The sequence below is a fragment of the Carassius auratus genome, chromosome 5 (genome assembly GCF_003368295.1).
Source record: "Carassius auratus strain Wakin chromosome 5, ASM336829v1, whole genome shotgun sequence".
NCBI classification, from domain to species: Eukaryota; Metazoa; Chordata; class Actinopteri; order Cypriniformes; family Cyprinidae; genus Carassius; species Carassius auratus.
Genome location: NC_039247.1, coordinates 17,155,474 through 17,401,470, shown reverse-complemented (window position 1 = coordinate 17,401,470; position 245,997 = coordinate 17,155,474). Strand labels below are relative to the sequence as shown.

The following is a 245,997-nucleotide window of genomic DNA, read 5'->3' as shown; positions in this document are numbered from 1 at the left end:
GAGTTAGTGCTTAAGAATTCAATCCATGCACATATAGCTACGAGTCGATAGTTTTCAGATTTTCTGATCATGTTTAAAAATAGTAACAGTGCTATCACAAAGCTGATGTCATCTTAACTGAAATGATAAATATCAATCTACATTTACAATCATGTTCTTGCCATTTTTTTTCCCTTAAGCATATTGAAATACAACGCATTGGTTGTACAGGTATGAGAGAAGTCAAGAACAGATTAAACCACATATGTCTTTAAACAAAGTACAGGAGTGCTTGAGAGATGAAGGTTAAACCACAAAGCTCTAAAAACAACAGTATCAGTGCTGTCATTGTATTACTATACTGCTGTTTAGCAAAACAAGAGGGCTTATTACATATGTTTTCTTAAAATTTTCATACATTTCTTTCCCCCTGCAGAACCATTGTTCTGATTGGTTAAGCCAATATAGGCAATTTGCTAATAAAAAAAAATGTCTGACTGGCCCTCAGTTGTACCTGAGGGACTTATGCAAATCAGTTTGCACTCTATTGTTCTGAATGAAATAGTTTGTATGGATTTATTGGTAGGGTTAAAAAAGCTTTTAATACTAAGTGAGTGAGCTAAGTAGTTAGTTGTTACTGCTGAAGGTTGAATGTTTCAGGTATAGAAAGTAGTAGAAAGTTGGTTTAATTTTATTATGTCACATACATTGTTTCGTTGAAAAAAAGCTGATTGTATCTTGTTTGTTATGATGAAATCAGCATTGTAATCTAGATTCCTTCACATTTATACAAAGTCGAGATTAACCTGATTTACAGTATTAAAATTAAATTAAAATTCTTTGTTCCTTCTTAAATTATACAGTTAAAATGTACTGAAATGACACGTTTGTCTTGACGTGTATTTACAAATTGTAACAGCAGTCCTGACAAAATGTAATTTGGGTTGCAGTGTAACCTTATCGCCCATCAGCTTTCTCTGACACCTGGCTGATGCTATCAGGTGAGATAGGCAAGCTGTTGATTGTGACCTGTTGGAATGACAGATTGTATTCTTGTGGTTGTTTCTCTTATCAAGTCAATTCCAACCGCACGGTTAAACAAATGACTTTTTGTCACACAGGTGGAGATTTTATGTTCACTGCGCACAAAATGAAACAACCAAGGCATAATTGAGTCTTGTCCAAATGTTTTCAAAATGTACTGCAGATAATAAACAGATATTTGACTGTATTTGCAACCACCTTTTAATATAAGAGATAAATAACCACAAAATGAATGCAAAATCACAAAGAATTCAAGATGTCATCTGGAGTTTGTAATGTTTGTATGGAAATAACATTGTAACAATGTATTCGTATACTCGGCAAAGCAATTAAGCACATAACGTTGACTTTGAGCTGTTAATATTGTTCCATTTTCTCAATTCGCAATAGGCAGATATGTCAAATCAACTCTTGGTGGACTGCAAAGCACAAACTAAAGGTTGTATTTGAATAGCCTTTGGACAGGTAAACAAAGTATATGGTTTTGGCTATGTCTCTGCTTCCTTTCCCCAGTAATCCTTTATTTTCTTGCCATTTTCCAAAAAGGATGTGTGCAAGGATCCTGAATGTAAATTCATCCAAATAAAGCTTCCAAATAACCTGAATGGTTAGTGCCTCCACTTCAGATTCACTGGTCAGGAAAGACCAGACCAGCGTTCATTTGACATGGAAAATGACAATGGACAGTGGTTTCAAAATCAATTTGCCTTAAAACCATTACCTCCTCTGTCGGCCCACCAGGAAACTCGCCCACTGTCCAAATTAGGGCATGCGTAGTCGCCTAACCTGTACTCATCCTGTAGTCAGGTGATCAGTCTCTATACATATTTGAATTAGTCAAATATGTTAAATGACACTTAGCAGCTTAACGCCAAGTGATTAAATCTCAAATATGCCTTTCAACTACCAGCTCAAATGAGCACAACAGTATAAACACATATAGGCTTTTAGCTTTATGGAAATTGGCCTTATAATAACAATCCCATGCACATCACAATAGGCCCAAGTGTTTTGACAAATGTAATGTACTCACAAAAAGACAATTTTAGCTCTTGCGGGCGTCGTATGAACACATTGGTTATTACAGTCGTCACGGCAGTATCGGCATTCACCACGCTCTGTATTTGCACAGTGGCCACAGCTAAATATATATCATAGATTGGAGTGGCTTTCATGGGCTGCTTTGGCTAATTGCCTGTGTTTTCCAGGTGTGACCCAACCAAAGGCACGTTATATTTAGTTTTACATGTGACATCTGTTTCGGGGGCCTGTTTGTTTTGTACGTGGTGCTGTTGGTATTCTGAGCGTCCCAGGTGGATAACTTTCCTTATTAACCCTTTCGTATTTAAATAAAGCCACGCGGCAAAGGGGTCTGTCGTGAGCCATTACACTTTTGAATTTTGTGTTATTGACACCCAATATGCCTAAAACAAATATCAGTTTGTGGAGGATACTTAAAAGTTTGAATATACTCGTGTCATGTTTCAATGCACGACACTCACTGGAGCCCGGCTCTATTGTTTTTCAGTCGCGGACTAATGAATTGGAGTTATTTTTATCGCACACTATATGTCTGTTCTTGTGAAAATAAAGCATCCAGAGATACAAATGAACCTGTCAAGCACCTCTAAATCTGACTTCTTCGATCTAAGCAGTGTCCGTTTTGTCCATCCATGGCAATAAACGGTTTCTTAAAGATCCCTATTGGCCAGTTGGCTACATCCTTCTCTTTTTATCTTGCACGCTCTGACCAGTGTTTATTTGCTCCTCTGTCATCCCATTGAAAGTTTATCTCAGCCAGATTGATCCACAGGTGTGGGACACCTTCCATCGCTTGACCCTTTAATTTCACCGCCGCGATACTCGATTTGCAAACCTTGGGATTTTTAACAGGCTCTTGGGACCAGCATCTGATAAAGAGCAGCGCTGGAAATCTTTTTCCAAGATGGTGTGGGATTCCAGAGGGGTCAGGAGACAGGCTGGGGGAAGGAAGCGCTGTCAGTGAGGCCTCTTTGTAGTTGCCTTTGTTGCAGGTGTTCTGCCACTCACTATTATCCTCTGCTGTCTATTCATCATCTTTACCTGCGTGACATCTGCTAAACGAAGACACATTACTATCAAGGAAGAGACTCTGCAATAAAAATACAAAGAATCTACAAAATTAGGTCCATGATTTCTTGTATCGTTTCTCACTGTGGCCCACAAAAGTCTCTGTGTTTTTAAACCCTATAATGGATGTCAATGGTCACCAAAACTCTTCGGTAACCAACATTGTTCAAAATATTTTATATATTTAAAAGCAGGGTTACAAAAAGTAACTAACTGGTCACCAAAATAGTTGAAATAGTAATGACTTGTCGTATGATATGATATGATATGATATGATATGATATGATATGATATGATATGATACGATACGATATGATACAATATATACTTCATTGTCCCTTTAGGGAAATTTTTCTTGGGCTAAATGTATGCTGCATTTTCAAATCACACAATAAATACATAGCTAAATAACATATGTCTCACATAAACAATGCTATACTGGGAAGCAGAACATGTAGACGGGTATATCAGGCTTCATATTGCACAACTGAAAGACCACTATTATTGCGCAAGTAGTTGCTTCATAAACCAGAAAAAAACTGTTATAAATAACAATAACTAGCAATACATAAAAATAAATAGTATAAAACAATAAATAGTGATTGACAGTGATTTTAAATCTATATAGTCGCCATTTTAAAGTGATAATTTCTTGCAAACTGTGATGTCTGTTTTTCGAAAAAATAACCGTGAACTGTTTTTTTTTTTTTTTAAAGTTATTTATAAAGAATCATTAATAATTTTCGAACTCTGGTTTGAATGAAACTTGTGGACAAAAAAAAAAAACAATTCTAATATTTGACAAAAATTGGTTGTTGTTTAACATAGCGAGGTTCGGTTGATATGTTGAATCTCTATTGTAACGCAGTCTTTGGCTAACAGTAAAGCTATGACGTGGGTTACATTTTGAAACCACAATATTTTTTAAACACACATATATATTCTTGAAAAATTTATATTTATATAGCACAACTATAACCAGGATCACTACAGTGGTGATCTCAAATAAGAAGTACGTTTTTTTTATATAATTTGTCAACTAAAATGTCTTTTGGCTCCTCACTCATAAGTTTGTGACTTCCTAGTCAGTTTCTTTAGTCTTGAGTCCTGAAAGTAGTGTGCTGTCTTACTTCAGATCCCAATGAGCTTGGCAATTTAGGTTCACAATGTGTTTTTAACTTGTCACACTGAATACTTTTAACTCCTGAGGGATGATGTCAGCAAAATACCTGACTACCACCAACGACCAACAGGCATCTGGGAGTAGTTAGGGCTACTTTATTCTCGCACCCTTAGTGTCAAGTGTGTGTGTGTGTGTGTGTGTGTGTGTGTGTGAGAGAGAGAGAGAGAGAGAGAGAGAGAGGATTAAATTGTTAGCGCACACACTATAGAAATTAAACAAATCTGTGTAATATCTTGATATCTTGAACATCTGCACTGTCCATACACAAGCATAAGAACACAAGCAATTGCACATCCTGGCCGGCCCTCTAAGGACTTCTGCTGGATTAAGATATTGTTTTCAGAGAGTAAGACAGCACAGGACCGGTCAGTGTCTTTGGCTGTTCTGAACCGTGTAATGAATACAGGCCGTAGAGGAGGAGTTTTGTGCATTAGCTAGTCATATCAGTGGAGATCTCAGGTTTTCAAAACACTTTAGGATGACATGAAGCCTGTGGTATGTGAGAAACAGTTTTGGCCTGACTTTCTATAATAATTTGTCAGTCTCATATTCTCAGGGGCCAAACGCTGACGGCCATAAAGAAGCCTATTGAATCATCAAGATACCAAATGCATGGCAGTAAAAGACAATTAATAAAGGATTGCACTCTGGTAACAAGTAAACCAAAACCACTCTAAAGAAGGCAGATCTGCTGTGTCACTGACAACTTGAACTAGTCGGGCTTTTGCATGCCACATACAGTAAACAGTGACCTTTTCCCTCTTTCATGCTATGCCTGAGTACACAGGTGCTGCGCTCATTGGTATGCAACAGGCTTATCTGACAGGCATGCTTTGTCAGACGCATGTGATTTGATACAATGTCTCTGGGCTTAGTTCGTTTTAGCAGTAATGACAGATTAGTCCCACGTAATTGCCTCTCAATTGACTGTAGACATAACAGTGCTTGTCTTTTTCTGACAGAAGCTCAGATGCCATGTGAAGGCGCAGTGAATAAGTTAAGTGTTTACCCCTCTAAACTCACGGTTCAGGTATTCTGCTCAGCTTTGTTGAGCTGCCACTGGCAGAACGACAGCTTCCCCATCTGTAATTAATTTCTGATTCCTATGTACATAGACATCATTTTGCACGTCCTTGCCCTCTCACGTTAGCATTCAGAAGGCAAATCTTTGTTTTCATTTTTCAGCACTGGAAACACAATGAAGGTTTTTTTTTGCTGTGTAGGACAGGTGTGTATGTAACTTTTTCACCTTGTTTTATGCTCGTGATGACTTGTTGCAGGAAGAGAAGTCATCAGGTGAATGGCATTTGACATAAGGCCTTGGCAAACACTCACCTGAAACAACTAGTATATGTTAGGGCCTTTTTTTTAAATCCGATTCATTCAGGATAAAGTTCAGCATGAGCCTTGATGGCGCTTTCCATTCAGTTACAAACTAAATGTCATGCATATTAAACATTTTGTGTCCATTTCAATCATTAAGAGGTGTCAAATAAAACGAACATGTACTATGAATGTTTTGCTATGATTTCCATTGAGTTATGAGAATGTTATTTCCCAATGACAAAGTGACCTTTGATTAGTCTCTTCTTTAAAAAGAAAAATGCTTAGCTGTTATTCATTCGGTGGAGTCAGACCTTTTCTGTAATCGGTTCACAATGTTATTTCCCGCTGTCTGTCATTTTTTTGTCGATAAATCAAACACTTGAATGCTCCAAATCTATGAGATGAACAGGGGCAGCTGCCCTTCGATGGAAACTAGAGGTAAAATGTGACACCTGGTTTCAATGAAACAAGTGGTACGGTCTCCAACTTCTGCAAAATAATAAAAACGTTCTGGCACGAAAGGTAATCATATACTCTTCACCGTAAATGCATGGGAGATTCTGACAGGGTTTAGGCATGGTTAGCTGTGGATAGCTCTGTTAGAAAAAAAAACCTCAGGTTTACTAAGGGCCAACGCATTAGCAAGTAAAAAAAACAATTGCAGCTGACATACTATTATATATGTGACATACAATACAATTCATTTAATTTAAGAAATGGAGATGGGTTTTATTTGTAGACATATTTTAAAAATCATGGCTGAGCACATTTTCAAGTCGGATTGCTCAAGCATAATATTTGTAACAACTAGCACTGGATTGGAGATTTGTTTCTATGCAGGCTATTTATAGTGTTAAGTGCTGGTATTCAGTTCGTTGTGATTTTTAAAACAAAATATAAAAAGAGAATTATGTGCTAACTAGTGGCAACTTGTCCACCCTTCACAAGAGAGGAGTATTTCTATACGGTTGATACAACAACGCCCACTTCAAACAAATTTGGCATATGACTGATATGAGTGATTGTGTTTCTCAATGGAAGGTGTTGCAAAGTTAATACTCTCTCTACCACATTCTGCTGATTGACAGACTTGGATAGAGTTCACATTCTGTGCTTCATTTGTTGACCTAAATGCAAGCTGTGGGTGCACCTGTGCAGTTTATCATTAGTGTTTATCTACTGAATCTGAAATATGTTTGTCTGTGGTTGATTGCTTAAAGAATAATATAATGGGTTGGTTTGAATGTTTGTAGATTTGAAATTCTTTGAGGCTTTTTTTTTTTTTACTGTTTTATTGATACTTACTCCCGCATACACTGTAAAAATTATTTTTAAAATTGTAAATAACACATTATTATAATATAATATATAATATTATGTTACATAATAGTGTAAACGGTTAGCGATTGACTCATCTCTCTGATCTACATAACTGTATAAAGTGGTAAGCTGCTAGTATTACCTTAACTTTTTTTTCTCCCTAATTTAACATTTAGTTTTGTTGGTATAAATTATTTTATTTTGGTTTATTCAGAGATGTTAATATTTTCACTTTAAAAAACCCTGTTAATTTAGATCATATATTTTTGTAATGCATAGTGTGTTGCATTATGTTGCAATATTATACTTTACAGTAAGTGGTAAGTGCTTGTTTATCAATGGCATGAATAGATATATCAGAATATAAATCTTATAACTGTGACAATAAACAGAAATAGTTTTAGAAATGATTTAAAAATAAATTCTGGCGCAGTGGTTGAGCATTGCGTTAGCAGCGCAAAAAGGTTGTGGGTTCAATTCCCAGGGAACACACATACTGATAAAAAAATAAATGCATAGTCTGAATGCACTGTAAGTCGCTTAAGCCTCTGCTAAATGTAAATGTACTAATAAATAGCCAATATGCATGCTAATAAGCAATGAGTTAATAGTGAAATTTGGTCCAAAAAAAAAAAATTGTTACCAAAAATGATCAGTATTGTTATAAAATGTTGTATTATTATCAGATATCATCTGTATTAATATCAGTTTATTTCCGTGTAGTATTTTAATGGTCTGTTGTAATTGTAAACTGTACAACCTTTTTGTGCAATGGTTGACCTAATGTATAGGTTAGGTTCAAATCCATGAATTCACAAACCGAACACAGTGCACCCCCATCCTTCTCAAGCTGATTATCTTTTCCTCTCCTTTTACCAAGCAGCAACATCGCCTCACAGCAAGATCTCATGTGTCCAAACTCCAAACAGTCCTTATGAGCTTTTCTCTTGCCTTTCAATGGCCGTGGCGCTCTACAAGTCTCAACTTCACCTGGTAAGTGTGCACAAACACAGAGAAACTTCCCCTGATTTTCTGATAACAACAGATCTGCTCTCCACAGATGTCTGATACAAAGTTTAGGCTGTCAAGATCATTAATCATACTGGCCCCGTCACACACATTACTTTTATTTCTCATTCATCACAATTTATTACAGGCAACAAATGCAGGATTGTGCTGACTTGTTGTTTCCCAGTCACTGATCCAAATAACTCATCTATAATGTTTTGTTATAATTTATTTTAAGGTGTCCTCGTTACAGTGTAATTATGCAAAGAAGTATTGAGTAATATTGAATAACAACATGCACTTACTGTAGGCTTAGGGTTTGGTTTAGGGTTAGTTATTTTATTTGTAACTATGCAATAGTGCAGTATGCTATATATATATATATATATATATATATATATATATATATATATATATATATATATATATATATAGGCTACAGTACAGACCAAAAGTTTGGAAACATTACTATTTTTAATGTTTTGAAAGAAGTTTCTTCTGTTCATCAAGCCTGCATTTATTTGATCAAAAATGCAGAAAAAAACAGTATTATTGTGAAATATTATTACAACTTAAAATAATAGTTTTCTATTTGAATATACTTTAAAAAGATAATTTATTCCTGTGATGCAAAGGTGAATTTTCAGCATCATTACTCCAGCCTTCAGTGTCACATGTAACACCCAGTCGATCACATGATCATTTAGAAATCATTCTAATATTCTGATTTATTATGAGTGTTGGAAACAGTTCTGCTGTCTAATATATTTGATGAATAAAAGGTTAAAAAGAACTGCATTTATTCAAAATAAAATAAAAAATTCTAATAATATATATTATAATAATATATTTTCTTTACTATCACTTTTTTATCAATTTAACATACCCTGCTGAATAAAAGTACTGATTTAATTTTTTTTTTAAAAAGAAGAAAAAAGATTACTGACCCCAAATTGCTGACCAGTAGTGTATATTGTTATTACAAAATATTTATATTTTTAAAACATAGCTTCTTCTTTTTTCTTTTCTTTTTTTTTTACTTTTTATTCATCAAAGTATCCTAAAAAAGTATCACATGTTCTGAAAAAATATTAAGCAGCAGAACTGCTTGCAACTTTGATAATGAATCATTATATTAGAATGATTTCTAAAGGATCATGTGATAATGATCCTAAAAATTCAGCTTTGCATCACAGAAATAAATGATCATTTAAAGTATAATATATCACAATATTACATTTTTCTGTATTTTTGATCAAATAAATGCAGGCTTGATGAGCAGAAGAAACCTATACAGAAGAATATATATATATATATGTGTGTGTGTGCACATTTTTGAGTGGTCTTTTATTGTGGCCAGCCTAAGGCACACCTGTGCAATAATCATGCTGTCTAATCAGCATCTTGATATACCACACCTGTGAGGTGAATGGATTATCTCGGCAATGGAGAAGTGCTCACTAACACAGATTTAGACAGATTTGTCAACAATATTTGAGAAAAATTGGCCTTTTCTGTACATAGAAAAAGTCTTAGACCTTTGAGTTCAGCTCATGAAAAATCGGGGCAAAAACAAAAGTATTGCGTTTATAATTTCGTTCAGTGTAGAACTGCTAAGAATTGACAGTCTCAAGAGAAACATTGAGCATTAACACAGTGCTGAAAACGGATGAATGAACGAGTGATCTGGAATGTTTGGGGATCTAATACGAGTCAATGCAAGACCCCCAAGAAATCACAATCCACTCATGGAAATGAAGGAACCCAATCCAAGGGTGCCATTTTTTCTAAACAGTGATCAAGTTCTATCAAATATCAGCACGGTTCTTAAGTGCTTTTCTGATGAAAGGTCTCCCGTCTTGATCCTCCTCATATAAACTTGTGAAATAGGATCTTTCGAGTACTTGGGTAACAATTAAACTCTTGTAAGGTAACCATTAGACAACTCCAACACACGCTGAAGCCTATTTACCTAACTTTTTTTTTTTTGCCCCTCAAGCATCATTCACAAGGTTTCACTGACAGCTACATTCACTGGAATTTGTGGCAGTTGATCCAGTAACATAACAGTACTTCTTTTAACAAAGCAATGTCTAAACAAATGTCTTTAAATGGAGTGGTTAGGTAACCCAGGCAGGCGTCATTCGTTCCTAGGGCAGCAATTACTCCCCGTAGACTTTGCTAATCCTGAAATATGGACCTGTGACTAATGTTGGAATTTAGCAAGAAATCAGCTCTTGTTTCACAAGGCTTTATTGGAATAAAGCGTGATGCAGTTCTTGTGAAGAATGGGCCCAGGCAAAGTAACTGGGCTGGGCCTCTGCCTCCTTGTCTTTCACTATCACTTTAGTGCAAGTGCTGATTGGAAGTGTCACAGAAGCATGTTACAAGCCTTTTCAGCTCATTGCCAAAGAGATAAGTTGTCAAGCTTTTTTTATAGATATTTCTTAACTGATACAATGACAGTGCTGTAATTCTACAGAATGTGACCCTTTGAAAAGTGCAAACATAGGCAGACCTACAACATCACAGTAAAGGCTTTGAAGAAAACAGTCATTTTTCCTGAAATAACTGACATGACGTGTATCCTACTGTTTTGGTTGCCATTTAGCAGGAATTGTTCACCCAAAGTGCCTGGAAGCTTTGCCTTTCCTTCAAGGACACAAAGATTACTATTACATAGAACGGGATATTGTATTCGATTACTGTCACATTATTGACAACTGCCTTTGGAAGTGAACAAATGTATTTTTTAAATAACGCAGTTACTGTAGTAGAATTTTTGTATCATTTATTTGGTAACACTTTACAATAAGGTTCAGTTAGTTAATGTATAAAGTAACATGAAAATTGTATTTATTTTTATTTAATTATTTATCGGTAATTGGCTTGATTTGTAAACCAAATCCATGTTTTTCAGAAGAACTTAAGAATTTGAATTAGAATTGTATAGGTAAACGTAATTCTTTTATTTTATTTTTAAATTAACAGTTGCTCAGTTGCTAGTGGGAAAAAAACGTCTGGATTATGTTACAGTACATCAGGTTCATTTTATGCTTAATATTTACTGTTTATTTTTTGTTTCCTGCAACTACCAGTGGAGTAAAAATACATTTCTCAGAAAGGTGTTAAGACACCTTGACCTTGTATTTACACATTCCTTGAAAAAAGGCTTAATAGCTGAACAATGAACTGAACAGCTAAGCAGTGTTTGTTGGTAAATACTGATTTCTGATTAAATAAAATGTACCTCTTAAAAAGGTCTGTTACATAAACAAGGGCTGCCTGTATTTGTATAGACAAACTTTATAATCTTGTTTCAAAGATAAACTGTAACCGATGACAAAACAACACATAACATGTAAGATGATTCCAGTGCTGCAGTGCTCTCATTTGTAGGAGGTTTTCCACTAGTCATCAGTTATGTCAGAATTATAGAAATATGATACAGTATATCAAAAAATATAGTATACTAGAAATAATTCCTTGTAGCCATATTCAATTTATTTACATACTGGGTGTATAAACAGTTATATATTTAGTCTATTGGTTTTATTGAGAAAAAAATATATATTTGGAGAATAAAATAATTTGTCTAGTTAAAACAGACACACGCACACACACACACACACACACACACACACACAGAGACACTGCAACTTTAATTCATTATTTCTCTTGCATGCATGTCATTTCACTAAACTCATATAAGTATATTTCAACCAAAAATGAATGCCACAAAATATACCTCAGCACAGCTTGATATCATTTGGCCTTTTATAGACCATTTCAAGCCCCAATATGAACTCCAGGAAGAATTAATAATTCTCCAGAGTCTGTACTTCTGTTGAGGAAAGAGAATACGTTCTATCATTCCCAAAGTACTTTAGCATATGTAACCCATTTATGGCTGATGATCTCTTAACATTTTTCATACCATCAGTAAGACCAGCTTTTCTCATTGTGCAACATATATATATATATATATATATATATATATATATATATATATATATATATTATATTATATTATATATATATATATATATATATTAATGATATTGCACTGCAAGAAATCCCATACTCATTATAGACTCAATTATCTAATGGAATTGCCACAAAGCGTTGAAATTGTGGTTTAGCAAAAGTTTTTTTTTTTTTTTTTTTTTTTCAGTGTTTCGACTTGAAACCTCATTGTGTCTTATCTACCAGCTGACTGAGCACTACACCTGTATTTATCTCTATGTTGTGTTTTCTGGTTTGATCCTGAATTACATTTTGCACCCCTACCAGAACAGCCATCAGGGCAGTCGTGAAAGTAGACAGAATCGCAGGACACAAAGAACGCTATAACATCCGCAAACAAAATTACATCATGCCACCACAGGGCCTCCAGCATTGACCCACTGCATGCATGGATGTAGAGATCTCCATCACCCTTACTGAACAAAAATATATGTGAATATACAACAAAATAAGTCAATCTAAATATAGGGGGAGATCTGTTTGTGTTCAATGACAAGGCCAAGGTTCATGGACTTGACAGATGGAGTTGTTCTCCGAGCTCTTCTTTGTGTCTGATTGGCCTTTTTTTTCTGGAGAAAGTCCCTGCATTTTTTCAGTGATGGGGTATCTTTCTCAGCAATGGAGCATGGCAAAATACTTTCAGATGCAGGTGTTGTTTGCTGCATTTTGGCACATCAGAGAAGTTACCTGAGAAACTGTTGATCAGATCTGAGATTCTGACCATAAGGGATAAAAAATTCACGCCTCTTTTAACAAGATGGAGGCGTTTTGATCTTAAACTTTGCTTATTTTTGTGTCCGAATTTCAGTTCCCCATGATCCATGTGATCAATGAAAGTGGCCGTCTAACCTTACATTATCTCTGTGCTGTATCATTTCTCCCTATATAATCAAATCTTATCTGCACTATTATACAAAGTGGGTTAATGCCCATATTTAGACTTTCTATTGGTCAGTGGGGAAATTCAGCACAATCTTTCCCATCAGTTTGTAGCTAATAATATTCTGTAGTTGATGTGATCCCAAAAGATACAGACACAACTGCAACTGACTCACTTAAGATGTTATCTCAATACTTTGAATCATCACACCGTCATCACAATGAGCACCTGGAACGTTACGGGACACATACGCCTACACATTAACAGCTTAAACGAAGCGTGGTTTAGACCAGTCTAAACTGTTTCTCAAGCTGATAAAAACAAAACTGCTTTTGTGAAAAAATCTACAGTCCAGGTAGACACAATAAATGGCGCAGTGGGCCTTTGAAATTGTGTACGTGTGAGGTGCGGTGTGGGTAAGATGTCACACATTTTGAGAACACATGTTCCGTATGGTTGTGCGATTTGGCTTAGAGGACGTGCACGTGAGTCTCGACTGCCTGCTGTGTGACGGATGGTCTGGTATTTCTACATGTGAAAGATCTGCATTTTATTGATGGGTCTTCTCCCCCTTCCTCAGCAATGTGTCATGAGTATGCATACTTGCACCTTTCTACTAAGCCCACCCATATTGTAATACATACTAAGTAATTCAAAGTTTTAGATTTTTTTTTTCTTCTCAATCACTCTCTTAATAGATTATTACGGCAAATTCTGAGACATGAAAATCAGTGTTGTGTAAGCTGCTTTAAAACTGTAGTTTGATAAACTATATACAAGACACTCAATTTGAAGAAACTAACATTAATGATGATACCTAGAAAGGGATAGTTCACCTAAAAGTGAAAATTCTGTCATTATTTACTCACCCTCATGTCGTTCGAGTGTGACAATGTCTCTCCTTTCAGAGACTCACCAGGACTGATTCAGAATGGGAAGATTTTTTTCTTTAGAGCAGGTGCTCTGCATTTCCATTAACCAGATAAATAAAAGAAGTGTTATGTTACTGCAGGTCTGAGAAAGACATGCTGAAATAATAGCATTGACTTTTGGGTTGGTTGCCACCCTTTTATAGAAAGGTGTATGGATCTTGTAATCTTTATGACTCTTTTGGGCCAAATCTTTTTAAAACTGTGCAGAAATAAAGGCCTGTGGAGGTATCCAGGCTGTTTGGTTTCATAGGTGTTAAGGGTTGACGAAATGAGCAGGGTGTCTTCGACATATGAGAGATGATATTTTGGTGGAGTTCGCATTTGAGGTTGAAGGACCCAAGAGGTGGCTACAATCTACAGGTTCTCTCTAAAAGAGTCAAATAACCTGTGGCCTCGATCCAACATGTCTCCAGGCAGAAACGGCGACCTCCTCAAGTTACATGGACTGTGGAGAAAAAAAAAACAGCCATTTCTCCATTACTAACCATATTCAAAGTAGTGCTGGTGCGAGTTGGGACATAGACAACGCCACGGTAGGTGCCCTAAACCCTAATCTTCCTCATCTTTAGGTGGTCAACACTTCTGATGAGACCCATCTCAGACTCACCTACTTCACTAGCTTTGATAAGACAAAGTGAGAATCTAAGAGGTGCTGGTGGATGGTAGATTGAGAGTGAGGATCATCCTCAAGGGAGAGATCTGTCTTTTTGTAGAGTCATGTGAACTTCTTTTTAGTATCAGGTGCATTGTCTTGGGGACCCCAGCTGAAGTTCTCAGTGGAATGAGTTTGACATTCCCCACATTAAAAGCAATAAGACCAGGTGGCTCGCCATTATATGGCCATGCTGTGTAGACCTAAATTAGTTTGCATGTCTTTGGACTGGAATTTGAACACAAGTCATTAATATTTTTTACTTTTTAAAAAAAAAAAAAATTGTTTTTTTTTTTTACCTAAAACCATTGCTATTTCTAATCAGAACTGTCAACAAATGCAATTATCTGTCTGAATAAATTGGCATGTTTTCTGCTCCTATCCAGAATGTTTTATCCCAGAAACTGTATTTAAAAAAGAAAGGGTGCTGTAATATACTTCACTTGGTGTAGGAACTGATATAAGAGAGATGGTTTTGGCATTATGGGTTATTTACCTTTTAATAAATCATGCACAGTGTTATTAATTGCTCGACATTTCTGTTTCTTCACATGTGTTTTCACTCCCTAACTGATAATCTTCTAGCATGACAAACTTCATAGTTCAGTGTGCTCTCATCGGCCCATGTGTTTTGACTTGGTTACAGTAGTTAGATGCTTGTGTGGCATGAGACGGCTGCACTTGTAGAAGAGGCTTTCTCAGAAGTCCCAGAAACCAAAAAAAGCTGTAGCTGATGCTCAGGAAATAACATGATGAAGAATATACATACAGGTCATTCCCGAAATAAGACGTTGTTTGTACTGTGTAATGTGATTAGATGATTTTAAAGGAGGGGTGAAATCCTCGTTTTCACTCAATATCCTGTTAATCTTGAGTACCTATAGAGTAGTACTGCATCCTTCATAACTCCAAAAAGTCTTTAGTTTTATTATATTCATAAGAGAAAGATAGTCTGTACCGATTTTTCCCGGAAAAACACGAGCGTCTGGAGGCGTGACGTGTGGGCGGAGCTAAAGAATCACGAGCGCCAGTAGGCTTTTGCGCTGAGAGCGTTTGGAAGCTGTGACATTACCTTTAGGAAAAAAACATCCAAAACAAACCATGGCTAACAGTCAGATTCAGCCATTTATTTATGATCCAGAATCAGATCCAGAGGCTGAAACTGAACGAGAGCAGCAGCAGCAACGACTCGCTCCGAGCGGGGCTCGAACCCGGGTCTCCGGCATGGGAGGCGGACGCACTAACAAGGAGGCAGAGATAATTGAAGCAGTTTTACTCACCACCTGCGGTTCCAACACACGATCGTGACCCTTTTTCGTTGGGATTGCATCATCCTTAAGAAATAAACGATACGCATATCCGTCGTCAAACTGGGCCTTGTTTGTAAAACAAGCATCTTCGAAATGCAGGGAACAAACAAAAACACTTGCACAACTCCGTTGATGCTCTGTAAAAATAAACTCCATCCACTGGTCCCTTAATGCTGTTTTTTTTTTTTGTAATCTGTGCAGGGTTGTCTTGCCCTGGCAACCAAAAACACACTTCTTTTGTGACTTTTCGCGACGCTCTCGCTCTGATCAGTGAATCGCTCTGATCAGTGAATGTCTGTGCTCTGCTCTACGGGAGCGCATGCTCTTCCGGCAGACGTGCCCTCAGGACCCATATAAGGAAATTCCGCTCCATCTAACGTCACACAGAGCCATCCTCGAAAAAAAACTTTCCGAAACTTATGACAAACCTGAAGGAGTATTTTTGGAACAGAAATACTCCTTCAAACGTACAACTTAATTTTTGAAACTTTGTTTAGCATGGGAATCCAACTCTTTAACAGTGTAAAAAACTCAGTATGCATGAAATAGCATTTCACCCTCCCTTTAAGTAGTTTTGCAAGCAAATGATGCTAGAGCTTTTCTCAAAATGAACTGGGCTACTGGGCATGCGCACATCAATACAGCGTAATTTTTGTCACACTGTACAACAATAATTACTAATATTCATAATTGTAAGGGGTAGGTTTAGGGATGGGGTAGGTGTATACATTTATAAAACACAATCTAATAGGTATAAAATACAATTTCATTGTTAGTTTCCGGTTGGAGCTGTATCCCTCCAAGTCACAATTAACCGCTTTCAAGGTCACACGTGTCCAAGCATAGTGACAGCAGATGTAGTTCATCACAGAATGGTTCCACATGCTATGAATTATTATTTATATTTTTTTTGTTTTATTGTGATTGATTGCCTGAAGTCAGAGGTAAACTGACACCTTCTTAGGCAAACTGTGCATCATTTTTGTCACATGACCATATTCAGTAAAGTATAGAAAACAGCCTATCATGTACAGCCGTCTGTGATTGAGATACATGTGACAATAGTGTAAAGCAGTGAACTTTGACATTTTGAGAAGTTTAATGTTATAAATGCTGCTAGTCGAATTTGTATGCAATACCTTTCAAAAACTATCAAATCAGTATTTTTTTTTTATTCCAGCAAAGACACATTAAATTGATCAAATTGCTAGTAAAGACATTTATAATGTTACAAAAGTATATGTATTTTTCATATTAATTATGTTCTTTTGAACTTTCCATTCATCAAAGAATCCCGAAAAAAATATCAGTTTCATCAAAAATATTAAGCGGCAAAACCGTTTCAACATTAATAATAAGAAGAAATGTTTCTTGAGCGCCAAATCAGCATGTAAGGATGATTTCTAAAGGATCACATGACACTGAAGACTGGAGTATATCAAAATAGATCCAAAAAAAAGTATTTTAACTTGTAATGATGTTTCACAATATTTCCATTTATACTGTATTTCTGTTTAAATAAATGCAGACTTGGTGAGCATAAGAAACTAAAAATAAAATAAAAAACATGAAAAAAAAGTCTGTTCTTCGTCTAATGTGATTATATCTCTTCAAAGAGGTGAACAAAAAACATGTCTTTTGTGATCCATAGAAGAAATGAAGGTGAGTAAATGATGACTATTTTCATTTATCCCTTCAACACTAATGATCATTTGTGTATGTCAATTTAAGAAATAAAAGTGTGGACTTTTACATGTTCCAGAGTCATTATGAAGCTGAATAGAGGCCAAGGCTCTCTATGTCTCCAATCCTGCAGGGAAGGCCTGGCTGACTTTACAGCTGGCATACTATCAGACAGGTAGTTGAGAGGATTTAATGTGCAACAGTTCACTTTCTATGGCAGTGAACCTGTTGCAAACAGAGGAGAGAAAGAAATTCAAGCAGATCACAGTATGGTATGAGAAAGTCAGTGAAAAAACATGGGAGAATGGGTTTCACGGATCCATAAAAGCTTTGACTTTATCCATGTGGACATGGAAGGTACAACACGCATTTGTAATTTACTGATTTATTCTGGAAACGCTGATGACAAAAGCAGCAGCTTAGCTGTGTCAATTATGTCAAATCCTTCTTTCAAACTTGGGTTTTTTGACTGTTGTCAAAGGGGCCAAATGCTTGTCTGAAGTCTTGCTAATTTCTTTCTTTTTTGAAGATAACGTGCATTTCACGCTTGTTAGGAAAAGTAAAAGCCTGGTGTGAGACGGCATCCCTGAAAAGAAAAAAGAAAGCTGAATGAAAACAAAGCCAGTCCTGCAGGATGTGTGACAGCTCTCACCTCCGAACCCAGCAGTTGCTCGCTGGTTTCAAATCACGCTAGCGACCACATAATGACCTCACTTGAGTCACCTGCTGCTGTGACCAGGCTTGACCTGGCATCTCTTCTGGAAAAAAAGCTGTGGCCTTTTAGAAATGCCTCACAGAAACTATGTGGACTAACATCCCATCTCAGCCGCTCGTTTTTCAGTTTCGTTTTGGTACATTCTCAGGAATCTTGGCATCCCATTTGTGTTAAAGTAAAGTAGTTTGTAGTTTTGTAGTAAACTGATAAGGAATTCAAGATACAATGGAGCACATCTGAGATGAGGAATCGTATGGAAAGGAAACTATCTTGCTGGAAACATCCTGTGCTGTGAACAAAGGCCTTTGCCAGATGAGACCCCTGGGACCTTTGCACCCCTCTTAAACACTCAGAACATTTATGCTGCTTTAAATTTCCTTTTACATCTTTCCCTTGATATCTCAGCTCAGGGATATTGTTTTCCAGAGCCGCATGTCTTTATTTCGAATGCTCTGAATCACATATGTTCGCCTCTCCTGGTCAAAGTTTCAACATAGTTTGAGTTATAAGCTCAAATAGTCACATCCGACAGATCATCTTTGTAGTACGATCACTTTCCATTTGGATCAATTATTTTAGAACAGAATCGAATTGTTGTGTCATGTGATGTTTATTTGGCACTGACAGATGTACTTTAATGCATACTTGATCATCAACTGGTGTTGTTTCTTTTATATTATACACATAACACTGTTTAAAAAGACACGTTTTTACCTCTTCAATGAACATTCAGTGACCATTCGGAATTAGGAAGCTTGGGCTATTGTGCCAATTCCCATGAAATCTCTCGATATTTCTTTCACTTGTTCTCCATTCGTAATTAGTCGTGGTCAGGCTGATCAAAGGACTGGGGCGGACGGTTGCATGTGAACCAGCGTCTCTCGTGATGACATCCACAAACCAGAATGAAATATGAAATATCAAGTTTCCACGGATGCTTAAGGGAAAAAAAAGCGAAAGAATTGGGGGATTTTTCACACCGATAATGTGAAACATTTGGTGCATGTTGTTGGCCTCTGAAGAGGAAAATCCGGAGTCAAAAGCGGTCTGGCAGTAAAACAGAAGCAAGTCAAATGCTAAAACAACAGCAGTCATTGAGAATCACTGATTTAGATGTCATTATAGCATCTTCCTACACTAGATAGCTGCGCTCTCATGGAAGACTAGAATGATTTGTGCACTCAGGCACAGCATGGCGTGGCTTACCAAGAAAGAAACAAAACAGACCTGTTCTTACTTGCGTTTCACTTACATATCACAATATGTTGCCAGGAAAAGAACCACTTTTAGCAACTTCAATAAATATTTTGGTTAAGTGTCAGTTTTTCAAATTGGACAATATTTGGTCGAGATACAACTTTTTGAAAATCTGGAATCTGAGGGTGCAAAAAAATCAAAATGCTGAGAAAATCACCTTAGAAGTTGTCCTTAACAAATTCAATGCATATTACTAAGTTTTGATATATTTATGGTAGGAAAGTTACAAAATATCTTCATGGAAAATAATCTTTACTTAATATCCATATGATTTTTGGCATAAAAGAAAAATCTAAAATTTTGACCCACACAACGTTTTTTTGGCTATTGTTAAAAATAGATTTGTGGTCCAGGGTCAATAAGACTAAGAATAGAATGTACGATTGAGACTCTAAACTAAGGATCACACACTTCAAAAATTGGATTAAATGGCTTTCACTGTATAAATCGGCATGTAAAATACTGTAAAATACCAGTAGTTTACTTTCAGTCATCTTATGTTAAAGTACTTACTATATGCTGCATTGTAAGACACATTTGAGGCCTGAGCCGGACAGAGCTGAGGTTTGCACAGATTTGTTTATCTGAACCAAACAACTCCCTTCATCCTGCTGCTTCATTTGGAGGTAAATGTGGTATAGAATTACCCTATGGCCACTTATTCCATCTTTTGTGCAAAGGCTGATACAAACAGACCGGTAAGAGAGAGAGAAAAGCTGTGGAACAGAGAGTCATCCCTCACTTCAGGCTTCCCCGCCCATCAGATGTTCCCCTGCAGCTCCGAATGAAGTAGCAGACTTTGTAACAAACAACGTTGTCTGAGACAGGTGTAGGGGGCAATCAAAGTCTAAACGACCAAATGAATGGCCTCCTACCAAGCTATAAGCAAATAAACAGAGGGTGGCTTCAAGTGGCCGGATGTGTAATTTCTGCTTGATGGTGGGCAAAGTGTAACAGAAGCTAAATGACGCTTCATCTATTTAGCAGATGCACCCTGCTTTAAAGTGTGGAAGCCATTGCCAGTGCAAAAGGCCACCGGCAGGGATACAGTGTGTTTTTAATTGCCCTCTATGCTTTCTCCATGTGTGGAGGCCAGGTCTAAAACAAACAAGTAACTGTGATGGGTTTTTTTTGTGAGGCAGATTAAAGGGGTTTGTGCTGTGTGTTAAAAAATCTAAGAAGCACATAAATCTCCAAAGTGCCTTTGTCAGTTTTATGCCCAAATTAGGGATATGATGGATCGAGGTGAGGAATGTTTTCCGTTGAGATCATGTCACCTTCTACAGTACATCTGAGTATTAGGGTTTGGTTATGTTACTGTGTTCCTCACAACTAACAGGGATTGTTCAAAAGTTTGTTGTTGATAAGAACGTTTTTGAAAGGAGTCTCTTATGCTCATCAATGCTGCATTTATTTGGTCAAATATGCAGTAAAACAGAAATACTGTTAAATGTTATTGCAATGTTAAAAAGATGTTTTAATATGTTTCATATGTTTTTTGATGTGAGCTGAATTGTCAACAGCTCTTCTCTAGTCTCTAGTCTTCAGTAGCACATGATCACTCAGAATAAATTTCTATCTTATTTGCTGTTCAAAAAGCAATTTATTATTGTTAAAAACAGTTGCTTCTTAAAATTTTTGTGCAAACGTTCTATGTTGTTTATTCAGGATTCTTAACAGTTAGGATTAGAAAGTTCAAAAGAACAGCATTTATTTGAAATAGAAACCTTTTGTAACATCATAAATGTCTTTTATTTGATCAATGTATTGTGTCCTAGCTGAATAAAAGTATTACTTCCTTTTAAACTGTAGTATGTATGTATGTATTTTAGCACTGCTTTATTTCATTTTGACCATGTTAGCACATGCATGCATATGTGATTTTTTTTTTTTTTAAGATTTAAATAAAATATCAAAAATATATAAAATAATATAATAAAATCCTATTATTGGCTAGATATCTTCTAATACAGAACTAACAATTGATAAATGTCATAGTGTAGCGCATGATTTTCCTGTACATCATATGTGAAATCAAGTCTTTGTGAGAAACTGCTAAAAGGAAAGAACACTTGAATGATTTAAACTCTCTAGGCTCCTCAGTCCTGTTGAAATGCTGCATACCATTTTATCATAAAACATTTTTGATATTGCCAAATGGTGACATTTTATAAGGCTTGTGCCATGAGTTAATTATGTTCTCGGTTTTGTAGTTTTGTTCAGTTTGCTTTGATATTATTCACTTCCTTTAGGAACATGGTTATCCAATTACAAGCTAGAGAACTGGCGCTAACATAGAGGCTTTAACCCTAACACATAACCATGTGCACACATGACACACATGACATGCCATTAATATTCTGTTTTATAATTGAGGCTATTCAAATCTCAGTACTTTTAGATTTAGACCTCCTCAGCTCAATGCTTTTTAACAGTGACAAATGATTTGACACGTCTTTCCTACTTTTGTAACTCAGTGACTGCTTTCTGTGTCTGGTTTAGATCTTTAGATTTGTTTTATGGGCCGACTCATGGACCACCACCAAGGTCTAATTGCTTCTGCATAACCTTTCACTCCTTTGGTCATGATTAGTTTTCCTACTTCTTTATCATGTGGCTGACAAACAAGAGGGCCTGACATATTTATGACTGTGTGCAGTTCATCTGTGTCTGTGATGTGATGTTTGAAAACTCACTACAAATGTGTGCATAGTAATGGCACTTGATTTTTCAGCAGTGTTCTCCAACCAACCTGGGTAAACATTTTGTTTGATAATTTATTTTATATTCTGCTAGGGCAAATAGAGCCCATACATATACCCCCCAGTCCCCACCCCCCGTTTAATTTTTTTTACATAGTTGTTATAATGTGAAGATGATAAAATCACATTGCAAACAGTCATAACATTGCAAATTAGTTAGTCATTCCTTGCTCATAACTTCAGAAATGAGGCAGACTGTTTAAATGATGTTTCAGTGTCATGTAATTGTCTGAGTGTGTGTGCAAAGAAAATCTGTGTATGCATAATTCTTTCAACGCCTCCTTGTAAGAGCTAATATTTCATTTCATCTTTATTTTGTCTCTCCCCACAAACTCTCTTCTACTTTATCTTTTCATTCTCTTGCTTTCTTGTTTCCCCATCACCACATAGAATCCATGAAGCTGAGCCAGAACTGTTGTTTTATTCCACCTGTCAAGGATTATGTTTTAGGAGGACTGTCAGCGTCTCTTTGATGTAACTCTTGGATGGAGTGGAAGTCAACAGCAATGACTTCAACATGTCTCTAATCTGACGGTCGGCGTTTTGTGAACTGGAACTGCTTTGTAGCTTTCTATCATAGATCAGCTTTTCTGAATTAAGGACTTTGGCTGTAAAACAAAATTAAGTGTAGATACAAGCTTCCATTCTCAGTGATGGTTGATAATGAAACGAGTTAAATGTGTTCAGGAGAATTTAAGAATTGCTTGGTTTTTTGGCCCCCACTGAAAAATGTTCCGCTGCCTAAGAGTCCTAAATATGACTAACTTCACTAAGAGTGTATTACATGTTTATCTCTCAAAACAAATCAGACTTAATGGACAGGACTTGTCTTGTGCTTTGCTGTGTTATCTCAGAGAATGGTATGCATGAAGATGAAATCTCACTGACGCAGAGCTATCTGTTTATATGACAGCTGCAGGAGCGTTAAGAGGTCCACAATAGGATCCATGAGTTATCTGCCTGTCTTCTGCTCCACCCCGCTTTCTTGCTTTTTTTCCCCCCTCTTTTTCTCTTTCTCATTGTCTCACAAGCTGTTGTGCAGATTTCCCTCTGTTCAGAAGTCGTTGTGTTAGATCAAGCATCTCTGAACTATTTTAATATTTATACAATTAGATGCTTTGAGCAGGGGTCAGCTAGTGGGTCACCAGAAACACGTCACAGGTCTGTTCTGAGAGAAAAACAAAAGTGAAAAACAATATTATGTCTTACAAAAAAAATAAATAAATAAATAAAAATGCTTCACAGCTTATGTTTAAGAATTATTAATAATAATATAAAGATTTTTTTTCCTGCACAAAATCAAAAAAATTAAAAATTCTGTCATCATTGTCCCACACTCATGTTGTTCAAAACCTGAAGTCTGAATTTCTCTCTTCTGTTGAAGACAAAAGAAGATACTTTTAAGGATTTGTTGGTAATCAAACAGTAGGCATTGACTTCCACATAAGTCAAGAGGGGGACCAGAAATGGTTCAGTTACCAACACTCTTCAAAATATCTTAAAAAGAAACAAGAAATGTGTACAGATTCGAAACAGCACAAGCTTGCATGTTTATTTATTTATTTATTATTTACTTGTTACATTTTTGGGTCAGTAAATATATTTTTTGTCCACATGAAGTCATTTTCTAGAAATGCATACAGGTTTGGAACAGCATGAGGTTGCAAAAATGATTACATAATTGTTATTTTGGAGTAAACTTTACATTTAAGGTTACATCACATAATGTTAATGACTTTTTTTCTGATATTAGAAACATTATTATTTCATTTCATTTACTTGTTAGATTTTTGGGTCATTAAATCCCCAAAACAGGGGTAAGACACTGAGTTTTTGTGATAATATATTCATTATATTTCAGTGCAGTACACACACTTACTGTTTATCATATACACAAAGCAAACATTTTCCATCTCAGAACTCATTCAGTTCATGGAAATATGATCAACTTATTCTCTGTTAATAAAGTTCCACGCTCTTATCGGCACTTAAACACCATTTTGTTTTCTGCAAACAAGACTCTGTTTCCTAAAACATATTTGCACCCTCATCTGCCCTCAAAAACATGTTAACATTTTCACCCGGGTGCTTGTGGCCATAAAATAACCATTGTGAGAGACAGAGAGAGAGAAAGACACGGAGCTGGAACACTGACAGCAGCGTTCATAAGGTTTCAATATCCTTTCTCTATAGTGTCATGTAATCCAAAACTGTGGGAGACTATAAAAATATTAGCATGTGAAACATTAAAACTAATTCCACTTTTCCAGGTCACATTAACACAACCATATCTGGCTGCCTCCTCTTGACATTTGGTCTATTCCTTACAATACTTTTTTCTTTTCTTTTTTTTTTTTTGATAATTTTGAATTATGAGACAAATGTGGACAAGCATTATTTAACAAAATCCTTATTATGTTCTTAAAAACACTGCTTCTGTTTATACATAAGTTCTGTTAACCAGAAAATTGTATGAAATGAGCGCTAGAATATTTTAAACTATACTAAAATATAGTTACTTATACAAAAATCTAGATATTATATTAAGAGTCTGTCTTTGAATAATGGTAAGGCCTGTTCTCTCTCTCTCTCTCTCTCTCTCTCTCTCTCTCTCTCTCTCACAAATAAAAATCTAAATATTTGCTAACTGAATGCAAATAGCTTTGATTGTAGCTTTACATTGGGGGACAATTTCATGAAGTCCCTACACAGTCATGGGCTGTTATCAGTAGGCTTTGGCCATGAGCCGACTGAGTACGGACGAGTCTTTCACTTGTTCGTCATCAGTCAAAAGCTCATTTGTCCCAACAGCCAGCCGTGCAGAAGCAGACAGCGCCGGTCTCTCTGTGAAGGCTGATGTGAGATGGAACATCCTTCTCCTTTCTGAATCCACATTCATTGCTCGGCCTGCTGAAAGGAAGCTCATTTATCACCAGTGTCACTCCTTTTTATTCTTTATTTTCTTTGGCTCTGTTCGAGCACATACACCTGAGTCACTGGAAGCCTTCATTCATTCAAATGTCCAAAAATGCTATTTTAGAAAATGCTCCAATCCTAAAAGATTAACAATTTCCATAGTGGATTTACATGGTATGAGTAATGAATAATTGAGTAATGTACATGCACCTTCATTTTCTATTTAGCTTAAAGTGGTGTGCAGTTAGGACTAATAGTTTGAGTTTTATTACTTTTGATTTAATGAAATGTTTGTTATAATGAATCATATTACTATTAAAACAAATCGAAGTGAAAAGTTGACATGAACATTATTTTGTCATTATTTGGTGGGTCATTTCTGTTATGCAGCACCTTATGAGCTATTGTATGTAAATAATGTATATAGAACTTATATATAAAATTATAGCATGACTATTTAACAGCAAGAAAATTAGTAGGATGCCTAACAGGATGAAGATGAAGTTCAAAACTTTTTGTCATTTCTCAGGGATTATCTTAAATTAGGGTGTGAACTTGAAATTTAAGAATATACTTTAATTTTATATATATATATATATATATATATATATATATATATATATATATATATATATATATATATATATATATATATATATATATATATACATATTCTGTATAAGCATAGGGCCAGATTTACTAAACGGAGTAAATTAGCATGAGTCTGAAATCCCATAAAAGCATTCTGCTTTTTCTCTATTGACAAATGCGCAAATTAAAGAAAACCAATGGAGCTGGATCATTTATCACCAAGAGCAGAACAAACTAGCATCTATCACAGCCATATCAAGTGGGTTAAGACTTCTTTTTTGTATTTTGTATTTTTCATGCTAAATAATGGTGCAAACACCAGTAAACTGATACTGCAAACCTTATTAAAGCATATGCAATAAGCAAAATTATCATCACTAATATTTCACTGCATGTCTTTGGTAAATCCTAACAGTAGTTTTTTTTTGCTTGTTTGTTTGTTTGTTTGTTTTTACCACTAAAAGAGGGTTTGTTCTGGCACAAGCTGTTAGTGATGGTGTTACACCATCAGAGGTAGTAGACATATCTTGAAGAGCTACAGTAAATCTGCCCTGTATTCAGTGTCATATTAACACATGGTGATAAGATGTTAGTGTGTTTGAAGTTTTTTCGATGCCAAAACTGACATTACAGCTTTTGGATGATGGGGTGAGAGAATCATTGACACATCTGCAGGCCAGAGGAAATGCCGAAATTTTTCATGCTTCTTTGATTGTTACATTGAAGATATCATGCGCACTACCAGTGCTGTTGCTGCAAAGCATTAAGCTCAGTAACTGATCTCTTGTAAAATGCGTTTGGAAATACTATAGACATGGAACGCATGAGGAATCCACACAGTTATACTAGGAGATGACAAACAAAAGGATAAGGTGATATACTTTAAGTGATATATTGAGCACATTTGGGCTTGCACAAAAAGAGAGAGAGAAGAGAGAATAAAAGAAGGTTGGGGGTTGAAGACTGAGGCTTCACCTCTGATTTATTCTAATCCGTAAAGGTTAGTGTATCTAAGAACAGATCAGTTCAGTAGATCACATCACCCCACATCCCTTACACATTTGCTTCCCTCCCAAATCTTTTTACAAAAGGCTGAGAGGTGGGAAAAAAAGGCAGTGGACAGATGAAGGCCAGAACTGTCCAGCCTGGAAAGAGTCTTCCAGAAACAAAAGGAAAACCTCTAGCAGAGATTAATGCTCTCCTCTATATATTCCGATCTAGAATCCAGATCTGCGTCTCTTTTATGGCTTTCTTCATTCCTTTGGTATTGTACGCTCACGGAAATAGCTGCATCATCCTGTTCGGCAGGCCGTTGCAGTTACTGCAGGCAGTCCGTTTGGATCCGCTCTTGTTCAAGCAAAGAAGATCTGGCGAGTCCATCTTCACACAAAGCTCAAGGCCTGTGGTTCTTCAAATCTTTTGTGTTAACTTTTATGGAAAGTGTTTAAGCAGGGTCATGGACACCACCTTACACTTCTCTTGTCCTCGGGCAGGGTTTTACAGTGAGGTTGAGTGTTTTGTGTTCAAAGAACATAAGGGCAATGTTCACAGTGGCAGAATATAGTATCAGTCCTTTTTGTAGGGTTTAAACCTTTTTTTTATTTTACTTGTTTTGTTCTCTTTTGATTTGTTTTGTGACTGTACATTGCTTGTAAATCTCTCTTTATGCTTTATTTTCATCAAATCTTGGATTCAGCTTGTTTTCTTTTAATTAGCACTGGTTTTGGAATTTTTTTTTTTTTTTTTTTTTTTTTTTTTTTTTGGAATTGACGGATCATAGACCTCATTGATCTTAGATTATGCACCTCAGTTTTGCGTTGAGAAAACATTAAGGGGATAATTTTGGCAATGTTCACTCAAAAACTGAGGAGAAAAAATTGAAAGAAAGCATGCTGATAAAAAGATTGAATCCAAAATCAGGTAATAATATAGCCTAACAAGTGTAACAAATGGGGGTGGGGGGTCAAAATGACCAGAACACAACCTAACGGTTAAAACAAGGGTGACACTTGAACACTTTCTGTAACCAAACTCAATCCTTATGTACAATGTGAATTGTGTACAGAGCCTGTTTAGTCATCTCTAAACTTTGAAGAGCTCAAGTCAAAGAGTTATGCCTTCAAAACCACAATATATCACATTCCCAGGTAAAGCACTGACAGTGTGAGAGGAAGTGCACTTTTGCAGTGTCCTGCTGAGTCCTCTGCAGTTAAACCACCAGCCTCCCAACAGGGGAAAGCATACCAAAAGAACAAACAAATCCAGGGGAAACATGTTACAAATGCACTTGAGATCCCAAGTATAAAGATAAATAAAACGTTAGTCAACAGGAAAGTTTAGAAGTTCAAACATGTACGTTAAGACTGTTGTCCATTGCATCGATTACTTTATGCGTGTGTCTCTTGTGCTGTAGTTTGTGCACTCTTCCCAGTGCCCATATGAGACTCAGTAACTGATCCCATGATGGATGAGTGTTGCATGATATCTCACTTTCAGATGGACGCTAGAAAGAGGAAGATCATATTTATTCCTTTTGATAGGGCACCATTATGAGTAACTGTTTGACATATTTAAGGACGTGTCGGAACATTCCCTCTACATTCCTTTTTAGAACTTCAGAATTTCCATGCCACATTTACACTTTTTTGTTTTCCAGTACATTTCCTTAAAACAACATATTAATGGAGAATAAAAATTGCATAATATAAGAACTGCATAAATTGTTTTCCTATATCTTGAATTTAATTAGTATTTCGGTCACACTTTATTTCTCGCTATTATTAATCCATGAACTGCGACCTTTGCCTCAATAAACTCCTAATGTGCTGCTTATTAATAAGGTAGCTGTTAAATTTATGTATTAGGTAGGATTAGGATTGTAGAATATGGTCATGCAGAATAAGTGCTTTATAAGTACTAATAAAAAAATCCAGTATCTTAATAAAAGGCATGATAATGAGCAACTAGTTAATAGTGAGAATTGGTCCCTATACTAAAGTGTTACCCATTTTTTCTTACCCCAGAGGTAAATATTGTTTTTATTGTTATTGCTATTTGCCGATGAGGTACGTTTTGCAGTAAACTTACTTAAGGATGTCATGTTGATTTTTCTTTTTCAGTTTTCTTTTTATGAAAACCTTTCTGTAACTCTGAATAAACAACATAACCAGTTCATAAAGCAGAGCTGCAGCCACATACCTGTTTGCAAACAGACCTAAAACATATTCCCACCCCTGCTTCTTATTTTCTGGCTCTTCCTAGGAAAAGCACAATGCTTCCTCTCATATGAAGCTCTGTAATCTGCTGCTTTTGGAGCTGTTGCATGGTTAACATGAGGGTTTGAGATCTGAACTCTGAAAAGCAAAACAGTGCAGTCATGGGGAGCACAAGGGAAAAGCCAGAGTGAGAGTGGAGAAGAGGACTTGTGGAGACCTGTAGGTCCTCTGTACCAAAAAAAACTGAAAAACCAACAAAAAAAAAAGAGGACCAGTCTCCCATGGATTACCTTCTAGGGCCTATGTGGATTAAATGTTCTTAAGAAGCGGTAAGACTATCCAACAAAGTGTTTGGAAGGCCTTAACATGTCAGGCTTTGAGGGCCAAATAATATCCATGCAAGTCCTTTGGATGAATAAGAAATCGCCTTTATGGACCATAACAATGGACAAAAAGACTTTAGAACAAAATAACTGTTTATGCGATGTGAATATGTGAAAATCATCCCAACAATAGCTCATCATTCAAATCTTGCAGAAGACAAATGTAGCCGAGAGTCAGAAAGAAATATAGATAGACTGAACTGTCTGGTTGCAATTATGTCCTTCCCAAGATGATGCAATGGTAACAGTCCTGCTGCGACCTGAAGGGCATGTCCTCTAGAATGGAGGCTGGAGGTGTAGGGTGAGGTTGAGGAGCGGCATGTCATCTCTTCTAACACCTCCGGACTGTCATACTGCTCTAGAACTTGTCACCTGCTTGTGTTCACGTTCCCTGAGGACTGATGAGGCTTCTCGTAAATAACCCCTCTCCATTGGGAAGCAGCTGAGGCAGGAAGAGCGGCTGAGTTTTCATACTTATTGCAGATGCAAACATTTTTTATTATGATAAGGCAGAACTGGGTTTAATGACCTGATCACAAAGGGAAATGATCCTTGCACTGTCAGTCTGATGTATTTATTAGCTGTGTTTGTACACACAAGGTAATGGAGTTAAGCGGCTGCGGGATCAGCTCAGCCATCTGAACCACAGGTCTCGTCTACATGAATGAATAACTCTTTTAGCTGTTACAACAGAGCCTCTGGATGAGATTTGTAATGGTCAAGCTTGGAAATAGAAGGTTATGCATGTTGGGTCCTCGGGGCCAGCAGGTTGGGGTTTCTCGCACTTAAGTAACAGATGTGATGCACTGAAATTTGACAGAGATTTAGAGATTGGCGGCAATCCTACAGTCCCTGAAGCTGGACTTTTATTAGGTTCTCACTGCTGGGTTACAAGCAGCCACCTAATTGGTTAGTTTTAAAATGATCCAGTAAAGATGCTTGATTGATAAATTAATTTATTTACAAGAGATGTTTGTTGAGCATCAAATCAGCATATTGATGATTTCTGAAGGATCATCTAACACTAAAGACTGGAGTAATGGCTTTTCCATCACGGGAATAAATTACATTTTAAAACTTTTATTTATGATTCGTTTTTTAGAGCATGTTTTTTCCCCCGAAATATTCACTCTGACTTTTAACCTTTAGGTAAAATAAACACTGTTGAAGAGCCGAAATAGACTTTATTTGCTGATAAGTAAATCCAATAGCTTTGGCAAGCCTGTTTGAGTCTTGATGAAAGCAGGGAACAAGATTGATACAAGTCGTTGTCTTGCATCACCAATAGCTCAACTGGGTCAAGTTTGTTACAAGCCAGCACAGTCAAGCATGACACATCAGAACCATACGCTTTTTTTATTTCCTTTTTCAACATGTGGTGATTTTTGAAGTCGCACAAACTATTATATGCACTTTGCTTTTTCCATCAGTTCGTCAATTTCAAACCAAATCGATGTATTATCATTCTCTACGGTCCAATATACATTCTGAGTTCCCTCCAAAACAATAGCCCATATTTTCTGCAGCGATATAAAAATGGTTGAATTGGACCATTAAAAAGTTAGCTTGGACTATAAGAGCAGCCTTTGAAGGTACGAGCCTGGAAGTGTATACTAAAGTAATTGTAAATATATATGAATGGCACTAAGTGGAAGAGGTTAAAAGATTTTATTCTTTCCTTTGAAAAATTGATTCCAGTTTAAAAGTGCTCTCGCAAAGGTGTCAAATACAATTTCCCTTTCTCTTTTCCTACAAACTCTTTCAGGCAAAAGCTTTTAAAACTTCAAATGCACTGAGATCCTCTTACACATGTCATGGTATAGCCCTATATAGACATTCCCTGGTCACTCAGTGTCTGAGACACCAACGTGTTGAGTAGAAATGGAGATTTTCCACTGAGGAAGAAACAGTTAAAGACTGTGCACTAGTGGTCTGGCTTTTCCATCACCTCTGCAGATGCTACCATCACATCAAGCATGGCTGACAGGGTGTCTGCTGCATGGAGGCCATTTCTTCAATGTGACCTGCTCTGTTGTCATTCATTATGAACACAGCTGCCCTCCAGCTCTGCTGGGTCACTGCCAAGCTACTGCATTTAGTGTGAAGATAGCAGTGATGGACTTGATTCAAGAAATACTTTTGGCCTTTTATAAATGGCAGATAATTCTGGAAAAACGCTTGATCTCTGAACAATATAAAAAGAATCTACACGCAGCTAATGTTCATAAAAACATGTTCATTTTTTTAAGTATCATTGTCAGACTACCAAGGAGTAGTTTTCTTTTACAATAGTCTTGTGGTGATCCTTTGCTATATTTATTTTGTTTTGTTTTGTGGTATTGTAATGTAATAGTATTGTAAAAAAAATATATAATAATAATAATAATACTAATTGGTATTCCATTGTCATTTTAAACCCTAAGAATCTCGTCAAATGGAGATACAGAATGACCAAATTGCTTTTTGTCTATACACTGTTTAAACAAAGGCACAAAACCTGTCACTGGTTTTCAAAAGTTACACCTTTTCCCAACTTTATTTACCCCTAAAGGATGAATTTTTGTACCTTAAAAATTCATATTTGTACCACAGTGGCAGAGAAAAGAGCATGTTGGACATTTATAACAACAATATCTCTTATTGTGTTTCATGCAAAATCAAACAGGTTTAGTGTAATATGAGGGTGGATAATATTTTTTTTTTATCAAAACCATATTTTGATGAACTATCTTTTGAAGATAACGCTTCTTAGTTTTCCAGAAAGGGTTGGTGTTTATTTAAGAAGAACATTAGTGAACATAAGAAGCGCACAGAAACCTGTATGTTGTGAAATAATCTTTTCCACATGATGAGTGACAGAGTGAAGCTGGCACTTGGCCAATGCTGTCTTTGGTTCAGGGCCATGCTCTCATCAAACTGAGTGATCCACCCCATTTCCTTTAAGAATCAACAGCACTTAAAGCTGTGAATTAACATGCTGGATGTTTCTATTATAAGCAGCACTAGATATGACAGATTGTTTAGTGCCACTGGCAAAGACAGCTCATTTGAATCCAATTAGTTTGTTTAGATTTAAAACATGAACACACCCTTTATTTCCCTAATTACTGTCATGACTCAAGTGACAACAAATTGCAACAGAGCAAACACAAGTGATGGATTGTATATGGGTTGATACATACAAGTTCCTAATGTGCTGCTATTGTAAAGAACAGTAATTATAATGACAAACATATATGTGCTGTTTAGGCATATAACCTGTGGGTGTGGGATTAATAATGATGGTTTTGAACATTGCCTCATAGGGTCATATTTAATGCAGTGGATATAAATCTTTCACTCTGTTACTGTAATGTGTGCAGGAAGTCTTACATTTGGCTGCCGCTAGCAGCTGAGCTGCACATGTTAGACCCCCTGCCTTTCAAAAGGCCTCTTAATAGATTTCTGAGGAGAAAAATACTTTACAGTATACTTAAATAAGAAATAATTATTATATTATCATCTTTGAACTTATCACTCAAGGGCACATTTGTTCTCCTGTAATGGTAATGTCCTATCAAATGATCTTGCAGTTGTTCAGTAAGTACCACTGCACACAGTTCATTTTTACAGGGGTGATCTAATTTTTTCTCTATAAGGAAACATGAGGTTTTTTCTCATAGATTTCACCAAGTGATAGCCAAGCTCCAAGAGCAGTTTTCCTGGTGACCGTATTTTAAGACTCGTCAATTTTCAATAATGAGCACTAAGACATAAATCATTTGTCATTTGTATTCTGTAAATACAGAGCATGCACAGAGGTACGAAAATATTCTTAGTGTATTTAAAACTTTTAAACTCTTTTGTTGAAATAAGCTTAATTTTTTTTTTTTTTTTTTTTTTTTTTTACAAAAGTATATTTGTAAAATGTTCTAAATAAAAAAAGTTATACAAATGATATACACACACACACACATACACACACACACACACACACACATATATATATATATATATATATATATAAAGGATATATATAAAGAAGGAGTGGAGTGTGTTTTTACTGTTGTGCTCGAGAATCCAATCCTTACATTTTTGAGAAAAAATGCCAACTTGCTATTTTGGCAGTGGAATGCATAGATGTATTGTTTTAAATCATAAATGGTTTTTGGCAGTTTGATTAATTGAAAAATGTAATACAATAACACACACACACACACAGTTACAAACGTGCAATTAATAAAAGTCACCAAACTCTTGAAGTAACTATTTTATTGTATTACAATCATTTTTCGAAATGCATCATAGTACTGGCTGGCTTTGAGACGGCACAGTTTCAGAGGAGCCCAGGAAATGCCAGCTGGATGGAGGGGGAAACATGAGATGTTCACAGTTCTTCCTCATTGTCAGATATGGTATGGATCAGTTTAGTAACAGGCTTCTCTGTGCAGTCTTCCCCCGAGTCGTAAATCTAAATATCTGTGATGTGACAGCTCATCACACCTAACTTCTCTGCTACGTGAAGACCTTCAGTGAGAGCATTAGACACAGCACACAAATCAAGATATTTACCGTTGCTATTTATTCTTAAAAGAAACAGGTGGAGCCAAAGGAATTTCATTTGAGAATTTTGAGACGATACAGGGTGTCATAACAGTATTTGCTCTTTATAACTTACAGTTATCTTGTACTAGTCTTTAGTGCAGTTACAAGAGTAGTTATAGTAAGGAAATACATTGCAATGGGATTCTAATTGTATATCTCTTGGCTTTGATAGCCACACAATTTCTTAGTTTTTCCAAGCTGATATTTGGAGATATTATTTTTTATATATATATATATATATATATATATATATATATATATATATATATATATATATATATATATATATATATATATATATATATATATATATATATATATATATACACACCTACTGAATAATATACATAAAATTTTATATAATCACTGCCACTCAAAAGTTTATGTTTTATTTAATTTTATTTATTTATTTTTCAGAAATTAGTACTTTTCTTCAGCAAGGATGCATCCAGTTGATTTTTTTTTTTTTTTTTAATTCATCTACTTTTTTCATCATTGATAATAATAAGAAATGTTTTTTGAGCACCAAATCATAGGTATAAGCTTTTTGAAAACATTAAAAAGTCTCACGACCTCCAAATGTTTTGAATGGTAGTGTAGTTCAAACTGATTATTTCCGAACGCACAGAATATTGTTTAATAAGACACAGTTAATTTAATCGTTTACAAATGACTTTAACTCTCCAGACCAGTGCAAATATTCACTGTTTCACTTTCAAATATAATAGGAGCCCAAACCACATTAGCGATAATGAGTTATTCAAATTGATTCAAATCAGCTATTGTAGTGGTCAGCCCATGCTGATTGTGGCCAAAAACTGAAAAAGTGGTATAGTGGTCAGTCTGCGCCTGTTGTGTCTAATCAAATAGCCTGCAGATGTTTGGATCGTCATAAGATCCCCTGCTGGCTGGTATTTAGACATCATGTCCCTAATGTTCAGAGCGGCTCAAAGGTATGAACCAGTTTTATTGCACAACATTGTGCAGGAAACAATCTGTGTTTACATGGCAACACAGAGATTAGCGCACATACTGTTGGCTAAATAGACTATATAAGTGTCAGAGTAGCAACGACTCAGTCTTTACCCTCCAGCAAGGTTAAGCTTGTGCTGTGTGTCCAAACAAGTTTCTTTGTCAAGCTTTGTACAAGGAACCTACTTTAATGACTTTCAAAATGTGTTCATGACTTGGAGTAGTGCGTTGCGTTATGAGCAGCATTTCACAAAAGAAGTCATTCAGTGACTTTCTTGTTAAAAGTGCCTCTGTCAGTCCTCCACTGGATATCTGCCATCATGGCAACAGCAAGCTACCATCTTGCCAGACTAGCACGCTGGCGTTGATGTGTAAATGTGCTAACGTGGCCAGCAGCAATGGCTATCAGGTTTAACAGGATCCTATTGTTTGAAGTGAAAGTGAGAGTGACATTTCATAAGATTGCAGAAAAGAGAAACCCGCCATGCTAAACTAACTAAATAAATATTATTATTTATTATTTTATTATTTCCTATTTTAATTATCATTTATTACAATTTAAACATTATTATTATTTAATTGTTATTTTAGATCGTTTACTGTATGTCATAAATCAGCTTGACAAAAATGTGATTATGGTGTGGATGTGTTCAGAGGTCATACCATCTTAAAATAAGTTAAAATAAAATTATTTCATTATTAATTATATATTTTCTATTATTTTTGCACATAAACAATCCACTTGACAAAAATATAATTACAGTATAAGGTGAATGTTCAGAACTTGTATTACTTAGGTCATTGATTGCATTTTAAAATGTCATTTAATTTAAAGTTAAAATGTATAGTTAATAAAGTACTTATTATTAATTAATTAAATATTTTCTGTAGTTTTTTTTCCCACACAGATCAGCTTTACAAAAAAATTATCTTGATGAGTATTATGTGTTTATTTTAAGATGGTATTTATTTATATTATTTTTTTTTTATAAAAATTAGTTTTTATTCAAAACTCAGCCTCAATCATACAAGCACACACACACACACACACACACACACACACACACACATATATATATATATATATATATATATATATATATATATATATATATATATATATATATATATATATATATGCAAAACTAGCTTCTTCATTTTCATGTGTCACCCTCCTTTTTCACAACTCGTTGCCACTGAACAATAACCACCCCAGAAGAAACCCAAACATAATCCCCTGTGTACATTCCTCCCTCAGAGCCTCCTCATGTTCTCATCATGGGATCCTGTGTTTGCCTCTCACCCACTCTTAACCTGACGTGTAATCTCTTCCCCTTCACCTGATCTTTCAGCAAGACTTTATTTGGGCTGCTTGTGTGAGGGAAGCGAGAGCTCTCTCCCAGCAGGCAGTACCCCAAGAATACTCAGAGAGCCACAGCCAGGGCAAATGTCAAGTAGCCTCAAGGGTCAGACTCTTAACCCCCTAGCTGAGGGTTTGTGGGCAGAGTTGGGAGCCAGCAGCATGCTCTCTGGGAAAACAGAGCTGTGTTTTTTCATTGGACTCCAATAATGGGTGATAACTCCTTTAGCAAAGCTACCATATGGGAGCCCCCATGGGAGCTGAGCCCCTCTGTTAATGACTTCTTAATGATTCCTCACTGAATGCATTACATGTGTTTGAAAAAAAGAAATGACCTAGAAATATATTCCATTATAATTTAAAGGAATACCCAATGATGTAACTAAATGATCAGGACATTTTCTAAGATCTGTAATTTAAAACCCCTGTTTGGAAGGAATCCTACCGTTTTGGTCACAGTAAGATTTTAAAATGTTTTGGAAGGAAGTCTCTTATGCTCACCACGCCTGGATTTATTTAATAAAAAAATACAGTGAAACAGTATTACTGTGAAATATTATTACACAATTAAAATCACTGTTTTAGTTTTTTTATTTCATGTAATATATTATGCTTTATATAAATGTAATTTATTCCTATGATGGCAAAGCTGACATGACTCCAGTCTTCAGTGTTACATGATCCTTCAGAAATCATTGTAATATGATGATTTGCTGATCAAGCGTATTGTTATCTAAACTGTAAAAGTTGTGCTGTTTAATATTTTCTAGAAAGATTTGAAACATCAGGATCCTTTGTTGGGTAAAATGCATGATATTCTTTCTTTTTCTTTTCTTCTTTTTTTAATATAATTGTTGTTACCATGTAAAATTCATTAGTTACTTGATTTTCAATCTAACTGACCCACAGAAAGGTCAAAGTATTTTTGATTATGTTGTCCTCTCTGGTTCTGCTCTGATTTCTTGGAAGGACACTGTAAGTGAGCGTAAGCAAAGATCTTCGAAAATGACTTTTGCAGTAAAATCTGATATCTCTCCCCGAGGATTTCCATACTATTTCCATGTTCCTTTCAGAAAGCAAATTAAGACCATGCATTGCTTGACACAGAAGATAGTTTGCTGCTCTTGTAAATACAAAACGCTGAGGCTAAAATCACACAAAATGTCCCGCAACAATAACAGTCACATAAGTGATACAAAAAACATGCAATAGACATACGTGCCAAGGCCAGCCAGAGCAGATCAAGACCAAATGTTGTTACAGGCCGCGCTTCACAAGCATTTGGATTTACAAGCATTTGCATTGAACTTGAGGCGATTTGCTTATCTACTTGAAAGTCTTGGAAATGTTGCGAACGGAGTACAACGAAAAGCGAGAGCTTAAAAGCAGGAGCACAGCGAGGAGGTCGGTACTGTATTATTGTTTGGATCCATGTAAATAATACCTTTGAATAAATACCACAAGCGCAAACATGGCTTGGCTTCGATATGAACGTCTGAATGTGATATTCAGTTGTACTCTGTTAAAAAATTCACACGCTCCCCTTCTTGTCACTTTGGCTGATTACTTTATGAACCTGTCGTGAAAGAGGGGAGGTGCCATTTTCAGCATTGCTTGTTTAGGGGCGACACTCTTGATATACTCAGCTGTTGTGTATTTATTGGAGAATACAATGAGTGTTGTAAAACAAAGACTTTTGAACATGTGGTGAAACACTGACAGAGAGGGGAAAAGAAAAACATCCCACAGGTGTTAATGACATAAACCTGCCTGACAGGGTTCCACCATGGAAACCTAGAGGATGATGGTAGTATATGTGTGTGCGAGCAGATACAACTTCAACTGCCTGCATTGTCTTCATCAGCTGTCGGCTTAGAAAACATGGTAATTAAGAGCCGCAAATTTGAAAAAAAACTTCAGTGCTACACATTTCTTATTATGTTAAAAGTTGCCTCGCAGGTATTCCACAGAAGAGCTGCTGGTACTGAAATGAGGGTAACAAAACTGGGGTCCTACCCTTTTCATTCATGCTTTGCTGAAAGCCAATGGAAAATTTACAGCAGGCCATTTATTTCATCTGTCAAAATAACCTTGTAGCCTTGTGACTTCTCCATGTTAAAGGGTTAGTTCACCCAAAAATGAAGATTAGGCTGTGTTTTACTCACCCAAGAGGCATATATGACATCCTTCTTTCAGACAAATCAGTTGGAGTCATATTCAAATTGATCTTTGATCTTTCAAGTCCAAAAGAAGTGAAATGAAAAGCCCATCCATAAAAAAAAAAGTGTCTCACAAAGCTCCGGGGGGTGAACAAAGGCCTCCTGTAGTGGATAGATGCATTTTTTTAAGAAAAATATCCATATTCAAATATTCGTAATAATTACTTTAATGTAGCTTGCGCCAACAGTTGTACACTGAAGCAGCTCCAGGCGGATGACGTATGGGGTCAGTGTTGCACATGTGCTGGTGAGTCTCGTGAAAACCAACGTTTGTTTTACAGGAACAAATGAAGCTAAGTTTCCTTACTCTAGCAAAGGAAAACCAGTCTCCTCTTGGCTTAAATCGAAATCCTTGATGATTTACAAATCCTTGTTTTGTACTTCATTTTAGTGACTGTTGTCTCCCCTGCGCTTCCACGTTCGTCACTTCTAAGCGTTGAATACGCAACGCTGACCTCATAAGTCATCTGCCAAGCTCGATTAAAGTGATTTTTCACATTCTGAATATGGATATTTTTCTTACAAAAACACATTGATTCACTACAGAAGGCCTTTGTTCACCCCCCGGAGCTTTGCGAGGGGGGGTGGATGGATGGGCGCTTTTCATTTAGCTTCTTTTGGACTGATGCATGCAACTCCCAGTGAGTGGCATTAAACAGCTTGAAAGATCAAAGACGATTTTTAATATAACTCCGACTGGATTATAAGAAGTCATATGTGTATGAGAAGTCATATACACCTAGGATTCCACGTGGGTGAGTAAAACACAGCCTTTTGGGTGAACTAACCCTTTAAGGTTTGCATGCTCTTTGGCTTAATATGTGTTAAAAGTGCATGGTCTAGCAGCATGGCATTGGCAAGTGTGCTGTGTAACTGAGGTGACAAAGCCAACAGATTGAGAGATGGATTTGTTCTGCACCTGGGGAGGAACGAGTGCAAGAGGGGAAAAAGGTGTGAGTTGACTTGGCTTGCCCAATTTGATCTGTCCTTACTTACTCTGGACAGACAAATGTTTTGGGTGTAAACCGTGCAGCAATGCAAATAGACAAACGTGCATTTTCTTTGCTTTATTAACAGTGCACAAAACATTTTAATGGCATTTTTGCCTGGTTTTCCAACAAAAATATCCACACATTCTTGTAATAAAATACATTTACTTGAGAAGCAAAATAGAGTTTAGTTTGTATTTTCCCCTTTACTCCATTAACATATTTTAAGCTAAAATCTAACTACGCTTAGTGAGGTTTATGCTTAAAAGATTGCATGTGTAATTTTGCTTCTCAAGTAAAAACCATGTGAAATGCGTTATCACACTTAACTCCCAAACTCTGCCTTTTAGTATAGTTTACCTAAAGTACATCAAGATTTAGATGAGTTTGTTTCTCAGTCTGATCAGATTAGGAGAAATTTTGCATGACATCACTTGCTCACCAGTGAATCCTCTACAGTGAATGAGTGCCATTAGAATAAGCATTCAAACCACTTTCTAACAACTACATCACTATTTTTTTTTTTACTAATTGATGGACTAGAGTAATGTTGATTACTTGTGGATTATTTTAATGTTTTTATAAGCAGCTATGACTCTCATTCTGACGGCACCCATTCACTCTGTTCTAAAGTAGCAGCAAACTATTTCATTTTGGGTGAACTATTCCTTTAAGGAAATGTAAATGTGGAACAGCAGGGGTAAACAATAGCACATGCAGCCAGTGTTAACAGAAGCTGACCTGGCTTCCTCATGTGCTACAGTAGCAACAGTGTTTAAACAGACAGGTTAACTTGGACTGACATAAGGGCCTACTGAATAAACATGCTGGCAATGCTAGTGACGGCACTTTACTAATGTGCTAAATCTGACACTGGGAACAGGGCTCATGACTTTTGATGACATCAGCAGATCCCGTGTCCTACTGTTACAATCATCTATGTACCCTCACTGGCTTCACTGTATTTTATATAAACATCTTATCCTCTGATGCATTACTACTGACCCAGTTTCCACATTGCAAGGGTTTTTAAAGGAAAGTTACATTAAATAAGTGAAGAGATAGTGGGTAAAAGGAGCACAGAACAACCTCCCACATAGCAAATGTCTTCTGGCCCAGATCTGGGCCAAACAATCACTTTTCCCTCTGCACAAATGCCACAAAGAATGACGGCCCTGAAGTGGCCCAGAAACTGGACTAAGACAAGGGCCACAGATGGGCCAAAACCATCCAGTTAATCACCCTTAACTGGCCCTGAACTGGGCCAAAACAGATTCAGTTCTCATCCTTAAGTAAACCAGAATCCCCAAATCTGAGCCGCACATGAGCCTTATATAGCCCAGATGAAATACAAAATCTTAATGTTTCATATTTTTGAATTGTGTATTACTATAATCGTCATTATTCATTTTGTGACATGCTTTAAAGAAAAATGGGTCTGAAAATACTATCCCGATCCACTCTTTCAAGGCGTGCGTTTCTCATTCAAAACACGCATCACCGGAAACACGGCATGTCGCAATCTAAGACAAAACCGATGAGAGCCACTGAGCGTTTGATATCGATGCCGTAAAACTTGTTGTAAAACTTCTTAACGGCAAATTTTTTAATTGTTACTACAGAGGAAAGAGGTACATATCGCTGATGGATGGTTTGAATTTGGATATGTTCCTCACACCAAGCATCACATAGATACAGAGGATTAAATGATCTCTCTCTCTTTTAATGTAAGGATTCTAAGATTATTTGTACCAAGAGTAATATTATAAAATGTAATAAAATTATAATTAAGTACTGTTTTCATGCACTTGACTGATTTGCTTAATTCTTAAATCATAATGTTTTATTCTGTTTTGACTTGCCATTTCAAAGACTACATTTTGACAATACTACACTTCATTAAAATGTATATGATAATTTAACCATTATCATGCAATATTGTATATATCTTGTTTATCATGGGTCACATGATATGCTGCCAGATATGATTTGGGCCACATATCACTGGACTGATCTGGGCCACACTCCTCCCACCAACAATCAGCCTCATGTTGTTTGCCTGATCCCCAGCGTTACTTCATTGCCACACATGGCCCAGCTCTGGCTGAAAGGGTACATGCCATTGTCGACAGGAGGCCAGCAGTGCCAGCTTGAGGCCACATTTGGGCCAAGTCCGTCTGCTATGTGGGCTACTAGTGACACAGACGATGTGATCATTTCTTGAAACATATCATCTTAGAAAGATGTTTTGAGGGTTGAAGATCTACATTCTTCCTAAGAAAGCAGAACAGCTGTAGTCAATCTATAATTTCATGCTAGCTTCTCTGTCGTTTTAGAAGATATCATGCAAAAGTCTTTCTTGAAAATATTCGCTGTTCCATTTGAAGCCAGAACTTATTCCATCTGAACCAAAGAACTGAGCAATGATTGTTAAAACTATATAATGTCTCAGTCTTATATAGTTAAACAGTTATTATTTCAGTTTATTTCACAATCATTTGTAGGTCATGTATATGTAGTTTTACTTTATCTGTCAGACAAAAAAAAAAAAAACACACATAAGAGAATGAATTCAGACACAAGCATTAATGTAGCAAAAGATCATTTGTTAACTTAGTTTTCTCCATTTAGCTGTCTGATTTTAATCTCTGAACCTATCATCTATAGAATACAAATTCTGCACAGGCCATCATTTTCTGATGTCAGCTAAAGCTAAATGTTTTTATTTTATTTATTTTTTTATGAATTGTAAAAAGTATTTTACGACTTATGGACTTCTCGTGTTACAATCAACGACATCTGTGATACATGCAGACATAACTAATGTCTTGAGCGGGCGCTCAATATTTGCACATAAAATGGAATAAACACACACAGATACTCTATAAACATATTGGCCAATGTAAATTATCACTTCTATAACAATGTACACACAAAAAAACGGCATTCCTGTGCATAACTGAACTTTGAATTGGAATATAGTTTCACTATATACAAATATTTATATTGGCTAGAATGTAGTAACAACAATCAGTGTTGCTATTATTCTGTAAAAGCCACGATCGACTACTAAAAACCCTTTGATAAGTCATTAAGTGTAATCAAATTTTCAAAAAAGACTGGTCATAACTTTTTAAAGTCAGTTACATTAAAAAAGTAGATTTGTCTAATCTGAACCTATAATTTAAGACTGAACACGACTTGGCTAAATGCCAGTTGGTCACACTAGTTCTTAAGACTTAACACTAGCTTAACACAGTGGCTGTGTTTATGCAACTGGACCCTTCAGGATCTAAATAATCCAAAATTTAAAGCATGAAAATCACAAGCAGCATTTGTTTGTTAAAATTGATCCAAGTCATTATAATTGTCCTATATTATTTTAGTATTGATTTTTTTCCCTGTTCTATTATAATGTTCTACAATAAAATAATATTATTGATCATTACTGCACTGATGTAAGTCGTCTACATCATGGGTGGCCTGAGAGAGAGTTTAATATAAACACATTGCTTTGTGAAAATATCACAGTTACAAAATAATATATGAACATGGGACATCTTAAAATCTTGTATTTTATTTTATTTTATTGACACTTTGCAAAATTAACATTTAAATACTTTAACACACATTATGATGTATTTTAATGTACAACATGCATGTCTGAAATGGTATGTACATTTTTATATATACAGACGTGTCAAAAAAGCGGCGCAGATTGTTTTAGATGCTGCATAAGAATCTTTTTCTGTCTTTTCGCAGGTAAATTTCCAAATATATGTATGTGTGTGTGAATAAATATACAGTCAGTAAAAAATTAGCAAGTACTTTTAGTATTTTATTTTTTTTACAGGAAGCCTTACTGGGATGTCCGGTTTAAAGAAAGTGCAGGTCTTTTTAATATCGCCTCCACTGAGAAAGACAGAGACTCTCCTGCGGAGACCTTGGTGCTCCACGGCTTCGCTACAAGGTCCTTTCCTGCTCTTTCAGAGCTTTTAAGTCCCACTGTGTCTTTAGCTGTACCCTCCCTGAACTTTTTTGCCGCTTCCTCCAGCAGTTCCTTACAATATGGCCCATTCTTCTCTGGATTCTTGTCATTGAGTGTCTGCTGTATGAGAGAATGGAAGGAGTTGAGCTTCATAGAAAGTGTGTGCTTGGCAGTGTCTTTGCTCATGTTGTTGATCACATGCTCATGGCTTCCTGCATGTGGAGGAAATGCTTGTCCATACACCCTCTTAGGAGGCGAGAAGGCTGAACGGGCACTTCCGCTCTGACCAAGTCCTGTCTGAGCCTCTTTGGGCCCCGGCTGGAGATCACACGGCTCTGGAGCCACGCGAGAGCCCTCGAGCCTGGACACAGCAGGTTCCTGCTCGGGCGGGTGGCTTTCTGTTGAGGTCATCATCTTTGGATCCCAAACAGCTCCAGGTTTCAAGTTCTGGACTGCGGTGGCGTTCAAGAGACACTGCTGGTATAACAGGGCATCGCTAATACCGCTGCTGCCCCGCGGCCACATTACGAAGCGCTGTGAGAGCGGGTACTGGCGGTAGGTGGCCGCTACGCTCACATTGGAGGAGATGAGCTCCATGTTAGCTGTCGTCCCACCTGTGGCAGCATACTGCAGGGAGAGATCCAGACAGCCGGGCAGAAATCCACAGAGATCTTTGGGAGAAGGTTCGCCCGTGGAAGAGGCCGACGAGGATGAGAAGGCCGTCTTGTAGGAGTTATACTCAGCAGCATGGACCATATTACCAGGGAGGAAGAGCGAGGCAGAGCTGGACTGGCTGGACTCGAGAAGCTCCCGTTCTTTATATTCTCGTTCCAGCATGATGGTCTCCAGCTCCTTGTCGGCAAAGGCTCGTCTCTTCCTCATGCGGTCGCTTAGAGGAGGGGGCAGAGCAGGACTGGCTCCCAGAAATGGGTCGTTCTGAACTGGACGATATCCTGTCAGTGAAGAAGATGAATTTGGTTTTATTAACATATAACAACAGACAAGATTTATTCCACTTTTTGGGTTAAGAATTTCTTAATTAATTTCAAAGTTTTTTTGTTTTTTTTCATGGGCTGGTTAAAATTGAGCATCAATAATATCATGCACAATTTGTAATATATATATATATATATATATATATATATATATATATATATATATATATATATATATATATATATATATATATATATATATAATTATGCGTAAGTTAAGCGTGCTGTACTTGAGAGAAGCTTACTCCGGGAAAATATCCAGAGAGGGACCAAGTGAATTAATTTGAAATGGACAGAAGTCCAAGAAAGGCTGAGAGAAAAGGAAAAAAGAGGAGTAAAATTAGTTTTAAGAAAGAAGAAAAAAAAGGTGAAAGTTCAGACTGAACAACCATCAGCTTTATACAAATCAGGAAAGAGTCTTCAGTTTGTGCATTTAATATTTTTTTACCCACCTTCTAAAATACTTTTTGCCAGCATGGTTGATGGACGAATGTGCCGCTGATATATAGTTCTTCTTTCCACCGGTATGTGCTTCCCGGATATTCCCTTTTTGTCCTGAAATTTAATGATACATAGTTGTAAGACATCTTACTCTAAAAATTGGTAATCTTGTATCAGTTTGTGGGTTTTTTTTTTTGTTTGTTTTCTTGAGCAATGTCTTGATATGACTGACTACATTTTTTTCCACTTTCTCCAGCTTTTACCCTTGCATTTAGTTTCCTCAGTTTGCTACTAATAACAGTAAATGGTCCAAATGGCCTGTTCAGAACTGCATTATTCTGATTGCATTCACCTCTGTCGCTTGCTGTCTCCTCAGTGCGACTTGAGCAGCCATCACGCGCTGTCTCTCCACCACCAGCAGACAGTTCGCGCACTGGCAGTCTCTCCACCGGCAGAACCTCTTGTGCCCCTTCAGACAAGACACCACGCCGTGGTTCCTGCAGCGGGCGCATTTCGGAGTGCGGCTCAGTTTGCGCTGGTCTCCAGAGCCGAGGTTTAAGCGGCTGGTTTTGTCGTCGTCTTTGGTCCCCGAGTCGTCCTCCCCGGTGCCGGAGAACACCGCCTGATCATCGCTCTCCGTTTCCAGGCCCTCCACGTCGATCTCAAACTCCGTGCCAGAAAGATCCGTCATTTTCAGGACGCGGGTAAATAGATGCTGTCCGAAAAAAAAAGAGTTCTAATTATTTTATTAATATAATCAATATTTTCATAGATTAACATCTAAATTAATATGCTACTGTGATTTCTACTTGTGTTTTCAAAGAGTTCATTTAAATTTGCATCAGCTAATTCAGATAAGTTGAAAATGTTTAATGAATTCAGTACGGCAGGTTGTAATTTAGATTTGACTTTAAAAGAAGTACCAGTTTAACTTTTGTTTTGATATGTTACGGTGTATTTAGATTTAGAGACACATACCTTGCCAAGGAAGACCAATAAGGGATGAGTGGATATCCAACAGTCTCTAGAAGACTAGACCCCAGAGCTGAGAAGCGACAAAAAAGCAATGCTCAGGGGAAACTAGGCTACATTCACATTTACATCAGTGAGCGACATTCACTCTACCTGATCTGTCACTGAGATGTGATGAGAGCCTTTCTCAGCCTTTCAACTCTAAGATCCGCGCAGCAAACCTGTCACAGCCAATGGGGAGGCTCCGCTCACAACGAGCCAATCAGGAGACGGCTTGTGACAGCATCTCCCGATTGGCTTGATGTGAACGGAGCTTCCCCATTGGCTGGAATTGGAATCACTCTCTGAACAAAGTTGTTAATGGGGTGAAGTTACAAATAAAACAGTCCTAGGAAACCATCAATTAATCGCGGAGAACAATGGGGGTCCAGCTGTTTAATAGGTCTAGTTTCAAACCCTCATGTCGTGGCTCACACTCATTCTTATTTTTTACTAATAGGCCTACTAATAAGTAGCTACTAGCTATGTTATATTGAATAATTAGGCCATTCCAGCTTAGACACGCTATTTAATAAAAGGATATTTAATTAAAATAAATACTAAATAAATACAATCTTGAAACTTTGGCGGAAAACAGTTCACTTGTTCATATTCCGTGATTGTTAGCCTATCGGTTTAAAATTAGATATTAACTGCCCATGCACTGGCTGTTTGAACAACAGAATTATGATGTTTAATTCTATAGCAAAACCGTTTTTGCAAGTTACGTTGTAATATTTCGTTAATGTCCTTGCAGTGGCTAAAGTAACCACTAATTGACAATATTCAAATTACAGCTGGTGAATGCAAAAACTGGCGCTGGATTTTCATTTTTATTCAAATGCGCCTAACAGCGTTGCCATACAGGTGTTTTTGTTTTTGTTTGTTTGGTTTAAGATAGGCTATAAATATTATATATGCAATTACTATGAATAAGACATGACCATTAATGTATTCTTTTTTTTCTTTTTCTTTTTAGCTTGAAACACATCACATCTTAAAACACTGAATTCATTTTTTAAATAAAAGCACGCTACTCATCTAAAAAAAAAAAATGTTTTGTCTGTTTTAGGCACATTACGTTAGCTATATTTTTTACACACAAAGATTAAAGTTCCGATAGACCAATTTATAATTTAATCATTAGGAGCGGTTGTCTGACAAATTAGTTTGACTGTTCACTAGACACTAGATCTCTTGTTACACCAATTAATATCTTTCTGAGTTGCAGGTGACAGTGCGCAACCCTTGACGGATGCATTTTCACAGTTTTCAGCTCTAGATAGAGCGTGATATGATAGTTGACACAACAAGCAATAGGCTACTTAAAAAACATTGACTAAGCATGCGGGAAGGCTACACAAAACACAATTCTCTTTGTTCCGATCGACTTACCACGTGTGATGTTTCTCAAAACAAAGTAAAATCAACTGACACTGAAGAATGTCTGTCCCAGCTACAGCTCGTGATGGGTTTGCAGCAGTTTATGCGGGACGTGGGAGAGTAAAGCTTGTTTGGTTTAAATAAACAACAAATATGTGGCTGGAGTTTGCACACAATTTTAGGCTTTATAATCCAGAGCGGTATTTTGTCCACATTATTGTCCTGCGTAATTTGTAGGTCATGAAAAAAATGTCTGTCCCCTAATTTGTCGACATTTAAATATGAACTATAGCCGAATGATCTCGCATGTAACAATGTTTTTATTTTTATTACATATATTAAATAATTAAAATAATACTATGCCTACTATTAATACAAATAATAATAATAGCCTAATGGACTTTATTGAACGCGTTATGGTTATTTTCAGCATGAAGAAATAAACCTATATTCCGTTTGGTGGACAGATGTTTTGAGTTGTTGTTGTTTTTTTTTTTTGTTTTGTTTTTTTCATATTGAGTCAGCTGAATCATCGACACCACTTCTAATACAATGCACAGAACAGCTTCGTTTTCGTTCTTTTAAAAAATAAATGGCGCCTACCGTCAATACATTCATGATTCTTTTTGTAGCTATATATTATTTATAGGCCTATATTAAAAACGATAAACCAATATAAGCCTACTCATATAACCAAATGTGAAGATTAAAACTTAATTATAAAAAAAATCGTAAGCTAGATCCATGGAAATGATCACGTTGGATTTGGCAACACATTTTTATTTAGGATGTAAGTGGGTGTCTGTGTGTGGTTAAATGTCTGTCTGGTCTTGCTGTCTCATCTCTTTTTCTCTCACACACATGTGGTGAAGATGTTTGGCGTGCAGGTGCAGCTTATGCACTCGCCCTTTTTTCCTCTTAATTTATTAGCAAGGTTACGACCAGCAAACCCAAGTGCTACCCAGGGTGCAATTTCCCCATGTGGAATGCTTTGATCTTCTCCTTTTCCTTCTTCTAAACACACATGACAATGCCAAACGGAGAAAAATCGCAATGTCTTTATTTTTTTTTTTTAGCGATCTCAATACGTTAAGATTTATAGAATAGCCTACAACGCAAGTGGTTGTTTTATTAAGGTTCCCAGAAATGTCTTTCTCGGTTCCTTGCCATCCCGTTATTTTCTTCAAGTCTACATAGGCTACATTTGTTGGCTGATTAGCTTGTGTTGAAAAGCGAGGACTAGGCTATATATATGTTTGTAGCCTGCTTCGTTTAGGATTTAGTTTTTTTGATAGTTCTCTTTTTTTATTACATTCGAGGATATTTATTTGACAAGTGACAGGCCTTCTGGTTCGGTCGAGGGTGTGGCACACGTTACACACTGCAGTGTAACCTGATCGGAGGGTAGACTAGAGATTTGTGAGTTCACTGAATTATGTTAATTAGCATTTGAAGACTTTTGATGGATCGGCAACACGTGCAACCTGCTGAATGCTTTACCACTCATAATTTGTCTGTCGGGCTGATGTATACAAGAACACAGGGCCTTGTTGACTTAGAGGCACAAATTCAAATCTCAGCATTAAAAGCTGTCGCTCGGTTAAGTCAACAGATGTGTAAAATAGAACTGCAACACCTGCAAACTCGAGCGACCGCTGGTTTAGCATCACATTGTACGTTTATAAACACTATGAAACCTAAACGGGTGTCTTAAATAAGCAACAAGTCACAAGAAAACGCCATTTAGTTCGAATGAATGTTTTAGTTGTCATGTAAGACAGTAGGCCTATAGCTACATTAGAACCTGAGTAATGTTTTGCATTTGCATAATTAACATATAACCTAGGACTAGTTATGTCAGGCTACAGGCCTAGATAGGATATTATAAAACTTAAAGACGCCATATCACGAGGTGACAGAGGCATTATTGTTTTAGTGTGGCATTTCTGCACACAGCACACTTTTACTGGAGGCAACAGGGCATCAGAAATATATTTCCGTAATAAATAATAATAATAAATAACGAATTATATAATTTACGAAAAGATGATGGAATCATTTTGATATTTTTTAAACATGGATTAACATCATATTTACTGTAAATTATTTGATTTCATCCTGATATTTCCCATTAAAATAATTCATTTTAAACATATCGTTTAATGTTGGTGTGTGGCTTACGTTTCTAGGACTAATGCAAATTCCTCTTCCCTTCACTTCTGCCAGACACGAAATTGTCAATTGTTAAGAATGTCCACTAGATGGCGCAGTCAGCTAATTTTGAATCAATTGAATCATTTAAAATAGTTTGTTCCAAATATAAAAATATACCGTTGTGTTGCTTTTATAATCACACTTTTCACATTTACGTCATCAGACAATAAACAGCATATGTTATTTTATTATGAATGATAAACAATTAAGGAGTGGTTCATTTAGAATTGTCAGTGGTAGACTTAATATATATATATATATATATATATATATATATATATATATATATATATATATAAAGATATGGCCAGTCTTACAGCTGTACTTACTGCTTTAATGTTCTTTGCAGAAGGCAGAGTACTGAATTGTTGGGGGACTAAATGCAAGGTATCCTTTTAAGTTTTAGATTTACTATTCTAAGGAGTTGCTACTGAATTAAAAAAAAAATGTATATATATATATATATATATATATATATATATATATATATATATATATATATATATATATATATATATATATATATATTCTAGATTTTAAGATTTAAACAAAAAAGTTTTTAATTCTTTCTACTTTTTCATTTTTAAGAGTTTGTTTTGTTTTGCAGATCTAATACATGTCAAACACAGTAACAGTACACAGAAGGTTTATTTGCCATACTTTTACATGCCGGACTGCTGGAATATTTCTACATTAAACTGTTATCAATGGTACATTTCATGCAAGGTGGAAATAGAGATCACTCAAATATATTAAGTCTACCTTGATTTCCCCCCCAAAATGAAAGCTAATGTTATTCCACACATGATTAAGTTGGCACAACAACCTCAAATTTGGTAGAAATACAATACCTCAAGTAATGCACTGTTTATCTTTTCAATGCGCTCTTAGATGAGCAGTGTCTCTTTTGTATCATTTCAAGAAGCCATTTGAAACATATTTCAGTGCTTTTTTCCATCCATCTATTGAAACCGCTTAGGAGTTAGGAAGAAGTGTTCAAGATCCTGGAGTCTGAGGAGTCAGATCTTTCATCATACTCCTCATCTGCAGCGTACATGCTCTGTTTGGCAATGACAGGACAGCTTTCCTCCTGGATGCTGATTCGATGTTCCTCGGTGGGCCTGCTGGTGAGGAGCGGTGAGCTGCGGATCACTCCGGCTGAGGGGCCTGAGAACGGAGGGATGTACTGTGAGCGCAGCTGATACTGCTGCTGTAATGTCATGGTATTCCACAGAGTCACATCGTTGTGCATGAAGGGCCCAGCTTGGCCACGGCTCAATGAATTTCTCAGCATGAGGGGGTATCGAGGCGGCTGGGGGAAACCGTGCTGGAGCGGCATGCTAAGAGAGCCTGGTACAACTCCAGCAGAAGGCTCTGCGGAGAAGCGCAGGGAATCTGGAACACGGAAGGCCGAACCGACCGACCACTTTGAAGACGAGACTGGGTACGAGCTCAACTGGTGCTCAAAGAGGTGGCCGTTTGAGGGGAGAACCAGGGCATCGGAGCTCTCTGACAGGACCTTTTCTGGTTTCATCGTAGAACGGCTGGAGAGCAGGATCTCGATGGCTCCGACCAGGTCCCCACCGCAGCCTTTAAGGATGAGCTCCAGGACTGCTGGTTTGTGGGCTGGGAAGATCTTCTTCAGGACCTCCAGTGGAGGCCGGTTGGCCCTGAGGCTGAAAGGGAGAGATACAGAGCCTGAGAGGCCTTCGATGAGGATGTTGGGCTCAGGGGAGTATTTGGGGTTGTCAGCTTTGGGTTCTGGGTCGGTGCAAGATTTAGACAGGCCAATACGGGACTCCTCAACCTGGGAAGTTGAGTCTGAGGTGTCAGGGGTGCAACACAGGTTAGGTTTGGACTCCTCAGGGGAGCTGGCTGGTTCTGGTTCTCTGTCACTGGAACTGCCTCCATTCTCTCCACCAGACAGCTCCTCATTTAGGTCTGAAAACACACACACACACACCTCAGTATAGACCTCATGAATACTACTATACTGTATAATGAAAGACTGTAATACAGTGATGCTGCAGCAAAATAATTGTTTATAATTTTGATTATAATAATTTATTATAATTAGAATTGTCTAAATGATTATAAAACTCTCAATTTAAGTAAATGTTAACAAGCGTTTTAATCTTTTAGAGCCTGGCATTACTTAAAAATAGCTTCCAGCTAAAATTCCGACTCAAAGTATTGTCTGATTCTGCAGACTAGAAGTGCAACATCCAGGCTCGTGATCTGTCAGCACTCCTGTGATTTATAATGCGCGACTTTATTAGCTCGTCACATAAAAACGCTGACGCGGTGCATGGCACTGAAAAATACCTAGTCGATTCCACTTCACTACAGTTCTGCAAACTGATTACTTTAGAAACATTTTACCTTAATTTGCATTTCAGCTTGACCTTCCCCTGAAATGACCGACAGGAGCTACACTATTACCTGTGATGTCTTTACTATAATCTTTCAGTTTCAGACTATTCGAGTTTGATCACGGATGGTGGTAGTTTCGTTCAGCTTCATGTCGGATTGTCTTAAATATTTCTGTTAAAAGTTTTCGGACTAAATATTTTAGCAGAACCTTTAGGATTGGGTTGTAGATATTTTAATCTAACGAATCTAACGCAAAGGCTGAATAAATTTTTTGTTGCAATAAACGTGTTTGTATTGGTTAAAATTTCAATAACAAAGAATAAATGGTATTTTTAATTATAACTAAATTAATAATAACAGTTTTTATTAAGATAATTTTTGCCGGTTTAAGAAAACAGGCCATATGCTACTTCCAGCCATTTTGCATCATCACAACAAGATTGTTTCTAAAAGTACTGCAAAGATATTTCCAGGATATTATTATTATATAATTGTGAACGTAAGTTATATACTAAGAGTGTACTATGGTTTTAAACTTCAGTCTTGTTCTCGGTTAAAATAATTCTATTTAGTTTTATAATAGCCTACATTTTGTAACAACAATAAAAATAATAGGATAATTAGGCTATAATAAAAAAGAACGAATTATTATCACTTTGAAAGAATGTTTCTAAATGCAAGACGTTAAATGCGTTGTCTTCTGTGTTCCTAAAACGCTAAAAGTTTTAAAGAGTAAACGGTTTCAAAATAAGCGATTACCTTGCGGTGGTTTAGGGCTCACTGTGTCTGAGCTCCAGCCCAGGTCTATGTCGCTTGATCGTGGGGTCGCACTCTGCTCCCCGCTCCCCATCGTGATGCCCGGCAGCGCTCTCAGAGACTCGGGGATCAAACTCTCCAAACTCTCGTTCGCCTGCTGCCGCCTGAGCGCCACCTGAGCCGCCATGACCCGCTGTCGCTCGATTATCAGAATACATTTCTCGCAAGTGCAGTCCTTAAACCGGCAGTAACGCTTATGCCCTTTCAGCCAGGAGAGCACCCCGTGGTTCCTGCAGCGCGCACACTTGGGGGTCCTCTGGAGGGGCGCTCTCGGCTGGGACACCGGGCCCCCCATGTAGAGGTAGGGCGATCCGTAGCCATTCATTTCTCAAGTGGTTTCCAGGGGTGCCAGAGGCGCAAGTGCATCAGATAAGGTGTAGAGGAACAGTGCCTTTGCTGCTCGCTACACTCGCGATGAGAGGTGTTGACTCTTTAAGTCGAGGATCCACCTTTCGCCCCTCAATAAACAAGTGCATCAGGCGATCTGACACGCACTAACGAGTAACTTCTGTTCTCACATCACGGTCACGAGCAATTTACATTCCCCTGACACTGGATGGAGAGAGGAAGTCTCGCTTTTTTCCAACTTACAATTAGAATTTTGAGCAATATCTTGCCACTTGACATTTAAAAAAACATCTAATTAGCCCCATGTCTAATCTGTGAAAGCTTGAAGCCCTCCTAAGGAAGTCAACATAACAGCCTCAAGGGTTTTCAAACGTTTTTATTGTCCAAATATCTGTTTTAAAACGTTTTTAATTAACCACAAAAGTTATTAGTCAGATCATTTTTGTAAGTTTATAACCGAGCGCTTACTGTAGTACAGGATGGTACATCAACAACAGAAGCTACTGTTGTAATTTGTTATTTTATTCCACATTAACAAGCACACAAAACAAGTAGAATAGGGGAGAGTGGGGGCGGTTGCAACACTTTTTACATTTCCTTCAGTTTCTCATCACAAACAATGTATTTTTGTATAAATGTGTGGCGTCGTAAACCCAGCAATATCGAAAATGACTTACAAATTAATCTTAAAACGTCGACCCCAATGAAAGTAATTGATTAGGCCTAATTCGCAATATTTTAAATAAATAATTTAATTTAATTCAGGATATACTGTAGGTTTTAACAGTAGCTATTTAGACTGCAGAAAAAATATCTAGAGAATATAATAAAATAAACAAAGCAATCTCTAATATCGGACCCACAGCAATTTTTCAACCTCATATGAGGCTCTAGGAGTGCAGTCATTTCAAGAATTACCTGGGAATGTGGAGAAGAATTCACATAACTGCTGTGCGCTTTTCATGAAAATCCTGCAACCACTTTGGCATTTAGTTTAACCGCACGCTGTGAATTCGAATTAAACAGGCGACAATAATATGGTGGTTTGCATCTGAATGAGCTTTTGACTTATTCCCATGAAAAATGTTGAATAGTCCGCCATGCAGCAAGAGTTAATTGAGAGATATGATTTGGACGTGTCCCAAATTAATTCTGGAAGGATCAGAGGGGAAAAAAAATACTGGGCAACGTCATCTACATTAAACAAGTCTATTTGTTTTGTGGACACAGTAAACACTCATAGACTTTAAATGCACTTTGAGGCGCGATGTAGGGTGTAAATTGCAGCACACCTTTCTTAAAATGATGCCCATCGCTTTTAAAGTCCAGTGAAACTCAACACCGGGCACCCTCGAGTCCCGTTTCTGTTCCTAAATGGGTTTATTCAAGCACGTAATGGGATCCCGGCTGCACAACTTTGAGAACTGGGGGCCAGAGTAAACTTCACCACATGAACTCGGTTTCCAGGGCTATTAAGCTTTTAATTGGAAAATAGCAGATGAAATTTCAAGGTGACGGTAATGCCGCATGCAGTCTGTGTATGGCGAGGGGAATTCACAGCAAGGGGGGAGAGAGAGAGAGGACAACACAAATGCTAATACAATTATTACCGTGTCTCACCTACACTGCAGAAACTGAATACATTTAAAATAAATAAATTCTTTACACTTAATCTCCAAGTTTTTTTTTATTTAAAAGTATTTTTATGTAAAATACAAGTTTTGATGTTGAATATGATTGATGTAAATAGAGAATAGAGGTGAACATGCACTAACATTTAGAGGATTGGTTTAGATGCTGTTAAAGGAGTAAACGTTTATTTGTTAACTATTATTCTTTACTAATGCTTTATTTAAGTCTCGTGTGAGATATAAACATGAATAAAATGAAATAAGCATACAAATCAAACATACTAAAACAAACTAAAACGGTCTTTCTTTCTGACATTTTTACTGATTAAATCCATTAAATGGAAGATCGTTTTATTAAGTACTGCTGAGAGGACAAGATGAAGTGCACTGTGAAAATACTGTAAAAAATATCTGACAGACATGGGATAGAATAGAGAGAAGGTAAGTTTGATGTTTGGACTGAGAGAAACAATACTCCTGACAGAAATAAAGCTTCAAGAAGGGCTATAATGCCAATATTCAAAATAAAAGAAGTAAATAAATACATACACAGTGAAAGATGATGATTAGTATGGACATTTTCTGTGGGTTTAGTTACCACTATAGCAGAACTAGACTGAGGTTTATCTATAAGTGGAGCCCCACTTATTGTTTGTGTTAAATACTCAGCTGAAGGACAGAATAAAGCCAGTAAATGTCCCAGGTCTGAGATCCAAGAGTATAAACTGAGTATGTGGCATCAATTAAACCATTAAAACCAGTAACAATATTTGTATAGATTTTGATTTCTGCATTTAATTCAGCTATTCTTTTGTATTTAATTTGATTGCTCGTTTTGTCAGGTTTGATTGAGGTTTATAAAGGTAATTATATAGACTCAATGTTGAGTCTGTGAGCTGTCCATCGAGAGCCCAATCGGCTGCTCTTTCATCACGGCTCTCTGACAGGCAGCCAATAGTTTCAATGTTGTGAGTAATGACGGGACATCTGTCCAGTGAAATGTCTGGTTATTCTCTCTGAACACACAGAGCCTCCAAGGGCACCCAAATCACTGAGAGACTGACAGGACCCACACCTCCCCGCCACACCCTCTCCATCTCAACATGAACAAAAGCAGACAACATAGTCCCTAATGGGACTTAATTGTACAACTGCATGCAACTACAACTCTTAAGTTAGAAAAAACATTTAAGAGATTGACAGTAACAGACTGACAGCTTCATATCCAATCAATCAGACTTTTTTTATGGATTATTTGCACAGTTACTGTATTCATTTACACCTTTTGTGCCTGGGAAAAAGGGTTTCATATTAATGCCGTTACATTCACAGGTGCTTGATCACGTTGTTGACATAAGTTGGACATAAAATAAATGGGTCATATAACAGGAGCAGAATACAAAAAAATATAATTTGCTGAAACTCACCCTCAGGCCATCCAAGATTTGCTTCTCTATTGGAACAGATTTGGAGAAATTTAACATTACATCACTTGCTCAACAATGGATCCTATGGAGTGAATGGGTGCCATCGGAATGAAAGTTCAAACAGCTGAAACAGCTAAAAACATCACAATAATCCACTCAGAAATTCACAGACATAGTTGTTTAGATCTGGGTTGGACTGTTTTTGCTTGTATCTGAACATTTACTTCTGATTCATATGAAATGACTTTTTCACTGGAGAAGGTCATGTTATGGATAGAGGACATATTTTAGCCAGAAGCAATGTACCCAGGTACAGTATTTCTAGTCATCCAAATAGATGGTTTTATGTCAAGGATCATCATTTTTAATTAAAACATTGTTTTTTTCGTATTTCGGTTAACATTATATTGGAATACACAATAACCAACTGCATGATCTCTGTAAATTTGACTGTCAGGGTTTTATTAATGTTGCAATTTCTATTCTACTCTCACTGTCCAGGAATCTTCTTTAATATCTTTACAAACCCCTCGAAATAAAATGCACTTAATTCAAATAAACATATTAATACAGATTAAACTGGGCCTTGTTTCAGACCATACGGTCATCAAACACTTTTATGATGGGGTCTTGCTCTCTTAAATCCAAAAGCCCTGACTGAAGAAGATGCAGCTCCAGTATGCGCTGAGACTATGGGACGGGCTGGCTTTATCTTTCATGCAGCCGATGTGATTGATGGCACAATACCAAATCCACAGCCACTTTTCAGGCTGTCGCTGGAACACAAACCTGAAGCAGCAACAGAAGGACACGGCGGCACGGCAGAGCCCAGCGCTGACAGCCCATGATAAAGCGGCCTTCCTTAACTAAACTCATAAAGCACGGGACAATAAAACTCAATCTTCTGTAAAATCCAATTAAGTCATTATCTGACTGATTGTATCTTTAATTGAAAACAGAAGTGACAGTAAATTTCTGTGATATATCAGGATCAATCGATACTGCTGTACAATCTGCTCTCCAGAAGTGATTTATAATGCCCAAGCCATATAGGTAACTCCACATTCTTCTCACTAAAACCACTGGGGGATGAAATTAAGAGTAAGTGCGTTTAATAAAAAAACAAAACAAAAAACAAGATGGTCAGGTTATTGATTACAGCAGATGGGGCAGAATCGAATAAATGTTTTCAAGGTGCAGAGCAAAGAAAATACAAGTAATTTTCATTTCAGATTGCGCTCCTTGTGAAAGTCAGTCATCAATAATTATTTTATTTCCACTGAACATGAGAGCATATAAACACAGGATTGCAAATTAGCTTTTGTGTTATTTTACAATCGTAACAATAAAAAACTTCAGTAAGTTATACACAAAACCAGCATCTGGAAAACAAATGAATCAAACTGTGAACTGTTGGTCTAACAAAATTGCACAAAATCACTGTTTAACATTAGAATATACAGTACGCACATTCTTTACATTCATTTTTAGAAAAAGGCTATTCATTTAAGTCTCAGTTAGCTACTTATTACTACTAACTTCTATGTAAGTGCAAAAGAAATACAGATGCAAGCATATTAAATGGCCCTCAGACTGATTCATTTTAATTGGCCATCGACTATAATATAATAATAATAACAATAAAATGTAAAAAAATAGATCACACTGCCTTGTTTTTATCAGATCTAAAAAACGAAATATAGTTTAATTTTTAGTTAAATGTACTGTCATAACAAATGTCTGCAACAAACTGAGCTTACAAGGAAAGAAAGTTTTGTGTCCCTCTTCTCCTTTACCATTTATTCGTGACTTGACTGAGGACATTATCTGTGCCAACAACACCATTAAAATCAAGGGCACAGCTTCATATTATACAAAGAAAATGCGGAAGAGCACTGAACATTAGCTGGATCATGCATAGGAACAGGGTTGATGCAAATCATCAAAAGTTAAATGATGTCCTTTAGTGATGGCCATAAATAAATAAGCCGTTCACTGTGAGATTGAAGCATAATTTAATAGTATCTCTTCAAACCCAAATGTCCCACAGCCTACAACACAACAGTATAGAGATGCTGGAGAAGAGCTCATATACTTTGTGTCTTGAAGGTCATGGAAAGAAGTTAGCTTATTCATTAGGCCAATGACAGCAATACTGAGCTTCAACTGATATGTGGCAGTAAATCGTTGTGCTCTGCCATTTCTTTCACTATAGTATATGGAGTGAAGTGACTCATTTTAATCTTTAACAACTGCAGTATCAAAGTAAACAAACTGAAGCTATCAAACTGTATAAAACATGGCAATCTATGTAAACTGCATTTCTGATCATCATCGAGAAACTAAGAGCAAATAATACCCAAACCTTATAGAATCCCTAAAAAAGTTGAAAAACACCACAACAGTCAACCTGATCAGTGTTAACTACACAATGTTGAACAATAAGGTGAAAAATAAGTTGAAAATACAGAAACAATTCAATTAAATGTGAGATTGGTGCAGGTGAGGGTTTTTTATTTGGTTACCCCATCAACGATGGAGTTGATGGAGAAGGTTCCAGACTCTGAGCTGCTCTCACACTCCAGCCGGTTCTCAGTGTTGATCATCGAGCTGATGGACACAGAGTCTTGAGCTCCATCAGAGAAAGCTGAAATAAGATGTGACACATCACGCACAAACCCATTTTTGTTTATTATTGAAGTCTTTTTGTGCCAGAGCATATGACATCTGTGATACATGAAACCTATAGCATGCATGTAACATGAGCTTTTTGGTTCCTGACATTTAATGACAAAGTACAATGGTGCAAAAGAGTGTTTGAACACTTAAGAATGTTTGAATGTCTTCGGATTAGAATCAAAATATCAAGCCAAGCAGCACTTATCTGAATGATAAGGTTTAAATGACAATAAACAATAGGTCTGAACATACACCTGTGCTTACATAAACTACACCAGTGAATGGTATGGGCTCAATTGAGATTTTAAAATGTTAGCGAAAGTAGTCTCTTACACTCAGCAAAGCATATGGTTAAAAATAATTGTAAAAAATGGCTCAGAATTTAAGTGTCCACACATTTCTGTGGTCACTGCATTAAAAAGATCAAACAATGTGAAAGTTACTACTCTGTAGTTCTGCCAATAAATAAATAAAAACAATAATATAAAATCTGTTAACAAGCTGATTCTATGAACAGAATACAGTGTTAGAGTAGAAACAGGGATGTTCCAGCATTTCTTATGTTGAGATTATCAGCTTCTCCAGTCAAACCAAACAGCATCAATTAAAAGTTTGAGTGTCAGTGCTGTTAGTTCTCAACATAACAACAAAGTAAAGACAGTGCTGCCTTTTTTAATCACATACTGCAGTAAGTTCTGGCTACTTTAGCAAACTTAGTCAAGCTTAAGATACGCATACTGAGCCAGACAGACTGCTGAGTGAGCACACGGCTGTTGTCGAGTCTGTACTGTGCTGACTCTCTCCAGTGGTCTGTGAGCAGACCGATAACTAAAAAAAACAGCAACATATTACTGTTAACATAAATTAAGAAAAGATTTCAGAATCAGATGCTCTGGATGACATAAAATTCATTTAGATAGTTATTTGGTTACATTTTTAAGACAATCATCTAATTAGACAAATGACCCCATATAAATGTAAAGCCCTAGCAGCACATTCATTATATTTCCCTATAAACATGCATGAAGGTTTGTGCATTGAGCCAGGTCACCTCATCTCAATATGCATGTGATTCTAATACTGCAGTCTCTATTGAGTCTATTAAAGTAATGAGTGCCGGGAGGGGTGGCACACACAAATCCTGTTCATCTGCTTTCCTGACCTTCATAATCTGAGAAAAGGAACATAAAGGCTCTTAGTGTGCCTCTCATCCCTTCTTGCCCTCCCTCTTTTTGATCTGCCTCTCCTCCTCTGCGCTGCTCTGGCGTGGAGGTAATTAAGGGATGCTGGCGAAAAGGAGTAATTTTTCTCCTCATTAACTTCCTGATTGGTTTCAGGCTACAAAACTTTGCGCTCCGCCCGCAGTTTGTCACCAATTCCAAACTGGCCAATCGTTAATACTAATGTTTGTGTAGCTAAACTGCGCCGGCGCTCTCTGTACAAGAACAGTACATGGAGTGATGGTGAAAGAGGAGGGGCTGGAATTAGCCGTGGCTGTGTTAATTCTGAGGGAGTTCATCAGGGCGAAATCTATGGTGTAATTGAAGGGAAGTTCTTGCGGGTGAGTGGACAGGTCGTTTGTAGGGAAAGTAAATCAGCTGTGGGGCTGTTTGGCAAGCAGACATGTTCTGTGTCATGGCTTCATTGCCTTTGATTATCATTGTATTAGCAGTTAATATAGACTAATGTTAGATCGGCCTTACACGCTCTGTAATACAGACAATCAGGCCTTTGAACGTGCAGATAAAACCAAATAATAATGAAACAAGTAAATGGATTACTTTGACTTGTAAAATACAGCATATATTCACTACAGCATTATGACTTCTGAAGAAATCTCTCTCAAACCATCTCACCATCCTGCTGAAAAATAAATGAATAAAATAACCAGGCTAAGCTAGTTTGCTTATATTCCAGGCTGATTTTTAGAAGGATTGTATGCACTTTACAGCTTATCATGCTGGAAGACCAGCTGGCGGCTTAGTCCATAGTAAACTAGCTATTATGGACTATATAATATGGACACAATCTGTGTTTTTTTAAATATTTATTATAAAATCTCCTCTATGAGCAGTAGACACTTTTCACACACACTGCTTTGTGTACATAATACCACAAAAGACTCAATTATGTATTTACAGCCTCGTGCACTACAAATCATCCTGCACTGTTCCCCAGCCAGCTGCTTGACTTACAATGTTTCTCTTTGCACATGTACAGTACTATGTGAAGCATTCGTATAGTCTATATATTTTTCCCTTTTAGTATATGTATAAGTATATAAACATTTATATATAGTATTTTCATATCAAAATCTGTAGGTTAGTTTGTATGTAGGTACAGTGTTTATGTGTACCTTTTTTATAGTTTGTTTTTTGTTTATGCATAGGTTAACATTTATATATAGTATTAATGTCAAAATCTGACATTAGGTTAGTTTTGTATAAGTAAAGTATTATGTGAAGCATTTGTATAGTCTGTATTTTTTTAGCTTATGAATAGGTAAACGATTAAATATATATTGTGTATTTCTGGTCTAAATCTGTCAGTAGGTTAGTTGTGTATAGGTTTATACTGTTTTACTTCATTGTTGTACAGTATGTCTGTTTTTATGTAGCACCGTGGTCCTGTGAGGCATTTCATTCCACTGTGTGTCCACACTTGTAGCGGAATGACAATAAAGCTCAACTTGACTTGAAACTAAATCCAGCTTAAGCAGAAGTGTTTCAGCAGGGCATACACGCAAGATGTAAAACGTTTAAAAAAATCTTCACAAAGTTGCCAAACAAGACATTTCCTACACATTGGCAGTAACATGAAAAAAAAAAATATCACACATCTGTCAAGTCTGAAACAGCATTGAAACAAGAGAGGATTTACTTTTCTGAACGCTCAAAAAGAGCTTGTTCTCCCATCTGAACTTTTGCCCTATTCACCCTTGTTTGGCTGACTATCTTAGATTTCCAAACTATTAAACAGTCTTTGTGTAGTTTAACAAAAGGAAGCTTTTTTAAAGAAAAAAAGAGCACGAAAAGGGGAGGGGAAACAGTGAAAGAAGCTCAATCATTTCTGGCAGTTTGGAAAAAGTGAACAAAAGCCCAGATGTGAGAGAAGATGGTAATTCAGGGTTGATCTACTGTGGATAAGCTCTTTCCTCTGCAACTCATATACTGCCAGCGCTGGGCCATGAGGGTCCATAATGCCTGCACTTAGATAAACACGGAGTTGTGCAGAGATAGCGCACACAGGAGCTCTCTCTCTTACACACACACACACACAGGCATACATGCTTGAACGTGTTTACAGATGCACTCATACACAGATACGCTTACAGTGATTAAAAAAAAAAAAAAAAGTTCATTGTAACCGTCCAAAACTCAGATGTATCAGTCTAAAATCAGTCTTAAATGGAATTTTTTTAAAAAAATGTTGTAGGATGATGTTTGTGGTAGTTAGTTAGTTGAGATTTTAATGCCATGTCAGCAGCTGAGGCTTTTTTGTTGTTTTTAATTCTCTAGCAATTACATAAGAGTTATATTAATACATAAGATAAACAATGTGTTTACAATTATAAAACAACTTCTTGTAAGATCATATTAAACAAGTTCTTAAGAGAGCTTACTATATCAAATGTCCATCTTTAAATGCAGAGCTGTCCAACAATACGTTTAAGAGGAGCTGATATTAGAGACTTTTTAATTAAGCAGTATTATTAGTTATTGGATATTTAAATGAACATATTCATCCATACTTTTGCATTTTACACTTAACTGTTTGAAAATCCTAAAAACAGACAGTTAAATGTAAAATTTAGGCAATCTCAAAATGAATAGAATACTAATTTTCTCACTGTACATTATTAAATATTATAATTTATGATTGTATTGTTTCATTTTTGACAATTTGTAATATCAGGCATTTATTGGTTATTAGCCATAAAGTTATAGTTTTCTGGGAGAATTGTAATATCAGTGCATTTCTACCTATATATGAACCACATTGCCATCGACACAAACCAAAGCCGTAATCTTGCCCAGTGGACTTGGGTGTGCTTCATTCCAGCATTCTTACATTTGGAAAACCACTTTCACAATAACCAAAGGGGGACCAATCTCTGGCACCAAAAGCTATGAGAGAACCCTCACAAACAAACACTCACATCTGTACGACATGACCTGGCCCAAGAAGTGCTGAGGGGAGATGGAGTTCCCTCAAGGAATGACATGCACGTCTCTCTCAATCATTAGAGTCATGGCAGGACTTAATGGCGCAGAAAACACAGGCTTACAGCAAGGAGGTGGCACTTTAAACAGCTGCTGACTCCTCAAAGAGGGAACAGCCGTGCCTGCTGCAGAGAGACGGATGTTATTTTCTGAGTGGAGCTCTCACTCACAATCACATTGGCACTGGAGTTTGAAGCTCTCAAGGGAGGTGGATGCAGAAGTGTTTAACACAAAGCAGACAAACATGAGCTTGCACAAATAAAGTAATTTTCCAAAAAAACATTAAGCAGCACAACTGTTTTCAACATTGATAATATTTCTTCTTGAGCATCATATCAGCATATAAGAATGATTTCTGAAGGATCATGTGACACTGAAGACTGGAGTTCTGGCTGTGAAAATTCGGACCCTTCAGTCCCCATTATCGGTCTGTTAGAGATCTGCATGAGTGGCCTGTAACGTCTGGCAGGAGGCATCATGTCAGGGTCAGAGGCTAATTAAACACATAAGCACCTCCAGACCTGTATTGTTCCCCAATCTGTCCCCAGTCTCAAAGTGTCTCTGAGAGAATTGACAGGCCCTCCTCCCTGTTAAATCACTGGCACTGATACAGCGCTTTACTGTTCCTGCAAATGACCTGTCCGTCTCTCCTGGCCTGCGCTCCATTCTGTCGAAACATTATGGATATACTATAATGACTTGAGACATAGAATCGATGATTTGAGGGATTTTGTGTCATTATCTTTAAAGGAGAGAAAATAATCACAAGCAAAAGCGGTGCAGGCATCAGTTAGCATGGCTGTGAGGGAGACTAAAGCCCCCCTGGGTGAAACACTTAATAGATTCAGTTGAATTAATTCAGTTAGGCTCTGGGTTAAGGTTGAATATGACCAGAACATTCTGTTCAATAATGAATGTCCACTTTCCATTCATAATTCTTCATAACAAATAAAATGCTACCATAAATAACTAATTATTTGATATCTGTGTGGAAAAACAAACCAGTAACAATGAGGTAAAGACAAAATATGCCTGCTTTTTAACTATTCAGACAAAGATTCAATAACTAAAGATTACATTAAAATAAAGCTCCCAGCAGCAACTGTGTAAAAATCTTTTCTTTAAATTGTTTTTTAAAAAAGATTTTCTTTGATGATTAAAAATATCAAATAACTTTTAGAACTCCTAGGAAATACGCCAGTTTTAAGTTATTTCTAAAACAACACTACTATTATCAATGCTGAAAACAGTTCTGCTGCTTAATAGTTTTGTGGAAACCAAGATACAATTTTTCAGGACTCTTTGCTGAATACAAAGATCAAAAGAACAGCATTTATTTGAAATATAAATCTTTTGTATCATAAATTTCTACTGTCAGTTTGGATCAGGCTAATAATGCATCTGTTTTGAATAATTTCTTCTTCTTAAAAAAAAAAAAAAAAAAAAGGTCCACCCTAAACAGATCACTAGTGTTTATAACCTGATATTCTAGGCTTTCTTTCACACAGTCAGTTTCCAGAGGAGGACAGTGTGCTAAAGAGAGCAGAACCTTTAGCAGCAGTCATTACCCATTTTATCTCCTCAGTGCCTCAGGCAAGTGTTAATAGAAATGTTGTACAACACATTACAACAGTGCTTGAGCCTGGAGCAGCCAATTACACTGGTATTTAACTGATCCATAGAAGGAAAAGACAGAGCATTTAGCATCAGCACTAGAGAAGGGAAGACACTTACTGATTGTGTGGTTAAATAACACTCCAGCCAGAGATTTTGCCTGCAGGCCACTGATTCACCCTCTGATTTCCTTGACTGAGATATGTCAGGCCTTACCAATTTCATTTCAATTTATTTGTAATGCATTACGTGGCAAATTAACCGTCCTTTTAATCTGTACTACTAACATACCTACGGTCAAGATCACAAAAGTTATCAAAGTGCTTGCTTTGTTTTGCTTGTAGGCGGTGAAAAAGGGAAAACCTTTCTCTTATTGATCTGAGATCAGAAGGAATAACATAAGAACTGGCAATTCTGGAGAGTACAACAGTATAAGCTAACAATATACAACAGTTAACCATCATTCCAATAAATTTAGGGTACACATAAAATAAGCTATAGCTTCTTATGAACTCTTGCCCTTCCTGTAACCCTAGCCAGGTTGGTGAAACTGTGTAACAACCAAATAAAGGGACACATGTAACGGCACTTAACCTCAAGGGCAAGGCTGTGCTGGAGTTCTATGAATGTTCCACAGACTAATAATGCAAACAGGATGGATTAAATGTTTAAAAAAGCCCCACGGCTTCTCTGTCAGATGAGACGCTACACCTCTTCCTGCTCAAGCTCTACCTCTCAATTGTGCTTGAAGCCTGGAGAGAATCATTATTGCCCTTTGTTAATCTGCACTCACAGAGAATGAATGGGCTCTTTGATTGCTCCTGTGACATTTTCTATTTTCCTTGGAACTTTTTAACAGGGGTCTGCCACCTCTGAAAACATTATCACATTCTGACTGAGAAGAATTTCATCCATTAAATTTGTGGTTTGTAAATGGCATCAGACTAATCAATAAATGTCAAAAGCATATTAAATGTGATTTATCGATGTGACCTGAATGCGTAATTAGTTACCTGTAAATAAAGCCTGTCACCAAATTTGTATTCAAATAAAAGCATTAAAAAAAAACTGAACTTCTTACAAAAAAGCACTGTGGCAGAAATATGGTAGAGTAATGTTTCAGATGATCATACTATAGCACCATTTAAAATGTGCAACGTTCTTGAATGAATGCCATACTATATTTACAGGGTTCTAGAAGATATTTTAAAGATTAGCATGGCATTAGCTTTGTACAAGCCAAATAAAACACTGTATTACCCATAGTAACATCCCAAAAATTATGTAGTTAACTATGTTAAATATGCTTACTATAGTAATAACGCTACATTTCATATAAGTAACTTACCATAAAATAAACCCAAAACTTAAATCTACAGTAAGTTAATTAATATTGCTCGATATTTATTTGTGTAATTACACTTTTGGTGTATCTTATTTTTATTTTATTTTTTTTTGGGGGGGGGGGTGCTTTTCATTGCAAAACAATTTCTTTGCAATTTATTCTGAGAGCTACATATTCTGTTCAAATATTGTTGCTGACAAACAAAAAGCCCTCTTCTACTCTCTCCAAAACTGTAAACTTGGCCCAATCCGCAAACAAAAATAACTTTGATTCCTTCAATAGTAAACAACGACAAAAAGGAAAAACAAAGCACAAGAGAGAATGGTAAAACCCATAGACTGTCTCGTATAACACTGAAATTTCTACATAACTCACAGTTGGGCACATCATCTCACGGGCCGGACGGCTTCTGCGGGTGGGGGCGGATGCGGACGGAGGTAAGGCTTGCCCTGGCGGGTGATGGAGTGCAGTGTCACCTCTGGCCCATGCAATTTATGGAGGAGCGCTGCTTACGAGCTCCTAGCAGTAAAGATCACACAGGGGCGTATTTCACAGCGAGCTGAGCTTTATGAAGAACACTTCAACGCCCCGCCAGGACGCCGCTTGTGACGGATGGAGAAAGACGCATGACAAGCTTCATCATTGTTTGTAAATCTTAACTTGTTCCCGCTCACTAACCCCAGAGGCAATTTTCCAGAGACAGCTGTGGGGGTCTCTCGGAAAGGACAGCGTCGCACTCCTGAAGGTTATTTGGCCTCATATTTGGCCAACTGATTACCCCAGCTCTAGGGAAAATAATTATACTCCGCACAAGCACTGGAGGCACAGAAAGAGAACAGAGGACTCAAGAGACAAGTCATCTGAAAACTACTGTAATGCTGCTTCAAAAATAATGAAACTGAAATACTTGTAATATACTTTATTGAGTGGTCTCTTTTTAAATATCTCCTGACGGTATGATGGTTACTAGAACACAACAATGATGGGAACAAAACCCAGAGTGTGGCAGCTGATTAGGTCTGACTGCAGAAGTTGTGAATGAGACACTAGAAAATACTATGTCTAGATGTTTAGGGATCAGACTAAACAGCGAGTGCAGACTCCCGTGTAAAGGACCAAACTCAGGCAACACAAGCCGGGATGGTCCCTCAGTATCATCCAGTCTTCTTCACTAACTAAAGGATTGGATCAGGATGTTAAAAATGTTCAGGTTTATGATTTTTAAATGTTAAAAATAGAAAGCAGATAATGAAATAATCAAAGTCAAATTATTTAAATGTGTTAAAATTATTGGAGATATACTGTTTATATTTAATTGATCAGAATTTTTAAACATCTTCACACGTTAACTTTGACTGTGCTAAAACAACTGTAAAATCACATGCAGACCACTAAACCCCTGCATTAGGATTTTGTAAATAGTAGGTACAGGAAACAAAGAATAGACCACAAACTCCTTTCTGGGCTCTGAGGATGTGTGTTTAGGAGATGGGACCACACAGTTTGTAGTGTTCTGGTGTAATGGAACATAACACCCCCTGCAGTGATAGTGGGGGTGACAGGCACCCTCATGTTGAAACCACTGGATATCAGCATGTAAAAATCATTAACAGCCAAGGCAGGTGGCAAACTTGGAGGGATGCGGGAATGGTGGATCACAGTAATGCCATAATCATACTAAAATGTTTTACTCAGTACAGAGTGGTGCACAGTAAGACATATATTGTTTCTAAAGTCTGCAAATAATTTTGAATAGTGTCAGTTAAAACTTTATAGCTACACAAAGTGAAAAATTTAAAAATACAATTTATGATATCTATGTTCTAAGACTGGAATTTTTTAGCACATGGTCCTTGTCTCTTTAATCTGAAGTTACCAGAACAAATGACTCTCATAAAAACTTTACCTTTGAATTTATTTATTTTTATAAATTTTACAGCGCCCTTGACTCAGAGTATGAACCTCCCTCAGATGTACTTGCTCACACTGTTGATGATCTCTGGATAAAAGTTTATGGCCCTAAGAGCATGTGTGTGTGTGTGTGTGTGTGTGTGTGTGGGACTGACCTGCTGCTTTGGGTTCAGGGCAGGTGCTGGGGGGCACACATGCAGTCGTGCCGAGCCCCTGACTCAGGTAAGAGGAATAGTAGGAGTGTGTGCGGTACTGGGGGGACACGTTATGGCTGGACAGGCGACCATTTCCACTAGGCATCTGTTTCAGAGGGATGTGATTTTGGGGCAGGTGGAGAAAAACCAAAAGAAAATGAGTAAACACATAAAAATGTCTGATGGCATCAACAGTCAAGAATCAAAAGAAACAAGATCACATTTTAAAAGTTGCAGGTCCATACATCCACAGTGTATGATTTCTCATGAATGTTTTACACCATAATTTTCAACTTTGTAAAACATGTCAATATGCAAAGCTTGAATACAGCTTGTTCAATTTCCCTGATCTGTATACTTTTCAATAAAACAGTAAAAAGGACAAAACATATTTACCGTAGATTAAGTAATGACAATGACTGAGGGAGCATACTAGAATGATTTCTGATTGAACACGAGACACTTACAGCTAGACTAGAGTAATGGCTGCTGAAAATGCAGCTTTGCGATCAATAAATCACATTTGAAGATATTTTTAAATACAAAACAATTATTTTTATAATTCACAAGATAATTATTTTACTGTATTTTTATTTATTTATTATCAAATACCCTGTAAATGCAGCCTTGGTGAGCATAAGAGTCTTCTTTCATAAACTTACTGACTCCAGAATTTGAACAGTAATGTATTTTTCATGCTGGTCCGGCTAATATGCATGTACACTGTAAAGCAATAGACTAGGCAGTGGCTTTAGCGATAAGTCTCAAATGAAAGACTGAACATCCTTTATTACAGACACTATACAGTGTTGCAGTTTCTTCCTCTGCTTCACACATAAATGATCCACCTCTTCATCCTCATACTGTCCCTGTTTGAACCAGAAGACATACTTAATGATTAACATTAGCTCAACAGCAATGGTCCTAAACCGTGTTTTGACTTCTAACTGCACACTGCATGATACATTCATCTCATAGAACTGAAAACATTGATAAAACAGAGCCTATACATTCTGTGACAATATTAAGTTTGAAGGGGAGGAAAAAAATGGCCAGCATGTGTTAAGGTTGACCTCCTGCCCAGACTCCTGCTTTATTTCTCTTTCTTTTTCAAAATAAACCGAAACATACTGCTCTAGCGAGTTTTCTTCCCTCTTGTGAGAACTTTAAATTAAGCTGTCTACTTAATGCAAAAGAGGCTTTAGGGTGTTTTCAATTTCACTTTTATGGAATTTGATTTCTGTCAACCAGTAAAACGGTCCACCCCATCAACTCTTGACAGGTTTATAAACTGTTATTTAAACAATGTCAGCTTCTTGTATTGCCTATGACAAATATAATACAAATTGAACTTTTTTTTTTCAACAGTAGCCCAGCAATACGTACATGGAGTAAAACAAGGTGGGGGAAAAAGCATGTGTCACAACAAGCTAGAGACAAACACTGAATGTGTGCCAAAATGTCTGCAATGCTACTCAACTATTTCCTGCTTTCTCTATGCCACTCTTAACCTACCATAACACCTAAATCAAAATAAGTCTAAGTGGAATAAAATTCAAGCATCATTCAATGTCATTCCCTGTGATTCAGATTTCTATCTCAGGTATGAACATTTCAAAGCAAAAACTGCATAGTGCCTGCTTAGTACAGCATCAGCAGTTTGAAAGTGCATTATGATTTCCAATTCATGTAATACAAAAACTGCTGGCAGAAATGATGAACAGGCCTGCTAGCGTTGTGCTACCTCTGCCATGTTAGATCTAGAGCAGCCTCATTAATAAGGGCTGGCTGGAGTCCTTTACCTCCCTGAGTGGGCTCTTATCTGGCACCATCAGCTGTCTGGATCCTCTACACAACCCTCATATTTTCATTCTCCACCTGCAGTGCAGCGGAGCCCCACTTGCTGGAGGTGGGAGAGGGCGGGAGATGGACACACTGAGATAAAAGCCAGATGAGCTCCTCACCCTACAACTTCCTTATCCGATGAACCCTAATAAAGAGAAGAAGCAATGATGGAAAGTTTCACAACTGTGAAGTTTCTGGATTACAAGACTCACCTTCATGTCAAAAGGTCTAATAATCACAAGGGTGCGTAAGGGGCCCATCTGTGATTTCCTGTATTATGGTTTTCTTCTTTCTTCAAAATGGCTTGAATTACATTGTCTTTGCTTTGATGAACAAACCATTAAACCATTTTTTAAGACTAAGACAACAATTTACTACAAAACACCTAAAGAATCCCAGTGTATTTCCAACATTCATCTTCCAAATGGTCAAAATCAGGCAATGAGATCAGAATTAAAGTTACTCCCCCTCTACAGAGCTGTATCTTCATATGAGCAATATCATTAACCTTTGCAATTCAAACCCCGGGACACACTAAAGAGATGGAGGCAGTGACCCTGGAGCAATATGTCGCCATCAGGGTTCCAACTGCACAAATATGCTAAAATATGGCCCAGTCACTGACTTACACTGTGTATATAACATTCAGGAATGACTCCCTGAAGAAATATAGATTAAATTTACTTCACACTTGAGTAGATCAGTTTTGATACAATATGGCTACCTTGCCATATAAATCAGAGTCCATATACACCGGCTGATTTCTGTATGAAAATCATATTATGTCATGGCATGAAAACTCTCTCTAATGTCAGTGGGTGATGGCTGATTAATAAAGGCTTGTAAAATTGTTGTAATGCATTGATGGTATATCAAAGCTGAACGGGCCATGACTTTGAGGATGCCCTCAATTTCATGCTGTCCAGTTTGATATCTTCAAACAGTCATCTTCAAACTTGTGTAGCATGGTCTGATGCAGACAAGGTCCACACTGGAGAGCTGCGGCCAGGACAGATTCATGTGCCTGGTCTCAGAATTGCATGGTTTTCATTTGACTCTGAGGGAAACTGATAATTACTTTGCAGTACAGTACATCTGATTATAACTTTGGTGTAAATCTTTAACCATACAGTTAAAACATTTTAATGTCTCTGTCATTATAAACTGAAAATCTACTACCCCCTTATTCTTCTAACAGGTTAATATGTGACACTGACTACATAAATATTTTGTATAAAAAGCCAGATTTCCTTTTATTAGCAGTTTTACCATTACAAAATTTTACTGTATATTTATGCCCACAAAGGCTGGATTTGTTTTATCAAAACTACAATAAATAACTATAATAATGTGAAACATTATTGCAATTTCCGTTTTATATTTTATGTAATTTATTTTGCCTGAGAAATTGAAATTGCCTACACTGAATTGTCTTCAGTGTAACATAAATGTTCAGAAATCATTCTATTATTCTGATCTGGTGCTTTAAGAAACATTTCTTATTATGATCAATGTTGAAAATAGTTGTGTATAATATTTTTGTGGAATCCTTGTTGATAATAACCAGAAAGTTCAAAAGAACAGCAATCATTTTAAATAGAAATCTTCTATAATATTGTCTTTACTGTCACTCTTGATCAACTCAATGCACCCTTGCTAAATAAAATAATTATTTCTATTTATTCTTACTGACCCCAAGCTTTTGAATGGTAGCGTATTGCACTACATAAAAATGTAGTTATAATAGAACTACTACAACCGTAAGCTACTTTTAAAAAGAATATTTTAGAAGAATGAGAGTATCACTACCTGTGCAGAAAAGCATGGAAATATGTGATTTTGCAGATTAGGATTTTTAAATATCATTAAACTAATAATATATTTAACTGATAATAATTGAAATTATTGAAATTTCTAATTGAAAAGCAGTGATTATTTAGACTTTGATATGTCAGTCTTCTTGTGATAGTTATACAACAAGGATAAGGGTTAAAAAACCTCCAATGACAGAATTAGTTGCGGTTCTGGCTGGGGGGGAGCGAGGAAATGCAAACAGCATGTAAGAGGTGTAGCGTGCATGAAAGCCCCACACCCTCCTGCTGTGTTTGGCCAGTGGCTTGGAACAATGACACAGGTATTATCACTGTACACCGAGGACAGAAGCTCACTGCGGCTTGCCAACTTCAACAATCCAGACGGGTCCAATGACAGCTGCCCCTATCAACACGGCTGAAACACACTTAATCACCTTATTACCGTGGCCTGAGCTACACGGGACGCAGACTGGGTGAGTGTAGAGATGTGTGCACCATGCTGGTGTTCACACGCATGTTTGCAAGAGTGCTTGCTTATATGAGGAACTGTATGTCTGAAGGGTTGGTCTGAAGATACTATATAGTAGGGGGCTACGTTTGGGGTCAGCAGATTAATTCAAAATAAACTTGAATAATTTTTCGGAAGTATAAACATCAACAAAATAAAAAATAAAAACTGTCATGAACCGTACCTGCTACTTACCACCGCTAACGTGTGAGAAATAATTACAATATTTTACAATTCTAAAACATTATGAACCACACTTTTCACCTAATGTAAAGCCAGAACCATCAAATAAATGTAATATTTAGCAGGAAAGAATGTTATTATTAGTGCATAATTATGCTACTAAAACGAATGAACTGAAGTAATGCAGCATATGTGTGACAACTTTACTTGTAACAATTTAACATGCACAGTAAAGGTGCCAGAAATTAAGTTCAAAAGGGACTGGCTATCATAACACATACAAATATTAGGTTGATTATTATTATTGAACCTAGTATTTTTATGTATTGAATTGGTAGTGCACAGAAAAAAAACATATTTTGAAAAAAAAAGGAAATATCAATATATATATATATATTATATATATATATATATATAATTTTAAGCTATCCAGTCCCACTTGTAATAATAATAATGCTAATGATAATAATAATAATATCTATTATTAGCATATAGTGGTAGCACATATTAGCATCAATTACATTTACAACATTAATTTAAAACCTGAATAGAGGCGCTCAGTTGCACTTGACGTGAGGAGCGAGTAAGTCCATTCACCTGGTATTGCTGGTAGTTGTACAGGTTGCTATAGTAGGAGGAGTATGGTGTGGGCTGGTAGAGGTTGTAATAGGAGGCGTCCACCATCAGGTCAGACGTGCCCTCAGTGTGCCCTCTGCTGGTCGCCGCAGGACTTAGAGCCAGCATGGAGCGATTCCCTGAAACAGCAGATCACTGATCAAAATGTGGTGTGTGGACATCTCTTCTCTTGCAAGCGCATCATTCTGTAGTTGTATGCCATGAAATGAGAAGACATATTTAACACAATGTGCAAAACTGGAAACTGTATATCTTATATTATGCCAGCTACATAAATTGATAAACACACTTTTGCTAGAAATGTATAATATAAGCAAAGCATTACTCATTTAAAGAACAAATTGAAATGAACACAATACGTCAATATGGCCTCTGAATGTACATTTTTTTGGAACACTTCATATTTTAACATTTTGCTCCATTACTTTTTAATTCATAAATCAAAAGTTTACAGTGTGACTTTTACTGGACTCTGACCACGCTGCAAAAAAGTTCATCACGTCAGTATTTTTGTCGTGTTCTCTAGTGCAATTGTCTAAGGATTCTAAAATTAAGATAGGCTACATTTACTTGAGAAGCAAAATGACAAAAATAATACGTTTTGTTTTCTGAGAAATGTATCAAAACTAAATATTAAAACAATAACAATATCTGCCAGTGAGCTGAGAAAAATCAACTTAATTCAAAGGGAAAACCATTTTTCATATCCAATTGACAGATATCGGTTTGTGTTTTAAGCATAAAGTTAAACTTTCATTTTGTTCAGTTTCTCTGAAAACAAACCTCAATGTTTGCAAGGCATAAAAAACAAATGCTAAATTTACTGATGATTCAAAAATGCTTTAGCGCTTTAGTGATGGCAAAGATTCACAGTGAGACACAATGCCAGTTTATAAGAAGTTATTTTGTGTATCACAGATGGCTCAGCACGAGTGTAATGTCATATGTCACATTATCTCTGACGACAATTACCGAAAACCAACAGTAACTCCCGTTTCATCTGTCAGCAACCAAAGAGGCAGCTGAGTACAATTACAGAGCATAAGCAGCCTTGACCTGTCTGGAATCCAACTCCTTCCTTAGTGCTATCGGAGCAGTAGGAACAGGATGTCTCTCCTGCTCATCGAACACAACAGCCCTCCGTGGATATGGTCTGGCACGGCACAATCGCCATCTATGCTCAGTTTGCTGATAGCCTTCCTCCTCCTTATGAGAATGGAGATGCATTTCATCATGTCCATGGTCATGGTTCCTTTGTTTTTTTTCTCTGCCTCTCACACAGTCATGGATAGTTCAGGGGGTCAAGAAGAGGTGCTTATCTCCTCATTTTCCCATGGCCAAGCAACAAAGACCTGATTCACAGAAACCTCCCCAAAAAAATGAAGCTGAATGAAGAAAAATGAAGAGTGTGCAAACGGATGGACAAATAATGAGAACGAAAAAATACTGAAGTTCACTGTAGTGAAACATCTTCTGATGCTATGCAAGGACATATCATCATCACACACAGTAAAACTCAAGCTTATTTATTCCACAATAAGCTGAAGTATGCCTTTTTTACTTTATCAGGCTTTATAATATAATTTGATGAAATGCATTTAAAAAAGTAAGGTTATGTGAGATTAGGGAAGACTGGGTCTAGCGTTCACTTTTTTTTTGCTTAAGTTAGGTTTCAGGGTTTTTAAGTTATACCACATTTGGGTAACACTTCAAAATCTATTGAATATTTGCATTATTTTCAAAAGAAAAGAAAATACACCATCTATTTAACTCTGTATTATGTAAGCTGTGACCGTCTGTAAAGTCAGCAATATCGTTTTTTGTAATATTACATACTACATTCTAAAGTAGATAATAGCCATCTTAAAAAACCTATCTATAATTAAAATGTATTATAGGCTATTTAATGGCTTTTTGGCTTTTCAGTAAAGTACATAAATTGTATGGAAAAGGAAATATTAAAACAGGATATTGAATAAATGAACAATTAATTTAAGTTTAAAATAATATAATTATTAAAATAACAATTATTAAAATTACAACAAATACTATACAGTTGCTGTCAAAAGTTTACATACACCTCAAGGAATCTGCAAAAAGTTCATTTCAACAAAATAATTTATTTTTTTTGTACTGTCCTCAAAATGCTATTTCACAAAATAGATGTTTACAAAGCCCACAAGACAAAATAACTGCATTCATACAAATTACCCAGTTCTAGAGTTCATATGCTGCAATTTCCTTCTTGTTTTGTTAAAATAATGCACATTTTGCAGATTCTGCAAGGTGTATGTTAACTTTTCATCACAGCCTTACCATGTGACAACTTGCCCCAGCCCTACGACCAAGACAGACGCCCTTACAGTTAAAATCTGAAATGGTTTGGATTCTAGCACTTTATTTTACAGTCCTGTTCCTCGTGTACATACTATGTACTTATTATAGTAATTACAATAACTATGTAATAACTAGGTACTAACCATAAACCTACCCCTAAACCTAACCCTACCTCATGTAGTTACCTTGTATTACCAGAACTTTCTTAGATAAATACACTGTAAGTACACAATAAGTACATGTAAGTACACATACTGTAAAATAAAGTGCAACTGTTAACTCTTTCCAAAATGTATCATAGTGTGGTTTTACTGGCCTCACATTTTACCCAACAGCTATTACAAAAACTGTCTATAATGGTGTTGGACATTAAATTCACAAAATAATGCTTTATCTGTTAGTTTGAAACAAACACACTGTAATCATCCAGTTCTAGGAAAAATACAAATTTGTGTAACTAGATTTTAGAGTCAACAATTTTTGAAAATCCTGCTGAGATGAGATATATATATATAGGCCTACCTTGTGGCCCGCATTATTTTTGCTCCTTACCCGATGAATCCGGTTTGCTCACCTAGGTTGGTGGGAGAGGCGGTGGCACTGCTGGTGCTGGGTGATGGCGGCCCTGGGATGATAGTAAACACATTATCACCGACGGCCTCGTTTTTCACCAGAGTGTCTGAACCGGACAGGTTAACCGGACTGCAAATACCCAGCTCTTCCTCCTGGGCCTGCTGCCTCCGTAACGCCACCTAACACGACAAACAGTCACCTCCAGCCAGGACACAAGTATCACGAGGCATTTCAAATATCACTTAATTACAACTAATGAGATTAAAGTAAATACACTTTTTGTTTTTCTACTGTCCGTTTTACCTCTGAAAAAAAAATAATAATAATTATAGGTTATAAGTAAAAACATTTTTTAAAAAAATCTCGCTAAGGCGCCAAAATGCAGCTAAGTTAACGTTAGCTGAAAAAAACTGCACTGTTCAACAATGTAGCTACAAAACGTTACTATGATAGTAAACAATTTGTCATTAGTATTGTAGCAAACAGCCCAATTATTTGTAAACACGACTGGAAACAATTCAAAAACCATAACGGAGGCGAGGCATGATGTATGGAGTAAGGTTAGTTGGAACACAACTAAATAAGCACAAATAACGTTAGTGATATTTAGAGCACAAGAGAGCAGAAGATATGATGAACGTGGGAGGGGGGTTAAATATAAACTCTATAAAGAGACTCTGGGTGAACTCGCATCAGGCTGATGGTGTATACCTGGGCTGCCATGACCCTCTGTCGTTCAGCGATCAGTCTGCATTTCTGACACTGGCAGTCTCTCCAGCTACAGAAGCGTTTGTGGCCCTTCAGCGGCGACACGAAGCCGTGGTTCCTGCAGCGCGAGCACTTGGGCATGCGGGACGGCTTCCTGACCGACAGCGAGCCGTTACTCTGCTCCTCCTCACTCATGCCGACAGGTGATGATGATGATGATGATGATGATGATAGCCGGTTCCTCTGCTTTAGAATATGTCACGCCTGCGGATTATAAACCGTTTATAAAGGAGAGGGAGGACGAGGGTCTGAGGTTTGATACAATAGGCTCAAGTTTGGCGCGAGGAACCTGTGCATTCCAGCGCACGTGGGAGATTTTGTTCAGTTTCTTCCCACTGAGACTAAGTGACTGCCAAGTTGTCTCGTGAAATCATGGATCATAAGACACAAAACCAAATGCAAGCAAGGCTTAAAGGGGGTTTACATTTTGTAATAATATTACTTATTAAAAAACAAAACAACAACTCTATTTTACAGTCGTACCAAGCATTTTACAACATGTCGTGCTGTGTATGATTGTGTCTGTGACCAATACAGTTGATCCTGAAGATAGTGGAAGTGTGTTACAGATCTGATATGGGCTCCAGGCAGTCTGTATCAAAGTAACGCAAAGAAATCCATGATCCATAAATGTGATAACTTCCATCGACGACAACATTTAGAAAAAAGTGCAAGGGAGTTCTCAAAAGTTCAGAGAAAAAAAAAGAAGTAAAAAATTATGAGAATTATTTTACATAGGAAACATTTTATGTTGCTTTTCAGGCTTAGCCTATAGGCCATCTAAAAAGTAGGCTATTTTAATTTTGGAAAGAAAGTCATCGTAATAGAAACCGAATACTCTCCAGCTTTTTAAATTAATTTTATTTTACATCTCCATAATATTTGTAGTAATATTTTTACTTGAAAATGATCCTACCGCTTTAATTAAACGCTTTCAGAAACGCTCGTCAGAATTCATTTCTAATGGTCCGACGGTCAGTAAGAAATTAAATGTCATTGGAGAAAAACGATTTTTTATTTTTTTTCGCAGTAACGGTGTCGTCCAGACCAGCAGGGGTTAACGGGCCATGCTAACCAGTCAGGACATTGATCATATTTGTAATTCTTTGCAGTCCATATCTTAAAAAAAGCATAATTTTTTAAAGCATCATGTTTTCATGTCTGCAGATTTCCCCACGTGCAATGAGTCGATCTAATTTGTGAGCGCAATTTTAATTAGTTAAAATTAGATGTTTAATATTAAATTAAGATTTATACATGTATAACAAATATATGTATACATTTAATGTATAAAGTTTCATTTTCAACCGAATATTTAATATGTGGATAATAATCAGACGAGTTCAAGCCAGCATGTCTAATATATCAGAAATGTGCATTTGCTGTCAATTCCAGTAGAGGGAGACATTGTACTGTTGACCTGTAATAAAGTGGCCTGATGAAATAAGGGTTTCAGAAGAGAGACGGCCACAAGACAATGTCATTTTAGTACTTTATCATCAAGTTATTGGCTACTATCTTTATTATACTATGGCTACTATAGTTATCTGTCATTCTATATGTGACTTCATAAAAAGACACATATTAGACCTACGACATAAGTTTATTACATAAAGGCAAGTCAAAGATATTTCATCCACAAATTGCAAACATACATTATATACAAAGTACAATTATTTCTGACAAAAACTTTTAATTGATACATATATAACTTCATGTCACGAAGTAAACTTGGAATTTCCTAAACACGGCTATTCTTAAATAGATAAAATGGCAAGTATAAAAGTACAGACCAAATCCAAATCTAGGAATATGTGTTTAAAAAAACTTGTTGAAAGTCTGTGTTTCAGCCTCTGCTGGGGTTTTGATGGAGGACAAAATATTTAAACCCCAAAGGCTGGGCAGCATACACATGGTTCAAATATAAAGCTCATTGTCAGGCAACATTGGCCACATCTTGGAATTATAAATTACTGATTATAAAAAATAAAGAGAGACAAAAAAGTTGACTTAAGCTTTAAACCATTCAAAGGAGGAAGAATACAAAGATATATCCATATATTATAAAATTCAACATTTATATGAGAATAACAATATTTTTGAAGGCAACTCCATAGCCACTTTCCAGTTGATGTCTAGCTCTGATATTACGCTGGTGATTTCAGGCAGAAGAATACTGTTAAATACATTCAAGGTGAGTACACACTTGAGGTCTTTAATGGACTGACTCTTAGCTAGCAAGTCCATTTTTATTATAATCTAAAAGCCAAGGAGAAAGACATAACCAAGGAGAAGTTTGCAAAAGTGCTCAGTATAATTGCCTACTATCCACTAGTTGAGGTCTGAAGGAAATTTTCAGTCTTTTAGCTGTATATTTGGTTTCTAGCTGATGAAAATTGTAGGCATGGCAGAATCTGAAAAATAGCAGCTCAGGCAGGGTGGGGTAGAAGCTCTAATCAAATATGCCCTTTCCTTGTAGGACTGGGTGAAGTCTTCCTCCCCAGACGAGGCGTACCCTGTGAACAGATGACAGACATAAAAGGTATGATTACTGTATCCATCCAGCCGCCCCACAAGGATGCGCTGTTTTCTTTCAAATCAAAGCATAAATAGAGGTAGAAACAGCACATGCTTGTGGCAGCTGACACAGAAGAGCTTAGTATAGGCAGTTTGAGTGATGCGGAGAGACACAGAAGAGACTGTTGACAAAGGAATTGTTGAATAAAGTTGTTATTTTTGTTCTAGTAGTGTACAAAAAGTATTCTAGTCAGTCAACGGGACAGTCACAAGCCTCCCGGTTTTCATCCAAAATATCTTAAATTGTGCTCTGAAGACGAACGAAGGTTTAACAGGTTTGGAACGACATGGGGGTAAGTGATTAATGACAAAATTTTCATTTTGGGGTGGAGTATCCCTTTAAGATTAATTATGTTTATATTTTTTAAATACAGTCTTTTGATTTCATCTAATGATTTAAAATATGCCTGACTAGATTTTTGTTTGTTTGTTTGTTTTAAGAACTATTGTAAAGCTTTATTAATCTTTTATGGTTTTGATGCGGAAAACCCCTTTTCGCCTTTGACCCATTTTATCTCAACTTGATGAATGAACTTGAAATGAAAAACATAAAAAAAAAAAAAAAACTTCTTATAAAAATGAATAAAACATTTCTGAAAAATACAAAATCTGAATATTTAACACAGTGTACAAACAGATAGATAAAATGAATGTACTGTGTATCAGCTGAAAGTGAAATGTGATCACTCACTGGTGATTGAGCTTTGGAGAAGTTCATATGGGCATACAGCAGCACTGCTATGTCCTTATGACCTGCTTCCAGAGCAACAGACAGGGCATTGCTCTCATCCTAGGGACAGGAAATCAAACACCTCATTAGCCTTACTTGCTTTCTGATAACATTAACAGTATCCACTATGAGAAATGAGTCAAACACATTACATAAATATACTTCATGTTCATCAAATGTATTTGGTGGATTATCTAAGTTAAATTGAGACTCTGCTCACTCACATTATCGCTGAGTGTGGGGTTGCAGCCCGGCTGAGCCAGCAGCAGCTTTACTATCTCAACATGGCCGTGTTCACTAGCGCACATAAGTGCGGTCGAGCCCTCATCATCCTGGATGTTGATATCTGCACCGCAGGCGAGCAGAGCCTTCACCATGTCCATTCTGCCATGACTGACTGCCAGCATCAGCCCCGTCTGACCAGCCTGGACTCACAGGGTCAATCAGATCAGTTTAGAGACTTAAAGTATCGGACTACTGCCTGAAAAGCTATTCATCTAGTTTAATGCTAATTTATATTAGGTATACTATTGTTGATTGCCTATTGTTCTTGTTTGATACATTAACTAATGTTAATCTGGAATCTTGGAACTACTGTTTAAAAGATTTTTTTAAATTAATTTATCCAGCAAGAACAAAAATTTTTTTTTTAATTGATCAAATGTGAGAGTATACAAATGTATACATTTAAAATAATTGCTGTTCTTTTTGACTTTCTATTTATCAAAGAATCCTGAAAAAAACACATTAGAATATTTTCTGAAGGATCATGTGACACTGAATATGAAAATTAAGCTTCTCCATTAAAAGAATAAATTACATTTTACAATATATTAAAATAGACACAAACAGTTCTTTTAAATGGGATTTTACAATGTTACTGTTTTTACTTCGTGTTTAATCAAATAAATGCAGCCTTGGGAAGCATAAGAGACTTATTTCATAAACATTTAAAAACCTTACTAACTCCAAACTTCTGAACAGTAGTGCAAGTAGAAATTAACCTATTCATCTTTATTTTATTTTATATTTTTTGAACTTTTTAATTGTTAATTGTGAGTTCATGATACCTAATTTATTTAATGGTAAAGAAATGGTCATAAGCTACTGTCAGGTTTTGCCATTACTGAATCTTCAATATATGAACAAATATTTACTAAGAATAAATATATACTTTTCATGTGTTAAAGCAATGCTCAAGTGCTTCACTTACACTAACCTGGCTGGCTTTTGCATTGACATCTCCTTTGCTGAACAGCTCTTCAACCACCCTCATGTCCTTCGGGGCCTCCACGGCAGCGAGCGCTGCTAGCATGATGGGAGTATAGCCCGCTTTATTCTGCTGATTGACATTGCAGGCATCTGTGATGAAACAGAGAGAACAAGGGAATCAGAGAGACCACTGAGCCCACACTCGTAGTAAATGCATTTGGAAGGTGGCCGTCTGTTGTTTGAACTTCAGAGAGGGGACATGCAGGTTATTCAGACGGAGAGTCATGGGTTGTAGAAGAAGAGAAGGACCAAAGCAGGGATTCAGTGACTGGCAATGGGGCAAAGGCAAAGACAACTGAGACAATGGGGTCCGCACCAAAAGAGTCAGATAGTAGAGGAGCAGAAAGGCATAGGGATGAAGGGCTTATATTTTATTATAGTTTTTTTTTTTGATCTGATCACATCGGATAATGTGACATGCTTATAGGTCCCCAGCAACATCAATATGCGCATACACATTTGTCCATCACCACTGTGCTAAAGAGCTGGTTGTAAGAAATGTGGAAATGTTGAATGCAAGTCAAATATTCACCAGCATCCAGCAGCTTCTTCACAATGTGGAAGTTGGAATGGGATACACTGTAATGGAGGGCAGTGTTGCCATTGCCATCTGCCATGTTTACGATGTGCTGCAGCAGAGCAGGGGAGACGCCTCTGAAAGCATTCAGGTAGTCCTCCACCATCTCCGCTACGGCAGTCTTCTGACTGGACACTCGGAACCACTCGTGCTGCACCGTGTTCACACATGACCTCTGGAATGACACAAAATGATAAATATGATCAAGATCAGTATGTATTCTAGAAGATTTACACATAAATTGTGCTATTTGTTTAGTAACACTCCCTGCCTATAACATGGAAGGAACCTTAAACTCAAAACGTAAAATTTGTAAAGAGAAGCAAAACAAAGAGAAACATCCAGGATCTTGTTACATAATGATCCTAATTAGTCTAAATTACATTCAATTATCAGATGCAGCTTTTCAGAAATTCAGGACAAATGCAGCTTTGATTTAACAGTAGCCCAGTCAGCACACAGCTGGGCCTGGGTCAGCAGAAACAAGTGTTGATCCAACATTCCTTTACACACACAAAGGAGCCAATATCCTTCCCATTTCAGGTAAAGCACAGCTTATAGGAGTAGTTCACTTCCAAAATCGCTGCAAAAGTACCGACCCAGTGTTTACAAAGTGAACATGCAAAAAAGGTCAAATGCAAAAAAAAAAAAAAGGGTTAAACAGAGAGGTAGGACAATTTAGGTTGATTAGAAAATGAGACGTGGGTCAACTGTCAAGAACCGGAAAAAAACAGTTCACACAGAGCTAGACAAGATGAGCGTTTGAGGTTTAAATGTATAGAATTTGAAATATTTTTTTAGAAAATAACCGATCGTCTTGCTAGATAAGACCCTTCTTCCTCGGCTGGGATCATTTAGAGCCCTTTGAAGCTGTATTTAAACTGCATTTCAGAAGTTCAAACTCAGTGGCACCATAAAAGTCCGTTATATGGAGAGAAATCCTAAAATGTTTTGCTCAAAAAACTATTTCTTTACGACTGAAGAAAGAAAAACATGAACATCTTAGATGACAAAGGGGTGAGTACATTAACAGTACATTTTTGTTCCGAAAGTGAACTACTCCTTTAATGAAACATCCAAGGGCCTGATTAACTAATTTAAATAGTATGGTTAAAATAGTACCGTCAGGATTTACTGTCAGATGTGTTGTAAGAGCATGAACACCATTATTTTTGCACCTGACCTTATTGACCTTATTATTACTGATTTTCACCATTATTTATCACTCTTCTTGTTAGAGGGTGTTGGACATTATGGAAATGATCTGGCTGCGTCTGTGTTCTTTCATTTCCGCATTGTCAGTAAATCACCTGCAGAAATTTCCACTCGCATTAGCGCTTTTTTTGGAATTGCGCACTCAAGCTTATTTGTCCTCTTTAGTAAATCTGGCCCTAAAACGCCAATTTGCTTTGAAATCACTTGTTTGTTTGGCATGACTGCTAACTAGGGAAGAACCATTAAAAGCATTAAGGAAATAGAGGATTTCACCAAATAATTTTAATCATCTGGAAGCACAGATATGTGTGTGTTTGTGTGTGTGTAGACTGAGGGTTTGACACAGCTAAAACTTACCAAATCTTTACTAGATAAAGTCTTGGGGTCGTTGAGGTGGGATTTCAGCACGTTGCATGCAGAGAGCATCTTCTCATTCAACTCATACCTGGGAAGAACAAAAATAAATATATATCAGTTTCCTCCGAGGAGGCGAGAGAGGCAGTGTCTCCTCAAAGTTGATTGAGAAAATGGTCAATACTACAGAAAGTTAAATGATGCAAATGTTACTTAATACGACATAAAAGTATAAAATCACTTGTTTTTATGAAGTAACACTGTCCAACAGTGACAACCGCAGGTTAAGTTACAGCGGAGGCTTGCCTCCCTTCATCCCTTTCACTTAAAACAGAGACCCCTTAGTGTGCCGTGGGTCTATATGGGGGAGATAGAGAATGAATGGGGGAAAGTCACATGAGAGAAAATCATCATTGTGATATGATTGGATATGACTAGTTATGCTCAGCTGTGATTGGTTCATGCAATAAATCCCATCTCTTGTGTTCTTGCGTGTTCTGTGTTTGTGAATCAGTCTGAATGAATAATATAATGGTGCTAATGGGAAGAAAAGTTTTAAAAATAAGTCAACTCACACACTTAGATGTAACCACATTTTTACGTGAAAATAAGACTTAAATGGGCTGAAAACTTGATCTGTGGGAGTTTTTAGTGAGTAATCAGCTTGGTTAAATTTGAAGTAAATCTCAGAGTCTGTGACCAATAATTACAGAGCTTTTTTTTGACCGATGATCCAAAACAATCAAAAGATAGTTAAAAGTTAATTATTAAAAAGAATAGCTGAACAATGAAATATCTGACCCTGGATTGAGATTTATATATCATTCGAAAGCTGAATAAATAAGATTTCCTTTGATTTATTGTTTGTTATGGATTTAATAAATAGAATACTGTATTTATTACATTACAATGTAAAAATATAAAAAACGTTTTTTTCCTGATAGTTAAACATAGCTTACACTAAGAAAATATGACTGACTATATATATATATATATAGAGAGAGGTCTGACCAGCATCGGTCAAAGAACCCTGCATATAAACAAGTTTTTGGATCACAAGTGGAAACCAGTCTTGGGTAGGTCAGGGGATTCTGGAATCCAGATACTATCCGGATATAAAATAATATTAATTTCAGGTGAAAAGAGGACTTCTTTAAGATTATGAAGGGTAGTACTTTAGTACTCTTTCTCATAACTCATGTCAGGCTTTGCATGCAGGATTCTTACCTGATATGATTATACAGATCTGAGGTTTTATTCATGCCTCCAAACAGTCTACTTTTAACTTTTAAAAATTGCAGAAATAACAAATACCTTACATTCCCTTTCAGATACAAGAGACTCTTGAACTATGAATCACTTGTTGCATCTGGATCTTAGAGTAACTGGCAATACTTGCCTCTGCCTTTTGTCTAGGCCTAAATCTTCAGTGTCTCTGTCTTCATCCACTGCTTCATTATTTCTGAATTCTTCTTTCCTCCTCTCTCTCACATTCACCATTTTTGTTTCGTCTTTGTCCTCTTCTTCATCCTCTGACCCAGAGGAGCTGCTCTCTTCTGAGCTGGAATCGTCACTCGATGTCGTCTCATAACTAGACATTGAAAGCACAGATTTTGCACATAGTTGAATGATTGCATATTTACATGCATTCTGGAATACTTGACTGAGTGTTCAACTGCTGACACTGATTTTGTAAAATGACTGTTTATTTCATAGTTCTTCAAGGCAACATACAATTGCTACTTTCATGTGTCATATAACTCAGTGCTCTCTTTAGTTAGAATACCTTACTGTTTTTACATAAAAAAAGTAAGCTAGTTCAGTAAAAATTAACAATTAAATAGATAAGCTAAATAGTCCATAGAAAAAAGTATATTATTATAAAAAGTATATATTATATATTGTAATATAGATGCAGCTTATTATAAACTACAACCAAAATAATAAAATAATTTAAACCCAGATTTTCAAACTAATATTTCATGGTATTGGGTTAACAAGTTTGGCACTGGAAAGCATCAGGGTTTTTTTGGGTGGGGGGGTCAATAATGACCAGCTGACTATATCCCTTACGACCAACATCAGCTGAGAGAGAAGAGACTTCTTCCATAATAAAGGTCTCTTCTCCTCATATTGAGAGAGCGAACCTACCCTCCATTTACACCAACAAACTGCAAGTTCTTTTTTGTGCCATTAGGTCCCTGATGACCGTCTTTCTTCATGATGGACTTCAGGGTGTTCTGACTGCCTGATAGAAAAAAAGATGCAGACAATCAATTAGTTTTAGATCACTGAAGTGGAGCCAAAATATTTACGTTTTAAATGAAATATTATTCAAGGTATAAACAGTGGTCATGCATATTTTTAAAAAGCTTTTTAAAGTAATATTTTTTCTCCACCACAAATGCTGAGAAAAATGTTGACAACCTACCAAAAAGCTGACGAACTGATTTATTATGATATACAGTATTATTGCCGTTATGGGAAATAAACAAGCTGTATTTACATTAGCCAGCAACATCTAATCAAGACCATAAGCTGGAGCTGGCTACATTTCCAAATCTGACAGACATGGTACAATGTCCAACCCTTGTTGTCATTTTCAAGAGAAGAAAGAATAATCAAGCACTGATAGTTTAAAATAAAGTTTTAGGTGGGGAAAAAAAACTGTGTGAAGCAAAAGAAACACATCCCACAGCCTAAAGCTATGGCAAACATGTTAAGTGCAGGCTTTGCTCTGCCAAATAATGAAGAGGATCGCCGCCCCTCTCCACAAAGTCTGAAAAAAGAACAGTTCTGAGAACTGACAGAACATGCCCTTCACATGGACACACTCCCTCTGTCTGTGTCTTCAACATTGTATGCAGTGAAGGTACTCATTAAACAAGTTTGCTTTATTTTGACAGGTGAGAGGGAACTATGCGTCTTGAATCTGTTACATGCTCTCCTGAGACAGTCAACACAAGGGTTGTTTCATCGAAAAAGCCATCCATCAAGGGAAGTTCAACATGAAGAAGTGGCTTCTTATAGCACGTCAAATCAACACACAAAATTTCAACTACAACTGACTGTGACTGCATTAAAAAAGATATATATTTCAGCTGTATAAAAGCAAACAACTTGCAAACTGATTGTTTTAATGAAAAATTAAAAAAACAATAAATATATATATGAATTGTTGGATGCCACCGATAGAGGCCTTGCTATAGCTAATCAACTATGGTTTTTATAGGTATGATACTGTACATAATTATTCACTCTCCAATTATACCTCCAAGACATTATAATATAGCTCCTGCCAAAACAAAGTAGCTTGAAAAAGCACAACTTAAGATTACATACATTTAGAATGGTGCATTTTCTGATTCTCTTAAAGTTTAAGATAATATATGCCATGATTTTAGTATGAGTCTGAATTCTAGTCTCTAGATATTCTTCTTAATATCAGATGGTCTTTCATTGCAATGAGCCAAAGGTAGTAATGTAATAAAAACATTTCTGCAGAAGACTGTCTGATGTTGAGAATACCTGAGCACATATCCTGCTTTATCTAAGAGCTGAATCAGCTGACAGCACACATGGACAAACAGCAGGATCTTGGCAGCAAGAACTTTAAATCAACACAATGACTGTCAACTACAACTGACTGTATCTGCAAAAATATATGTACCATTTCATATTATACATCTCTCTTGTTTAGTGACAGAAATGGGCATACCATGCAACGCTGTGGACATCTGCTGGTCCATGCGGCTTTTCTGTGTTGCTGTACCATGTTCATGTGCATCATTAATACAAACATTTTCTATCTGTGTGACCTCTGCCCGGCTCAAACTATTCGAGTGGGAACGAACTGCACCGACCATCTGTGTTTCTGGATAAATAGGATGAGAAGAGACAGAAAAAGAAAAAACGCTGACATGAAGTACAATAATTGATTTCTTTAAAACAACATTTATTTATACCTCAGCACAATCAAATCTTAAAATTAAAGTAAAATGATTATTTTTTGTTTTAATGTTATTTTATTGATCCATGTGATAAGGAACAACAATATCAGGAAACTGTTTTGTTGTTTGTATCTTGAAAATCTGAAATTCATCCTTGCAGAGCTTAAAATATATTTTTTTAACATGAATGGCCAAAACAACTAAACGAAAAAAAAAAAAAAAAAAAAACTTCCAGTTGTATAAAAGCAACTGATAAAGCTAAAGGCCTAAAAAAAAAAATACACAGCAGCAGACAAAAATAATACTACATTTTTGTATAGTAGCTGCTTATATTTAGACTTGTGGGATGCCACCTATTGTGGCCTTGCAAATCAGACTTTGGACAACATGCAACCAGAATAGTGTACTTACACATTCTCTCAAAGATTAAGATAGTATGTGCAATGATTATGGTATGAATTTTTTCCATAATTTAAAAGAACACAGCAGACATGGAAACAATAAAATCTTGGCAGCACTTTTGACTGACCATTGGCCATAATCCTCTGGTTTGCATGTAAAAAAGAAAAAACTTTCTCTATTCCCTTTCTGAAACTTTCTGGATCAACTGTTATTTTCTGTATAACTTCAGAGCATTCCATAAAGACTTGTGCTTAAAGCCTGGTATTTCTAAAGAAAAGATGACACAGAAATATGAAACCACTGAACTAAGAACTTCTAGATTCTTCTGATTTTAAATCTTCCTGGAAATAATACTTAATTATACTTTAGACGCTCCCTGAGTCTGGTCCTACAGAAAGAGAATGTCTTTACACAAATCTTCTTTCCATTACATAACACTGAGGACCTATGAATCAGCATCAGCAAAGACAACAACAACTAGCCAGTTAGCACAAGCTGCTGCCTTCCAAAAGAGATGAGATCATTGTTGAATTATATCCAAAGCCCCCATGTTTTTTTCAGGGTCATAGTAAACTATGCCCTGTCAAATCGTGTCAGGGATCATTACAGACGCAAATGCACCATGTACCCTTTTGTCTCATCCCTATTCCTCACTATAATCAGCAGGAAAATGAGGCCAGAGTTTAAACATATCAACTTGGAGCACAAAAATGCTTTATGCTAATGGTATTTCTCTTCTTCTTCATGTATGTTCTTTGGTTCATTCAGTTTTGATTCATGTGAAATATTGCACATATGGTAATTATAACAAATATTTCACAACAATTCATTTATACTGACTAGAACTAGACCAGATTAATGAGGTCTTTGTAACAAAAAAAAAAATCAGCAGTGGTCTCACAAAAACATTGAGCATGTAGGATAAATCAAACTGCAACTAACCTTTCACAGTGTGGTCTGTGTCCTCCTTCTGCCTCAGAAGATCCATATTGGAGAGTTCCTCACTACTTCCATACTTCATAACCGAATTGATGGATGATAAAGTAGTAACCAGCTCACTGTTGATGGAGCTAAACTGAGATTGTTGAGGTGGGCCGAATGCATCTGCCAGCTCACTGTAGTTCTGAGCAAGCAACATCTGCTGTTCCTGCAAAAGCTTCTGCACTCTCTCTATGTAGTGATCAAGTCCAACATCTGCCCCAGTCTGTGAGTGGATGGGTCCTGCTGATAGGATTGATCCCACAGGAAAACTCTCAACTTGGATTGGGGTCGGAGACTGAGAAGGGCCACATGCAATGTTCCTCGTCTTCTGACCGACTAAAAAGTTCTCATGTATGTCTGTGAGGCCAACCCCAATCTCTTTGGTTTTGTAAAATGGCGACTTGTCATGCGTACCTTCTTCAGATGCTGTAGTACCTATTGAAACTGAGCGAGTTTTTAATGTGGCCAGCACATCTTTTACAAGACCATCACCAATGGCAATTGTTCGAGTCTCCACTGGTACGGTGCTAACTTGTTTGTCTTTTGAGTATGGCATTGTACTGGTACAGGAATCCGTAAGAACTACCTTGTCTGTATTGGTTAACTTGCCTATTGTCTCAGTTTCTGTGTTTGTGTACTGTGAGGCACACATGGGTAAGACCATGACTCCAAAGTCAGTTCTCTGAACTTCATCTGTTGCTGTGCTCTGGGTTGCCATCTCCTTGATGGGTCTGACCATTACATCCACTGAACCATCTCCACATCCAATAGACCTGAACTCCTTAACTTGCTCAGCCTGGATTTTGCAAAGTCCTAAACCTTCGGCCGTTAATTCAGTGTTGATCCCCATTTCATATAGACTTAATTCCATTCCCACACCCTGGCTGCACATCACAAACTGCCTCCCAACACACTGATCCTTAACCACAACACGTTCTTGTACAACCCACTGCTCCATTGGCAACTCCGGACCCACTGAAACATGCCATGCCTCTGGTCTGCAAATAATGCCAACTGAATTCATTTGTTGGATATGATTTGTGCTTGCATTGCTAAATTCAACATGGTTGCCCACACCTTGGCTCTGTGTGGACACTCTGGCCTCCACTGAAGTGCTGTACATCTCGGGCCTTGCCATCATACACTTGTCTGCCTTTTTTCTTGATCCAGCCTCTTGAAGCTGAAGCTTTAGCTTTCCCATTTCCATTTGGTGGGTGGTCTCCTTAAGTTGAACCTCCAGTCTGTAGATCTTTTCTTTCAGGGCTTCAATGGTCTGGTGTTGCATCTCCATTTCAGCTTCTACTTCACTACTCAAACCTAGCATGGCTTCAGTCACACCAACTCCTGTGCTCCTCAACTCCTGCTCTGTTCCCACAGCCACATCTCTGTTTTTCCCAGGTGACCTCCGATATACAACCACATTGTTCATGTTCTCATCAGCTCCGACACCAATGGACTTGCTCTCACGCCTACACCACTGGACGTTTTGGTTTGTTCTTTCCTCTGTTTGGTGTAAGCTGTGCTTCCTTTTCTCCCCATTATCCTGCAGGTTCCTCTCCAAAGCCTCCACTTCAGCTGTCAGTTGCCTGAACTCTTGTAGCCTTTGACTGTTCGGCTCAGTGTTCTCCATCTCCTCAATGTGGAGTTCAGAGCCTATCCTGAGCTGGGTCAGTGGCTCATACTGGTCAGCACTGCCAACACTATAGGAGCGCTTCCTGAAGCCTTCACCTACACTTTGCCCCGCTACCTTGGAGTTCTTCATCTGGGACACTAGTTGCCTTTTTTCTTCTTGCAAGACTGAGATCTTGACTTGAAGGATTGGGATGGTCTTCACCTGCTCCTCCAGCTCTTTTAGTCTCTTCAGAGCCACTACCATCTGTTCTCGGATGTGCTGGAGGTGCAGGGGACTAACATTGGTCACTGGAGTGGCCATGCCTGAGCTGAGGGGACTGTGGCGGATCGAACTGCCCATAGAGGATGTGAAGTAGGGGTTGTACTCGCCATTGCCTTGATGTCCATTATGTTGAAAAGAACGTGAGCTGGGTGAAACCTGGCTTGGTCCATAGGAGCCACTGTAAGAGGACAGGGAACTGGAAGAACCCATTCCTCCAAAACTGGCTAGTCGCCGACGAGGTGGCTCATTGACTGTAGGATGTATCAGGAGCCGTTCCTGTTCCAGTCGCCTTCGGGTCTCCATCAGTGTTTTCTCCACCTGTGGGTTATGGCGAAGAAGGCGGGGAGAAGGTGGAAGCAGCAGCTGCTTTGTCTCAGGGACGTTCACAAAGGCTTGGGGAGCTTCATGGACTTGGGCAGTATGGCCAGGGGGGGCTACCTGGTTCTGAGGCATAAAGTAGACGGGCAACTGTTTGCTCTCATCGCTGTTAGAGGAGGATAAGGAGTCTGTTGAAGTCCACTCAGCCTGGCCACTGCAGCTGCTCTGAGGAGGAGGCACAGACTTGAACACTTTTAGCTTCCTTTGGATGTTTAGCTTCTTGATGGTGTTGCCCCTCTCAATGTCATCCACATACTTAAGAAAGTCCAGGTCTAGCTGATAACCATACGGGGTTTCCAAACAGTACGGGTCCTTCTCATCATTATCTTTTTCTGAAAAAAAACAATAAAAAGTTAAATTAGTTGAACAAGTTATCTAATCACTCTACAATTTATTCTATTATTTCTTTAAAATATCCAAAACAATGTCAGAGAAGAAAATGTACAATCAGTCCTTAAAATATATTACATTTTTCAAAGCTTTGTAGCACCATAAACTTTTTTGAGATTCCAAAGATCCCAAAATAATTACTTTAAGTCAAAGTAATAAAATAACAACAACAAATGAATAGATTAAAACAGCCAGCTAGTCTAAAAACTTAAAAATAAATAAATTCTCTTTTTGACAGAATGGTTTTACAGTCCCTGTTACATTAAGACCTTACAGTTGGTAACACCAAATGAATGATTAAAACAGCCAGCTAGTCTAAAAACTTAAAAATAAATAAATTCTATTTTGGACAGAATGGTTCTATAGTCCCAGTTACATTAAGACCTAAACAGTACGTACAGTAGGTCTCTTACCAAAAATGCCGCGTTTCCACCGAAATTACCCGGAACATTTGTACCAGGAACTTTTTCCCCAGGAACTTTTTTCCCCCCAGACCTGTTGCTTTCTGCGTTTCCACCTCGGTGTAAAGTACCAGGAAGATTAGGCAAATAGACTGGTGATGTAGGTCTGCGCGCGTTTCTCAATACAAAGTACGCAGATTTTGGACATGCATCCTCGATAGTTCAGACTTTGTGCATTCGACTCGGGAGTGTGATGTCCGCGATGACGCAAATCCAGTGATTCTGCAAAGAGCAGGGTACTTGATAACTTCAGTCAGCTGACCATGGCTACTGCAATTTTCCTCTCTGTATATTTACAATAAAACGAAATAGAATATCAAATACCACTGCCTCCTTTTGTTTTTCATTTAAACATAATAACAGCTGCAGAAATGTACTTAGTTCAGGGATGTGTGTATATATACAGCCATTACAATGAAACAAAATATTATATAAATTTGCCTTGTATTTTCATTTGAACATATAGACAAATTGAATACAGACCAAAGAAAACCTGTTAGATTTACCCAAAACTAATGATATTTTATGTTTAACATAAAATGGGCGAGATGGGCGAAACAAATAAACAACAGATTTGAGTTTTAAACAACTACATTCTCACCTGAAATACTTTTAAAATTACATTTCATGACACAATAACAGTAATATTTTGAAAATTATCCGAATAAATGGTGGTTGAACTCAACCAATGCTGCGTGAACTCAACCAATCAGAGTGTTTATAGCCCAAGTCGAAAGTTCCAGAACTTTGAAAAAGTACCACCTCACCAGCAGGGACTTTCTGAGGGGCATTTTTTTTTTACCCGGAACTTTGTTTAGTTCCTGGTTCCTGCGGTGGAAACACGGCAAGTACCAGGCCAAAGTCCTTGGTTCCTGGGTGAAGTTCCTGAGGTGGAAACGCGGCAATATTGTCACTCCTGTGGTTGCAAGCCCCAAGGTGTGATAACGGTGTAATCACAACTGTCATACCCAGTAATCATAACAGTGTCAGTCATTACAACACCCCTTTACATCTACACCATACATTATTTTTTACATCGTAAGATTTTTCCAAGAGGAAAACATTTACTAACAGAAACTGAACTTTCCATCTATCCATTTGCAACACCAGATTGTAAAAATGTATTCTACACAACTTCATGTCAAAACAAACTCCATTTGTTTGCTGAGCATTTGCAAGGGGAGGGTAACTGGGGGTGGTGTTAAGAGAAAACAAGGAGAGGAAATATTTATTTCTACCCAAAGATCAAAGATTTGGTCCAATGCAACTTGCAATACCTTAAACATGTACTCACTCACTACCATGTAGACAAGAAATGCTTTCACAGAGAGGCAAAAACGTTAATGGTTTCTTTTCAGCTAGAAGCCAATGAATATCCATCAGCAGAGCTTATATCACAGTCCAAATTCCTCACCAGATAGAGAATTCCTCCTGTCATTTAGACAGATTATCTCTCTAGATGCCAGCACACTTTTTGATGATTTAGAGTACAGACACAGTAGATTAAGAGCATTCAACAAACCATTAAACACATTTTCTTTGAACATTTTAAGGAAATATGTAAAATGCAAGAAAGCTTACTAGACCATGTAACACTGCCTTTCCGTGTCCATTATAACGACTTAACTGAAAGGGGTTTTGAGAAGGTTAAGGCAACCTAATCCGTCATTGTTCAAGCATCACTTACCCCAAGTCAAACAGCAGTCCTCATGCAGCGGCGCCTGATCCTTTACAAGTCGTAATAGAGTTTTGTAACATGAACAAGCTGCAGGCTGCCTCTCCTCACTCACTGAGCACTTTCTCAACCTTCACTCCATAAGGGGAAAAAAATTCTGCTACTGGTGTAAACTTAGCCTAGCTCAGCAAAGCCTGTGATAGGCTAAATGCCTCCACCAATCCTGCAGTACTTGCACGGTTTCATCTGTCGTGCCTCTTTCAAAGTGCTCCTTAAACACTTTGTAACCCCTTCAAACAGTGGTCCTTTCTAAGCACTCTTCCCAGGCATGTCTTTGTCATCAAGGATCCTAAACTCAGCAGACACATAGGCCTAATACAAGGTTAATTTAAGCTTTTGCTGCTCCTTAATGTGAACTATGTTCAAAATACCAATATATTGTGACATAGAAATTTCAATAAATTTAATTACAATAAAATTTGCACAAATTACAATGTTAGCAGAAACAACTAAATATTTTTAAATTCTCCAACTAAACTAAAAAGCTTAAATCCTTAACCACGCAACAATAATTCAACATCACTGACAAAACCTCTTTTACTGTAATGACACTGCAACGATTGCTAGCTTGTTCAACACACCGGCTAGCTTTGCTGACTACAGCAGGAGCACAAAAGCAATGTCATGGAGAGGGAGACAGGCTTGTCTGGTACGAGGAACAGACACTTGGGCAGCTGAGTGCTGACCTCACTGGGGAGGAGGGGGATTGTAAACTGGAACACTAAAGGGGCAAGCGAGAAGCAAGGGGGAACAAATGAAAGCAGTGTGAGAAGCGGCTCCAAGAATAATCCACCCACACTCTCTTTCAGCGGTCTAGAATTACACTACCCACCATCAGACACAAAAACAGCCTTGAGGATGTTCAGATCAAAATAGTTTATGCTACAGGCAACGTACTGAAGCAAACTTACTCTGTGTTGGAAAGCACTTTGAACGGTACGAGCTAAGCTGGTCTAAAGTTCAACAACCATCTGGCAGCAAGTAAAAAATAATAATAATAATAATAATAATAAAAAAAGCCAAACTTAGACAGTACTTCCAGAATATATCAAAGACAAATAATCACACTCCACCTGTGTGAATTTAAAATGTGTGGTAGTGCACTCCTGTATTGAGTGCAAAATGAGCAGAAAGAGACTCCATGTAAATAGTGTTTCTAAGTGGTGTGGAATACTGCGAAATCTACAGGAAGCTTTATTGTTCAAACAATAATGACAGATGATTATGTCGATTTGAAGAAAAAAATATTAAGTATATTCAGCCCACATTAGGAGTGATTTAATGACTGTCAAATCTGTCTAGACCATTTAAAAAATTCAAAAATTTCATCTGATTTGGTAGAGGGGAAAATGGTTTGAATATGGAAATATTTCTAAAATGTGAAACAAGGGGTAGCCTTATTCTTCTTTTATCAGTGGTGGCCGTCAGGGCCAGTAGGGCCTTCTCTGCTTGCCCTATAAAAAATAAAATTATGTAAACAATGTTTTTATTAGCAACGTTAAATATACGTTTTTGGTGGGGTTCTCCTGCTAAAATTCACATTTCGGGAGCTAAACTGAGGTTGCTTCAACCAGCAGACATGATAAACAACCCACGGCAACATTGTTAAAATAGCATAATTTGGCAACACTGCATCCATCATTTAGTTGGGAATTCATAAGCCGCTGAGCGATCAGCATTACATTGTCACCAGACAACATGCTGCCTTGCAAAAATTGGTCACACTTTATTGTAAGGTCCGGTTCTCAGTATTAACTAACTATTAATGATCACCTTTCCCCCAATAAACTCTTAATGACTGCTTATTAATAGTTAGTAAGGTAGTTGTTAAGTTTAGGTATTTGGTAGGATTAAGAATATAGATTATGGTCATGCCAAAAATATGCTTTAGAAGTACTAATAAACAGCCAACTAGTTAATAGTGGGAATAGGTCCCTATACTAAAGAGTTACCCAAAAGTTTTAACAAAACTCTTATCTAAAATCTCTAGTTAATTTTTTTTTTTTTTTTTTGGACCTCTTTTAGGTTCTGCCTGTTACACTAGTGGTCTTATTCCAATACAACACTCATGAGAGTATTCATTATCAGTTACAAACCCCTGAGGACAATGTTTTCAGTCCTCGTGTAACACAAAGAAATCACAGTGGATCTCTCACAGAGTTCAGGAGGATCAACTTGGGCACGGACCTGCTGAATATTAGCAATGAAAATAAACGTCTATTTGAATGTCAAGCCTTTCAGTCCAGATTGTCAGGAATGGCCTTCACCCAAGTTATCTTTGACTGAAGGAAAACATTAACATTTGAATTTGTTTTTACCTAAACATGTAGGAAAATTTTAATTTTAATATCATTATAAGGTAGGTAAATAAAGACCATATAAAGACCATCATGAAAAGATCATTATGAACAATGGCTTTTTGTCATTGAAGCTATAAATAGATGAAAATATACAAGGAAAATATGACTAATTACAGTTCATTATGTAAATACTATGATAAAAGAATCATGTAAGCCCGAGTTGGAACTTGTGAGCATGGATATTTTGGTCATCTTTGAAACATGCACCTGGAACATGTCGATGTCTTTCAGAAGGCATTTCAGGCAAGAGCACTGCAAAAACTAAAAGCCACACCAGTGGCTTTAAACAGTCCAGTACATTAACAATGCAAGTTACAACATTACCTACTGCACTGGTGCTATAGAATAGGACTGATATTTCCTGGTGGATACAAAAAGAAACTTGTACAAGACCCTCAGATTAAAACATTCAAAAATGATCTTTAACATAAAATAATTACTAACAGAGTATCCTGAAGAAAAAAAAACAACACCACAAAACACAGTTGACATGCATTCAGTGATTCAGTAACTACAACAATTAATCTGTGTTACTTAATGCTGATTCCTTCAGTCTACCTTTAGATGCCTACAGCACTGAATATAATAAGTTTTTCTCACTTACTGGGACAGGAGTTTGACAAGTAGTACTGTAGCAGGCTAGCACTACTAGTCTGAGCATTTTGAGCATTCTGAGAGTCTTTTCTCAAACACACACATACACAAACACACACAGAAGAGAAAACAGAGCCCCTTTTTCTCCCTCCGGCCTGGTATTTCCTGACACGGCCCATGGAAACCACGTCATCCTCCCAGTTTAATTATCCCAGAAAACCAAGTCATTTTCAGGACCACACTAACAAACACACAGAGTCATTAAGCAAGGACAACAACAATGCTGGAACAGATACAGAAGCTTCTCTAAGAACAGTCCTGCCATGAAATAACACAGCGAAACCAGAGAAAAGTGAACCAATTCAGTATTGAGCACTCAATATTAACTAAACCTGGAGTACATCCCAGACTAAAGCTAATTCAGCCAATATTAATAGTATAACTGAACCAAGAATATCAGAAGGAAAGGTGGTAAATTAAATGCAGAGAACTTTTATTTTTATACAGCAATTTGCTTTGAAAAATTGTACCCTGTAGTTCTGAATAAAAACTTGACTTTACCGACAGTCACTACACAAACTATAAAGATGTTTAAATGTTAATGAGGAACCAGATCACTTGTATGAGATGACCATTGTAACTCAACAGTAATCAAGTGGCCGTAATACTAGTGTCCAATGATTTAGCACGTCCATTAGCCTTTCACTGCTGACATGCTAATCAGCTAGCACTCTAGACTTCATAATGGCACAGCTTGGCAGCCTGGTTCAAGACCAAGTGCTCTGGCTTTAGTTTGCTGTGACAACACAAAATCTGCTTTAGGCTGTTACTGACCTGAATTTCATTGTGTAAACATCAAAAGTGAGGAATCAGTGACACAGACAACCAAAATGGCCAAAGAAAAAGAAAGAAGCTATACTGTGTTAGTTTCATTAAGATGACGCTAATCTACAACAAAAACATGCCTGCTTGACATTTAAAGTATCTTAAAAATTATCTTTTGTCAACACAAGCTTACTAAATGGCCAAAAAGGAGCAAAACCCATTAAATCAATAATTTCTACTGAATCACAAAATATAAAGTTATTGACATAACAGTTCTTATTATGTTGTTGCTCTTTCACTTTATTGTCAGGAGGAATGCAGAGTGGAATGTGTTGATGTTGTGGTTGTGGTTGTGTGCTCCGAGCACGACAAGGCTGACAACCAATATTTCACAGCATGATGCGAGTCACACTTCTGTACGGTGTTAGACCTGCAGGACTTGTATCCTTACACAATGCCCAATAATCAGAAAAGTCTTTAAACATACAGTACATTCTAAACATGAAATTAATGTGATAACAGAATACATAGACAGAAACCATGACATAAATCATACAATAGATTCAGTCTCTCAAAACACAAAAGCATCTATTGTTCATATAGCCATGTATTTATATTAAAGTTCATATACGTTCAAATGCTCACCTAAGTCTTCACTTGATTAAAGCTGAAGTGTGTTCATTTTTTTATGGTAAAGAGGTTATATGACGTTGCTAAGAAGAACATTATTTTGTGTTATTTGGTGGGCTGCATTTATGTGGTTTAAGGTAAAAAAAAAAAAAACGACAATCTCTAACAGTTACTCCTTATCCTTCACATATGAAAGCTTACTTACTGGGAGTCAGAAGCACCACATAAGCGAAATTATTGACATTTAAAAAAACAGATTTATGGCGCTGAATATATAATCATAATGCAACAGAATAATAATGTAAGAAGGGCCAACAAACTTCTAAATGACAACAAACTTTTAATTTTAAAGAATATTTAGATCACTGAAATTATCAAAATATTTGATACCTTAAACTTGAATAAATAGTAAATAAACATTTAACAAAAAGTGCAATGTAACAAATCCAAAAAAACAAAAATGCACAAAGAACTTGTATGGACATTTTTCTGTTTGCAGATTTTTCCCAGACCTTCTTTTCTCTGTATATTAAAGGTGCACACTGTTGCTGAAAAACACAATTACTTCTTAGCATTTAGATGACCGTATGCACAAAGGCACAGATCCATAAACAAGATCATATCTGTAGATGAAACTTTTTTTTGTGTAGAAGCATTTTTTTTTTTTTACATTTGAACTACCATCTCATGATTACATGTTATGTACGTGAAGGTGCAAAAGACACAGGTGCATGTAGAATGTAAAAAAACATGTTGATATTAATTTTTAAGGGAATATAATGGGCGAGATATTGCATCACCAAAAATTATTAAGGTCATGTACAGATATGGCATGATAAGTCGATATATTTATTATTGCAACAGGCCTAACTCTAACAGGAAATTGTCCTTCTCCTCCGCAAAATTTCGTTGCACACATCATTTGGGTTGAACTTTTCCAGAACAGTGCTGTAAATACAACTTAACCACTTATTTCTAGTTATGCCTTTTGGAAGGCCAAACAAAGAAGCTTAGCTTTCATAAAGAATATCTCTTTGGATTTGAGACTTTAGTCTTTGTAACTTTACAGATCTTCTGTATGCACCAAGAGCTTGTAACACTCCATAGAGGAAGGACAAATTGAAATCGCATCATTTGACCACTTTGAAAAAACTTTCTCTATTTCCTTAGTTTTTTTTTTTTTGAGCATTGCAAGCAGCCCAACAATCAACAAAGAACAACTGGCTCAAATAATGGTGTGATTTTGGAGTGGGACTGTTTAGAAGATGTCGGGACAGTGTTTTGGAAACCTGTTTGACATCAATTACTATTTTGCAGTTCCATTTGGTGACTTTAGCGGTGTCAAAAATACACACACTTCAGTTTTAACTGAGAATAATTGTAGGTAAACACTCTGATGATTCGTTAGTGAACAGATCATTAGACAATCAGACCAATTAAAAGGGAGGTGTATTACCTGAGGCATTGCCGTTAACGTGCATGGTTTGGGCCATTGCTGCAGACACTCAGAGCCTGAATGCACTCATGCAAATGTCATGCATCAAATCAGCTTGCCATGCAACCTGCAAACTGGACAAAACAAAGCACAAAATATCAGACGCAATTGCACATGCATGATCCACAAAAACAAATACACAAACACACACTCTGAAAAACAAGGGGAAGTTTGTGAAACAACTTATAGGCTTGGATCTGATATAGGTGAGGCCTAAGCTTAATGACGCACCTTAATGCTGCAATTTTGTACTTGTGTGCATGACCTTACAGGCAGTTTAACCAAAACATGAGATTCATTGAGGTCATTTAATATTTAACAACAAACAGAACATTAACCTTCAAAGGGTGGGCATATAGAAATAACCTTGTGACAAAACCTTGTGACAAATCCTAGTTGAAATGTTTGTTAACTCAAAAAGTAGAATCGTGTCATCATTTTCTCATTAAAATTTCAGGCTCACACAAAGCTATCGTGTAATTGCAAAATACTTTGTACGTGAGCACTAGCATGTTATATGATGCTTCTGATGATGTTTTTTGTCATTTAGAGCTTAACAGCACAAGTCCTCTTTAGATTTCATTCATTTGTAAAAGAGTGGATAGGTTGTCCTTCAAAAATCCACCATTTGCATTCCACGTAAAAACAACATGAGGGCAAATAAATTATGACATATTTTGATAACTTTTAGGTGAACTACTAATTGTATAACTTTTTTCCATTTGAGTTGCCCCAGACAAAGCTACTGTAGCTTTATGGCCAAAAGTTTGCACACTCAATCACCTTATCAGAGCTCTAAAATGAAACCGCACTCATTCTAAATTATCACTGGGACCAACTTCAAAAACAATAAGCCCAAATAAAGATCAAAAAAGAGGGGCAAAAAATCTGCATCCATCTCAAACATAATGAATCAAATTAATATTGATTCATATTGATTCTGGTGCCATACTTGATTTTGTGTGAAGGAGAAGCTGTTTGAGCATCAGTAAATGTCAAAAACGAAGTGTATAACTCTGTCTTGCTGAATTCAGCATTCAATATGAGCCTCAAATCAAAAACAATTAAGATACTAAAGACAGCAGAGCTGTGAAGGAACAGCAGATACAGTGGTGGGTCTCATAAACCCCTAGTGGAAGAACGGCAGGAAGAAGGACCAGTGGGAGGTCTGCAATGTTCTCTGAAGAACACAGACTTGGGAAGCTAGTAAAAACTATGATTGGACCAGTCCTGAGTATTGTGAAATACAGGATGTGTTATGGAATTTCCTCTAACTCGCACAAAAAAAAAAAAAACACAAACTCACAAATTACAACTACAACAAAAACAACATGTCTTTTTTTTTTTTTTTTGGCAGAAATGCAGCATGGCCATAGTTCACATCCAAACTGAGGCTACCACTTAGAAGTGTTGTGCAATGTCTTTTTCAAAAGATACCCGAGCAAAATGAGGTTGATGTCTGTGAAGTTTCGATATTTGTTTGAATAGAAGACATAGGACAAACTTTTACTTTTCACCATTAACAAGCACAGGAAAAGAGCTCAACAATAAGTCACATCAGTCTGCAAACAATATGACATGTTCAACACTCTGTATACAGTTTAGTTTTAAGAAAGACAATCACTCAGTCTCACGATGCAAAAATGTACCAATTTAATTTGATGAAAATATGCACATGTGCAAACCCAGAGTGTTTGACCACTTAAAAATCTCACTTTTGAGAAAGGTGCATGCATGCCGATGTGACATTAGACTAAAAAGTATGCCTACCTAGCTTAGTCATTCTTAAGCTTCTTCAACATTTAGTCACAGGAAATGGTCTTACTACAGCCTTGGAGTGACCTAGAAGCCAAAATGTCTATGCAACATACAGTGTGTATTACAGCTTAGATTAGCTAACTTGCTCAGATCTCAGAGGTCCTATAAGAGGAGAGGATGTATCCATCCGTGTTGAACAGATCAGTGACCAGACCTTAAAACACGGGACCCTCTGTGTAAAGGTAGATGTCATCTAATCAAACACCCTTACAATGTTAAGTCCTCTGTTGGCAAAATGGCATCAACAAGGTTGCTTGTTAATAGCAAACAGGGTCAGCCCAGCACAGACTGACGTGTAACCGCAGGTAGATTATTCTGAGAGCTTCAAGAAACAGAAAGGCGTGTTTTATCATTTTCATTCACTGTTACTCCCTATCCTCAAATTCCTTTAGGCAAAGTCTGTACTTAAATATTACAATAAGCGTGACTCTCTTTGAAAAGAAAAATTACAGAAGAGATGCAAGTCAACTGCCACTGAATTTATAACGGTCTACTGCTTACAGCAAGGACAGATGATGTTCTCATACTTGTTCCAGATATGTCAGTGAGAGCCATTAACTCGGTGAAAGATAGAGAAAACGCTGACTCAAAGACTGACAACTCCTGAAAAACATACCACTGATAAATTAAGACAAGAAAAGCAATGCTGATGAGAAAGGAAAGCGGTTTAATCAAATTGGAAACCTTTTATAAACCTGCACAGCTACACAATTAAAATATTCAGTGTTCTGGCTACTAGGAAAGAGGATACAAAGACTTGTTGCTATCTATAACTTATGTTAGACAGTTTCATAAATAGCGACAAGAGGGAAAGAGACAAACTTTCTTACACAAGAAGTGTGACATGCTTGTGGGAGGTATTGCACACCTCCTGAGGAGAGGGCAGGGAAGCACGACGAGGGAGTCATCTGAAACAACACTATAGCTAGAGAGCATTTAAACATGGAGTGCAGCTCCATACAAAGCTCTGCCAAACACACAAACATATTCTACTGTTGGAGACAGATCTAAAATGGGAGTGGTAAGGTGTATTGCTTTAGAAAAATACTCCAACACACCTAATTTCCCTGTCACTTATAATTTAACTGTTCTTTCGATCACACCTTCCACAGAATTCATTGTAAATGGATAATTTAAAAATGTATTAATTGTTCGCGTTGTTTCTGTACATGTATGATTTACTTCTGTGGAACACAAAAAGAAATTTAGAGGAATGCAGACGATTTTTAAAACAAATGTAGCCTTGGTGAGCAAAACTGACTTTAAATAAATATATAGATCTTACACCAATCTTATTAACTATATGTGTGAAGGATATGACTGCTACATTGGAGGGGTAGATAATCAGTTTCTCATACAAAGCTGTCATATGGCGTCAGTAGTCTTGAAACATAGTGGAGTCATATGAGCTACTTATATTCTGCTTTTTATCCATAGAGGATTTTGATAGGCTACAGTAATTGTATGAATTTTTTTAATCTATAGAGGATTTTGAAAGGCTACAGTCACTGTATGATTTCTTTTTTCTCTTTTTCCCATAGAGCACAAGTGATACAGAGTGAGTTAATGGCAGATTTTGTGTTTCCTTTAACGCCATCCAATAAGCTTTTCAAACTAACCACATTCTAAACCTGAGACCACCTATGGAGCCTCATGCTGTTCTCACAAAAATTAAAATAATGGGTCAAAGTAACATGAGCTTTATGTCCTTAGGGGAGGAGGTGCATCTGAGAGGCCACAAGGCCATCTCGGATATTGCTGTTGTAGTTTGAGGTGGAGCTGCAGGTGTGTCCATTGACAATTTTTAGCAATGGGCTTCTGACATTCATAATCTTGACATAACCTGAATGCTCAAGGTGAAACGATTTAGATGGCCAAATCATTTTATGATCAAACCAACCAAGATAAGTAAAACTTCACAATGCTACTTCCTCCTGAAAGTGTAAGCCAGAAACACACTCACATGCACAAACTCCCTTTTGATCTTGCACAACAACAAAAAAATAAAATAAAATAAAAATAGAGGGAAAAAAAGAGCAATACAATCATAAGCACCATTTTCCAAACACTTTACATCAGCCTGTCATTTGAAGACAAGAGTTGGAGAACAATAGGGGATTTGTCAGCAGCAACTTGACCATGAAAGCAGCCAGCTGAATTTCATCATGGCGCTGAGCTTTGAATAAGCCAGAACTAAAGAACTTCAGAAAAGAGAGGGCCAGAACATACCTGTGCATTCGTGTTAGCTTCTGGCAGGGGGGCCAAAGGTCTGACCCAGGCTCAAATGCCCCCAACCATTACTTACAACAACCATGCTGATCCCCTTTCTTCCAAATCCAGCTTCAAACCTTATAATTATCTTGACAGGCACGAGGGAGCATTTTTATTCTGCCTTTGAGTTTCAGCCTAAGCAATGTGAAACTCAAAGAAAGCATCTTTCCATGCATAGTCAGACAAACACTTAATAAAGCTGCAATATGTGATTTTTGTAATTGACCACAAGAGGGCGCATTTCCAACAATAACAAAGGCGAAGCTTGATGACGCAATGAAGCAGGTGACGATGGGAGATGTCGTTTTTAATGCGTTTTCACCATAGCAATGTATCTAAATTGGATAAACGAATCATGATCACGGATGACGGAATTTATTCGTTTTTGTATTACCTGTATATCTGATCCTATTATTTTATGTAATACCCCTCTCCTCGCACTCGCTCCGAGTGGGGCTCGAACCCAGGTCTTTGGCATGGGAGGCGGACGCACTAACAAGGAGGCTAAATGGCTACGTATTTATGGTTAATGCCGTGTTGTTTAACGTAATGACTAAACGTATTTTTAACAACACATATCCGATTGTATTTAATTGTACTGCCATAATCTCGGTCACCACATGTGATAAAAATCCTTACCTTAGTACAAAGAGCAATATAACTTTGTTTATAAGTGCTATTATTGAAACTGCCACGTTATGTAATTTTCTCACAGGTAACGTTATTGATAAAAAAATGAATGTAACAATGTACAGGCATGTGGTGTAATTCATATCTATTAATATCATATCATCTTTACCGTAACCATTACGTTACTTGTACAATAACAAAATAAATAATTGATTTGCTTACCTGTCTATCAATACACTCGCGAGAGCAGAGTCTCCGTCAAGTCCAAGATTTTCGTGCAGCTCTCTCCATCTCCTAAACGCCTGGCCAATATTTATCCTGGTTTTATTCCTCCTTTTGTCACACAGTCTGCGTGTATCCGAATATGGACGCTTACGTTTTACTGGCACTTCAATACTCGCCAAAGAGTAAAAGGTGATCCATAACAACGACAACCAAACCATACGCACATCTATAACATAACCACCACTTCCGCATTTGACCATGTGATATTCTGGTGTGGTGGAACATCACATGGTCTACACCGGAAACAAAGTATAGAGCGGACATTGCGTCACTGAGAGGCGACATTTCTTTTCCGGGACGGCCAGTTATTTAAAATCGGAATTTCTCTGAAATTAAAAATCTTTGGAGACTTTTGAGATATTGTAAGTCCACAACTGGAGGAAATATATCACACTGTGCAAGTTATTTTTGGAAATTTTATTACAAAATTCCTCCATATTTGAGCTTTAAGAGTGCTGCATTGGATTAATAAATACATAATTACATTAATTCAACCACACGGTCATTACCCAGTTCATCGGAATCAAATGTATCCAGGATATTCCAAGAACACAACATCAACTTGCTGAAGAAGTCAAACTTTAAACTTTGTGTGCAAACTCCTGCAGGCGACTGATGTATTAGAAAGCCAGTACTAAAATGAAGATCGGGCTGAAAGATCCTAAACCTGATCTTGGTCAGCTAAATATAAAGACTCATTTAAGCCCTGAAGAGAAAGTGACTTAATCATAACCCCAGACCAGTTAACAGAGCCTATTTTGTCATTTGTCACCCTCTTGTCTGGTCTGTTCGCCTTAAACGGCGTCCTTTGATACAACTCTAGATTCACTAGCAAGTGCAGGCAAAGTGTTTGCTTATCAGTAAGAAGGACATCACCCTAATCTACTACAGTATCCTCATGTTTGCTGGAAACATAAATATAGGCAATGTATTATGGAAGCTATGAAATAAGCAATTGCATTTTGTTACTTCTTGAAACAAACAACTTTATAATTCAAAACAGGACCGCAAACAGCATTAAATGGACACCATTTGTCACAGTGTCTGGTCTGTGTTTCCCTGGGTGTCCACTAGTGGTCTCACTTCCCCACTGCAGGCACTATATTTCCCACAAGCCTTTGTCCCATTCATCACTGTTGATTGCACACCTGTTAATTGCACTCAGCTGTCCTCACTTTCATCATTTTCACCTGCCTATATAAACCGGTCTGTTTCTATCTGTTTCATGGAGTCCTTGTTTTCCGTCACCCGGCTTTCTCGTGTTCCCTAGTGTTTTTCATGTTCCTTGTTTTTTGGACTGCTTTTGTTGTTATTGACTTCTAGCCTGTTTTTGGATTTGATTTTTGGATTCCCCATTAAACACTGCAAACTGGATCTGTCGTTTTTTGTGTGCATTCACACAAACTCCATTCTCTGTTACGAATGCACACACAAAACGAGAGATCCAGTTTATAAATGAAGACAATAGTGCCGTTTAATATTTTTGTTGAAACTGTGAAACTTTTTTCAAGATTCTCTGAAAATTTTCAAAATAACAGCATGTATTTGACACAGAAATAATTTGACCCTTTATAGATATATTTACTGAAACTTGAGGCCAATTGAATGCTGACCACAAAACTTTGAGTAATGTATACAAGACCAATCTTATTCCTACATTTGAGAAATTTGACGTAATAGTGCATTTTCATGAATAGTCCGAAAATATTACATCCTCTCTGTTCTATTGAACAGTGTGTCTGATAGTCTGATGACACTGACTTGCACTCAGTGCGGTGTAGTAATGATAGCGGCTTTTGAAGAATAGCTGAGATCCTTCCTTTATAATCCAAAAACCAAATATTAAATTGCTATGTAGTTTAATTATAACAGAAAGGGTTGCATGAACTAATATACACAGTAGAATATGTTGTTACAAATGGCCAAATACAGTAAAATGCCTTACAAAACATTAACTGGATTGCATTTTTATACTTATTTGCTAGTAGTTAGTGTCTATTCATGACCTGAGAACAGATTTAGGAGGCGGATTTGGAATGCACCTCTGATTCCAGTTCTTCTCTATTTTTGGAATGTGTTTCATCTCTTAACGCTGCACTCTATAACACCAGGAACAAATCCACAAAGCACAAACACACACATGTACTAAATGGGGACATTCCAGAGACTTTTATTGTTTTTATTTATAGAACTAATCGTTATAAATGTTTAACCTAACCCTAACAAAAATTTTCAGCATTTTACAATCTAAAAGAAAGAAATATATATGTTTTTACAATGGAGAACTTCCCCAAAAGGCTGTTTTGTGGAATTTCTGACAAATTTGTCCCCAAAATATGGTTAAACAGGTACACACAAACACTCTGAAGGCAAGAGCCTCAAAATAACAAAAATCTAACTCTAAATAATTACCCAATAACATTGATAGTTTATTTATTTTGCACTGTAATTTCAGCAGTCTGCAACTAAACTAATTTTTAAATCAAGCTGAGATAAGTAGATGAACTTATAAACCCATTCATGCCAGCCTGTCTTCAAAAGTGTCTGTAGCAGAGGATTCTATCAACTAAACAGCTCCAGGAGGATCCAACGCCATACAGTTTCTATTCACCTCTTTTCTTAAGCGCAAATGTAGTGCAGTGAATACACTACAACTTTTGTTTGCTTGTAGACAGAGGACATAAAAGAAGCCAAGACACTGTGCATTGTAACTTTTCTATGCCAGACTAAACTGGGGTTACACTGAGCCAGCCAATAATGCAAGACTTTTGTCCAAGTGCAGTTCAATTTTCTGACAACACTGCCATCTACAGGCTTCCAACTTACACAGTTTCAGTAAATGAGTGCATGAGCACAAATACAAACTCATTACTGAACCAACGACCCAAATACAAGCCCAAATACAATTAAAATACATACAACTATTAAGTTTCCTTCCCCATCAATCAAACCTCAATCAAACAGTCAAAATAGAAAAAGACATGCATACAAAAAAAAAAAAAAAATCCATTAAGTCCTATTATCTCGCCGTTTCCGTCAGAGAGAGAGAGAAAAAAGTGATGTAAAGCATACATGAAAGCATCTGAGGAAAAACAGTTCACCCCATGTAGCGCTGCAGAGTAAACTCACCGCTTCATTTAACAATGATCCAGCCCTTTTACTCCACAGGGTGCATAGAGCAGACGGGCGCACAGTCTCACGATGTGTGCCCCCTTTTACTCTGACAAACATTTATTTTCCTACTCACCTTGTTCTACTACTTTTACAACTAAATGAAACACCGTGTTGTTCTTGTTGTTTTCATATCTTTCGTTCCCATCCTATCTCCTCACCTCTGTCCAACCGTGCATTTGACCAAGGACAGACTGGAGCCAGTTATTTGTTTAGCTCTCCAGTGGAGCCAGGCAGACTGAGAGCCCAGCGGCCGTACTTCTTGTGACAAAGAGCTTGAGAGGACTGGAGGCCAAGGGAGCCTCCCATTGAATGCTCCACTACATTGCTTTATTTATCAAAATGCATATAAAATTATACTGCATATTTTGGTTCTTTGTGTCAGACAGTTCTGTCTAAGGAGCTCCTTGAAAACATAAGTTTTAGTCAACCCTTTGAAATGGATGAAAGAAGGATGAAATCCTTGGTTTGAAATCCACTGAAAAACTGATGACCGACACAAGGTTTATGGTTTCCTCAGCTAGACAGTTTTCAAAGTCAACTGAGGGACCAGAGGACAATTTATGGGAATGAAATATTTCTAATTATATTTATATAATTAATATAAGCTGTAAGGACGTTTGGTTCTTACAATTCTCACCTACAAGCTAATTCCAAATGAAGTTTACAAGAAAGAAAGAAAAAGAAAGAAAACTCAAAGGGCGCTCCATGTTTACGGACACAGCAATGTTTTTAGACAGCAGTTACGAAGAAACAGGAGAAATTCCAGCACTAAACACACCTTGCCAGCCTTAATTAGAGCTGTGTTTAAAGGCTAAAGGGTTTTGTTTGGCTTAACCACTAAAGCTGGCTAGGCTATATTGGTGCTAATGAGAAAGGGCCCATTCTGGCTGGGAAGGGAGGGAGTGGATTAGGCTGGGAAATGCATAGAATGGACAAACCTTTACTGAAGCCTCTAAAAAATCAATTACCAGTAGAATTTACTGGTCCAACATTCACAAACTCACAAGCACATTTCATCAGAAGTGTCATCCATCACCAGAGCTTTTCACAGCGATCTCTGATCCCGAAGGAATTAGCCACATCAGGACCGCTGGCTTTCACACAAATGTCCCACCAGATTTAGTCAGAAAACGCATTGAAAATCAATTTTCCCACTACTCCCCACGCTACAGGTCCCAATGATCCCGAAGCCACATCCACAGCTGTTGCCCTGCCTGAAATCAGCACAACAAAGACCCAGAGCATCCCCTGTGAAAGTTTGGGAAATCATTCATCCGCTATGCTTTCAATCGACTGAGCAACCGTAAAGTAGGCAACAATACATTTCAGGGAGGTACTCAGATACGCTTTGTAAAACTCACTTTAATAGATGCCAGCGATAGACAACGGTGATAAGCAACTACTGGACCAATCTCAAATACCAAAATGATTTTCAGATCGAAAGAGGGATGTAACAACAACAAACAAACATTAATATGGCAAAGGATCGGGTTAGTGGCCTAATGTATTCCATCTGAATTAATTTTCTAGCCCTTATCCATGGTTTATGCACAGCCATCTGTTGAGCGTTGACTTAGACCAGCTGTTCAACATCAACATTTGAGTCTCTAAATAAGATCAAATCTCCACAGGCTGGTCACTATCCTGGTAGCCTTTTGTCTCCAGTTGTAGATATGGTTTAGAGGGACTTTGGAGATGACATCATGGCCTAGGATGACCATGAAATGGCTTCTTTCAGCCATTCATGCCGATATTCAGCAGATGAATTCGTCTTTAGTAAAACTGAGAAATGCTCTTCAAGGTCCTCTGATACGTAGAGAGAATATATTCCCATAGCTAGCTGATAAGCTGTATAATGTTATCTGAGAATGAACGAGCTGAGGTGAGCTTGGTGGGAACAGAAATATGATGATTAAGTAGAAACCTTGATGATTTAGACGCATCAAGTCTTAGCTATTGTTGTCTAAAACTTTTCAGTTGTTTACTGGCAGCAAGTGTGGGAGAGAGGTAGATAATGGTATTGTCACAGTGAAGTGATTTGTCTCACCACACAGACAAGGAAGAGAAACGGTGAGGATCCCATCTGGGTTAGACACTGGCAGACGAAGCCAGTTTGAGGAATCCCCCACATTTACACACGGTAACTGCCATCCAACACACACGCTTTCCAACCCGTCCCATTCTCCCCATGGGATCTGTCAGACCACTAAAGCATTATCTGTTAAACCTCTCATGACTAGGAACGAATGCAGTAGACACAATCTGGCAGTAGACATTTTAACTGCTTCCTGTATCACAACTGAGGCAGTAAAATTTTATTTTTTTAAAGAAATAAAGTAAATGCTGTCCGTTTGAACTATTCAGAGAATATTGGGGGGGAAAAAGTGCCACGGTTTCCACAAAACAATTTGAAAAGCACACCTGTATTAAACACTGATAATAAATCAGCATATTAGGATAATTTCTGAAAGGATCATGTGACACTAAAGACTGCTGAAATGCAACTTTGCCATCACAGGAATAACCGATTTAAATGCTATTTTACAATATTACTGTTTTAATGTATTTTAAACAAGAAAAATGCAGCCTTGATGTGACTTTTGTTTTATAAAAAAAAAAAAAAGAAAAAAAAAAGTTTTTTTTCTTTTTCTTAATCGTACCAACTCCAAATTTATGTACTATAGGGTATTTAGTAACCTATATACTCGTTGACTGAGAATGATAAAGAAGACTGATCAGAGAAAAGAAGCTGTTTAGACTAGAAAAATGAATGACTGAAATGGTTAGCCAAGGACAGCAAAATAATAATTTACCAGATTAACACCTTGTGTGTAAGGTGCTTTCCCTAGTTCTTTTGAAAGAGACATTATAGTCGGTAAATGGACCCTTCTGTCTGCTTAAACTGAAAGGTATAATGAGTGCTGTGGGTGACGACGTGTCAGCAGCATCTACAAAACCACTCACAAATCCAGCATGTTCACAAAAGGCCTCTGTCTGGAGATTCACACACAAGCAACCAAAGTATATCACATACAAGCCTCTAACTGAACACCTATCAATTTTTTGTTTTTTAGTTGACATGAAAATGAGGAAAATAAATATTCAATAAGTTGAGGCCAAATTGCCTTTCTTCATAAAACAACAGCTGACAGAATAGGGCTTTAGATCCAGAACTAAATATACAGTACTAAAGTACTGGGACGATTTTGTGTGTACCATTTAAAGGGTTGCAGTCGCACCGACAGTGTGTCCTAGGATGTGATGTAAGCCGGCTGACAGCGATGTCATTTGTGCGTGGCATTCATTAACATTAACAAAGAAGAACCACGTTAACAACAGGAGGATGGAGGACGCTGTGATCGAAGGAGCTGTGTTTTTGTTGCGTCTCGAGGGGTTACAATATTGCACATGGAAAGTCGACGTATACGTAAAGCGAATGAATGAACGGAAAGGACAACTGGCAGTGCTACATTTGCTACAAGTGCCTGCACTTCAGTGTTTATGTTCACCATACTTGCAAAATAAGTTGACACAATGTTTACAGTATGTTACACAACGTTTTAAATCATGGCGGGTGAGGGTATTTTTGAAAGCGTCTGGCCAATCAATGTCTACTTACGTCATAGTTAGTACCAGTTGTGCTGGTTAGACCCTGCTCCATAGTAGGAGCTAATTTGGTTCTCGAAAAAGGCAGTCCGATACTACTAAAAATCGCACCTAGTTCTGCACCTAGAAAATCTGTTTTTAAAATCTGTGCTTAACAGGAGAGTTCTACCAAAAAAAGAAAATTCTATCATAATTTACTAACACTTAAGTTGTTACAAACCTGACTTTCTTGACCTTTTGTGTAACATAAAGATGATGAAACATGAGAAGAATGTTAGGAACCAAACAGTTTTGGTTACCATTAACTCTCATTATATGTTTAAAATATAAGGGAATTCAATGGAAACCTAAACTGCTTGGTTCCCAACATTCTTCACAATATCTTCTTTTGTGTTCCACAGCAGAAGTTCATACAGGTTTGGAACGAGGGTGAAGGTGAGCGACTTGAGGGCGACTAAATGATGATAGAAAATCTTTTTGGGGCTAACAGTCCCTTTAAAGTAAATATGGTTGATGGGGAGAAGAAAAAAACAAAGATCACCTGATGTTGTGCGATGAGAAGGCCCACAGTTTTCAGAGCTTATGTTCTCCAAACAAAGCGTGCAGCAGGAAAGCCGTTTAACAGATGACAAGCATTGCCTGGAGAAAGAGAAAGAGATATTGAGATCAATTCGGTTGTTAAGTGATGACGTAAGAAGCGCTGTTTCTGGGTCCAAGCCTCAACTCACTTCACTTGAGAATACGAACTCAGCAGCCGTTTATGAGCACTGTTTATTCATATTAATAATTTAAGCTAAACACTTTCAAACTTATGGTATACACTACAGTCTCTGTGCCCACAGCGTCCAAAACACAAATAATTTTTATATATATTTTTTATATTTATATTTTCATTGTCTGGCTATCTGGGACTTCGGTATGGAGTTAAATGTTATGATTATAAATTTTTCGCTAGTATTCTATAATATTGTGAGTTTATATTAGCACCTTTTGTTGTTTTCTCGTTGTAACTGATAGAGCTTTTGGACACGGAAGCGCTGCTATGTGACGTCAGACTTAACAAGCGAATAGGATGATGTCGACTGATCCTTTGACATTTAAAGAACGAAAAAACACAAAAAACACATCCATAAGGAATGTTTAAAAATACATTGATGAAGCAGCAGCTGTTGCTCTGCTGCAGTCACTATCCATGACATCTGACAACTAGGGGTGTCCATGGTTAACCGGTTAACCGATTAACCGTTAAAAAATGTGTAACCGAGTGAAACATTTTGCTCGGTTAAGTGACGTCAATGGCGTGCATTGAATTTAGTTGTAATACATTTTTGCACCACCAGAGACCGCCAGAGCGCTCCCAGACATTTGTAATATCCACAAGAAGAAGTCATTTTTCTAATGTGAAGCGGGCTAATACGAATGACGGGGCAAAATGCAAGTATTGCAATACAGTGCTTAGATATACTTCAAGTACAACCTCGTTGTTGTAATCTCAACAGCCAACACTCGGGCATCATTAGGCCGGTCAGGACACACTGGATGCGTGGCGAAAGCATCTCAGCTGCGTGGCGTGTCTGTTTTTAATTCGGTTCCCATGTTAACAGGTTAGAGCTTGCAGACTGCCTGCGTGAGACGCGCGGCTCAGGCGCGGCTCGACGCGTGCATGCTAGAAATAGAACCGACGCCTTGTTGGAAGCGTTTACAGGCAAAGTATAATAGGAAAATATGTTTATATGTCATTTTGTACAAAAATACATATTAATTCATGACATTTTGATATTTGAAAGTCTATAGGTTGACATAAATTCAGATATAAATGTAATTTAAATAAATAAATATCGATTTTCAAATATTGTACGTGTCAAACATAGTCATAGTAGACTTAGCGAGGCGGCCGCGGAGTCTGCTTGTTACCTTTTGCCTTATACATTTTTGGCTTATTCTCAAATTCAGATTGTGTTAATGGGTGGCATTATTAGGCAGTTTTAATAGGACAATTTGACCGGAGAGATTAAATTTCGTCTGACATTCCTTTTTTTTTTTCGGCCAATGTCCGGAAATTACTATGGTTATGGTTACTATGGCACATTATGGTTAACCGAGTATTAACCGCTAAGGGCCTCGGTTAACGGTTAATGAAAAACTTGAGAACGTGCAGCCCTACTGACAACCTATGAATTTAACTGTCCCCTTCAGCTAAAACTGATTTAGTATATGGACATGATGCCTGGTAGATGCCTGCTGAACAGTGCTGACAGCTGTGACTAGTTTTTTCAAATATTTCATGAGCAGCTGATCAGAAATAAATATACACACAGAAAACATAATTTAATGGAAAAAAGCTAAAACTTCAACTTGAATAACAAATCTTTAAGTATCTTGAAGCGTAGGAGCTTTCGGCAAAGCTATTAAATACAGTGATTAAAGACTTAAAGATTGTTTTATTATAACATGGCTCAGAGATAGCAATTTAGGAAAATAGCTTCAAATTTATTAAAAGTAACACCTGAAACAATGAGACAACTTCATCTGAGATGCATGGGACCGTTAGCCCCTGGTGACTGATATTGTGTTTTTTTTTATGGCGTAAGGGGTCAAAGGATCATAAGGTTATGACAATACTAGTGCACCCTCCTGCAGATAAAGCACTGTATTGTGTGGAGATCACTGAAGCTCTGCTCTCAGCAGGAAGTTGAGAGCTGTGATAAGTGATCTTTGGAGGAGAACAGACAGTGGCATTGTGACCCTTTGGGTCACTGTACACTCACATCAAAGCATGAATCCCACATCCAACCCATCTCTGTAATTACAAGAGCTCTGAGTACAGGTGGAACTTGAGAGGAAACTTATAATACAAGAAGATGTGCCCTGGAATTATAAAGATGTGTGTGAAACAGATCTAGCTGAAACTTAATATTAGGTACATTTGATATCACAGTACATCTCATAAATCTAAACCATTCATTACCTATTACTTGCCAATTAATTTGCTCCAGAAATGTGGTAAAACTTTGTTTCAAAATGTTGAAACCAGTTATCTGCATTAGCAAACCTCCGAACACAGTGGATAGCGTGAGAGATGCTCATTTGGTCTAAAGGCCCCTCGTGTCTATAAGACATGGCACCCCAAGTGGACTGATCTTACAGAACACAGCTCGCCTATGACCTTGACACCAGAGGAACTCCTGGGAATGAGCTCAGTAATTGCGAGCATGGCTTAACGAATCAATGGGCACTGATCAAATCAGGAGAAGCATTGTCTATCGACTGCAAAGCCGACTGCAGGGACCCTCCTCCTGCTGTGGACATGCAGCGGAGCCTGTAAATAAAGCCCACAATAGGAGCTCTGTCACGTAGCCACACAACCACGTAATGTTTGGGTTTAGAACAGCAGTCAGAGGGACTAACACATAATCTGGCATTACTGAGAGAGTGAATGATAGGGTATTTAGAAATAAACAAGGATCTTGGGTTTTATCCCTTAGGCAGTATTAATGGAGCTTATGAAGGATTCAAAAGAATGAGATTTGTGAATCTTATGAAGAAGAACTGAAAGACTGCAGGTAATAACACTGAATGCAAAATGAATGCATTGAAAGATAGTGAATCCTTTTAAACATGACCAGTTATCTGTTGCTTGGAAGCTTTGCCAGATCAAGACAGTAATAATCTCCCTCTCAGGGAGCAGACATGTCTGCAGGCCTGAGGTTAAAGGGGGGGTGAAATGCTCATTTTCACTCAATATCCTGTTAATCCTGAGTACCTATAGAGTAGTACTGCATCCTTCATAACTCCAAAAAGTCTTTAGTTTTATTATATTCATAAGAGAAAGATAGTCTGTACCGATTTTTCCCGGAAAAACACGACTGACTGGAGGCGTGACGTGTGGGCGGAGCTAAAGAATCACGAGCGCCAGTAGGCTTTTGCGTTGAGAGCATGTGGAAGCTGTGACATTACCCAGAGCTGTTGAAAAACATATTTAACGGCTCTGACATTACCTTGAGGAAAAAAACCATCATCCAAAATAAACCATGGCTAACAGTCAGATTCAGACGTTTATTTATGATCCAGAATCAGATCCCGAGGCTGAAACTGAACGAGAGCAGCAGCAGCAGCGACGTTTTTTTTGTGACATTTTGCGACGCTCTCGCTCTGATCAGTGATTGTCTGTGCTCAGCCTCTCAGTGCTCTGCTCTACGGGAGCGCGCGCTCTTCCGGTAGAAGTTCCCTAGGACCCATTTAAGGAAATTCCGCTCCATTTAACGTCACACAGAGCCATCCTCGGAAAAAACTTTCCGAAACTTGTGACAAACCGGAAGGAGTATTTTTGGAACATAAATACTCATTCAAACGTACAACTTAATTTTTGAAACTTTGTCCATGTTAAGCATGGGAATCCAACACTTTAACAGTGTAAAAAAACTCAGTATGCATGAAATAGCATTTCACCCCCCCTTTAAGGAATTTTTTATCAAATCATCAGCCCCTGGAAGGGTTATCCACAGTCCGAACCCTCTAACATAATACATTTAATCCACAGCATTTGAACCCACAAATGAGAGACTAAATAAAGCAGCTGTGCCTCAGAAGATACAAGTGGTGTTTGCCTGTCCTAACTAAATATGCAGAAAGTGTTTCAAATGTGTCTTTTATATCTTACTATTACTTACTAAATCACCAATATATGTATCGTTGATGAATTTGTGAAAAGTTCAAGTCAAATAGTAGAGAGTTAGAATGCATTACATAATGCATGTTGTAGTAGGCTCAAGTTATCCGTGAGATTATTGAGTGAAAGCAATACCCTTATTTGCATCCACTTACATTGTGGACGCACTTTCTCTGCACTGTCACGATTCATGTCGTGCTTGAACTCAAACTTGGAATCAGCACTTCATTGTGCCGTCACGCACTTGGAACCAAACTACAAACTGGTCAGCTCCAGCAGGTGACAACAGCAGGTGCCCCAATAGCGTGAGTGGATAATAACAAGCGCGCCAATTTAACTAATATGAAAATGACAAGTAAGTCGACAAGTAAGCCACCAATTTATCAAAAGATACATTAGATCCAGCTGGTAACTTCTGAATGCCAACTGCCTCCACATTTAATTTAAATGTACTTCAAATACATTACCCCAAACTCTCGCACTACAAACTTCAGGCATCATCAGTGAAAACAATTTATCCATACAATTACCTTAAATCCACTAAAAGTGTTTTGCCACATTTTATTAATATGATAATATGAATATGATGTCCCACAGATAATTCAACATTGTGAGCAGTTTTAATCAATGGGCTAAAAAGGTCACGTTGACATACAGGTGAAAGATGAATCCTGATGGAAATTTGGTTACCGAGGTGAACCTGCCCCTATTAGCAAAAACAGAAACCTGAGAAGACTATTATGAACTGGACTTCGCTTTAGCTCTGCATTGAGCTCAGAGAAGATAAGCACTGAATCCCACACAGACTCAGACAGCCAGGTTGTTTCAGATTAATAATAAGCAGAAGCATTAAGGTACTACATTCAGTTTGATTAACATTAATTATATTTGGGGCAGCCTATTAATGTGTTGTTTAATCACACTTCAGAGTATTTATACATGTGTTATCAACAGAAGCATGTATTCATGTTAGCATGTCTGAACAAAAATACTGGTTGAGATAAGATCATTGAGAAATCAAGTCGACTGCTTAATGTTTAGCAATTAACAGGATCTCCACAACAAGCATTTGCAGGACGTCAACAGCAAGGAAATGAACATTTCATGGATTTGGAACAACAAAGAAAATAATGGCAATTTATTTATGAGTGAACTGTCCCTGTAACTACTATACTGAAGTTAGCCAAAACTTTATTAGATTCTATAGGCTTATTTTGGAGGGAGGAAAGCAGCCAACAGCTGCATACAGAAAGCATGCTTAGAGGAGAAAGGACAAACTTAGCAAGCATCTACTTATATCTATAAAAAAGGGAGACGGTTAATCCAGTCAAACACTGGATAAGAAGCACTTGTGGCTAGGACAACTCCGGTACACACACTGTACATGCTGTGTATATTTCAAGGTAGTTGACCCAAACAGTAAATTCAGCAGACGTCAAGAATAAAGTTCATGTCAAGAATGAAATTCATGTTGTTGAGGTGTTTTTTTTTTTTTTTTTAAATGGTGCAATCAGCAGCTTTGTGTCTTCTGAATAGTAGTGTGCAATCACACAATATGTACTGTTTTATGTATATATGCGATAACCGCAATATTTAAAATGAAGAGTTCTCTTATGATAACACCACATGTAAGTATTCCAGTGCCAGTACCTGAGTAAGCTCCCAGGTGGCAGTATCGTGCCTTAACGCTGACACCTGTCACACAACAAGACGACGATGCAGCGACTCCGAGGAGAGCCGTGTTCATCAGAGTAATTTGCCATTATTTTACTAGTCATAGAATGGGAAACGTTATATTAAACCTGCAGTAGGTAACTTTTGTCCTGACAGTAAAATATTAGACAGATAATCTGTGAAAAAAAATCAAGCTCCTCTGGCTCCTCCCAGTGGTCCTATTGCATTTGCAGAAAGTCATGCGCTCCCGGTAAAAAACAACCAATCCGAGCTGCGGTCCGTAACTTTGTTTGTGTTCAAAATGTAGAAAAATGTATATAATAAGCGAGTACACCATGAATCCATTTTCCAAACCGTGTTTTTGGCTTGTCCTGAATCACTAGGGTGCACCTATAATAAGTGTTTATATTCGGACTATTTTAGATTGCTTCGGGGGTACCGCGGCGGAGTAGCCCAGTACCTTTGTGATTCTTCATAGACATAAACAGAGAGAAGTAGTTCCGGCTACGATGTTCTTCCACAAGACGCAAGCAGTTCTGTTTATTAACCGCTAGAGCGTCAAAAGTTACCGACTGCAGCTTTAACCTGTTCACAGGAGTTTTCTGTGTTCAAATATTTATGTAAAGGGTGATTATTTTAATAGGTACTGCGTTTTCTTTACTCTTCTTATTTTTGTATTTCCAATAAATACAGCCTGTGCGTAGTCACACTTTATTTCTTTGTTCAAATCTATTAACAGTTACATGGTTAAAACTGATCTTGAAAAACTGAGCGACCACACTGCTACAATAAACTCTGTAAAATGTTAAGTCAGTCGCAGTGCCATGCACTTAATGCCTCATCAGTTATTGAGGCCTGCACAACAAATGCCATTCATAAGTTGCACAAAACTACCTGTTCTTGAATATCCTCCATATCATCCTGTCTTAAAATTAGTTTTACTGCTTTCAGACAAGCCAGTCAGCATGTAACCACTGGACAACTAAAGGTAATGTGTAGGAAGACATCATCCTAGCTGACACTGACAGGGTAACTCAAGCAGTCCAACAGGCAGCGGTAGACACCTTCATCTGAAACCTGAGAAGATCAGTGGTCAGTCAACCAAGCTCTCTGTATGCTGTCAGCTGGCCACAACACATACAGTCAAATGTGGGAGGTTAAATACACTAGAGCTTACATATACACACTGCCTAAATAATGGCTTATTTGTTACTTTTTAAGCAAGGAGGTCAATAATACATGAAAAACTCCTACCATTTCCATTTATATCAATGGCATTTGCTCAGTGAAATACAAAAAAATATATATTCTGCCATGTTTGCTCAATCTCATCAAGTTGGGCTTCCAGCTGACATGAGTGCCAGTTGCTTAGTATCAAAGGGCGGACTTCTATAAATGATGGGCACTCAATTGAATTGTGTCTGCCACATACCATTCTCAGTATTTTTCACACCAAGGACTATTTGGCATTTGCCTTACCTTAGTAAAGACCTACGTTCCTCAGACCTGCCCGTTCCTGTCCCAAACCTTCAGCTCTGTTTTCATCAAGGCTACCCTTCACTGCATTCCACTGAGCACTGAACTTTAGAAAGCAGCGTAGGGGAGATCAGGGGAGGGTTCATTCCCTGATTATCTTTTACTCACTTCAATCAGACCTTTTGTGAGAGATAGGAATCCTATAATAAAACATCTACAGTTCTGTGTCTCTCACGCTCCAGTCTACATGAGCTCCATCATGAACAGCCATCAAAACAACCAATTAAACCAGGCCTCATTAAGCACAACATTTCTAAGAGTTCCCGGGGGCAGTCTTTCTAGGATTTGATGGCGCAATTTCAAATTCACAATGTCATTGTGTTGTATGGGCAACAAAAGTAACTAAAATTGTACCAGTCTGTTTCTGAGGTTAAAATAGTGTAAGCATATTCAAAATAGTTACAAGGTATATTCCAGCTTTTAATTTGTACTACAATTGGCCTTGGCTTGCCCCTAAAGACAAAGGTAAGGCTAAAGGATTTTTTTTTTTTTTTTTTTTTTTTAATGTAAATCCCAGCTGCATCTTTGCCCCGAGTCTGTTTTCTCTCCTTTCACCTGAAGAGATCTTTACATAGCTACTTGTGGATCTATCTTAGTACAAGATGAAAAGTAAAGATACGATGTGGCAAGGAGCTGTACAAAGAAATCGTTTAGATACACCTGATAAGTTTGAACAACTGTGCGATGTTGATAGCAGTTTTACACATGGAGAGTTGTCATCATCCACTTACATGCATGAAATAAATGAAATGCATGAAATAATAAATAAAAAGAGCCAACATTGGTCTCATTCTGTGAATTTGAAAAGGAACATTCAATTACAGCATCCGGTTGGATTCTGTTTGCATTCAAAGTTATAGAGAGTGCACCCATTCAGTCAGATCTCCGAAATCTAAGGACAGGGCAGTCAAAGCTAAATATGAGAAGGAGAATTCAGTCAGTCAGACAAAATAAACTTCACTCAAACTCAAGACAACTGACCGTAGCAGGGTCTACAAGGTCTGACATTATTCAAAAGGGCATATATTTTGTATTGTATATCCTGTAAAATATCCTTTGTGAAAAGAAAATGTTTTAAATGGGAAACAATAAACTTAAACCATGCCCAAGTTGAGAAAAAAGATTGAAAACAGACACATTTGTTGTAAAGGGCTACATTCATATTTATGTATGCAAACATGAGCCAGTGGATGGACTGTTAAAGTGTTTCTCGATCTCCTACTCGATCCAGAACTTCAAACAGACTACAGTAAAGTCACTGTATTAGGCAGCAACATAATCTAAGGACAATGACTTTAAAGTGCCGAGAACTCTCTGGGATGAAGTAAACCTGATCCTTTGCTTCTCTGTTTTACTGGAATGCTTCTAGCTAAACAGAAGAACCGTCAAATGGCCAGGTGTTCCTGGTCAGAATAAGGGGTGTCATTCAATCTATCCATTCTGGCTAACAAAGAAAAGGACAAATTTTACAAAGCAGTTTCAAGTCTTTGACCCAGTTCCAATCATATTGTGACTGCCAACCTAAACAAGCTATTTGTTTTGCACAGGTTTGATACAGGCACTTTCCTATATTTTATTTTATATTTAATTCTTCTAATTAAAAGTCTTCACCAATTATTTTCCTCGAAAGCAAAATGGAAAGCAATGCAGGATTTTGTTGTTGTTTGTTTGTTTGTTTTTTAAGCCTTTTCTTAGATCCTCAATGCAAAGCTGTGCGAAGTAAAAAAAGGAACGTTTCAGTAATTAATTTAAAACTTAAGAAAATACTAAAGGAAAAGCTGTATTCCATAAAAATTGCCAATAGAATGCATTTTTCTTTTGTTCTTGTAAATATTGCAAGCACTAAACTAAGCCAGTGTGATGGTCCCCGATTGGATATGACCAGTTAACAACAACAAAAGACCAGGACCTCCTGCCTCCTGACATGAATTGCCTTGTACCCAAGTCTCTGCCTCGAATAAAACCCTACTTCAGGCTAGAGGGACAAAAACGGGTGCATTATTACGAGAACTGAAGGAACATTTAGTGCACCTTATGAAAAAATGACTGATTTGATTTCAAAATGCACATGCTGTTCCACAAAGAGAAAGAGCATGCATTAAGTTAATGAGGCAACAAATCCAAGTCATTCAAACACTACACAGAAATGAAGGCAAGTAGCATTTAAAATGCAAACATCTCACATTTTCCACCAGGAAGTCATAAAGAATCATGTGTTCTATGTTGAAGAGATAGAGAGCAGCATATTCTCTAAAGGTAGGATTACTAGAGGACTAATAGAGTTGATTAATATGAATGGATGTAACGATTCACTCAACTCACGATGCGATGCGATTCATGATCCAATTTATCATAGATTTAAGAGACTTAAGACAAATTATAAATTAAATGAAAAAATGCTGCATGATCTAAATTAAATTGTATAATTTCAAAATTTGAAGCAAAAACAGAATGGTCTGATTTTAACTTTGTGAAATTATGCTACATAAAACATTTGAACGAGATAAAAACATCAGATGGGCTGAATGAGATGTGGATTCACCCCTGTTTCACACCGCAAGCGTGAGTGGCGCGCGAGTAGCGCATATTTTTTTCGGCATCCATGTTAATCAATGAGTGCATTCACACCGGGACCAGGAGCAGCACGTGAGCGTCAAGCAGGAGTGTCGCGTGAACAGCAGTGAAGCAGGGGTTTTGGCGCCCGGTCTATTTTTGCTGTGCTGCTCACGCTCAATTAAAGTGAAAGCACACTTTTGATGGAAAAATAAATATGATTTTACACAAAACTTGTTCAAAATGCACAGAATAAACATGTCAAGAGTTTATAGTAATATGTATTTACCCATTTAAACTTTTTAATTAATCGTTTTGGGTGAAAGTATGGTGTATTGTTATGAAAACAAATGTTGAAAGAATTATACCCATTGTTTGAAATGGTTATATTTTCTGCCGAACACGCTTTGCAGCCGCTGCTGTGATGCTGTACTTATACGCTTCCAGTGTGAATACTCGCGAGAGTCTGCTGCTGCAGTGACGGTGTAGTTGCGCGGACGCACTACTCGCGCACCGCTCACGCTTGCGGTGTGAAACAGGGGTTACTCTCTGACAGCAGGTGGCACTTATGAAACAGCAGTGATACAGCGTTTCCTTGGTTACCGTTGTAAACAAACCACAAAAGAAGAAAATAATAACTTTTGTTTTATAAAAACATTCATTTAAAAGCAGCCTACATTCATGTTACCGTCAGCGTTGTTACCCCTTATAAGGTTCTGTATACGGCTCCAATGAGGTTTTGTTCCATCTTCCAAACGGTGCCAACTCACACCAGGAGCAAAGCAACTGGATTCTAGTGATGGGCTTTTCCGCAAATATCACATTCGAATATTTGAGCTCACAAAAAACTAATATTCGAATATTCGTTTATTTAAATTAAGTTTAATGAGACAGACGTTACTTTTCAGCAACATTTATTGTTTCCATCATTTTGAACAAGCTTACACACAATAAGCTTGAACATTACACATCGTGTTTTGTAGCTGAAGACCTTTAACATTGCGTGCAAACAAACAAAAGTACAGATTAAAGCAAAAAAGTGCAGAGTGAACGATAGAGGATTGAGAGAGTTGTAGGCGAGGACGTGGGTGCGATTACAAGCATCTTTGGATTTCTCCTGTCCATTCAATATGACACTTTAAAAAAAGTTAAGTGGGAAGTTGCAGTTTAAGATTAGCAGCATTTTTATTTTATATGAAAAAGATTTGAATTAATTTATTATTAATTTTGAATTAGTTTATTTTTTATTTAATTTTCAGTTTTTATTTGTTTTCATAGCATATAATAAGAAGAAGAAGAAATGCAAATTGAGCACCAAATCAGCATATTAGAATGATTTCCTTACAAAGAAATTAAAAACTATTTTTGAACAAAATATATTGACCTGGAATAAGTAATAAAATATAATTACAAGATTTTCATTGTCAATAGACCTTATGTACAATTAAAATCTACCAGAATCGGTTTGAAAAACCAGCCTAAAAGGTCATGGAACCTATCCACATTATAGTGAGAGATTCTCTATGCTAGAGATGTTTGGTAGGCTTGGAGCGATGGTAAAGGGTAGATTAGATTTACAAACAGTTCTAACCAAGCAGCAAAGTGGAAGTAATTTTCTCTGTATAAACAGGCGGCAGTGGCAGCGTGGATTTTACAGCCTGATAGAGAGAAATGTAGGCGACAGTTCCCTCCACCACAAACTGAGCTTTGATTCCCATGTGCAAATTCAGGAGGCATCTGCCATATGTCCACAAAGGCCTGAACAAAATGAAGAATGTCTATACAACACTGGACCACATTGAGTTTCACTGTATGGACAAAATGTTAAGGAGGTTTTTAAACTGTAGCTATTTTATTTCAAGCAGTATCCTGCTGTTGCTAACTAATGCATGTTGGTACAGAAAAAAAAGAACAGGAAAAATATTTAATGAGGGACACAGTGGGCCTCATTTATCGATCATTTATCAATCATTTATCAATCTAACGAGAACAGATCTTTGCTCACAAATCATGATTCATGAAATATTCATATGCTACCAAATTACCAATCTCATTGTACAAATGAGGCCATCCTTAAAAATATTTTGGTTTGCAGTAGCAGTACATAAAAAAAAAAAAAAAGGGACGGTAGGTAGGTCTATTTTTTTTTTTCAAGTTTCAATGGTGATTACGTGGGTATGAATTTAAACAAATTAGCATATCGTGACGTCACTGACTGGGTCTTCAACCCGTGCCTTCGGGCGCATCATTGCAAACCTCATTTTGATGCAGGCTATATAGACCACAAACAAATAGAAATCTTTGTCAAAAACATGTTTATTACGTGAATTTCAGGTGAGAAAAAAAAAATAGGTACTGCTTTACTTGCATCCAGCGCTAGGTGTCAATGCAACCTACAAATGAGAGACCGTTTACTTTGCTTTCTTGGGTTGTCACTTTTGTAGAAAAAGAAAATCCTGTTTGATTTGAGTGACAAGTGTTCATTGAATCACTTGTAAAATCGATTTAGCATGTCTAGATGCACTTTATACAGCAAACAACACTTAATAAAGGTAAATCCACGGACAACAGCAGGACGAATGTAAAGATTCAATATATTGGTAAAGAACAATATTTCTGTTGATTTATTGGCGTGAAGTTTCATGCACAATGACAAATAGGAGTGGGTGCATGGTGCTTATTATAATTTTTTATTATGATTATTGGTTATGCTTTAAATTTTGTCCATATGATGGCAAAATCACTTTGATAAAGAAGAGATTTTTTCTGTTTTTTTTTTATTTTATTTTTAACAGTGGATTCTAATCTTCAAAAATGACCTTGTTGTATGATTTATGTCTTTTGAGTTCATCCTTCAGATTAGACTATAGAACTGTAGTGATACTTGTTTAGATTCAAAATGTTATTTGCTTTTAAATTCATGTCATTATATCCTTTTTGAGCAATCTTCTTGTACATATATTAGACCAAAATGTCAAGTTTTCCTAGGAAAAGCAATTATTATACCAGCAAACTCAATATTGGATTAACAATGAACAAACTAGGCTATAAATACTTTGTATAGTTGGCTTGGATTATTATATTATTATATAGCCTAATGTTTATTTACTGATAGACAGTCAAAAAGACAACATATAACAGGGTTTTATTTATTTAAAAAATAATAACACCACAGATCCTGAAGAAACAGTAACAAAAACACAGTGACAGAAATATCAGAAATAGCGTATTGGACTGTCACGTGATTAAAGGGGGGGTGAAATGCTTTTTTACACTGTTAAAGAGTTGGATTCCCATGCTAAACATGGACAAAGTTTCAAAAATTAAGTTGTATGTTTGAATAAGTATTTATGTTCCAAAAATACTACTTCCGGTTTGTCACAAGTTTCGGAAAGTTTTTTTCGAGGATGGCTCTGTGTGACGTTAGATGGAGCGGAATTTCCTTATATGGGTCCTAAGGGCACGTCTGCCGGAAGAGCGTCCGCTCCCGTATAGCAGAGCAATGAGAGAGCACAGGCATTCACTAATCAGAGCGAGAGCGTCGCGAAATGTCACAAAAGGAGTGTGTTTTTGGTTGCCAGGGCAAGACAACCCTGCACAGATTACTGAAAGAGAAACAGCATTAAGGGACCAGTGGATGGATTTATTTTTACAGAGCATCAACGGAGTTGTGCAAGTGTTTTTGTTTGTTCCCTGCATTTCGAAGATGCTTGTTTTACAAACAAGGCTCAGTTTGACGACGGATTTGCGTATCGTTTATTTCTTAAGGATGATGCAATCCCAACGAAAAAGGGTCACGATCGTGTGTTGGAACCGCAGGTGGTGAGTAAAACTGCTTCAAATATCTCTGCCTCATTGTCAGTGCATCCGCCTCCCATCGGAGACCCGGGTTCGAGCCCCGCTCGGAGCGAGTCGTTGCTGCTGCTGCTCTCGTTCAGTTTCAGCCTCGGGATCTGATTCTGGATCATAAATAAACGCCTGAATCTGAATGTAAGCCATAGTTTGTTTTGGATGATGTTTTTTTCCTCACGGTAATGTCACAGCTTCCACATGCTGGCGCTCGTGATTCTTTAGCTCCGCCCACACGTCACGCCTCCAGCCGGTCGTGTTTTTCCGGGAAAAATCGGTACAGACTATCTTTCTCTTATGAATATAATAAAACTAAAGACTTTTTGGAGTTATGAAGGATGCAGTACTACTCTATAGGTACTCAAGATTAACAGGATATTGAGTGAAAATGAGCATTTCACCCCCCCTTTAAGGAACGACTCGACCCGAAAAACTCATGAGATGAACTCATCCATTCTCTTTCTGGCTCAGATTGCATTGGTTGAGCGTATGGGGCTGTCACGTGAATACGCAATGACTTGAACCAGAAGACTTCTCAGACAAGAGGTGAGGTGAGCTAATTACAGACTGAAGACCCAGGTAAAAAATGAATTCATCTTTCCTGTATCTTATAGCATTACAGTTTTGTATTGTTTGTAGTGTGATCAACGTTTGCGTAAGTAAGTAGATGTGCTAGTAGCACGTAACATTTTAATAACATTTTGATAAAATGAATGAAATGACTCAAAAAAAGATTTGTTCATTTTGCTGAACGAGACTCAAAAGTCTGAGTCGGTAAAATGATCCGAACTTCCCATCACTAGCCCCTAGAGGTTACAACACAGAGAAAGGAAATCCGGCCAAAAGGAAATAATCTCATCAAAGAGAAATTGATTTTACTGCAAAAACACCCTTTAAACTTGTTATTGCAAACAATTAGACTACATTGATTTAATTTATACGTATATTAAAATACTGGTAAATATAAACATTTATATTTGCCTATTTAGTTCCCCTCAGTCTATTTATTGGTATTCGGAAAAGAACAAGAATGAAAAATAAGTAATTATAAAATTATATATTAAACTATAAAATAAAACACAAATTAGGCAATAGTGGCATTCATCATTCACAGCATACAAGCAAAACAGAATCCAAATGAATACATTTTTGCCATATTTGTCATTATTATTTTTTAAAGCCTAAACAAGGCTTTATAAAATAAAGACATGAAGAAAAGAAATAACCAAAATGAGCGTAGCCTATACTTGTTGCACAGTTATTTTTTTCTTTTGTTAATCTGTTAATTATAAAATATCCTATTATATATTTTGTTTGGTCCTAGTTATTTAATTCTTTTTATAGACTTAATTTCGGTTTTTGTCCATTGACAGAAGCGCTGCAGGTGCGTGATGTGTCAATGTGTGATTCCTCATGGTCTGTTGTTTATTCTGCTATTCGCGCATATAAAGCAGGATTAGTTTTGAGTTGACAAAACCAAACCTCTCCAATCTGCATTTGTTGGTACCATGATGCTGTTCATCAACTTTCTTTGTCAACTCAGGCTTTGATTTAGAATTTATGGAGCGCGTGCACATGAATGTGTGACATCACTGGCGAACAGCCAATCACGAGCCTTGCAACACAAAGCAAGTCTGATTTACATCTTGCGAGAGACCCAGCGAGATTCAAAACTAAAAGGTGTGAAAGAATATGACAAATTTAAAAGTCATATGAAACATGAAAGAGGACAAATAAAATAAATGATCTTCATGTAAGGTCAGATTTGTTTTATTTTTTTAAATAGTGCTATCTATTGATACTACAGCTTATCTATATTACATGATACATTCATATTTATTTAAAATAAATGATTTCTAATAACTGTTAAACTAAAATTGCTTGTGTGTAATGGATAAATAATAATAATAACAACAATATGAATCATAATAATTATAAAAATCATAAAATGACTCCGTAATTATCATTAAAGCCAGTATTTTTATTTATTTTTTTATCATTAGTGACCTTCAATTTTGGAGCAAGATGAACTGGGGGAGTGACTTTGTCTCAGACATGTGTCACTTCTCTCACATCTGATTGGTCCACCATCAGTTTGAGATCTCTAACCCAGAACAGGACCTGCCCCGGAGCAGGTTAGCCGTGGAGTGTAAGTTACTATGGCAATGAATGCCTCTAAAAGCTAAGCCACTTACATGGTACCTTAAACCCAGGATTGGTGCAAACTAACCTGAATCTTACCTGGCCCGCCAGCTAATCCTGCTTCATGGTACAGGCCCCAGATGTGAGATTTGATTGTATAGCACCATTCATGCCAAATTTTCTGTTATACTGTACATTCATTTCTTAAATGAGGCACAGTGTGCATACAGAACCATCCTATTGTTTTCAAATTGACAGTAGCATTTATTCAGTTCACATGGACAAGAAGTAAAATTCATATACAGTTGCACACTGTATGCACATTTAAACCTCTTCTCATTTGAAACAACCACACTGCCACCCATGAACACCACTCAAATTTAAACTAATGTTACAGCCATCTCACTTTTAACAATAAGAATCCCTCTGCAAAGCAAGCATGAAGGCAGACAGGGATCTCACATTTGTAATATGGTCTTTCATCATGTCATTGGTGAAAGGAGGCTTTAGAAGACATTAATCTTGAAATAGTTTGTTCTTTATACAACTGGGACTACCTCCAAAAGATGTCTCGCCATCACAAAGACTTCTTCCATTCACAGTCTCGGAGCAGAACCGCACACAGTCAACACCCTGTGGACCTGCCAATTTTCCTCAGGATTAGCCCCATACAAAATATGCTAGCACAGGTTTATTGTGGTCTAAGAGGTCACAGACTTCTTTAGGAGTGCAACTGTAAAATCTGAGGGAGCCAACAAAGAAGATTTAAAAAATTGCCTGCTGTTGAAATGATGGGTGAATGCAATCAATAAATGATATTTGAATGCGGAAAGGCTATCGTTTCAGATACACCAAACAGAGGTTTCAATTCTGAAAGTGATATTTGTAGGTTGTGGACAATCCGCTTCACTAGAGCATAATAATGTCTTTGTGAGAGTCTCTTACAGACTGTACATGGCAATGAGGCCAACCTGAAAGGATGAGCATGCCAAGCCAACACAGCACACACACAATAATAATAATAATAATAATAATTCTTTACATTTATATAGCGCTTTTTTTTCTAGACACTCAAAGCGCTTACATAGTCAAGGGGTATCTCCTCATCCACCACCAGTGTGCAGCATCCACCTGGATGATGCGACGGCAGCCATAGTGCGCCAGAACGCCCACCACACACCAGCTTACTGATGGAGAGGAGACAGAGTGATGAAGCCAATCAGTAGATATGGGGATTGTTAGGAGGCCATGATGGTCAGAGGCCAATGGGCGAATTTAGCCAGGATGCCGAGGTCACACCTCTACTCTTTACGAAAGACATCCTGGGATTTTTAATGACCACAGAGAGTCAGGACCTCAGTTTAACGTCTCATCCGAAGGACGGTGCTTGTTGACAGTATAGTGTCCCCATCACTACACTGGGGCGCTAGGACCCACACAGACCACAGGGTGAGCACCCCCTGCTGGCCTCACTAGCACCTCTTCCAGCAGCAACCTAGTTTTCTCAGGAGGTCTCCCATCCAGGTACTGACCAGGCTCAGCCCTGCTTAGCTTCAGTGGGCAACCGGTCTTGGGCTCCAGGGTGATATGGCTGCCGGCATATGCACATTTATGTTGTTCAGTGAATAATTTTGCAATTACTTCAGGATCACATGATGGATTTTTGTCTTTGTATGACACTGTACACTGTCTATTGTCTTTGCCACAGTTTATTGATGACAGGTCACTTAGGATGATCTTTGATTCATTATTTGGCCATCTTACCTGTTTTATTATGGTGGTTTTCAGTATATTTTAAAGTACAACGCAGATTTTGGTACTACAACTAGGAATGCATATGCCTGGATAATGACTTACCATATATGATATAACATGATGATATATTCAGTAGTGTAAACATTATAAGAATTTCATTAGACAGCTGTTCAATGTCTCAAACCACCAGCTTTAGGATATCATTAATTTAACCCGAGGTTATCAGGGAAATCAGTAAATACTTCCTGAAATCTGCACAGGAAGGGCGACCATAATCATTACTTCCTGTCAAGTGACCTGAGGACTGTAGCTACATCTGAAGAGTTTCAAAATTTGCTCGACCTTATTTATACAGGGCAATTTATTTTTACTAGGGGAGAGTGGGGAGTGGAGATTTATTATTAGTATTATCAATGTTGGCAACAGTTATGCTGCCAAATATTTTTTTGGGAAACAGCGAATCTTTTTTCCAAGATTCTTTGATGAATAAAAACTTAAAAAGAAAAGCATTTATCCAAAATAGATATATTTTCTAACAGTATAAATCTTTGCTATCACTATTTATCAATTTAACACATCCTTGGTGAATAAACGTTTTAATTTATTTCAAAAAAAGAAAGAATACAAATTTACTGCCCCCAACCCTTTGAACGGTAGTGTATATTGTCAGAAAATAGTTATATTTTAAATAAATGCTCTTCTTTTTTAACTTTTTATTTATCAAAGAATCCTGAAAAAAAAAGAATTAAGCAACATTACAGTTTCCAGCACTGATAATAAATCAGAATATCAGAATGATTTCTGAAGGATCATGTGACACTGAAGACTGGAGTAATGATGCTGAAAATCCAGCTTTGCATCAGAGGAATAAATCAGATTTGAATGAATATTAAAATAGAAAAACGTTATTTTACATCATAATAGTATTTCACAACAATAACTTTTTCCTGTATTTGATCAAATAAACGAAGCCTTGATGAGCACAAGAAACTCCTTTTTGAAAACATTAAAGAAAAAAAAAAAGTTCAAAAATTCAAATCAAAATTATTTTACAAAACTATACACACACATTCTAACAAACAGTATATATCAAAGTTTGAGATACACAAAAACACCGAGCTACAGACCTTGAAAGAAACTGTGTGAGATCACTGCTCTCTCCTACAGGTGCCATTAGTTATGAGAACTAAACCGACCATGTAGCAAACATTACACACCTGCAAACCGATAAAACAACTTAACCTAAACTGTGTTGAGGGGGAATTGAAAAACGTATGCTTCAAGACACAAATTCTTTGCAAGAAACTCGATTTAGGCTACATCAAGCATATCGAACAGGTGTGTGACAAAACAAGATCACAAAATATCAGCTTATCTATTATCTTGCAACAAGTAAAGAGTCGCGCGACAATGCACCACAGTCTTCCTCCGCCTTTATTCCTACGTTACTTCTGCAGCTCAGATTGAGAGTTTCTTACATTACTGTCAGGATTAATATATGTATATATATTTTTTCATTTATTTAATCGGAGACCAAATTTACCAGCTCAACACTTCCAACAGAAAGACCAGTGTTTGCAGACCTGGATCAGTTTTCGCACACGCGCTGAAGTGAGCGATAACGTCAAGATTTTAAACATGCAGCCAGCGGTTTTTAAAACGGAACAATGAATTACCTTTCCTCCAAAGAAGTTTGTTTATACGTCCCTCTCCTGTGCCTGCGTTCCCTTTGAAAAAGTCCCGGCGAAGCGTCCTCTTCGCTCATGCGCACGAGCTGCACGAATCGCGCTGAACCCGACGCGAGGCACAATACTTGTTGCCTGACGTGAAAGCGTGACGTACAAATGACTGAGTACACAAAGGCAGTGCTCCTCTTAATGCTGAGGAGACCAGCAGGCCCACTGAAATTCACCCACCTATATGTTTCAATAAAATGATTTAATGGTTTATATTTTAAGTTGAATTGTTTATCCTATAGCTGCTTTTCTGGGGCATTTGTACTTTTTCCTCAAGCCATTCTAGCAATAGGCTACCACAACTTTGCGAATTTGTGACTTTTATGTTGATTCTACTAAATGTTGAGCCTTTAATTGGATCCAAAACTTTAAGTAGAATTTTCTCACTTCTGTTCTTATTAATTAATAGCCTACTTTGTTGCACTTCTTCTGTTTTGAAACTTATTGGGATTTTGAATAATCCAATGTGTGGCTGAACAAGATACAATGCTGGAACCTGCATGTAGAGATACAGCCCTGGTCAAAATTTAACATGCAATTTGCAAAATCTGTAAAATGTTAAAAATTGCAGCCACACCTGAGGTGAGACCCCTGAGTAAGCCACCAAACCCCCAAATGCTACCTGAGCGCAGCAGCAATAAGGCTGCCCACTGCTCCGGGTGTGTGTTCACAGTTTGTGTGTGTGTTCACTACTGTTTGTGTGCACTTGGATGGGTTAAATGCAGACCTCAAATTCAGAGTATGGGTTACTTACCATACTTGGCCGCACATCACTTCACTTTCACTTTTATTCTTACCTGGATCATCTTTTTACGTGTCAATTTATGAGGGTTGATGTGGGATGTTTGGCTTCATGTAGCAGGCCATTAATATTTACAGTATGAGAACATTTCTGAAAATACTGGAAGTCTAAAAGCATTTAGGATGCTTCATTTCAATAACACTTTACAGATTTAATTTGTTAACATTAGTTAACTACATTAGTTAACATGAACTAAGAATGAGCAATGATTCTACAGCATCTATTAAATTTTAGCTTATATTAATTTCAGCATTTACTTATGCATTATTAAAATCCATATTGTGTTTGTCAACGTTAGTTAATGCACTGTGATCTAACATGAACTAACATTGAAGAACTGTATTTTAATTAACTAACGTTAACAAAGACTGATATAGCTACTGTAATAAATGAATTGTTCATTGTTTATGTTAAATACATGATCTAATGTTAACAAATGACACATTGTAAAGTTTTACTGTTATTTCTTGAATAGAGGTAATTTTAAAGCTTGCTCTTTATACATTTTAAATTACCAGATAGCATCATATGACAAAAAATTCAGTCTATTTTAATGTCTATGTTTGTAGTTATTTAAAGTTTATGAGAACTTTATGAGAACAAAGTTTATGCTGAAATAGGATCATGACAATGCCTCAGAATGCAGAACACTTAATCAGAACTGACCTCTGGTGGTTGCATTAGGTACTTCAGTATGGAGCCACAATACAAAAAAAAAGCATCAATTAATAAAGTACATAGAAGTCCTATCTGAAAAAGTTATCTTACCAAACACTCTGCCATTACTGAACCTTTCTCATTATAAGGCAAATGTTGAATATTCACTGCTTAAATAACTTTTGCAATAAAATATCCCTGTAGCAATGTAGCTCTAAATGTATAGCCCACCACTGTGCAGTACTGCTGCCTACTTTTCATACTGTCTGTATCAGATAAAATTATTGCACAAGTCATACATAACTTAACTTAATACATTCATTCATTCATTACATACATGAACGAACAGGACAGGAAGAAGAAAATCTTATGGTACCTGTCGCTTATTTGTGCACATCAAGAAAACAAAAAAACAGCTACTTTATAAATGGATCAACCCCAATCCTCACCCAAAACACCAAGTATTTTCAGTAATACCTATCTTTACACTTAATTATCATCATTATAAGCATGTTAGTCATCATTTTTCTTATAACATTCCTGTATTTTTTTCTTATACAAATTCTTAAATTTACAAACACTTTTGCAGCACTTCAATTCATAGTCCAAGGTGTTCCATAGTTTAACTCCGTAAATAGACAAACACATATGTTTTTGTGTAGTACGTGCAAAAAGAGTTTTAAAATAATATTGCCTTCTATGGCCATCTTCCTCAGATACAAGAGTAAATAAATTTTGTAAAAACATAGGCAAAACTCTCTGCTTAGCTTTGCACATAAAAATCTAAATCTTCAAGTCAACCAAATCTTTGAATTTTAGAAGTCCAAAAATCTCGCTCTTGTATAAAATTACCTATGTCTAATTCGCACAACTCATTCCCTCGCGTATTATATCTTATATGTATTATATCTTAGTAAACGTTCAGTCTATTATATACATAAGTAGTGTACTCAAGTATGTATGCGTTGGGGGAACTACTATATTTGTTTGTTGGACTTTATTTTAGAACTGAACAACAACAGAAAAAAAATAAAAATAAATAGAGGTAAAGCCACTCTAAAACCAACAAACCAGCCTGTCTAGTTTGGGAGACAAGCTAAAACCAACAAACAAGGCAGTGTGAAGACTGTACTTGAATTAAGTTGACAGTACTGTGGAAAACCATGCTCCCTTTTTAGACCGCTCAAACTCAAAAATGTGGACAGATATCTTACAGATGATATTAAATGGGTTAACAGAACTGCCTCCATTCACACTAAAACTGCTTCTACTCACTGTGTAGAATAGCAGTAACCTCAGCACCTCGTGATCATGATGACACAGCACAGGCCAGGCGTGAGGGGCTTTCATCCACATCCCGCTTCCACAATGCAACATTGTTTTGAATCTTCCACGCAGTCAGTCAGTCAGTCAGTCAGTCAGCCAGTCGCACTGTGCACTTCTCATTGGTTTAGCTCTCCATACACCCTTTTCCACAGTATTTCCGCCTTTATATTTTTGTTTCCGCGAGGGAATGAGTTGTGCGAATTAGACATAGGTAATTTTATACAAGAGCGAGATTTTTACATCAGCAGGAATCTTGAAATCTGCAGTCATGTCAGACCGGGGTTCTTTCGACACTAATGTTGTGACTTTGACGAGATTTCTGCTTGAAGAGGGCAGAAAAGCCAAAGGCACAGGCGAGCTGACAACACTCCTGAACGCGATGTGCACGGCTGTAAAAGCCATCTCGAGCGCTGTCAGGAAAGCAGGTATCGCGCACCTGTGAGTATGCACGGTCGACTATATGGGAATCCATAAAGTTTGGGATGCAAAAACATTAGTAGCAAAACGAATCTATTTGTTTTATTTTAATATATATATATATTTACTTGTCCTTAATGTCCAGGTCAAAATCTAAATAAAGTAATTTGTCAATAAGGAAATATTTATTTATTTATTTATTTTATGATATAAATGTGTATATAATTGGTGCATTTATTGTAATTTTATATCGTTTTTTATATAAACAAATTATGTATAACGGCAGGGTTTTGCTGTAATAAAAATAATGTATTACAGCAACGAGAATCATCATTGAAAATAATGACAATAATTAAAACATCAGGATGCAATATGATAATTAAGTTTATTTTATTTTATTAAAAATATCTTCTTCTTTTCATGTTTGAGTGAAATATGACCTGGGCATTTGCTTGACAGGTTTAAAATTTACCTTAGGATTTCTTATATAAATTTACTTTTTATTGTACAGTTACTCATTTACAAATTTTGCTGGATCATACTGGTTTTGAAACTGAATCATGTTGGCATGATGGTGTTGGGAAATGCCAGTAATAAAAAATAAATAAATAAATAAATAATAATAAAGGGTACTTTTATGGCCTTTAAATTAAATTAAGCCTTTTATATCACGAGTTTGTTAATGATTCAGTATATCCAGGTTATTTGTGTAAACAGTGCTGTTGTACAGTGAGTGTGATATTGCTTTATATTAATTCTATGAACAAGCATTGAGAAACAATAAATTAAAAGAATAATATTCTGTCCCTGTGATATGATTTAACGCATGCCTTTGGAAAATGTCTGGCAGGTATGGCATTGCTGGAAGTACCAATGTGACAGGTGACCAGGTTAAGAAGCTGGACATCCTTACCAATGACCTCGTCATAAACATGATCAAATCCTCATTCACCTCATGTGTACTGGTCACTGAGGAACATGAACACGCAATCATTGTGGAGCCAGATAGACGGGTAAGAACTGCATGAGTTAGGCATTATACATGCTGTCTGTGGAAGATATGTATTGTTTAAAGTGTTTGCTAAAACTCAGCCAGGGACTTCTTGTTTCTCTAACTCTAACTTCGATTCCAAGAATGAAAAAGTGTGTGTTTCCAGATAGACTTGTCTTCCCTGTGTAGAGCATGCCGAGCACGCCAAGTGTCTCCAACTGATTTCAGCAGCTGAGATTAGATCTTCATTTGTTACAATATTCAGAACTTTGTCTGCACTGTTGTCCAGAAATCCATCCTGAATCTTATCTGACATCTAATAGGCTAGTGACAATGCCCCTGAATTTTTGAGATACCCCTACCGGAGGTAGAACTAAACCCAACAATGTTTTTCCTCATCTCTAAGGTCTCCCATATATGAAATGGATTATTGGCTAAAAACATTTTACTGCTAAGATTGTTAAATTAACTGATATTGTTAGACACCCCAAAACCAATAAAGGACTAAAATATAGCCTGTCGGTATTGGAGTTAACCCCACCTTTCCAACAAGCCATCATATGTGTTTCTATAATAATCCCAGGCAAAGCAAGCACAAAGTAAATGAAAACATTCTGCATAGATATTAAATTTGTGCATGTCCGCTTATTTTAGGTATGTGTTTACATGTCTCTATTTATTCCATACATAAATATATTTACATCCAGTCTTTTCTAGTAGTTGAATCAACTTCCTGACTACAAACATGTCAAGTTTCAAAGCTCTCAGAGCTTGTGTGATTGATCTGCATTAGTTTATATGCCTTAACTCCCATACCGACAGGCTATATTTTAGTCCTTTATTGTTTTTGGGGTGTATAACAATCTTAGCAGTAAAATATTTTTAGCCAAGAATCCATTTCATATATGGGGAGACCTTAGAGATGAGGAAAAACATTGTTGGGTTTAGTTCTACCTCCGGTAGGGGTATCTCAAAAACTAAAGCACTTTTTGACCATTTGTCACTATAAGGAAAGGACCATGATAAACGTGGTAAAATGGAATATGGTTCCCATTGTCAGAGAAAACCTGAAAATCCAGGAAATTTTAAAAAGGCCTTTTCCCGGATATTTCACAGTCCTGGATATTACACAGAAGTTAGTAAAAACACTTAAAAGGTAATGGAAATTTTATTTTGAATATAAATGTTTCTAGCTTTCAGCTCTAGAAACATCTTATAGTAATAAGACAAGTATAATTGAAAAAGCCATGGTAATATATTAGTCAGAAGCTTTGGGAACCAAGTCAGACATAAGCTAGGCATGAATATATATTGTTTTAAGGATGAGTGAAGATTGAATTAGGAGTTGAGTGTAGTAAAGTTTTGGAAAGGTCAAATATCCTCATATAATAGAGCAACATCATCATTAATCTTTAAATGACTTACAGTATTAATTAGCAAAGCTTCTGCCCTGCTTTCAAGGGTAAATACGTGGTCTGCTTTGACCCTCTTGATGGATCATCCAACATTGACTGTCTTGCTTCAATTGGGACCATCTTTGCCATCTACAGGAAGGTATGAATGCATATTTTTAATAGATTTGCAGGTATACAGCCATGACAATCCATGTGGTTTCCGTCCTAGTATTTTAACACACTGTAATGATTGCTCTGTTCAAAGTGCACAGACAGCGACCCGTCTGAGAAAGATGCCCTTCAACCTGGCAGAAACATAGTGGCTGCTGGATATGCACTTTATGGCAGTGCAACCATGATTGTCCTCTCCACAGGTCAGGGAGTCAACTGCTTCATGTTAGATCCAGTGAGTCAGTTTTACTCTACATTACTTACACACTGGGATCATTTAGCTGTGAATCATTCAATACAGTTTATTCAGTCTACACAAAGCAAACTAAGAATTTCATTTTGTGTAGTAAAACATTTGTAGCTTGCAATTATATGTTTCATACAGCTAGGAGGAATAGTTTGAATCAGTTTCAGTAGTTTCATTTTTTAACGACTCAATGACTTAATGCCCCAATTTAAGAAGAAATGTACTGTAATGTGTTTTTTTCTTTTTCTGAATAAGTTCTAAATAAGCCATGCATTCATTCATTTGTTTGTGTTATTTACTGTAACCTCAGGCTATTGGCGAGTTCATTCTGGTTGACAGAGATGTGAAGATTAAGAAGAGAGGCAAGATCTACAGTCTGAATGAAGGTTATGCCCTTTATTTTGATCCTGCCGTCACAGAGTACCTGCAGAAGAAAAAGTTTCCAGAGGTTCAGTGTGCAATTAAATAAACCTTTTTTCACTTGAGACAAATCAAATCATTACAAAAGCTGAACAAACACACACACTTCTAATAGACCCCAATCGCATTTGCATAATCAAGAACATGGTACATCAGAAAAATAAATATGAATTATATAATATTCATAAATATTATATATCTAGCTACTAGAGTATGACTATCAAAATGTGTTCAGGATGGCAGTGCACCCTATGGAGCGCGTTATGTAGGCTCAATGGTGGCAGATGTGCATCGGACGCTTGTTTACGGAGGAATCTTCCTTTACCCTGCAAATGTGAAGAGCCCCAAAGGAAAGGTACTTCATCTAAACATGACTTTGCTTACATGCATGCCAGTTAATGGACTGTTAATAATGGACAGCATAACAACTAACAGCCTGCCCTAATAGTTTATTATTATCGCATAAAATTATTACTCATGTCTTAGCTGTAGCTTGATAAAAGCTTGATCAAAGTAGTGCTTGGACACTTAAAACTGTCTCAATGCACTAGACAAATAAATGGTGGCACCTGCTGCTAACGAATGCTAGACCAAAATACACTTCACTTTTCTAAGCCATTTTACAATTCCAAGGGAATTCTTCTCAAGTAACCACAGAGTTATAACCACAGGTGTAGTTTGTCACATGATCCACTATGTCTGACTATACAGTATGAAGTATTTTATATGTAATGTATTGTTTAATTAAACAACGTTCATATATTTACTCAAAAGTGTCCTTAAAGTTTTAAGGACATTGTACTATTCAAAGAAATACATGAATGAGGTGAAGACATGAAAAGTATATATAAACACATATATATAACCTTTGCTCCAGTTCTTTTGTTTGGTGTCACATCCACAGGTGTGTCAGTGTTTACTCCCTCTTATCCATAAGAGCTAAGCTGAAAATGGATCTGTTGATACTTGTGTAATAACCATTGTGCCATGCTATCATTTCACAATATCATAATACAAATGCCTTGGTGAGAACTCCTCTTTTAACTTTATACTCAAAAAAATGTGGGACTTGATCGTCACATGCACAAAAAGGCCTGTAGAGGGAGCTGTAGCGCCCTAACTAAATGTTCATGAGTTTATATAGGAGGATGCTGGTAGAGAGTTGTAAAACTTCGTCTGTGTTCTTCCCTCTTCAGCTCAGACTGCTCTATGAGTGCAACCCCATGGCCTTCATCATGGAACAGGCCGGAGGGATGGCCACCACAGGGACCACCAACATCCTGGACATCCAGCCCGAGATCCTCCATCAGCGGGTACCTGTGGTGATGGGTTCCCCTGATGATGTCCAAGAGTACATCTCCATCTTTCAGAAACATCATAAATGAAGAGCAATAGTCAGAATGTATAACAAAGACTCAAAGAATCATGAAGATATATTTACTTGACACTCCAAAATAAGATACAAAAGTGTATTCTTACCTTCAAAATACCTCTATAAAAAACCAAACACTGTATGTCTCCATGAAGAAATATAAGAAGAATTTTTGAAGACAGTGATTTTTTTTACATCCAAACTTTAGAACATTAGAACATTTAGTTGAGGCTGTTTTTAGAGAAACACACTGCTTTCCACATTAGACAGTTTCCCTGAGTGTTAACGGCTGCTGAATTTGTCGGCCAAAAAGACAGAAGCAAGTTCATGGCATCAATGAGGATGATTTAATCAAAGTTGATCTTGTTTCTGTCTGTACAGACCAAATAATCACGTGTGCCCTATTGCACCCTATTGAGGGAAGCTGTGAATAAAGTTCTTGAAAAAAAATCTGAGCCTTTTCGAGATGTTTGTGGTCTGTTAACAACTCATACATTATGAAGAGGTTTCGATGTATGATTTATAAAATCCAAACACTAAACATTACAACTTCTGAATTTCTTTAAAATGTGTGCACATTTCAGTAAGCCTCGGAGAACACAGCATTTGTGAATGCAAAATGTTACGCTTCCTTCATCACACTGTAATATTTTCATATATAAACAGAAATTTTAAAACAGGACATAATGTAGAACAAGTTAAAACACCAAATAAAGAGCAGATGACCTTTTCTGTAAAAAACCAGTAGGCGCATAAACCCTGCTGTCTTTTGAGACACATTTTAGGGTGTTACTGTACATGAACTTGGTCAAAACATATGCATGCATATCTATATATAAATTATACTCTCATTTAAAGTAAAAAAAAAAAATCTTATGATAATTATTTGTAGCATAGTACAATAAACATACTATGTTGAGTTTGAGATCATAGAAATGCTTCCCTGTGTTCTGTGACCTCTCTGCTTTTGGAGTCCTCTGCCTTTCTTCTGTGAGTGAAATGTTGTCTGGAAGGTTCTGATCCTAATAAAGTTGATTAATTTGGGCTCTGTAGCAGAGGAGGCACTCACATTTAAGGCAAAAGAGGCAAAAGATCGAGTGCCTGTCTGGTAATGCATCGGCCAACCTGTCAAATCTGTTGAATCTGGAGAGCGACGTCTATACCAGTGTTTAAATGTATTGCATAAACACTGCATGCCGAGGATTACAATTTAAATGAAGTTCACAGAAAGCATGTTAAGTGCACTTTTCGGTGCTGTGAATCAAATATAATGCATGGGCAGCATGCTGTATATTCATTTTCTTAAAACATGTCTGATGTGTTTAGTCACGCTTACAGGTTTGATTTTGAGTTATAAGGGACACATTTACGTATAAATAAATATACAATATTATTAATGGGATCCATTTAACAGACCTCCAGTATTCAGTGGGACATGATTGACATAAACATGCATGACCTTCTGGTCCTGAGAATATGTCCCGTGTCAATAGTGGTAATAAATCATTAGCTGAGAGCCAAGGAGCTTGCTGTATAAGTTGGGCCGATGAGCTCTGGCTCTACTAGCATTCAGACTATTCTACTGTCACTTGTGTCACTTGATCTGCTTCACCAATATAACTTCGGCCTTTATTCACTCATTGTATGTGTAAAAAGACTGCCTATCGGCTCTACAGTTAGTCTCTGCCTGTCCAACTGCTTGTACACTCGGACACCGTGAGGATGTCGGATCAGTCGGTCTTTGATGTGGACGTATGGACCCTCACACGTTTTGTCATGGAGATGGGGCGGCAGGCGAAGGGGGCCACCGGAGAATTCACACAGCTCATTAACTCCATATTAACAGCTATTAAAGCTATTTCTTCTGCTGTCAGGAAAGCCGGACTCGTTCACCTGTAAGTTTCTTTAAACTATTTTGCATCATGTGAATGAATATGTTTTATAGTAACTATGTTGTCAAAACATGCTGTGATTGTATGAAATCGAAGCGGGCAAAAGGTCTTTTAAGTTCAGTCAATGATCAAATGCGAGATCAAATAGACAGACATAGTTATGGGTTTTGAGAAAGTTACAGTTCTAGTATGGTTAGTTAAGCAATAAACGCTTTATGTTAGTAATGTGGCTGTCTTTGTAAAGAAATACTATTAATACAATATCATCATAATAATAAGACAATATAAATGATCCATTACATTTAAGGCTGCTAATTCCTTATTCACTAACCTCTGAGCATTATTTAAGAATAAGGAAATATCACACTTTAAAATATATTTTTTGAAGTTTATGAAACCAAGACAAAGATTAGAGTATTTTTTTTACCCCAGTTCACCACTGTTTTAGCATTTGAACCTCTGATTTTTAATAATATTAGTATGTTCTGGTTCCACTGAACACAGTCAAGGCCTTGCGGGACAGGTGAACGTCACAGGCGATGAGCAGAAGAAGCTGGATGTGCTTTCCAATGATCTGATCATTAATATGCTGCGGGCTTCTTATGGCACCTGTATGATGGTTTCTGAGGAGAACAAGGATGCCATCTACACAACTGCTGAGAAAAGGGTATGATTAATCTCAGTTATAGTCTTGCTCATGAATACTTTTTGAATATTCATTGTTAAAGGAAAAGTCCATTCAAAAATTACAATTCTGTCATTATTTACTCACCCTTATGTCATTTCAAAAAGTAAAGATGTTTATGTTGCTCTTCAGTATTCATATATTATTTTTGAACATATGAGTTGTTTGCTTAAAATGCTTATTTCTGATATTGCTTATTTCTGTTAATTAGAAATCAGTCTTAAAATTCCTGGTAGTTTCCATCACACCTCAATGAAAATCACTGTGTGTTAAATAAAGGGAAACTTTAAGAGTCAGGTACTTAACATAAATTACAAGTCTGGAATAAATAAATAAAAAAAACCTAAGAAATGTCCATTTAGTTTCTAATGAATTATGGCTGCTATAATATATTACCTCTTTGCTAATGCCTTTTTATTTGAGTTAATTCAGACCACCACCACATGAGGTCGCCGTGCGTCTGATTTCAGCTGCATACTCAGTTGAATCTGTTGTTTGTCATAGGGGAAGTATATAGTCTGTTTCGATCCTCTGGATGGCTCCTCCAACATTGACTGTTTGGCCCCCGTAGGCACCATCTTTGCCATCTACAAAAGAGTGAGCATTTGCTTTGGACGGCATTAGTTGCTGCAAGATGTTTGGAGTTGCATGTGCATTTTGTGTAGTTTTCCATGCATGCAAGCAAACAAATATAACAATAATAATAGAACATCATCAACTTTCGTGTAAGCTTTCTGTCATGTGTGTATGCAATGGATTCATGTTTGGTGTTCTTGTGCTACTTTCCCATACAGACTGACGAGGTAGCTGACTGCATTGACCAGCCTGATGACAAATATTGGCTAAGCAATAAATTCAGTTTAACTTTTAATTTTATTTTATTGAGTGCACTACAGTGTAACTAATAGGCTAGCAACGGCACAGCTAATGTATTAGTTTATTGTTTAACTTATTGTTTAACTCATTGTGTTTTATGGTATGGTTAGAAATACAAAACTGCAGTAACAAAAATGTAATCTAGATGGTGTCGTTGGGTTTGTTGAATGTTGACGTGTGTACAACTGTACAGCTTTAACAGTTAATTTTAAACTTGCATTATATTAATAATAATAATAATAATCATAATAATAATAATAATAAAAACCATGCAATCAAGATGTGACAAAACACAGACATTTGAATAGTTTTTGATTGGCTCCAGAGGCAGACGGCTGACTGTTGTTTGTCGTGTTTCAGACCTCAGAAGGAGAACCGACTGACAAGGACGCCCTGCAGCCGGGCAATCAGATCGTGTGCGCTGGTTACGCGCTATACGGCAGCGCCACGCTAGTGGCTCTCAGTACAGGAGCTGGAGTTAACTTCTTCATGCTGGATCCAGTGAGCACAAACAGATACATCTGCTGAAATAATTGATTAGGGATGAATAATAACCACCAGGACTTTCCAAACTGAGCGTTAGAGCATTTAGGCTGTTCTGAGATCAGGGTCTTATGGTCACAGTATTTCAAAGTACTTAGGAATCAGATCCTTGAAGGTTCAAGTGACTCATTTACAGTTTATTCACGACTATATGAACAAAGTGCACATAGGCTAATATTGGCCAAACATAATATGGCCAAAAATAGCTATGTAGTAAACTGTGAGACACTAGGCCTACTTTATAACACGTTGTATATTTCACTTCTGTTTATGGTTTGGCTTTTTTATATATTTTTGCTACACTTCTTTTTTCAATTTCCAAAGAAATTATTGAATATTTTGTGGCTGTACTAGTGAACTAGTTTTGATTCCTCATCTTTGGCCCTTATATATACAGTTACTATATATATAAGGAATATAAAATATTACATTATCATAGTACATTTGTATGCCAATGTGTGACATGGGCTCATGAGAACATTATTATAATTTTTTTGTGTGTTCCTCTTCTTCAGGCAATTGGAGAATTCATTCTGACTGACAGAAATGTGAAGATCAAGAAAAAGGGGAATATTTACAGTATCAACGAGGGCCACGCTAAGTACTTTGAGCCTGCAGTGAATGACTATTTAAAGCACAAGAAATACCCAGAGGTGGGTTGTGTACAGAGAACTAGCCCAATACTATTGCTTTATCTGTTTTTATTATTTTGAGAAAGTCTTTTCGTTGCTAGGCAAAATATCACAGTACCTACACAGCACAAACTTAAACCGTTGATGTCAAACTTCATGTGATCGAGCAGACATACTCACGAGTTCATGACATGTTGCGACAGATCAGGGAATGTTGCATAGCAGGCCTCAAGAACACTTAGTTTAAAACAAAGTGTGAGTCTGAATAATGCAGGTCAGGTGTTTGCTTGACTGCATGGCTGTGCTCAGCATCAGCTGACGTTTACACACGGTACTTGCTGGAAAGCGAAGAGCAACTTCCTCAGCAGGAATTCATGTTCTGTTCTCTAAACCACAACATAGACTCAGCATATTTAACTGATTCATGTTACTCTGCACAAGCCTTGAAAGCGACTGGGTGCAGGGTGATCATAAATTCTGCTGAGTATGATTTTTCCGTGGGTCAGTTGGTTAATTATTAAAGTTACTTGTTTTTTAGTGAATTCATGTAGGCCTAAGATCTCGTCTTTTCGTGAATACATGCTCTTGTATGTTCCTTTTTTGATCATCTGATGGTGATAAGCAGAAAAAAGTAAACAAGAGTAAAGACCGAAGAGCTTGTCTTAGATAATGCATTGCGAAATGGGAAACATGCTAATCACATACATTATGCTTTCAGTCATGTGTTAAGTGGGATATCATGTTTTTGTAGAAGTGTTGTCAGAAACATGCTATCTCTGACCTCATGACGTGTTGATTTGTTTGTATATTGTGTCTGTCTTTTCTGAGGTTAGCTAAGGGAACACACTGCCACCCCTAAAACTCCATATTTAAAAACAAACATTACACCTTTATGTAGTTCCTGTTTGTCCTTTCTAAAGGAAAAGGAATTAAGTGAGAGTTGTGTGTGATTTTAGCTGTCCAGCTGAGCTTCGGTTTCCTAGAACGCCCGACACTACTTCCTGCTTCCTGTCCTCTTTTATTGAAGCACTTGTGACTTTTGCTTCCAACAGTTTTTTTTTTTTAGGATTGTTTGCCAACTGTCATGCAAGTAGAAATCATTTTGGATTTAGAGATCCAAGCCTAGAAAAATCATGCATTCACTAAGTATCTTATTCAGAAAGTTTGAGTTTTTGTTTATTTGAATGTTGATATTATTTTTGCTGAAATGTGGTTGCCTCACAGGATGGCCGTGCCCCGTATGGTGCCAGGTATGTTGGGTCGATGGTGTCTGATGTACACCGCACCATCGCCTATGGCGGCATATTCATGTACCCAGCCAATGAGATGAATCCAGAAGGAAAGGTGAGTCGGCTAAGGTTTTATGGCATGATGATTTTTTGCTCATGTGTTTTAAGATATTCAGGACAAACATTCATACAAAAAGCACATTGGGTGATAGTGACGTGATGAAATAATATGAATGAATACGATGAAATAGAACAGACTTTAATTATACTGTTACAGTAAAGTGTTTCATGCAGCATGGGTTTTCAGGTTAACATTGTTGTGTCCAGCTTGCCAGTATTATTTATATATTATGTAGTATTTATTAATATTCTGAATTATCCTTTATTTTTCTTTATTCAGTTTTAGTAATTGTAGTACTTACGAGAGACATTTATTTAACTTCAGTTAATTGCCAAGGCAACATTTACAACAGCTTTAGTTAACAATAACAACACTGCTGCAGACTAGGTCACTGTCATAACACATAAGACGACTTTCAAAATCCAAAAGCCTCTGTGTGTTTTATGCTGTAGATTACTTTGTTTTAGAGCAGGAACAGGCAGATCGTATTCTGATAACAGATGTCGCTCTTTTCATGGCAGAGAGCGGTGTCATTCTTGATTTTGGGCAGTGACTAAACACATGACATGAGCCTAGACTGGAACAAATAAACATTATAGCATGAAAGCAGTGAACCAGATATTATATCTGCAGTACATGCTGCTTTTCAAAAAAAAGCTAGTGTACAAACTTTCATATGTATTGACACATTCCAGTGTCTCTGTTCTACATAGATAAGAATAAAAGGAAACGGTGAACTCAAAAACATATTCCATACGTCTTAGTTGACCCAAATCCACAACTGATAAGTGCTCATGGCTAAGGTTCTCTCTTGTTTCCTTCTCTCCAGCTGAGGCTGTTGTACGAGTGTAACCCCATAGCCTTCCTGATCGAGCAGGCCGGGGGCATCGCCACCACAGGCACCCAGCGCGTCCTGGACGTTGTTCCCCAGTCACTGCACCAGAGGCTGCCCTTAGTGGGCGGATCCCCAGACGATGTGGAGGAGTACTTGTCCTTTGTCAAGAAGCAAAAAAAGTAGAGATTTCGGTTGCAGTTTGATCTATTTAAAGCCCACACAAGACCTCAAGATACAAAACATCACAGTAGCTTTTATTTTTTATTTTTTGTAATAGTAGAAGCAATGCTTTTGTAAACAGAATCACATTAAATTTCCAGTATTTTAATTCATTATTTTTTACCCTAATCACAAACACAAGGTCTTTTCAGTTCAGATTTGCTCTTCAGTCCCTTTCGCAATCTTTCTTCCGCACTTAATGTGAACATAATGTTCCTTCGGCAGTGTGTTAGTTGGTAAAGTGTTTACACACTCTCATTCAAACGGAGCCCTCCCTCCCTACTAGTAGAAGAACCAAAACCTCAATAATCTCCACTCCGCTGGTCATGATGACGGCACATGTAATGGCAGTGTGCCAAGAGATAAATAGGACAGGTTGTATTCTTGGAGCAAAAGTACAGCCCTCCATATTAATTTTCACCTCACCAGGTCACAACAGGCATAAGCAAGGCAGAATATAACTTTGTGGCACTTCCAGAAACAGTTTTTTTCCTTTAAAACCCTAAGTAATGCTGATCCCAGATATGCCACTTAGGTTGAGGTTTTAGAAAGCAGTATTGTAAATACAGAACCAGTCAACATTCTGTTTAAGTAGTAGACTTTTGATTTTCTCGGTCAACAAAACACCGTGACAAGGTGATAGGAATAGGGGTTTGGAATGGATATGGAAAGCTACAGCAAATGGTTTAAAAGTCTGGATTGTTTTGGAAAAGCTTCTTCTGCTCACCAATGCTTCAGTGTGACATGATTTGGTGCTCAAACATTTCTCATTGTAAAGTTTGTGTAGTGTAATATTTTTGTGGGAACAATGATATTTAAGCAATTCTTTGCAATAGAAAACTTGTGACATTATAAATGCTTTATCACTTTTGGTCAATTTAAATGAAGCTCTGCTGAATAATAAAAGTCTCACTGACCCCAAACATTTGAACAGTAGTGTTTATGAATGGTTTAATTTCTAGATATTAAAACAAAACTCAAGCCAAAAACCCAAACGGTTAAAATTTAAAAGTTTAATGGATCATACAGTGCAGAAATAAAAACATTTGTACATTTAGACTTCCTCTGAAGAACATTTCACATTGAGGCAGAAATCAACTGAATGAGGTGCATTAAAATGACTAAAAACAATTGCAAAAGTTCCCTAAAACGGTCACACAATACCTAGTGTTTGAGGTTTCTCTCACACAGTCTCGATCAGGCTGTAAGACAAACAGTCACATGTGTCAGGTGACTCCTTTTCACTACACTAGTGGGTTTCAGTGGAAAACTCAGGCTTTGAAACACTAATGTGGCCTTCTGGTACGAGGTCTTGATGCTGGAGGTATTTTCGTTAGACGAGAGGGTAGCTAGCTGCTGTAGCAATACCACAGTGGTTGTGTCGGTCCTTGGCCATGTAGATGTATCCTTTATCACCCCAGTTCTCACTCCAGCTAGAATACAGAAAAAGCACAATGGGTTAAAATACACTGACTATAAACACCAGCCATTCACTGGATTTAAGGGTATAGGTGATCTTACCTGTTCTTGACAATCCAATACTTCTTTCCATCGACATCCTCACCCTCAAAACCATAACCAACGGCAAGGACGCCATGATCTAGTTCCTCACTGCTGCAGTCTTTCTCGAAGTAGATGCCTAACAAGAAATATACATCCATTAGTGCACACCATCGGGAATCTTTCACAAAGTTCTCAAAGGAATCGTTTAGTTGGCTTAACTAAATATGGTGAAAAGTATGCACACCTGACTGGTAGAACTGGAACGACTCATGTCCAGCATCAATAGCCACAGACACTGGCCCTACGGCAGCTATAGCTTTCATCAGAGCATGTTCCTTTCCACTGGGGATGTCGACGAATCCGGTGTCATTAGCTACACTGTATTTAGGATCGTAATGGCAGGGCTGATCATCCTGAAATTCAGAAGCATGTAGGTTATGGTGATCCTTCATATAATCAATCAGTCAGTATAAATAAAAAGGTAATGCAACTTACAGTTCCCAAATAGGGGTAGGACTCCTCGGAGTCCAGACCGTTCTGGTCCTTGATGTACTGGAAGGCCTGGTCCATGAGACCTCCATTACAGCCCTCATTGCCTTCAGGACGGGAGCACTCTACCAGGTTCTGCTCGCTCAGAGACACCAGTTTTCCGGTCTTCCTGAACATCTGACCCTCCATGGCTCCAGTAGCGCTGAAAGCCCAGCAAGAACCACACTCACCCTGAAAACAACCACATACAGAACGGTTTAGGCCACTTGTTCTCAACCAGTTGGCTTCAAGATTAATTGGAGAGAAAAAAAAAAAAAAAAGGATTTAGATTATCCCCTTCAACATGTCTTTCTTTAAAGAATTTTCACAGTAAAAAAAAAAAAAAAACCTTTTTACTAGCTATATCTAAAATATTTAAAGTTTTTTTTTTTTTCTTACAGAAGCTAAGAGATCCCATAGATTAAAATATGCCTTTAAATATTGTCATGCAGTGTTTTTTATTATAGTTGTTTTCCAGGAAAACTTATATAGTCGCACACAAACATCTACTTCTTTCCAAGTGTTCAGACCATTTCCCCCCCTGGAGTTTAAATACACTTATCCAAAGGGACTTCCACTGCATTCAAGGTACACATTGTCAGTCCTCGTTTTCTCTGGAAATGCGAGCCCTGACCTCGACATCATTGGAGCAGAGCTCTACTGTTTGAGTTGCAGGGAGCCACGTTCACAGGAATCATTTTTCTAGAGCTTACATATGGGCAACTATCTCACCTGATCTTTCACAGGAGTCACGTATCCCTTTTCTCTCCAGTCCAACTTGTTTGGGACCTCCAGGAAGTTGGGCTCCATGAACAGAGATCCTCTGAATCGTCTCTCCTTCTTGTGTTTGTAGCCATTCATCACCTGCCTGAACTCCTCGTGAGTCTGTAGATACAGAATAGTTTGATGAATGCTGGAGGAATTTCATAAGTCAATATGCAAACACCTCAAATGAAGCTCTTCTGCGGTCTTACCAGATCACCAAAGTGGTTCATTCCAAGTCTGTAAGTGTGCGCGCCCATGGAGTGCTCAAGATTGTGCAGTTCGATCTTTCTCAAGTTTTTCTCCCATACCATTCGCCTCCACCCCTCCTCCTTCTGTGTTATGAGATCACACTGGGTTACACTTCTTGCTCCATTTTAGACTAGTTAATGAACATTAAGCCAGACTGAACCTTTAACACTTACTTCATGGTATTTTTTACTGTGCCAGTTCTTCCACTGCCCCCAATGGTCATCTAACTGCTTGTCCAAAGTTGGAGCAGCAAACACAGCGCTGAGGCACAACGTGAACGCCACCAAATACACCCTCATGATGAAAACACTGGAGGAAAACAACAGGTCAGACGTGTTGCAACAAGTGACCATGAACTTTAAATGCATCATAAATGTATCGTTTTAAAACACTTATAAGGGAATGGATACACCTCAGTTTTAATGGTGACATTTTAATAAAGATTATATGGAAGCTAATTGGCACTTAAACCGTATGAGACACCAAATCATGAGTCATTGGCACCGAGGATCTCATAATATATTTTTTAAACATCGCGTTATGATGTAGTACGTAATCTTTTCAAAAATTGTGTCTGAATTAAAAACCCATTTTTTTTCTTATGGGGCGGAAATGGGCTCGGTGTTAAATTAATAAGTCCCTAAATACGGTATAAACGTATTTTAAATGGTTTCAGGTGAAGTTTGTCACACCGCAAGAGATTGCTAAAGGTGTCTGAAATTTTAGGTCACATATTCCTATAGAATTAATCGTATGTATATTTTAAGAAGAACTGGCGTCCATTTCCATGAGATCAGATTACTGACCCGACATCTTTGTTTACAAAACCGACAGGAAGCGTAGCTTATTAGTTTTGTTACGAAGAGTAATAAAAAAAACCAGCTAGCAACGTTAAACATAAAGGGAGATGACGCATTACGCATGAAATAAGAAATATAGAGGTCTACAATGGCCTCCGGACAGACACAGAAGGGAATCAGATGTCCCATTTGCAGCAGTCACGGGATCTGGGAGGCTCCAGTCCAGTCTCCCAGGAAAAGAAAACAAAGACCGAAACCAAGCCACGGAAATCGAAAAAGAAACAGCTGGAGCCATTTTAGAGGAATGGACATAGAGGACATGAGCTTCACGCTTTACTCCTCTCTTTATATAAAAAAAAAAAGGTAAAACCGTGTCACTAGAGAAAATACAGACGATTCGTAAGAATGTTTTGTGTAAAAGGCTCAGCAAAAAAGCGACATAGGCTGCATTTTGTGCTGTATAAACCTGAAAAATCTTAAACAAAAATAAGATGCATATCAAAATTACACTGCAAAAGGTTTAAAAAAAATAAATGTAAAATAAATAAATAGTTGCTTTAAAACCTCCTGACTCACCCCGCAAACCTGGACCCAGAAGAAAATACTGTGTGTTGTAGAAGGGCCGCAAGTTTATAGTGCATCTGAAGGCACATTCCTCAATTTCTCATTGGTCGAGATGCTTATCAATCCCGCCCACTTATCTATATTGATCCCGCCCCCCGATCAGCACGTCACAGCATGTGACCCTCCAGCACGTGACGGCTTCCCAGACGGTCTTACTCACATAGAAAAACAACGTTGCCATCTAAAAAAAAAAAAAAAACCTTCTGTTCAACATAAAAATTTTACATGTATATAATATGTTCAGTTCATAAATGTATATAATAAGCACAAGTAAACAGCCAATGCAGAATATTGATCTGCTATTTAACGTTACTGCTACTGTTTTAAATTAGAATGCATATAAACTACCGATTGATCGGTTTTCTTTTCAACGATATATTTTATTGAGATATTTAATCCATTCACAGTATTGTCATACGGAAGTCCTAAGCTTTTCAGTTATTATAGGCTACCTATTATTAACAAACCAGTAGTGATGTGCCTTTCAATTGTTCAAAAACAAGCTCTTCACACTACTAGAAATATGTTAAAATTGCCCCAAAAATGTTAGATTTAATCTCATTCCATTTTTGTCAAATGTCTGTTGATGCTGTGCGGGTCAACTAAACCAACAACAACTAAACCACAAGATTATAAAACAAAAGGGTCTCTGTTTTAATAGACAATTTCACATATTCACAAAAACACAAGTAATAAACAATATGAATGCAGTGAACTTGCATGACCCTGCTCACACATCACCAGAACAACAAAACCAACGTATACTGAACTGATTATCAGTGTCCTGTGATGACGTCAGTGCAGGTTATCTAGTCCTGTAACTTGACTTTGGAACAATGATCCACATTGTTTACATTGACTGTAAAGCTTTGTGACAGGTCAGAATTAGAGTGCTGTTGAATCTACAAACCAACAAAGAAAACGGACTGATTAATGAGCTCGTCTGTGACAAGAAGCACTCAATATCTACAGATGGGAAGATTGCTCAGTTATCACTTAAGCCTATCAGTCCAGCGCTTCCAGCAATGATCAAACAGGAACCGTTAAAGAAGTACAAGTGATCAAGTGTGAGCAACATCTACATTAATCACGACTATGATCATTATGATTAGAGTGTGTGTAATTATCACTAAATAAGAATAGTGCTGGGGGTTTTGTTTGTTTCAAAGGCAACCATGTCAGAAACAGAGCTGTAAAAGAACAGGAAAGCTTCTATGTGTTATGATGAAATAAAGGTGTGGTAACTCCATTTGCTGAATCATGCCAGAGACAGATGCCTCCCTAAAAAAATAAAACAATACACACGACTAATTATTCATCATCAGCAATGTGATCATTATTATTTTTTCAGTTTAGCGAGCTCAGTTGAATTGAAGGCCTCAGTGGAAGACATCTTACCAAGAATTAATTGGAGGGCACTTGGGAATACTTCAGCTGCTAGAAGGACAGGTTTATTAACAAATGACATAATAAGGAATTCTGTAGGGTAAAATCGACTGTCCCAAAAATCTTCATGTCCCCGCAATCTCTGCAACAACTCTTCTTTCAGATCCGAACTAAAAACCTTTTTTTTTCTACAAAGTTTTCAGCTCACTTTTCTCTAGTGTTTATTAGAGTTTGTTATTATTATTTTTGTTTACTTGTACATGTATGGATGCTTGAAATTACAGCAACCCTTGAATTGGGATAAAAAACTTTACTGACACACTGAAGGGAGTCATTGAGTAAACAATTTATTTTATAAAAAAAGTAGTACACTGTAAAGTTTAAGGTAGTATTGAGGACATGACATTCAGAGACATGCGAACATAATATAAATAGAGAAATAATGTGAAGGTCTTGTGCAAAGAGATGACTGTACAAGTCTTAAATACACTAGGATGAATTCCTCTCCGATTTACCCCGTTAAAGTCTTAAGAGGGGCAATCATGAACCTTGACCACAGCTAAACACAGAAAGAGCTCCATAATACATCGACTTAATCACAATATAAGAATGTGCCTTTTGGAACGAGAGAACACGATATGCCCAGGTCCCTTATAGAAAAGTTTGTGATTTTAAGCCTGCAAGGGGAATGATGAAAAGGTTGGAGGATAGTCGGGTCCCAAAATATAATATGGAACAGTTCTCTGGATTTTTCAGACATTTAAAAAAGATGATGAAACTGCAACTGTCTCATACAAAGGAGAGCAAAAGCGTTATAGCATGTGTTAGATGGAACAGAGTCTTTGCTGCCATCTACAGTTTTCAAGTTGTCACTTCATTTGTGTCCAATCTACCACATTCAGTAAATCAGACAGGTATTCCTATAATTGAGGAATGGCGTCGCTTTTAAGTTTCAGTACAGAAGTCAACACAGACTTTTGCCTCATTTAATTCCCTTAAAATGGCATTTTATGATTATTTCTCCGGTGTACAGAATACACACAGCTATGTGTTTCAAATACATGTCTTAAACACCCAACAACAGTGTAAATGTATGAAACAGAATAGACTGAATTAACAGCTGAACAACTGTAACAAAGATCATGCATATCAAGACCCTGCAGCAGACATAACTGTTATGAAGAAAAATGAAATCTAACTTGTCATGTAAGTGCCTGGAATATTTCATCATTTCCATTTGGCGGGTAGTAAGAACCGTAATATTTCACAAAAGTGACTGTGACAAGTGTAAGTGTGAATAAGACAAACGTTGAGGGATTTTAGGAACCACACTTTCAAATAATTTCCCATGTATTTTGATTTTTAAAAGAATGTTTAGCATGTTTGTTTGTGCTTCATTAGTCGAATACAATTCTGTCTGAACAATGATGCATTTTAGTTGCGATAAGGAACATTCAGGTAGTAAATACAAATGACCCAATTTTGTATGTTTGAGATAAAGTGTAAATCTATTGCTGCGTAATAGAGAAGTCCATTAAAAGGTTCATAGGACAGATAAACACTGAAACACTTGCAGAGGTGCACGTCCCATTTTGAAATCTACAACGATGGCTCTTTGTCAACAGTTTGCCATCTTCAAGGCACTCAATAGCTTGAGTCATTTATTAATAATGCTGCCGAGCACTTAGTGATCTATCATTCGGTCATCAAATTTAGCATCATTTCCCTAAAACAGCTGTCCGAATATATAAAAGTAATTGCAAACTGCAGAATTTGTATTCAATAAGGACATTTGGGAATGTTGGACAGTCAAAAGATGTGCAGAACAAAAAAAAAGTCCATAGGCACCTTCTCAAAGACACCAGGAATGAACATTCAGAAATTGCGAAGGGCAACAAAATGGACATGAGCTGAGTATCTGAATCAAATACTTCTGTCTCAGGACACCAGGGAGCTTGAGATTTAACACCACTCCACCAGTAAATTGCACGTTTCTCTGTAGATACAAGGTACATCCTAACGAGAGATCACAGAACTGATGGAGTTGTAGGATGTGCCGCCCCCGTTACACACCGGGCTGTAGGGCTCTGGCGGGGTGCCCAGAATCTCCAAGTTGACCCGGAACACTGGTGCAGCTCTAAGAAGAAAGTCCGCCGCATCCCGACGGCCAAGTTCTCGTAACTTAGCGACCAAAACGCCTATGGTTGAATTGGGTTGCTGGTTCCAATCTTGCAGAAGCAGGGCTGTGGGACTGGGAAGGGAAAGCGGGTCTGCAGGTGGAGTCCCATTGGTACCAGAACTGTATTTAGCAGCGAGCTCGCTAAGGCCCAAGTTCATGGCAAGCAGGCACCAGTCCTTCCCAAGGGCATCTGGCGGGTCCAGCAGACGGCAGAGCTTGCGTCGAGCCAGGTGACTGACTTCCGCCACAGGAACTTCCCCTCCAAGACTGCCCTGTTTGAAGACCTGGGTGCAGCCTAATGCTACGATACTGACAAAGCTCTCACGATAGCCGCCCATGGTGTTCGAGAGAGCGTTCTCGCCTCGCGCTTGAGCGCGGAAAAAGTCCCTCGGTTGGTAGAGCATGACAGGGCCGTGGTGTTCCCGCAGCTGCTGAGGGCTGAGATAATGTCGGGCGGTAAGCAAACCGGGTAATGTAGCAGCTAACAGACCCTCTGCCATGCCACATAACGTGTCCAATAAAGCATAGCAACGGCCAGGATCCGAGTCAGGTCCTCGTAACTGTACCTCTATGCCCTGCCCATGGTTCACAAGCAGAACCAGTGCCTCAGCACCGCCAAGTCCCACCCGAGCTCCACCGCTCCACAACCTCACATCCTCAGCCTCCACCTCTGGCTTCTGCTGCCGGCTCCACCTGCACAAGTTCACTTGCAGCTTATGGAAGAGTCCACAAGGGAATGGTACCAAGTGCTCCGCAGGGACTACTCGCACTCCACCGTAAAGCAAAGGGTCCTCCCCTTCTACGTCTTCCTCGTCCGTCCAGGTGTGCTGGAGGCCACCTGTGCGTATGAGGGCAGGAATGTCGACCATTCCTGGGTTGGTAAAGTCCCGGGCACATACGTCCATGGCGTCAAGCACCTGGAGAAGTTCATCAATGTCCCGTTCTGAGACGAGGTTTTGGAGTTCTTCCACACGGTAGCGGCCACGGTAGTGGTGGATCGCTTTGGGGGTTTCAATCGAGAGAAGTTTGCCAAGAACGTTACTGCAAAGCCAGCGAGGATCTAACAGGACAACATCCTGGACGGTCTCACTTTGCATGATGTTAATCTAGAAGAAAGAAGGGAATAAAAAGGATTGGGTGCAAGCAAATATGTGATTCTAATATTTCTGTTTAAAGGCCTGTTCACACCAAGACAAATATTCGGAGAGATTACATTTTTATTTAAATGAACGACCATCACAAACATGCACAACGCTGTCATTTTTTATGTAATGGTGTTCTAAACTGATTTTAATCATACTAACAAAAAATCTGGCCAACCAATAAGATTCATGCTTTTGGTCACATGCCCAGAGCGCTATTATCTGTTACATGAATATATGACTTGGTGGCACTAAAGAACAGACTGTCTTGCAAAGCACCAGTGAATAGCAGAGAAAAGAATCTGGAACCAGTTCTCTAGTCCCTGTTCTTCTGTATTTGGTGACCATAGTGAATACAAAATCTGAACTGCTTTTTAAAAACACGTCCATATGTTAAAAATATAATTCTGCATTTCTAGTTTACTGTCAGATAGTACATTTCCAATTTTCATTTCAGTAAGTCTGCTGTTTTTTTTTACACTTTGGCCTGAATAGACCGAATGTTTGTGCTGAATATTGTGTTGGTGTGAACAGACCTTTAGGTGGCTTTCATAACATTTCAGCAGATGTGTTCATCTAGAGTTAAAATGTCACTTTTCGGGTTCAACTCACATATTCTTTTTCAAATAAATTTGATAAATCATTAGATGTATTTTGCTTATGGCGGCAAACTCAAAATGCCTTTAATTTGGGTCGATTCATTAAATAGAGCTATTTTATGAATTCAGACGACTTAGAATACAGCAAACACGTCATATGGAAATCTTTTATAAAAACATGATTTATACTGTAATTTGTTGTTGTTTTTTGCTTGGCAGCCCAGATTCTCATGCACTTTTAGTGCATTTTCAATATTTTTCATTTTGATTCACCGAAGTCACACAGGTTGATGTGAATTGTTATTTTTATGTGAATTATTCTTTGAAGAGAAATGACATAACAGATTTTTTAAAGGGCTGAGGTTAAATACAAGGGAGCTGAAGCCCCTTAAACAGAGTATCTTATGTAAGGAAATGTTAATAAAGCTGAATCACAGCTTGGCATTTCAGCCCATCAGCATCAAAACATTCCCTAAAATGAGTTTAAGTGTTGCTGCTGAAAACACAAATGACTAGTATTGATGAGAATGACTCATTCACCTGCTCTCTCTATCGGTGAAGCTGTTGTTGTAATGCTTGTGGGTGGTCAATAGACTGAAAAGGCCCCTTTTCAGTTGCTGACACCCACCGCCTCATTCGAATTCACATAAAAAACATGTTTGTAGATGTTCTGCATTGTATATTTTGAGTGGTTTTGATGTAATGGATGTGTGGCATTATACGCGGGGGCGTTTATAGCAGAATGTATGAAAATAATTATTTTAATTAATGATACCCTCCAACTACTTCAAACACACTTATACTATACCCATAGCAATATGCCCATAATTCATGCATATGCATACATATTTATTAGTGGTGGGCATAGATTACTTTTTTTAATCTAGATTAATCTCACTGTGATCTTGAAATTAATCTAGATTAAAATGGCTCATTCGAATTCTGGCGAAGGCATTCAGAATATGTGTGTTACCCAAATAAAATTGACAAACAGTAAGTCTTTGAGAAGGGGTTTATCAAGCTTAGTGGTGCATTAGAAAAGGGGCTCATCTCCTGTTTCCAAAATGCATCATAAAGTGCTTGATAAAGCTGTAAACTAATTCCACATTACACAGGGTGCAAACAACCTTACGCCTGTTTCACACCAATGTTTAAGTTTTTTTCAAGTTTGTAGGTGTCAAGGTACAGAAACGAAATAATTAAATGTAAAAAAGCACTGGATAGTCTTCAATGTAAAAATGAAATATACAATCAAACCTACATTTATTCAGACACCTTCAACATTTCTCACATTATTACAGTTTTGCTATATATATAAAAAATTATATCTGGTGTCTGAATAATTTTTGGTTTGACTGTTAAAACTACAAAAGTATTTCAGTCAAGAGCAGTGAGTGATTTTCATTTTCATTTTCCTGGATTAACATTACAGCAGCCAGTAACTAAATTATGCGCGGTCACTTTAAGAGACGATGAACGCATCCAATATAATAACATCCCATTTTTTCCCCTCAACTGTTTACTTTCACTTAAGAAATAACTGACAGTTTTTTCGAGGATAATTTCCAAGGTGGATATTTTGACATATATCGTATGTATTTGTCGGTACTAGAGCAAAAATAAGCAAATTAGATGTTCAAGCGTTTTGAGACGCCTTTCTCTGCGCGAGCCCTGAACACCAGAACACCGTGAGTACTGAATTGGGCTTGTTCACATCTTTTTGTTTGTTCAAACTGCGATTTGTATTTGTTCGTTCAGGTGCAGGAGGGACTTTGAGGAGAACTTTGCAGAAGAGAGCTCGGTTCTGTGTCGCTGTCCGTGATATGTGGCTCTCTCTCTCTCTCCGCACCGAATACAGCTCGCGAGTAACCGGCTACTCTGTTCAGCTTTTCCACGTCTTGGGTTTGGATGCTTTAATGTTTAAATCGACAAGCGGTAAGGTGTAAAAACATGTGAAAAAGATAAGCTTTCGTGACGATGCGCAGCAGTGGCCCGTCAACTGTCCTGAGCATCTTTTTAGGCTGGCCTCAGCGAGTCAGTTATATAAAATATCAAGGTGAAAGTCATCATAGCTTGCTTAGTATAGACCCAGCTCCCAACCCAACTTTGAGAATAGATTAACGGCGATATATTTTTTATCGCACGATAAGAGTCTCGCGTTAACGCAGCACGTTAATGCCGATAACGGCCCACCACTAATATTTATACATCTGCTCATCATCACACACAAACACACAAACTCTCACACCTTCACTGGGCCACCCACACACACACACACACACACCTCTCCCATGCTGTGAAGTTGTGAAGCCAGTTCCCGCAGATCCTCTTCGCTGGCTAGAGGGTTGATTTGTTCTTGCACATCCACAACAAACTGTTGCCATGACATCATCTGGTTTGGCCCGTTCAGTTTCCTCCAGGAAGGCAGAGTGGACAACAGCTTCTCGCCCAGCTGAGTCATCGGCCTGCAGGTCTGTGAAAACGACAGACAGAGAAAAGCGATTTTACATTTCCAAATCAATAGGGTTGCTAAGTTGTTCTGAGTGGTTGCTAGGTTGCTTACTTTCTGGCCCCAGTCAAAAGAACAGACCCTCGAGTATCTATGATAGTCTAATGCTGAAATATGGTCAAATATAAGTCTAAAGAGCTTTTTTCCCCTTTAACCGAAAGTAGAAAGAGCTACAGTAGAAACCTCCGCTGATAAATGAAAGTCAGGCTCCTTGAACACCAAAGATATTGTGCTATAGAAATTACAAATGTAAAAACTATTGTAATTACTTCTTTGAATAGTAATTTTCCTTCATTATACACACAAAACTCCAGACACAATATAACGGCGATTGAGAAAGTAATCTGTATAGGTATGTGTATGAGTGAGAGAGATGGAGAGAGAGGGATGTAGCAGGAGAATGAGAAGAGTGTGTTAGCAAGAGATCTGAGTGTCAGTGTTTGATATTGTGCATTTCTAGAAGAGAGAGCACATGTGTGTGTGTGTGTGTGCGCTGGATATTTGACAAGGTAAAGTGAAGAAGAGAGCTTTATTATAGAGATCAGACTCAGATCAGAATCAGAAAAGTGAGTGTTTCAGGTCATTGAACGTAAATACTGCATTTAGGTCATTGAACTGATGAAGTGCTGGGATGTGTAGTAGACTGATCGTACAGATATGATGGTGTTGCGGAGCTCCAACAGAAGGTTTCTCAGCAGCTTCATGTCTTTGGAGTTGGACGCTCCTGCATCCATGATAAAGAGCTTCTCAGCAATGTGCAGATCATTCCCAAACCTGAGAGAAGAAATGGCATTATAATCAGAAAGACACAAACCACGATCAAGGTGGAGTAGCGGCTTAAGATCGTATTTTTTCATCAAGTCACTTTAATCTGTATTATCTAATCAGTCCTACGGAATTGATCACTTTGCCAAATATTGTCCTTGTAGGTCTCATGGCTTCAAACTGACAGTTTCTATTAATTTAATCACCTGTTTCTGACTTCCCTAAGTAGGGATCTCTCCTTGTCATAGCTGAATTCTCCCCCAAATGATCGAGGCAGATTCACAATGTCAGCATGTGTGGCCACCAGGACCACACGCAGTGGATTCCTGATCTTCCCTCCAAAGGCTGTGGAAACAACACAGAGGCAATCTTATTGTCTATTCATCACATCTTTGCTCTCAGTGCATCATATTTCAACTCAACGATTTGAGAACCATAGACCAAGTACTAGATTCCTCTAATGAAGTCTCTTCATTGGATGTGCATGCTACAGTACTTACACAGATCCATCACTACAGTGAAAGCAAAGGCAAGCTAGGCGGAAATGACCAGAGAGAGTTTGAGAGAGACAAGAATGAGAAAACTACAAACAGCATTAATGAAGCACAATGAATGGAGAACAGTTAACACATGGAACAAACCTGCATGCATGAGCTCATTTCTTTTGTAGAACTGTCAGTTAAACTTGTTAATTTAGTACAAATAATTCTTCTAATTGTTTTAAAAAATAACTTAATATTGTAAAATTGGTTCAAAAACAGATTGACAACAAGCACAACTGGAAAGCAAGGGGTCACAAGACGCTTTCAAAAGCAGAACTGTTTATAACTTGTCAGAGAATAAATATATGGTGCTCATGGTGTGAAAACAGCAAGACATGACGCAAACAGTATATAGTATATATATATATATATATATATATATATATATATATATATATATATATATATATATATATATATATATATATATATAGTATAGTATAGTATATACGTGCACACACACACACACACACACACAAAAAAGCAAAAATAGCGCAGATGGAATGTGAGAATGCATTGTGTGTGATCGGGCCTCAAGACAGACTGACAAACTCAACCGAAAAAAAAATGATTGCCAAATATATACTTGTGTTGAATGACACGGAAATTAAACAGTATATTGCATACATAATATATTGACTTATAAAGCCATACTTTGTGATGTCTATTTAATACTTTACTTGTCTGCCACAATAATGTGATATCATGTAATAAATTAATTAAACAATTGACTGCTGCACTTTCACAGTAACAGAGCTGTGGGTAACTAACTATCATGTTATTAATTGTTTATTTCAATCATTATAGAAATGACAATTTCAACAGTATGGTGAAAAAATGTGCTGAGACTGATGAATGATAATTAATAAAATAAATGCAGAAAAGTTAAGGTGTAATTGCATGACTTTCATGAAAAACACCAAGTCAATTATTTGGTAAAAATGAATAAATAAATGACTATTGCTATAGTAACCAAGTAAAACATATTCATTTCCACACAAAGAAATTATTTGACTGCTCTCTAGACCTCTCAATCACAGATTTTTACAGCTTCAGCTGATCCCCGTAATTATTGTAATGGAAAGCTCTCTACAAAGGAGAAAAAAATCCATACATTGCACACTGTAGTCTCAGGAGACATACACAAGCACATACCGATGTTGTCCTCTGGCAGCGTGAGAGCCTTCAGGCAGTTGAGCCAGAACGTGACCTGGTTCAGCTGAGTCTCATAAGGCTCCTCCAGGCTGAATAAGACCAGGTGAATGGCTGTGGCGTCATTCGCAGCAAAGTAATCATATGAGCAGTAGTAGACGGGATTCCCAGAGAACTCCCATATACTGAAGTCTCCCACACCTGAAAATGATTACATAATACAATGCATAAAATAAAATAAAGATACAGGATATCATTCAAAAGCTTGGTGTAATAATAAGAATAACAAAAGAATAAGAAATGTTTCTTGAGCACCATAAAAATAGTATCAAAATGATTTCTGAAGAATCATGTGACACTGAAGAGAGTAATGGCTGGTGAAAATACAACTTTGCCATCACAGGAATAAATGACATTTTAAAATATATTAAAATAGACAACAAATGGTATTAATATTTCACCATATGACTAATTTCACTGTATTTTTTTTTGGTGATGACTTTAAAAAAGTCTTTCTGGCCCCAACTTTTAAAAGGTATATAGATGTTAAAATAATATAAAAACTAGATTATTCAAAACTGTATATTAAAACTAACTAACTCTATTTTTTGAGAGAGATCTATTATAAACGACTCTTTTACCATTGACATTGGCGTTCTGGATGTCGATGGCTTTGGTGGCGGTGTCGTCAGCCGTGGAGAGAGCGTTGTGAACAGGACTAAAGACCTCCAGCACTCCTTTAGTCAAACTGGGCTCAAACATCATGCTGCGGCTCCGCACACTTACATTCTCACAGCCTGGGTACAGGTTAGAGATGCTGACAGACACTACACACAAACAAGGAAGCAAAAGCAAAGACTGCAAATTAGATGGGATTTTAACAATTGATAACAAGAAATACAATAAGGACATATTTGTAACTAAAGGATAATGAATATAAATTGTTTGGGGGTTTATAAAATGAAATGAAATAAGTTGTTAAAAATCATTTCATGAAATGTGGAAACCCACCACATGGGGGAGCTCTTTGATAAAGGCCTGAGTCCAGCTTTCCCAGTGTTGACAGAAAAATACAGATTTAGTAAAGGTTCCCCCCTTTCTGAAATAATAATACTAATTCTAATAATATTATTAATAAAACAAATACACAAGGTTTTAAAAAAAAATAATTATCTGCATAGTAGGGGAACTGTTGCCTATAGTTGAAGATATGGGCTGGCAAAGATTGCATGTAAAAAAAAAGAAAACTCCACTAGAGATGAGCCACTATCACCACACAAACACACACACATATATAATTAAAACAGTTCAGCAGGAAAAAAAAAATATTCCCCTCCAAAAAACAAAGAAGTGCTAAGAGCCATTTTAGTTAAAAATAACACCAGAGAGTCAGATGACTCAAACTCTTTTTTATACCTTGCAAAAGTGTTAGTCACGCAGTGCTGCATATGTCTCGCACAATCAACGCTTTCCACTGAGCTTCGGTTCTTTCTAAAAACATTTCTCACACAAAATCAGAGAAGACTTCCTCAATTTGGCTGTGGCAGTATTTCTGAGAAAAATGTTGGTGTGTAACGCATTACACATTGATGTGATTGCGCCTTCCAAGCATAGCGCTATATGACGTGTGTGTTAATCTGGGAATGAGTGAGGAAAGTGAGGAAAGTTGGCCCACAGAAAGCTCTATACTCCAAGTTTCACCCAAAAGTGAACATTTGCTGTAAATGTCCTCACCCTCGAGCCATCTAGGATGTAGAAGAGTTAGTTTGTTCATCAGAACAGATCTGGAGAAATTTTGAAATTTAAAACACATCACTTGCTCACCAATGCATCCTCTGCAGTGAATGGGTGCCGTCAGAATAAAAATCCAAACAGCCAATAAAAATATCAAAAGTAATCAAGGATTTGTTTCTGACAAACATGCAGCTGTTCACTTCACAAGACGGTAACTGTGGATAACTGATATATTTAATAGCAGTTTGGACTCTCATTCTGACGGCACCCATTCACTGCAAAGGATCTAGTGGTGAGCAAGTGATGTACTGCTTAATTTTTCCAGATCTGTTCTGTAAAGAAATAAATTCATCTATATCTTGGATGAACAATTCCTTTCATTTTCAGCTTTTCCGAAGATGAAGGATAACACATCACCCTACCTGCTGGTTTGGAGGTGACCGGTGAGGCTGGGTGCCGGACAGCGCTGTTCAACCTTGTCCTCCTCCTCCTGAAGAAACTGCGCAGGATGCCACACTTCAAGGACTCCACCAGAGTGTTCTTCCCTGCTCCCGAGTGGCCGAACAGCTTGAGTTTGATGCGAGGTTGGAGGGTCTGTGTAGGCCGCAGCTGCTGGATGTAAATACTCTTATGGTTGTCCTGTAAGACCAGTTACAAAGGGCATATCAATTAACACAACCCAGTGGTATTACAATATGACATATAGACCAACGACATAATGGTAATGTGCCTGAAAATGTTCAGTTCATCCTAATGAGTGTAATTTATAGGCTCTTAATAGCCAGTCTTCCAGCTGAGCATATTCCTCTTTTTGATGCAAACAGCAAGACGCTGAATGCCATATATATAAATAATGTGTGTGACCGTCAAATTAAAAGACTTTCAACATCTTCAGTCAAGCCTGTGGTTATTAGATAAACCATCTGAACATCTGATCAAATCCGAGTGACCGGAGCATTAAAAAGACCAAGGGCCCTATCTTGCACCCAGCGCAATTGACTTTGTACACAGACGCATGTGTCATTCCTATTTTGCACCCGCGCAAAGCGCGCTTTTCCCTCCACAGAAGCACGTCGCTAAACTAGTGAATGAACTTGCGCTCCCTGGGCGTTTCAGCGCAAAAAAGGAGGCGTGTTCCGGCGCAAACGATCCCTGGTGCTATTTTGCTGTTCCATTACACAATTGCGCCACTGACCAGAAAAAACCTAGTCTAAAGTCAGTGGCGCGTTGCGCGTTGTTCATTATGCTATTTTAAGGGCGCATGCTTGGCCATAATGTATACACTTTGCTCATGTAATCTACACAGATGCAACAGTTATTTTTGCAAATCATAAATTGTTACACTAAAAAAATATTAACACATGAGATGACGGAAATCATTGTGGTGTGACACGAAGATGTGAAAAAAATAGGCATAAAACTAGCTCACAAATTATTCAGGCTAATTATTCTCCCATCCCCATACAACACAACTTCTCTGTCTTTCACTGCTCTTACAAGAACATCAGTCTCCTCGGCTGTGAACCGCTCCTGGCGTGCGCCTGGTAAATACGCCATAATAATAGCAATCCGTAATGGAACTTGCGCACCTGCTTTTAAAGGGAATGTTGGATGACGCTCTGATTGGTTTATTTCACGTTCCGCCCAAACCACACCTATGAATAATGAAGCTACTTCAGACCAACCCACTTTAGATTTGCGCCGGGCGCAAGAGCCATTTATCCCGCCGGGAAAATAGCAACAGCGCCGAGACCCGCCCACAAAGTTACTTGCGCTTCGCGCTTTGACACTTGCGTTTCAGATCGTTAAAATAGGGCCCCAAGATTCAAAATAAACTGATGCAGACTAAAGGTCAAATTAAATGTGTCTGAAATATCTTAGCATATGGAAAACCATTTATTTTTAGTCACCTTAAAAATGTTTTCGCCAAAATAAAGGACTAGATAGAGCTTCAAAATGCCATCTGTGATTATAGTAAGTTTAATTAGGAGAGGCTTCAAGCTTCAGTTATGATAAATGCCACTGCAAGGATTGACTTCAATATTATTGTACCATCATATTTACATATCACTCCAAGGTAGTTTAAAGAAAACCAAAGTATATGTCCAAGAAATCATAATAAAAACATGACACCATACAGTACACCAGTGCCTGTACACTTTTTTTTTAGCAGTGTTGGTTCAGAGACTATTTTTCCCATGCATTTTTTCCATATGGATTTCACAACATTTGACAAACTGTGATTTTCGACCAATGGGGGTTACCCAGTATCACCAATAGCAATAGTTTTCTGAAAGCCAAACATTTATTTTAAAACGATCAAAATCAGCATACATTCCAGAGGGATGAGAGCGAGTGTTGACACTGGTGTCGTATAAAATACAACAAGGATCTCATCAACCCTACCAAAGCATTCATGTCATGCAAATGAATGTCACTTGAGTCTCAGTGAGATGAATAATATCCAAAGCCTCACACCTTTTTCAGCTTGGCCAGCAGCACTGCTACATGCTCCTGCTGCTCTGCAATCGCGAGATCCTCCGCTGTCTTTCCATCCTGCAAGAGACAATGACAGAGATGGAGAAACTGCAGCTTATAGAACATTACAGGCAACCCAGTGACAAAGATTAATGAGTAAAGCTAGATAAATAAAAATCTGTCAAACTTTCATCTGCTCAGTCTTACCAGACCACCGCACTAATAAAGCTCTGATAGATAGAGACCTATATATAGAGAGATAGAGAGTGAGTGAGTGAGTTTGCAGGGTAGGGGTGTAAAAGAGAAAGTGATAAGCTAACATGGAAAAGTGAGAAAGAAAGAAGAGAGAGAATATCACCTAACAGCTCAACAGCGTGACTCACAGTACATTACAACAGCGGGTACAGTGATGATTATGGCTGAAATTAATGACAGGTCTAATGCTGCCTTCAAGACCAATCAGATGATTGTTTATACAAAATGAATGCATGTTACAGACATCACAAAAAAAATAATTATCACTCCAAAAAATAGTAAGTCAGGACAAGTGTGGCATCCTGGCACACAGTGTTTCACTTATTTGCAACATGGGATTCATGGGATTGCATGTGATTTCATGCCACCTGACTGTGGCCCTTATTTAAAAAAAAGAGTTGTGATATAGTAGGTAATATTTTCCTGATAACTGTTCACCCACCCCCTCTCACTTCTGCTGCCATCTGTCTGTCCGCCCATGGAAAATGTCTCTTCAGCTGCTAGAAGCCCATTTAGCACGAAACTGTTGAGGTGAAGTCACTTACACCACAGAATAAAATAGGTCCTGGCTCCTAGGACATATCCACTGACACAAAAATTGCAAATTCACTTGGTGCCCCCCCCCCCAAAACATTACAATTTAAACAATTTAAAGTGTCCTCTATCTTAATATATTTTAAAATGTACATTTATACCTCTGATGAAAAAAGCAGAATTTCAGCAGCCAGTCTTTAGTGTCAAATCATCCTTAAGAAATTCTAATATGCTGGTGCTCAAAACCTTTCTTATTATCAATGAGTACAAAGTCCTTTTTTTTTTTTTTTTTTACAACATCAATACTGTGATGTTCCAATCAGTTTAAAGGGAACTTTACCCAAAAATGAAAATTAGCCCATAAATTACTCACCCTCAAGGCATCCTAGGTCTATATGACTTTCTTCTTTCAGACGAATCCAGTCGGAGTTGCATAAACATTTTTCTTTGATCTTTCAAGCTGTTTAATGGCATTTAGCGGGTGATGAGGTGCATCAGTCCAAAAGCAGTGAAATAAGAAGCACCCATCCATTAAAGAATATATATATATATATATATATATATATATATATATATATATATATATATATATATATATATATATATATATATATATATATATATATATTAATTAATGTATAAATATATTAGTGTCAAAATGTGCTCGTTAACGAAGGCGTTAATTTTTTTTCAGTTTAATGTATTGAAAATATTTAACGTAGGGGCGTGGATGGCCACCCACTCACAACTGCTGCTTCTGTCACTTTTTCTCATGACAAGAAGTGAATTTATTCAGCCGCAGAATGACTGAACAGGAGACGTTTTCAGACACGCGCTCCTCTTCACTGTAATATCAAGTGCAAGTAAGCGAGTTCGGAAATGGTCCTGTGCTCAAAGGCGCCATTGCGCGCTTCCTTTGTGCGTATCCTGACTTAAACTGTGCATGCATGTAATATATTTTATATATATTATATACAGGATATATTTATATATATGTATGCACATGTCTATGAAATCAGCCACTGTCTCACTCATCTAACACATCCTATTTAACTCGTCAGTTCGTGTTTATTTGATAACTTCTGTCAGTGAACGCCGCCTGCAAAACACTAAAATAAATATAAAAAAAATAATCCAGTTAAACAAGAAAGACGCCTAAATAATAAAGTTAAATACACACTACCTAACGGACGAGGTTGCAAATGCCGATGGGTGACATGAATGCAGATGGCTCAACACTAAATTAATGTGCTGAATGCATAAAATAATTTCCTGCGCTCAAATATGCCAATATAAAGGAAACGCTTTGTTTGAGGTAATTTGTTAATTACCATAGACTTTGAATTTGCAACTATTACAGTTATTACACTTATATAAAAAAATTTGTATTATGCTTGCTATAAAGTGTGTGACGGCACATGCACTACCGCCGGTGGCAGTAGACAACCGCAGTGGCAACCGACCACCACAGCGTCACAGCAACTGTCACAGCCCTAGTAGTGAATTGATGCATTTTTGTATGAAAAATATCAATATTCAAAATGTTTTAATCACTTTAATCTAGCTTGCGCTCACTAATATGAAGTACAAAATTAGGATTTGTAAAGAAGAATGTCAGAAGATTTCGATATAAGCTAAGAAGAGACTGGTTTTCCTTTGCTAGAGTAAGGAAACTTTGCTTCCTTTGTTCCTGTAAACAAACAATGGTTTTCACGACACTCCATGAGCAACGCTGACCCCATACGTCATCCGCCCGGAGCTGCTTCAGTGTACAACTGTTGGTGCAAGCTAGAATACAATTATTATATGGATATTTTTCTAACGAAAATGCATCGGTTTACTACAGTAGGCCTTTGTGTGACCCTTGGAGTTGTGTGAAACACTTTTTATTAAGGATGGGTGCTTCTTATTTCACTTCTTTTGGACTGATGCACTGCAACACCCGCTGAGTGCCATCAAACAGCTTGATAGTTTTGGGAGAACTAACCCTTTAATGTCGCCTTTCTGAATAATTAATATTCATTTCTTTCAATAAATAAATAAAATTCCTTACTGGCCCAAACCACTGAAAACCAGTGTATATCTCAGACCTCAGTATTAGTCATCAAATTAAAAATCCTAATTAACTGGAAGCTTTGCTTCCATTATATGGCACTAATGGGTTAAACCCCGGATGATCTAGCAACCCCCTGCAAAGTGGTACTCATTTAAGTCAGCTAATGAGAACCAACCAATCTACAGTTCCCATCATTTTACGTGGCAGCACTGGAATGATAAAATACGTAATGAACACATCAATTACACAACCAATGCTCCTCCTTTGCTTTCTTGTTTCACAATCATTAAAAAAAAGTTTTTGTCTTTGACTGGAAGTGGGAAAAAAAAGAAACGAATAGAAACCTGTGTTCATTTCAGTAAAACCAAAATGACGCACATAGAAGCGTCCCAGGAGGCTGTGACGGCAGCACATGTGTGATTGTGAAATCAGCAATAAGAGACGCCAGCTGTGAAGGGGAATAACTACCAGAGAGGGCCAGCCTGAAGAAAGTATATTTCACAGAAAAATCATATGCAAAAATGCTGTAAAATATATAAACTTAAAGACAGCATCGAATAACTTCTGTACATAAACCTCAGGCAATCTTGGTTACATGAAAACAATCTATTTACCCAAAACCCACCACAGCCACAGCCCTCGACCGAAACCATGAATGATTTAACACCTCAGAATACACACACACACAATCTCACACATAGCAACACAAACCCACACCTAACACCTGGGGCCACAAGCACAAGCAAAACACACAACCCGAAACAGCTGTGTTCCTCCTCAAACCGACAGGGACAAATTAACCAGCCTCCCTCTGAAAGAGAGCCCCACGCAGACAAGAGTGAAAGTGGATGTGGTGAATGCAGCAGAGGTGTTAGCTTTGCTGCACTGTAATTACTCTTATCTAACGTGGTTTGACTGAACACAAAGCTTTCCTGCCAATTAGACTTTATGAGATATGACTGCAAAACAGCCCGTTTTCTTTTTGTGTCTGCCTGCTCATCTCCAGCTCATACCACGTGTCCCTATGAGGATGTGCTTGCATTCATTTGACTGGTTTCTGGTTGTCTCCCAAAGATTAAAGATGCCTTAAAATATAGTGTTTGTTTGACACATTGAGACTACGTCATTATTGTCATTATCATATTGGAAAGGGAAACATGAAAAAAACATGATAGCTGTCTGAAAGAGATGGCATAGTAGACATAGTAGATTTTATTATTATTATTTTATTTTAATTTTTTTGTAAAAGAAAGAAATACTTTTATTCAGTAAGAACACATTATTTTGATTAAAGGGGACAGTAAAGACATTTATAATAGTACAAACTATTTCTATATCAAAATGCTGTTCTTTTGAATTTTCTATTCATCAATGAATCTTTAAAAAAATGTCTGACCATTTCCACAAAAATATTAAGCAGCACAACTGTTTTCAACATTGATAATAATAAATGTTTATTGAGCAAATTAGCATATTAGAATAATATTTGAAGGATCATGTGACACTGAAGACTGGAGTAATGATGCTGAAAATCAGCTTTGCTAACAAAGAAATAAATTCATCCTATATGTGGAAGCCATTTTTTTTCTTTCTCAAGCCACCGACCCATACGCCTCTGGCAATGACTTATGGATTCTCAAAATTCCCGTGTGCTGTAACATGTATTGTGCATCAGCCACTATACAATATTAACACTGAGGAGGAGAGCTTTGAGATTGTGTTGAGGCAAGGAGTGTGAGCGAGGGGCATGTGGGCCAGCCGAGGGGAGCGATGTGGGGGTTATTGATTGAAAACGTACATTGTGTGGGCATGTTGTCCTTCGCTGGTGCTGAAAGTGAAACAATGACTCTCCACTGGCACTTTTTCATTAATAAGCTTCATTCTGGAAAGAGCATTTTAATGCACCAGGCTGCTAACTTAATGGAGAAGGCACATCCTTATATTACAGACAAAAAGAGGTGAACAAATAACAGACAGATATATCCTGACGATCACATTAAGACTCAGAATGAGTCAGGTTAGAAATCGGTCATCCAAAGGAGGGACACCCACACAATCATATAACCACACACTTTCTGTGGAAGAGACACTTCATGAGACAAGACACAGCTGACTGAAAGATGAAGGATTAAGAACAGAATGCTAATCTAGGCTGTCGTGAATGATTAATGAACACTTATTTAAAGAGATAAAGAGGCTGCAATTTGATTAATGTGCTAAGAGGGCAGGACACCGGCTCATTAGAGTTACATTTCAATATCTAACATAAAATGAAGACAGCAGCCAAACGAATCAACAAAAAGCTTTTGGGAACATGTGGAAAATGTTACCATTCTCTCTCTCTATATATATATATTTATATATACACTGTATATATATTCTAATATATGCAAATATTTATAAAGTTACCTAGCAGCATATACAATTTCATTAAAAAGTTTGGGGTAGGTACAAATGTTTTTAAAACAATTTCATTATGCTCACCAAGATTTTAAATTTTTTGATCAAAATGCACCAAAAACAGTAATATTGTGAAAAATATAATTTTTAATTTAGTATTTAGTGCCACATGATCCATGTTCAAAACAGCTGCTTAATGGTTTTGTGAAAAATTCTTTCAAGATTCTTTGATGAATTGAAAGTTCAAAAGAGCAGCATTTATATGAAATAGATTAAGAGGTGTAGACAGACCTCTTATATCTAGGGAACGCATATACTGGTAAAAAAGTAAAGCCTTAATGCACTGTAAGTCACCTTGGATAAAAGAGTCTGCTAAATGCATAAATGTAAATAAAAATAGAAATGTTTGTAACATTCTAAATGTCTTTATTGTCACATTTGATCAATTTAATGTATCTTTGCTGAATAAATGTTTTATTTCTTTATTTACAAAAAGAAAAACTCTCACTGACTAAAACGTCATTATATATTTTAATAAATACATATATGATACTGTTACAAATCATATCTTATTCACCTCAAAACCCCTTTAACTTACATTAGTGATGGCTTCAGTGTTGGCTCCTGTGACACAGAGATGACGGACCACCTCCAGACCACCGTTACTAGCTGCCAGGTGAAGAGGTGTTCGCCCAAACTACAGATAAAGAAAAGGCAAACATCCTTCTGAGAATGACTCATCACAAATGGTAACTAGAAAACAAAAGGTGAAAATTGCTTTTGTCAGAAAATTGTTCAAGTGTAACAGTGCAAAATGATGACTCAATTTCATATTAATATAATTCTGTTCCTCTTGACCTGAAAAGCCCTCTGTTAGAAAGAAACACAAATCACTTTCCAGCTGTAATGGAAGTGCCATTTAAACATTTCACACAGACGTAACAACCATGCATAACTGGTACAGAAAGATTTCAGAAAAACTGCAACCAAGTAAATGGGGTCATGTGACTAAAAACATTTTTGTTAATTGGAATAAAATAAAATGATAGATGAAAAACTAAACTAAAATAACAAATGTTGCTTGTCAACTAAATGAAATAAGCTGAAGTTGATGCACTAAAATTATTGACTGGAAATAGTTCAAATTAACCCTCAATTGGTCCTTGGGGTCTATATGACCCCAATCGACTTTTAATTAGTTAAAAAAAAGGGTTCCCTTCATCTCAGAGGAATAAAATTTTGTGACTTTTCCTACATTATCTATCTATACATACACAAAAAACCTGGGCTTGATTCGGTTGTTCTGAAGGTGTGTAAAAAAAAATTTAACACTTCTGGGCATTGGGGTCAATATGACCCCAATTGAAAATGAATGGGAAATGCAAAAAAACGTGTGTTTTTTTCATTTGCCCCCCCAAAAAAAACAATAAATGCAACATAAATCTGAAAATTTTCACACAGAAATTAAGGCCTGGTACTTGAGCACAAATGCAATGTAGAAAACACATGCTCACACACACACAGACAAACACACACACACACAAACACACACAGGTATGCCACAGAGAGCATTTATATAGAATTTGGCAAATACGATTTGTCTAATAAAATCGGCCACACATGCAGAAAAAAAAGATATAAAGGGGTGAGACCTAATATGCGCACACACACACACACACACACACACACACACACACACCTACACAAACACACACACACACACACACACACATACACACACACACACAAACACTTACACACACTCAGACAGAGACACTCTCCACTCTACACGCTCTCTCTCCCTCTCTCACACTCTCTCACTCACTCTCTCACACACACACACACACACACACACACACAAAAGACACTTACACTCACACTCACACACACACACACACACACACACACACAAAGACAAAGACACTTACACTCACACAGAGACCCAGGCACACTTGCCCTCTCTCCCTTTTTCTCTTACTCACACTTTCTCTACATCTCTCTCTCTCTCTTACACACACACACACACACTTACACTCACACAGACACAAAGATACATACACACACACACACACACACACACACACACACACAAACACACACACAGAGACCCACGCACACATGCTCTCTCTTGCCCTCTCTCTCTCTCTCTCTCTCTCTCTCTCTCTCTCTCTCTCACACACACACACACACACACACACACACACACACACACACACACACACAAAGACACTTACACACACACACACACACACACACAAAGTCACTTACACACACACACACACACACACACACACACACACAGAGACACACAGGCACACATGCTCTCTCTCTCCCTCTCACTCACACTCTCTATCTCTCTCTCAAACACACACACGCGCACACACACACACACACACACACACACACACACACACACACACACACACACACACACACACACACACAAAGACACTTACACACACACACACACACAGAAAGAGAGAGAGAGAGAGAGAGAGGCATACATGATCCCTCTCCCTCTCTAACTCACACTCACTCACAAAATGTGTATGGAATGATTATTTTATTTGTTTTACACCATGTATTTCACATATTTTTTGGTAGTTTGGTATTGCTTTTATGTTCAGTGTTCAGAATGTGATTGTAAAAAAAAAAAAAATTGTTGTAGGCCTATACTTTTACTCCTGTTTATTTCTGGATATTGCTGTTGTTTATTTACACTTTTTTTTGTTTTGTTTACATTCTAAAGTTATTTTTTATTTTATTTTTTATGCATTTGAATCATTCAAATGTTCAATAATATGCAACTACAGTCTGACTCAGAGTTTTGTCCTTTAGGTGTGACCTAGGTGCCATTTATGAACAGTTGGTCACATCCAGTAAAATGAATGGCTTTCAATGGCCCTCTGCTGGTCAAAACAAGTTATTGCTTAAATACTAATCTCCTTAGTTTTTTCACTAACCTCCAGATGGTAGCATTCTACACATAACACCTAGATCTATATCCAGAAACAGTTTAAATTAAATTTAGATAATAATTTAAGTGATTTTTTCATAAAAAAATGATATTTCACATGCAAGCTAATGGTGTAGTTGTGGATTTGTGTGGTAAATGGGTACAAAAGTACTTTAAATCTCCCAAAACACATCATTAATGCATAGTTGAGGAGTTAACAAAAAAAATGATATATTATTTGTATTATTGAAAATGTATATTTTTTCTACAATTATGCTTTCAATTTTGGGGTCATATTGACCCCAAAGACCAGATTGGTAAACAGGAAATGAGGACCTTTTGAGGGTTAAACCTGAAATATAAATAAACAAATATAAACCTAAAAACCTATATTTTAAAACACTAATTAAAGTGACAAAGGCATTTGACACAATTACTACAAATGTTACTAAAATAAAAACTGGAAAACTGGAAAATCATCCCGGTCTGAAACGCACTTTGTTAGGAATATCCAGACTGGCTTTAGCAGCGCAGAGCTGCGTGACCACAGGCAAGTTGCCGTCCTTGCAGGCGATGTGAAGGGGTGTGTTGCCGTGGCGATCCTGGTGGTCCACATAGCAGTGGTGGCTGAGCAGACACTTCACTACCTCAGTCTGACATCTCCTCACCGCCAGATGCAGAGCGATGTGAGCGTCCTGAAACACATACATGCAAACACACCATGATGAGAGCAATCGATAATTATCCTGAATGGCAAGCTGTCAAAGTTCACAACAAAAACATCTAAAAAAACAACATGCACGAAAGGAGACAGAAGAAAGAAAAATGACCTAAAACACTCAACCGCAGCAGTTGTTAAGGGTTAATGTTTTCTAAGTGTCTGTGCTCACCTTATCAGCAGAGTCCATGTCCGCCCCATGCTCCAGCAGACACTCCACGATGTCCTTGAAGCCGCGGGCGGAGGCGGTGAGTAACGGGCTCTCGCCCTCACGGTTCCGGGCGTTGACATCACAGCCAGCCTCGCACAGGGCTCTGGCCACCGCAGAGTAACCGTGCCAGGCCGCACAGTGGAGAGGTGTCTCCTGCTCCTGTGGAGGCATGAAAACAGTCTTTGGCATTCAGACCAAGAGCTCATGAATAACCTTGAACACATGGAGCTAATAAAACAACATTAGTCTGTGTCAAGGCCGTTTCACGGGAAGAATTGCTCTTAAATAGCCAACGACCCCGACACCTCCAATCAATGAAATATTTATAAATATAAAATACGTGGCTGTGTCTGCCTCCTGGGACTGTGTGTGAATATTGGTTTTCTTTTAACAGAGCAGGATATAATAATAAACGCAAGTAGGATGGTAACATAATATTGTGATAATCACAAAAGCAACGACTATAAAATGAATCTGTAATACTATTAAATAAAAGTTTGGAGAGGTTGGAGATTAGTTTTTTCTTTATGAAAGAAGTCTCTTATGCACACAAAGACTGCATTATTTGATCAACAATACAAGTAAAAATGTAATAGTGAAATATTATTCAGGTTTAAGTTTGTCTGCCTCACAAGTTTGTCTGTGATGGGAAAGCTGAATTTTCAGCAGCCGTTTCTCCAGTCTTCAGTGTCACATGATCCTTCAGAAATCATTCATGAGATGAAAAATATCAGAAGGCTAATAAAAGAGGCTTTATTTACATGGGGCACGTTGCCTCATGGGTGCAAACATCTCATGACTGATGAAAAAACTGAGATCACATTACCAACCCAACACTTCTCTTTTTAATCGGTCATCTATTGAATTAAATAACTGTTATTATTCCATTTGTACAATGGTGTCTGAACTTTTGCATTTGTGTTATGCTACATACACAACGCTAAGTGTTATACTCATCTAAAATGGCTTGGATTGTAGAGTGTGGTGTAAATTAGTGCGTGTGTGTGTGTGTGTGATACATACCCGGTCCACGAGGTCAGGGTTGGCATGGATGCTACAAAGGTATTGGACTACTTCCACGTTCCCATAGCGAGCTGCCACATGCAGAGCCGTTTCTCCAGACTAGAACAGAACGTCAGTGATGAGCAGGCATGTTATTCATGTGATTACACTTTGATGAGCTAAACAAAACAGTGCAATGACCATGTGTATGAGTACATCAGGGAAACAATCAACACTGCTGAACCAGACTGTAAGAAACAGTTAAGAACTTCATTAAAGGACTTCCCTGCTGCCAAAGTAGGAAGAGTAGTTTCATGCAAGAGTAGGGTTATATCAGCCAGAAAGGCTGCGTAAACAGAACATGATTAGTTGAAGATAGGAGATATCCTTCTCGAGTGCTGAGAACTGCCAAATCCATTCCCAAATCAGCTTTGAGCATAGCACACAGCGCTCCTCCTAGAAGCAGTTCAGGCTGAGGCGGACGTTTTAAGAACTCAATTTACACCCTTAATCAAGCTGCGGACCCTCAAAGTGTGATTCTGCATGGCTCTCCTGACAATCTCAACAACACTTTACACTGCAAATTCGCTTGACTGAGCGCACTTCACTGACTAGTGAGGCAGTCAACAAACAGTCAACAATTATTTCATACAACGGCAGACCTCAGGCCAGCGAGTAACCATAGCAACTGCAAATTACCAATTGGAAGAAGAGAGGCGTGTGAAGGTTTTCTGGAGAAAAGGTGCCGGATGGGGAAAGCCTTTGAAAAAAGAAATCTGTCCTCTCCCCGGGTTTGTGATTGTTGAGAGTGTGTGTGGATGTGAGTGTGTGTGTGTGTGTGTGTGTGTGTGTGTGTGTGTGTGTGTGTGTGTGTGTGTGTGTGTGTGTGAGAGAGAGAGAGAGAGAGATAGAGGCACCTTATCTTGGATGTCCAGAGGGCACTTCTTTTCATGCAAGAATCTCAAGGTCCCCACATGACCGTGTCGGGCGGCATGGTAGATAGCGTTGGCTCCAGTCTGAGGGAAATAATAGCATGTCGTGTGGAGTGGTACATATTTTCAGCCATTTACCATTTAAACGGTGTTAAAACTACTGGTAAAACATGTTTGTATTCAATATCTTCGAGGCATTTATCTGATGTGTCTACTAACGTTCATAAGTTTGGCTTAGTAAAATTTTCTAAAATTAAATTAGTACTTTTATTTAGAAAAGGCACATTACAATAAAACAAAAGTGAGCAGCAAATCCGCATTTTAGAATCATCCAGAAACTGCTGCTGATTTCGGTTTTGTAATATATATATAATATAATATTTCACAATAGTACTGTTTTATTGTATATTGATCAAATAAATGCAATCTTGGTGATATGACAAAAAAAAAATTACACCAGACTTTTGAATGGTAGTTTACATTTTTTTTTATTTCTTGTACATTAATTATCTGAGAAAATGGAGTACAACACCTTATCAAAGGCTTGGATCTCCGCTCCTTTTTTCATTAGCACATCAATGATCTGGACATTTCCACAGCCCGCGGCAATCAGGAGCGGAGGGGTTCCGTGCTGAAGTACAAACAAACAGAAACACACACAAACACTGAATATGACAAGGCACTAACAGCTCCTCGCAGCATCCAAAAGCAGCTTTAATTAAGCCTATAATTCAGAGTCAGTGTGAAAACGCCAATTCAGATTAGACCGATTCATTTTTCATTGTTCGCACTGCAGTTCTAATTGCGAAAAGCAATCATTGTGGTTGGTAAAAAAATTCTTTCAGGCACAAGACTGTAATTGTTTCTCATCTCAATGAATAAATGCATGAGAGTCAATGGAATGGTTCTCACTGTGCATACATAAACACAGATAGCGCTGGACAGCTCTGAGCAATACAATTAATAGGCACGCTTGTCTCTTCACATCAGTGAGCAGAGTACAGTTACATTCCCTCCTTCTAAACAAACACTTTTCCTGTGTCACACACGTGCCATATACACAACATCTCCCAACACACACACACACACTAAACAGACTTAACCAGTATGTTTGTTAGCTTAGGCAACTTTAGCATAAACCTCAATAACATTTCTTCAGATTTACACTTAAAATATAATAATAATTGCAAGTAACCCCAAAGTCTTTTCCATTTTATTCAAAATTCCCATTGTGTCATTGACTACGCAAAGCACAGCCTCACACAAATGGTTTGAGATATGGTTTCTCAAGTCACTCGCTGCACATCTGAGTGTTAGTGCTGAAAACGGCAATGTTGTTACAGTGAAACTGATAAAACTCATCAGCTCAATCGAGCTCAGGTTGGCTTCTGATCACTTGGACAGAGACCAAGTCAAGCAGACACCATGAGCATGACTGTCAAATATCTCTCTCACCTTGTTAGGTTGATTAATATCATAGCTGGTCAGGGATCCAAGCAGATGTTTCAGACCTGGAACATTGTCATCGTTGATTGCGTGGATAATAGCCTTCATGACAAATGAGTCCTCCTCATCCTGTCAAAAATAATACCTTTATGAGAACAGACCATAATACATTGTACAAGTATGCATTACACATATCAATATGATACACCATTCAAAAGTTTAGGGTCAGCACGATTATATATATTTAATTCATTTATTCAGCAAGAATGCATTAACTACATCTAAAGTGACAACAAAAATACTTTTATATCCTTACAAAACATTTCCATTTCAAACAAATGCTGTTTTATTCAACGTTCTATTCAAAGAATTCTGTCAAAAGCTGTATCAACGTCTCAGCAAAAATATTAAGCATTTAACCTGTTTTCAACATTGTTTGAAAATAGTTCATGAAAATAATAAGAACATGATTATCTGAGGCTGCTGCCAAAATATAGATGTGCCATTAATAATTCTAATTTTAATATGCATTAAATAGAAAACAGTTATTTTTAATTGCAATTATATTTAAAAAAATATATATTGTCACGGGAGGAGCACAAGACAGACACAGTGGGTGTGACGTCAGGCCTCGGAGAGGCTTTTATTAACAGAAATCATAAAATAACAGGGAATAAAAGTGGCCAAAGGGGGAAAGTGTCCAAAATAACAGGGAATCTGGTGTCCTCGTCGTGCTGCGGGGTTTGTGTAGGTCGGGCAGTGTTCATCGAGGAAGGGTCCAGGCAAGGGGCGGAGTCCGGCGGCCGCACGCGCTCCCCTCCTTGGTCCGGGGCGCGAGGGGCGGCGGCTTTTCCTAGCGGCCGCGTCTCTCTCGTTGGCCGCGGCGCTGGTAGGGGATGGACGGCCCGGCATCCTGGCCCGTCGGCCGTGTACACGGGTGCAGTTCCCATCCGGATCGCGGGTCCGGCAGCTCACGTCTTGGTGGCGCGGGAGTCCCTCAACGCACCCTTCCTGGACCCACGAGGACACCAGTGTGCATGCGCGGGGAAGAGACCGGTCCCCTGAGGAGAGGCGCGTTGGGCTTTTAAACAGTGGCGGTGATGAGGCTCCATTTCCTTCAGGTGTGCCCCATCACATGCCACCAGCCCTGACTCGTCCAGCGCCCCTCCTCTCACACACCCACTCCAGTCGGGAGCCTGGTGAAGGGCTGCGATTTAGGACGGGTGCCGGTGACAATCAGGGAGGAGGCAGATGACTCGTCACAATATATAAAAAAAAGAAATCTCTATTTTTAATCAAATCAATGCTGCCTTGGTAAGCTTAAGAAGCTTCTTTCAAAAACACCTTACCAACCCTTAAATTTTGATCGGTTTTTCAGATTTTAGTTTTCAAGTCAAATGAATCAAAAAATTTATTAACGGATACATTTTTGTATAGATTTGGGCTTCTTAGTGGACAGGTTTAGTGAAGATTTTTGACATTAATATACTTCCATTGATCATTGTCACAAATAAGAATTAAACCTATATTACCCTTGTGTGCTACACAGTTCCAAGATGTCTACTGCACAGCTCAGATCTTTTATTGAATAAAGTTCAACTGTGATAAAAATCTGCCTACATGACAGTATTTAGGCTATTATACAATACGCTTTAGAAGTAAACAACAGCAAGCCTCTGTTGGCAGTCACACTTTGAGCAAATCCTTTTACGCTCAGTAGTACTACGGTTGGTCTTATCAGCAAATACACAGTGTGAAGTCCTAATCCTATTGAATAATGCAGACGAGAGGCGGTGCTTTCTCTTCACCGCTCGACCGCTGCTTTGATCGCTATGTGACCTAACCACCTCCAAACAGCATCTGACAGTTCAGACATGTGGGACAAAACACTCAAATAAACGGCTAGAGTGAAGCAGAACTGGCCGTGAGGAACAGAAAGAGAAAAATAGAGTGTGAGTGCTTGTGTTTAATGAAGGAGTGTACTGGAATAATACCCACATACACGTCTCATACTAGACGAGTGTATCCAATTACACAGAATGCACACTTGAACACTCTCCAAACAGCCACAGGCTTCTAAAGAGAGTGATGCTAGAGTCACTCAGAGATTGTAAAACAAGACTTCTATGTGATTTGGTGTCATTTTCTGTGACCTTTAGGTGATTTGGGTGTAAATTTCTTCTGTCCCTGAAAAAATAAATAAATATGGTGACAGGACCATGGTGCAGTGTGATGGTACCAGATTATAATACCATGCACTTTACAGTATATGATATGGCACTGAGAGCCATATTAATTTAAATTGGAATTTCAAATTAATTCCAAAGTATTTTCTCAATTTTAAAAACTGAAACCAAACACTTGATAAAATCATTCACTAACATGCAAACATTTGGGGTCAGTTTTTTTTTCTTTATGTTTTTGAAAAACTAACACAAAGCAGCAATATTGTGTAATATTATTTTATCTGAATAAAGTGTAATTTATTCCTTTGATGGCAAAGTTGAATTTTCAACAGCCATTACTCCAGTCTTTAGTGTGACATGATCAAGAAACATTATTATCATCAATGTTAAAATGATTATTTAATGAATAGAGTTCTAACAGAACAGAATTTATTTGAAAAATAAATTTTGTAACATTATAAAAGTCTTCACCATCACTTTTGATCGTTTTAATGCATTGTTGCTGAAAAAAGTATTAACTTCTTCCAAAAAACTAAACAAATTTAATGGTAGAGTTTAGAAGGATTATTAGGATGATAAAAGGATGTCATCTTGATTATTTTTACTGACACCCTTCCTGTATGCAACACACCCATTTCCTGTTCTCAAAGAAACCCCACGTTTCTCACATATTTAAGTGCACTAGGTGAAATATTTCCGCAATAATTCTTACGGTTACAATATTACCATAATGCATGTAATATCTGTTACACATATTAAGGTTATAAGATCAGTTGAAAACGGAGTGCATGAGGTAAAAACATTTATTTCATGGCAATGTGTGATGTGTACGAAGCTGGGGAACAGAGAGAGATAGTAAGCTGTAAAGTTTAGATAACAATTTATGTAGCACAACGGCAATAACACTTCACCCTTCAGGCTTATCACCCATCACTAAGCAAATATCTGGATGGTATAAAGATCATGCAAAACCCCACGTGGCTGCATGAGTGTCAGTGAATGTACTTCTATTAGTCATTTGACTTCACAGCAAGCTTCGATAGAAACTTTCACTGCAATTAGCAATCATGCTACAAAACCTGTAGAAACCAATTACAGGCTTCAGATAGGACATAAACTGCAAGTTTTTCATTCTGTCCAAGTATATTTTGTGTGGAGTTGATTTGCATGTGCGTGTCTGCCTCTATTCTCAGGTGTGTGGGAAGCGGACGGAGCTCATTAGAGCTGCTCATCCCATAAATACAGCCCACAGCAGAGCTCAGGGATACGGCGGTTCCTCTGCTGTTGCCAGGCTCATCACATGTCTTCTAGCTGTTTTGTTGTTCTTTTTGCCAGTTCCTGCTGCCTTTTTATGTGTTTGTGTGTGTGTGTGTGTGTGTGTGTGTGTGTGTGTTTTGGAATAAAATCTGATGCTACCTCTGGTCTCTGCAAAACCTTAATACAAGCTTTTTAATAAGTGTAATCTAAAGTTTCTTGAACTGTGAACTCTTACCAGTGTGTCATCACTGCGTGCAACACTCATGTTGCTCCTCGACAGGAAGGAGCGGGAGAGCCGGTTACACAGAGAGATGAGACGCACCGATTGCTGAGGAAGACACAACAAAATAACAATGTTAAAGGAGAGATGATATTCGTAACACCTTATACAGAATTTGTAACGGGCTTTTTTTATCTACAGCATTAAATAGTGATTTAAACTCTTTTTGAATAGATTATATTATATTAAAACTCTTCAAATGACATGTTGACAATCATTTGTTTTTATGACGTGAGCTTTTCTCTGTGCTTGAGGGCATTGTCATTTTGTGCGTGCTTCTTTGTTTCATAGCTGCAAGGGTTTGTTTTGTGTGCTTTTTACAGTGTTTGTGGAAATAGCGTGACTTGTTGGTGTGCCACATAATGCTGATTCCTCAGAAAGCACTACTACTGATGGTGCAGTACTGCTCACGCTTTATGTCAAATAGTTCTGTTTTTCACAGCAGAACATAACGTTTGCTTTCTGAGAACTGAACTAGCATTTAAACTGAAAGCATAGTCAGAAGTCAAATAAAAAAAAAGCACCTTCCACTTTCTTCTGGCAGCAAACTTCTTAAACTTCTCCATATTCACGGCTGATTCCTTACGACTCAGTGCCTGCTGCGTGTCCTTTGGCTTTAATGAAGAAATACACACATTTAAGCAAATGTTAAGATAATAAAATGTGTTTGCTAACCAATTCAGAAGTATTGGCTGTTGGACAAACCTTGATCCAGGGATGCTGAAGACTGTCCAGGATTGTCATTCTTTTTCTGTAAACATGAAAACATCATTTTCACTTGTGATATTTATTTTTTAGCATACAGTATGTAGTGAACGAAGGCAGGCATCTCAATCCTTTCCATCATTTAACTTAAATAATAAGCTCCCACAAATAAGCCTGTCAAAAAAAAACTTTGAAATAAGCAAGACTGCAATCAATATACAAGTAAAAAACTGCAGAACACACAGACAGAATAGTGAGACTGGGCTCTGGAATGTTACATTTCAGCTTTCTTGACAATGTTTAGACCTAAACAACATTTATTCTGTGAATGATGCATTTTAATGAAGTACTGAGGATTTCTGCAGGACTAGTTTTGGTTCTCTTTTAAATATAATCAGAATTAAATGAAAGGTCAGTGTAAAAAGACTAAATGAGAGAATTCCACCAGCAAAGAAGCAGTTTGGTGGACCAAAACAGGAATCATTCATGTCTCCACCTTCATGTGCAAACCCCCTGCTCCTGTTTGTTGACACAAGCCACTTCCTCAGTTAGTTCACTAGTGGCATGATTTGTGACGAATGTTCTTTGCAGGATTCACTGATTTAGTATAACCACAGACAATCACTTAACAAATAACTTTATATTAGGGAACACATACTCACTATTAAAGGAACACTCTGACTTTTTGGGACTTTAGCTTATTCACAGTATCCCCCAGAGTTAGATAAGTCCATACATATCTTTTTCATTTCTGTGCATTCTGTAAGTGTTATTTGAGGCACCCACCACTAGCCTAGCTTAGCACAAAGACTGGATGTAAATGGATACTGTTAGCATAGTAATCCCAATAAGTGACAAAATAATGCAAACATTTTCCTATTTACATGTTGTGAGACCATTTTTAATCGTATAAATATGGGAACTATATTCTCACTAGGCGTAGGAGCACAGCTAACGTTACTTGGGCGGAGTGGCTACTTGGGCGGCACACGAGACGCGCCGTGGTGATGAGCAGAGTGTTCGATCAGAGTAATAGAGTCAGCAATTACTAGATAGTACTTTTTATAGTGTACAATCATGGGTGTTTGCTGTATTGTAAAGAGCTGCGACAATAAACAGGGGAGACCAGGTAATACTATGATGTTTCATAGAATTCCAACCCAAAACGCTGACCTGATGAATCGATGGCTACTTGCTCTGGAAATAGATCCAAACACACCTATAACACCATCACGAAGTATTTCGTTTGCTCTGAACATTTTACTGTGGACGACTATTTTGAAAAAATGCAAGTTGCCACACGGACCATGAAACGTGTGCTAAAGGATACAGCCATCCCAACGATAATAAAGACAGGACAAATTGGATCACCTGTTGCTGCGGTAAGTGTTCCGTTATGTTTTGAGATGACTAACATTAGCCATACTGTAACAGTGCCATGCTAATGTAATATAACCTTAGTAGTAACACTAGTACGTGAATAGGGGCTCCGTGCATCGCCTTTGTTGTTATTATGGTGTTGTCATGAACACACTGCTCATGATCATTATAACAAAATCACTTACTTGGTGGACAGCTGACCATTAGGTTCACTCGGCATATGGGGCGTTTCTTCCAGTTGATCTTGTCACAATGGGTAAAAAAAGCGACAACTGCGGAGTGTATTAGGGCAGATAAATCTTCTGTGGGAGTGACGCAAATATTTTGATTGTCATCAAGCCTTGACATAGATGGCAATACCCGGTCCCATTCATTACAACAAAGGCACTCGGTTTCTGTCGGCATAGGTTGGCATGTTCCAAATTTACAGCACCAGTCTGTGTTCGTTCTGATTCTCCCTTTGACATCTTGTCTTACAGCTTCCAAAGTTTGTAACTCCTCATCTGCGTATTCTGGCTCAAAACTATATGGTTCTGGATCTTGGTTTGATACACAGTAAAATTCCTCTGAGTCTGACAATTCCTCAAAGTCAGCCATGATCACGAGTCACGTCTAGCTAGTCACTTGTTTTGTTTACGGAACCATCAACAGCGCATCTTGTGTGCAGCGCTAATCACTCCGCCCAAGTAACATTAGCTGTGCTCCTACGCCTAGTGAGAATATAGTTCCCAGTATTTATACGATTAAAAATGGCCTCTGTCTCATATAGCCTTGTTATTTTTACACGCTGTGACTATACAGATCACAACATGTAAATAGGAAAATGTTTGCATTATTTTGTCACTTATTGGGATTACTATGCTAACAGTATCCATTTACATCCAGTTTTTGTGCTAAGCTAGGCTAGCGGTGGGTGCGTCAAATAACACTTACAGAACGCACAGAAATGAAAAAGGTATGTAAGGACTTATCTAACTCTGGGGGATAATGTGAATAAGCTAAAGTCCCCCAAAGTCGGAGTGTTCCTGTAACTTAAGAGTTTTCCCTAAATAAACTCTGCTTTGAAATTAGCTGCTTATTAATAGTTAGTAAAGTAGTTGTTTAGTTTAGGTATTGGGTCGGGTTGGGTTAAGGGATCTAGAATATGGACATGCAGAATAAGCCATTAATATGTGCTTAATAAGTACTAACAAACAATATGATGCAAGCTAACAAGCTACTAGTTAATAGTGAAAATTAGTGCTTAAAATTAATAAATTAATAAATTAAAAAGCTAAATAAATAAATAATAATAATAATAATATAAATAGTAAGAAGTAAAATATAATAATACAATAAAAATAAAATGTTTGGTAACACTTTAGTATAGGGTCCAATTCACACTAATAACTATTGCTTATTAGCATGTCTAATAAATATTAGCTTATAATTATACAACTACCTTATAAACTATTAATAAGCAGCAAATAAGGAGTTAATTCAGGCAAAAGTCATAGTTAATGGTTAGTTAATAGTGAGAACTGCCCTAAATAGTGTGACCAAATGTTCCAGTATTTCTAAAAAGGCCTCTGTCTCAATAGATACACCTGACTTAAAACCCTACTAACATAAATAAAAGCTTCTTATTTTTACTTTGGGTCTTTGAACAGTAACCGTTTACAATGAAGTTTTGGCTAAAGCACTGGTGTTGCTCAAATAATCCTTATCAAACTTAGTCACAGCTAACATTGAAGTGTCTCCTGCTTATTTTCACCTGAAAGGTGAGGCACACTAAGCCCCCAAGATATGAGAAAAAAAGACTTTTATCTATCTTTTTGGATGTGAAGGCTTATATAGCAGCCAACAAAGTCAGGTTTGATGTTTAACAAGAGGTATTAAAGTGTGAGAAATCAGAAAGGCATTTGCGAATAAGCTCTTTATTTTAATGTCCAATTGTTTATTAGTGCTATAAAGTACATATAATGCATGACATCCAAGATTCATACCCAATACCCTAAACTTAAACAACTGACCTTATAAACATTAATAAGCAGCAAATAAGGATTAATTCAGGCAAAAAGTCATAGTTAAATGGTTAGTTAATAGTGAGAACTGGACCCTAAAATAAAGTGTGACCAAATGTTTTATGCCAGCTTGGTTTCTAAAAAGGAATCACTCAATAAAAGATACACCCTAGACTTAAAACCCTACTAAACCACCATAAACCATAACAAGCTTCTTCAGTGGTTCTTACTTTGGGTCTTTGAGCAGTAACCGTGCAATGAAGTCTTTGGCCAAAGCACTGGTGTTGCTGAAGTAATCCTCATCAAACTCGTAGTCCACAGCTGACACATTGGCAAGTGTCTCCTGCTTATTTTCACCCAGAAAAGGTGAGGCACCACTAAGCCTGAAGATATAGAGAAAAAAAGACCATTTTATCTATCATTTATTGGATGTGAAGGTCTTTCATATAGCAGCATTCAACAAAGTCAGGTTTGATGTGAACAATGACTATTAAAGTGTGAGAAAACAGGCAAAGGCCATTTAGCGTTCAACATAAGCTCTTTATTTTACATGTCCAATTAAATGTTTTCCTTTGTGATAAAATCTCTGTTCTAGACCACTGAGTAATATTGGGTCAAGCTCTTTCCACTATTTATAACTGAAATTGCTATTGCTAATTAATCATCTAAATTGTGGGATGAGACCATGACATTCAGAAACACTGTCGGGAGATAAACTTGAATTATTATTGTTCATTTACAGCTGTTCTAAAGTAATACTGCCATTTAATGGCATTTTCTATGGGTGAGAAACATAGTCTCCAAAAGTGTGAGAAAAAATAAAGAATGGTGGAACAGGAATGCGTTCAGACTAGACATGACAATGGTGTGCGATATCTACCTGATGTGAAGTTCTATTTTTATTTGCTTATGATAAAAGAGGAGTGGAAGGAACAGCCCAGTGATAAACATTGAACTTTCCAGTTCTCGTTAGACTGCTAATATTAGCACATGTTGATGGGCGGATAGTGATGGACAGACAAGACAGAGAAGACAAAGAAGAGACATTTTTGGATCAAGCACGTTCTAAAAGCAATCCTAAAAGCAGACTTAAAGTCTATGTAAAGCCATATTACATTTATAATAAAATAAATGTGTTATTAACTACCCAGCTAAATTTAAATGATTAAAAAAAAACTGCAAGTCAATAAAATAAGGTATCGAAATCATGAAAAACAAAGTCTGCTCTCAGCTGCCGACATGTCCACTGTCGGCAGCTGAAACCACGCCCACTCACAGGAAAGTTGCCATCTCTTATTAAAAACTATCAAATACCACTACAACCTGAATGGATTCTCCCTTTAGAAGCTAAGTTTAAATAAGGAGCCCAAGCTGCTTTGTAAATGATCGCATTTACGTGACGAAGCAAAGCTAGCTAGCCACTTGCAGGCTGTAGTGTCTAACAGTAATGACAGTAACTTGTGATTGAGCGGGTGAACCACAGATGCTAATGTGCTCTAGTTATAAGGTGTGTTGGAACTGAAGCAGTGCTGTGCAGCCCGATCATTGTATTACATCAAAACACATCGAGAGGATTCAAAAGCAAGGAGCGTCTGCTCTCTAGAGCTCTCGCTCTGTTTTTTTTACAAAAATTTGGAAAATTATTTACCGGTCTAACTCCACAATTCAGTACTACATAGGTCATGGTCTTTGTAACTTTTCACACCATTATATTTCTAACATTTATAATGCTTTTAGAAACAAATATCTGAATTGCCTTTTACACGGACATTACTTTTTTAATGTGATGAAATTTCTATATTTTTTCCCCCGTTTTGAGCATAGGGTGGAATGTGATTTGGATATTTCCATATTTCCGGGAGAGATTCACCCATTTACTGTTTACGATAGAGACATGAGGATTGGGTTCCCATCAAAAAGGAGGGCCCCCTCAGGTCTTATCACAAGCAACAGGAAAGTTCCATTGTTTATATTGCTCTGTGATATGCTTAGCTCCCCCTCAAATTAACACACACACAGAGAGAGAGAGAGAGAGAGAGAGAAAGAGCGAGAGAGAGAGAAAGAGCGAGAGAGAGAGGGAGCGATCGTCAACGTCAATGTTTCCACAGGAAGACCAACATTACAATTAGACACTGCACCCAGAGGTTGCACAAATAATCATTATCCATCACACTGATGGACTAGGTTATAAATTCTGTCTTGCTCTATTTTTATATGTCACTAAAACACTATATTGCTTGGTATTTTTAGTGTGATACTGGCATCAGTCTTATCAGTCTTATCAAGTGCTTTTTCTCTGTTTCTTGCTTTTTATTTATTATATTTTTCTTTTTTTTACCAAACCAGAATGCAATTACGAAAATGCATGCTATTTACAGCCTAAGTGAAAATCCATAAATGCATTGAGATTTCATTTGTAATTGTAACTATATAAAAACATCACAACAACACTGATGAATATGAATACTCACAGAATATAAGTGATCACCCCAATGCTCCTAGAGTTAAAGAAATAAACACACATGTTTAGCAGCATAGGGAGTGAGGTAACACAGAGGTCAGATAATGATATAACGCTCACTCTCACCACATGTCTGCCTCCAGACCAAGCGGCTCATAATTCACCACTTCTGGAGCTGCAAACCACAAAACAAATTCACTTACAATACAGTCTTACAATACAGAGTAGAGTTTTGGGGCAAACTGTGTCCAATTTTTCATTATCATCTTTGATGAATACCCAATAGGAATGCTATTTAGCGTAGCTTGTCAGTGATCTACGGCTCTGCCACTCCATTTGAAAGCAGGTGATGGCGATTTAGCGGTAATCACGGAACCAGATTTACTGACTAGATGCGCATGATCATATTGTTAGATATATCGCCCAGCTCTACTACAACATTCACATATTCATGTACCAACCAAGAAAACATTTGATAATTGAATTAAATAATCCATTAATATTTTATTGTGGTATTTCATGCTTTCGGAGATAAGCCTTACCATAATTTTTAGTTAAAATCTGCATTAAATTACATTACCAGTCTTGTGGTAAAAGTAATCTGTGCAGCATCTGACACACTCTTGGGAAAATGCTTCAATTTCAATTTTTGAACGACTAATCTTTAACCAAGTAATTTATATGGTTTTATATATCAGCAATTCACAGATACGTATATGTTGTTTGAACTGAATATGTTTTTATCTCCCATAACAGAATATATATTTAGACATGCAAAATAGTTTTTAGCATTTAAACAAAGCTCTTTACTTGTGTGCATCTCTCAAACAGTCATATATGGCAGCTATGTATTATAAACTCTTTCTAAATATATGGTCATGTGAAAAATAATGCACAGTCACAACCTACCCCACTCTCCCTAACATAAAAAAATGCCTGCAAAAACGTCTAGAACTGCCAAGTCGATGGTAAGATATTTTTGTGGTTTCTCAGGGTATGTGCTGTGAAATGAGTCACTGCTTTCAGAGGATCTCAATCTCTGAATGTTAATGAGGAAACAAGGAAAGAAGTCTGAGGTGGGTGAGATGCTGCTGCTCTCTACGTCTGAGAATTGACTTAGATTTACTACTTGTATTATTACGCACCATTGAGATTCGGTCATTGACCAGCATTGGGAAGAAGCAAGCTGTTCCTTAACCCTTAAGTTTAAAAAATAAATAAAAGAAGTCATGCTCCTGTAATGGGCTAATACTATTCTGGGATTGGATTGGATTAGTGTCTTCAGGACCAGGTGTCTAGCTTGACCGGATTCTCCTCCATAAAGACTGAACATAATTTTGAGCACTGAAATAGACTGCACTGTGGGTTAGCTGGTACTTGATTGTGGCCTTTAGCATTGTGTTTCTTTTAAGACTGCTGTATCATCACTGCCTGCAGCCACACTGGCTACCATTCAGGTAGGACTGGATGCGAAGCCAATGTAATAAAGAGATGGGGGTGTCTGTGTGCTTTCTGGGATGGCTGGGGGCTTGTTCACGTAAAATGTGACTGAAAACAGCAGAGCAAACTCATATTGTTAAGTAAAAACAGTAAGATTTAAGGAAGGTTGTTTTGTACGTGTACACAAAATACCAACCAAAACACATCAATACAGAACACACTTGACTGAAATAATGTTAAAGTTGATTTAAAAGCATATGCTGTCTATGCCATGCATATATTGTACAGTGTACATGTGCATTTTACAATTTTATTAATATAAAAATATAAAAATATTTTATAAGAATAATAATAATAATACATCTAAAACAATATAATGTACCATATATTTATTCAATAATTAGTTTATACTATATTTTACTAATCAATAATTATGTAATTATAAATAATTACTATATTATGCTTATATTAAAATTAAAAATATATAATAACACATTACAATTAATTTATGTACGTTTATACTTAAAAGTACATAATCATGTGACTATTTGCAGGATTCAGAGGGTAACAAAGCAGTGATCTATGGGGTTTCTTTACAGTTATGTCAGGCTTGTGGTTCACATTACACATGAAAGGAGAAAAGAGAGGATTGGACAGAGGACCATAACAATAAGAGCGGGTGTAATTACAACACATCTATAGACTGACCAGCGGATGACACTGACCTACAAACTCCGGGGTACCAAAGATGTTTTTGAAATCATTGCCAAAATCGATCTTGTGGGCCAGGCCAAAGTCAATGAGCTTAATGCGTGGGTGAGGCACACTCCGGCTCAGCAGCATGATGTTCTCCGGCTGAGAGAGATGAGAGCAGAGAGAGAATTGGATGGAGATTGCAAAAGACAGAATCAGAAAAACCAATGATAGGTATGGAACAAAAACACAGCAGAAGTGAGAGAGAGAGAGAGAGAGAGAGAGAGAGAGACAGACAGAGATAGAAAGCAGGAAATCTGCCATAACACATGGAAATCACATGCAAATCTACAGAAATGTTCACTAGAAAGCACAGGCATACTCAAGCCAGTCAGTAACAGATCCCTGCCTGGACATTCCATAAAAACAATACTTCCTTCAGTGGGCTTTATTCATGCATGGACTAATCTCTTAAAAGCTCCAATGACTTCAAAATATTTAACACAAATGTTACGGAAAGCTGTGTGGATGACTGCACTGAAAGCAGTGGATCTAATTCAAAACGCCATTGCACGACTATTTTATTTTTGATTCTTTAGGTCACAGGTAAGTTGGTTGATGTGGATGTTGGCTGCTTTGAAATTTATTTTTCAGTTAAACTGGTTATTCAGGTTAAGTGATTTTGGCAGGAGGTAAAAACTCAATCTATACCTCAAACTTTCAAAACATTGACTACTAGAATATTAATCCAATTTCGCATTAAAACCTTTCAAAAATTACATTGGGGTAGAAAGGACTGAATTTATGACCATTCCAGCTCTGCCCAGCAATTAAGGGTGGAAGGGTGGAAATAAGTGGATAACCAATAGGGAGGATAAAGGCAGCTAAATTGATTTGTTGTGGCTGGTTCACAGTGATGGTAATTGCCACAGTCTGGCACTGGGGGGAAAACTCAAACATGACTCAGTACCTTCAGGTCAAAGTGGGCAATCTGTTTGGAGTGTAGGTAACTGACTCCATCCAAGATCTGCTTAAGGAACTCGGTGGCCTCCTCTTCACTCAGTGACTCTTTCTCAGCTAGAAAGTCAAAGAGTTCCCCTCCTGCCACACTGTAGAGAGAGAGAGGACAGATGTTGACACTTGCAGTAGAGCTGCTTAATTGATAATCTTCATTTAACAAGGATAAAATTAATTGAGAATTGAGCAGAAGAGCAGCTAAGAACACAATAAGTTTCATGCAATTGCCAAATCAGGTAAAAACAACTGAAATTTACAATAATTTTGGAAAGAAACATCAGCATTCACTGAATTAAATAAGATTAATCGGAGTATCAAATAAGAATTTAACATCATAAATAAAATATAGATAAATAAAACAAAAATCAGATAAATTGAGTCTAGCTTATTAAACAGAAGAACCAGCCTCTCTAATGTTTCTGAGTGATTCACTCTGGCTGTTGGCAGTGCTATAATCATGGCTTTTGGGAGAGGACCAACAGGATCTGGGCATATATTTATTCAGCAGAAGGAAGCTGCACACCAGCTGCACGCTGATGACATGATAACGCTTGCTGCTAATGGTGAGGTTGAGCAAGTGCAGCAACGAGCCGCCCAGCTGCAAAAACACCGGTGGCAGATATATCTCGATGTCTTCACAGAAACAGAAAAAAAAAAACCACCAGCCCCCACCCTGATCAGCTCAAGTCTCATTGTCAGAGGACTTGTCTAGACCTCGCTACAGCTTGTTCTGGCAAAGAACCAGCCACTTAATCAAGCCGAGACCATCGGATCAACATATAAAGAAGGCAAACAAACCGCCATTTAGAGTGGGTTATCCAAAAACCGATTAAACTATACTAAATTAGTTCTTCCTCAAACGCGTTCATTGTATCAACCTGTTACCTTATAAACACGGCTTTGTTTCCAGGCAAACTGATAAAAAGCACGGTTTTCAATTTCGGAAATTGTGTAGTGTGCCAGCCAATCAGATTTCAGCTAGCATTTGCCATTTTTGTATGCCTCAGACAGTCAGTGAATTACCTATGGGTGGTCTATAAGCGTGCCATCTGAGACTAAAAAAACAAAAAACACTATAGCTTGTGACTTCTCACTTCACAATACTATGCACAAAGGTTTTGAGATAATGCGAAATGACCTGAAAATTAGAGATGTTCCGATACCCTTTTTCTCTTCCCGATACCGATTCCGATACCTGGGCTCAGGGTATCGGCCGATACAGAGTACTGATCCGATACCTGGGTGTATATCTGTATATACAGCTGTATATACTACTAGCCCTGTGTAAATTGCTAGAATTTTTTTATGGTGTGCTTCAGACAGATCCCTCAATAAAACATGAACAAATACATGGTGAACTACTGTATTTATTACAGTATTTTTATTATCTAACATGAATTTGACAGTATTATTTATTTTCTTATGCAAAAAAGAACTTTAAATGCAGCCAAAAATCTAACACCGCAAACTAAAAAAGGTATTTAAGTTTTACAATATAACTGTATAAAAAAACTGCAACAAATAAGTCTAGGAATATAAAAAAAGATCTATTAATCAGATAATCTCTTTACAACAAAACAAGTAAAAAACAAGCAACCATCTAGGCATAATTATTATTATTATAGAGATGTATTATTATTACTGTAGGCTACAACAGTAGCTTTATATATTGTCAATTTACTCATGTAAACCAAACATTTATTTTAATGGGCTGCCATGAAGATCTTTGAGTGTCTGTGTTTATGATATGACAGTATTCTCAAATGAAACGGTAAATTCTCATGAAGTGACGGTTTATGCGTTCGTGTCCTCATGACACACAGCAGAGACTACAAAACAGCGAGCTCTCGCGCATCTGTGCCAGTCACCCACAGAGATGTAGATTTTGCGGGAGTAATATTTAAATAGTATTTTGCAGTTTAATATTCACAGACACTAGTATATATTCGGCTACTGTCTGGAGCCCTGCGTTTTGACTTACACGGAAGCGACTGAACGCAGCTGCCGGTACTGAATATACTTGAGAGTCTGTAACTACCGGTACTACAGAGACATACTGCTAACCACTGATCTATAATATAGTAGCGGCTTCACTGTCTTTTGGCAGTTTAGAATGTGATGAGTGATCCAGTCATATATAGATAAGGGCTGCTAACGCGTTTTCATTTCTTCTTCGCTGCTCTAAACAGGGGTTGCTTGTGGCAACACAGCACAACTTCCTGTGTTTTCAATGCATTTTGAGCAGCGAAGAAGAACCGTGCAGCGGTTAGGCAAAGCTTGCGGTCATAACTAGGTCTTTTTTTAAGAAAATGGTATCGGATCGGTATATGGGTTCATGTACTCGCCGATGCCGATGCCAGAATTTGTTGTGGTATCGGAGATATTTCCGATACTAGTATCGGAATCGGAACAACTCTACTGAAAATGAGACTCGACTTTCAATTCCAAGGTCAGTTTTGTATGGTTATGTCCTTTAGCAAAGTACTTAACTCCAGATGCTTCAGTTCGTAGACAAAATAGCTTCACTGAGGAGTAATTTGTAACAAATATGAGCTCCGAACATAGCTACATGGACACCCTTTGTCACATGGTATGGAGAAGCAAAGAAAACCAGTTGGATGAGGAGACACTTGAAGAGGTTCTGAGGAAAGACGCTTCCTTCACATAATTATGTCTAACAAAACAATTTTGCTAATAAGGTTGAGGTTTAACTTTCCAGACACTGATTCAGTTATCAGTTTTGCAATTCAGTTTTTCTTCCGTGCTTTCTGTACTGACTAAATAGCAAAATATCAGATTACAAAGCTCCATTTAAATAACTGCATATTTCAAAGCCTATTAAACATTTTGCTCAGATAAAGAGGAATTACACACAACGTAATGACGGGTGACTCAGTGGTGGCTTGATTATTCTAATCCTTTGGGTCACATTTAAAATTGCTTGCAATGTTAGACTTCATGTTGCTTTTCAAGTTAGACTGCATGGTTACTCTAGGAAGTATTTCTTGAAGCAAATAGGATGATACTATATCCTAACATCGTATAGCGCCAGCAGACTGCAATACCTATTCAGCAAAGCCTTGGTTCCTGAAAGTAGGTTTCCCATTAATTTATATATGCAACCCTCATAAAGAGGTTATGTAAATGGCTGTTATATCTGCATTTTCTAGGCATCCTTTAATATACATTTCATGCTTCATGCTTTATCAGTCAAAGGTCTTTGTTTTTGTGTTTCACTATAGTTAAGACAGTAAAAACATCAATACATATCTTTTCTCTTTGAACACATTGGCAGTAGAGTATGAATGTGCACAGTCCAACAGGCAAAACTGGTTCATGTACTCAATGGACTGGTTCTCCTCAACCCCCCACTGTTGACCTTGTCAAGTGTTTGCTTTTTAAGTAAAGCCTGGTGCTACTGGATTCAGTGAGGAGCCCTTGTAATCTTCTTGTATAGATTCATTTATACTATTATGTTCCAGAGCTCTACAAGAGGCAGTTGTTCATGTGCTACTAGTGTCTGTTACCAGTCTGAGTTCTTAGTTTTTACAAATGGAGGCTGTAAATGCAAGGAAAAACAATGACTTACAGCTCCAGGATGAGAATGACATCGCTCTTGTTTTCAAACACATCGTGCAGGGTGATGACATTGGGGTGCTGGATTTCCTTCAAGATGCTGACCTCCCTCTCAATGTCGTCTTTGAAGACCCCTCGCCGACTGGATTTGCTGCGCCTTTTCTTGATAAATTTGGCCGCATACTCCACTCCAGTGCTCTTGTGACGGCATTTCTTTACCAAGGCAAACTGACCACTGAAACAAATAAATAAATAAAACAACGATTGTCGTCATACTTAAGCACTAACAACCAAATATTCAAGAGCCTGGTACTTATTTAAAATTATTTTACGTGATTAATAAAAATGGACCAAAACAGGACTAAATACATGTATTATTAGAAAAGTCTTAACATTAAGCAGAGGTTTGTTGTACAGTATTTCAGAGAATGTTTTGCTCCTCTATAACATAGAGCAGCTGTTACTACACAGAGCCGTTGTTAACTGAGAAGATGCGCCAAAAAATGCTGAAAATGAAGTGGATTTGCGCATCTTCTCTATTAACAACGGCTCTGTGTAGTAACAGCTGCTCTATGTGAAATCACGCACCTGATGGAATTAACCGCTGATTAGAAAACCGGCTTTACTGACGAGATGCGCAAAACGATCGGCCGATCGTGATCGGAGCACCCCTAATTACAACAGCAGATTAAACAAAACAGCATGATAGCCATGTTTTCCCACATACTGTAGATATTCAGTGCTGTTCTATGGATAATATTATTAGGGTGGATAACAATGACTCCTACGATATGCCATTCAAAAGCATCACAACAAACACACCAGTATAATACACCGACAAGAACATTTGGCCCCTGAAGCTTGAAACTCTGTCAAACAAGCAGCATATATTGTGAGGAAATTCCCAGCAGAATTCTCTCAGAAATGTCACAGCTCTGCAACATTTCTGGCTCTTTTTAATGTGGCTGTTAGACAGCTGTTGGGAGGTTTCCTTCCACAGAAATAACAATCGCTTTTGGGCAAAGAAACAAAAAGCTGAACAACACGGGGAAGGAAAAGGGAACCTTGGGATGGGGCTTTCCGACGCTAATACTATTCTCTATTCTTGCCTGCTCCACCTTTCGTCACCCAGACAGCAATCAGGCCCCACAGAAATGAGAGACAGTACATTTGCATTTTATCTGGGGCCTGAAAGGTGCGGAGAAAGCAGACATCTTCCCTGAGTAATCTTAAAGGAATAGTTCACCCAAAAATGAAAAGTGGCATCATTTACTTGCTTTCCTGTTGTTAAATCCATATCGCAACCTCTATATAACAAAAAATTTGAATTTCTGAAAAATGTCCTGGCCTTAAATACACATTAAATGTGAATGATGACGGGCTGACAAGCTCCAAAATCACACAAAAAAAGTAAAATAAAATACACAATTGCATGCACATTTCATATTTCAGGAAGTGAATTAAAAGGTCCTGAAAATCATCAAGTCATGCCTCGTGGTTCTGACAGCACGGCTTTTGGCATTCAGCCATTGCCTAAATGTTTTAGTCAGTGACACTCCTCAGTGAGAGGAGGGCATGGGTCTTCAGCTGTGCCAGTTTCCATAGCAGTGCTGGGGCAGGATCGCAGGAGAGGAGGGGGTCGTGTCACAACGCTCCATGCCAAACATCGTCACACATAGCCAAGCAACCGGCCTACAATAGACACGGCATGTTTTTCTCTTCTACGAGTCGTGCAGTTCCCAAAGTCCTTTTCACAGCTGTTTCTGTCTTCTCTGAATGGGAGATGGGGCAAATTTGTGTATCAAGATATCAGTACGGCAGGGCTCTTGCGCTCCCGAAATCTGGAGCACAACGGTGATGAAGAGCTGAGGCAATCACAGCGGACATTAAAAAGCTTGCCCAGAAGAGTGGGCACAAGAAACACATACAAGATGGGCACAAGATGCAAGATTTGCGCAAGATACAAGCCCCAATCACCAAGGCTGAAGCTGACATGGCATCCATCTAGTGTTAGGAGTTAGGAATCACTCAGGTTCTGCTTAGAAGTAATCATTTTCTTTTAACGACTGTCATTGGTTCTGCAATTCACTTCACAGTAGGAAAGGAATTGATTTCTCTGAATACAGAAATCCGCATCAGGCATCAGCACATGTTTGCACACATAAAAAACAAGAACAGTGCAACTTAATTCCAGTCATTGGACTTTGCCTTTTAGCTGTTTAGACTTTGCCTCCTTTTAAATTGTGCACCAGAATGCACAAATTCATAGAAGGTTGATTACTATAAAACAAAAAATAAAGAAAGCATTGTCAAATTAAAACCTCTGATCAAGTTCTCCAGATTCATAATCAGGATTACAACCTGGGACTTGCATCACATATGAAACAGAATCAAGCATAAAAATTTTGCTCAATAACACTATCAATGACGGATTACAAAGATAATCCTCAATAATTAACATTTCCTCATAGTTTCTTAAAGTATCTTGAGGGAGTTTGAGGTAAATCAGATCTAAATCATTAACACCATCTCTTTGCAATTCTATCACAATGCTCAGATTTGTCTAATTTTTCCATCACCAGACAGATATTATACAGATGTCAAGTGCACAGCAAAGACATAATGAAGGTCTAATGTGAATAGATCAGACCCCGCTGCCAATATGTTTTTAACAATAAAAAAGCAAAAATATAAAAGGACAACTCTGTAACTCAACTGGCTGCCAACAACCCATTCAGCAGAAAACCCCGCTCTGTAATTATTCCCATAGGATCCTAAGGAGAAACCCCACATGCTTTAAGTGCAAGTTACACTCCCACTCAACCTCAGTGAGGCAAAATAGCATATCATTAATGATTTAATTTGCATGTTTATACATAAAGGACACATCAAAAATGATGTAAACAAAGCAGGCCAGCAAACTCAGTTTTTACTCCCAGACACACTATTGCGAGGGATCATGTTGTTCTTTGTTACTTCTTTGGAAAAAGGCTCCAACCTCCAACTTTTGCAGTGAAACTTGAGCCAGGTTGTGGAGGAGGGTCGGAGGGAGGGATGTGAACAGCCTCTGTTTCCCTTTTGCGTCCTGTTTTCTGTGCACCTATCACAGTCCAGGGCCAGGCGTGACCGAACAGATCTTTAGGCCAGGAGAGCGGAGACCGAGAGATCTGCATTACTCAACACACTTGGGTTGTTATACTGATCTGATTTGCAGAGTGTGTGTTTGATTCAGTGCCACATTTATGATTTTAGGGCACCCGTATTTTGTGCAAGCCTTTATTATGAGGATCACTGATAATTTTTTATTTGCTCCATCACCCATTAAAATCCAATCCGATTCAAGCTGAGAAGGACGGGTTCTCATAATGGCATTACAAATCCAGTGCTTATATTATAATTTCTCATTTTTTTTCCTCACACCACAATCCATAAATAAATAAGAACTAAAATAAATGCATGTGTACCTAAACATATTATATATTAAATTACTATAACGCATAATTGTATATACATTTAATCCCTGCCTGGTTATTTAATTTCAGGATGATCACTTTGGCAGTATGATTTGTCATATTCCCAGAGGGGAGCACTTTGATTGCAATTGCTTTGTTTTTGTTTTTCTGTACAAAAGCGTGCATCAAAAGCAATTCTGGGTTATGATGAAATCACAAACTGATGTTTGTCCAAAAAAATGGATCTTTATAAGGTATACAAATAAGACCAGAGGTGTTCCCATCAGATGAGGAGGCTTTACTGTGTCATGATGGGTCACGAATGTGCATGAAAGAGCAAATAGAAAAGGATGGCAGGTAGAAAAACTGTTAAAAATGAGAGATCCATCACTAAGTGGTTGGTTCCTAATGAAAACACAAATGCCAGGTGCACTCAGTGCCATCAGTGTAACACACACACGGACAGTCCTAACCAGCCAGCACTGCTCTGGATGAATATTTAAGTGGGTTAGTGCGATCTGAATACAGATTCCTTGTGCCTGAGCAAGCTTTTCCCAGACAGGATTTGAATGTCATTGTCAAAATCCCCAGCATTAGCCTGACCTGGTGTCAAGGCAAGATCACTGATATGACAGCCAAGAGGTAATGAACATAGGCAATGATGAACAGGGGGCTTAATCAAATGCCACTATCTTCAGGGCTTGTTCCTTTTATCTTGGTTTCACTATTGTGCATTTGGTCTTTTCTTCTTTTAAATACATTTTCTTCCAAATGACCCTCCCTTCTGTGTGCAGCTGAACACCAGTCCAGGTTGCCATTAGGATTCAGAGCACCTTTGCAGTGCTGCACAGCTATTATGCAGCACTTCATCCACGGAGACACACACAGATGTCTCATCTCTTGCTGACCAAGGGAATATTTCTAAACGCTACGTAAAGAAGATGCAGCATACATTGCTCTATTGCATATTTACACTGAAGTCACAAATAAACCATAAAAGACTGTTAATGTTTGATATTTTTTGTCTTTAATTTATAGACAGACGCAACTAGAGAGTACCTTCACACTGCAGAAGTCAAATGTTTCTTCTAGTCATGTATGAAGCATTAAAAGAGATAATTCATCAATTCTGTCGTCATTTATTCCCCCTCTTACAATTTCCAAACTTGTATTACTTTTTGTTTCACAACATGATATGTTGTCCAATCTACTCTTTTTCCAAACAATTAAAGTGAACGATGACCAATACCAAGCAAGATTTTTAGGTGAATAACAACTCTGGCCCGAGAATACTTGAAACACAGTGTGAGGATTAATTTTACAAAGCTTTTATAATGTTTTTAACCCTTTGAAGCTTGACAGCTCTTGTTCCCCATCCATTTTCATTGTATGGAAAAGACAGCATGTAAACATTCTTCTAAATATCTTTTTTTTTTAATCTTTATATTTGATAGCTTTTTGTGTGTAGCGATTCTACTGTTAAAAAAAGATACTAAGTTCTAAGACTGTCACTGATTGTAGATCTCTACTATGAGACTCAGAAGAGCCGCCCTCCTGCTGTTCTTAGACCAGGCTCAGCGAAGCAATGAGGAAAACACAGCTGGAGGACAGAAGATCGCTCATCAAAACACTTGAATACCTGAGAAAATGTCAGCGTGCCGCGAACAGTGACCCCTGAACCTGTTACTCAACCTCATCGCTGACTGCTGACTCCTCTGCATGTGCCAAAGAGGAAACACTAGACCAAGCCACTTTATGCTGGGACCCACAATTAATTGTCCATCTTATTTGAATCCATGAGAAATGCAAGCGCACAACAGTAAATCCTCAACACTGCATAAAATGTGTTCAATATTGAATGACTGCAGATTATAGCTGAGAAAAGTGCGCAATGAGACAGCTGTCAACACTTTTTAAAATGCAGAGTGTACACATTGTCGATTATGAAGGACATCTACCAATTCTGCACGCTAGCTTGCTCATTTAAGCGGGAAATTGGAAAAAGCCTAAGGAGAACAAAGAAGCAGAAAGAAAGACACAAATTCAAGAAACAGTTCCTTCTTTCATTTTCAGAGTACAAACCACACATCGATATATCACAGTTGCCTACGAACCAGACAAGTACTGTATTCTATAAAACCGGCAGACCACTGACCTTGGAACAAAACAAAGCTTGTTCAACTCACAAGAGAGACCTGTGATGCTTACCGGAAAGAAAAAGATAGTGGACCTTGATGGTAAAGAATTTTTCACTAGAAAATTCAAGACTCAGATCTTTCCAGCTCTATTTTCATTCCCGATGGCATCACCTCAGGAAGTCATTATCAGGTGGCTCAGGGAATGTGTTTACTCCCATTCTGCTCTCATCAGTATGTTTACACTGTGGAAATGAGATGCATTTTCACCTGGTGCCAAATCAACGTCACGCAAACTTAGAATAGCAGCAGTGAGTGAACGCGAGTAAACGCGGTCTCAAAGGCCTCCGTCCACATGTGTGAGGGGAAAAATCCAACCAAGGGTTTAAACTGAGACCCAACAGCCAAAGTTGAATTAGAATTAAACCATCTAAAAATAAGAACTGCAGTACAGAACTTATATAATATTTCTGAAAAATAAATAGATTAAAAAAAAAAAAAAAACTGGTCATTGACCCATAAACAAAAGACTCAAAACATGAACACTACAGTGAGTGTAGATTTCAGAGTGGACTGTGTCTTCATCTGATAATAGCTACCCTGTATAATCATATCGGCTGGCTTTCAACCCCTGCAAGCATTATGACAAAGCAGCTTTTGTGCTGTCCCACCATTGGCTCGTCAGGCTGGTCAGTGGGGTGCACAACACCAGCCCAGGGATCGCTTTCAGCAACCCCCATATTATTACACCCAAAGAGTCCCACGATAAGAGTGGCTCATAATTTAAGCTGTTCTGATCTATAAACAATTTTAAATTCGGAAAGCACTACAGTACCAGGATTACCATACAGTGTTTTATTGAAAGCCTTGCACTTTTGAACTTATGAGCCAGGGAGAAACACTTGGGAATATGGTGCTTTTTCAATTTACCCTCATTTCCTCTCACTTCCTCGTGTCTCCAGCACAAGCTGGAATTTAGCGAGACTTAGAAAACAAAGTTGCCTCCTGGCAGCAGATCCTAAAGCATCAAGCGTTCCTGCCAAACATCTACTTTTGAACCATCATAAAGGGATGGAGTGTAGCTTGGTGTGCTTCAGATGGGGGGGGTACAACATTAGCTGTGTTGGCTGGCCGGGGCTTAATTAATTAAAAGAACAGACTGAGGATGGTGTTGACTACTGAGGTTAAAACACCATGATGTGGAAGGGACTGAGCCATTTATTGATTTGCCAATATCATAGAAGGCCAATGAGCTCAAACCTACCACTCTTGTACACCACACAAATCTAGAGACATGAATCAGTTTCAATAGAGTTTGCTGTTAGCATGATGCTAAGCTGTTTCAGCAGCCATTACTCCAGTCTTCAGTGTCACATGATCCTATAGAAATCATTGTAATGATATGATTTGGTGCTCAAGGAACTTTTCTTGTAACTATCTAGGTAGAAACAGTTGTGCTGGTTAATAAATTTGTGGAAACTGTGATCCATTTTTTTTTTTTGACAAGGTTTAAAAGAACAGCATTTATTTAAAATACATATACTTTTATTGCCCCCCAATTCCATGTGTTAAACTGAGTTAGCATTCTCAAACCTGGACATCAACAAGTCCATCCTTACAAATAATTATCTGTCCAAATATCAGTCAGCTGTACTAATCCAATAGTCCACAATTTTCAAATTACTTTTGGAAACAATTTCTCCCATTTAGTTTTTAAAGAGAAAGAGGAAGATATAAGCTTCCCTGATTTCTTTACATTGCTATTTACTACCAACTAGATCAGATCTCTAGTTATAAAACAGCTTATGTGTGACTGTGCTGTCCACAATCAAATTATCTTTCATCGTGTAACAAATGCATTCCTACAGCAATTATCGACTAGTAGTAAAATACCAGTCTTGGTTATCCGGCTTAAAAAAAAAATGCATCAGTGACAATACAACAATACAGCCTTCTAAATACCTTCAGTTTTCAATAATAATCAGAATTGTCATCCAACTGAAAACAAAAGTAGAAATTGCAAAATGAATGGTTTTAGAAATGCTGACTATGCGCATACAAATTGGTTGGGTAGACCAATGTGAACACTGTCAGATCAATAGAGTGTAAAAGAGCAGGACGATCACAGTAGGCCAGGCAATCTGCCACTTTTCCAGGACCCGAAAGAACACTTTTATCAATAAGTTGCATTTAGCAAATCCCTTTATCATTGTAGACTCAGATGTTTCAGATGATCTCAGCTTTAGAGTTGAGACCCAAACTTGGTTTAACAATGACTAAGTACAAAATCTGACGTTTTCGGACTTAAGCATTGCCAGTTGCTAGCATAATGATTTTTAACTTGGATGATTTTAAAACCCTCTTAAGGTCACCACCACTTGCTTTAAATTTCCATACATTTACAAATTTTCAACCAAAAAGCAAGTGATGGCTTTATAATGCAATGCCAAATATGCTCAAGTTAAGTCAGTATTGTATGTAGCTTTAAACTCAAAATACAGCGATCCCCTTTTCCACTGGTGAACTGGTTTTGTTTGGGTCATTGTTTTGGGTCAATAGTGTTCTGGAAGGAATCTGGCAGAGTCTGAACTTTTCTAGCCTGCTGATCCAGTCCAAGTGTAATTAAAGAAGCCTTGTTTGTGTCATCCCACGCAATTAAATGTGAAGATTTGGAGAGTTTTTAAACTGCAACACAGACACATTACACAAAAATCAACCTACTTTCTCAATATTTCTCAGCACTTCAACAGAATGAAGAAGTATCAAGTATCAAAGCAATGTGCAAGGTTAATCATATATGCTAAACGGCAGTGGTGGGAATAGATCTATATATCTTAAGACAGGAAACAAGCCCGTTTAGATGTGCATCATTTGAAATGATAATGTGTGTATGTGAGTCATATACTGGTTCATTAGTGAAAAAATGAATGTGGGTGGAGAGTTCAGAGGGAACAGAGCCCACTACTCTTTAGTGCCCAAACTGCACACGTTATGCAACACAGCTCTTGGTGCTGTAGTGCCACACATGAGTAACCAAGGAAACAGACCTGTGGTTAGAGTAAAGCTGGCACTCTCTGAGGTTTGAGCTGAGGATATTAAGACTTTGGAGGAAGATCGGCTGGGTTTGGCGTGCGTACAATCAGCAGGGGCTCATATAAGCAATCCTTCTCAGAGACAGGAAACACTTGACTACTGTTTGACTACTTGTCAGTTCACACTGTGTGAAACATATTCTGCTAAACATTCACTCGAAGACAAACACACAAGCCTATAATTTATTTGAAGTTTTTCAATGAAAAAAAAAAAAAGTGTATATACTGGAAACGTTGCGACTGCACATCAACTGACAAACCAAATAAACTCAGGAACAACAGGAAAACTTTATTACTAGTAGATTATTTTCAGCTGAAATCCCAATTGACCTTATTTTTATATTTAATATACATTTATATAAATTATATTTAATATAATATTTAAATAATTTAACTATAGTAGTACCGCTTCAAGTGTGTACACAAAAGTAACGGAGAAGTTTTTTAAAAAACATTATATTTTTTGTTTCCAATGGATGAGGGAAATGAAGTGGCTAAAGCAGCTCTGCAGCATGTCACAAATAAACGTCTGTCAAATTAAGGAGTGTTACAACCTGTGTAGACAGTGTAAGCTTCGCCGCTGTGTTGTTTAATCAAACAAAACTCGTCAGAGGAAGTGAAACAAACTTATTCCCTCAGAAGAAGAAACTAAAGGTCAACTCTCTGCACCATCTCTTTTTTTTTCTTGAGGTATATAACTAATGTCTTTTTTATTATTGTTTATTACAACACCAGGAAAAGTATTTACCCCTCTTCTGAAGGCATTTGACCAGATCCGGACTCACTCTCAAAGAGGTGTCTTGCACTCCTTTATGGGTTACTCTGGGGGTTCTGAGCTGTGCCAAACTTGTGCTGTGTGAAACAATGTTATGGCTACATACTAAGCAACAGACACACAATTACGTTCCTCATATTCACGTGCTTCAGACAGCCAAAGAATCAGCAGACAAATAAACATTTGATTCAGCATTTGAGGGCAAAACAGGAACATGTGAATTGGAGTGAAAAAGAGAAAAATAAAACATTTGAAAGAAATTCATAATTCAACAAAGACACTATACGCTAAAATGTTTACAGTAAAAAAAAAAAATGTATTCTTTTAAAAATTTTATTTATCCTAAAAAAAATGTGTCACTGTTTCTACAGAAGTATTAATGCTTCCGCATTGATGATAATAAAAAAATGCTTCTTGAGCTTTAAATCTGCATATTAGAATGCTTTCTGAAGGATCACATGACACCAAAGGCTGCTGAAAATTCAGCTTTGTCATCACAGAAATTAATTACATTTTAAAATATATTAAGTATTATTTTAAATAGAAAAACGTGTCAGTGGAATGTAATTTTGTCCTTTCCGGAAGAGTTAAAGACACAAAGCACACATTGTGTGAGGAGGCAGATGAGTACGACCAGGTCTGAAGTAGCCATTACTACTCAAGCTAAAACACAAGCTCACATTTAGAATTCAATCAAAACGGTGTAACCAATCAGAAAAGCAGCATTGTCTGATTAATTGGCCATCTCCCGTGAGCATGAAGGACTTCTTCTCTTTGTGTCAAACGTTTAGTCAGTCAGAGCTTGTTTGGGGAAGCGTTGCTAATGGAGGAAGGCCCTACAGATGACCGAGTCTAACTGATAGCTACGCCTGGAAAGAACCGGATGAATGGGCGGTTCCCATAGCAACCCAGGGGAGGAGACCTGGAGTCTGCTGTAGGCCTTATCTTCCAAATGCCCTAATGTAGACAGAAACTGACATTCACCTGGTTTCGACAAGTACTGCTGCTTACTGTCAAGACATGAGTGTTGAAAGCACATTCTGCAGCCTCACTATTGACATCTTAACAGTAACTAAGCATACAGTAGCTCAACCCCCCCCATAAAAGAATAATTATGATTAATTATAGCTTTTAGGGATGTGATTAGTCAGCATTAACTATGCTGGACTGGCTTCCAGCAGCAATATGAAAGAACTGTGACAAGGCATCTCTTGGCATTTCAAATAGGGTCAAATACTTTATCGAAAGTAAAAACAAAGAATTAAAAAGATGCTAAAGGACGAGTTAAATGATTGATGATGAGATAATGCCAATGGCTTACAAGACATGAAGAAAAGCACTCGATATCCAGCACAAGGATTCTGAACTGCTTCCACGACATCACTTCGCCAGTAGCTTAGCAACAGCATTAACAGTGCTGGTGCCGTGAGATCTGGGAGAAGAATTCAGAACATCTTCACACAAATTTATTGCAGAATATTAACAAATGTTTCTGAGGAAAAGTTGTTTCACAGCTCTTGGTCAAGCCACCTTTGACTAACCAAGATGCAGTAGTTTGCTATTAAGAATGATGATTCAGGAGGAGAATTCCCATTATTCATATTCATATGCTAACACTTGATCTCAAATAGCTCCATCATGGCTGATGCTCAAGATCATTACCATGACTGCATCGTAAAACCGGGCCCTGATGAATAAAGAAGTGTTGGCTGTGCAAATGAAGTCGATTAATCGACTATGATCCACTGTAGCAACACTTCCTGGACTCTGTAAGGGGTCTCTTGTGTGTATGACAACACTATGGGACATTAACTCTTGTGAGCGGCTGCGATAAAACAGCAGTTAATGGTAAAACCTAATAATACCCACAGTGGCAATGACTCTAGCAGGTGGTTTGATTATTAAAAAAGGCATGATGAATGGTTTCAAAATGTAAATAAGTCTATGTCATGCTCATTATGAAATAAGAACTAGTAAGAAATTAGGACATATAAACAATGTGTAATAAAAATAATAATAATAAAAAAAAAAACATGAAATAAAATTCAAATGTTATTAAAGGTCCCCTTCTGTGTGATTCCATGTTTTAAACTTTAGTTAGTGTGTAATGTTGTTGTTAGAGTATAAATAATATCTGTAAAATGCTAAAGCTCAAAGTTCAATGCCAAGCGAGATATTTGATTTAACAGAATTCGCCTACAAAAAACGACCCGTTTGGACTATATCCCTCTAGTTCCTGCAGTAACGACGTCACTAAAACAGTTTTTTGACTAACCTCCACCCACATGGATTCACAAACAGGGGGCGTGGCCTTGTTGAGCTCCGACGGAGAAGAAGGAAGAGCTGCGTTTGTGTTTGTCGCCATGTCGTTTGAAACGACGATATTTTCATCCAGTCCAATCATCTTTGTTTGGGCTTCCCAGGGACGCTGTACTTGGAGATTAATGGTTACAATTTATGTTTAACTCGGTTCCGGAAAATTATAATCCACATGTAAAACTATGTGCAGCAAATTTTGCTGAGGACAGCTTGCTGAGGACAACTTTCTCAATCAGTTTAATGCCGGATTCGCACAAAGATTATTCTTGAAAGATGGAGCAGTTTCCTCTTTGTCTGGAGAAGGTGTTGTTTATGGACCACAACCGGTAAGTGTATTTTATTATTTAAGTTGGTGCGTTTAACAGTTTCTGTAACTTATTACACAAAAGGGCAATGCTGTTTAGCTTTGTTATCTAGATGGTAGGGCTGTGCAAAAAAACTAATGCGATTTTCATGCGCATCTAGTCAGTAAAAACGCTCCTGTGATTATAAATACATCTCCAGCACACTCCTGCCCACTTGCTTCTCAAAACTAGTCCAATCACGTTTGCAGGAGGGCAGCGTGCTGTAAGCTGGTGTCGAATCACAACACAAGAACCGCTGGCCCAATCAGAACTTGTTATGTATTTCTGAAGGAGGGACTTCATAGAACAAGGAAGTCATCAGCCCGTTTTTATGACAGTGAAAACAGCGGTATACAGATAGGTGAATTGTGTGAATAATACTGTGTTTTTTTTACACGCGAAACATGAACAAGTTATAATGCACACTGTAAACAATCGAAGCTTCAAAAAAACGCGTAAAACGGGACCTTTAAGATGAATATTATAATCTTACAGTCTATGCAAGACAGCTGAAAAAGGAGTGTCACAAAAAGCAGCCAGGTCACATTGTACACATATTGAATTGTGTAAACACTTGCCAACACAGGCCACCAGCTGCATGACACATTAACGCTCGCCTGTATCCAAGCTCATAGCATTCTCCTGTTGACCGGCTTTCTCTTAAAATCACAGGAAACAAGAACCAGACACAAGCAAGGAGGCCTATATAACCATGAGAAATCGATCCGTTAGCATTATCATTCGTCTGTGGTTGTAGCTCAGCTGGGACACGAAGCTAATTTGTAAATTCTGTAAATGTCATGGGACTTTTCACTTTTGAAGCCACAAACGAGGAAACTGACGGCTGATGATGCTGATTGGTTAATGGTACTGGAAAAATACAGTATTTTACTAGTGACAACACTGAGCTGTGATATGAATGCATTTTAAGGAAAATTTAATTTGAGGAAAATTAGGCAAAATGTTCTCTCACGTGTTAAATGTCTATTGCAGAATAATGTACGGATGCAATGATTTTACTATTCTGGCTGAAAACAATAATACAACAACTATTAAAATCTTCAACAACTATTAAATCTAACCAAAGAATAACTGAATAAATACTTTATTATTTATTTTGTCTAAATTACAAATAGGCCTAATGACTAAAAATCTACAGTTTTAAAAACCACAAGGGAATATTTATTTTGAAAAACACTCAAATGTGTTAGATGAAGGCAAAGGCAATCTAAATGTAAATATAGGATGAGCAAGCATGCTTAAAAAGCATACTTAAAATCCATTATCAAAAAAAAAAATGTAAAGGCAAAAAAATAATAATATTGGCCTTTAACCGTCATGGTATCAATATATTGTGCATCCCTAATGATTATGTTGGTAGGTTTATGCAATTTCCGCCAATTTCCAAGCGTAAAAGCCACCGCTTTAGCCATTATTTTTTAAATCTGTGTAAAGCAATATTAAACGTGTCCTGAGTTTGTCACACCACAGACAAATTTGTTATTATCCACCCAGCCAAATATTACTGATAAAAAAAAGCCAAGTAAATAAAATAAGGTAACAAATTCTTGAAAGAATAAGCGGTTTTTCTGCTCTCAAACACTAGGGACTTATCCACCGTCTCTCACAAAATGTCAAATACCACTACAACCTGAATGGATGCTCCTAGCAGTTTAGTTTAAATAAGGAGACCAAGCTGCTTTGGAAATTGCATTTATGTGACAAACGCAAAGTTGCTAGCCAACTGAAGGCTGTAGTGACTAACGGTAGCGAGCAGGTGAACCACAGATGCTAATGCGCTCTAGTTATTAGGTGTGTTAGAACTAAAGCAGCGCTGTGCAGCCCGATCATTGTATGACATCTAAGTACAGAGAGGATTCAAAAGCAAGGAGCGTCTGCTCTCTAGAGCTCTCGCTGTGTTTTGATGTCATACACCGATTGGTCTGCGCAGCGCTGCTTCAAATCGTAACCTCTAATCAACTTAGTGGAGGGGCCGTGATCATCGAGACATGGTTTTAGGAACACTTCTGAAATGTGACATGGCACAGCTGGTATAAACACAAGCAGACTAGAGTGGCTATAATGTGCCACAAACGTGTGCAGGGTAAATAAGGGGTTATCTAAGCATTAATGGCAAGGAAAGCCCTTTATATTCGAGAACGTATGGGGTGTTTAATGGAGATTATAGTAAATTAAAGAATAATCATTTGACTTATGTATGCCAGGCGACCTGTAAATGCAAAAAATATTTTTTTTTGAATTGCCTGAAAAACCATGAGATGTATAGGAGTTTTTGTGAAATTCATTTGATTCCTCCGAGCGTATTTTCAACTTGCAACGTCAATTTGTGCAGTTTGTTAAGGGTAATGGAAATACAGTTCTTTATCCCTTTGACATGCCTAGTTCTTCTGTCTTTTGGTTTAAAGGTGGGGTGAAATTCAAAAATTAAGTTGTACGTTTGAAGGAGTATTTCTGTTCCAAAAATACTCCTTCCGGTTTGTCACAAGTTTCTGAAAGTTTTTTTTTCGAGTATGGCTCTGTGAGACGTTAGATGGAGCGGAATTTCCTTATATGGGTCCTAAGGGCACTTCTGCTGGAAGAGCGTGCGCTCCCGTATAGCAGAGCACTGAGAGGCTGAGCACAGACATTCACTGATAAGAGCGAGAGCGTCGCGAAATGTCACAAAAAAAGTGTGTTTTTGGTTGCCAGGGCAAGACAACCCTGCACAGATTACCAAAGAAAAAACAGCATTAAGGGACCAGTGGATGGAGTTTATTTTTACAGAGCATCAACGGAGTTGTGCAAGTGTTTTTGTTTGTTCCCTGCATTTCGAAGATGCTTGTTTTACAAACAAGGCTCAGTTTGACGCCGGATTTGCACATCGTTTATTTCTTAAGGATAATGCAGTCCCAACGAAAAAGTCACGATCGTGTGTTGGAACCGCAGGCGGTGAGTAAAACTGCTTCAAATATCTCTGTGTTGTTAACTTAGCTATCGGCGCGTAAGCACATCAAGTAAACAACATGCGATGTTATCATCAAACTGCACTTTCCACATGTACAGCTTAAAAAAAATAATAAAAAAAAAAAAACACACAAAGTGGAACTTAGTCATTTTCCAAAACCGCTAAGCAAATATATACAGTTTCAGTACATACCAGATAGAGACGTTGGTGCTGATGGTGCTCTTGTTAAATTTCAGCCTCTGGATCTGATTCTGGATCATAAATAAACGGCTGAACCTGACTGTTAGCCATGGTTTGTTTTGGATGGTTTTTTCCCTCACGGTAATGTCACAGCTTCCACATACTCTCAACGCAAAAGCCTACTGGCGCTCGTGATTCTTTAGCTCCATCTCCATACGCCTCCATCTTTCTCTTATGAATATAATAAAACTAAAGACTTTTTGGAGTTATGAAGGATGCAGTACTACTCTATAGGTACTCAAGATTAGCAGGATATTGAGTGAAAACGAGCATTTCACCCCCCCTTAAACGGTTATTTCACCCCAACAGCAGAAAGGAAAAATAAAATGTGCCATGTTTTTGTCAAGGACTAACAATGGCTCCTTACTGGCACTGATTAACATGCTGTGGTCAGATGTGGCCGGTTTAACCTTTGTACTATCCAGGAAGCCCAGTTAAGATGGTTAGTTTTAGATGCTGGGGGGAGAATATATTTTGCACCTCAAAAGCTGCATTCACCATGCCAAATAGAAAATGACAGACAGAGAGAAAAAAAAAAAAAAAAAACTTTCACTCTTGTCTTACACATGCTTCACTGGTCAAGGATAATACTTCACAGCAGGATTGCTTTACAGTGTACCATGACCCTCCCGGCACGTTCACTCACAAATGATCTTCATCTCACATTCACAATACACATTCTCACCAGGCTTCACAAGAGACACCCAAACTTCACCCACTGAACACACAGATGGATGAGAAGCTACTTTTATGCACTAGAGCACTCTGAATGATGCTATGTGTGCATTGCTACTCATTCTAGCAGATATCTTCAGCATGATAAATAGATCCACACTAACATCCAATTTGGGAAAGATTTTACAAATACCAGACCTATAAGATATCTCAGATTGCTCTGTTATTATTATTATTGCTAATTATTATTATTATATAAAATAAATAAATTAGCATAATATAATACATTATAAAAATAATCGGTTGCTTTGTAGCAATTGACGAATAATGCACAATAAATTATATATATATATATATATATATATATATATATATATATATATATATATCTTATAGGACCAGTATTTGTTAATTTTTCTCAAATAGGATGTTATATATAAAACGATTTTTAAAAAATGGTAGGAAACATCTGGCATATAGCTACTAACCACCACGGCTGTTGAGCAAAAAAAGGTTGATATCCCACACTGGTCAAACCTCAGCACCAGCACCATCTGACACTTTTCACTGGTGCACAAATATAGGTCAACAACAAGCAACTTGCATACTCTGCATATCATTACAGGGGGGTGGGGAAATTGTTAAAGTGGTCCCAAAAACTGCCTGAGATTTCAGTTTTTTTTTTTTTGGAGGAGTCTAATTAGCATAAGGGTCTGGGTAATAAGTTTTCTGGAGCACACTCTTCAAAACTACACAGTCAGAAGCACTGCCTCTTGAAGAGATAGTGAGATCCGGCACAAAGCTGCTCCTCCCCTTTCACACACACAGCCAGAGCAAACAGACAGAAAAGAGAACCAATTAGTGGCAGGACAGACCGAGAGCAGCCAAGCTTATGGTCAGTCTAAGATACATAATGTAATAGAAGAACACAGATATGATTAGAAAGTATCCATATCGCATGAAACAGACAGTCAATCAGACTCCTGTTCAAAAGTTGTTAAGTGATATTTAATGTACTTCAAAGCACCTGGCATCTCGTTTTCTTCAACCAATGAAAAATGTGGGGCAGTGTTATTTTAGTATTATTTCTTTACTATTATAGTATATGAATCAGTGCTTCAGCTTAAACATATTTCTGGCAACATTTCTAGTTTTAATATCCTTTTTAGGTCAGAAGACTCTTTTGGCACTATTGGAGTAAAAACAACACACTTCCCGTTTGAGTTACAGCGGCTCATAGTGTTAATCCATGAAAAGCAGTGCCTGCCAAGTCCCCAGCTTCAAATTTAGCCAACAGTCCACAGCTCCTCCTACTCTGATGAGGACCACCCGGAGCCGTTCCCATCAGAATAAAGAAACATCCTAACTTAAGAGCGTCATAGACCCCATGAAGAGAGCCTGTGTGTTTAACCTTAAAGCCAGAGTAGCACACAAGCACCGTCTGATGCAGGGTTATTTAACGCGTCAGTGCTGAGGGGTATGTTAAACAATTTTGATGAGGGATCAAAGCCTAGCACTGAATATTGGTGAGGAGGGTAAAGGAATGAATGGCTGAATTGAGAACAGTGAATGTTGTTCTTGGTTCTGATTCAGAGTTTTTGTTCAGTGGGGGAGGGAAAGGGGTATTTTTGTTATGCAGAACAGGAAACTTAAAACGTGCCGGTGGGCTTCACTGATTGGTGGTCCCTATGTTTTATTTCATACTCTTTTTTTTACACGCAGGGTCATAGATTCCTTCAACAAGCATCAATCCATTCATTGTTTTATGTCAACAGTGGGATTGGCAGCTCATGATAGACATATAGTTGTCATGGTGAGGCCATAATATTCAAATGTTTTGTCTTCAATACTATTCAAATCATTTTGAATATGTAAAATGCCATTTCACGTGTGAATAAAAATTCAATGACAGCATAAAAAAAAGTCATCACAATTAAAGTAAGTGTCTTCAATTAAACGTTCAAATTACAAAGATAACCAATAAATAAAGAACAGATCATGCATAGTTAAATAGTTAAAACAGGTAACTGTCAATTAAAACCTGTCCAGACTCAAATATGAAATCAATATTCATGAATATGCAAATGAACAGGATTTTACAAATGCAATTATTTTGAGAAACGCTAAGTGAAAAAATAACACTGCTTCCTATCTTCCTTATTAAACAAAAGTAGTTTAATTCAGCAAAAACTGGAGTAAGCTAGTCAGCTTTGCAGTCACTGAGTCAATTATGTAATCAGAAAAACTGAAAGATGCCGTCATCCCTCAGGAGCCAATGACAAGAACATCTTCAACATTCAATTCGAAGTCCCCTCAGTACGTTTACGCATTATGCAATCAATTTTACTGATCGTGGGCATCCTATAGACTGTTACATGAGCACTAATACAAAAAATATTTTTCTTAAATACAAAAGAGGACAATTTCCCACAACCCACACTAAAAGCAGACTCATTCCTATCTGCGTGGTGATTTATCGCCCACACACACAGCAGTCAATGGGAATCCAGGAAGCTGCATTCTCATGAAACCCAGTTCAAAAAGAACGTCTATCTCTTGACCACCAGTGATGAAACGTTACACAGCTGACATTTCAGGAGTAAAAGGGCCACCACAAACTCTAATGCAAAGCCTTAAGTGGCAGTCACACTAGACTTTGGACATGTGACATTTCTGCAGACAGCTGGACACCGCAGCGGCTGTGATATGATATCACACACATAAAAAAATAAATAAATGAATGAATAACTCAACATATAACAAAAAATAATGAACCCCACTTTCACTGCAACTTTAAATTTTGTTTTCTTTTAATTCAGCTCAGAGTTCAGGCAGCGATATATCAATATCATATGCATCACATCTAAACGTCATACAAATTTACAGGTTAGAGCTCATCAAATTTAAATTTGAAATGTAGCAAAATGCGAAACTTAAATTTGCAATTATAGTCTACAGCATTCGCACGCATGTAAACAGAAGTAAATAATACAAACAGTATAGTGTGACTGCACGTTGATCAGTTGTGATGCCCTGCAGTGTTAATTTCGTTGACTAAATATTTTCGTCATTATTTTCGTCACGAATATATTTTTACCGACGAAAACGAAACGAAAACTAAAATAGAAGGCACTGATGGAGACTAAAACTATGACTAAATTGATTGACATTATCGTCAACGAATAAAGGACGAGACGAAAATAGACTGTGACGAAAATCAAATCAGCAGACGGGAGAGATGCGAGGAATGAGCAAAAGAACCGGCAAAACAGAACAGACTGCATGAGAGAAGAGAACCAATCAGAGCCTGACTTATTGAGACGTGAAGCGAAGGTTTTCAGTTTTTATGAGCTCCCGGGAAGTCGGCATTGAAGAGGTGATAGGGACTTTAAGCAACAGCCTCTGGTGGAACGGCAACGCCATTCTGGCGTTGTATTGCGCCTGTGCGAATTTAACTGCTACTTTGTGACGTTCTAATTTAACGGTCTACTACGGGAGAACAGCTGATTTGCCGGAGTCGCTACAACGTGAGAGGTTAGGTAAATAAATGTTATGTTTTTAGACTTATTTACATCATACAATATTAAAAACTCCTGACAAAAGATTGTCATTAAACGCCAAAAGCAATCCTTCTCTTGCTTTTTTAAATTATATATTTTTTGGATCTCAATAAATGAATTAATGCTGCGTTGCGCTGTTCTGTTTTACCGTTGCTTAGTGACTTTTACGTTCTTGGCTACAGCGGTGTGACGGCAAACTTCCGGTCGCTGTAGCCGTTCCATTCGCAGCTGTTGCTTAAAGTCCCTACTGTCTAAAAGAGCGACAAAATGTCCACAGCTCACTTCACGTTTGACGACGAACAAAACAAAACAAAGTGTAAAGCACACAGAGCGCTCATTCGTGGCAAGAACTCAACCAATTTGAAAAGACATTTACAGACGAGCCACCCGGACATTTTCTCAAATGTAATTTTACAACGATGTTCTTTTGTTTATTGAGCTAAGCAAAATTGGAATAGTGCAGTGCGTAGATGTTGTAGCATTAAATATTACGAACTGAAAAGTACTGTAAAATAGCCCCTTCTTCAAATTAGATGCGAGCACAATACTAATACGTAATATCATGATAAATACATTTGATTAATACTAATGTTTAGTATATTTTATAATGTTCTACTTGTTGACAATATCACAAATATTTCTATATTAGTCATGTGAAACATGAATGTTCACATCCTATCATTATACATACAAATCTAGCAATATTGTAGTATTTAAAACATACAATATTGCTAGACAAATGAATACCTTATATAATCTTGTTACTTTTTTTATCCACCTAGCTGCCAACTTATTAAATATTTACTTTAAATGTATGCACTTATTGTTCAGCTCAGCTGTAAGCTTTAAGGTCCTGGACCTAACGTTATTTTTCTTTTATTGATGGTCAATTGGCAGCTAGTTATTGTTTACATTATCATGACAGTGTTTGTTGCTGCATAAAAGCTTTTGTATCGAAATAAAGACACAGTTGTGTTGAAATAAAGTTGAATTTGTGTTTTATATATTTTGGTTAAGTTTGTTTCCTATACCAGCTGTAAAAAATTGTCTAGTAAATCTGTTATTGATTTTAGTCTTATTTTAGTCGACTAAAATACCAAGCAATTTTAGTCGACTAAAATACCAAGCAATTTTAGTCGACTAAAATAAGACTAAAATTAAAACAAATCAGATGACTAAAACTTGACTAAAACTAAAAAGAATTATAGTCAAAAGACTAAGACTAAAACTAAATTAAAATTTCGTGTCAAAATTAACACTGATGCCCTGTAAAATGAAATCAATTGCTGACTGGATGTCTTTAACAGCCAAATTCTAGTGTAAAAATGTAATTGTTGTGGCATCTCAGCATAGCAGGCTAATCCAAATTTTATCATGATCAACCTGTTAAGTAGGACTCCCAGAAGAGAAATCTACACAGTGGACATTCACAACCATCTGAGCCCCATTAATCAATAAATGCCATTAAAGATCATTACAACTAGGAATGCAAGAACATCTGCCAAGAGTGACAACCAGTGATATTTCAGGCTCCAGGAGGGTTTGGGACACCCAATAATGAAAAAAAAAAAAAAACTTTCTGAACAATTAATTTTTATAAGTTAATCACAATAAAATAGCTGTTTAAGAAATGTATAGAGAGAATTCAGGTAAATTGGGAGACTTCTGCTATTCATAAAAACAATGCCCTAATTAACCTGAAATTGCCCCTGTGTATATAATTCATTCAAAATAATTAACTAAAATAAATGACATAAAATTCACCTCACGTCCAAAATCTGGTGTGAAACCCATCACCTACCTCCCGAGCTCGTCTCCTATCTCGTAATAATCCTCCACATTCTCCTGGTTGAACACGGTCATGGTGCTCCTGGGCGCTTCCAGCTCTCCGGGATTCCCAAATCAGCAGCCCACCTCTGTCAACCTAATGACAGTTTGCGGCGAACCCCTTTCATATTCGCTCTGCGGAGAAAGAGAGACGCGTGAGGAAAAACGCGCGTGTCGTGCGTAAAAACGCTCTGTGTCTTCACGACTCGAGTGAAAACCTCTTCTGAGACCATGACCACACTCACCGCATGTCAGCCACACGAGAGAAAGGTAGCAGCGGTTTGTTAAGGCGTCTACGGCGCTCGGCGTTGCCAAGTGAACAGCGCTGTTCAGTGAGAGAGAGAGTGTGTGTGTGTGTGTGTGTGTGTGTGTGTGTGTGTGTGTGTGTGTGTGTCTGCTCTTAATACGTACCCCTGTGTTCACTCACCACGGAAAGATTACCGAATCACACTGGGAAGTTGGCGGTTGACACCTCACGTAAACTGCCAGTTTCATTAAACCTACGCCCTCCCTTGTATCTTTCATATCGTTAGAGAGACCTGGCGTAGCTATTCCTTCATTACTCAAACGGTCTAACAGAATATAGCATGCTCTCACCGGTAACATGTTTATTACTTTGATAAAAGCCTATAAAAGTAGCTTACCTTCATGTTTCCATCGTTGCAAATGTTTAGGCAGCAGGTACGATCCAGTGTGAAGCAATAAAACAGCATACCCTTCACGCGAGACATGGAAGTGTGTTGCAGGAAATGGGAGGATTGTAACAATGTAGATGAAGCGGGGCTCACGGTAATGAGACCGCTAGCAGTCCACCTGAGGGGGGCGCTGTGGAGAAATATAGTCTAGACATTCTGATCAATATTACACAGATGTGTTCAAATGTTACAAAGACCATACTCTATCTATCTATCTATCTATCTATCTATCTATCTATCTATCTATCTATCTATCTATCTATCTATCTATCTATCTATCTATCTATCTACCATTAATCTGTCTGTAAATCTATATTGCTATATATGCTATAGTGTTTCATGAAAGGTTTCTAAAAATGAAATGTATAAATTGATTAGAAGTAAATATATTATATTAAATTTTCCAATATTTTATTTTAAAGCACTTTTTGTATAACGTCTGACTATTTGCAGATCGACTATGATACATCTGATTCTGTATACTGTAGGCCTACAATGAGAGTGCTGGCAAAGGCTGTAAAAAAAAAAAAAAAAACACTTGAGTAAAACTGGATGGTACACTATGTGACACTTTTTTTTCTTACATTTACAATGCACAGTTTTTGGTAAAATAGTTTCTAGACCGTGACACATAAATGTGGTTTTTGAAGGAAGACCCTGTGACCACATACATTCAGCTATAAACACGCTCTAATAATATTTGGGATTTTATTGCATACACTGTTCTTAGACTTTTTTCCAGTTTATCAAACACTTTTCTGCTTGGTTTACTACAATGGCTTGTTTTCTTCACAGAAAAACCTCACACTGTGCTGAAATAAACAGCTCATTGTTGACAGCAGATTGTTAGTGTCAGTCTTTTATGTTTTGACTCATGTCTGCCTTCATGAAGTGTTGACTTATAAAGTGGTAATTATCATCCACGCATTAATGACATACGTTGTAGCCTACAGACGGCCTTATTATAAAAGATGTCAGACTTGCACTCTCATGGTAATTTGCTGTTTATATTTTGCTGTTTATAGTCTCATCTAACTTACAGATCAATTAATAAAAGCTATAACAACTTTGTAAGCTTCTGCAAAATTATATGTGGCAACCTTATTACTTTAATCTAATATCTCACATATTTGTTTTCTATAGACAATAATACATAGGCAGTCCTGTCAAAGAGTTGAAATAACTCGCCTGTGCTTTTAGTGCGCCATCTGGTGTCTAAAATGGTAGACGCAGGGCATTAGGCCTTTTTTCTCATGCGTTAAACATTTAAATGAAACAATATATATATATATTATATATATATTTTTTTTTTACATTTGTGCACTATCCTTTGATATAAACATGAACTACATCAGAGAAAACTGTCAGGCTTTAGTGACTGGCTTTGGCTTATGATAAGACAAAACAGTCAGTCCCCCACCACACTCTAAGAAATGAAATGTTGTATTTAATTAATAAAGTTATGTCAACCGGTCCCACAAAACTTAGTTGCTTAAATGGAAAAGGTAATATACAATTAATTGTAACATAATGTTTTAAGTAAATCGTTCATAACGGTGTTAATTAAATGGTACACTACACAATTATTTTGAATAAATATAAATTATTGTCTTGAATTTAATGACTATAGCTTGAACTAACATTACCTGATTAAGTTCTATCTATTAAACAGAAATAAGCTAATGTTATCCATTTGTGTTGATTATACTTGCTCGGTTTAAAAAAAAAACTACTCAAGTCACTTTAATTAACTTTATTCACCTTTGGTTTTGAAATATAATTAAGTCAAAAAGTAATGTTGACCTTCAAGGTACATTAATATATCTGGGATTATCATGACTGATAAAATTACAAATACGTAAGCAAAACTTACATACAAATACAAAGTGTAAAAATACAATTGAAGACACCAACATAAATCCACGTTTAAAATGCAAATAGACCAATATAAATAATAATTCAAAAATATAAAACTTGTTTGTGAATCTTCACCATCTGATAATGTTCAATCCCAATATAGCTTTATAGTAAATTGGAACTTTGACGTCAAAAATGTCTAACAGGTGTTGCCTACTGAAATTAAAACTAAAGAGGCAAATCCTTGTTTTCTATATGGAGGGAGGTTAAATTAACTGAAGTTTAAAATCAAGAGGATTTATGCTGCAGAAAAATTCTCACTTCACCGTTAGAACATACTATGTTCAGACTTTACATACCTGCTGACTTAAGAACATTTTTATGAAAAATACAAGGTTTATAGTTTGCATTAAAAGGAGAAATAGAAAATCAGCAATGTTTACGTAACAAAAAAACAATCTTCACCTTAAATTGTTTGAGATGGTTTCATTATAACAAACCAGTGTTTGTTGTATTTCACATCTTTTGATTCTGAAGAAATCAGAAAACAAGAGAAATTTAAATGCCAATTACAACAACCAACATTGTCTTTAGATTGCTAGATGTTTTGTCTAGCAGCAGTCCAAAATCCAAAGAACTGAGCCTCCCCAAGCAAGTCGATGACCAACTGCAGTCCTGTCTGCTTATTACAAACCATCATTGATTATAGCTTTATTTTGTCAAGCAGCAGTCCAAAAATAAAGTAACAGTCAACACAACTAAAGTGTCCAAAGCCGGGTCCAGTCTTGTCTGGTGCAGGTGATTTTACTCATGCAGTTTGTTTTTGAGGACCTTGCACTTTAGTGGAGAGCTTGTTCCCATCCAATTCCATAAACACTTTCTGAAGAAATTCGAATGTGTATCGCAGCTCCTTGGGATAGCTCAGTTTAAACAGCATCAAGCCAAACAGGACTGCACATCCATTTGCAGCCTCTCTCAGATCTCGCAGCACTGTGCAGCCTTCAATGACGACGCCAACATCCTCAGGTGGATCTGAAGCATCTGCTCCATCATGTCGAACAATGTAGACACCCAAAGCCAGTCTCTCCATTTCCATCATTGCATCAATACCAATATCCTCAGTAGCCTATGACAAAGAAAGAGACCCATTATTAATTATGCATCTATGACACTAGAAACAAACCCAAAAGATGTTAAGTTTACAATTAGAGAACACATTCACAAGAAGTATATTTGCTTATTATTTTGCCTGTGTTTAAATAAGACAGATTTTTTTTTCTTTGGCTTAACTTTACAAAATGTTATACATTAATGTAGAAATTGTTGTCCATTATGTTTTTGGTTGATCAATCATCATATTTGTTTTTGAAAATTTGATATTGTCAACATTGGCAAAAATCAAAATAGCATAACATGCATGTTCTGAGCCTACAACACATTTCAGTTCACAGGTTTGTGAAATGAAAATATAAAAATACATATTTTTCTGTATCAATTTGTTTATGATTGACAAAGAATGCGACTTACCCAGTAGTCCTTTATAAGGCTGTCAGGCTTTTCAATCAAGTAGACGCACAACGCCTTTAGGATGCATGTCCGTCGTACTTCAACACTTGGATTCTGTGGGAAACAACTGATTTTGAACATTTTATTTGAGGAAACTGCCATTATCACATTGACAAATCTATTACGACCTTATTAATTCTACCATGCTTTTAATTAACTGATTTGTGCAATTTTCATGAAATGTCAGTTGTAAATCTGCAGTTCAGTTTGTGGTGTTGAATCTGCATTTGTCAATTGCCTGACACACACTCATTCCTTTTAAGGACATCATTTTGAGAAAATAATTTCACTGTTTAGCGAGCCACGTTTTACATAAATAGCTCAAGTGTTTCTCAAGCTTATACCATTGACACCTTGAAGGAGGCAATACTGTTCAGTTTGAACTAAAATAAACGTAATTGAATGGACGAATGAGAAATTGCATCAGGCAATTCAGAAAAGCAGATTCAACAATTCACAAGCAGAGTTGCAGATGTTCAACTGACATTTCATGATAAATGTGTACAAAATATAAAGTATCCTTTTTATAAATTAAAAACATTTACAGAACTACATCTGTTTGTACAAATCATAGATTTTTGTATTCGTGGGTAGCAAATCATATATATCTCATTATCTCATTGTAAATAGTGTAGTATTTGTATTCGCAAATAATTTATCTTTCCATAGAAAGGTTAAAGACCATAATAAAAAAAAAAAAAAGCATAATTATGTTTAGAGTAAATGTTAAACCCCCATGGGTCGGAGCCCAATACACCCAAAACACATACCATGTCCATTTCTGCGATGATTACGTCGATATCACGTCTTGCTGTTCCCCACTTCTTTTTGAATACCCTCAATAGCTGGCTAGAGTAATGATCCAGTCGGGACATAAGGGTTTAGTGGTGATGAGGGTGAATTCTGCATTTACCTGTATTAAAACACAAATTCACTATGAGTCTCTTAAGTTAAAACAAATATATTTAAATGATCACATATGGTGTAGATAAGGCATGTCAAACTCAAACTCTGTGGGCTACATCTGGCCGTGGTACAATTATATCCAGTTTGCCTTAAAAGTGGAGCTGGCGTGTTCATAATAATATTATTAAGACAGCACTATGAGACTGTTTGGCACGCAGTACCATTTCTTAATTTTTGCCCTCTCTGAAACTTGAGTGTGACACCCCTGGTGTAGAGGGAACATGAGTTTGCTGTTGGCTAAATGTTTTTAGTTGGTGGTTCAATGTATCTGTAACCAATTTATATGGATGTGTAATGTGCATTGTAATATAGAGTAGAACAACCACATGCATGGATTCTTAACACATTGCCTCCAAACCTTTGTCAATTGAATATGTGCTCATTTGTTTTATACCCAAATACAGTATTCAGACATTAATTCCACGTATTTAAATTAAATAGAGATGATGAATAATACTTTACCTGGCTCTCAGAAAACAGGCCTGGCCATCTGTTTTTGAACTCTGCTATGAAGGGCATATCTTCCAACAACTTCCTGTCTTCTATAGGCAAAGGTTCCTTCCATTTTACTTTTGATTACCTGTTGGTTTTTCTTCTTTTTCAATATTACTTGTTCTGTAGTCCTTAAATGTAAAACATCAACATGACATCAATTCAAATAAGTTTTAAGTGCATTCCATGTTTTGAATGAGCATGGGCATTCATAATATGTGCATGGATATCTGGAGTGTCCCTGACCCTAATGGCCATGGATTAATTTATAGTGTTTTAGTAATTGGTACCTTGTAGATTTACTTTCAGGACACTGTTTGCACCTCCACATTCAGAGCCTAAAAAAAAAAAGACATGAAAGTGTTAATGATATAGAATCCCTTCCAAATCTATAGCAATTATATTTGCGCCACTGACTGGCTCATCTCATGATGGGTACAGTGTATGCCCACCTTAATAACAGACAGTAAGGCTGCTCAGATCATGATCGGCCGATCGTTAATCACGCATCTCGTCAGTAAAGCCTGTTCTCTAATCAGCGGTTAATTCCATCAGGTGCGTGATTTCACATAGATCAGTTGTTACTACACAGAGTCCTTGTTAACTGAGAAGATGCGCCAATAAACGCTGAAAATGAACGTGGATTTGCGCATCTTCTCAGTTAACAACGGCTCTGTGTAGTAACAGCTGCTCTATGTGAAATCAGGCACCTGATGGAATTAACCGCTGATTAGAGAACCGGCTTTACTGACGAGATGCGTGATTAACGATCGGCCGATCGTGATCGGAGCAGCCCTAACAGACAGCAGCACTAATTTAATAATATAATGGAGTTTAAAAAACAAAACAAGAACAATACTAGTTTAAAACTGTAACTAAAAAAAAAACATTAAAAAAAGTGAATGGCTATGCCATGTGCTATATTAGGCTAATGTTAATTATCAATAAAAAGATAAAGCGCATTGTTTAAAGCTAAACTACAACACAACTAAAGTAAACTAAACTAAAATAACTACACAGAATTCTAATATTTCGGTAATTTAATGACCACTTCTAACACTTAACTATGACAAGGATACAGGCTAATTCTGTGTTAATTAAGCTAGCAATAAATCGTTTTAAACTATCAACAAAGTATACGTCTAAGCACACAAAAACATTTCACAAATGTGCAATTGTAAAATATATTACTAAAAAAACGTTCTACTTACCAAATAATTTATGGATGATAACGGATTTAAAAAAGTTGGCCAAGGGCAGATGGAAAATGGATGCTTCTTGCTTCCTCCTGTGCATGTGCGAAATTGCAAGTACGGAAAGCGCTTTGGGACAATCTTCAACTGCTAGTAGGTTTAAAATGATCTGGTTAAGTTGGTTTAAATCTGTGACATTTTGTAGACTTGAAATATTATACTATTAATTTAATGCAATGAAACTTGCTTATTTTTACTATATAAACATAATACTTTTAGTAATTTTACCATGAAACTAGTATTTAAATTTAACTACACCCATGCTTCATTTCTAAGAGTGCACAGTCCCTCCTTTCCATTCTTAGTAGGACTATTAGTACTGAGGGACTTTCTTTTTCCACTGTTGTTTTCAGTCTCTCCTCAAACAGTCATGCTGGGATTCCCTCATGTCCTCAGGGTGAGTTTTGTTTGTGTGTGTGCGTATGTGTGTGTGTTTCTACTTTAATTAACCCGAAGTGACAGTTTCTCTCTCACACCTGCTCATTTCTCTTATTTATCATAGGCCTGACCTTTCAATCTGGCAGTTTTTTATTGCCCAAACATTTTTTTTTTATGTTAACCCAGTTAACATGATGGCAAATATGAATCAAATTATTGTCAATTTATTAAATTAGAGTTAAGTGTAGCCTAGTACAGTGACCCACACTGGGAATTTGTGCTCTTCTTTTAACCCATCCAAGTACTCACACACACACACACAGCAGTGGGCATACATTTTTTGCATTTTGGGGTTTGATGCCTTCCTCAAGGGTCTCACATCTTGGTATTGAGGGTGGAAGAGAGCGCTGGTCATTCATTCCCCTACAATCCCTGCTGGTACTGAGACTTGAACCCACAACCTTTGGGTTACAAGTCTGACTCTTTAACCATTAGGCCACAACAGGAATGGCCATATTGAGATTATCATTGAGAACTGATTCACAAGTGGTTTTGAATGACTTTTGGTTGTGTAATTTACATGTTCAGATGCAGATTATGTGCAATTATATAATAAATTATTTAAAAATTATTTAGTTTGTTAGTCTTGACCCTTATAGCAGTGCATGTCATTACACTACATGAGGTATGTTATCACAATGGAAATTTCCATTTACTAACAATTGAAAAAAAAATACTTTTTTAATTTCAGCAAAATTTTTACATTAATACAATTATTATATAAAAGTAAAAAAAAAAAAAAACTTCTGACACAAAATTGTATAGTTACTAAATATAGCCCTTATGACAACTTTATATTTATGCTGTTGAGTCAGTGTCAGAACAACATGGTCACATGTGATTAGAGGGTGACTACATAATACTCAAAAACTAAAATGCTTCACTGTCTTCTGTTTAGCCATCGGTGCCCTCGAATCACTGGTGTTTTCACAGCTGTTCACACACACTGAGGCGTTCATGCAGGCAAACACAGGGAGACATGCATGACCACGAGTGTCTGTACCTGAGTTACACAAACAGTCATCTTGACAGCCAAATGATTGGTGTAAACACGTCGGATTTAATTTACACACCCATTCAGCTGTCTTACTTGTAAAATCGCAGTTTAATTACAGTATATGTCAGAGTCTTTGTTTTCTTGCCACCGGGTTGAAGCCACAAGCGGTTCTGAGGCTTTTTTGACTTTTCACTCACAATTTCAACATCTTCACCTCACACAGAGACAGGAACTCTCTTTAAAGGAGTTCTCCAGACCCCACAATAAAACAAAATGTTAATAATAATAATACAAATCAATTTTCAATTTCAACCCATATACTTAGAGAAACAAGTGTAGATGTATGAGTGTGAAAGGCTAGTGTCATCTGTTTACTTCATTTTGGTCTGTTTTTGAATGCATTAGCGATGACTCAGTAAGGGGAAAAGTAAAAACAACTGTTAAAATCACATGACCTCATGCGGAAAACATTATAACATGACACAAGCAAGATTCTAATGTTTAAGCTATGGGAATGTGTATTACAGAAAAGTAAAAAATTATAATATACAAAAATGTGAAAAGGTGTATTTTTTTATGGAAGTGCCACTGGTTGTGTTACCTTAGCTTTCCTTCACAGTGTTTCAGATTAGGGTTTGTGGATGTGGAGGAACGCCAGTGCTGAACTCATCCAAACTCTTTGACTGGGAACGTATTTTCAATATGTTCAAGAATTTAATCTCATTTTTTTTGCAGCCTCGATTGATCTCTTTCTTTTGCGAGAGGCCTAAAGCACCTCCAGATTCCCTTTTTATTGTCTGCCACTTTTCATTTCACAAGCATTTATTTAAAGAAGAAGAAAAAAAAAGTTTGGGATGCCTTGTTTACACATAAATTACAGTCAAGTCAGCTTTACATATTTGACCTTCATACAAATTCCCAAATGAGGTCACATTAACAGGTGCTAAAATGACTAGCTTTCTTGAACTAAAATGAAATGGAGAAAATGAAGTTTTTTTTATTAGCAAAAAGAAGCCAAATCTTCAAAGCCTCTTTTCCAGCAGACTGACTCAGATAAATGCAGGAGATGTAGGTGCCCAGCAGGGATGTGGAAGAATCGGAACACCTCCCCACTTTCTTCACCCCTACTTTTATCCCCCATGGTGTTCCTGTCATGGGATAATGTGCTCCTCCCATCTCTCTCATAATGCCCACTTCACATGTACACACACAATTGAGACAAGGCTGACTTCTGACCATGCACATACAAGATGTTTATGTATCCTAAATAAGATAAAGTGTTAATGTTATGTTCTAAAGTTTGTGCTGTAAGACTTGAAGAACCTCAGACATTTTGATCTTCTGAGATACAGACAATTCAAACACAGTGTATAGCGTACAGACATCTGTTTCCACATATCACCGAGAGAAGATGTGGGCAAACTCCTTCACATTTGTTCCTTTTCATCCACTTCCTTCCCCTCGCCCATCATTCCCATCACTCAGCTTGCTCTGAATGGCCAATGTCATAATATAATGTTCTATGAATGCACGTGATATTTACAGTCATGTTTGGTATAATTTGAATTGTCTCAGTGTGACTGGTACAAGTGTCTCATTCTTACAAAGAGTAAGTAAACTAAAATGTTATACAGATACTAAGAGTTTAGAGATATGTTGCTTAATGTAGAGTGAGCACCATTTCCCATTCCCATTCATGCAGATTACCACCAGTCCCCAAAAGGTGTAAACTCTCCATGTTTAGGACTTGATCAATGCAAAAACGAATTGTTAGTTCCTGTATTTATTTGAAGGATGAATGTCTTGGTCTGAGTACTGAGAAGATCAGGCCAGTGAGCCTATAGTGTGGAGTTTGTTCACACACTCCATACTGCAGTGTGTATTTTTCAGGTAGTCAGGTATATGCGTCCTTTACTCTTATCTTTATCTTTGAGAATTCGATGTCTTGTATTGATTATCTCTGAATTGACTATGTAATTGGCTTAATACATTTTACCTGACCAATATTAAATGATCACATTTGATATTATTATCACTTACTCTGAAATTATTTTCTTTTGTGAGATTAATAATTATTTGACTCTCACTTTCGATCAATTTGAGTCCAAAAAACTTTGGTAACGCTTTGCAATAACACTCCATTATCAGCTAACATGAACTAACAATTACAATTCTACTAAATTGTTCTACTAACTATTTATTAACCTTAGTTCATTTCAAAATGTCCTAATATATTACTATTGTTATAAAGTTTATACAGTTTTATTTAATGGACCTGAGCTGATATGAACTAACAATGAACAGTTGTATTTTTTCAGATCTATTCAAACCATCTTTCAATGTATTTTTCTTCTTGATTCCTCAGAGACTTTCTCCAAGCACCATAGCCCTTCCAGAACCACAAGCTCATGTTTTCCTCCCAAACCTGGATTAGTGAAGTTTTAACCCACAGCCACAGTTCAGTGAGCACACTGCTGGAGCAGTTCTGTACCTAATTAACTTCATTTTGCCTCTGTCAGTGATTCCAGTGTGCAGGCGCAGCGTCAGACCAAATAGGAGCTGATATTGCTTTCATAAATTCTATAATCTACTTCAGTCCACACAATGCTACTTACAGAATCAGGCTGTGCATAACTCTGTTCCTGCCATTTGGGTTGAGGCAGAGTCAATGTCAACAACTGCAACTCAGGCCTTTTTAATATATAACCCATGATGGATTTAGAATGATGTATGATGTAAAATCAGTTTGTTTGGTTAGTGAAGCCTTCTTACTGTGAATATATGAATGCTCATAGCAGAAACTAATTTTGTGGTTGCATTAGTTCTGCTGTAGATTTATCTGAGGTATATGTGGCAATAACAGTACCACAAACTCTTCTGAAGTGAGTGCTGTGTAAATCTACATGTACATGACGACACATACTACAAAGAAAGTTTGCACGTCTCTAGGCAATGTCATAATTTCCCTGAGGAAATATTTCCGCTCATATAAAAAGATTAAAAAGATTGAAACCATTAAATAGGGCTTCAAACAAAAACCTAAACGAGTCAGTATAACGTTTCTCTGGGAAAGACATTTTGGTTTCTGAACACTTCCCTTATGATTATGAATGTTTCATTATTGCCATTATACTATAATATTTTAGGAAAATATATATATATTCCACTCGATTTGCTTGGTGTGCTTTGGCAGTGTGTCTCAATCAAGGGGCCTATTATTTCATGGGATTTATCTCACCACAACGAGCATATCAAAGGAAATGAAAGAGGGAGTAAATTAACAGAAAGGTATTTAGCATCTAGCAGCGAACTAAATTTCAGATCTAACCATTTTATGAACCCACAATACATAATTACGGTTTTTATTGCTGCATAAACTATAATGTAGCCTTGTAATTTGATGGTTAAACACATAACAATTTGGAGACCTTAGCTGTGCTTTGGCTTTGTTTGTTTGCGTATTTGTGTAAAAAGTTTTGCTCCTCTGAAAATGCCAGTGTGTAATTTTTGCTGTGTGTGTGTGTTTTATTACTCTAAAACGGAACAGCCGCATGGCACATGTGGGTTTAAGCAACGCCCACTTCCAAGTACAGTACACTGCACCGTAGGTTTTAAACGAAGGTTTTACAGGTTTGGAATGACATGAGGGTGATTAATTAACGACAGAATTTGGATTTTTGGGTGAACTATCCCTTTAAGACTGTTAGGGTTTGCTGTACTAACTTCACACATCAATAGTTTTTGAAATTCATTGCACATCGCACATTGGATTTATAAGGTTAGAACATTTAAGGTTTTGACTTCTGCAATAAAGCCATATTTTGCAATAAGTTTTCCTCTCTTTCAAACATTCCCCCCTCTAACTAGGAAAATGTGTCAATTTATTCTGATCTAATTTTCAGTGGGGGCATTACAGGGATAATTCCTAAAAAAATTAAATAAATAAATGAAACGTCTGTCATTTACTTATCCGCAAGTTGTTCCAAACTTGTATGTTTTTTTTTCTCTGCTGAACACAAAAAAAGATATGTTCTGAATACAGTGATTACTGATTCCCATTGACTTTCATAGTAACCCCCCCCCCCCCCCCCATACTATGGTAGTCAGTGGAGACCAGCAAATGTTTGGTTACCAACATTCTTGAAAATATCGTCTTTTATGTTTTTACGTCTTTTAGGTGAGTTAATGTTGACAGGGTGAACATTATTACTATTTTGGGTGAACTATTGCTTTAAAGGAACACTCCACTTTTTTGGAAAATAGGCTCCTTTTCCAACTCCCCTAGAGTTAAACAGTTGAGTTTTCGGAATGAGAATATAGTTCCTAGACATATCAGCCTAGAAAATCGCAACTTTTTTTTTTCCGTCGGTCTTAGTACACAATGTACTGTAACTACAAAAGAGTCAAGTTTTAAATAGGAAAAATATAGAAACTCATTGGTCGTTTTTGAGGGAGATGCTAATGGTCTAATCAGTTTCACATCTATGCTAAGATAAGCTAAAAGAGTGCTAGATCGGCTGAATGGATAAAAAAAAAATGGTAAAACTCAATTGTTTTACTCTAGGGGAGTTGGAAAAGGAGCCTATTTAAAAAAAAAGAAAAGAAAAAAAAGAAAAGAAAACGGAGTGTTCCTTTAAAGGTGCTGTAGGGAACTTCTGTAAAAAAATATTTTTTAGATACTTATTAAACCTGTCATTATGTCCTGACAGTAGAATATGAGACAGATAATCTGTGAAAAAAATCAAGCTCCTCTGGCTCCTCCCAGTGGTCCTATTGCCATTTGCAGAAACTCCATCGCTCCAGGTAAAAAACAACCAATCAGAGCTGCGGTCCGTAACTTTGTTTGTGGTCAAAATCTAGAAAAATGTATATAATAAGCGAGTACACCATGAATCCATTTTCCAAACCGTGTTTTTGGCTTGTCCTGAATCACTAGGGTGCACCTATAATAAGTGTTTATATTCAGACTATTTTAGATTGCTTCGGGGGTACCGCGGCGGAGTAACCCAGTACCTTTGTGATTCTTCATAGACATAAACAGAGAGAAGTAGTTCAGGCTACGATGTTCTTCCGCAAGACGCAAGCAGTTCTGTTTATTAACCGCTAGAGCGTCAAAAGTTCCCTACTGCAGCTTTAATATTGAAGCTATGGGCCCCTCAGGTGATTCATGTTTGTCAGGCATTTTGCATTGGCATTTATTTTTCAATCCATCATCCGAACCCTTCTGGCACTGGGCAGCTGATGTTTCCTCCCAGTGGGGCTGCTATTACTCATCAACCTGTGCGCAGCAATAATTTTGAAGCACAGCCTAATTATTGCTTTACTGCTTTTTATCTTGTTGGGTATTTTGAGATAAATGTGCATTTTACAGTCAGTGCTTCATAGACATGTATTGTATGAGCAAAATACATGATAATAAAGCAAATGTAGTTTATATTTAAGTAACTCAACGTAATTCAGTGTTTCTCAACCCTTTTCATGGAGGCACAGCAACAGTAGGCTACAGATATATAAGATGTCTTCCTTAGCTGACCCATTCATTTCAGGTCTTTGGAGACTCTACCAAATGGGCTGATGAGTTGAATCCTGTGTTTTTGATTAGGAAGCATTCAAAAATGTGACGTGTTGATGTGCCTCCAGGAGCAGGGTTGGATACACACGAGAAGTTTTTCCTAGTTTGAAAACATGCTTTAATTTTCCGCCACAAGAGGGCGCGCGAGCTTAGATAAACCATTGAGTTTAGCAATGAATGGGAGAAGTGCTGAGACTGTAAAACCTGTCAAATTTACTTCATTAATCAGGACACATAGATCTCTCATCACATACTCTACATACACTTTACACACAGACAGACACACACACACACACACACACACATAAAAACACATGTTGGAAATCTTTAAAACATCTCTTAATCTTCATCGTCTCTTAACATCTCAGTAATAATACCTCATTTTGTCGTTCCTCACAGCGAGATTGGCCCTGCAACTGACACATTAATGAGGCTCTGGAAATACCTCCTCTTCCTCCTCACTCACATTTTCCGTGTCAAAGCCTAATCAGACCAACTCGCGCGTGAGCCGCTAATGACGCAACAAGTTCCGAAGGTAATAGCTCATTTGCTGTTTTTTGTTGTTGTTTATTCGCTCGCCATCATCATCATTCCTGACATTATTCAGCTATCCATGCATCAAGCTTCATGTATGGGAATGATTTGTTTTAACTACACAGCAGAGGTATTCTAGCATGCTAGTGCTAAATCCAAAGCCAGCCCTTAACCATTCACTTAAAAGGCATGTTTGAAGATGCTGAGTAGCCTTGATACCGGAGTCTAGACTGTATGATAATGATCTGTGTATGATCTCACTACAAGCCTCTGAGTGGTGAGATGACAAAGATGTACTTGAACTTTCCAGATGTTTAAAATCTGAAATGCAGCATGGGATTCAAGGAGAAGGAGTTAGACCATGATTTGGGATTGATCCCATGAGAATCAGCCACTTCACCTCAGCAAACATTCCAGCCACTTGAGTTTCCTGTTTAGGAAAACCAGCTATAAGGGGGCAAGGTAAAGAGAGAGATGAGCTTGTAGGGACAGGCCTATGCAGCAGCAGCTAACACCGATATCACAGACTCTCTGACCTCTGTGCTTTACTGTCCCACAGATGGGAATCATCAGACTCTCATGGGCCATTTGTGCCTTTATGTACACTGGCAGGCAAGTGTTTGTAATGATTGAGATTTCTTTTATGTTTTGAAAAGGCTGCATTCAGCTGATTAAATTTTATTTTAATTGTTTCTTATTTGAATATATTTTAAAATTTAGTACTTTATTCCTGTGTTGGCAAAGCTGAATTTTCACCATTGACAACTTCAGTCTTCCGTGTCACATGACCCTTCAGAAATTATTTTAATACGGTGAATTGGTGCTCAGGAAACATTTATTATTATTATCAATGCTGAAAAATGCATTTTTACCACTTAATGTTTCTGTGGCGATTTATTTAATTATTTATTTGAGTTCAAAACATTGCTATGTGTTTGTGATGCTCACTTAAGAATTTCTTGGTCTAAACTTTGTCTGATTAACATTTCCTTTACTGCACCTTAAGGCTCCACACACTAAATAACTTTGTAAGACTAACAAATTTGGGGTTTACAGAATAAAGTGCGGGGAAACTTTGCTGTTAACGTGAATCCCACAGAACCACATTCAAGTCAAGAGATGGGAGGAGGAAGAAATGGAGAGGGTTGAGACTCAAGTACTAATGTGTTTTACAACACTCCAAAAACATTTGTAATAATTAATGAAGTTAAATGATGTCCCTTATTTCCGCAAAACTGTTATTTTCAAATGCAAGATTCTTCATCTTTGAGAACTGTAAGCTGTCACGTTGTCACCAAAACATGAGTTAATTTGCCTGACTACAGAACTCATTTTAAGGCATTTGACAGACATGTCTAGGAAAGTGAAACACTATAGCATTCAAGTTAATTCCATTCCAGTCTTTGGGAAGAGTGCTGATCCTTTAATTTATAGTTCAGCAGAACTTATTACAAAGAACAACTGTTGCGTTCACAATAGCAACTCTGTAAGAGTTCATTAAACATCCGTTTATCATCACATTGTGCTAAAATGAGACAAAGGGAAGTCAGAAGACCCTTTAGATTATGGATATATAGAGGTATTTATTCAATGTTGGTGAATGGGGATTTTTAAGAATAGGTTTCGGTTGATACTAGAGTCCAGTGCAGAAGTATTTGTAGACTTACGATAAAGATAAGCCAGTGTAATTAGGTAAAGTCAACCACATCTCAACAATATCAGCACCCCCCCCCCCCCCCAAAAAAAAAAAGAATCTTCCATGGAAAATGCTGGGGGAAAAAAAATGTGCTTGGTTCACAGAGAGTGTGAATGCTGATAATAAAACACTTGTGTTGACCTTAAACTGAAGATCGAAAAAGCGAACAATTCCATAGGCCAAATTTCAATCAAAATGATATATACATGAAGCCAATATAGGGTAAGAGAGTCACTGAACAAAGGCGGATTGTGGGTCTCTGTTAGGTCCTTTCCACCAGCTTTTTCCCTTAATAGCAGTAATCCCTCACTATGAGGCCTCCAGGCCTGTCTGGCAGCTCTGACTCCATGGTCAAGTACATGCCTGACAAGATAAAAATAGCTACTCATGACCTACACTGATCACTGAGCTATTCAAGACAATTGGGAAGCCAGGCCTATTAGATTTACTCATATATGCTGGATGGTAAATATAATTAGAATGAATTGATAAGTTTATAAATTAGATTATCTTTTAAGTAAGAGGTTTTTATTTAATGCATGTTTTGCATATTATTTATAATTTTATTAAACACATATTTAATCCATATTTAAACTTTTTTTAGTACTACTGTACAGCAATTTGGGGTCACTAAGATGTTTTTAAAGATACATTTATTTTCACTGTCACACACAAACTCTCTCTCTCTCTCTCTCTCTCTCTCAAACACACACACACACACACACACACAAATTTACTTCAGATAAATGTTTTTTTTTTTTTTACCTATTCGTTAGAGAATCCTGAAAAAATTATCATGGCTTCCACAAAAATCTTGAGCTGCACAACTGTCATGTTTCATTTATCATGTTTCAATTTGTTTTTTTAAGCAGTCTTGTGGTTACTCTAAAGTCTTTAGGGGCTTCAAAATCATTTTCCTCCTCACAAATATGAAAAAACCCGTTATTACTGCAGATTGAATAACTGCAGGGCACCGAAACAAACATGAGTATAGCAGTTATGTGGGTATGCCACATGACCTCCAAGTTTATTAAGCTGAAGTTTAAAGGGACACTGCAAGATAATCTATTATTTAACCACACTCTGTACTCCGTGAACCAAGCATGACTATAACATCTGAAATCGGTTCCAAGGAATGAATAACTACCAGGAGAATTTGTGATGAGTATCTTAAAAATACTTAAAAATGTATTTTGCCTGGTCTCTTTTGAAGAACATCTAAAAAAGGGTTCAGATCATACCTGTGTGTCTTTAGTCTGGTCCTTTGGTTGTTGATTTTTCTTTTCAGTGACTACATAAGTAGAACATTCGAAGGGCCCAAAAGGCCCAGTCATATTTGGCTATGAACCCAGGGCTTGATTAGCCTCAATCCCCTTCCAATTAGCTCCAGAAAAATCTGTTCACAAAGTCACAATTGTGCTTGGCATCAGAGGCATGCTATCTCATGTGTAGTCCTGCCAAAAACATGCTAGTGTCGATGCAAGACAAATGGGCCATTAAAAAAAAGAGCCTGTTTAAGAAATCTCACTGTATGGCCGACAGTTTACTCAGGCACCAATTAGAGGAGTTCAGAGCAAAGAGGCAATATGTTGTTTGTAATGAAAATGCATCTTTAATTTGTCCCCCTTTATTCAGTGCAGAGCTACGGTTGTGTTTGTGTGTGTGTGTGTTGGGTGTCAAACAGTTTGACTGCTTTTAGTTACACTAAACCAGTTCCAGATTTCTTAGATGACAGAATGTTAATGGTTGCTTGTGTCACATGATCAGCCTTCCTCTCTGCTAAGTCCATTTGGGGCTCCTGATACATTGCATTAAAAACCCTGCACACTTTTGACTCAGCACTTCAAAAGCCATTACGCCACGCTCTTACACATTCAGAGCACACATCTATTGGCCTTAACACAGAGTGAATTCTTACCAGCACTTGGAGACACTGTAATTCAAAACAAAACGATCTGGATAAAAGATTCTGTTACTTTCATCGTTTAATGTTTTGGCATGTGATAAAAGGTCTTGGACGTCAGTTCTACGGGTGTAGTACAATTCATATGAGACATAAAGGAAAATTAATTAAGAGCAGATGGAAAAGTGCACAGGCACAAATCACAATTCATAAACATCTGGATTAAGAACTAAGCTTGGGAAATGTTCTCTGGTGGTGCAGCAGGGTAAACCAAAATCATGATCAGTGGCAGCATTTAGAAGTTGGCTCTCGATGCGTAAAGAGGAGCTATACAGTTTAAGCATTATGCATTTTGAACAAGAGGTACATTCAATGACTACCATGTTTTTGCTGTTTTATATTCTCCATCCTTCTTAAAATATATTTAAAGAGAGAGGGGTTCCAGTCTCACAGATGAGGCAGCACACTCAAGATCTATTGTTCATAAACATAATCGTGCATGGTTCTTGGCTCATTCTGAGTTGGACAACAAAAATTCAGTGAGTTGTTGACTGGCGATTCGCTCTGACTAAATCATTAAATCATTTGACTCCACTTAATCTCATGATAAAATGTAACTATTTAAAGCTGCAGTAGGTAACTTATTAGGTAACATATTTGTTAAACCTGTCATTATGTCCTGACAGTAGAATATGAGACAGATAATCTGTGAAAAAATCAAGCTCCTCTGGCTCCTTCCAGTGGTCCTATTGCCATTTGCAGAAAGCCATGCGCTCCCGGTAAGAATCAACCAATCAGAGCTGCGGTCCGTAACTTTGTTTGTGTTAAAATGTAGAAAAATGTATATAACAAGCGAGTACACCATGAATCCATTTTCCAAACCGTGTTTTTAGCTTGTCCTGAATCACTAGGGTGCACCTATAATAAGTGTTTATATTCGGACTATTTTAGATTGCTTCGGGGATACCGCGGCGGAGTAACCCAGTACCTTTGTGATTCTTCATAGACATAAACAGAGAGAAGTAGTTCCGGCTACGATGTTCTTCCGCAAGACGCAAGCAGTTCTGTTTATTAACCGCTAGAGCGTCAAAACTTACCAACTGCAGCTTTAATGAGGTTGTGAATTCATGAATTGCACAATGTGATTAGTACAAAAACATAAAAGTTACAAATTGCCATGAGAGAGTATTGGTTGAACCATTGTGAACCAATTCAGCCAGTTCTTCTAGAAGAAAAAAAAAAAAAGTCATTCATGTCGCCATCAGGTCTTGGAGCTGTACTCAGTTTCTTCACTTCAGAGAAATAAATAAATAACAAGGAATGTGTTACTATTAAAAAGTCAGTTACTATGATTTGGAGTGCAATAATGTAGAAGGAAGAGTTTCCCATAATGAAACTACTCTGCTAAAGTAAAAAAATGTCCACCATTGAATTTGACCCTTTTTTGTTCTTTCCTTGTCAAATGCTGTTGAGCTCTATGATACGTTGATGTGCCTGCAACACATTTCCTGTTTTCTAGTCCACTGATGGCATATGTTTACAGCAACCTGACCTCAGCCATGCACATGTATGCGCTAATGAATAATTCACAGTCATGAGGATTTTAGACATCAAAGTCTGCTAAGAATAGGAAAACTGTTTCCCTTTTTTTTTTCTCTCTGCCAGACAGGCAATTGTGAATTTCAATGAAATCACACCTGATGTCACAGAATATTGCTCCAAAAACCTGTCCCTCAATAAAGAACAAAGAACATGGATGATGTAAAAAAACAAAAAAAACACTAAAACCTTTGATCTGGTTATGTATAATTAGCCAAAATGTATGATTAAAAAAAATGACTAAAGCATATGCAGCACATAGCAACTTGTGTGTGACTCCACATGCACAGCGTAGTTTTACAGCCAGCAGTTTCCAGCTGTGAGAAGGAACACGTCATGAATTTTTTGATGGCAATGACATCGAAGTTCAATCTGTTGTATGCTAAAGTGAACAAACGAAAGCAGAAAAAACCTTGACGTACAGTGTTGCATATATATTTATACTTGCAATGAATGGGATCATTAAACTCCCATTCCTGTGCACAGATTACCAGATTAACTTTACAGACAGCTTCAGGCGGTCTCCATCTCCCTGCATCCCGCACTCTCCCTCTGTTGTGGGCTGGCGGCAGTTAGAGGCGAAGTGCACATGTTGGTGTTTATTTCCATTCTGTCATGTATGAATCTGATTACAGGTCACAAAGTCAATATTTAGCTTTTGTGGATGGATTGCAGGCGGTCAGTATATTTTGCTTCTCACCACTTCTCCCAACATCTGCTGCCAGAAGCCTGCGTGTAAAAATCAAAAGTGCACCACTGTGACAAATATAAAGACAAACAAACAGGATCAGAGAGGCTGTGTAAAACAGGGTGGCATTGTGTCTGTCGGCTTCATTACAATGTGATGCATAAATATTAGCTCTTAGGTATAGCTTTTATAACCGTGAGGCCGTACCTAATTAGACATCTTTTGAAATAGCACTGCTCTTTAGGTTTGGGAACATAATTATTTATTTTATTTCTTTTTATTTTTATTTTAAATTACATTTGATTTTACTTTTATCTTCTTTTTTCACTAAGTCTGCCCTCTTAAAACTGCTTGATTTTTATTACTACCAATGCTGGCAACACTGTGGCTTAAGTACTTTTAGATTGGAACTCTGCTTTTGAGTTTCATGGGAATCTCTTACCTTGGCTGGAATGTTGTACTGGAATCAGAGGCACTGTACTTAAATGGTTCCAGTCTTACCTTTTGAATAGGAGATGATAGTGCATCAGACTTGGTGACTACTGACTTCGGCAACTTCCCTCATTTGTGGAGTTCCCCAGGGCTTAATTTTGGCACCATTACTATTTTCATTATATATATATATTGGGTCAATATTTGGTAGATTTAGTATGTCATACCACCGCTATGCTGATGACACCCAAATATAAATAAAATGAAATTAAATGATAACTCTGCTATTAAGAGACTAGTAGTCTACAAGTACTGAACATATGGTATTCATTTGCTTGTCTTAAGATAATTAATGCTATTGTTAGCGCTAGCTTTTATCACTTTTGTTGATTATCCAAAAGTTAAACCCTTTTTAAGTAGACACAGTTTTTTTTATTATTCAGGCTAGAACAGCTTCATTATTGCAATAATACATGTGTGTGTGAAATATTATATATATTATTTTACATCACCATCAGTAACCTTTTACATGTTTGTACAGTGTGTGACTTCAAATGCAAAGTAATTCACTAAAAATACGAAACGACAACACAAAAAGCCTAACATATGTTGATTATTATGTTATACAAGACTCCTAAATCGGTGCAACACCGTTTTGTCTGCAATTCAAAGAAATGCTTAAAAGAGCCTGAGGTGCACACATCTTGGATGCACACAATAAGGGTTGTTTCTGTATAAAACATCTTGGTTAAACTCTGCGCCGGTTTACATTCTGGCCCTCAGGCTGAGAGGATTTAAGATTTATTAAAAATAGGGAGAGTATTTTTCTTTCAGTCGTGACTCTATTTCAGGGATTGCAGTGTGCAAGCAGACCACACACGCTCTGACCCATACACGTGAATACAGACATATGTGAACACTGCGGCAAAAACACACGCATGCTCACAAATCAAAATGAAAAGGATTTGCTTTCTTTTCTTATAGTTTTTTTTTGTTCCAAGTCTCTTTTCCCAGAGTTTTCATTTGATTCTGCTTAGCTTCAGTAATGGCAGGTTACAAAGTGAACTAGTAAAACACTGGGAAACTCTTGAGCCTCTGGCAAACCTTATAACTTAAAAAAAGCCAACTTTATTACATATACATTTATGCATTTAGCAACTTTATTATTATTATTTTTTTTTGCTGAATTAACACAAAGAACACAATGTTGCGGTAATAAGCCAAACAGCACAAACGCTTTAAAATATTCTGATCACAAATTTTAACATCAATGTAAATGTATTTTTTTGTATGTATACCAGTTATCCCTTCGCCCCCAAAACACCCTAAATGTTCCTCAAACTCTCAATGCCTGCCATTGCCTGCAGTGTAATAGGTGAACTACACACGCAGGAAATAGGTTCAGCCCCCACCACCAACTCAATTTCACTTAAACTCACACACACATCTGGAATTCATTGTGAAGCTGGAAAAAAATGGGAAAAATGAGAGTGAGGAGAGACTGTAGATTGTAGTTCAAGTTTGGTCCCCTGCCTTACATTTCCTCTGATGCTGAGATACTTTGTGTGCCGAAAATCTCCTGGTGGTTTGTTTGCCTTTTGACATTTTTGGAATAATGGAAGCATTTTGGGAGGAAAACAAATAAGACATTCACACACAACTCTGCTTAAAAATCTGAGTTTCTTCCCAGACTATTTTTCATAACCGGGGCACTGATTGTTTTAAATCGAAATGCGGTAACAGAGGCTTGTGCAGCCAGAAGCAAACGGTTTCATGTGTGTATGTTGATGTAGCCTCTCTCATCTACTGTATGTTGTAGACCACCAAAAATGAGACCTGGATTACTGTGAGATAGTATAATGTACTTCCTCTGGGTCTCCTGTCAAACTGTTGTAATTTCGGTACAATGTGTGTGGTAGATTTGATTGTGTATCTCAGTAAAAATAAAGGAAAAAAAAAACAGTAATAGTTCAGGAAGACTGGTATTAAGCTAAACAGACCAAAGGGAAAAGCATAATTGTTTGGATCTCCATTCATAATCAACAGGCCATCATGATAGAGGCTGCAAGTCTCTCTGTGATTAAGTGTGCTTGGGATCAAAGCTGCTTGGTATTCTGATAAGGCTGAATGAGAGCAACTTGATTGGTGCCTGATTTCGGAAGCAAACTGATTTTCTCAGTGGATAATTGGACATGATATCACATTCCTGTCATTTTGGTCACTCCCTTCTTGACCTCTTACAAGCTGTTTTATAAAAAAAATAAAAATAAAAAAAAACCTTAAGGAACTGACAAAAACATGCTGTTTTCTCAGATAATTTAGGTCCTCCTTTTTCTTACCAGTGAAATTGGAAACAGAAGAAAAAACTTTGTTTTCTGAAGTTTAATTTCCAAACTTTGCTCTAAGTGTTTTCAGCTGCTTTCCCTTTTTTTACATAACAATTTTTTTTCAAAAGGGTTCTGTCTTATCAAGGCTGCTGCACAGTCCCTGGGTCCCAGCATTTATTTTTCACACCACTTCAAGTCAGCATGCAAGAACTGGTGACTAAGCTCAGATTTAATGGCCATAGGGTGAATCTGATCCTCATTGTTGACTGAAATATCGGAATATACTGTATGTCTGCATAAATTTCAGCTTAGATTTTACTGAAATTAAAACCTGACTATAGCACAACAACTGAGAGATTCGCAATTAATAAATATTTTTTTCTTCTTAAAACCAAAAGCGTTTAGAAAATAATGGCTGCAAACTCATGCCACAAGTTGAGCCAGTGTTGCTGTTGTCAGGTGTAACATAATGATTAAACCAATGGAAAAATGTGCTTTATAATACCTCAAAGTAATTTGTTTAGTTCTATATGCTGATAGATAGATAAATAGATAGATAGATAGATCTGTTCAAGAATGTCAACTAAGTGGATAATAATAATAACAATAATAATAATAATAACAATAATAATAATAATAATAAAAATCTTACAACATCTATCATACTGTTATTGCTTCTCCTTTAAGCACAGCTGATAGGTTCAGTTAGTGTGTAGGTTTACAGCAGTGAAGCTCTAAAGATCATCAACTCTGCCTTCCACAGCAGCTGATAAGCATCACCACAAACACTGTTTGCACTTGTTCTGTGAATGTGCAACAGTTTCTTGGCTGAGATTTTTCTAAATAAACCATTGAATTCTGCAGCTGCTTTGCAAGAGTCTCTACTATTTATATGTAAACTTCTGTTTTTATAAAAAAATAGTAAACAAATGCATTTAATGTGTGACACTGGCCATCGGCCAATGTAAATGCTTTTTTTTTTAATGATAATAGGCTAATTTCCTGTAGTTCACATTTTTGTTTAACTTCAGGCCTATTCTCAGCCACTGCCTGACAAGGTCCTGGAGCGTTAGTTTTGTCAGACTCTTAACCTAAGGAATATACCAGATGTGGTTACTTTAAGCAAATTATTAGCTATTCTAGTACATGTAGCTAAGTATTTCCATCCTATATTTGGCAAAGGGAAGAAGACGACATTCCACTGTGGTAAGATATTTTTTTCCCCTGACACAATGACAACTTGTGGTGCTTAATCATTTATCTTCATGGAATTCTTGTACTGAGGCAATTAATATCGCTTCACTCTATCTTGGCCTTTTCGGTTGCCTTTGCTGCTTTCAAAAATCCCAAATTGCAATGGAAATATTCTGTACGGCGTATTGCTGTATGCCTGGAATATTTAAGAAGCTGTATAGATTCCAAATAAAAAATAAAGGCAGACTTGTTTTAGGACACTTATGTTCAACTATAAATATATTTTACAGCCGTAACCTCATAAAGCAAAGATCATCTTTGGAACACAGCTTAAGATATTTTAGATTAAGTCCGAAAGCTTTCTGTCCCTCCATTGAAAATGTATGTACGGTATACTGTCCATGTCCAGAAAGGTAATAAAAACATCATCAAAGTAGTCCATGTGACATCAGAGGGTCAGTTAGAATTTGCTGAAGCATTGAAAATACATTTTGGTCTAAAAATAACAAACATTACAACTTTATTCAGCATTGTCTTCTCTTCCGGGGTCTGATGTGAGTGCGTTCACAACACTGCAGTGTAGTAATGTCCGGTTCGCGAACGAATCATTCGATTTAACAGGTTCTTCTTGAACCAGTTCACCAAATCGAATTGAATCGTTTGAAATGGTTCGCGTCTCAACCATTTCAAACGATTCAGTTCGATTTGGTGAACTGGTTCAACCGGTTCACTAAGAAGATCTGGTTACATCGAATGGTTATATCCGTGAACCGGATATCACTACACTGCAGTGAATGCACTCCCAACAGACCTGGAAGAGAAGACAATACTGAATAAAGTCGTCGTTTTTGTTATTTTTGGACCAAAATGTATTTTCGATGCTTCAAAATATTCTAACTGACCTTCTGATGTCATGTGGACTACTTTACATTTATTCATATAGGTGACACTTTTATCCAAAGTGACTTACAATTGCTATATATGTCAGAGGTCGCACGCCTCTGGAGCAACTGGGGGTTAAGTGTCTTGCTCTGGGACACATTGGTATCACACAGTGGATTCGAACCCGGGTCTCTCACACCAAAGGCATGTGTCTTATCCACTGCGCCAACACCACCCCACAACACCACTTTGATGATGTTTTATTAAATTTCTGGACATGGACAGTATACCGTACATACATTTTCACTGGAGGGACAGAAAGCTCTCAGACTAAATCTAAAATATCTTAAAGTGTGTTCCAAAGATGAACGGAGGTCTTACGGGTTTGGAACGACATGAGGGTGAGTCATTAAGGACATAATTTTCATTTTTAGGTGAACTAACCCTTTAAGTTTCTAATGCACATTCTTAGTCTTAATGTGAACGATTCATTGTTGCATGTTATTCTGAATAATTTTGTAATTATATAATAATATATTTATTCAAAATAATATATTTAATATTAAGTATAGTAATAACTTGCTCTTCCTCTGAAATGACCTCTGGTGATGTCAGTAGGCAGAGTGTGCTGCTAAATAATGCTAAATTAAGAAAGAAAAGTGAGTCCAGTTGTGACAAAATATAATAATGATGAGGAAACGAACATCCAAAATGATTATTATTTTATAATATTGGCATGTTCTGTTATACAACCGAATAGACACCGCCAAATTTAGCGCCTTACCATTGTAGATCTTCAGTTTTTCCTTTTTTACGAATCTCCACCCGTAAACGAAACATTGTCGAAACAAGAGGCTTGCTATTTGTCGTTACTGCAAATTTGTGTCGGTCACGTTCGGCATTACAGGAACGAGGCGAGAGAACCAAATGCAGGTGAGAAGTTATTTAATAAGGGTAATCCAATCGGGTAAACAATCAAAGCAATCAAAGCATCTCGGGCACCGCCTCGGCATCGGGCACCGCCTCGGCATCGGGCACCGCCTCGACCTTCGGAACTGCATCGGGCACCGCCTCGGCATCGGGCACCACCTCGGCCTCTGGAACCGCATCGGGCAACGCCTCGACCTCCGGAACAGCATCGAGCAGCGCCTCGGCATCGGGCACCACCTCGGTCTCCGGAACAGCATCGGGCACCGCCTCGGCATTGGGCACCACCTCGGCCTCCGGAACAGCCTCGGGCACCGCCTCGACCTCCGAAACAGCATCGGGCACCGTCTCGGCATCGGGCACCACCTCAGCCTGGACGGCAGCGGCCCGCTCGCCGCTCGGGAACGTCCTCCTGGATGGCAGCGGCCCGCTCGCCGTTCGGGAAGCACGTCCTGATTTTGCCAAGTTCGATGTGTTCCTAGGTCAACATATTTTGTTGACCCTGGAACAACATTGTACTCCAAAAATATATTCTTAACCATATCCCTACACCTAAACCTAACCTTAACCATGAGTAATCCCTAAAATCAGAGGAAATGATAGATAAATGACACTGATGTAAAAGCACCAAACACTGATTTTAAGCATAAACTTCACAAAATCTATAAACTGGTTCTTCAAATCTGATTGGTTAATCACAATGTTGTTCCAGGGTCAACAACGATGTTGTCCCAGGAACATGTCTCACTTGGTAAAATCAGGTTCTGCGCTCGGGAACGTCCTTCTGGACGGCAGCGGCCCGCTCGGGAACGTCCCCCTGGACGGCAGCGGCCCGCTCGAGAACGTTCTCCAGGCCTTGAGGAATGGTAGACGCCCATCTCCTCGTCCTCCGTCCTCTATGACGGCGAGTCGGTGGCACCTTGACTCGCGACTCAGGCGTTAAGTTGGCCATCTTGTGCTGTGGCACTGGGTTGGCGGCCATCTTGTGCTGTGGCTCTAAGCTGGCGGCCATCTTGAGCTGTGGCGCTGGGCTGGCAGCCATCTTTTGCTGTGGCGCTGGGCTGACGGACATCTTGTGCTGTGGCGCTGGGCCGGTGGCCATCTTGTGCTTAGGCGCTGGCTCAGCAGCCATCTTGTGCTGTGGCGTTGGGCTGGCGGCCATCTTGTCTGGAAACTCAGATGGGGTTGTTGCATCCCACTGAGCACGATGGTGCAGGTAATCCATAAACCCCCAAAAGTCCAGGATCTCCAACCCCTCCATCTCCCATTGAGGCAACGGATCATCCAGACAATTATTGAACAAGTCCTTTAGTGCTTCATCATTGTAGTCTAACCCGACTGCCAAAGTCCAAAACAATTGCGCCAGGCCACCGACCTCACTACCCTTTTGACGAAGGGTGGTTAAATTCTGGAATCTCCCCCTCCGTTACTCCATGGTGGCTGGGGAAAAGATTCAAAATCTGGCAAGGCAAGGCAAGGCAAGGCAAGGCAAGGCAAGGCAAGGCAAGGCAAGGCAAGGCAAGGCAAGGCAAGGCAAGGCAAGGCAAGGCAAGACGGACATGTAACGCTATGACATCAAACAAGAACTCCGTAACAAAGACAGAAACAAACCAGGTATTTATAGACAGGTGCAAACGATGTAAGTGGGAACAGCTGAATACAATGAACAGTGATGATAAGGGAAGTGAGACCTCTAGTGGACACCCAGGGATACACAGACCAGACACTGTGACAGTGTCAAAGTTCATCAAACTTGATCCCTGTGATGAAATTTGCTTTGGAAAGATTTAGCACACAAAATCTTTGTTAGCAACAAAACCGTAAAAGTCCCTTCTATATTTTCTATTTTTACTTGGAAATAAATCACGGTTGAGAAGTAAAATGGGTTGAGATTGAGAATAAAGATTTAAATTGACACAAATCCCTTCTTTCCTTGGTTTCACTTGGAAATACATTACAGTTCAACAGTGAAATGGGTTGTGCATGAAGAGTTACTTTGGCTTTAAAGACTATAGTATAAGGATATGGCTATTCTGGGTTGGGTATATATTTGTTTACACTCAATGTCTGAGTTTTCACCCCATAAGGTCTTCCATAATATCTTCTTTATTACTCCATTTCCTCTTGTTTGTCAACCCTCAGGACTCTGAGGGCTTCTAGAATGACACAGGGCTGAGGGTGCCAGCATACTGGAGCTGATTATTTCACATAATCCTGCACTTTTGCCAAAGAGATCGTATTACCGTCACAACCGGCCGCCATTCCACCCTGTCCTTGTAATCTCAGTCAGCAGATTAGATTTCATATTCTCTGTGCACTCTCAGAAAAAATTACAGTGTGGACATTTATACTGCACATTCGTTTGCATCAGGCTGGCATAATGAGTTGTGCAGCTAACATGGGGTTCATGATCTTTGGGCAGGGAATTCACACATGTATCATGTTATCATCATCATCATCATTACCTTGAGGTCCTGTAGGGAGATGTTATAATTTCCATAACCTGTAAGAGTCCAGCCCAGATCTGAATCATGCATTATAGTGACTACTGGGGGGTTAGAGACTGATGCATGAAGATGTAATGTGATAAATATAGCATAAGACAAAAGCTTTAGAGTCTTAAAGGTGAAGTGTGTCATTTTTGCACCACTAATGGTGAGAAATGGAACTGCAATCTGTAAGACATTTATAATGATATGGACCCCATAAAGCCCCGTTCACACTACAAGCGACACGCATCAGCAAAGCGACACTATCCCATTCATTTAAATGGAGAGCTGGTGATTTCCAGTGGACGCTGGCGACCGGATTTGGTGTGGCCAGCAATGCAACAAAGTTCAGAATCCTTCTACTTTCTGTAAAAAAAATAAATAAAAAGCGAATTTTGGGAGCGACAGCCAAAAGGAAAGAAGACAGAGGAGTTCATGTAATTGTTCTCCTCTCAGCACCATAGATGAACATACGCAATGGGAGAAAATATGTTCTGTTTCTCATTAATTTTTGTTTTATTTAACCTGATTCGCTGTCAGGCAACCAGTATAGAGAACGGCCACTAACAACCTCATCGCCAGCCCCTGTGTGTCACTGCTAGTGTGAATGGGGCTTAAGTTTGAGGTAGGAGGTCTTTGTCCAGCTAATGTAAAGAAGTCGAGTGTTTGAAAATTGTTTTAAAACGTTTTAAACGTTTAAAACGTATGACATTTGCATACATTCATTTAGTGACTCACAAATGAGGGAAGACTTTACGCTCTTAACTTTTAGAAAATGTGCTAAGACAAGAAAACTGTGCTCATTTTCTTTTGCTGTTAACTTTTAAAACCTAAATTGTATCACACCTCACATAGTTTATATTATTTATAGTGTAAGAGATGCTCTATATACAAATACACAGAGGCTGCATTTATTTGATCAGAAACAAAGTAAGACAGCAATATTTGTGAATATTATTACAATTTAAGTTTTCTATTTTTATATATATATTTTTAAATGTAATTTATTCCTGTATTGGCAAAGACAAATTTTCAGCAGCTGTTACTCATGTTTAGAGTTTCATGATTCTTTGATGTATAAAATATAAAAGTACAATACAAAAAGTAATACCAAACTGTCTTTGCTGTAAATTTAGATCAATTTAATATGTCCTTGCTGAATTGAAGCATTAATTAAAAAAATAAATAAATAAAAAATTCCTGTGCCCAAACATTTGCCTGGTATAAATTACATTAACCATAATTATAATGCTTCGTTAATATTGTGAATGTAATGATTCTTGATCATTGTGTCTATACTCAACGTGTCATAGGCCATTGGGGACAGGCACTGTATGTCTGCCTATAAACCCAGTACTGTTTTGGGGACTGCTTGAAAAAGAGGCGCAAGACACATGTACAGATAAGGAAATATTTACAGTAAGAATACTTGCACATTATGCTCGGTGAACCTTATTGAACTCTCCCAAACTACAGTGAGTGCCCTTAAGAGGTGGTGGGTGTGATATATCACTTTAAACAAACAGGGCCAGCTGAGGCTAGGTAGGTCTTAAAAATGGCACTTTTGTTAACATTTAGAAGTAGAAACAAGTGTCTGAGGGTAGTTAACATCTCTTGGGTCTTT

The 245,997-nt window shown here is 37.5% G+C and overlaps 8 protein-coding genes across 19 annotated transcripts; 2 read left to right on the top strand and 6 right to left on the bottom strand.

The window, feature by feature from the left end:
• Nucleotides 1-42,952: 42,952 nt before the first annotated feature.
• LOC113079050 (doublesex- and mab-3-related transcription factor 2-like) lies at nt 42,953-46,007 on the bottom strand. Of its 3 annotated transcripts, none has more exons than XM_026251255.1 (4): nt 45,192-45,494; nt 44,851-44,953; nt 44,644-44,708; nt 42,953-44,356 (listed from the first exon to the last, which is right to left on the bottom strand). In XM_026251255.1, the coding sequence occupies exons 1-4, from the start codon at nt 45,349-45,351 to the stop codon at nt 43,275-43,277; spliced, it is 1,410 nt and encodes a 469-aa protein (XP_026107040.1). In that variant the 5' UTR covers nt 45,352-45,494; the 3' UTR covers nt 42,953-43,274. The 3 variants fall into 3 exon arrangements, with proteins under 3 accessions (XP_026107040.1, XP_026107031.1, XP_026107024.1); XM_026251246.1 differs by lacking the exon at nt 44,644-44,708 and adding an exon at nt 45,818-46,007 and having other exon boundaries at nt 42,958-44,356; nt 45,192-45,575; XM_026251239.1 differs by lacking the exon at nt 44,644-44,708 and adding an exon at nt 45,818-46,006 and having other exon boundaries at nt 42,960-44,356; nt 45,192-45,554.
• A 4,068-nt stretch (nt 46,008-50,075) lies between these two features.
• Nucleotides 50,076-54,792, bottom strand: LOC113079041 (doublesex- and mab-3-related transcription factor 3a). Its single transcript, XM_026251227.1, has 2 exons — nt 52,580-54,792; nt 50,076-51,388 (listed from the first exon to the last, which is right to left on the bottom strand). Exons 1-2 carry the CDS (start codon nt 52,959-52,961, stop codon nt 50,430-50,432), a joined length of 1,341 nt encoding a protein of 446 aa, XP_026107012.1. The 5' UTR covers nt 52,962-54,792; the 3' UTR covers nt 50,076-50,429.
• Nucleotides 54,793-56,733: 1,941 nt separating this feature from the next.
• LOC113079027 (doublesex- and mab-3-related transcription factor 1) lies at nt 56,734-76,953 on the bottom strand. 2 transcript variants are annotated; one of them, XM_026251216.1, is made up of 6 exons: nt 76,616-76,953; nt 76,044-76,083; nt 75,906-75,956; nt 72,956-73,113; nt 67,970-68,114; nt 56,734-58,689 (listed from the first exon to the last, which is right to left on the bottom strand). In XM_026251216.1, the coding sequence occupies exons 1-6, from the start codon at nt 76,805-76,807 to the stop codon at nt 58,556-58,558; spliced, it is 720 nt and encodes a 239-aa protein (XP_026107001.1). In that variant the 5' UTR covers nt 76,808-76,953; the 3' UTR covers nt 56,734-58,555. The 2 variants fall into 2 exon arrangements, with proteins under 2 accessions (XP_026107001.1, XP_026106994.1); XM_026251209.1 differs by having other exon boundaries at nt 57,288-58,689; nt 75,906-76,083; nt 76,616-76,951.
• A 1,303-nt stretch (nt 76,954-78,256) lies between these two features.
• On the bottom strand, nt 78,257-131,259 carry LOC113078960 (KN motif and ankyrin repeat domain-containing protein 1-like). 7 transcript variants are annotated; one of them, XM_026251189.1, is made up of 13 exons: nt 131,131-131,170; nt 111,818-111,915; nt 99,454-99,566; nt 88,692-91,334; nt 87,116-87,271; nt 85,549-85,645; nt 84,797-84,988; nt 83,401-83,488; nt 81,784-82,003; nt 81,193-81,341; nt 80,204-80,404; nt 79,941-80,039; nt 78,257-79,188 (listed from the first exon to the last, which is right to left on the bottom strand). In XM_026251189.1, exons 3-13 carry the CDS (start codon nt 99,488-99,490, stop codon nt 79,129-79,131), a joined length of 3,942 nt encoding a protein of 1,313 aa, XP_026106974.1. In that variant the 5' UTR covers nt 99,491-99,566; nt 111,818-111,915; nt 131,131-131,170; the 3' UTR covers nt 78,257-79,128. The 7 variants fall into 7 exon arrangements, with proteins under 7 accessions (XP_026106974.1, XP_026106976.1, XP_026106972.1 ...); XM_026251191.1 differs by having other exon boundaries at nt 81,199-81,341; XM_026251187.1 differs by lacking the exon at nt 99,454-99,566 and having other exon boundaries at nt 131,131-131,259.
• A 2,797-nt stretch (nt 131,260-134,056) lies between these two features.
• LOC113078944 (fructose-1,6-bisphosphatase 1-like) lies at nt 134,057-139,027 on the top strand. The gene is made up of 7 exons (XM_026251186.1): nt 134,057-134,413; nt 135,243-135,405; nt 136,845-136,937; nt 137,043-137,183; nt 137,506-137,643; nt 137,851-137,970; nt 138,812-139,027. The coding sequence occupies exons 1-7, from the start codon at nt 134,244-134,246 to the stop codon at nt 138,998-139,000; spliced, it is 1,014 nt and encodes a 337-aa protein (XP_026106971.1). The 5' UTR covers nt 134,057-134,243; the 3' UTR covers nt 139,001-139,027.
• A 1,589-nt stretch (nt 139,028-140,616) lies between these two features.
• On the top strand, nt 140,617-146,879 carry LOC113078917 (fructose-1,6-bisphosphatase isozyme 2). Of its 2 annotated transcripts, XM_026251184.1 has the most exons (8): nt 140,621-140,882; nt 141,384-141,546; nt 142,069-142,161; nt 142,359-142,367; nt 142,801-142,941; nt 143,499-143,636; nt 144,840-144,959; nt 145,795-146,879. In XM_026251184.1, exons 1-8 carry the CDS (start codon nt 140,710-140,712, stop codon nt 145,981-145,983), a joined length of 1,026 nt encoding a protein of 341 aa, XP_026106969.1. In that variant the 5' UTR covers nt 140,621-140,709; the 3' UTR covers nt 145,984-146,879. The 2 variants fall into 2 exon arrangements, with proteins under 2 accessions (XP_026106970.1, XP_026106969.1); XM_026251185.1 differs by lacking the exon at nt 142,359-142,367 and having other exon boundaries at nt 140,617-140,882.
• Nucleotides 146,880-147,017: 138 nt separating this feature from the next.
• Nucleotides 147,018-150,563, bottom strand: LOC113078901 (cathepsin L1-like). The gene is made up of 8 exons (XM_026251183.1): nt 150,441-150,563; nt 149,238-149,373; nt 149,025-149,147; nt 148,783-148,935; nt 148,018-148,242; nt 147,767-147,935; nt 147,541-147,658; nt 147,018-147,452 (listed from the first exon to the last, which is right to left on the bottom strand). The coding sequence occupies exons 1-8, from the start codon at nt 150,515-150,517 to the stop codon at nt 147,353-147,355; spliced, it is 1,101 nt and encodes a 366-aa protein (XP_026106968.1). The 5' UTR covers nt 150,518-150,563; the 3' UTR covers nt 147,018-147,352.
• A 1,638-nt stretch (nt 150,564-152,201) lies between these two features.
• LOC113078875 (death-associated protein kinase 1-like) lies at nt 152,202-216,653 on the bottom strand. Of its 2 annotated transcripts, none has more exons than XM_026251182.1 (26): nt 216,511-216,653; nt 215,841-216,001; nt 194,496-194,717; nt 190,860-190,998; nt 189,922-190,051; nt 187,883-187,931; nt 187,767-187,793; nt 185,526-185,678; nt 181,913-181,958; nt 181,732-181,821; nt 181,163-181,255; nt 177,494-177,613; nt 176,571-176,669; nt 176,024-176,122; nt 175,128-175,226; nt 174,066-174,263; nt 173,673-173,870; nt 170,818-170,916; nt 164,975-165,052; nt 162,919-163,135; nt 161,404-161,589; nt 160,766-160,963; nt 159,275-159,413; nt 158,957-159,077; nt 158,079-158,267; nt 152,202-155,159 (listed from the first exon to the last, which is right to left on the bottom strand). In XM_026251182.1, the coding sequence occupies exons 2-26, from the start codon at nt 215,900-215,902 to the stop codon at nt 153,891-153,893; spliced, it is 4,320 nt and encodes a 1,439-aa protein (XP_026106967.1). In that variant the 5' UTR covers nt 215,903-216,001; nt 216,511-216,653; the 3' UTR covers nt 152,202-153,890. The 2 variants fall into 2 exon arrangements, with proteins under 2 accessions (XP_026106967.1, XP_026106966.1); XM_026251181.1 differs by lacking the exon at nt 216,511-216,653 and adding an exon at nt 216,112-216,462 and having other exon boundaries at nt 153,891-155,159.
• Nucleotides 216,654-245,997: the final 29,344 nt, after the last annotated feature.

Excerpts from the sequence above, each read along its gene's own strand:
- LOC113079050 (XM_026251246.1), bottom strand. The coding sequence starts at position 45,530 with ATGACGGATCTTTCTGGCACGGAGTTTGAGATCGACGTGGAGGGCCTG. Across the intron at positions 44,954-45,191 it reads GGAGACAGCAAGCGACAGAG|GACAAAAAGGGAATATCCGG; the intron begins GTGAATGCAATC and ends ATTAAATTTCAG. Across the intron at positions 44,357-44,850 it reads GGCAAAAAGTATTTTAGAAG|GATATCGTCCAGTTCAGAAC; the intron begins GTGGGTAAAAAA and ends CTTCACTGACAG.
- LOC113079041 (XM_026251227.1), bottom strand. The coding sequence starts at position 52,961 with ATGAATGGCTACGGATCGCCCTACCTCTACATGGGGGGCCCGGTGTCC. Across the intron at positions 51,389-52,579 it reads GAGCCCTAAACCACCGCAAG|ACCTAAATGAGGAGCTGTCT; the intron begins GTAATCGCTTAT and ends GTGTGTTTTCAG.
- LOC113079027 (XM_026251209.1), bottom strand. The coding sequence starts at position 76,807 with ATGAGTGAGGAGGAGCAGAGTAACGGCTCGCTGTCGGTCAGGAAGCCG. Across the intron at positions 73,114-75,905 it reads CGCCTCTCCCACCAACCTAG|GGAATCGCTCCATGCTGGCT; the intron begins GTGAGCAAACCG and ends CTGCTGTTTCAG. Across the intron at positions 58,690-67,969 it reads CCCTGAACCCAAAGCAGCAG|CTTTCTCTGATGGAGCTCAA; the intron begins GTCAGTCCCACA and ends ATCTTATTTCAG.
- LOC113078960 (XM_026251187.1), bottom strand. The coding sequence starts at position 131,219 with ATGAGCGAAGAGGACGCTTCGCCGGGACTTTTTCAAAGGGAACGCAGG. Across the intron at positions 87,272-88,691 it reads CACAGACCACACTGTGAAAG|AAACACAGATGGTCGGTGCA; the intron begins GTTAGTTGCAGT and ends CTATTTATCCAG. Across the intron at positions 81,342-81,783 it reads GAAGAAGCTGCTGGATGCTG|ATGCCTGCAATGTCAATCAG; the intron begins GTGAATATTTGA and ends GTTTCATCACAG.
- LOC113078944 (XM_026251186.1), top strand. The coding sequence starts at position 134,244 with ATGTCAGACCGGGGTTCTTTCGACACTAATGTTGTGACTTTGACGAGA. Across the intron at positions 134,414-135,242 it reads AAAGCAGGTATCGCGCACCT|GTATGGCATTGCTGGAAGTA; the intron begins GTGAGTATGCAC and ends AATGTCTGGCAG. Across the intron at positions 137,971-138,811 it reads TGAAGAGCCCCAAAGGAAAG|CTCAGACTGCTCTATGAGTG; the intron begins GTACTTCATCTA and ends TTCCCTCTTCAG.
- LOC113078917 (XM_026251184.1), top strand. The coding sequence starts at position 140,710 with ATGTCGGATCAGTCGGTCTTTGATGTGGACGTATGGACCCTCACACGT. Across the intron at positions 140,883-141,383 it reads AAAGCCGGACTCGTTCACCT|TCAAGGCCTTGCGGGACAGG; the intron begins GTAAGTTTCTTT and ends CACTGAACACAG. Across the intron at positions 143,637-144,839 it reads AGCACAAGAAATACCCAGAG|GATGGCCGTGCCCCGTATGG; the intron begins GTGGGTTGTGTA and ends GTTGCCTCACAG.
- LOC113078901 (XM_026251183.1), bottom strand. The coding sequence starts at position 150,517 with ATGTGCCTTCAGATGCACTATAAACTTGCGGCCCTTCTACAACACACA. Across the intron at positions 149,148-149,237 it reads ACAGTAAAAAATACCATGAA|AAGGAGGAGGGGTGGAGGCG; the intron begins GTAAGTGTTAAA and ends CTCATAACACAG. Across the intron at positions 147,659-147,766 it reads GTTCCAGTTCTACCAGTCAG|GCATCTACTTCGAGAAAGAC; the intron begins GTGTGCATACTT and ends ATTTCTTGTTAG.
- LOC113078875 (XM_026251182.1), bottom strand. The coding sequence starts at position 215,902 with ATGACCGTGTTCAACCAGGAGAATGTGGAGGATTATTACGAGATAGGA. Across the intron at positions 187,932-189,921 it reads TGGTACCCCGGAGTTTGTAG|CTCCAGAAGTGGTGAATTAT; the intron begins GTCAGTGTCATC and ends TGTGGTTTGCAG. Across the intron at positions 173,871-174,065 it reads ACATGGACTCTGCTGATAAG|GACGCTCACATCGCTCTGCA; the intron begins GTGAGCACAGAC and ends TATGTGTTTCAG.